Source organism: Glycine soja, chromosome 6 (genome assembly GCF_004193775.1).
Source record: "Glycine soja cultivar W05 chromosome 6, ASM419377v2, whole genome shotgun sequence".
NCBI lineage: Eukaryota > Viridiplantae > Streptophyta > Magnoliopsida > Fabales > Fabaceae > Glycine > Glycine soja.
This window is the reverse complement of record NC_041007.1, coordinates 7,768,564-7,991,973: the sequence shown is the minus strand read 5'-3', so window position 1 is coordinate 7,991,973 and position 223,410 is coordinate 7,768,564. Positions and strand designations below refer to the sequence as shown.

Here is a 223,410-nt window from a genome sequence, read left to right as displayed (position 1 = left end):
ATTTCCTAATTCATGATATATGAAATAGCCGGTGCGAAGCTATGAACTTATCTATTTAGGTGCATGTGTGTGGTGGGGGAAAAGTGGATGGCGATTTGAAGGTACAAACCACAAAGTTAAAAGTAACGATTTTTTGGAACGATTGATGTGTGCCTACCCAAATGAGGTGAGAGACAAGAATATGAAAGTAGTATTGGTCATAGACTTAAAATAGATAATTAATAATAGATTTAACTAAAATAATATTAATAACTCATATATACTTATGTAACAGAATAATTCGTATACAATTAAACGACCAAGATTAAAGATTTTTCTCGACAACCTCTCTCTCTTTAATGTGTATGTGTTATATATATACGTATGTATAGGTCACGCCATCCAGTACCTGTTGAAACTTTAGCTGCGACACTACTAAAAACAAGCAATGATCATAAACGTTGAATCTGGAGGAAAGCTCTGTTTCTTTGATGGGTATATGTCCTATTACTTTCACCGGATGTGAAGAGCAGTTGAACAAGTAAAAGATCATTATTTTGTACTATTTGTTCCCAGCACACAACCCTCCCATTCTGTTTGTAACAATTCCAAAAGATGGCATCATTAGACATATTGTGATGCAGACAGAGGGAAAAGATGTAAAAAGAATATTCACACGTGAAAGACAATATGGAAGGTGTATATATAATTGCCATCTCATTTAATGAATCACTAAAGTTGAATGTTTTCAACTGTATTTGTGATGATATTGCAGGGTACTTTATTATTTAGAAATTTATAAACCAATATAGATCTGAATCTTATTTTGTTTTCATTTTCATTCTTGTCCTTTCGAAGTAAAATGCACGAGTAGCTTGCGTAACCTACCAAACATCCGAACTTATTGCAGCCTGGAAATTTACCTAGGTTAATTAAAGAATGCCATCAACTTCGGTTCGCATGCCAATGATAAGGGCTGCTGATCTTGGAAATATTTTGTGGACACTTGTGTACTCATCAACATTTAGGGTTTGTTTAAACTTCTTTCAAAGAACTTAAAAAAAATCTTCATGAGCTAAAATTAATTTATATACATATAAAGGTTAATTTGTAAAAGTTTTTTCATGTTAACTTATTCAAAAGTTGGTTTTTAACTCATAAAAAAGCTTATGCATTAGTTAGCTTCAGCTTATAGAAAAGTTTTTTCTAGCTTTTTTTTTCTTCTTATATAGGTGTTTGTAGAGAAATTTGTCCAAATAACTGTTAGAGAGACAAAAATAAAAATAAAAGAGAGTCGTAATAAATATAACAGAAAATATGATAAAATAAAAAAGATAAAGATACAAAAATATTTAATGGATGTGTATAATAGCTAAAATAATAAGAAGTTATCAAATGACATTTGTAACAAGATATGGATGTATCATTAAGCTGCATATACAATTAAATGTTGGATTTTTCACCAGATTTTTTTTTACACCTTCTTTTGCTTTATGTCATTCATCATAGACTTTTATCTCGAAATCACAATATGCGAATGATCAACATGTCTATGATTTAGTCTTTTAATTAATCTTGAAAACAAACAATAGGTCAATGATGGCTATGATTAAAACTATTAAATGTAAAAAGTAGTATAATTAGCATAAAGATGAAGAAAAAATGTCACTGTCACAGGTTTAAATATATATTTTTATCTCATTAAATATTATCGATTTCTTATGTAATGTCTTGATTTTAAAAAAGCTTGTAGATTATCCCTTTTCATACTATTCTTTTATTAATTTTTGTTAATTTTATTTATTGGAGGTCTTTTGGTTTACTTTTAATCCATTTAAATAAATAAAGAAATACTTTTATCACCTATAAATATTTCGCTTAACTTCAATAGAATCGTCTGTGATAAAGAATATTTGTGATCTAAAAAAAATCACAATGTAACAAATGTAACATTATTAATTTAAATATAGTAAATGAATTTATTTTTATAATATTTAATGTATTTATTTTAACAAATTAAACATTTAATCTTATATTAATTTCTCTTTTTTAAAAATATATTAAGCAAATATGAATTCTTGAAGTTCTTATTGTATTAAAAGGTAGACCCAAAACATGCAACTTGTTGTTTTTGAGAAATAATAAATTAATAATATTTGGTAGACCCACACATGCAATTTGCTATTTTGAGAAATAATAATGTTTGTTTCACACTCAATTATGAGGCGTGAAGAGGATGGAAGGAAGAAAGATAGAAAACGACGGGGAAAATTAGAAAGAGAGAAATAAGAAGTATGATAGAAATATAAGGAAAAAAGAAAAACTAGAGAGAAATAGGATATAAATATACAACAAATTATCCAATAATTTTTCTAGTAATGCATATATATAATGAAAAAAATCATTTAGACATACTCTTCAGTAATGTAAATAATTATTTTTACTCATAAAAATATTTTTTTTAATATTTACTATTTATAATGTTAATGTGTGATCAATTAATAGAAAGTTATTATCAGAATTGTCTCCCATAAAGAATATTTGTGGCCTTAAGTCTTAACCAAATATATTAAATAATTTTATTTTTATAACATTTAACCTCATTAATTTAAATATATTAAATAATGCTACTTTTATAACATTTTATGTATTTTTTTATCACATTAAACACTTTATCTCATTTTTTTTTTATCTCTTTTGATCTCTTTCTCTCGTGTCCTGACATTATTGTTAATAGTTTTTGTAAAAATATATTAAAACAAATCAAAGTAACAACATGAATTCTTGACGTTCTTATTGTGTTAGAACTTAGAAGGTAGACCCGGCCCACACATACAACTTGCTATCTTGAGAAATAAAAAAATTTTGTACACCCACACATACAACTTGCTGTTTTGAGAAATAATAATGTTTGTTGCACACTCTATTTTTTTGAGGTGTGAAGTGGATGGAAGGAAGAAAGATAGAAAAAGAAGGGGAAAAAAGAAAAAGAAAAGAAAAATATAAGAAAATATAATGAAAAGAGAAAAAAAAAAGTAGAAAGAAAATACGTAAAATAAATGTAAGAAAAATAGGATGTAAAAAAATCAAAATCATTTGAAAAATGTATGGATATTGGTTCAAAATCATCATAAAAAACAATAATGTGAAAAATTATTAGGTGATCCATTATTATTGTTTTCATTAATTTTTATTCTAAATTAATAAACTTAAATATGTGTCACATATGATATCATAAATATATGGTGTCCTGGATTTTTTAGTAATTTTTTTTAATAATGCATGTCCAATTGATGAAACATTGATCTCAGTGGCAAAAGTTAACCAATTGCTAAAAATACGATTTCTACACAGTGGACAATTTTGTTTATTGTCTAAAGCATAGGGGCCGTGAGAGAAGTCAGTTTTAGATTAGAGATATCTTAATCTTAATTACATGAATTTTATGAAAGAAAGAAGATGAGAAAATCACCATAGGCACAAGAGCATAATAATGTAGAGGATAAACTCCCGGCTTATTGAAATGGACTTGTATTTTCACTTGAGATTTGTTAGGTAATTGGATGTACATACAACCTTACGCATTTCAACTAGGACGGATAAAAAGGGTATTAGACGAGGGTGGACTATAGAACAAAATAAAGAGCAACATTGTTAACCTTAACCCCCTCCAATATTGCAATGGACACAATCACAGATATCCCCAAATACTAAACGAAGAGAAGGATAGAAAACTCTTTTAAATCAAAACAAAATTAATTTCGAGTTCAATGGATCAGCTGAAAGTAACTTCTTGGATTGTGCGTAATAGTTGATTCACTGCAGCCGCAATTTCATCCACCGTGTTCAGCAGACACCCGTCCTCTACCTGCTCCAATCCATCCATACAAAAAAAAAAATAAAAAAATCTCATCAATTAAGAAGAAAAAAAAGTAAGTTATTTGTAATTTTCTACCAACCTTGACGCTAACTGAGTAAAGGACCATATCATCAAGAGTGGAAACATTAAGGTGGAGAATGCTGAGCTTGAGACTTTGAAGCCCAACAACGATCTTCATAATCTGCCCAGGTTGTTTCTTTGATAGTACCTTTAGATTGGCATGGTTATCCACCATGGTCACTTCAATGTCTGCTACGGCCCACTGTTTCTGCTCCTGGTTGTTCTGTGCCATCGTCGTACCACGTGTCGTGTATTGAGGAAACGCGAAGAACTCAGCAAAGGGTGTTGTTGTTGTTGTTGTCGACGTCCCATTTAACCCAACAACATTCTCTTTCCCTTGGTTCGTTCTCTTTTGGCCCTCCATCGACTGCAAAAGCTGCTCCAACTCCTTCACAAAGTTTATGGCCCCTCCAATAATAGAGGCTTGGTCACCCTGTTTTACATAGTGTTATATTAGCTAACATATTACATCTTAAAATACAACTAATTATCATAAGGAAAATGTTTTCTTAGACACCTCTTTTAAGTGTACAACGTTGTGAGATAGAAAAATAAGTGATTCATTTTGATAGAGAAATAGAATAAAATTATAAGTATTATTTGGGTGTTTGAAATTTATAAATATTCAAATATAATTATCCTTACATTCGAATTTTTCTAGTGATAAAAATTAATAACTAACATTATGGCCAATAAAAAAATAGAATTAATTATTTCCATAGTGAATTAACTCACCCTTTGAACATAAGAGGAAGGCATCAAGGATCGGAGCACGGCCAAGTACTCATTCATCTGTTTTCGGCGATTGCGTTCAACAGCAATGTGCGTCATCCTCTGGTTCTCGATTTCCTCCTTGTTCTTGGCGCTCTTGGTGCGGCGTCGTTTACGGCGGCTCGTGGTGGTCACGGTGGCTTCCACGGAGGAAGAAGGAGGAGGAGAAGGAGGAAAAGAAGGGGTTGTCACGGATTGTTCAACGGTGCATGCTTCAGGGGAGGAGTGAGAATCCCATTGTTGTTCCTTGACATTTTGCAACATTGAGGTAGAAGATGAATCCCAATTTGCATAAAGGTTGTGTTCTATGTTGTTGTTGATGATTCCTAGGAGGACTTTCTCTTCTTCCGCTGCTTGGAAATTACCGTAGGTGGGTGTTGCTCCAACTAAGGAGTACAAATAATCCTTGTTGCAACCATACGCAAATGGATCTTGCGGGAAAACCACAGCCTCTAGTGCCATTATTTGTGAATGAACCACTCACAAGAGCCTCTCCCTGTTGCTCGCAAAGGAGACACAAAGTCACGAACACTACTTTTGTGGGAGATAATAGAGAGAAAAAAGGCTTGTAGGAAAGTGGAGAGAGGGATATGATATGATGAAGGTTAATTATTAGAAGCTAGCTTGTGGAAAAAGAGAGATAGAGAGAGAGAGAAGAAACTTGAGGTGGAAGGAGAAGAAGCACTACATTCCCAAAGGACCAAACAAACTCGCCCTTTTATCAACGCATTTCGAAGAAAGCTTGCTACCTTTTCAACACGATTATTCAAACAAACAAAAGGGCTACAGCACCCTGCACGTGAGGTTTCATTGTTGTTGTTGTAGACCACTTCCTTGATCGCGTAAACTCAATTAGCTACACACACCACACGCACACAGACAGAGAGATTCTCTTGCTGCTTTGTTTATTCCTTGTTTTGCAATGATAATAGCGATGTGTTATTAGTTAATGTGTACTAATTAAATAACTACGTCATAATAATAATAATAATAATAATTAGCCCAAAAAAATTATAAAAATAGGTGCCGTGTCAGTGATCTGTGATGAAATGTGCTATATATGTTTCGAAAATATTGTGCTGTGTTGTGTTGTTGAAATGTGATGTATTTCGAACATATTGTGTTTAGTTTTTTTTTTTTTATTCACAAAATGTTCAAAGGGAAATAAAATCTGTAGTTTTCGTTTTATGTATTATTTTAAGGAAATTAACGCTTGGAGATAATGGACTTGGAAGATGGATAGTTGTTAGTGTATGTATCATATAAAATATCAAACTTCAATCTCTTTCGTGAATAACGTAATCTTATCCGCAATTCCACCATATTAAATTGCACACTGAAAAAAATAAATCAAACCATATGCAGCTGATCCCTGAATATTGTATAATCCAATAATTCAATGTCATTTGTGAAACAACAAAATATGGTTGTTGCAAACAAGCCAAGACATAGAGGAAAAACTACACTACACAGACACCTAATTCGTGAACAGTACAAGATTCCACTGTGAGGACGGTCATCTCCTACGTCCATATCTATACTTTTGGTCAAATAGAGGAACAAGACAGTCTTTTCACCATTCTTGAGTTATTGCTTTTTTGTCTAATTTAAAATTTCTTATTTAATTTTCAACTAATCTTTTTTTCACTGAGTCCACATATTTTTTAGTAAAATAATATATTTACTTATAATTTGATTTTCAAGTAAAAGATCAACTCTCATATCCTAATTAAAAAAATTTCAATTTCAATTCACTTGTATTAATAACTTTTGATTTAGTCCTTACTTTATATTGATTTTTTTCCAATAACTTTTTTTAAAAAAATACATTATAAAGAGTTTGATGCATATTTCTACAATCCATGGATACAGTATATAATCTGCTTAACAAATGGCTCTAGTTTCATATGGTAATAATGTGGTCGGGTATTCGGACATGAAAAAGAGAGATATGACGAAAAGCTGTGATGACTCAGAGATTCGGAGAAAGATAACAGAAGAAATGAGGGGGGAAAAGGAGAAAAAGAAAATGAAGAACAGCAAACAAACAGCCTAGCTCAGGCATAGGACAAGGTCCAGAGTTCAGAGGAATCCATGTGACCACACAACAGAAAGGGCCATTCTGTAATCATCTACCATGATTCTCCTCTCTCTTTCCCTTTCCCATGATCCTGTTCTCCTTTTTATTATTATTTTTTCTAAATTAAATATACTTTAATATTTCATGTAAACAGTAAATATGTAAAGTTCATTATATTATAGTAGTACAATCTTTAGGATTTGGATGTGGCAACATACAAAATAATACGATACAAATACAATGTCATACTTTTCTCTTTTTAGACTTGTTTACATCAAGTTTTGTTAATTTTTAATTTTTAATTTCGAATCTCGATTAGGAAAAGTATCCACATGCTGTGAAATTTCACCAATTAATTAATTTATGAATATAAACTTAAAAAAAATATAATGAAAATAATGAAATCATAAAAAGGAAAACATATATAAAATAATTGTAAGAAAAGGCAACAAAGATCTAGAATTAAAATTAAAAAAAAAAAAAATAGGAACTGATCGTACATTGATAAGAAGGAAAGAAAATAAAACACAGATATCCATACATTTTCTTTTGTTTCCATTAAAAAGATGAAAAAAGAAAAGAAAGAAAAATTAACTTATAAAAAAAAATCTTTCCACTTTCCTTTCAATTTAAATTTCAAAAATTTTATTTCCTCTTCACTCTTTTTCCCTCATTCCAAACATAGGGTGAATGTTAGAATTTTTTTTTTTAGAGGGCGAATGTTAGAACTTAGAAACACTACAAAAATAAAGTCATATAAATTAAACTACTAGTATAAATATATAATATTCATAGTAACAGTAAATAATTTAAAGAATATAAATACTGATATATTATTATCATATTGAAGCTTAATATAATACACTATATTATTCATATAAACTCATGATATTTATATTAATAAATTTTTAGACAAAATTGGTAAAAAAAAATATTTTCAGACAAAAAAAGTATTATTGTTCGACTTTTGTATTTACTACTAAATGGCACATTTTTTTATTGTATACACTGAAACTATAAGTGGAACAGGAATATAGTGATGGTTAAATTAAACTGAAAATAGTAAAAGCGGTAAATGAATACAAATCGGACTTAAGCCCAACCCATAATATGATAACTGTTAACATTCATTTTATCTCTACCAATTAATGGCACAAACGATTAATTAACCATTTGACCACCAATCGATAGGCATTCTCTAGGTTTTCTTCCCTTTTTTCTTGGGTCTCCCTTTATGCGGAATATTGCTAACACCATAGTATTTGTTTATTACCATTCTAATCAGATGTTAAGTCATTCCATCAATGTTTATTATAGTTCCTCTGCTAATCTTTGATATTGGATTATAAAATGATTAATCTAATAAAGAAAAATCCAAACCCAACTGGCATTCCTTTGAATGTATCAGAAAAAATGTAGATTATGCGATTCGATGACTGCTTAACTATAGAACAACTCTGAGAAAAAAAAACTATAGAACAACTAGGCAAAATACGATCTGCCGCTGCTAGTATCTAGGTATAATTATATATGTTATACGTTTTCACTAAATACTACAATTATTAATTGCTTATTTGACTTGGTCCTCGCGAAAATATTGTTCGTAATATGCTAATCAATATCATATTATGCTAGCCAGCGTGTCATGGCTCCGTTCTAATTCGAACTGGGCCTCTCCTATTGATAATTCATGCATTTATACTTCTTTCGACGCAAGATACATCTTTGTTAGTTAATCCCCGGATACTAATTATCATGTAAATAAATTTCACCAAAATTATGTTAAGCACATAACTATTTTTATGACTCTGTTCCATGCTAACTGAAAGCTCGTAAAAAAGGTTATTTTTGGTCTATAGTTAATTAAGTTCTTTTATTTTAAAACAAGCAAATTTAGTTTCATTGTTGTTTCTTTTTTCCTACTCAAAATCTTCAAATCATTATTTTTTTATCTAAATATTTGGAGGTTTATGTTAGAATTAAGAGATAGAATAATTTGGTTTTTTTTCGTAAATACACCTTCTCTTTCCTATTTTTTTCCAATCTATACTATTTTACAATTTAATTTTTAATATATACTACTTGAGACTTTCTCTCTCCTTTTTTTTAAATTTAAAATATTATAAAATATAGATATTATATTATATAATTTTTTAATTAGTTTTAAAATTACTTATTTATTAAATTAAATTTTATAATTTTGTTTTTTATTTTTTAAAGAAAAAACATACAGATAAAGAAAAATAAAAAAATTGAATAAAATTAGAATATAATTTTTTAGTTACTTTATATGTATTTTTGTAGTTAAATTTATGTGTTGTTGATATTTTTTTGTTATGTTCGTTAATTAAAAATATAAGAAAATTAGTTAGTAGTATTAAAATAAACTAAAAAACACAGTAAAAAAATAATTGATACATATATTTATCTTATACAATAGACATAAAAATTCAAAGAGTAGTAACTGCTATATTGAAAATATCTTTAAAAATATTTATTAAAAATATATTGAAAATATATTTAAAAATATTTATTTAGCAGTTATTTTTTACTTAAGTGATAAGAATTAATATTTTTATTATTTATGGCTTGCAAATATGAAAAGAAAAGATTAAAATATCCAAAAGATACTAATGACTACTCAATATGAGTTATTTTTTATAATAAAAATATATTAAAAATATCTTTAAAGATATTTAATTAGCAATTATTTCTTTGTGTCACCCAAATAAACAATATGGCAAGAAAGATGGGTGGGGTCCTGATAGAAGGAGAAAAGGGATGACAAAGGGTCGTCCCGTTTCAACTTGCATGCTGAGAAGAAAATGAACTGGAAAATAAAAAAAAAATATGAAATTTGCCAACAACATGATGATGGTCATAACAGAAACAATTGTCCTCCTAACATGTCTTCATCTTAAAGTTTTCCTTAGTCAAGTGTAATTGTTATTTTATTGATAATGCAATACAATGTTTTTCTATAAATAAGTTGTTAAACAAAAAGTCTTATCTTTTTTAATTAAATCTAATGACATAAACAAACTAATTATATTAAAAATAATTATATTAGAAAATTCAGGTTTTAAATAAAAAATATGTTAAGTAAATTAAATAATAAAATAAAAATAATTATATGTAATAATATCATTTTCTTTAAAAAAATAAAAAAACAAAATTAAAAAATTTAATTTAATAAATAAGTAATTTTAAAATCAATTAAAAAAGTTATATAATATAATATTTATTTTTTATAATATTTTAAATTAAAAAAACAAAAAGGAGAGAAAAAGTATCAAGTAATATATATTGAGAATTAAATTATAAAGTAATATAAGATTGGGAAGAAACAAGAGAGAGAATGTGTATTTATAGAAAAAATAACCTAATAATTTTGAAAGTTTAGAGGTAAGAAATCTAGTAGAAATTTAATAGAGATTGAAGAATTTTATAAGATGTGAAAATAGGGTTTGAGCAGAGAAAATGTAGAAACTTTTTTAGTGAAATTTGATTTGTTGATATTCGAATAAAAAGCAATTTAACTTATTTGATTTATAAAAAATAAGTTAAAAATTAGAAATTGAGAGAGTTTACGTTGAAATAAATGATGAGATGATGGAATTTGATAAATTTTGAAGAAAAAAAAAATTAATTGATTAAATATTAAATCAAAATTCATACAAACCAAATTAACTATAAATTGTAATTGAATTTAAAAGGAAACATTTTCTTTGTGCATATATATATATATATATATATATATATATATATATATATATATATATATATATATATATGTATGTATACATTGTACGACTTTTTATGAGAAATGTTAGCTAGGTATTGCAAATCCTTTTAAAGATTATGATTTTATTCGTTGTGAAAATATATGTTCACTTTCAAACTACAAGTCACATGCAATGATTCGTTATGTACTTCGATCTCAGATGATAGATAAATGCAACGAAATCTATTGTTAGATGATTTTCGCGTGTGTATCTATATATGTATATGTCTACGATTATAAGTATTGATGTGTATATATATATATATATATTTTAATGAAAGTATTGATGTAGTATTTAAAAAGTTATAGAAAACTTGAAAATTATTTAAAATTATAAGAATGATATGCATCTTTTTCAATTTTTAAAAAAATTAGAATGACGTGTTATTTACTTATTCTTGAAGAGAGAGTGAACTAAAATATTAAATCATTCTTTGGAATCTAATATATAAAGATGTGATGAAAGTAACTAATTAATTCGAGAGTATAACTAAATAGTTGGAATTTTGAAAGAATGAAAATTTTAAAAGTAATCAATTAAAGAATGCAGACAATTCATATTTTTTGAAAAAATCAACAGAAAAATATAAAATTATATCATTTGAAAGTTTCAAAAGTAATATAAAAAATTTCATGATAAATTAAATTTTTGTTTGAAGGAAAAAAAAATACTAACTCTAAAATTAATAATTTTATTTTATTTTATAAAGATAAATTAGGATCTCAACAATTTTTTAAGGTTTAAATATATTTTTTGTCCTTACAATTTAATATTTTTTATTTTCATCACAGTAAAATAATTTTTTTTAATCTTTATAAAATATGATTATTTTATTTTTTGTTTTTTAAGTGTTTTAGATAGTATTTTTTTTACTATTTAAAACTTTTTTATCATTTAAAACGTTATTTAAAACACTTTAAATATAAAATATAAAATAAACCTATTAGACAATGATTAAAAAATTACAAAGATGAAAACAAAAAAAAAACGATAAATTACTAAGATAAAAAAATATATGTAAGCCATTTTTTAAAATACAAAATATCTCCGCCTCAGCATTTATTTTTTACAGCAAAAATATTACGACCTAGATAAAATTGATATTGTTTACCAAGTACCGACCGTTAAATTGCAAATGCACTCTTTCAGTTTTAAAAAAGAAAGTTCTAAAATAACTTAAATTAAAGGACAGAATTCCTACTGCTATGCATATGAATTAATTGGTGAAGAATTATTGTAACTTAAAAAGTGATTTCAGGTTCTTAATCTGATAATATCCCTAATTCCCTACCCAACTTGACCAGAATTCTTAATTATACTTCCTAACATATTTTGATTTTGTGCATAGAAAAAAAAACATATTTTGATTTTGTCTATATATGTTTAATAAATTTAATTTTTGCGTAAGTAAAATCCAATTTATATTTATATTTATATTTTTCAAAATATATTATTAAGTTCGAATAGTAAAATAACGCTACGTTATTATTTTTTAACAATATTGTTAAACTTTACACGATTGAAGGATAAAATCTAAATTACACACACGTATTGTATAGATATTAGTTATATGTGTAGCATTTAAGCATTCGAATTCTTGGTCGCCAGTCATGCTGGCCTAACTATATACAGTAACGTGTAAGTTGTAACATATTTTCATCCAGTTTTGTACATAGGTTAAATAATTCCAAAAAGAAATAAAATAATTACAAACGGATAATATATATTTTTTTATACAAACATTCAATCATAAGATTTACGACTCATTATATATGATAATTTTACTAACTTTTAAAATAATTTCAATGATAATTTAGGATTGTATAACGACTATTTTACATCGTGTGTATATATATATATATAGACATTAAATTCTTGAATATTCAAATATGTACAAGTTGTTGTTAATTAAAACATGGAAATTAAATAATACACATATAGTTCCCAATTCCCGCAATTTGATGATTTTTGTCTTTTTTGGGACACATGGCTGCACCTAAAGGTGTCACTGGCTAATGGAAACAAGAAGAAGATAATCCAGATTGGTGTGTAATTATAAACTCAACACATGTCTCAGTTGCTTAATTGCATGTGCTTAAGCCACGAAACACGCTACTACCAGCAACTCCAACCGCGTTATGCGGGCACAAGGAACAAATAATTTAAGACCAATTTGTGTAATATAATATGTTAAGCAAGCCCACTTGTAGGGTACCTTAAATTCTGGGAACCATTGTGTTGTTTTACATGCATGCTGGTGTTTGCTGCACAGCACAGATAAGGGGCTTCTTTATCCTATCCTAACCTATATATAGCATCACCGCCAACCTGAAACCATTTCTAGCCACCAACTTTATTTTACTGCCCTCAAGTTTGCCACTTCAAGGTTGTTTTGTTTGTTAGCACTTGATTATCATAAGGTCAATTTGGTAAATATCTCATCTTTCCCACACTCCCTATTATGTTTTCTAATTTTAATAATTTCAATCAATAATTAAGAATATCTTTTAAAAGAAGTACACTAGATTATATAATTATGTGTCCATGGTTGCGGTGAGTGAAAAAAAAATTATGTTGCAAAAAAATGTTCTTGATTTAATCACAATTACAGTTATGATGATGTTGTTGCGATGGTTCAAATATTTTTATGTTGTGATTAAAATTGCGATGATGAATAGTAATTTAAAACCATGCATGTGTTACTACTTTATTAACAATTCTCTAATTAAAATTTGTGTTCTAGTTTAATTTTAATAGAACACTTTGATGAATGCATGTCCTATGGCTAAATCATATATATATCATTGAAACTCCTTTAGTAGTACTGTAGTGTACAGTTAAAAGCAAACTCACGACGCTATTTTATAAGCGATCCGATGGATTTATTTGCAGAGATAATCGATCGCATTCCCATAGCTCTGATGAGAAGTATGAGCAAAATGGGAAAGAGAGAAAGTTTTCAGAAGCGATCAATTTCCTCCCAGTTTCTCCGCGCGTTTATAGTATTGTATATGGCTATATAGGCTACGTCTTTTTCTTCTTTCTTTATAATTTTTTTTATGAGTGTGTAGGACTTTTATCTCACACTCAATTAGTATTCTCCCACTGAACCGGTTTATTTGTCCTATAGGCTACGTATTTTTCTTTAAAAAAAAAACTTTCTTTTATAGGATTAAAATATTATTCAAGCCATGATTTTTTAAAAATAATCTTACCAAATTTTAAATAAATAAATGAAAATTAATCGATTATTTGAAATTTTTAAGTTTTTCAATTATAAAGATACAAAATTGGTTTAAAGATAAAAAAATAATAAATTCTAATTTCTAGTTAATAAAAAAAAAACTTTTGGATGGTTATAGAATTGCGGCATCCAAGCTAGACAGATTTGTCTTTATGCACCATGGCTGTAATATAGTCAAAGAGATAAAGTATAAGTGCCATAATGGAAACGTCACTTCTCACTTTGCATGTCGCGGTGATGCCGATATACCAAGACCTTCTCTGATCAAATGCAATGAACTTTTAAATTTTGAGTTTAAAAAGTTCAATTATAATAACTTGCTTTCTTTAAATGGAAATTAAAATTGGACCAACGGAGCATATGTATTATAACATGAACTGTGGGTCGTTTCAACTTGGTTGAACGCTTTCATCAATTTGTTGAGCCTTTTTGGACTTTGGTCTGTCATCGAGATTGAAAGCAACTTATTCATTCCAACTTGTATTAATTTTTTTCAAATATTCTGGAACCGTAAATAATCAAAAACCAAAATTAGAAAAAAAGGGTACAAATATGTTATATCAGCACGTCACTGGCTCGGTGCAGCAGTTAAAAGATATTTTTGAAAAACGTTTTCATACCTACTCTTTATCACATACCTTTATGATGAAAACGACCTTTTAATTCAATTTTAAACAGCGCTCTCTAATAATGGTGTTACAGTTGATGCCTATATTATGGCCATAGAATACATAATTAGGAAAGGAAGATGATCGTTATTTGATATAACTTCGAATTAGTTTCATAGCCCGTAAAAAATGAAATTTGTAAAAACATTTCAAGATTTTATTGAAGAACTCAGGATCCTAAATGAATTAGTTCTTAGGAGTTTGATGGTATGTGAAAATAATTATGTCATTAAGAAAATAATAAAATAATTAATGTCTATATTATAGAAAAATATAACAGGCCTTTTCTTTTTGGTACTATTGCTCTTAAAAATAATGATGTTTTTTAAATTAATAATTGAAGTATTTTTTATAGATGATCGTTTTTTAATTTCTTAAGAATATGTTTGAGAGTTGAATTTTAAAAAGAAAAAGATAAATCATTTCCATTAAATATCTTATAATTTAGTTTTTAAATAAAAGAATAGCATAAGTTTAATATTTTAATATTTATTTATTTTATAAATATTACTCTTTCCATCCCACTTAAAAAATCTAACAAATAAATGAAATAGAGTAATAATCTTATAAAAATAATCTTAGTATTAATATTATATTAAAAAATTAAAGTGATATTTATTACAAGTACGAGTGGAAAAAATAATTAATATTATATTTAAAAGCTACCATAATGCTAAATTTGAGAAGATTTTTTTCTACGATAATTATTTTAAAATGAAGAAAGCATATAATTTTTTAATTTGAAAATAAAAATAATATTATTTTCTTCTTATTTTTCTATCAAAGGTCACTCATGCACGTATTATAAATTATCACTTGCTCTTTAAATGCAAAACTGAACTCTTCTGAATAATATATTTTAGGATTAAATATATTTTTGTCCCTATAATTTAATATTTTTATATTATTTTTTTAAATTATTTTTTTTCATTTTATTTCTTGCAAAAATAATAAACAAAATGTTATCTAAAACACTTTAACGACAAGAAAATAAAAAAAAAATATTATACAAGGATTAAATCGAAAAAATAAAATTTACAAGAACAAAAAAAAAATTGTAGGTAAAAAAATGTATTTAAACCTAACTATTACAAGTAGCATTTTCAATACTTCAAACATTAATTGATCTCCACGCGGCCACGCCCCTAACTAACCTTACCAATAAAACACAAATTAAAAATTTGAGTTCCTTATTGATTGGCACTACAGAATTACACTAAATTATATTATTAATGACTCTTTTGGCAAAAACACTGGTTACTTGAAATTCAAATAATTTACCAATTCAAGTTAAATTTTATACAGTAATGATATATTCTAGAAGATATTTATGAGGCATTTCTCTTTAAGGAGAAGATTAAATAACTTCTTGGTCACTCTGAGACTTAATAAGAGGGTCTTGTTGCTAAAGGAAGAACTCAAGAGACATGTCTAGGGAATAATTAATGAAAAGGGTAGATTGAAGTCTAAAAACAACTATAAATTTTGCATGTATATATTGTAAAAGAAAGAGACATCACATCATAGTTGTCTGTTACAAGTTGCAAAATAAGAATAAGACAATTGCAAATCACCAAGGTAAACAACCAGCAAACTCTCTCTGGTCAAGTGAATGTTGCAAGAAAATAGTTGCAGTGATAAAGAACATTTTGTAGTTTCTTGCAATGACTCCAAACCAAGCGAGGATGATTTTATTTATTCTGGTTGTAAGTTACGTAATTTATCCTAATCAATACTGGTTTTTTAATAAATGAAACTGAGGTCAATGGTGATGTTTTGATGGGCAATATTGACACTTCCTTTAAAATTATAGGTATTGCTATAATCAAAATTAAGATATTTGATGGATTTTTTGTTGTTGTTGTTGTTGAATAGATATTTGATGCAGTTGTCAAAAGACTTGGGTATGTGAAGCATGTTTCATATTTGAAGAAGAATACCATGTTATTAAGTACTCGGGACTCTAAGGGTATAACTATTTGGTAAAGGTGGAGTTTTCAAGGTGAGCAAAAAGGAACTCTTGTCGTGATGAAATAATAGAGAAAAACTACTAACTTATATGTTCTGTAGAGATGTAGTTGTTGCTTCAAATACTTTGTTAGATGTCAGTGTTGATTACCAGATTGTGGCATATACTACAAATGTTATAAATTTTAAAGATTAAATACAAAATTAAAAAGATTTTTTTATTAATTTCCTACACACTTGACAATAAGATGTTTAAAATTTCATATTACGTTGTACAATATTATAATAAACTTAATATTAGTAGTTAGTGATACTAAAAATGTAGAAAAAAAGGACAAAATATCATTTAAGAACATTTTCTTCAAGAAGTTATTTTATTTTATTTTCTGATATTCTCATCAAGTGGATTTTTTATGCTATTGTTATTTGATAATCTCACACTTTGATTTGGGCTCTGCGTCTGATTCACTAAACTGGACCTCATGGGACTAAGCGTGATGTTGGCTGGTGGGATTAACTTAGTTCTGGATAATCTCATAATGTAGGTTTGTTTTTTCTATTATGTGCTAATCTCACACTTTTATTTGGGCTCTGCGTCTGATTCACTATATAGGGCCTCATTGAATGGTTGGATTAATAGTTTTGGGCCAGGACTGCTTCAATCATTACATAAATATAGTTGCTATTGGCCCCAAATGCATTGCTAATAGTCCCTATCAAGTGACTGAATTTTTTTTCAAAAATGTCATTCCCACTTAAACACATTTCTGTTATATAATCACATACAAAATCCACAATGGAAATGTGTTTCTATTGTAGTACAGGGGGGTGCGAACTAAATCTACAATGAAAACGTGTTTTTATTATAGATTATGTACACGAAAATGCATTTTCATTGTTGATTTTGTACGCATCCTTGTTCTACAACAGAAACACATTTTTATTGTTGTAGATTTTGTACGAAACTCTCATACTACACTGAAAATGCATTTTCTTTGTTATATACAAAATTTGTACAAAATACTCAACAAAATTATGATTTCACTTATAAAATCTGAAACAAAAATATGTTTCCTTGAATATTCTATACACGAAATTGTGATTCTGTCCAGTATTGTTTGGCTTAAAAAAATACAACAGGATCATGATTCTATGTTTCCAACACAATATAATCATAATTTCATTATACAAAAAATAAATAGATGAGGGAAATAAGAAGGGGTGATGTAGTTTGAACTGAGGGATAAATAAGTTTGTTTTACGGATTTTCAAAATTTATAAGAACTCATAACAAAGGTCGTAGTCTTGTAGTGGCGAATAGCAATTCCCAATAAGTTGGGTTTAGTATTCTATTTCAGCATACGGATTGGATTTTTATTTTTTTCTGAGCTGCATTGAACTATTGGAATTATCAATGACGAAATGAAAATGCTAAAAATAATCCACGATGTTAGTGTGAACCTAGTTGAAACAAAAAAATTGAATGTTGCACCATGGACGCGTGATAGTTGCTTGATGACCTTTGCTCACAATCATGAGAATGACAGAGAACAATATATTTTTTTGATTGTGTGTGGAGAGATAAAATCGTAAAAGAAGGAAATATTTTATAGAGAAACTTCAACAATACTTTATTCATCTTTATTATAAATTTTTATGGGCAAACTTGTAAATCTTTGGACATATTCGTTACAAGTTTTTATTATTAACAACGGATAAGTTAAGATTAATTAAATTTAAGAATTAATATTTTAAATTTTTTAAATAAAAATTAAATGACATATAATTAAGAGATTTTTAAGGTAAGAATATTTATGACACATTGACAAAGGTAGATTAAGAAAGTATTTAACTTTTAAAAATGAGTACTATAATTAATTCAATTTATAAGAATGAAATAATAAATTACAAAATTGCATTTTTTTATAAACGAGTACTCAAATTAATTTAAATTATAAGAATGAAATAATAAATTACAAAATTACTTAATTTTTATACAGAGAATTGAATTTGTTTAGATAAATAAATAATTGAATTTTATATACTAATGACACTACTAATTATTTTATTTTATTTTGCATAAAATGACACTACTACCGATTAACCTTTTAAAATCTAGGTTATAAATTTAATGAAAAATTTAATTATCTAGCTTGAATGCTTACTTTTATTTGGTGGCTTGACTATGAGAACATTGAAAATAGAAGCGAAACAAGTGCAAGACGCATAAACTTGTGTGCTGCGTATAAGACTATAATAATATGTACTTTCCTTGCATACTTCTAGCGACTAATTTATTTGCGTATGGGATGTTCCTTTGTGTGACGGGTGTCTATATTCAAATGTGATTGTATTTCCAATGGAAACCCTTTTTGTGACAAAATTCAGAGTGTTGAATTGCTTGATGGAGATGTGGACTGAAAAGGATGGACAAACTAGATAAGCAGGGGAGCTTCACTTATCAATAATTATCTTGGATTAGTTTTATTCGATAACTTGCTGGCTTCAATTTGATCCCTTCGTCACCTTTTGCTGTTTGCCATCCCCACGTTGATTTATATCAGTTTATCTAGAAGCAGAGCTGTATTAAAAAATATTATTTTTTAAGGTACAAACGAAATCATTAGTGTACACATAATCAGTCTAAAACTCTAAAAAATTAGTTTGACCTTTTCTTTAGTTGGTTAGGCTTGGTATGTAAAAATAAAGAAAGAATGTACTCCGATCCTCGAAGTAATATTCATTTTTCCCTTTCCCAAAAATAAATGTTTGAATTTTTTTTCCCTGGCAAATATCTTTGATAACTGGCAATAGTACTGAAAAGTTTGGGAAGCATAGAAAATAAATTCTTGATTGTGTGTAGTTTTTTTTTTCTTGTGATAAGCAAGCAATCCTATATTTTGGAGTAAACAGATACGGTGCTAACATCTATTTCTAGAAGACACCACGGAAATATGTAACAAAAGAATAAGCAATTTGTACAATAAACTTTTACAATAATCATGTAAGTAGACAAGTGACCCCCCTTTCCCTGAGTGCATATCCGTTGTAGTTAAATGGAGTGATATTTGGTGCAGTAAGTGGTTCATTGGTCAGTATAATATTACACTTGATATTTTTATACATACTTACATGCCAGATCTATTTTTTCTCTATTAGACCGTTATTTCAGTTGAGATATTATGCTCTTCGAGCACTAATTTAGCATAATTCCAATAATCTAACGTCAATGGAATTAAAATAAATAAAACATAATATATTACACACAGCATAAAATCTCAACTGAAATTACAGTCAAATAGAGAAAAAATAACTGTGGGTATGTAATTATGTATAAAAAAGGTAAGTAGCAGATACTACTCCATTTTACTGTAGCGGATCTACACTTAGTGAGTGTACTTTTCCATTCAAAAAAAGCTTTTTGGATTCTTAAAAATCTATCTGGCAGTTAAGAAAAGAAAAGGATAAAAAAATATAAATATGAAAAGTGAAATAACGTGAAAGAAAGAAAAAATAACAAGATGTGTTAATTAAATAATTAGAAAATTAAATAATCCAAAAATAACTACTGTTTCATTTTACCACTTTTGCACGCTTACACACGCAAACAAAAACATGATAACAACATAAGTTTTTTTCAAATTAAATTAAAGATTTTATTGGTTAAGATCTCTGTCTCTAAGAATACATTCACTTCTATATGTTTAACTCAATATTATTTAATTAAAACATTATCAACTTGAGAATAATTATTCTCAGAATATATTCACATATAAACTCTTAAGTCCTCATTAATTAAACAAACCAATAACAACCGGGGACAACTATTCTGGACCCCTTCAAGCTTATCACATAACCCATGGCCTACAACAATTTACCTATTTGCTCCACTTGCCAATTACTACTATATAAGGCATTTTATGCTTCTAAGTATGGATCGAATTGAAGCACATTTTATTCATATGTTATACTGGAGGCCGCTGTCGTTAATCAAAATCCTCTCCGACACTTGAAGTATCCACCATGTTCATAATGCCTTGAAAAATCTCTAATGTATCAAATCACTCAATTATTTTATTTATTTAGTTGGAAGCCAAATCAAAGCTAATCTTGTTGAGGAATGAAAAAAAATTAATTTATTAAAACCACCAAATCCATGGTTCTTGTTGTAATTGACTACCTCTAATTCTATAGTACATGTGATAATCAATATAATGGATTAATATATTTTATTTTAAATGTTAGATTTAGATCTTGTTCCTTTGATGGTAAAATTATTATTATTATTTGTATATAATAACTTTTAAAATGTTTTTAACCCATAAGATGTAAATTAATATAAGTGGCTGTATAAAAAAAGTAGTAAATAATTTCGATCCTTTAACCATATGATATGGTTTTGGTCTTTGTTTATGTACATACAAATGATATTTATAGGTGGAGAAATTGTCTCTTAATAGTTATTTCAGGAATTAATTATATGACTTTCGGTGGCTTTTTAAGTTCACTATCAAATTCCAGGGCTCAATCTTAGTTAGGTAGTAGAAACTATGAAGCTGGAGTACCACAGGGACAAAGAAAATTTCCAATGGAGCGGTGAAATCTGTAAAAATCGAAAAGAAAACACATTAGTTTGTTTTTTAAACTAATTTAGTATTTTTTATTACAATAAACAATATTGATGTTTGGAAAACTTTAGAAAAAAGATTATAATATTCAATGTTTTACTTGAAATAGTAAAAAATGGGAATTAAGATAGACAAAATATATCACTAATTAAAGATAAATATATTTTTATGGGACTAAAAAGTTAAAATAAATTATTTTAATCCTTATAAAAATTGTAAAAAAAAAACAGATTTCTCCTTATAAAAATTGTAGAAGAAAAAATTATAAAATTTGATTCAATTTATTGTGATCGATTAGTTAATACGTTGGGTTGGTTGAGTGTATTCTCAAATACAAAAGAAATCATTAATTCAACAAAAAAGATTCAACAAAAAAACACAAACGAATACATATAAATTCAATGTCGGATTATTAAAAAGAAAAGAAAAGAAAGAAGATTAATCCAATTTATTTAAATTTCGATATAGATAAAGTCAGAGATTCCTATCCAGTACGTAGGCTAGTGTATTTCCTCCCCCTTTGAGTTTGAGTTGCAACATGACGTGCAGTCCGTCACCTGTCCAAAAGGAAAATCTCAAAATCATCCCTCCAGGTTTATCACAGGAAAAGCAGTACTACAAATAATTAAGATAGTTTTGAAAGAAAAAAAAAAATCAATACCTACCTAAAATAAAATCTTTATCATCCTCTTTTGAAAATTTTCCATCCCAATGTAGCCGCAAGATACCTAAAGGAAGCAAAGTCCATGGCGACGACTCCTTCAAACCCCAAAACCAAATAGTAGAATAAAATCATAGCACGACCCAATTCCAAAGAAGTTGAATAGCATTACATACCTTTCACCCACCCTCTTTTTTCCTTCGCCACCATTATCCAAAACGCCCCAATGTCTTACGTTACCATATCATTAATTACCAGTCAAAAGGAGCAATCAGCAAGCATGTACGGTGGCTATTATTAATTAGGACCCAAACCATCCAAATTGAAATTCAATTCCACCTGAACCCTAATGACCACTCTCACACACTCCAATTTCCACCATGACCTTCTTCTTCTTTTCTATTTTTTTCTCCTCACAGAATTTCCGTCGCCGCTCACCGCGCAGCTTCCGGACACGCTAACTCCGCCGTCTCCGCAGCAGCAGGAGGACCGTTTTGCGAGGCTGAAGTTCGACAAATCCATGGCCATCGTTCTGGTGATCCTCGTGGCGGTGTTCTTCGTCCTAGGGTTCCTCTCCGTGTACACTCGCCAGTGCGCGGAGCGCAGGATGCGAGGGAGGTTCGACATCTCCATCTCCATCTCGCGCCGGCAACGCGGCCTGGACCGCGAAATCATCGAAACGTTCCCAACGTTCGTGTACTCCACCGTAAAGAGCCTCAAGTTAGGGCGCGCCACGCTAGAATGCGCCGTGTGCCTCAACGAGTTCGAGGAGGTCGAAACGCTGCGTTTCATCCCAAATTGCAGCCACGTGTTCCACTCCGAGTGCATCGACGCGTGGCTCGCCAATCACTCCACTTGTCCCGTGTGTCGCGCCAATCTTTTTCCCAAACCTGATGACCCGTCTTTTGATCCTATCCAAATTCCGGATCCGGAACAACCCGTTATATCATCACCGACCCGAGCCGAAACTGGGGGCTCTAATCCTCGTTCTCCGAATTTGATTGATCAGAACCCTACGTCGCGGTCAAGGTCAACGGGTTTTCGTATCGCGGGGTGGTTTCCGCGGTCTCACTCGACGGGTCACTCGCTGGTTCAACCCGGGGAGAATTGTGAACGGTTTACGCTGCATTTGCCTGAGGAAGTGCGGAACCAGCTTATGCTGAGTCGCACCAAGAGTTGCGGCGTGGGCGTGACGTTCACGCGCGAGAACAGTGAAAGGAGGGGTTATAGGGCGAGGAGCGTTGGTAGTAGCCTCAGCCCTCACGTGAGGGGGTGGTTTTCTGTGAAGGATGATGTCGGGGAAAGGTCTTCGGATCGGTTATTCTCCACGTCGACAAGGGATAGTGAGGTTTAGATGCTTCCTTTTGGTTTGGTGGGTAAAAGTCAAATATCATTATTTCACACTTTCACAATGGCTTTTGCCATTTTACCAATTAACCAGCCTTTCTGGCCTGTGCTCCTGTATATAATATATACTCTAGTAATATTTACATGTGTATGGTTTTAGAGTTTGGAAATTTTGGAGTCTTCTGTTCTGTGTGGAACAAACTACATAGATAGTAGGATTTTGTAAACGTGAATAAATTTGAAAATCTGAAACATTTACTTATTTTCTAGTCTTCTTCTTTGGTACTGTGTTGCTTTGAAGATATGTTTAACTTGCTCGTTTTGTGTCCATGTTACAACAGTTGAACTTAATTACCGAAAAAGACAAGACAATAGTAATATTTTTTTTTACCGTTGCTATGCAAGATGATTTAATTTCTCCTATTCATATTTCATTTTTTTTGGTAAAAAATTATTATTGTTGTATTTATGCGTGTTATGATATTTTCTATTTATTGGATTTTTTATTTTAAAATTAAAATAAATTGTACTTGTATACTTTTATGTTTCATCTCATTTTTAACAGTCAGGTGAGTTTTCAAGCAATCTATATAAGGGTGACTATTTTATAAATAATGTCATCAATAATATATTAAATAAAACTTAATATAATAAAAAATGATAATTACGTTGCTGAATTTTTAACAATTAAATCTCTTTTAGTAAAATAAAATAAAAATTTCTATCAAATGAAAAATGTCCTATAGTATAGGTGTAAGCACGTCAATTTGGTTTGGATTTGGTCAAATTCATGATCTAACCTAATCAAATTTAAATGAATTCTTTTGAGTAGATTTTTTAAGGAAAAAAGTGAAACATAACCTAAATCAATCCATTTGTAAATAATTTGGGTTGGGTTGAGTTAATAGATCAAAACATTTAATTTTGTCGGTTCTTTTTTAAAACATTATTTTTTATAAGCTAAAATTTTTATTAAAAGAATCAAACATAATTGAAAAATTTTGTAATGCTATCACACTCCACTTCACTAACTCTTATTTATCTATCTATCCATGGAGGATGGAAAATTAAGGATACCATATTTGAGATAAGGAGATTCGAAAAGCATGGTGAAAATAGATTTCAAACACTTTTTTTCTACTAAAACCAATGGAAAATAACCCGTCATACTTTTGGTAAATAGATTCAAAATATTTTTAGAAGCTCATCTAAAATGGCTTTAATGAATAAAATCATTGTCGCTTTAATTCTAAAGGTTAAGGATGTGTTAATACTTACTCTATTCAAGTCGATAAGTTTATGTAATCAATAGTTAATAATATTTGATTTTTTAAAATTTAAAAATATATATTATATATTACATATATTAATAATAATAATTTAATATAAAATAACGAGTCAACGAGTTTAAATATTAAAACTCGTAATTTAACTCAAAATTCAACGAGTTTGATTAATTAAATTTGGGTCTAACTCAAATACAAAAATTATTCAATTCAAACTATTTAAGTTGATTTAAGTCGCTACTAATAATATGGTTAACATGAAGTCGTAATTCATGTAAAAAAAAATAAAGTCGTAATTAAGAATGAAGCTGGCCATAATTTATGATATGATACTTCAAAAAGAATTATAAAATGAGGTGTCACTCATTTAACAGAATCTTTAAATCAGTCATCATCACTTATTAGAGAAAGCCTGATGCTAACGATGGGTTATGCTATAAGTATAAATAATTTAACATGCTACAAAATAAGTATAGAGAACTCAAGAAATTAATGAAAAATAAATAAAGTTGACTTTTCATACCCGGTTTATGTATTACCTTTACATTTTTCTCAAATTTTATTTCTCTTTCTTATTCCACCCATTATTTTATTTTTCTTTCCTTTTCATCTCACTTTCTTTCGTAAAAAAATATTCTAAAAAGGAAAATTAAGACCAAATATTTTTTTTCCTTGGTTATTTTCCTTAAGGGTCTTATTTATAAATTTCAACATTAATTTGAATTATAACTTATAAACATCTCTATAATTATATATGATATAAATTATTACAAACAAGAAGAATAATGTATACTTAACAATGACATATTATATACATTTTATTTGTAGATGATTTTTTTTTTCCAACCCAAATGACGAGGAAACAAAAATCCTTAAGGACATCATAGACATGACAAAGCTTCTCGTCAGATCATCAATTTTCAAAAATCATGTTTTTTTTTTAAGTAGCAACATCTCTCCCAGCACCAGGCATAATATTTCATCAACTTTAGGGGTATCTAAACCCATTGGTAGACGAAAATACCTCGAACTCCCTTTCATTATTGGCCATAAAAAAAAATGAGGTTTTAGCTTTCATTAAATACAAACTCTAGAAGCGCATCAATGACCTGATCCACCAAAAATCTTTCAAAAGCTAGTAAGAAATTTTAATTAAGTATGAGGTTGGTCAATCCCAACATATTGCATGAGTGTCTTTTTACTCTCATCTACCCTTGAAGATGAGCTTCAGAAAATGATAAACTCTTTTTAGCAGGGTTCAAACTCACAAGCCAGAAAATGAATAAACTATTTTAGTCGAGAAAAACTTGTCATGAAGGAAGAATGTGGAGGTATAGGATTTTGACATTCACATGCTTTTAATCTTATTATGCTAGGAAAGTAAGATTGGAGATTATTGACCAACCATGATACTATGTTTTCACAGTTGTACGAGTTTTTAAAGCTAAATATTATTCTCATGGAAATATTTTGGATGCCAATTTAGACAATAATCCAAGTTTTATTTGACGTAGTATCTATGCTTCCGAGTTCTAGTTAGAGAAGGTATGAATTGGAAAATTGGTAATGGAAATTCCATAAATATTTGGTCCTAACCATGGTTGAAATCAAAAGACAACATGTTAATCTCCTCCCCTCCTCCTTTGGGGGTTTTCATTTTCACACTTGTTGGGGATCTTATAGATCCTATAACTCACAAATAGAAAGCTGACCTTGTTGACTCTCTTTTTAGTACCATGGATGCTACCTCAATCTTATCATTTTTGTGCTAAATTATACTAAAGAATACCAACAAACTTGGAAATTCACACAAATAGGAGTTTACTCAGTGAGATCGGCTTATCATAATGCTATAGAATCAATAGTCAACTCTAACCACCTCAAGATAATCGAAAACTGGAAGTTGATATGGAATCTGCACATCGCCCTAAAACAAAGCACTTCTTGTGGTGAACTTTAGGGCTTTGCTTACCTACATGTGAAAGACTCATATATAAAGATGTGGACTAGTGTCCTTTGCACTGTAGTTTCTGTTCCCAATCATATGAAAAATGAGTGGCAATGCATTTTTCTCATGCGAAAAAGCAAAAGAGATTTGGCAAGTTGTTGGTCTTTGGCAACTTATTCGACCCAAGGCTGATGCTGCAAAAGGATTCACGAAATGCCTTCTCGATCTCCTTCAACATCTTCACCAAACAGACATGAACAAACTTGCGTTATCTTGTAGGAAATTTGGCAAAAACGTAACAACATGGTTTGGGATATGTAGACACTAAACTTGGTACAGTTGTTGACTTGGCTCTACAATTCAGTGTTGAATGGCTATCTGTCCGAGACACCAATGCTTAAGAAACCCATCAAGCTTCATCTTCTGCCACTTCTTAGACTCCTCTGCATTGGGCACTCATAAAATGTATTCTAAATCAATCTTCCTTTGACATCAGATTATGTTTATGAGACCAAAATGGTTCATTTTTCAGAGTAAGATCTGAGTTACCCAGGTACACCTCAATCACATGAAGTTGAAGCATTTACATTTCATCAAGCTCTTATTTTTACACGGCTGCTCCAACTTCAAAACGTGATCTTCGAAACAAACTCATGTAAGCTCACCCAGGATACTATTAAAGCAACAAAGCAAGGTTGAGATGAATTCCATGCTATTCTAGCCAGATATAGAGTTCTTTTAAATTCATCCCAAAACACTTGTGTGAGTTTAGTTGAGAGGCAAGCCAATATTGTTGCCCACAAGCTTTCTATGACATCAATATTCTATGTTAGCTCTCATAATTTCATTTATACTCCTCAAAATTTATTCTCTAATATCCTTAATGAAATGAGACGAATTTGTTTGCTTAAAAAACAAACAAACAATGACATAACAAATGTCTCACAATATTTTTATAATTCTTGTGACTCTCGAATATACTCTTGTTGATAACAATTTTTTTTAAATGTCAAATTAAAATAATTATTTTCTCTATTCTAACGTAAAGTTTGTTTCTGGAAAATTAATACTTATATTTTTATTCTTTTTAAATAAGTCAAATAGAATTGAGTTAATAATATTCATCTTCTCCTCTATTAATTTGATATATATATATATATATATATATATATATAGTTAATTTTGATAATCAATGAATTACTAAATAATTTTGAATTAATGCAAAATTTTATAGAAATGATGATGAGTTTTAATTTACGGATATAATTTAAATTATCTAATGAAAAATGATAGAAACGTGTAAGAATGGTATACTTGTAACAATATAAATTTATCTCCCTTTCTCTCTATGTATAACAAAATAAATATTGTGTTCTCCCCTAATTATACGTATATTAATACAGTTCTACATTTTTTTCCTAAACATTGGTCAATGAGATTTGATGGTCTAATTGGTGCTTCTGGTCGAGGTGTTGAGTACTGCCGATCCATAATTCTAGCTTCGACCTAATTTTCTACATCTTTTTGCTTTCTTCCCAATCAGGTCACTTCCCATGCATTTAACAACTTTTGGAGCGTAGTATTTTGTGGGGGTGCTTGATCTATTGAATTCTTTCATTTTTTTTCATCATCCTTAATTTGTTCTCCGCCTTGGAGGCATTGGTCCACAATGTAACAGAAGTAGTATTAATAACATGTGAATTTAGACAAAGGAGCAAACTGAGTTTCGTATAATAGTAGAAGAAGAAAAAATGAACAACGAGAATAGCAAGGCAACGCTGAACGGGGTTCCGCCGCAACCTAAACCACCAGATGGTGAGGGTAGCGGAGGAGCGAGGGTGTCGTTTCAAGACAAGGTGATGGAGGGTAGTGTTGCGGTTCCGCGTATGGCAAGAACAGATTTGATTGCAAACAAGTTGCTCCGGATCGAGTTGGAAGATGGGGATAGGTGGCTCCCCCGATGCTATATTGAAGACCAGCTACTGGAGGAGTTGCGGAAACCATGGACGGATGCGCTTATCATGAAGCTTTTGGGGAAGAGACTGAGTTTATTCGTGACGAGGGAAAGCAAAAGGGGTGTACATCTTTACGAGGAAAGGGTATAATGGGTAGTTAGGTAGAAAGTGGGTATGGGGTGTATTTAGAAAACTGCAGGCGTAAATAGAAGGATCCTTCATATTAGATTGATATAGACTGCTAGTTGAAGCACCTCCATAAATTCCATATTTTTCTGAAATGTAATTGGATGCTATAGCAATTTAGGATAAAATTTCACTTAAACTTTTAATTTATTATTAACTCTATTTATTAGACATTTACTCATTGGATCATGAATATTGATATTATATGTGATCATTATTTTCAACCTTTAAACTCAAGGACATTTTAAAATAAAATTTGAATTTGTGATAATATTAATTAAAACTAGTTATTTCTTCCTTCTCAAAATAATTTTCATCTAGGTTATTTTACATAAATGAAAAAAATTAATAATTTTTTATAATTAATTTTATATCATCATTTATTTATTTATAAATTTTATTGTCTATCACTAATATTATAAAAGATATAAGTTGAAAAGGAAAATTAATTTTACATTAAAAAATTAAAATAATAATTATTTTGATTTTTTTTACATAACAATTATAATAGAATGGAGGGAGTAATTTAACACTTTCCTTGTTCTTATTATCTGTCCTATTATATATATATATTTACTAAGTATATTAATTACGAAGACTTTTTTTTTTGTAGTATCATCAGCAACACATTTAAAAGATAATGAGCTTTTATTGCATATTTGATTGATTTTTATATTTTTTTTGTTTTTTTTACTGGAATTATATTGTTTTTGTTCATTACTAAGTATCGGGAGAAAGATATTGAACATTAATGATTTTAATATTTGTTATTTGAATTCATGCATTTATCTTTTTGGCTATTATGAATTTATTTACTAATTTATGATTTTTTTAAAACAAATATCTCATCAACAAAAAATAAAATGAAAGAAATATTTGGTTTTAATTTTGAAAACTGGAGGCGTAAATAGAAGGATCCTTCATATTAGATTGATATAGACTGCTAGTTGAAGCACCTCCATAAATTTCATATTTTTCTGAAATGTAATTGGAAGCTATAGCAATTTAGGATAAAATTTCACTTAAAATCTTAATTTATTATTAACTCTAATTATTATTAGACATTTTCAACCTTTAAACTCAAGGGCATATTTGAAATAAAATTTGAATTTGTGGTAATATTAATTAAAACTAGTTATTTCTTCCTTCCCAAAATAATTTTCATCTTAGGTTATTTTCCAAAAATGAAAAAGATTAATAATTTTCTAAAATTAATTTTATATCATCATTTATTTATTTATAAATTTTGTTATCTATCATTAATATTATAAAAGATATAAGTTGAAAAGGAAAATTAATGTTACATTAAAAAACTAAAATATGTTTTTTTTTTACATGACAATTATAATGGAATGGAGGGATAATTTAACACTTTCCTAGTTTTTATTATCTGTCCTATTTTATATATATATATATATATATATATATATATATATATATATATATATTACCAATACATTTTTTTTGTCGTATCATCAGCAACACATTTAAAAGATAATGAGTTTTTAATGCATATTTGATTGATTTTTATATATTTTTTTGTTTTTTTTACTGGAATTATATTGTTTTTGTTCATTACTAAGTATCGGGAGAAAGATATTGAACATTAATGATTTTAATATTTGTTATTTGAATTCATGCATTTATGTTTTGGTTATTATGAATTTATTTACTAATTTATGATTTTTTTAAAACAAATACCTCATCAACGAAAAATAAAATGAAAGAAATATTTGGTTTTAATTTTGAATTTAGAAAAAGTCAAAAGAAATAATGTTTTAAAAATATGTTTAAATAACGCATTCATTTATCATATGTATGATTTTTAAGAATGATATTGAACAATTGTAAAAAAAAAAACAAAAGAGAGAGAGAGAGAAGGATATTGAACTTGAATGGTTTTAAATTTTAATATTTGTTATTTGAGTTCATGAATCTATGTTTTTGTTATTATGCACTTATTTATTAATTTATGATTTTTTTAAAACAAATACCTCATAAACAAAAATAAAATGAAGGAAATATTTTTTTTTTAATTTTGAATTTAAATAAAGTCAAAATAAAATAATGCTTTAAACAATCGGTTCAGATAATGCATTCATTTATAATATTGATGACTTTAAAGAAGGATATTGAACAGTTGTAAAAAAAAAGGATTTTGAACATGAATGATTTTAATATTTAAAATAAGATAAAATACTGTTTAAACTTTCTTTCCTAATATAAATATTAGTTTAACGGGTCATTGAAAATCCTTATGATTGTAATTAAATGAATTTCATTTAAACAATTATTTAATGTATTTTTCAACTTAGAATATTTTTTCATAATCTATAATTTATTGTTTAATAACTCATTGAAAAGTTTTCGTTTTTATAATAAAATTATTCTATTTTTAGAGCTGTAAAAAAAGAATTTCATTTTTAGCATTAAATTTTCCAATACAAATGAATTTAAATGATTGAAAATACTTTTAAAATATGTATTTAATATTCTTTCAGAAAATGTCTTACATGATTGTTGTAATATTTAAAACATGTAATATTTTTAATATTATAATACTAATAAATATATTTACACATTTAGTTTAAATATGTTGTAATGCAATATTTTTCTCTCATTTGTAGTTTTTTCCTACAACAACTTAATATTATAATACTTTTGCATACCCTTATATTAACGGTCTATGTTTCTTTTTTGTAAAAACATAAAAGTGATATATTTTATATTTTAATTTAATTATTATTGATGTAATTCATTATTGTCTACATGTTTTCTTCAGTATAATATTTCCCACTTTATTTAATGCATATATATATTTCCTTAAAATTTATTGAACATTTTTTTACAGTTTCTTTATTTACTTCTTCCTAAAATACATTTTTTTACCATGTTGTTTATGTCTAATAAATGTAACTTCTAATTTAACTAACTATATTATTTTACATTCAATATAAAAGATTTCATGTGTCGGATTGGAAGGGCTAGTTTAGAAAGAAAGAGTCAGATAACAATTGAATTAATAAAAGTCAATAAAAGTAAAGAATAAAATATCTACCAGCCTCCTTCAATATATATATACCAGCCAGCGAATGTGACTAAGTTTTGTAAATGGTCAAATTAAATTTTAAAAAAAAGTCTATTTTATGTACATAATAATCAATCATAATAATTAATAAGTAACAGTATTTTCAATCTAGTTGAGAGAAAAGGAAATTAGTTTCCTTGCCCGCGTGAACAAGAGAAGGAAAACGCGGGGAAGCAGATAATGAAATTATTATATATGGTCTGAATTTCATTTCCCTCATTAGTCATTACCCTACATCTAAATATCTAATTATTATCATAAAGTCTTAAAAACGACGTGGTTTCTTTTACAACGAATAAATAATAATTTTAGCTAGACCGTATGTGTCAGAGCAAAAACACAACCCTTTATATATGCTTCCAAATTCTCCACCACGGATCGTAACATACTTCAGCAATGGCCCAGCAAAAGCGGTTAAGAGGTCTGGCTCAAAACCTCAAAGACAAAGCCTCGGTGATCGCCGCAGCGCTATCCACCAAGCGTCACCTCTCCTCCGTCCGTGTCCACGTGCTCCGCGCCACCACGCATGCCCTCGCGGCACCACCCTCCGAGGAAACAATTTCTGCTGTCCTCGCGGTCGGGCACGGCGGCTCCCACCGTCATCCGCGCGCGTGCATCGACACTCTCATGGACCGCCTCCACACCACGCGCAGTGCCACCGTGGCACTCAAATGCCTCTACACTCTCCACAACGTCGTCGTAAAGGGACCCTTCGTATTGAAAGACCAACTATCTTGTTACCCTTCTTACGGTGGCCACAATTTTCTTAACCTCTCCACCTTCCGAGACGTCTCGGACTTGGAATCGCTCGAACTCAGTTCTTGGGTGCGCTGGTACGCCGCCGTACTGGAACAGACCTTAACCGTTTCAAGAATCTTAGGTTATTACTTGAACGATTCTTGTGAATCCCAAGAAAAAAAGAAGACTTTGGTTGTTTCGAACGCGTCGAATGCGGATTTGTTGTATAAGTTGGAGGTTCTCGTGGGTTTCGTCGAACAAATAAGCCACGTGCCTGATTCGTTGCACCTTCAGAGGAACGAGTTGGTGTACGAGGTTGTGAGATTGGTCGGGGAGAATTATAGGAGCGTTCAAGGTGAGATTTTTTTGCGTGTTGAGGAGCTTGGGGAAAGAATAATGGAGGATTTTGATGTGGGTGAGTTGAACGAGTTGGTGGGGTATTTGGGGAGATTGGAAGAGAGTCGTGAAAAGTTGTTGCTTTTGTTTGTGAATAGAAGAAAGAATAATGGGTTTTGGGAATTGGTTGAGAAGACGAAGGGGAAGGGTGTGGCGAAGAAGAAGGAGATTGAAGGGAAGTGGCTCGCGGTGGTGGTGAGTGGCAACGCCGCCGAGTTGACTCGGTCCACGAACCCGTTTCTTGACCCGGGGCAACAACTCAGTCCGGTCCCCCGGTTAAGTTTTGCAACGGTAAGGTGAAATACGGCAACGGTCATTTTCAGTGAGAATTTGTCAAAAATAAAAATAGTAAAAACACTCATTCTTTTAATTTTTTTCCCGTTTATTTTGTGGGAATCCGCAGTCTGCGCCTTCCAGTTGGAGGTGTGGTGCTCTATACTTTTTCAGTACTTTTTTTATTTTTCTTTGATGTGGGGCTGTGGGGCTCGATGCTTGCCGTCGTGTGCATGATTAAAGTGTAAAAAACAGATCTTATAATGTATATCAAGATAACAAAGAGATTTCTGTAAAAAAAAGAAATTAAAGAAGAGATTTAGTGGACTTTTTTGATTGATTTTTGAACTTTTTATGTTCCTCTCTTCTGGTCCTTCTGGATGTATTAGGCGTGGTTTAGAGTTTATTTCATTAAAAATAAAATAAACAATGTTAAGTGAAAAATAATGTTATAAAGAGAACAATATCTAAGATAAAAATAAGATTCTAAAAAGAGACGATACAAGTGATGATGGTATAACAACAATTCAGAAATAGATAAAGTAAAAAAAGTAGAGTAAAACGTTAAGGATAAAAGTGAAAGAGAAAAGTTATAAACTTGTGAGCTAACTGAAATAAAATTATTTTAATAAATGCATTTGATGACTTGTGTTTGCCTGACATGATTGGCAAACACATTTTATGATTTGTCTTATTGTACATGATTGTGAGAGATATATTTGATACATAACTTTTTTTTACGGGATTTGATAAATAACTTGAAAACTCATTTGTTTCACATTTCAAATTTATAGTAGTAATTTTATCAAAGAAAAAAGTCTTAATTATTCTACATGATTCTCAAAATTTAATGGGATGACCATCAAAACATTTCATATCTTATTGTTGAATTTCATTGCGAGATAACAAGCAATTGGCTACAACTAAAAAATAGAGAAAATCTTAATTAAATAAATTTGATCTTAGCTTTCCAGAATCCATGCTTATACTTACAAGTCACTCACCTTTTTATACTCAGTGTTGTTGTTTACTGTTTAGGGACAAGAAAATTTCCCAGAGTTTTATGTAAATATGTATGTACCCAAACAAGATCGGATCCAGAACTCTGATAAAGGTGGCTTTTTTCCCCCTTTTTTGTAATTATTTAAGTATATAATTTCAAATAACTAAACAATAATTCCCGTAAAATATTTACTAATTTTACACATAAAACTAAAAATATTTTTTATTTCTAATAATAAAAATGTAATACAAATTTCTGTTGTTGAATGTTTTAATCATTTAAAATGCTAAAAATATCTATAGGAAGAAATAGGTGTTTTTTTATTAAGGAGAAATTGTTACCCGCGGTTTAACCGCAACAACTCTGTGAGACTGCGAACGTCGTCGCAACGGTCATCGTTGCCGTCGAATCCAAAGTCGAACCGACCACCGCACGCTGCCCCTGTGAACGTGTTTGCGTGGAGGGTGTGGCCAACTTGTTCAACACCGTTCTTCATTTTTTTTGGTTTTTAGGGAATGCTTTCTCTTTCATTTTTTCAGATCTACACCATGAAAAACATCATCTCCCTCCACTCCCTCCTCCATGCTCGCCGCCACCGTCATTGTCCCTGGATCTACTGGCCTTGTCAACATCACTGACCATTTTTTATTTCAATTTTAGTTGCTCTGAAATTGTATAATTTGGTTTGAAAGGTTTGATATTTGAAATGAATGAGTTACTTTTTGTGAGAATTTTGTGGATTTTATATTTCTTAAATATAGATTTTTGTGGGTTTGAAATATAAAATTGGAATGCATTCAGATTTGTGATTTGCATGGTATGTGATATGTTGGTGAAGAAAAGTTGTAAAAGGGAAACACATGATGATGGTGGGGTGAGAGACAGAGAGAGAGAGGGGGAAGGATAAAATTTATTTGCAGATAAAAAAAAAGGACCCTAATCAGATTAATTTGTAGAAAAATTTTATTTGCAGATAAAAGTTTTATTCTTGTGCCTATTCAATGGAATCGTAGGATCAAAACCAGTTAACAAAAGAAAATATGATTGAAAACCAGTTAAAATGACTTATAGGGCTTGGTGGAGTAAATATCCTGTTTTAAAAATGTTAAAATTATCATTTACTCAACTCCAATGTTTCCTTTCCATTATTTTATTATTTGTTAACTAATTTTAATTCAAAATTTTATATTCTATTATTATCTATTTTTTTCAACCAAATAATCATTTCTATTATTTTTTCTACTTCTCTTCCCTCCTCACAACCAAACAATCCGTAAGAGTCGGTGCAGAAAGAGTTTGGATAGCAGAGGTATGGTGATTGTGGAGGCAAAAAAATGGAATTATATTAACAATAAAGGGCCAGATGTTGAACAAGTGCTGGATCTGATTGATCGATCGAAACAAAGTGTTGCCTATTAATAGTATACCGTATTTTTTTTTTATAATAAGTAGTATAGTGGATATATGCATGTTAGCTAAAGTTATTGTGCTACGAGGAACTGTGTCAAACAGTGCGTGGGCGTCCACGCTGTATGATGTCTGAATTTGGGCAATTGCTTCCTGCAATCCCGAACTTAGCCTTTTAGATCTGCTTATCCAGAGTCAACTGGAGCCTGGCTCATCCATCATAGTAGGAGTAGGGGTTTTTCTTCATGCACCTAACTCAATTGCTGATACACCAATCATAACAATGCAATTCCAATACTACTGAATATGAATTGGTGATCAGTAAGTGGCTCATATGTTTTTTTTTTTTTCAAAAATATATTATATGAATTAATTTAAAATTAATAACCAATGCAGGAATCGAATATGTAACTTTCATATTATTAGCATAATTTTCTAACTAACTGAACTAATATACCAATTATTTTATGAAATAATTAATGTCACTATATATAATACTAAAATTTCTAATGTATATTTAATGCACATATAAATTTAAATAATAAATTATGTGAAAAATAATTTTGATCTAATAATTAATTTGTTTACATATATAAATGTTTATGAAATCTATGATTTTTATTTAAAATTTATATATGTAAAAAAAATACATTATTAGATCAAAATTAATTATAATATGATCAAAAAATACATTAATAGATTTATGTTAATAAATCTCTGATTTTTGCTTACAATTTATACATGTAAATAAATTAATTATTAGATCAAAATTAATTGTTACAAAATTTATTATCTAAATATAAATGTGCATGAAATATAATTAGAAATTTTAGTATTATATATAACGATATTAATTATTTTATAACATAATTAGTCTATTAGTTGGCTAGAGTGTCATGCCTAATCCATATTGGACTTACAAATTATCAATCCGTATTAACTTTTCAGAAGGGTAAAATTAGAATTATGCATGTTGTACTGGTGTATCAGCCATTTGCTGAGTGGGCAAAGCAATGCCATAGGTGTAGCCGGGTAGGTTTGGTAGGAGAGATAACACAAGTCCATAAGATAGAAACTATTACTGGCAGGTCCAATTGTCGTATCATACCCACATTCCAATGTAATAACGAAAGAGCTTATTTTTATTTTTAATTATAGATTACAGAAATGTATTTTTATTTTATTTTATTGATTTGAAAATGACATAATGGAAATAAATTTTCATTATTTGCACCATTTCCTTAAAAATATAAGAAAGAAGTAAAATTATATTAACATTATAACTAAAAGTAAAATATCAAATAAGAAAGGTTTTTTTAGGCCACTTACCTCTTATACCATTTATTTGTAAGAATTTTTCTAAGCAATAAAAATTCTTAAAAAAATGGTTGCGAAAAACATGCACAAGATCACTCCGTTACTATTATAGTATTATTATGTATCCAACTTATTTCTTGTCTCAACTAATTTCATCTACGCAACAATGAAAAATAAAAAATAAAACTAATTTCAACCACTCGACTTCTCTTATTAGACTAACTCTTTCTATATTTTTTAACAATCCGACTGCTAAATAACAAGGGAACCTTTTCCAGCTAGTTGTTAGCCAGCAATAAAAATTAGAAACAATGAATGAAAGAAATTAATGATGACGGGGTAAATCACGAGCTTCATCACTTTCCACAATCTTGCATTAATAAAAAAAAAAGTAAGCTTTAAATTACTTATTTACTCTATATAATTTTAACATTATTATTACCTTTTAATTTTCATAGTTTTGAAAGTGATTTTTATATTCTCTATAGTTTATATTTTAATTCCCTTTTAATTCTTAAATTTAAAAATGATCTTTTTAATTCTTATAGTTTATATTTTAATTTTCTTTTCGTCCTAATAGTTTGAAAATGATCTTTTTAATCTCTATAATTTATATTTTAATTATTTTTCAGTCTTTACTAAAAAAATATAAAAATAATTAGTTACAAATTAGTTATAAATTATCAATTATTTTTTATTATAGTTAATTGTAATTGATAATATGATAAGGATTAAAAAGAAATTAAAATATAAAATATAAGGACTAAAAAGATCAATTTCAAATTACATAGACTAAAAAGAAATTAAAATATAATTGATAATGACTAAAAAAACCAATTTCAAACTAAAAGAACAAAAAAAGAATTAAAATATAAAATAGAGAAACTAACAAATCATTTTAAAACTATAAAAACTAATTCAAAACCAAATGAGTAATTAAAAAAAAGTGAAAAAAATAAAAAAAAAAGTAAAAAAAAAAAAAAATATTAGTTTAACTTTTTTTGTGTGCTAAAATATGATTAATATATTTAATCAACCTTACTAAAGAATATGAAGTAAAAGCATAGGTTGGAATTAGAACTGGGTTGTCGGTGAGCGGGGATCTCAAAAGTTCAACTGCGAATGTAAAACATATTGACAGACATAGCTATCCTAAAGAATAACCGGGCCTTTAATTTTGAATACAACAACTATATTGAAAGAACAATATACTATACGCATACAACGCCAAAACTCCATCATTAACTCACAGACCTCAGATTGGCGAATAGCAAACTCCATCGGCTAAATCAATTAATGTTAATTGTAGGTTTTCAGTTGGCCGTTGGAGTTGGATTTTTTGACCACTTATTTACACGAAAGCAAGCTTTCTCCCCTAAAAAATGCAATTTAAACAAAAATATTAGAACATGCATATTTACGCTATTGATATGAATAACTTATTATGGGGAGATCTTAAGCTACGGATAAGGAATTGGAATTGGAATATGCCAAGTGATGCTGATAAGGAATTGGAATAAGCTACGGATTATTTATGTAACAGTAAAACTATACCTCCTTTTCCCAATCACATCGTATCGTTACTATAATCAGTATCAGCGTTTGGATTGCTGTGCCACCGAAGATCATGCCCGCCCAAGATTCCCTGCCATGCATATCATTCCCATGTCAGCACACCACTTAAGAATTATTCAAACCCAAAATCAGTGTTTAGATGTGATAATTAAGTAGCGGATTATACTTACAGTTACATCACTTTTGAAGACCCAGCCCATGATAATTCCGAGGGGAGCCCGATAAGGTAGTAGCATCCTATATTTATGTATGCTACATGTGCTTGCCATCCGGATCCAACAGCCACTCCCATAATATTACATCAAATATTGTCAATATTATGATGACAACTCACTTAACTTTCAATGGGAGAAGTTATAAGATTAATCTAATGATTGACAGAGAAGAAAAGATACAAAGCTTACATGTTTAAATTTTTTTTATTAGAAAATTAACGAACTAATAATTAATATTTGTAATTAAAAAAAATATCTTTCAAAGACTTCAAGATAAGAAACTACTTAGAACTTTATCCAACTGTTGTCCTAAGCAAGGTCCATTTTACCCTAATTTCTTAATCAACATTCAGAAAAGAAAATAGAAGGTATTCAGCTCAGCTTTTGAAAAAGTTAAATAACACAAATTTCTTAGTACTCCCGGACAGGTTTATCCAAACAATACTACAGTGGTAGAAAGAAGACTAACGCAAGCATGACCCCAGAAGCCAAAGACGGTTTAAAGAATTCCCAAAGACCAATAAAAGCTTCAGCAGAAAAACCAGTCCACGAGCGAGGGCACCCACCAAAGAGTGGATACCCGAGCATTCCCAAAACAGAGAGCCACCACGAGAAACCAATAGAAAGAGCAGTGCCAACAATCCCATTTCTTATCCTTTAAACAAAAACCTAACTCACTATAACATGAATAGTGTTAGAATTAAAATATGATATGAAAGATATGTGACTAAAGTAAGAATTAATAAATAAGTAAATAATAATTAAAAATTAAATTGTAATTAGATTAAATAACAGAAATTTTTAAAAGCAACTAATGAAAGTAATAGTTATAAAGAGAATTAATATTTACTAATGTAAAATAAAGTCTCTTTGTGCAAGTGAGAGAAGTCTAATTATAAAAAAATATACATATTGTTTATAAATTATTTATTATTTATGAAACATAGATTTCAATATCATGTTTATTTCCTATAATTATTAATATAAAAAAATCTTACAAATTTTACAAGAGTCACCTTGAAACCCAAGCAATGATGTCAGTCTTCAACTGGCACTGAAGAAACCGCTGCAAAGTGAACTGGAACGGGGAGCTCAGGTGAAACGGATCAACCAAAGCGCCACTAAACCCGCCTGTTCCGCCACCGCAATAGGTTTCCCTATTAACTTCAACACGGGCGTGACAAAAATGAACACCGGCAACATCAGAATGGAAGACAGGAACAACCCGCGAGCGTTGCAAGTAAACGCCCAACATGCGGTGATGTCCTGCGCAGTAGGCCTGGCCGCATAGTGTCTCAAGCGCACTAACCATACCCAACTAAAAAAAGAGGAATAATCTCTTTAACAAAAACTACCAAACTAACGATTAACATTTGCGAATAAAATAGTGGGAAATAGTGAAAGAAAGGTGGTGGTAAGTGGAAAGTGTTTTGGATGGGGTGGGTTACTTCCAAGAAACCGAAGGTGATGGAGATGAGGAGGGTGCAGGAGATGGAGGTGGCCGGCGAAGGAGTGGGTGACGACGGTGATGGAGAACACGGCGAGGCGGGTGTAGATGGAGAGGGCGGGGATGTGGCATAGCTTCTTCGATTCGGAACAAGATGGTTGTAAGAGAGAGTGAGTGTTGGATCCGTGTTGTTGTGGTAGCGTTGACTGTATCAGAGGATGCTCTGCTTGGATTAGTGGAGAATAATGCAATGCTATAATATATTTTGAGGGAGAAAAGTAAAAGTAAAATCAGGTCCCCCTTTTGTTGACAGTGAGGGGTGCTTTAGTGCGTCACGTACGGTCCATCTGCTTATGTGCCGGGAACCACACCACATGGGCTGGAAATTACTTTTCAAAATACTAAAATCGAATTGTTTTTAGCAGATATTTGCGGCGGGATTGATAGAGAAATCTTATGAGAAAACAAGCATCACTTTGGTAGAGATTCTTATTTTATTTGGATAAGTAGGAATAGAACACGATAATAATATCTATATATAATAATCACGCATTCTACTTAACTAAATTAAATCCGATAGTAGAAATTATTATATTTTCATCTTAATTAAATCTGATTTATACAAAAATATTGAAATTGAACATATTTGAGACTAAGGTAACAGAACACTTTTCTTAAGAAAAAAAAGAAGAAGGAAGCAACAGAACACTAGTATTAGAAAAAATAGTAAAGAAAATAGTTATTTAATGGGATAAAATTTTCAACATAAAATATTTAATGTTTGGCTTGTTGGAATTTTGGGAGTAATGCAAGTAGGAATTTCTATTAAAGTGTGCAATTTTATATTGAATGAATAAGGTATGATATAAAAAAAAATAATTATGATCACACAAATAGTAGTAATTTATATCTCTTAATTAAGTAGTCTAAGATTTGAATTATAATCAACACTTAATATGAAATAAATTATGTAAAAAGAAAAATACTCATTTCATATGCGCTTCCACTTCAACAAAGATTTGTCATTATTTTTTCTGAAAAAAGTAATATTTTACCATTATCATATTAGGGAAAAAAAAAGTTCCAAGTAGAAACTTCTAAGTATTTATAAAATGAAAGAACTAAACTACAATGAAAAAGAGCTAAATGTAGTAATAGGAAAGCATGCAATTTAGTAGCTGCAACATTCAACGGACAAGTAACAAGCCTTACTACCTATACAGGCTACACATGGTTAGGCAACATCTTTGTGAACCCCTACAAGCTGGAAGGTATGTGATGGATTGGAAAGTTGTGGCAAAGACCCTTGTATTTATCAGATGTGATGGCATGAACACATGTTGAGCTGAACATCCCAAAAAATTAACTTCAATTTGAAATAAATGTAGCTTTTTACTTTCTTTGATTACCCATTTGGCGCAGTTTGTTTTTCCTTCTTGAATGCAAACATTAAGTAAGGATCCTATACACAGCATCATAGTGATTGTTCATGGCAGTAAGCTTTTGCACGTTTTCAAGGACCTTTTATATCATCAAGTATGTCATGTTTCTTTGAGAAAGCCACCATGGAAGAAACCTCCTAGTCTCCTAGATTTCACACTTCTCACCCTTGCATTAGAATACAATCGTGGGCTTGCCAATAGAGGACTTGTAGATTTCATGTGTTTGCCTAGTGTTACTGCACTATGCAACTTTTGTGCACATTAGCCTAAAGTAACCTATGTCAATTAGATTCTTAGGATTTTCATACTGCATCTTCTTCTCAAACCTTTAATCCTTGGTGTTTTCCACTTTCTTTGTGTTCTTTAATCTTCCAATCTTGGTTTTATTTATGCTTTGAAATGTGAATGAGCTTGATGCACTCTTAGGCTGTGTTCTTCGTTCTCTCTGTTTCTCCCGCGTCTAAAATCACTAACTGTCTTCACCCCTATTGCTATAAACATAAATACCCTTCATTCGTATCATTTCTAGTCAATAATGCTAGAAATTTGGGATTAAATGCAAGTAAATTCCATAGGGAAAAACATCATACAATTCAAAGTAGAACAAAGGACTTCCATAGTATATATTGAATTAATAAAATAAAATATGATATAGAAATAAGAATTAGACGAATTTATAAACTACAATGAGAGAGTAGTAGCACGCACTCTTGCAGTTAAGCAGTTGCAAGTATGCTAAAAAGCCTAACTACTTATATTATTTGTAAACCGGTCTGATTAACTATACTTATTGTAAACTAAGTTATATTCAAATTGAATTCTGTCTAATATACTAATTAATTACGCGCATGTTCATGCAACATCTTTGTCATGGTTGTCAAATTAAAACTGTAATTTTGGATGAATAGGAAATCCAAATACCTAAAGTCGAAATATACTTTCCATGAATTTGAAATTTTTTCAAGCCAACGTTATCTAAAATTGAAAATTTAAATGCATGGAATCTTCATTATTAATTCTATTTATTTATACAATATTAAAAGTTAATAAAATATAAACGTTATTAACTCGTAATTAGGATAAAAATATGTCACTTCAGTCCATATAATAAATGATATATTTTTTTTTAAGAAATCACATGATTTTTTTTGTTAACGGTCATATGACTTTTTTTAAAATAATATTATGACATTCAATTCATATATAAGCATGCCCGAGATTTATATAGAGAAATTAGTAACCCGTGATAATGTATTTTATGTACTATAAAAAATTATTCGAAAGTGGTATATATAAGCATAACACCTACACCACGCATTTCATATTCAGCACTACCAAGTCGTGTTAATGATTATATTTATATATTTTTAATGAATGTTAGTAGGAATTACGAAACCCCTATCTATAACTAACATAGTTTTGTCCGTTAGTATTGATTATAAAAATTATATACATTATGTACTAATTGAAAAGAAAAATTTTATAATTATTTTCACTAATATAATATTTTCCCCAAAAAAATTAAATAGTTAACATATAAATTATAAATCTATACTAATAATATGATGCAATACATTAATATTTTATATATTCGTAATATAAAATTTTCTATCTAAACAAAATTATTTGTTAGCGTAGTGTATCATACTACTGATATAGATTTGTAATGTGAATGTAATAATTTAACTTTTATTAATAAAAATTATATCAATAAAAAACAATTCAAGATATGTAATGATTATTAAAATAAATTATCTTCATATTTACTAATATACTGCCTCATTATTTATTCTTTATTATTATTTCTTTTTTCATTGTATGATAAATAGAAATAAACATATTTGAAAGAAATAATATATGCATAAACAGTGTAATTTTTTTTTATTCTTTTCACATTTTTATCTAATAAAAAAATCATAAAATAAATTTATTGACTTTTATATAATAATTGCTTGAAAATCATGTTAAGAATACTTTTTTATTAGTTTCCAATATATATTTTTTAGGCTAACGATATATACCTATTGAACACGTCTTAAAATGTGTTGGTATATATAAGATTGATTTTTATACAAGTAGAGATGATATTAGTTAAATTCTAACTAATAACTAATTAATTCCCTATAAAAAAATTAATAATGTGCATATATTGGCGAACGTTATTAACAGTATGAAAGCAAACCAAGTTGGCTGCAGTGGCAAGTCTTCAAAATATTTTCTATTTAATATTCTAGTCTCATTTCCCGCTTACACGAAACTCAACTCATCTTTTACTTTGAATTTATTTGATCGACTGCAATTAAATGAAAATTAGCGGTTTACTAGATTGTGCTCCCTCAAGTTGGCTTAAAACAATATGAAACTTGCTTATTTGTGCTTTCAGATTGATTATGTCTACTTGTCCACCAGCACAAAAAAACTTAACAGAATATTAAAATCTTAAAATACACCCCACCACTAATCTATATGGCGTTTCTGAATGCCCAACGTACATCACTATTGGTGAGTTGGAATCGGAAGTAAAAGGTATATAAAACGAATAACTATCACACTTGGCTAGTTTAGCTAGAAAATCTTGAATACTATTTGACCACTGCACAAATAGTTGTTTGACATTGTAACAGATAACAGATAACAGACACAAATATCATCTAGCTAGCTCATGAAGCTCTGTCCACGTCCACGTCCACGTCTGCCTCAAACAAAACTTCATCGGTTTGATGGGCATTAAAGATGTTTAATGTCAATGGAAAAATTACGAAAAGGCTACATGGCATATGGCATAAACTAAAAATGCTATTTTCTGAGCGTCCTATCTAGCTGATTGCAATTTGTATAATTATTTACACTTAATTTTTGTTTTTTTATTATCATGTTGTTAATGATAGGAAGTATTTATTAATTTTACGAATGATTAATTTTTGTTAAAAATCTGATTACCTTAATTTACTCTTTTAATCATATTTTTTTATCAAAAGATTTGAATATAAAATCTTAAAATATCTGAGTCTCTATTTTATTTGAATCAGTGTCATGTGGATTAATTTTATTAACTCATTTAGTAGTTAAAAATAACTAGTTTATGATTAAATAGTTTATTGAAAGAATATTTTAAAAGAAATTAAGTTTTCCTCCAAAATTGAATAATCAAAACCATATATATGAACACGCTAAATGTTATATATACTAATTAGTATATTTCATTGATATACTCTTGATCAACATAAACAAAAAGAGCTTTAGATTGTGTTTATATAGAAGATTTAAAAATTCTAAGGAATTAAAAATTTATGGCAATTTAATTGCTTTAATTATATTTTTTTTATATTCAAGATGCTTTATATTTGGACTAACCAATTCAAGTTTTTTTTATTTTAATTTTTTTTGTTTGTATAAAGTAATTCAATTTCCACCAAATAATGTAAAATTTTATTTTTGAATGTTTATTTCAAAATTGAAATTTAATATTTTTTTTATAAAAAATAAACATTAGTCAATTTATAAATGATAAATATTCAAAAATAGTTAGGAAAATAGATTTTTTGTAAATAAAAATTAAATGATTAATTGATTTATTTTTTTTATGATTAATAAATACTAAAATCAAATATTAAGTATAGTATTCTAATCCCAACATAAACTGTGGCTATGAAAATATTATTTAATAAGAAAAACAAATGTTGATAATTTTTTATATTATTAATAGAAGCATCAACCTATATCTTTTGATTAAAAAAAGTGTGGGGGTGGAAGGAAGAGAAAGGGAGAGGGGGAGACAGAGGTAGAGGAAAAATATTAACTGTAGAAAAGAGGGAGAGAAAGTAACAAAGGTAAAAAAGAAAGAACGGGAGAGAAGGGGGTGGAAGAGGAGAGGGGAGACAAAGCAAAGGTGCATAACAGGGGGAGAGAAAGAATGGTAACTGAGGAGGAGACACAGGTTTAGAAGGAGAAATTAATAGGGGGTCTAAACATGTCATTTATGATCCCAATTTATAATCACAACACGTAGATAATAATTCAATATTTTAGATTGATTAAAATCTTTTAAATTAAAGAATAATACAATTAATTATTATTAGGTAGTTAATGAGTATATCTTTGATGGTAGACAATTATTAGTCGAAATCATAAATGATCAAATAATGGTATCACCTAATAATTTCTAGTTTAGGAGAAATAGAAGCAGCCACGGCAAAGTTTTGATATAAGAGCTTTTTTCTTTCTTTCTTTCGAGCATTGGTGCTCATGGTTGAGAAGAGTACTCTCAAGTTCAAACATACAAACCACCTTAAGTGATCAGCAGCTCAGGACACGAGCTCGACCTTGCTAATTAAATAAAACCGTTTGATGTCAGATGCTTTAATTTGTCAGAGAATGATTTGAATAAGTCAAACTAATGACACCGTGGCATTGGCATAAGCATGGAATTTTATCACAGTTCTAACTACAACTTGTTGCTTGTTTACATGAAGGAAAATGATGGATACACATATCATCCTAATAGATACTAAAAAATAGAGAAATATATTAAGAAAAGAGAAATAAAATATATTTTTTGAAGTGTGTAAATACTCTTTCTTGAATTTATAGGTATTCCTTTTCAAGTCAGTTCCGATTAAATTAATTGTTTTCTTTTTTTTTTCGAGTCTTCTACCTAAGTTAAAATAAATTCATAATAATTAGTTCACATGTTTAATGATACTTTAATATATATATATATATATATACAGAGTATATAAAATTAAACGAAATCTTAAATTTAAGACGATATTATCTAATCATGACGTGTAAAAATAGTGTAGAGACATGAGGTTGCAAAACACACACTTTAAATAGAGGGTACCCCCGCACACTTTAAACCCTCAGAACTAATTATTCAAGAGCCGATAGCGCATTTTGATATCTCATATATTCATCAAAGCTAGCTTTACAATGAGTCCTTCATACTCTTCACCACCCCCTCCACCTCCAACACATTATCCATACTATTCTCCACCACCACCACCACCAGATTGCAACATGACCAAGCCAAAACTCCCTCCACCACCACCACCACCACCACCTCCAAACTGTAACATGAGCCAACCACTTCCACCAATTCCATATAAGTATAACTGCTCATGCCCTCCAAACACAACTTATAATCCCGCTCCTCCTCCAAACACAACTTATAATCCCGCTCCTCCTCCTTATATTATTATTAAGTATGAGTACAACAACAAAGCTGTTATAGCGGTTTCCGTTTCTCTAGGGGGCTTCTTGGTCGCTTTTCTCCTCCTTGCTGTTTTCTTCCTCGCAAGGCCCAAACCCAAGCCTCAACCCGAACCCGAACCCGAACCCGAACCCGAACCCGAGCCTTGCGATGACCAGGATCCTCCTCAACCTCCACCTACACATCAATATGCCCCAGTTGATCAACAACCACCACCAACCGTAACCACTTCCTATCAAGTCATTGAGATTCAAGAAGCTGCAGATGTTGCTGCTGCGAGTTATCATGATCATGGTGGCCATCACAACTATGGCTAATAATTAATTGTGTTAGAGAAATTATCAGATAGTTCAAAATTATCGTGGTTTCAACTAATCTCTGACACATAATTTAGTATTGTCAGCTCCTCCTCTTCCTCGTAAACTACAAAAAAAAAAAAAAAAAAAAACTTAAATATGTGTCATGCAAAGGTTAGTTCAAATCATAAATACATACGTAATGATCTCAGTTAACTACCTAATAGTTTCTCGTGAAGTTCAGCTATTACGAGCTTTTCAATTTATTTGGGAGATATAATATGATTTAGCATGGTCGTCAAAATCACTGTTTGCTTTTCAAATAAAATATACTAGGGAAACCTCAGTCTGTATTATATTGTATATAGCTGCTGGCGTTTGGAAGTCGAGGTTTCTGCCATTGTGTGCGTGAAGACTGGCATGTGAGTGAATATTCGGTTTGGGTTGTTTTTCTCTTCTTTTTTTTCTTCTTAAAATTGATTGTAAAATTTATTATTTGTTTTACGTATACTAAACAATCTGTAATGAATGTATGGATGGAGCAAATCGATCAGACACCAGAGAGTAATGGAGACTGCACATCAATTAATTCAGTCATGATACAAATCTTTGTATGTATATATATATATATATATGATTATGAATGGAAATAAGTGCCAGTTAAGTCTTAATTTGCCTTTGCAATTAATTAATTATTCTCGTTTAGAAATGAAATTTATTGCACGAAGTAATCAATATCTATGACGTCTCAGATTGGTTTCATTAAATCATTTGATTATTAATGAAAAAAAATATTAAAAAAAAGTTAAAGCTAAGCAAGGAAAATTTAAAAACTGTAAAAAAAAATTCAGCATATCACTGATTAAACAAGAAACAATTTTACATCAATTAATTCAGGTGGTAAAGGTGCATAAGGAGACCTGCTACCTTATTATATATAATAGAGTTAAGTTCTTTCACTAAATTCTCAAATAATAATAATAATTATTATTATTATTCAATTTAATTATTTTGTTTAAGTTTTTTTTAACTTTTTATTAATTTCATGTATATGTTTCTTGATTTTTCATATATATCAACCTTTTAAATTTTACTTTTTTATGTTTATCTTTTCTAAACCTTTGAATAAATAATTAAAATCACAATTTTTAACCAATTTTGTCATTTTATGGTTTGTTATATATGTTTTTAATTACAATTTTAACCATTAATTTTTAATCAATAATTCTAATTGTACTTTATTCTTTATAATCTACTTTTCGTTTTATAGAAACTAAATCCCTAAATGTGACCTCACCTTCATTGTTTATTGTTAGATGCCATGTACAAACAAAGTCACAACTAATGGAGCTCAGTCATTACTTTATAAGATATGATATACATACAATAATTTATATAATATTTCTCTTATTTTGTCATTGTTCAACTGTTTAGTAGCTAGCTTAAGTAGATGGCAGTTGGGATTATTTTTTTCCCAGTATTTATAAGCTAGCAATTAAAGATTAATTCCTTTTTAGATGAAGAGGGAGATTCCAATAAAATGATCAATTAAATTTTTTATAAAAATTAATCATCAATAAAGTTGGTAAATATTTAGTATCAATAACATGTTTAGAATTTTTATAGTTCTTACTATAAAATGATAAAAAAAATCACTTTTAAATGATACTTACATAAAAACAAAGCATCTCTCTCATTTGGATATTGCCTCCTGCATTTTTTTTTCATTCTTGAATGTCCATTATGAAACGTAAAATTACATTTTGAAATGTGTTATTTTGGACTATCAGTGACCTAATTCTTTTTTATCAACCCATTAATTAGTGTCCTAATGGGCCAATGATGTGTAACGAAAACCAACTAACGGAGGGATTTTCTTCCTATGCAAACTTCTTCTCCACCTGCCGTGACGTAAGACTCAAACTGCGAGTTTCACCTCATTAGTATAATATTCTAATTAATTGAAGTAATTGATAAATTATGTTATAAAATAATTAATATTTTTATATATAACATTAAAATTTTTAATATATATTTAATACATATATAATTTTCATGATAAATTTTATAACAATTAATTTTGATATAATAATTATTTTTTTAACATATATAAATTTATATTAAATCTATGATTTTTATTAAAAATTTATCTATTTTTAAAAAATATTATTAGAACAAAATTAATTATAATAAGATTAAAAAGAAAAATCTACTTAATGTAATATTATAAAAAAACTATAGCTAAATTTATTTAAAAATATTATTTTTTTTAATATTTTAAAAAAATTAAGAAATACATATTTGTAATCGGTATGAATCATATTCATAATTCATATGTTTATTAGAAAAATAATTTTAAAATAATTGAAAAAATATTGAGTGTAGAAGAAGTTTGCGTGTTACAAAATGAAAATCCCAATAGTCTATTTAAAATCGGATCAGGATTCTATGCAGTTTAATGGCAATTGCAGCCTGCAGGGTCCTGCTGTTAAAATCAAATGGTCCAACAGTACAAGAAAAAAAATAGTTTCTGAATAATCTTAAGTTGAAAATGTTACTTTTTTTGTTTGTTTTGATTTTTATTTTTAAAAAATAACAGTCCATCAGCGTCCTAAAGTAGATGAGGACATTTGTATGGTTGTTATTGACAAATATTAGGTTATATATTGTATTTCTCATTTGGCTATCATAATCAATGAAAAAAAATATTTTAGGAATTATAAGGTTATCTTAATTTTTTTATTAATAAGTATTAGTTGTTAGTTGTTAGATTGAAGGGGAAAAAAGGAAAAAATATGAGTTTAAATCTCTTCTACTAATAAAAATTAATAATTAATATTTGTTAAAAAATATTTTATTGTCATTAGCTTTTGTTTGTAAATTTAATGGTAGATCGCAGAAGTAGGGTAGTGTTGCTGTTTTTGGTGGCTAACAAATAATATATAGATACCAACCCACATTATCGACAAGTGATCCTTCCATGATACAGGATTAGAAGATTGCCTCATAGGAATGGTCACATTAGGGTCGGATCGTGCCTAAATCTATAAAGAATGGACAAAAATAGGATATGATGTTGTTAAATGAAATACTCAACTTGACTCAATTGAATTAATATAAATTAAATCTAATCAGTGAATCTAGCACTGATTTTATTTTCATTTTATTTTTGATATTTTTTCTGGTGGGGTCGAATCAAATTCGTCTCGTCAAACTGGATTTTTTTATATCAGCCAATAGATAAAATATCATTAAACTGGGTCCCACCTTGGGTACCAAATTCGCATGTAAAAACCAAACAAAAGCTGTATCAAAAAGCTGAACAAAAACATAATTCCGACTCATTGTGGCGTCAAACTGCATATACCTATAATCATTAATCAGCGTCTGAAGTTTTAGTAATTGGTTATTCTTACCCCCATCCCCAACACCTTGAATCCTGATACAAAATTGAAAAGGATCGATGCTCGCATAAATGATGGATTTTTTTTTATCAAACTAGGGTAATTTTTTTTTCAAAATTACTGAATGGATATAGTTATTATTTGGTAATTTTTAAAAAAATCCCATTTGGTAATTTATTCATGAAACATGACTTATTCATGATTGAGTTTTTCTTTTCAAAAGCTGCTCTCATTTGGTGATTTTAAAAAAATCGCATTTTTTTATAAAAAAAAAAGCCTAAATGATGTGTGGTAAAACACACTGCTTCGAAAATTGGAATAAAATAACGAATTTAAAATAAAAAAAATGAATATTTGTGTGGCATGATTTAAACATGTGACATTTCTTTAAGGTTGTGTTCGTTTGTGATAAAAAAGAAAAGAAGGTGCGAGGAAGGAAAATAAATGAAAAACAAAAAAAGGAAATGAAAAGTATAATTATTTGATAAAGATGAAAAAAAAATGTAAAATGAGATGCAAGAAAGTGATATAATGAATAATAAAATAAATTAAAAAAAATAATTTGTATAATTCCAATTTATCCGCGTGGGCTTGTATTAAATAATATTTGATTTTGTTTTAACATATATTCCATCTGATTTTGATTTTAATATTGTTTTAATTTTTTAAAAATTTAACAGGCATGATTAGTTATGCCCGTAAAAAAATTGCATATGTTAAACATGTATTTAATTATGGGAGAGATAGAATCGAATATGCATAGTTATCGAATTCTGGAATTATCTCGTTAACTCTTACGAGTTCAGGAGTCCGTTTATTTTTGGTGAGTTGATTCTAAGGTAAACAAATTCTTTTTTTATAAACTATAAGTAAACTCAATAGACTCTTTTGAGTTTATCATCGAGTTAACAAGTTTAAAAAATTATACAAAAATATGAGTGATTTTGGTTACTAGCACATTCAATTTTATTTACTTTGGGGGGCATAATTATAATCTTGTATTTGTTACCTGCATATTCGATCGATATACTTGATTCCCATAGTACTTAGAACGAAAGCATAATCCATCTTATCCGATCTCCAACGTGTCCCACAAGGCTAAGGTTAATTTTAGAAAAACAATTTTCACATGCCCTTCCACTGCTTTTCTGCTCGGTTTTGGAGAGAAAAGAAATCGCATGAGACCCACCATTTTTACAACACTTTCCTCTACATTTTCTCCGACAACGAACAAGTGCATCTTTCCATCTTTTTTATCGTTGATATATGGTAGTTTCTTTGTCTTTCTTTCTTGGGAAACTAGCAGGGCCTAAAACTAAAAAATAAAAGATATGTTCTTATCTTGGAAATTGGAATGATAATGGGACAAGGTGAAAACAACTCATGTCACCCACTTTGTTAGATGAATTTTATTGATTTTTATCTATATCAAACATCAATGTATAGCCGTTAAATATTTACAAATTATACATATATATATATATATATATATATATATAGAAAAAATATTACTAATTAAAATTAATTTCTATGCAAAAATTAAACTAATTAATTTTATTAGTCTTTGGTAAATTAAATATTTGCTTCTTATATATATATATATATGATCGGAAGGAAATAGTATTAATTATGACTTGCATGAGTCTCCATTACTCTAATAAAAAATATATTCTTATGATTCTAAAAATATTTTTTGATGTAATAACCAAAATGTAATTGAGTTTTTATTTTAGCACTTAATTAATCTACTTCCTACTTAGTCAACCTAATTTAGAATTAAATGATAGTTTCAATCACAATTATATTCTCACACTGAAAATCAAACCCAGGCTTAGTTATATAACTAAAATATCAAACTACTCATTCTAAGAACTTTTGGTTATTTATGAATCTAAGAATGAGTTGGTGATTATTAGACGTCCAATTTTTAAAGTATATCTTGAAAGACGTCTAATTTCTCTTGAAAGATATCTGCATATATACCTTGATCTTTAGAATTAAGTTAATGAAAGGACCAAATCCATGCATAAACTCTCATCATGTACAGATCTACCATGAATAATCGTAAATCCCAATAAATACTAGAATGTTGTACTTCAAAATCTCCGTACTATTACTTTGCCATAGCCCCCATTTATTAAATATTAGTAATATAATGTGATATGGTTGGTAAATCACCATATCCCTCAAGTATGCAGTGAGCTTATAAATCTTCAACTTATTAAATTATGAATATGAAAAAACATTTCCAAAGATAAATCAACTGCTTAAAAAAAAATCATTACTTTTCGATATTAATTAGTCTTTGATTCTCAATAAGAAAATATCATAGCTCTTGTCGTGGTGTGTCAACTAGCATACCAAAAATCCAGATCACCTCAACTTAGAAGTGCCGACTGCCTGTGGAGAGTATCGGACGGAACAGGAAAAAATAATTGTATTGTATCAATGTATGGTGTCTTTGTCTGCCACGAGGAGGAAAAGGAAAATTCGTACGTATTAATTTATTTTGAACGGTAACTGTCCACCCTACGTTCCAAAGAAACCTATCGGTGTCGTCCAGAAAAAAAACCCTTTCGTCCATAGAGAGTTTGTAAGTTTAGAAATAACTCGAAGTCTCACCGAGAAAGTAAATATCTAAATTATAATAGTTAAAAAATATATATATGAAAGGTGCGCCCGATTCATGCAGATGTATATAGGGAGTAGGGACCGCAAGGCTCGTTTTTAGTTTAGGAAAGAAAGCAAGAAAAAAAGAGGTGAAATAAAAGAAAGAATAAAGGAATTTTAAAAATGTTTATATATATATATATATATATATATATATCACTATTATAAAGAAAATAATCTTATTTAATGTTATTTTTATTTTGAATATTTTAATTTTAAACTATATCATAAATTATTATTACATTTTATTTTAACTTTCAATAACAATTATATCTTTTAAAACAAGTTACATCCAATTATATATTATATGTAACTTTCAAATTCAGTTACAAAATGTCATTTTTGCACTAATTATATACAGAAGCTGAAAACCAATTTATTTATTATCAATATTAGATTATTAGTTAATGTAATATGATACTTGTTTGCATAAAATATATCTTCCTCTTTATTTATATTATAAATAATTTTTTCAGCATCATGATTTATTTTGATTATTTTATCATACAATAAAGCTATCAAAATAAATTATCACAAATTTTTTTTGTTATCTATTATCTTTTCTCTTCCAACATAAAAACTCAAATTGTTGTAATTTTTTTAACAAAACATTAATCCATGTATAATTCGAATATCAATTCAAAATTTGAATACGAATTATTTATTTCAATATTTGTTTATTATTAATTTTTGTGATTTAAGTTATAGAAATAATTTAGTTATATATACATACTATGCATATCGGCACCAGGAATAATCACCATTTTACATTTTTAATTACTCCTCGATCGGTGTAAACATGTCTATTTCCCTCCAAATTATTGAGCACTTTCACAGGTAATTACTCCTCAAATTGTTGTTATTTTTGTCTTTAAAAAATTATTTTAATTCTTATAAAAAAAATTATTTTATTTTTTTATTCTTAAAGTGTTTTAAATAATATTTTGAATAATAAAAAAATATCATCTAAAATAATTTTAAAAATGAAAAATAAAATAAATATAGTTTATAAGGATAAAAATAAAAAAAATATGGAGAACAAAAATATATTTAAAGAAATGTTAACTAGTAATTGCACTTGTTAAAAAAGCACATAATATATATACATATATATATAGAGAGAGAGAAATATTTATTATACTAAAAAACATGAAAAAAAATATAATATAAATAACCTAAAAGACACCGATCGATAAACATTAAGTTTCCCAAGTTTTTGTTGGAGTAGCAGCTGGGCACAAGGTCCATTATTGGCACGAAGCTAGCAGCAGAGGAGAAGAATCAGAATTTAGAAGGCATGGCTGAAGGAAGAAGCGAAGAAGACAAAGACGACAGAACCATGAAGCGCCTTCTTCTCACGACAAACTGTCTCTTACTCACCATCGGCACCTCCGGTGGGCCCCTCGTCATGCGTCTCTACTTCCTCCACGGCGGCCACCGCGTCTGGCTCTCCAGCTTCCTCGAAACCGCTGGCTTCCCCCTCATGCTCCTCCCCCTCGCCGTCTCCTACCTCCGCCGACGTCGCACCGCCTCCGCCGCCGGAACCGCCAAACCGAAATTAATCTCAATGAAGCCTCCTCTCCTCGCCGCCTCCACCTTCATCGGAATTCTCACCGGCCTCGACGACTACCTCTACGCCTACGGCGTGGCGAGGCTTCCGGTCTCCACTTCCGCCCTCATCATCGCAACGCAACTCGGCTTCACCGCGTTCTTCGCTTTCCTTCTCGTGAGGCAGAAGTTCACCGCGTACTCCATAAACGCCGTCGTTATGCTCACTGTCGGCGCTGGCGTTTTGGCGCTTCACACCAGCGGAGACCGGCCCCCTGGCGAGTCCGTTAAGGAATATGTTATGGGCTTTGTCATGACAGTTATCGCTGCGGCATTGTATGGGTTCGTTTTACCCTTGATCGAGTTGGTGTACCAAAAAATCAAACAGCCTCTTACTTACTCTCTTGTCATGGAGATTCAGTTCGTTATGTGCTTCTCGGCAACGCTATTTTGCCTCCTTGGAATGATCATAAATAACGACTTTAAGGTACTTCTTTACTTATTTTATTTCCTTCATTTTTAACAATTTTTTACCGACAATAAAATTACTGATGAACCGGTAGTTCGGTAGTCTTTCCCTATTGCTTTTTTTTTGCATTCCCACATTTTTTTTATTACATTTTGCAAAATTCATTTCAAAATTTAAACTTGCGTTCTAAAATGGTTTGGTAGAAAATAACATCTATAAACAAATAATGATGAAAAAATTTATCAATTTCTATTATTATTGCCTCTATTTCATTATAAAAAAATTGTATTAAAATAATTATTATTTTAATTTTTCAATATAATGTTAATTATTTTTTTCATTTGTATTACAATGATAAACTATAAAATATATAAATAAATTAATGATGATATATGGTTAATTTTATAAAATTGTTAAATTCGATTTTATTTATTTATTTATTGTTTTTTTAATCTGTCTACAATAAACGAGAATTATCTTAGGATGAAAGAGAGTAATTTATTAAGTTTTTCGTGGATTTGTTGTAGGTGATTCCGAGGGAAGCAAAACAATTTGAGCACGGGGAAGGAAGTTACTATGCTGTTTTGGTGGGGAGTGCAATAATATGGCAGGCTTTTTTCTTGGGAGCGATTGGGGTTATATTTTGTGCCTCGTCTTTGTTTTCTGGTATTTTGATTGCGGTGTTGCTACCTGTAACCGAAGTGTTGGCGGTTATTTTCTACAAAGAAAAGTTTCAAGCCGAAAAAGGGGTTTCTCTGTTGCTCTCGCTTTGGGGCATGGTGTCCTACTTCTATGGGGAGATTAAACATTCTAGAAAAAGGAAGAAGAAGAACAGTGACCCTGAGGCAGAACCGTCTCAGTATTCGTGATTGATTGTTGCAAATTGAAATTAATTGGCAATGCAGTGGGTTAGTGTGATTGAATTTGGGTTTGAAATTTAAATTGCTTGGGCAGGTCGAAAATGGCCGAGTTGCAATTCCATGGATAGGAATCATTTCATTCACATTAATATTATACATGCATGCGCGATAACATTTTGTTTAAATCAAATCAAATCAAATCATAAGGAGCGTGATAGGATAGATTCTTGGATTTATATATATGGTTGTGGTTTCGTCAATAAATATGTGTGTTGTCAAACCAGTTATTATCAAATAAGAATCCTATTCTGTTCAAGCTCAACTTAACGAGCATAGTTCAACGCCCATAGCACAGTATTGTGGGACTTTAGATTTTTATTTCAACTAGTATTGTGTTGAGGTTGGTGGATAATGAAAAAAAACTTGCAATGGGTTTCATTTATGAATCAATGGATAGGGCCAAAGAGGAAATTCAAAGAGCTTTCAATAACAATGAAGGGAAGTATAAGGATATCCTTGCAATCATTGATAAAAGATGGGATTGCCAACTTCATCGCCCTTTGCATGCAGCGGGTTATTATCTAAATTCGAAGTTCCTTTACACCAATCCAAACATTGACAATGATAATGAAGTGGTGGATGACCTCTAAAAATGTATTGATAAGCTTAATGAAGATTATAATTTTGTAGTTGAAGTTCACAAACAATTGCCAGTGTATAAAAGGGCGGGAGAGAGGTTTGGTATGACTGTAGCAATGAAAACAAGGACTGAAATATCTCCTGGTAAGTGGGAAAGTTCACTTATAAATTTGAATGATTAATTAATAATTTGTGTAAATGCTAATGCATATGAATTGCATTTTACAGCTAAGTGGTGGAAATTGTATGGAGGGAAAACACCACACTTGCAAACCATTGTCATTAAAGTTCTAAGTTTGACTTGTAGCTCATCGGGATGTGAGCGTAATTAGAGTACCTTTGAGCATGTAAGTTAATCACTTAATCTATTAAGTATTATATGAAAGTGAACATTTTTAATTTGATTATGAAACATTAGAAGCTGAAATTGAAACTAAGTAACTAACATTCATGTTTTTTAAATTATTATAGATTCACTCAAATAAGAGAAGTAGGCTTGAGCACCAAAAGCTTCAAGACTTGGTTTATGTTAAGTATAACCAAGCTCTTCTAGATCGCTTTGAGTGTCATGATGTGATTGATCCTATTGCTTTAAATGATATTGATGATAACAATGAGTGGTTATTGGGAGAATTGGAAGGAGAAGAAGCTGGTAATGATTTGGTTTTTGATGAAGATGATGATTTGAATTGGTTAGATGTTGCTAAGGCAACTGGGGCTGGTGAACCTTTAAAAAACACAAGGAGTCAAACACAGATAAACAAGGCAGCAGCTGCACCTGCACCTACAAATGAAAAAGGAAAAAAAGTGATGGAAATGGAAGAAGAGAATGAAGATGAGGGGGAAGAAGAGTACAATTCTAATGCTAGTGAGAGTGATGGATTTCAAGAAGATAATGACTTGAATCTTGAAGAGGATGAAGATTCTGATTCTAACTAGTAATTTAGTATTAAGAAACTTGCATTTGTCTATTTGAATTTTAATGTCTACTTGTCTATTATTATAGTTACTTTAGGCTTTAGCTTAGAGCGATTAAGGCTTTAAGCCCTTTATTTGCTTGACTTTCTACTTTATGTTTTGTAACTTTTGTTTAAGTAACTATGTTTTGAGTTATTTTTCTATTTTTGAACTTGTATATATATATATTATTAATTGTTTAACATATATAAAAAAATTAGAATAGTGATCATTCTGCTATTCGCTATCCCTTTATCCCACTTTTTGGGTCGACCGCTCCGCTACATCGGTATTGACAACTATGGTGTTATATGCCTACTTCATTCAATGTGGAGCCCCCTAACAGTGAGCTCGAATCACCAATCGGTCTAAAGAGTATCTCAAAAGGTCGTTACAAAACTAGGCGTTGTAAAATTAGTCGTTATAAAACTAGCCGTTTGTGAATGATGGTATATAATTTTGCAATCCTTTCTCATTCTTGCATATTCTCATAAAATTACACAATCTTCTTATCTGATTTCCAACACATAAGTTAGCCATACAATGGATCCAAAGATCGATTTTTATATGCTTTTGGATCAAGTCATAGATGAAGAACTTGAAGACAACACCGACAAAGAACTCATATGGTTGATACTTCAGAATCAACAACAAGTTGACAACAACTACTCAGCATAGAGAAAGAAAAAAAAATGGTGAATTAGAATCGTGAGGAAGGACAAGATCGATTGTCCAATAACTATTTCTCACCAAATTCTGTATATACAGATACTCAATCCCAAAAAAGGTTTCACATGCAAATGCATTTGTTTCTTCAAGTTGTGGAGGCCCTCAACAATCATGACGAGTATTCCCAAATGATGGTAAATGCAACGCGTAGAAACGACCTATCACCATTGCAGAAGTGCACTGCTGCTATTTGTATATTGACTTATGGCTCACCAACTGATAGTGTGGACGAGTATATTTGGATTGCCGAAACCACTATAATGGAATGCTTACAAAGATTTGTATTAGGTATTTGTGCAATATTTGGGGATGAGTATCTAAGGAGGCCAAATGACGAAGACACTAGAAGACTACTACAAATGGGAGTGACATGTGATTTTTGAGGCATGTTAGGTTCTATTGATTGTATGCACTAAAAATGGAAAAATTGTCCAGTTGCGTGGAAAGATCAATTTTGCCGTGGTGATCATGATAATCCAACAATTATTCTTAAAGTCGTGACATCACAAGATTTGTGGATTTGACGTGCATTTTTTGGCACTGCATGTTCAAATAATGACATTAATGTGTTAAATACATCTAATGTGTTTGATGAAGTTTTGTCATGATATACACCTGCAGTGCAATACACAGTGAATGAAACCCAATACGACATTGAGCACTATCTAACATATGACATTTATCCATATTTTGTTACATTTGTGAATATCATCTCTATGTCACAAGGAGAAAAGAGAAAATTATATGTAAAATGATAAAAATCAACAATCAATGATGTAGAACGTGCATTTGGAGTGCTCTAATCTTGATTTGTAATTATATTAGGTCCATCGCATTTCTGGGATGCTCATACAACAAAAAATATAATTTGTCTATATCATATTGCATAATATGATTGTCTAGGACAAATGATACAAGTATCAAAATCATATTGATTATGATAGTGAAGGTAATGACATGTCGACAAACGAAGTATCTTCGAGTGCTTACTCCAATTTCATATCAACATATTGCCAAAGTAAAACAAATGTTCATCACAGAGAAAAACACTATTAACTCCTGGCAGATTTGGTTGAACATAGTTAGGAACATTTTGAAAAATAAAATAATGAAAATTAATTTTATGTGATGTCATGTATTTTTTGTTATTATGTTTTTTCTTCAATGTCATTATATTTAATTATTTAAAAGTATGAGTTTAATTATTTAATAATTCAAAATTTGAATTAATTATTTTTCTTTCAATCATAATTAAGTGAAAAATAAAGAAAATAGAAAAATATAAGTTTAATTATTTAATAATTCAAAATTTGAATTAATTATTTTATTTCAATCATAATTAAATAAAAATAAAAAAATATAAAAGTATAAGTTTAATTATTTAATAATTTAAAATTTTGATTTGAGTATTTTATTTTAATGATAATTAAATGAAAATAAAAAATATAAAAAATATAATTTTTTTACTATTACAACAAAAATGTTTAAATTTTTAACAATAACATAAAATACTTTAAAAGACTACAAAAGATTATTTAAGAATCACACTTAATAAATTCTCATACGCTCTAATGTAAACCCGGAGTGTTTCGAAACTAGAATCCGCGTCGTCCGTCCATCAGCCGTGCGATGGCGAGCCGCTTCCTCTCCGCCGGAATCAGACGGTACGCCTCACCCCTTTTTCTCTCTCCGCTTTCTCATTATCAACCTAATCAACTTCGCAATTTTTGCTTCACCAGTTTTGTGTTCGGTGCACGAACTCTGTGTAGCTCCGAAGCTTCTCGCGCTTCTGCGTTCCCTATGCCGTTCGCGCGAAAATTCAAATTCTCTAAGCAGAGCCCATTGCCGGCGCTTCAAAATTGGGTGGACCAAGGCAACGATGTTTCACCCTTCCAGCTAAGAAGCATCGCCAGAACCCTCGTCAAATCGAAACTCTACCACCACGCCCTCGAGGTTCGATTTTCTTCTGCTCTATCTATTTTTCTTCCTACTTTGCCCTCACTATTGGGATCCAATTTTCCCGAGAAGTAAATGCTTGTCTAAAATTAAGAAATTGCCTATGTAAGTAAGACACTGATGCATACATTGGTGAGTTGCATCAAGATGACGAGGAGGAGGAGGAAGAAGAGTTGCGAGAAATTCAAAATAGAAAAATAGTCGTGATATCATGGTAATGTTGTGGGATCAAAAGTATTCAGGTCGATGATTGAAACTATGGTACATGCCTAAAGGCTCCATGCTACCATGAAGCCGAATTGAAAGTTTCGCTCCTTAAAAAGGAAATGGAGCGTGCAAAGGAAATGTTAAACAGTCATAGATAAGAATGGTCAAAATTTGGATGTTCAATTAAGGTTATGTCTTAAAGTTTATGTACTTTTATAGTTTTTGCATTAATATGAATGCAGTATTGTGGCTTCTATTTTTGGCAGTGACCACTCTGCAATCCACTGTACCATTAGTGTTTATGGGGTCCGCCACTCTTCCCTAGTTTCAAGGATTGACTACTTAAGACATGTCATAGCATACAGTTGCTGATAATGGGTTCTTTCAATCTCTGACGTGCATGTCATTGCAATGCAATTCATAGGTTTTAATTTGTTAATTATTCTTTTACACAGGTATTTGAATGGATAAAAAACCAGAAGAATTTCCATATGATCCCAGCTGATCATGCTATGAAATTGGAGTTAATCATTGAAAATCATGGTCTAATGGAAGCTGAAGAATATTTTATGAATCTACCGGACTCAGCTGCAAAGAAGGCTGCATGTCTCATACTTTTACGTGGCTATGTAAGAGATAGGGACACTAGTAAAGCCGAGACTTTCATGCTGAAGCTCTATGAACTGGGGCTAGTGGTGAGCCCTCACCCTTTTAATGAGATGATGAAACTATATCTAGTAACATGTGAGTACAGGAAGGTACCCCTTGTTATCCAGCAAATGAAGCGAAATAAAATACCCTGCAATGTTCTGTCCTACAACCTTTGGATGAATGCTTGTAGTGAGGAAGAAGGATATGTGGTTGCAGCAGTGGAGACAGTTTTCAGACAAATGCTAAATGACAGGAATGTTGAAGTGGGATGGGGCAGTCTTGCTACATTAGCCAATGCTTATAAGAAAGCAGGACAATCTAAGAAGGCCATTCTGGTTCTCAAAGATGCTGAAAAGAAACTATCTACTTGTAACCGTCTTGGTCACTTCTTCCTCATAACACTATATGCTTCTTTGAAGGATAAGGAAGGAGTCTTGCGGTTATGGGAAGCTAGTAAGGCAGTTCGTGGAAGAATCAGTTGTGCCAACTACATTTGTATACTAACATGCTTGGTGAAGCTTGGGGACATTGTACAAGCCAAGAGAATCTTCTTAGAATGGGAATCTAATTGTCAGAAGTACGATATCAGAGTCTCTAATGTTCTTTTGGGTGCATATGTCCGGAATGGATTAATGGAAGAAGCTGAATCATTACATCTTCACACATTGCAGAAGGGTGGTTGTCCAAACTATAAGACGTTGGAAATTCTTATGGAAGGATATGTGAATTGGCAAAAAATGGATGAGGCTATTATTACCATGAAAAGAGCTTTGGCTATGATGAAAGATTGCCATTGGAGGCCGCCGCATGGAATTGTGTTAGCCATTGCAGAGTATTTGGAGAAAGATGGGAATCTTGAATATGCAGACAAGTATATTACAGATATCCATAATTTAGGTCTTGTTAGTTTATCATTGTATAAAGTATTGCTTAGAATGCACCTTTCTGCCAACAAACCACCTTTCCATATCCTTAAAATGATGGATGAAGATAAAGTTGAGATTGATAACGAGACACTTTCCATTCTTAAAGCTTTCACTGAGTAGGTAACGTCAAATCCATTAAGTTTTCCTGATTGCTTATTGCAAGATGTGCAGTTTTCCCCTGTAAGAATAATTCTTGTTTTGTGGATGTGTTCAAGCTGAAGTGTTTAGAGGTGAAGCAGTAACCTGGAACTCAATTTTATTCTTAGGTAATTCTCTTGGCTTTCTTATAACCTGGAACTCAATTTCATTGTTAGGTAATTCCTTCTTTTATGGCATAGGGGAATTGGTTGGTTCTGCTTGACAAAAGACTTCTATGTATAACACTATAACTTCACTATTTGCACTATTTGTTTGAAGAGTTTGGAGAACTTTATTTGGTTTTACCTTATATTTCAAACAAAATAACTCATCATTCATTCTAGATTGCGAGATGAATACTGATTCAGAATATGGAGTGGAGTTTAACGGAAAAAGAAAGAAAGAAAACTTAATGAATATCCTCCCCCAACTCCAGATCAATGGGTATCCAAGGAAGTACAAGAATTATATAAATAAATGGTGTTTTCTCCAGTAATTCAAGTCCCTGGTTTCTCCCACCCAAAATTGACTACCTTCCCTCACATTCTCTATGTAATCTATAGCAGGCTAACTAATTAACTACTCTTGCAGCTTTCTTAACATGACCAGCTATTAACTAACAATGCCTTACTAGTGTGGCTGGCTCACTTGTTTCCGGTAGGTTTTTTAATGGTTTTCTTTTCCACTGAATTTTAAACGGGGTAATTCCTACTTGTTTCCTGTAGATTTTTTCTTGGAAAATTTCAATTCTTTCATCTTGTATGTACGTGTTTAGGTTAAAACAAGTGGAGCACAAACAGTAACGGGAATCAACCGGTGCTGAAAGATTTTGTGGGATCTGAATCAGAAGATTTTCAGTCCAACCCATAAGTTTCATCAATTCATTAATCAGTTCCAGCATATTGGTAAATATCATTGAACATTGTTTCCTTGGTTTAAACATAAAGAGAGCATCATATAATGGTCGTGTAAATATATTACAATGGTCAACGGCAATGTCTTTCAAACTACTATTACAGGCGAGTAATTTCTCCCCTTCAATATTACAAGAAACGATAATTTCCTTGCAGTTCATGATAGGTCGTTGGCCATGAGCTCAGGTACGTGTCTATTTATGGCAATACTTTTATTGTTGTATCATACACACATATCAAGCATTAACTAAGCATCACATATTGCATGATATGGGTGAGGCAAAGCCTTTCAAGTGGATGAAGATGTCAAGAGCTTGTGGAAGGCCTTGTTGTGGTTAAGCAGTTTGTCACGAGGCGACATGCATTCGTTGATAACAGGAAGCTCAAGAAAATTATCGAACCAAGCATCAAGCTTAGCCATCAACTCTTCATTAATGAGGTTTACGCCCACAATTTCCTCCACTATTCGTACCCAGTATCCAAGCCAACCAATAGCAATATCAGATTCTCTCTAGCTTCTTGTGCTGCCTTCTTTTGTTCCTCCCCTCCTTTGGAAAAGGTAGCCATAACAGCTGGCACACACAGAATAAGAAAAGGTCGAGTGTTAGTTACTTGTGTTCAATAAAGCACTTAATAACATGCTGTGTTCTAATTTTTTACTACCTTTTCATCAACGAATTCGGACCAGAATCGCATTGGCCTTTTCATAGGGATCATGTGGAAGAAGGGAGGGATCTTGCTTCCAGGTCTCATCAATATACTCAAGAATCACTAGTGATTCTGCCAGGGGCTTACCGTCATGCACGAGAGCCGGTAGCTTCTTGTGGACAGGGTTATACTGTAGGAGCATGGCACTCTTGTTGCCGAGATCTTCCACATATTGGTACTGAATCCCTTTTAGTTCAAGAACCCACTTGACCCTGAGGACAAAAGGACTACCCCAGAATTAAAAACCAAACACTTGCACAGTTCTCTCATTCTCGTGGCTTATACTTGCACACGCGTTGAAGGATCTTCTGTTGATCTGAGGGGAAAAAAAGTCATCCCAATGAGCCTGAAATAGTCAAATGTTCTAATCGTAAACGGAAAGTAGATATTTTGAATAAAAGACGGACTAAGGATCCAATCATGTAGGTGCAATAATGAAAAATAAAACAATAGAATGCAAATAAAAAGGAGAAAAAAAGATTATATATTGAAAATATAAAAAGTTTTATATATTTATTTAGTTTTAACTCATCATGATAAATTTATTAATTTTTAAAATAATTATTTTAAATTAATTCAAATGATTAAATGATAATATAAAATTATTTTACATTATCATTGTATAAACATTAAATTCAATAAAAAATAAAAAAAAAAGTGTATGATAATAATAATAAAAATAATGGTGTGTAATATTGTCATATGATATTATATTACTGAAATATTAAAAAATATGAAAATAAATGTTTAAATAGGTACTTGATTCTCATATCTTAGTCCTTGACATTCTATCTTGTATCATCAGTAGATTGAGCTTATACTCATTGTGAATTTTAAGAATAGTTCAGGACACGAGTTAAAGATCAGGTACTCTTTCTTGATTAAGCATGGACTTGATGAAAACCTCATAATTCAATTTTAAATTTCTAGATTGGTTGTTTCCTTTCTTTTTTTAGAGAAAAAATTATACATTTAATTTATTTAATTTTTTTATCAGTAAGAATTAAATATATTATAAGAAAATTTATAACATTTACAGGTTATATTCAATCAAACTGACTTAATTTTTGTTTTTACTTTTTATTTAATGAATTGGGTTTCATTAAATATGATGATATGATATGATTAGAATGATATAATGATTAATTTTTCAAATCCTAAAAGATCCAAATTTTCAAATTAGGTATCATAAATTAATGTTAATTTTTTCTCTTTGTATTTTTTCATTTAATGATTATGTACTCGCGATAAATTTAGTACAGATACTAATGTTAATTTCACAAGCAGAATATGAATACGTGGACATGGAATGGTGAAAAGACAGAAAAATGCAAGAAAGCATTCGAGGTGAGTCAACAATGGCTATGACGCACATGAATGCCCGTGCCTGTCAGCTGTTGAGTTACGTGTCGAATGGACCCCTTTTTATTGTTTGTCGGTTTGCAATAACAAAAACACCCACACGCCACGTGAGCCAACCAAAATACCAAAGAAAAGAAAATCTACGACGGAAGCAGTCCCATCAAACTTACTATGGACGCGCCCACCGCATAAAATCCCCAACCAACTTAAAATTAGGTCCTAGAAAACGCAACACACAAGAAAAGATACCAAACATGATCAAGATACTGTAATTCTTACTCTTATTCACCGATTTCCCCCAAATCTTCCATCCAAGAATTTTAGGGTTTTCTCTTCCAGATTTCCCCCAATCTTCTCCGCCTCTCTTCCTTTTCCTTTACATTTCTCTCTGATTGAAACGCCACACCCATTTGAGAGGATCTTTTTTCTAGAGGTTCGTTTTTTCGCGCTAATTTTTTCCACTTCTTGTCTAATTATTATTGTTTGTAATTAGTAAGCCCCGCTTTATCATTGAGGGAATGTTGTTAGTTCTCGCGCGGAACCAAAAAGTTTCTGGTTTTTCTCTTCCTGATTCTGGTGGCGGGGGAACGAGGGTTTTCCCTTTTTCCCCCTTCCATTTCTGCGTTGCCCTATAATGATGGCGGTGTTCTTTTGAAATTGGATGTGGATAATATTTATATATTGGATGGGTTTTCGATGATTATTGATGTTCTCTATATTGATTGTAGAAGCCAACCCAAAGTGTGTTTTCATGGGGTTGTTGTGATCTTGAGAAATTTGAGAGTGGTGGTAGTTTGTTAATGTTATGAGGAAGAAAAGGAAAGGAAGCAAAACTGATGGGTCTGCGGATCTGGCTGTTATTTTGGCTCCTAATCATGGCTCTGCTTCGTCGAATTTGAAGTCCCATTACTCGCTGGAAGATTGTTGTAGGCTGAAGAAGAGGTGTTGTAAGGAGGAGGATGCTGACACTGAGCCGGCTACTTCCTTTACGAGGAGGCTTGCTGGCATTGCTACTGCCCCACCTTGTGGGACGTCGTCTTTGATCACGCCGGGGAGAGGGCTCAAGAGGAAGATAGGTTGCATTGATGTTGCTACCCAGATGGGCAGGAAGAAGAAGATCGAGGATGATTATGTTTCTGGGGAGACAATCGGGCAAGGCAAGTTCGGGTCTGTTTGGTTGTGTAGGTCAAAGGTTAGTGGAGCTGAATATGCGTGTAAGACCCTGAAGAAAGGGGAGGAGACGGTTCATCGAGAGGTTGAGATCATGCAACACTTATCCGGACATTCTGGGGTTGTTACACTGCAAGCTGTTTATGAGGAAGCTGAATGCTTTCATCTTGTGATGGAACTGTGCTCTGGTGGTCGGCTCATCGATGGGATGGTTAAGGATGGTCTGTATTCGGAACAGCGGGTTGCTAATGTACTCAAGGAAGTGATGTTGGTCATCAAGTATTGTCATGACATGGGAGTTGTGCACAGAGATATCAAACCCGAGAATATTCTCCTCACTGCATCCGGAAAAATAAAGCTTGCAGATTTCGGCTTGGCCATGAGAATTTCAGAAGGTAAGTGGCCGTGAAACCTGTATGGATATTTTTTTTCTCTCTGTATGTATTTAACTTTGATTGAATCATTGCTGTCCCACCTGCCTTTTGTAAAAAATTGTCCAGTTCAGTAGCTATCAATAAAATAAATGTGTATGGCTTAGGAAGATATGCTAATATTTCTACGTTATGTTCATTTCAGTTTCCGTGTATTTGTATTTTGGGATTTCTTGTGGCATCTTTCTAATAAAAAAATGAAGGAATTCATCATGATGAGCTTTCAACTTAAGACTAAGAGTCATGAATTTTGAAAGTGATTGCATTTTGAGTAGGAACAGGTCGGTCAGGTTCGGCCCAAAAAACTCAGTCTGACCAAACCTTATGTGTTGCTACTTGAGTTCCAAAACCGACCGAAGTACGATTTCGGTTTGAGTGGGTTATTTCTTGGTTCGGTTTGATGCAAACCTGTAAATACCAACTTCTGAAATAGAAAGCCGGAAGAAGAAAAAAAAGAGAAATTAAGACTTTAAAGAACAAATATGGTTTTGAGGATTGAAATTGCAGATCTCGCTCAGATCGTGTGCGTGTGAGGCCCTTCATGACAGCGCTCAAGGATTCTTTGTTGGGCCTCTTTTTCTAGCGTCAAAGACGATGAAGCAGCTCCCACGAGGTTGATGAGGTTGGTGCTAAGTCGCTGTCAAGGAGACGAGAGTAGTGGTGTTGTTGGTTTGTGCAGAGAAGAGGATGATAGGGTAGATAGGTGGAGAGGGCAAGAGCGGCGCTGCTATTGGTGGGTGGTGCAGAGGAGAGGATGAGAGGCTGAGTGAGAGGGCGAGAACGGCACAGCGCTGATAGGGGCAGTGCAGATGAGGATTTGTTTTTGTGTTAAGGTTTCTAAAGTGAGTGAGTTTTGTGATTGAAGAATATGGGCCAGGGCCACTGGTGTGTGCTAAGAGTGTGCAATTAAATGGGCCTCAAGTCCTCAACTAATTAAATGGGTCTCAAGTCCTCAACTAATTAAATGGGTCTGTCTTATACATAAGGCATATAGACTAATATTCACGGTTAGGTTTGGTTGCTGATGGTGGTAAAATTCTCTCTGAACCCGACCATGCTAAACCAGGTGAACCTGAATGTATGACCCGATACACCCACCAAACTGTCCGAACCCAAGTGAAACACACTTTTGTTTTTTACGGTTTTGGTCCGGGTCAGGTAATCTTGTTCACCCCTAATTTTGAGGTAGGGCCATATTGTATGCATTTTATTATAAAAAATTGCATATATCAATTTGCATTTGACATTTATTTTTCTGTCAGGTTCCATACTTCACACAATTATACATCAGACAATATATTCATTAAAGCATTGTCTTATTAACTAAAAATCTGTTCTCTCAGGTCAGAACTTGACTGGTTTGGCAGGAAGCCCTGCCTATGTTGCCCCAGAAGTATTGTTAGGCAGATACTCTGAGAAGGTGGATATATGGAGTGCTGGAGTGCTCCTGCATGCTCTGTTGGTTGGCAGTCTTCCATTTCAAGGAGATTCATTGGAAGCAGTTTTTGAGGCTATTAAGACTGTCAAATTAGATTTCCAAAATGGAATGTGGAAATCAATATCTAAACCTGCACAAGACCTTATTGGGAGAATGCTGACAAGGGATATTTCAGCAAGGATATCAGCTGAAGAAGTACTTAGTAAGTTCATGATATATTATGAAAGTATTGTAGGTTGCCTGTTTTATCTTTCTTGCTCCCTCCATGATGAATGCACCATAACTCTGTCTCTCCCCCACAGGTTATTTCATTTAAGTAATCAAAACTTAGAATATATCCAAGTTTTCTTCAAATTTATCTCTGCTATAACAATGACTTTAAGTAAATAGATGTGCTAGTTACTTGATTTCAACAAGCTTTGTTCGTTAGTCTTTGGCAGCTGTTAAATGGTTATGCCCTTCTGTACTTGTTATTTATCTTTTATGTTTTGGTAGGATGGTGAATATGCTAATCCTCATATACTTTGTTTCATTACATGTTCCCCTTATATACTAATTTTCAAGTGTGTCTAATATTTTCTAGACAGAAAAGTGAGAACGCTTTCAATGTTTGAAATAGTTTTAAGTTGTTTGCTTTGTATGTTCTATTAACCTCATGGTTCAATTTCAGGGCATCCATGGATATTGTTCTACACGGCAAATACATTGAAAATGCTGCCCATCAAAACAAAATTGAAGAACCAAATTGGTGCCACATGCCAACAGCTTGTTGCTGTAAGGGAACCAAGGTTAGGAGGAAATAGGATAGATAATTACTCACTTAGCGAGGGTTCGTCCTCTGAAAGTTGCTATTCAGATGATCAGGATGAATGTGTGTTGATTGATGTGCTTGCCTCTGCAATTTCACACGTGAGGATATCTGAACCAAAGAGGAGCAGGGTGTGTGGTCCCACAGGCCCGATAGTTCAACAAGGTTCATCTAACATGAAGCCTAACAACCTCTGTAAAGCATTTTGACCTACTGACAGGCTGACACCACTTATACCACTATCTTGACGATTCTTGCTGGGATTATAGAATTTACTTTCCTCAGCACATTACATAGTGGGCAAAAGTGAATTTTACATGCTGACTCCTATGGTAGGTTGGCCTGGGTGCCGCGGCTTCCTCTCCAAGTTCCTTTATAGTGTGACATCTAATTGCAATATTTTTTTGTCCCTTTGCTTAATAACCTAATAATGATTAACTGAAATAATTGTACAGCATTTGTAAATAGAATGGTAATGTATCATTTTCTTGCTATCTCTGGTTTGTGCAAATTGAATATTTTATGCTTTCAACATTATGTGAACCACTGAACCAGTGAGCATGTATATGTTCTTGGGAAGAGCATAGCTCATCCCACGAAACTGCTAGTCCTTCCCAGTGCAAGCAACATGTGTAGTTATTATTAGTTAATAATGGTTGACTAGGGCAATTTATATTTCAAGTCTGCATTCAATACTCCCTCTTTTTCCCCCTTCATACTCCAATGCATGGCTGGAGTAAACTCTAAACTTGGTCCCTGAATTGGGTAAGTGTTTTTTTAGTTAGTGGATTTAACGAAACGAAAAAATAGTCCTTAATAGTCCGTAAATTTATAATTCGTCATTCAAGTCATTGTTCTAGATAAGTATTTTCTGTTAAATTTAGCGTAGCATCTTATGTGTACTTATTGTCCACGCATGCAAGGACAATTTTCCAGAGTTTTTAAGACCAAATATGAAAAGTTGTAAACTTTTTTTAGTACTTGAATCCTTGTAATTTATTATACTCTAATATAACTTCATTTCTTCTTTGTAAAATGTTGCATCTTCAAAGTCATCTTTAAAGTAGCTCAGAAATTTTAGGGTCCTATGTTAGTTCTGAAATTTAAAACTTATATGTACAAGAGAACTTCTACAAACTAGATATTTTTTTTTCTAAACTAAAATCAGAAACACAGATTATCATTCCATGGATTTCAAAGTCAAACTTATTTATTTCTATATCATAAATAGTTTTCAGAAATTTGAATCCTTGCGGTTTTTTTCAAGAATAAAGAGCGGCTTCGGGCCTACTTTTATTTTTACTTATTACTTGATCAAATAATGATTTTGGCACAAATTGTTGCTAATTATGATATTTTTCATTAAATTATATTTTACATCCTGCACGTGTTTAGAAGCATAGGTTTCTTCATGTTTCATTTAAACAATTGGAGTCTTGAAATGAATTCAATTTTTTACACCCTAATTTATTTTATACGATAATCTACAATCCCTCAAGATGTATTTTGCTCATGATACTAAAGAAAAAATCTTATGAAATATCTAAGTTTTACTATAATTTGGTGGTGTGGGTTTATTTGAATTTTTTTATTTTTTTAAAAGATTATTGATATTTATTTTAGACAAAAATGTTGGACGTGATATCTTGTTTATTTCAAACCAAGAAAAAAACATAAATAGCATGTTTGAGAACACATTTTAGATCCACGTAACAGAAGATTTTCGCAGAAGTTATTTGTAAATTGTAATAGCTTTGAGTAGACATGAATCCAGTGCATATGCGGAAAGTGCACGAAGCAGTAGCAAATTTTGTATATCTCCTAATAAATATTAAACAAGTTCTACCTATTTATTATCTAATTGTACAAAATTAAACAGTACTTAAAAATAACCTTGCCTTCTAAAAATTTTACATAAAGATTCATTTTTGTCAAATTTACTTTTAGCATGCACAATTCAGTACATGTTAGGAAATCCGGTGCACAATGTCTTTTCAAGCAAAATTCATTCTGCCAAAGGATCAGAACTTGTGTTTTTACTTTTATCTATTGGATCAGTATTGGAACACACATCACAACAATTTCAACTACAAATCAAACATGCATTCACTCAACAACAAAAACAAACCAGATAATTTCACCATTTTGAGGCTTTTAATCCACAAACTGATGATAATCTATGGTGCCATTTACTGAATAAAGTTCAAGGATTTTATTAACTACTACAGACGTTCACATGATATTTTTAAGAGAAAAGAGGCTTTTGCAATCTATTAAACAAGCAATTATCCTGTCTATTACACAAAACTACTGCTTCGACCAAGACACATAACTTTGAAGTCGAAGAATTTTTAACTGTAAACTGCAACAGTAAGTGTAGCTTTTCTGTACAAGATTAGGCATCATAATGAGTCAACCGAAAAAAGCTTTGAATAAAATCTTTCAACTACGAGCCATCATTTTCTGGACATCTTTGACCAGAAGTATACTATAAAGAAACAGACTAATGCAAAAGCAATCACATGAACAATATTGTTGGAACCATTTTTGACGATGCTCTTGTTCAATCTTCTTAAGTTATTCTTGACCCCAGCTTGAGCTTGTATCATTACCATTTGCTGTATTGGAAGAACAACCAAAATATTAATAAGATACTTGAATAATTTCTTGCCAAAAAGGAGATGTGCCAATGACTGATCAATTACTACAAAAAAACATACAACAAAAACAAGCCAAAAGATTTTTCCTCTTTACTTATTTTTTAAAAGCAGAAAATCCCACTAATGATGAATATTATAACATATTGAATGAAGTTCTCATCAATTTAATTGTCTTTAGATGCAAAACCATTAAGTATTGCTTATAATTTTCCTTTTTCCATCCATCGGTTATCTTAATGCAACTCAACCCAAAGATAATCCCTTGCAACTGCCAAAGTAATAAGGATCCACTGACAGATGGTCAAGAAATTCATCTAGAAATATTGATGGTGTTTCTTTGTTACAAGGAATTTTGTTCTGAACCAACCTGAATCCCATTAAGGGTCCATTTTGAGGTATGGACATCGGAGTGTTTGTCGGTGGCCACCATCTCCATCGTCCTTTTACAACATCCTCACCACTATTTAACAATGGTGGGACTTCCAGACTGACCTCCGCTCCGCTCACCCAACCAACATTCAACGTTTTTCCAGAACAGAATTGTTTTGGTTTTTTTAGGTCAAAGGTTCAAAATACAGTAGCAGCATTAATAGTTTTCCATTTTAAGTCTTATGATTTCAACATTAACCTTGTGTTTGGGAATTTCAAAATTTCAAGGAATTTGAAATGGTTAGAATTTGAATTGTTTTGATTTTAATTTCCTTCATTTTTCAAATGTTTTGTTTGGATAAATCAATTCAAATTTCTTCCATTTTAAATTCTGTTTGGATAAGGCAATTCAATTTCCTCCATATGCAAAATTTCAATTTTATATTTTAAATAGATGAAATTTTAATATTAAACTTTATAGAAAATAAACACAATTTAATTTTGAAATATTAATTACAAAATATTTTCAATTTTTAATAATTTATAAATACAAAATATTGATAATTTTAACTAGGGTTCTTTTGTCTGTCCATAACCAGTGATGTTTTTAAACTGACATCAACCAAGACTATTTTTCGGTCGACATCAAATAGGATTTCTTTTTATCAAAGTATGCCGAAAATATTTGTCGACTGACATCAGTCAGAGCTATTTTTTTGCTAATGTTGGTTGAGTTTATTTTCTAGTCGATGTTGGCTAGGCTTTTTTACCAACGTTGACTAGGGTTTGTTTGGTCAACACCAATTAGGGTCTTTTCGAATGACATTGACCAAGACTATTTTTAGCCAACGTCGGCCTAAAAAAAACAGGCGTTGACAAAAAAATTTACTCAATATCGATTAAAAAATAGCTTGGTTGATGTCAATCAATAGAACCTATCTGATGTCGACTAAAAAACATCATTGGTCAACGTTGACCAAAAAATCCCTAGTCGAAGTTGGCTAAAAAATAGTCTTGACCAATGTTGGACAAAAAACCCTATCTAACATCGGTTATAAAATAACCTTGACTGATGTTGGCTAAAAAATAGTTCTGACCAATGTTGACCGAAAAAACTCTAATGGATGTTGACTATAAGAACCTAGTCGATGTCACCTAAAAATAGTTATGCCCAATGTCGGTCAAAAATACCTAGTTGGTGTTAGCAAAAAAAATCCTAGTCAACATCAACCAAAAAATCTAGCTAATGTGATTAAGAAATAACTCTAGATGATGTCAGCCAGAAAATCCTAGTTGATGTCAACAAAAAAATCTTAATCGATGTCGGCTAAGAAAATCTAATTGACATAAGCCAAAACACCCTAGCTAACATTGGTTAAAAAATAACTCTAGTCGATATTGGTTAAAAAATAGTTTTGGCTGATGTTGGCTGGAAAAACCTAACTGATGTTGGCTGAAAAACCCTAACAAGTGTCTACTCAAAAGTTAGTCATGACTGATGTCAATAAAAAAAAATCTAGCCAACGTCGACCAAAAAAATCATTGGTCAACATCAACTGAAAAAACTTGGATGACAACAACCAAAAAAATCCTTAGCTGATGTTAGCAAAAATTTTTCATGACTGACGTCAATGAGAAAATAACTCTTAACCAACATCATCTAAAAAAAATCTTAACCGATATCGGCAAAAAATAGCTTTGGTTGACATCATACAAAAAAAAATCTGATCGAAAAAATCTCAACCAACGTCAATGAAAAACAACTTATGTCGATATCGACCGTAAAAACTTTGGTCACCCGTAGTTGTGAGTGTTAAGCGAGAAAGAGTCGCGAGCAAGAAAGTGAGTTAGAGTGAACATCTCAAAAAAAAAGAATTTCAAATTCTATATTTTTTGAGAAAATTTGAAATCTCATTGTTTTAATCAATCAAAATGATTCATAAAAATACCAAAAAATAAATCTCATTTCAAATGTTCTATTCAAACAAGCTATTTTATCATGAATCATTTTAAATTCCTTGAAAATAAATTTTCCTGTTAAATTGTTTCATCCAAACACACTATAAAAGAAATTTTTTATTTATTTTGAAACCTTTCCTGCCACAAACACACCTAGCATTTCAACTTTCAATATCCATAGAAATTAAAATTTCAAAAGCAAAGGCAAAATGGATTTGCTTGAATCATAAAAGCATGCAACTCTAGGCACTATGCACTATCCTTCTTTCTCAGCCAAAATTTGAAACAGGCAAAAATAAACGAATAAATAAATAAAAATAACAAAAACTATGCGAAATATAGGTGATCCAAGAAATTACGTACCACTTGTTCCAGAAAATCTCTTTGAAACTTGACTTCTGAACCTATCTCTTCAGCAACCTGCGGCAGAAATGTATGAATTTGTATTGTACGAGGACATTACGAATCAAAAGAAAGGCACAGAAAAAAAATAGTGAAATACATTTTTCAATTTTTTAACTTGGCCACGAAGACCGGTGATTTCGTCGTCGAAGTCGATGCCGGGATCGATGTGCAATTGGATTTCATCGGAGGATGCAACGGGTCGAGTGCTAAGCCCCTCTCTGCAATTCACGCAAGAAATTGAATTGAACAAGAGAAAGGGAAAGAGAGAGTAAAAAACAAACAAACCTGGATCGATAAGGGGCGGCATCGCCGTAGAAGGAGGTGCCTTTGTGCGAATGGGAAGACATTGAAATGGAAAATGGAAACCCTTGGAATTGAATTTCACAAAATGGGGAAAAATGAGTTCCACACAATTTTCATTTCAACTTGAAAGCCAACGTTTCGTGAACGCATTCAATTAATTGCAAATTGCAAGTTACAATTTTGTCCCAATACATGCTCTCATTTACAGAAATCATACGCTGGTTTAATTCTAAAATATAAAAATTAATAAATAAATCTATAAAATATAGTATTTTTTATTTTATTCTTTTAAAGTTTTTATTTTATTTTAGTGCTTGGTCTCAATAAACAACGCGTTAAATGTCAACGTTAGCACCCATTGAAAAATAACTTGTGTTTTTTCTTTGATCCTTAATGGGTGTTTTTATTTTAGTATGTTATCAACTTCCTTAATGATAAATTAAAAAAAAATATTCCTTATTGGTTAGAATTAGGTTTTCATATAATTGTGTTATTTACATGTCAAGACCTAAGAGTTTGTTTAGAGTTGTTTGTAAGGAGAGGAAGTAATCCATGCATTTATTGGTTATTGAAAAAATTAAGGAGATATTGAGTGTTAAAGCTTATCAAAGTATAATTTATCTAAAAGGAAAATTATAACTCAAGATCAGGAATTACTTTAAAAAATAAAAATGGATATTATAAATTAGGATACCATAGATTGGTATTTGTTATACTTATTTATTATTATTATATAGATGTTAATGTATTAGGGGTCAATCTCACGGATTGAAATCATCATTCTCTAAAATTGTCCCATTTCCTATCCCACTAATCATATTATGCCACGTATATTAAAATTTTCATTTCATATTCTCCATTTTAAAGAAGTTATTGTGTTGTAAGTCAAAAAATCAAAATGTTGTTGTAATAGTTTCCCGTGCTTGCACCATTGTCTCTCTACCAAAAGCTCTCCTCTATCGTCATGCATCTAACATCGATTTTCCTGTTGGAGGTCCATTCCATGTTCTTCTCCGATTCCATTTTCCCCCTTCACTTTGTTCTTTGATCATCATTGTAACTCTTTATCTTGTTGTCACTATCTATTCAAACGATGTTGTTATCGATCTACTTCCTTATCTAATATATTGACAACGAGGATCATAGTCTTGTCAATGCAATTCATTCCAATGTTATGCCAAGACTTGACAATGCGGCGAGCATGACAGTTGACGTAATGGTGCGAATCTCCCCCAATGTGGCAAGGCTGTTAAGATTTAGGATTTCCAATTTAAGATTTATCTTCATGTTAATAAAGATCCCGATGATTTTAGGATTATGCAATTGTTATTTAGGATTAGTTTCCTTATTTGAGTTGTATATTTGAGTTTTGTTTCATTATTTTATGTTCTTATCTCGTAAGACTGTTATATAGCCATATCATATTATTAATAAACGTAAGTCATTGTAAAGAAAGAAACCTAATAAGACATTTCTCCCAATTGTTGAATGCTGATCATGACAAAGATACCGAGACGGAACAAAAGGTAACGGATGGCATGAGTTTACTAAAATGGAAAAGAAAAGGGTTGGATAAATGGGTCACTCTAAAACACTTATGACTTAACAATGTCTTAGCATGATAATTTAAATTATAATTTTTTATAATACCATTAGTGGAATAGAAAATGGGACAACTTTAAAGACTTTTAAATTTCAATCCCTATTTTAGTAATTTCAAAACATGTTGGATTGTATAAAAATTATGTTGAGAGTTTTAATATTTTTTATATTAGTGAAAATATTTAAATTTAATTCTAATATCTTTAATATAGAACTTATTTATTATTGAAAAATAATAGAAGATAATTGATTGTGATTATTTTTATACAATCATAAATTTAAATTTAAAGTCAAAGAAATTTATATAATTGTAAAAAAAAGACTAAACTGTTTAAAAAAAAGTTTGTATGAACAAACGAAATTACATAATAAAACTTCAAACTCCATATTAAGTTAAAGAATTGTATCCTTAAATCTGACTTTTTAATTATAAGTCAAAATTTTATATAAATAACACTTTTTTTTTGTGAATTACATGCAACATGTCATAGTTAATAAGTTATACCGTCCTTTATTAATATATTTTAGTTAAATTATATTTTTACTGTCTTTTAATTAAGAGTCCATTTGAATTAATTATTTTATCATTAATTATCTTGATATAAATGTTCCAAATAAATTAATTCTTTCAATTTTTTAATATTTTGATTGAATTTTATTTTCTTAATTTTAATGGATAAATAAACTAATTATGCGAGACCTAATTTCATCATTACTTATTATTGTATAAATTGACACAATCAAAAACATTGGTTTATATCATATATATTTAAATATATACAATACATATATGATTTTTTGAAATTATAAAATATCTTTTACTATTTTTCTTTTATGATAAACATCAAATATGTTTTTCTATTTTAAATATACTGAACGAATATATTTAATTTTTATCTATTATTTTTTTATAAAATAAAATAAAACAATAATAAAATTTATGAGAAGATAAAAATATACTAAATATATGCATAGAGTCGTAATAGAAAACCTGAAAATCCAGGGGCAATAATGGGAAAAGGTGGGTTTGTGCATTCTTCGAAACACCACCGCCTGCAATACAAAGAGACTCTCTTTCTCTTCATCACATCACTATTTGTACTCTCTCTATTCTTTGTGAAGGGCTAATTTTTTTTTTTTATTCAAAACACAAAATTTTTATTTCACGGCGATTTTCAACCCCAACCTCTCACACTCTCTTCTCTATGTGTATGCTTTCACTCTCTCATCTCTTTCTCTCAGGTACCTTCCTCTTTCTCTTTCTACCAATACGATCTGCGTTTTGTGAATTTTTGATTTCTTTCAATTTCTGCGCGTGTAATGAAGGGTTGAATTCTGTGTTGTTGTTGTCGTTTTGTTCACTAACTGTTTTCGTTTTGCGGTTATTATTTTGATTTTGAATTGAATCTGCAGTTCAAAGTAGCGAAGCTTAGGTGAGATGACAAACGAAAGATCGAGTTGGCCATCGAGGCTCCGCCAACTTCTCTCCAGAGAGGGTTCCATTGGCCCTTCCGTCAAACTCGACTCTGACCCTGTCAGTCTTTTCTCTTTTTATCGCTTCTTCTTTTGTTTTAATTCAACTGTTCTAATAATTGGAAAATGTATTTTTTTTCTAAGGCTTTCGCTTTGTATTCAGTGCTTTCGTGATTGTGTGTCTTATTAGCTATTCTACCACTTGTTAACTGAAAATGTTTGTGTTTATTTTATTGGCTATTGGCTATTGGCTAGTGGCTGCTTCTGTTTTTTTTTTTTTTTTTTTTGGTTCTGCTTTCTAACGAATTCATTGATGTGGAGTTTGCAAGTGCTCTGTTGTGTGGAATAGGTTGCCGTCCTTGATATGAATTTAGAATTGCAAGACCCGTGATAGCATGTGCTTTTTAGTTAGTAATTGAAATAATACAGGAAACTAACTGAGCGAGTGTTTGGAGAAAAGTAGAATTGTAGATAAGTGCTTTTGGTTTAAAAGCTTTTTTTTAAAATAGAAAACTTGAACTTGAGAGCTCTTGGGAAAGTGAAAAGGGGAATTTTAAGTGGAAGATACTGTATTAAGCTTGAAAAACAATATTGTAATATCAATCAGTAGTGTTGTGATGTAGAAATTTATTGGCTGTTGAAGTGCATAGTTGTAGTTTTTATTTTTTGTTGTCGTGTTTGAATAGCTGAATGGGATAGTTGACTTTGGCTTAAGATAGACTTAATATGAACTTGTCTGAATCTATAAATCCCTAACGAGAATAATTTATCAAGCAAGTTTAATATGCAAATTGCATGTGCCCCCAACAAGGATCTCTCTTCTGAACAAAGGAAAGGAACTATTTTCCTATAATATGTGCATGTTTGGGAAAAAAAATCTGGGAGAATTTACTTCTTTTTTTTTAAAGCTCTCTCAAGTAGATGGCAAAAGTGGGCGATAATTTCTTCAAAATAAGTTAAACCAAACCTGCATTTAGCCTGCTAATCCAAAATTCTGAATACATCCTCAGCAACTTGCAATTTTGCATCTCTACTTATCTTTTCCTTTTCATGGATATATAATTTTTAAAATTGGTTTTTTTTTCGTTCACAATGATAATGTTATACAGGATGTCTACAAAGCAGTTACTTTGGGAAAAGTAGAAAACAAAATATTGCTATTTTTTTAAAATCCACCAGAGCAAAATGTTACTTATAGTATTATTACTTACAACAAATATGCTACCTTAGAATTTGATTTGGATATGCTGTCACCGTGTGTTACTGTTAATGGTTTGATCAGCATGTAAATAAATGATGCTTGCATAACTTTGTGATATGCTTAAATTTATATATTTAATAATCTGGAGCCTTCTGTATGCATTTTTGTTGTGTGGCCTAAACTTTGTACATAAATTTTTTCAATGTTATTATTGATGAAGTTTAGCATCATTCTTATGTTTCCAAGCATTAGTCAGTTGTTGGTATATGAATTAGAGTGCCGCATGTACAATAGAAGTGATGGTCAGGTTAAAATATTTGCAAGTAGTGTGATAATTCCCACATTCCTTTATAGTAATTATTAGGGTTTTTAAACCTTTTTATGCATATATTTCTTAAACTTAATGGAGACATTTCACATTTCATAGAGTGAATCTTTGGTTTTGATGACATTTGCATATTCATGATTGTGACTTTATGCGTATAAAAGTGTTAACTTGCCTACTTAGAATGTGAGAAAGTATGAAAGTTTCTGTCTTTTATCCAGCTTTGGCTTCCATCTTTTTTTTTTCTGTGCATTCGTTGTTTTGAGCGACAATGTCCTTTGGGTCCATATAAATTTTGCATGCTCAGTATGCACATGCTCATTTTGGTAAAGCTAATAGTCAAGTGATGTTTTTCTTATTCTAAAACTGAGTAATACTAGTATTATTTATTCATTTTGCTAAATTGATCACTACTTTTTTTCCTTTTCCAAAATTGATTAGCATGAATGATTTGTAAAATTGAAATAAGTATGTTTTGAAATTTGATTCAACTGTGCTTCACAATTTCCATTCTTAGATCCAGTATTATTAGTACATATGCTCATGTTTGTGGTTAAATCATGTTCACTTTTGTTTATTCACATATCTTCAAAATCCTGATGATTCATGGTTATGCTGACACTTCTCTGAAATTCTAATGGCTTAAATTTTTTCTGTTGTTTCCTTTCTTCTTACCCTTATAGCTTATCTGAATTTTGTGATTGATTGATTCAGCCTCCTAAGATCAAAGCCTTCATTGAGAAGGTCATTCAATGTCCATTACAAGATATAGCTATACCCCTCTTTGGCTTTCGGTGGGATTACAATAAGGTAGTAGCAAGATATGTTGCTGCATATGGTATTCTTTTTTTTCTCCACATAGACTTATATATTGATTTTACATCAGGGGAATTTTCATCACTGGAGGCCATTATTTCTTCATTTTGATACGTATTTCAAGACATATTTATCATGTCGAAATGACCTGACATTGTCCGATAATCTAGAAGTTGGCATTCCATTACCAAAACATGCAATTCTACAAATACTACGGGTGATGCAAATAATCTTAGAGAACTGTCCAAACAAGAGTACATTTGATGGCTTAGAGGTAATTTGAAGAGAAATTGCGTCCTATCTTAATTACAATCTTTTTTCATTTTCTTTTGCTTGACTCCATCTTTTGTTTTGGTCAAGTGATTTATGCTTGGGTTGTTTGATACTATTATTTTCTAATATATCTCCCTTACTTTTCAGCACTTCAAGCTTTTACTAGCATCAACAGATCCTGAGATTATTATTTCAACATTAGAAACTCTCGCTGCTCTTGTAAAAATAAATCCTTCTAAGCTTCATGGAAGTGCAAAAATGGTTGGCTGTGGTTCAGTAAATAGCTATCTCCTGTCCCTGGCACAGGGGTGGGGAAGCAAGGAGGAGGGCATGGGTTTGTGCTCTTGTATTATGGCAAATGAGAAAGTCCAGGATGAAGCACTGTGTTTGTTTCCTTCTGATGCTGAGAATAGTAGTGACCAATCCAATTACTGCATAGGTTCTACTCTTTATTTTGAATTGCATGGACCCATTGCTCAAAGCAAGGAACCAATTGTAGATACAGTTTCCTCCCGTTTGAGAGTTATACACATACCGGATATGCATTTACGCAAAGAAGATGATTTGTCAATGTTGAAGCAATGCATTGAGCAGTATAATGTTCCTCCCGAGCTCCGATTTTCATTGCTCACAAGAATTAGATATGCTCGTGCTTTCCGGTCTGCGAGAATAAGCAGGCTTTATAGCAGGATTTGCCTTCTTGCTTTCATTGTGTTGGTCCAATCCAGTGATGCTCACGACGAGCTTGTGTCCTTTTTTGCTAATGAACCAGAGTACACAAATGAATTGATTAGAGTTGTGCGATCTGAAGAAACAATATCTGGATCTATCAGAACACTTGTAATGCTTGCATTAGGAGCCCAGTTAGCAGCATACACATCATCTCATGAACGGGCACGGATACTTAGTGGATCTAGTATGAACTTCACTGGAGGGAACCGGATGATACTACTGAATGTACTTCAGAGAGCTATTTTGTCATTGAAAACTTCTAATGATCCAACTTCCTTTTCTTTTGTTGAGGCACTTCTTCAATTCTATCTGCTGCATGTAGTGTCAACATCATCTTCTGGGAGTAATATTAGAGGATCTGGCATGGTACCCACATTCTTGCCTCTGCTGGAGGATTCTGATCTTGCACATATTCATCTTGTTTGTTTAGCTGTGAAAACCCTTCAGAAGCTTATGGATAATAGTAGTTCAGCTGTATCTTTATTTAAAGAGCTGGGGGGTGTTGAGCTTTTGGCTCAAAGATTACAGATAGAGGTTCATAGGGTCATTGGTTTTGTTGGAGAGAATGATAATGTGACACTCACTGGTGAAAGCTCAAGACATAGTAGTACTCATCAGCTTTACTCTCAGAAGAGGCTGATAAAAGTGTCCCTTAAGGCCCTTGGTTCTGCAACATACACCCCTGCAAACTCTACCAGATCTCAACACTCCCATGACAGTTCATTACCTGCAACTCTAGTCATGATTTTTCAGAATGTAAATAAGTTTGGAGGTGACATTTATTACTCAGCTGTTACTGTTATGAGTGAAATAATCCACAAAGATCCTACATGCTTCTCTTCTTTGCATGAAATGGGCCTTCCAAACGCTTTTTTATCTTCAGTTGCATCTGGAATTCTTCCTTCATCAAAGGCTCTGACATGCATTCCAAATGGCATTGGGGCCATTTGTCTTAATGCCAAAGGCTTAGAGGTTGTTCGAGAAAGTTCATCACTGCAGTTCCTTGTTAATATCTTTACAAGCAAAAAGTATGTCCTTGCCATGAATGAGGCTATTGTTCCGCTAGCAAATTCTGTGGAGGAACTTCTTCGACACGTGTCTTCTTTGAGAAGTACTGGTGTTGACATCATCATTGAAATCATCCATAAGATTGCATCCTTTGGTGATGGTATTGATACAGGATCTTCTTCAGGAAAAGCTAATGAGGATAGTGCAATTGAAACCAATTCTGAAAACAAAGGAAGTGAAAGCCATTGTTGCCTTGTGGGCACAGCAGAGTCTGCTGCCGAAGGGATTAGTGATGAGCAATTCATTCAGCTTTGCATTTTTCATTTGATGGTATTGGTTCACCGGACAATGGAAAATTCTGAAACATGTCGGTTATTTGTAGAAAAATCAGGAATTGAAGCTTTATTGAAGCTGTTATTACGACCTACTGTAGCACAATCCTCGGATGGCATGTCTATTGCTCTGCATAGCACCATGGTATTTAAGGGGTTTGCTCAACATCATTCCACTCCTTTGGCACGCGCCTTTTGTTCCTCTCTTAAAGAGCACTTGAATGAAGCATTAGCTGGGTTTGTTGCATCTTCGGGACCTTTGTTGCTGGATCCAAAGATGACAACAAATAACATCTTTTCTTCACTTTTCCTGGTTGAGTTTCTTCTCTTTCTTGCTGCGTCAAAAGACAACCGTTGGGTGACTGCTTTGCTTACAGAATTTGGAAATGGTAGTAAGGATGTTCTTGGAAACATTGGACGTGTCCACCGTGAAGTTTTGTGGCAAATTGCTCTTCTTGAAAATATGAAGCCTGATATTGAGGATGGTGGTTCTTGTTCTACTTCTGATTCACAACAGGCAGAAGTGGATGCAAATGAAACTGCAGAGCAAAGGTACAATTCTATCAGACAGTTTCTCGATCCATTACTCAGAAGGAGGACTTCAGGATGGAGTGTAGAATCACAGTTTTTTGATCTTATTAACCTGTATCGAGATCTGGGTCGTGCCCCTGGTGCCCAGCACCAATCAAATTCTATTGGTCCTACAAACAGGCGGTTAGGACCCATTAATCTGTTGCATCCATCTGAGTCTGCAAATGTATTGGGGGCTGCTGATAAGAAGGAATGTGACAAGCAAAAAACATATTATACCTCTTGTTGTGACATGGTCAGATCACTTTCATTTCACATTACGCATTTGTTCCAAGAGTTAGGAAAAGTAATGCTGCAACCTTCTCGCCGTCGTGATGATGTTGCAAGTGTAAGTCCTGCTTCAAAATCAGTGGCTTCTACTTTTGCAAGCATTGCTTTAGATCACATGAATTTTGGGGGCCATGTAGAAGAAACATCCATATCAAGAAAATGTCGTTATTTCGGTAAAGTCATTGATTTTGTGGATGTCATTCTAATGGAAAGGGCTGATTCTTGCAATCCCATTTTACTGAATTGCTTGTATGGGCATGGAGTTATTCAATCTGTATTGACCACATTTGAAGCAACTAGTCAGTTGTTGTTTGCAGTTAATTGGACCCCTGCATCACCAATGGAAACTGATGATGGGAATGTGAAGCAGGTTGACAAGGAAGATACTGATCATTTGTGGATATATGGTTCTTTAGCTAGTTATGGTAAATTTATGGACCATCTAGTAACCTCCTCTTTCATATTATCTTCTTTCACAAAGCCTTTACTTGCACAGCCCCTTAGTGGTGATACCCCAAATCCCCGGGATGCTGAGATATTTGTGAAAGTCCTCCAATCTATGGTGTTGAAGGCTGTGCTCCCAGTTTGGACTCATCCCCAATTTGTTGATTGTAGTCATGAATTTATTTCTAATATTATTTCTATCATCAGGCATGTTTATTCAGGGGTTGAAGTAAAAAATGTAAATGGAAGCAACAGTGCTCGTATTACTGGGCCTCCTCTCAATGAAACAACAATTTCAACCATTGTAGAGATGGGATTTTCCAGGTCTAGAGCAGAAGAAGCTTTGAGGCATGTTGGATCAAATAGTGTGGAGTTGGCGATGGAGTGGCTGTTTTCCCATCCAGAGGACACACAAGAAGATGATGAACTTGCTCGTGCACTTGCCATGTCCCTTGGGAACTCTGAATCAGACACCAAGGATGCTGCTGCTGCAATTGACAGTGTTCAACAGCTTGAGGAAGAAATGGTCCATCTTCCTCCTGTTGATGAATTATTATCAACTTGCACTAAACTTCTTCAAAAGGAACCTCTTGCTTTTCCTGTCCGTGACTTGCTCATGATGATATGCTCTCAGAATGATGGCCAATATAGATCTAATGTTGTCACTTTTATTATTGACCAGATCAAGGAATGTGGATTGATTTCTGGTAATGGAAATAATACCATGCTTGCTGCTCTATTTCATGTTCTTGCTTTGATTCTTAATGAGGATGCTGTTGTGCGAGAAGCTGCTTCGATGAGTGGTTTGATAAAAATTGCCTCAGATCTACTCTACCAGTGGGATTCTAGTCTTGGTATCGGGGAGAAAGAACAGGTTCCAAAATGGGTCACAGCTGCTTTTCTTGCATTAGACAGGTTGTTGCAAGTGGATCAAAATTTGAATGCTGAAATTGCAGAGCTGTTGAAGAAGGAAGCTTTGAATGTTCAGCAGACATCAGTCCGCATTGATGAGGACAAGCAACACAAATTGCAGTCTGCATTGGGACTTTCCACCAAGTATGCAGATATACATGAACAGAAGAGACTTGTTGAGATTGCTTGTAGTTGCATGAAGAACCAACTTCCCTCTGACACAATGCATGCTATTTTGCTACTATGTTCCAATCTTACAAAGAATCATTCTGTTGCTCTTACCTTTTTTGATGCTGGTGGTTTAAGTTTACTTCTTTCTCTGCCAACCAGTAGCCTCTTTCCTGGGTTTGACAATGTTGCTGCTGGTATTGTCCGTCATGTTATCGAAGATCCACAAACTCTCCAGCAAGCAATGGAATCTGAGATAAAACACAGTCTTGTAGCTGCGTCTAACCGCCATCCAAATGGGAGGGTCAATCCGCGAAATTTCCTGTTAAGTTTAGCTTCTGTAATTTCCCGGGATCCAATAATATTTATGCAGGCTGCTCAATCTGTTTGCCAAGTTGAAATGGTGGGTGAAAGACCTTACATTGTCTTGCTGAAAGATCGGGATAAAGAGAAATCCAAGGAGAAGGATAAGTCATTGGAGAAAGAAAAAGCACATAATAATGATGGAAAAGTTGGTTTGGGGAGTACAACCACAGCAGCTTCAGGAAATGTTCATGGAAAACTTCATGATTCAAACTCAAAGAATGCCAAAAGTTACAAAAAGCCTACTCAAACTTTTGTTAATGTGATAGAACTTCTTCTTGAATCTATATGCACATTTGTTGCCCCCCCTATGAAGGACGATAATGCATCAAATGTTGACCCTGGCTCCCCAACATCAAGTGACATGGACATTGATGTTTCTACAGTTAGGGGGAAAGGAAAAGCAGTTGCCACTGTGTCTGAGGGAAATGAAACCAGCAGCGAGGAAGCATCTGCATCACTAGCAAAGATAGTATTTATTTTGAAGCTTCTGATGGAGATATTGTTGATGTATTCATCGTCTGTTCATGTTCTGCTTCGACGGGATGCTGAAATGAGCAGCTCTAGGGGCATTTATCAAAAGAGTCATGGTAGTTTTGCTGCCGGAGGAATCTTCTACCATATTCTTCGTAATTTTCTTCCTCATTCTCGAAATTCCAAAAAAGACAAGAAAGTTGATGGTGATTGGAGGCAGAAATTAGCAACCAGGGCTAATCAGTTTATGGTAGCTGCTTGTGTTCGTTCTTCAGAGGCAAGGAGGCGGATTTTTACTGAGATTAGCCATATCATTAATGAATTTGTTGATTCATGTAATGGTGGTAAGCCAAAGCCACCAGGCAATGAAATTCAGGTTTTTGTTGATCTACTTAATGATGTTTTGGCTGCTCGGACACCTGCTGGCTCAAGCATCTCAGCAGAGGCCTCTGTCACTTTTATGGATGCTGGTCTAGTTAGATCTTTTACTCGTACTCTCCAAGTTTTGGACTTGGACCATGCTGACTCGTCTAAAGTTGCTACTAGTATTATCAAAGCTCTTGAACTAGTAACCAAGGAGCATGTTCTTTCAGTTGAATCAAGTGCAGGAAAGGGTGATAATCAAACTAAGCCTTCTGATCCTAGTCAATCCAGAAGAACAGATAATATTGGTCACATGTCTCAGTCCATGGAAATGACATCTCAGGTCAATCACGATTCCATTCAAGTTGACCATGTAGGGTCTTACAATGTGATTCATTCTTATGGTGGGTCTGAAGCTGTTATTGATGATATGGAACATGATCTTGATGGGGGCTTTGCTCCTGCTAACGAAGATGAGTTCATGCATGAAACTGGTGAGGATGCCAGAGGCCATGGGAATGGAATTGAAAATGTTGGGCTACAATTTGAAATTGAATCCCATGGACAAGAAAATCTCGACAATGACGATGATGAGGGTGATATGTCTGGAGATGAGGGTGAAGATGTAGATGAAGATGACGAAGATGATGAGGAACATAATGATTTGGAAGAAGATGAAGTCCATCACTTGCCACATCCTGACACTGATCATGATGATCATGAGATGGATGATGATGATTTTGATGAAGTGATGGAGGAGGATGAGGATGAGGATGAGGATGATGAAGATGGTGTTATACTGAGACTTGAGGAGGGCATCAATGGAATTAATGTTTTTGACCATATTGAGGTTTTTGGAAGAGACAATAGTTTTCCAAATGAATCCCTTCATGTCATGCCAGTTGAAGTTTTTGGATCTAGACGTCCAGGGCGGACCACCTCTATTTACAGCCTGCTGGGCAGAAGTGGTGATAATGCTGCCCCTTCTCGCCATCCACTTTTAGTTGGTCCTTCTTCCTCATTCCACCTATCTGCTGGTCAATCAGGTCAGTTCCTTTATCAATTTCTTAATGTTTTATTACAATTATGTTTTTTTTTTCTCTTTATTCTCCATTTTAATAATGATATATATTTTTCCTTATAATTTCCAGATAGTATAACAGAGAGCTCAACAGGCTTGGATAATATCTTTCGATCATTGAGGAGTGGACGTCATGGACACCGCTTGAACTTGTGGAGTGATAATAACCAGCAAAGCAGTGGGTCAAATACTGGCGCTGTACCACAGGGCCTTGAGGAGTTGCTTGTCTCTCAATTGAGGCGACCTACTGCTGAGAAGTCATCTGATAATATTATAGCAGATGCAGGTCCTCATAATAAAGTTGAGGTCAGCCAAATGCATAGTTCTGGAGGTTCAAGGCTTGAAATTCCAGTTGAAACTAATGCAATTCAGGAAGGTGGTAATGTGCTTCCTACATCAATTGATAACACTGGCAACAATGCTGATAGCAGACCTGTAGGAAATGGTACTCTGCAAGCGGATGTATCAAACACTCACTCTCAGGCAGTTGAGATTCAGTTTGAGAATAATGATGCAGCTGTGCGGGATGTTGAAGCTGTGAGCCAGGAGAGTGGTGGTAGTGGGGCAACTTTTGGTGAAAGTCTTCGGAGCCTAGATGTTGAGATTGGAAGTGCTGATGGCCATGATGATGGTGGAGAAAGGCAGGTTTCTGCAGATAGGATAGCAGGTGATTCACAGGCTGCACGCACAAGAAGAGTAACTATGCCTGTTGGTCATTCTTCTCCTGTAGGTGGGAGAGATGCTTCCCTCCATAGTGTTACTGAAGTTTCTGAAAATTCTAGCCGAGATGCAGATCAAGATGGTCCAGCAGCTGAGGAGCAAGTGAACAGTGATTCTGGATCAGGAGCAATTGATCCTGCCTTTCTGGAAGCTCTTCCTGAGGAGCTGCGTGCTGAAGTCCTCTCAGCTCAGCAGGGTCAAGTGGCTGAACCATCAAACTCTGAGTCTCAAAACAATGGGGATATTGATCCAGAATTCCTTGCAGCTCTTCCCCCAGATATTCGAGCAGAAGTTCTAGCTCAGCAGCAAGCACAGAGACTACATCAAGCTCAGGAGTTGGAAGGGCAACCTGTTGAAATGGACACCGTCTCAATAATTGCAACATTTCCTTCAGAATTACGAGAAGAGGCAAGTTTGTCAGTTGAATCCCATTATACAAATTGAGTTTGTTTCTGAAGACTTTTTTTATGTGGTTTTGTTCAGGTTCTATTAACATCCTCTGATGCTATCCTTGCCAACCTTACGCCTGCCCTTGTTGCTGAGGCAAATATGTTGCGGGAGAGGTTTGCACATCGATACAGTCATACCCTCTTTGGTATGTATCCCAGAAGTCGTAGAGGAGAGACTTCTAGGCGTGATGGTATTAGTTCTGGCCTGGATGGTGCAGGGGGAAGCATCACTTCACGCAGGTCTGCTGGCGCTAAGGTTATTGAAGCTGATGGAGCACCTCTAGTTGACACTGAAGCTTTGCATGCCATGATTCGGTTATTTCGCGTAGTTCAGGTATTACTTGGTTATAGGCACTGATATCCTTCAAAACAAGCACAACTTCATTGTTAACACATTTTTTTAAATTTTTTTCAGCCACTATATAAAGGTCAATTGCAGAGGCTTCTTTTGAATCTTTGTGCCCATAGTGAAACCAGAATTTCCCTTGTGAAAATTCTGATGGACTTACTAATGCTTGATGTAAGAAAGCCCGCTAGTTATTTTAGTGCAGTTGAACCTCCATACAGACTATATGGTTGTCAGAGCAATGTAATGTACTCACGCCCTCAATCGTTTGATGGTAAGAAAACTTGATCAATCTTTATTCTGTTTCTTGTCCTTATTGACCATTATGAATTTAGTCAGTGCAGAGTTGTTTTAATTTCTTAAACGGACTTCTGTTTTCTTATTCGTCGAGCTCGTTTTCGCTAGCGACCATCGATATTATTTGGAAGATATTCTCTTCCCCTTCCCTTTAATGGTGAATAATTATTGATACCTTCTATATATGTTTGATTATGCAGGAGTTCCTCCGTTACTCTCTCGGCGAATACTTGAAACTCTTACCTATCTTGCTCGCCATCATCCATTTGTGGCAAAAATTTTGCTTCAGTTTAGGCTGCATCCTCCTGCATTAAGAGAACCAGATAATGCTGGTGTTGCACCTGGCAAAGCTGTGATGGTGGTTGAAGATGAAATAAATGCTGGTTACATATCCATTGCAATGCTTTTGGGTCTCTTGAAACAACCCCTTTATTTGAGGAGCATAGCTCATCTTGAGCAGGTGATGATTTGGTTTTATTGATATCTTTAGCACATCCAATTTTGTGTACTTGCAGAGAGTGCTGACTTTATTTGCTCTTTTCAGTTGCTAAATTTACTGGATGTTATCATTGATAGTGCTGGAAGCAAGTCTAGTTCATGTCATAAATCTCAGATATCTACTGAGGCAGTAGTGGGTCCACAAATTTCTGCAATGGAGGTAGATGTGAATATTGATTCAGTTACATCTTCTGCTCTTGACGCATCTCCTCATGTCCATGAATCCTCCAAACCCACACCTCCCAGTAATAAGGAATGCCCGGCTCAGCAAGTATTGTGTGATCTGCCGCAGGCTGAACTTCAGCTCCTCTGCTCACTGCTTGCTCAAGAAGGGTATGGTTATGGTTATTCTTGTAGATTAAAGTTACTTCTTTTATCTGTGTTTTATCAGTATGCCTTGATTTGGTGTATATAAATTTTGATAACTGATTTCCTTACTTTGGGAAAGTGGCAAGAGTCATAAGTTTCCTGGCATGAGGTTCCATTTTTTAATTAACTGATTTCATTACTTGCGTCTTGACATGTGTTCCATTTATTTTTGTCATATTATTACACCATAATTCTAAACCATATGTGTCTGGCTATTATTGTTCCAAAAACAATGTTGTAGACTTTAGCAATATGGACTTCATCTGATGTTTCTTGTATTCCTTCCAGTTTGTCCGATAATGCATATGGTCTTGTTGCGGAGGTAATGAAAAAACTGGTGGTCATTGCTCCAATTCACTGTCAGCTTTTTGTCACTCATCTGGCAGAAGCAGTTCGAAACTTGACTTCATCTGCAATGGATGAGTTACGCACTTTTAGTGAAGCAATGAAAGCTCTTATCAGTACAACATCTTCTGATGGCGCTGCAATTTTAAGAGTTTTGCAGGCTTTGAGTTCCTTGGCAACCTCATTGGCTGAGAAAGAGAATGATGGATTAACTCCTGCACTTTCTGAAGTTTGGGGAATTAATTCAGCATTAGAGCCCTTGTGGCATGAGCTGAGCTGTTGTATAAGCAAGATAGAAGTCTACTCTGAGTCAGTATCTGAGTCTATTACCCCTTCTAGAACATCTCTGTCAAAACCATCCAGTGCCATGCCTCCACTTCCAGCTGGTTCTCAAAATATCTTACCATACATAGAATCTTTTTTCGTGGTCTGTGAGAAGCTACATCCTGCACAGTCAGATGCTAGTAATGACACAAGTGTTCCTGTTATTTCTGATGTGGAAGATGCTAGCACATCTGGTACTCGGCTGAAAACATCTGGACCTGCTATGAAAGTAGATGAGAAAAATGCTGCTTTTGCCAAGTTTTCAGAGAAGCATAGGAAACTATTAAATGCTTTTATCAGGCAAAATCCTGGTTTGCTTGAGAAGTCTCTTTCCCTCATGCTGAAGACTCCAAGATTTATTGATTTTGATAACAAGCGTTCCCACTTCCGATCAAAAATTAAACATCAGCATGACCATCACCACAGCCCATTAAGAATATCAGTAAGAAGAGCGTATGTTCTAGAAGATTCATACAATCAGCTTCGCATGAGATCAACTCAAGATTTGAAGGGAAGGTTGACTGTTCATTTCCAAGGGGAAGAAGGTATCGATGCAGGTGGGCTAACAAGGGAATGGTATCAATTGTTGTCTAGAGTTATTTTTGACAAAGGAGCACTGCTCTTCACTACAGTAGGCAATGAATCAACATTTCAGCCAAACCCTAACTCTGTTTACCAAACAGAACATCTATCTTATTTCAAATTTGTTGGTAGAGTGGTGAGTTCTTTTACAAGTGTTCTTAATGTATGATGTTGGTCATATATGCTTTGTTCTTATCCCTTTCTACATTATCCAGGTTGGAAAAGCTTTATTTGATGGTCAGCTCTTGGATGTCCATTTTACTCGGTCATTCTACAAGCACGTCCTAGGGGCCAAAGTTACGTATCATGATATTGAAGCCATTGATCCTGACTATTTCAGAAATTTGAAATGGATGCTTGAGGCAAGTGTATTTTTGTAGTTTTTCCATTAGCTTTGTCAGTATTCACAATAGTTATCTTCATGTTCATTGTGAAAATTTTCTCTTGCTTGTGGTATGACTGCAGAATGATATCAGTGAAATTTTGGATCTTACTTTTAGCATTGATGCTGATGAGGAAAAGTTGATTTTGTATGAGCGGACAGAGGTACTAACTTTATTTCTAAACTATTATGAGATTATATAATATATTGAATTAGACATTGTTTAGTATCTAATTTTGATGAACATGTCTAGGTGACTGATTATGAGCTGATTCCTGGTGGACGGAATACGAAAGTTACGGAGGAGAATAAGCACCAATATGTTGATTTGGTTGCTGAGCATCGGTTAACCACTGCCATTCGACCTCAAATAAATGCTTTCTTGGAAGGGTTCAATGAATTAATTCCCAGGGAGTTAATATCTATATTCAATGACAAAGAGCTGGAATTATTGATCAGTGGACTTCCTGAAATTGATTGTGAGTCTTTTTCAATATTTACATTACCTTTATTGATGGCATTCATTTGCTCTCGATCCCTGGCTATCTTTCATAAGTCTTCAAACTCTGGAAAAGAAAATTTAACAATCGGTTCTACATTTCATTTCAGTGGATGACTTGAGAGCAAATACAGAATATTCTGGATATAGTGGTGCGTCACCAGTTATCCAATGGTTTTGGGAGGTTGTTCAAGGTTTCAGCAAAGAAGACAAAGCTAGACTGCTGCAGTTTGTGACTGGCACATCCAAGGTATATTGTTTTCAGAGCTTTAAACCTTTTGATCTTTATTTGTTTTATTAGCAATTACACAATTTTCAGTGATTTTCCATGTTGAATCACCTTCTCTTAGCTGCTTTTGCTTTCACATTAGAATTAGTTCTCTCTTCTCCCCAATGCTTTGGTGTTTGGATGCATAAGATGAATTCAATTAAATTGATCCCAGTTTCTGTGTGTTCAATTTATTCCAAAACATCTAGAATCATGTCTCCTAAGTCACAAGATCTTGAGCAATTTGAAGACTTGAGTTTCAATGGAAATGCTTTAGTGAAAAAGCACTCCTGAGATTTCATATTTACATACACATTTCAGAATTAGTTACATTTTAGTTTTGCCAGAGTAAATACTAATGCAATTCCCCTAGTACATGAATCTGAAAGTTCATGAATTCTAAGCTTTTAATGCAGCAATTCCCAATAGACATGTTTCCAGTAGAAAAAAACATAAACGGAGTATAAGTAGAACTACTGATTTAGTGATCTGAGTTCTGAAGTGCGACTGCTATTTACTGAATAGGCTTATGATGGAGGAGATAAGAGACACTGAACAGTTTTCCCCTCTCAATATACACCTTTGATATAAGCTATACTTGTTTCCCTCAAAAGACGATATTCAATATCGCCCTTTTAATAATCAAATGACAATGGTTCCTTGTTTTGTTTATTAAAATTTGTATTATATAATTAGGGGGTCTGATTTTAGCTAGCAACATTTCAGGTTCCTTTGGAGGGTTTTAGTGCTCTTCAAGGAATTTCAGGTGCCCAGAGGTTTCAGATACATAAGGCATATGGGAGTTCTGATCACTTGCCTTCTGCTCATACCTGGTACCGTTTTTCTACTTCTCAGTTTATTGTATCATCAATCAGCATTTTTTTTTTTTTGGCATGTGTTTAAGTATATTCCATCACTTGGTGGATCATCATTATCATGTGTCTTCAACTAAGTAACACGGAGTCTTTTTTATGCAGTTTCAATCAATTAGATTTGCCAGAGTATCCATCTAAACAACATTTGGAAGAGAGGTTACTGCTTGCCATTCATGAAGCAAATGAAGGATTCGGATTTGGTTGACAAGTTTTTTTTTCTTTTCTTTTTGGGGGGGTTGGGGAGGAAACAAACTGTATTACATTTTTAGGTTAGAAGCTATTTGAAAGCTTTTACTGGGGTTGACAAGATTTAACAGTATATCATGTTAATATGTTGTACAGATATATTTTCAATGGGAAATGCCTTCGGCGGTTTTTCAGTAACATGTTTTTGTCCCATTTGGCACCCTATATTATAGACTAAATGAATGGTACAAAGGACTTATCTTTCACTCGACCAATAATATATGATGAGGTTCCGGAAAGACAAGTAGATGTCGTGATTATTAAAAATTCAATGTCTCGTGAGACATGAAAGTTTTCGGAGAATGACAAGGACCGTCTCTAATTATAAATTTACTTGTTAGGGGCAAGATTCATTCCAAAGTTTACAACACTAAAAATATAACTATTTTTTAAAGTAACATCAATTATTTTTTATGAGTTTTCGTATTCTAAAAATATTGGATGATTTTTTTTTAAAACGCTGAAGAATCTCCCTCTATATATAGAAGTTAAATTGTAATTTTTGTCACCATTTAATAATTCATATGTGATTTTGAACACCTTATTTTTCTCCTATTATTTTAGTGTTTATGGTAGAAAATCTATAATTTTTGTTCATTTTCCAATTTTTTATATGATTTATTTCTTTTATTTTGATCCAATTAAATTTTATATTTAACGTATTTATTAAAGATATCGTAAAAAATAATTTAATTAATTAAAATATAAAATAAAATAAATAAACATATGCAAATTTTAATATTATATCAAAATGACACTTTTCTAAAATATGACATCTAAAATTTTAAAAATAAAATGGAACAACTAAAAATGTAAATTAGAAATTAAAAAGAGATTAAATTAATTTCACTTTATGTTAATAAATAAATAAATAAACATTTAATTATTCATTTCTCATATAATTTTGTAGTCTATCCAACATCCATTGATTATATTATATATAATATAGTTATGCTGTCTTCAGACTCACTCTGAGATAAATATTGCTGAAAATTTAAAATAAATATAATACATTTCAATGTTAACTTATTTGTTTTATAATATTATAAATATAATAATATATTTTATTTCTATTATAGGATGGGGATAATATATATTACATTATGCTCGCTTAGGTCATAGTCATCTTAGTAAATTGTTTCTATTTAAAACATTAGTTAAGAAATTAAAAGAATTTTTTTATTTAAAATCATGAGTGAATCATAAAATCACATAAGAATACATTTTTTTTTATTCCAATAAATTTAACTACAAGTATATTGATGACTAATAAAGGAGAGTACGAGTATTTAAGTTGCTAAGGTTACAGTTATAGTTAAAGATATGAATGTTTTTCTTAAAATGCATATACAAAAATTGTTATAAACATTTATTTTAATATTTTTTAATAATTGGGTCCTAGCTTTTTTTTCATTTTTTTTATTCCAATAAATTTAACTACAAGTATATTGATGACTAATAAAGGAGAATACGAGTATTTAAGTTGCTAAGGTTACAGTTATAGTTAAAGATATGAATGTTTTTCTTAAAATGCATATACAAAAATTGTTATAAACATTTATTTTAATATTTTTTAATAATTGGGTCCTAGCTTTTTTTTGACAGATATTTTTTTTATAGTTTTAATCCTTATTAATTAATCCAAGGATCTAAAAAAAATCCAATCATAATTATAATTTGTTTAACTGACTTGATTAAAAATACCTAAATAATTTAAAACCTAGTAGTTAATTTAACCTCTTACTAGTTGTTGGACTTGGAAGTGATCTAAGTTGGTTGAAAGTGAGAGCAATGTCGTTCGCAGTGGCATTGTGTTCAACGTCGTCGTTCTTCCCTTCAGGTTTCGCAATTCGCAATCCAAAGCAGCTTCAACCTTTCGTTTCAATGTCACTGTCTTCGAAGCTACCGTTGCATTTCTCCGGCAATGCCAGATTCAACCGCAACCACCCAACCATGTTCAAAATTCGAGCCTCAAATTCAAACTCTTCATCTTCATCCAAACTCGTCTTATTTAGCTCCACTATCGTCGTCACAACAGCGGTAGCGAATCGCGTGCTCTACAAATTGGCCCTTGTTCCCATGAAAGAGTACCCCTTTTTTCTCGCTCAGTTCATAACTTTTGGGTAATTGCATTTATTTGCTGTTTTAACTCTTGGACAATTTTTTGGTTTTTTTTATTTATTTTTGAGGATTTTTTTAGAGCAATGAATTATAATAATTGTGGTTTTGTGTAACGACGTAGGTATGTTGTTATATATTTCTCGATCTTGTATTTCCGGTACCGGGCGAGAATTGTGACCGATGAGATGCTGGCGATTCCGAAATTGCGCTTTGTGGCCATTGGCTTTCTAGAAGCTTTAGGATTGGTTTCCGGAATGTCCGCTGCAGGTACTCACTGATATTTTTGTTGTGTTTGGTAAAATTAGCTTATAAGCTATCTGAAAAGCTGGAAAGTTATAAGCTAGAAGCTAGTTAAAGGAGCTTATAAGCTTCCCGAATGCCTTACCAAACACACCGCACTGTTTTAATTTTTAATAGAGTTTAATTTTCATGTACCGAGTGTAAATATTTCGAGCATAAATCATGTTAGATGTGACTTTTAAAATAATGACTATAAAACTCGACAAGTTTACTACTATACATGACTATTTTGTGTGTATAGATGACAGTGTAAAAATCTTTTAGAGAAAATTAAATTCTTTTTAAAATGCAACATTTGTTTCTTTTTAAGTGATTACAAGCATTTAATAGTGTGTATTAAATGTTAAGTGTCCTTAGAGCACTCCTTGATAAGACCCAATTTTTTATTAAGTTGAGGCCTGAGGGTGTATATGTAGACATCTAATATACCATGGTAGTATACCCCATTGGTGCTGTCTTAATTGTGTATCTAAAATGAATAATATGTTAGGTTTTATAGTGTTAAATAATCAGCAATTAGAAAAGTGTGAAATGAAGAAAAAAAAATAATAAGTTTGAAATGTTTCTAGAGGAAAGACCAAAAGCAGAGGTTGCAATTTGTGTACCTTGAAAGTGAGTTTCCACTTTCTGCCAAGCTACAATGAGTGAAAATTGAAATCTTTCCATTCCATTCCATTTTCATTCTGCTCTCAGTTTTCCTCCAAGCATACCTTAAGTGTTTGCTTTCGGTGTTTCTGAACTGAATATTGATTACCTTCTGCAGCTGTACTTCCTGGACCAGTCATACCCATATTGAATCAGGTATTTTAAATATTTTTAGATGCCCTTGTCATCAAAGGATGAGAGGGTGACGAACAAAAATACATGTATGTCTTTATTTAAAGCAATATACATCTGCCCTTTATTTTATACATCTGTCGGGTTTAATTTATTTCAGATTTGCTCATTTGCATTTGTCATACATTTGACAAGGTCTTATTGGAGAAAATCTGCTTTCATTTTACATGATATGGATGGCATGCTATACACCAGTGCCTGAGATTTTAGAATTTGATTGAAATGCTGTGGCATTGATTGGGTTTAGTCAGTGGTCTTTGAGAGCATGATAGTTTTTTCAATATATTCAGAATTAGGGACCTCGTAGCATTGATCTATAATATAAACCTGCTAATTTATTGGCAATATATCAGAGAGTTTTGACTTTTATCAACCCGTAGCATCATGGAAACTAAGACTATTTTTGCTTCTCATTACTCGCCAAAGGCTTGCTAAAACTCATTTTTATTTTCTCTTTCAAAAATATTTTAATAGAACTAGCATCATCCAATTTACTTTTTCAAGGCCAATGTAGCCCATGCTTGTTCACGGATTGAGTCTGCTCTGTCTCTCACTATGATAGCATCATATCTAAGCCATTTCATTGTCATATTTATAGTAGCATGTAGTAGTTATTCCTAAAGTATAGGAGGCTTGTTATTTTAAAACATATTCAGAATGTTTTGATGGCATGGTTGTATTTGCGGTTTGTGTTGTTTGCCTGTCCTTTTATTCTAACCAATAAGGAAGAAAATGACAGTATTGCTGTAAAATCTGTAGCACCTTCTCTCATTCATCACTGATGGGGATATTCATGACTTGCACATTTGCAGAAACTTTATTATTACTGATGTTATTAGCATTGGGTGAATTTAGTGATATGATCCTCATGATATAGTATTGTTAGATACTACAAACAGTTGTATTTTTTTTTTAATATTTTACATTTCATACAACCTGTGTTGTCACTATTAGTGCCAGTCAAGCATCTCTAAATGGTGCCAATAAGTGCAATTTATTAGGAAAATTGCATTACTTTTGAAATTTAAGGTACTTAATGGCAAAAATTCTTGTGCAGATCCAGATCACTTGAAACCTGACATTTTTTAATGCGATGACACTGACTGCAGCTTATTATATGCATAACCATAGTAGTGTTTTTGTTGGCCAGTGTGCTAGTTATTTTAGTGCATCATTATATGTAGTATTAATTTCTCAACTGTTTATGAATTCTTTATTTTGCAGACTTTTTTGGTTTGGCAGCTAATGTTTTCTACTCTTCTCTTGAGAAGAAGGTACTCAATCAATCAATTGGTTGGGTGCTTACTTGTAGCTGTTGGTGTTGTGGTGGCTATTACAAGGTAATTTGACTTTATAATATGGAGAAATTCAATAATCCCTAGCACTCTCCATATCCATTTTCTCATGTTGAGTAATTAGGTCAGATGCCTATGTGAATCAAGTATTCCCAAAAATGTGTAGTGAATAAGCTTTGACAAAAGATATTGTCGTGAAAATATCAGACTTAACTTCTAATCTCCATTCCCAATTCAAAAAATGAGTGACCAGTCATTATATACCCCTAAGTATGTGACATCAGTTTGGTCATCTGAAGCACGAAAAGTAACATCAGCAGTGTCCCTCGGTAAATGGCAAGGAGAACAACAATGTTAATGGAGCTTACAATTCATTGCTTCTAACCTTTCCAGTAGTATTCGTTGCACGTATAGTTTTAAGTATGCTGTCATTAAAATGTTAAACAAGCCAGGTCACTAGTTGCTTATAACAGGCTATAGAAGCTCAATAGCTGTAATGCTTGTCAAACCTTTTTGTTGGGGTACAAATATCATGCAGTCAGTGCCTAGACTCTAGATTCGCAGGCAATTCCTCTTTCACTTCAAATGAAGTGGGCCCCATCTGATCATTTGTTTCCTATCATTGCAGTGGTTCAAATACAGGTCAGATGCTCTCTGAAGTTCAGTTCTTTTGGCCAGCATTGATGATAATCTCATGTTCCTTTCAAGCTTGGGCTTCTGTAATGAAGGTTAGTCAATAACCAGATGTTATTTTTTAGACCTTGTCTCGGAACATTAAAATCTGTGTTCTCTTGTGGCAGGAGTCTATTTTCATTGATTCTGCTACTCAATTAAAGGTATTCTTTCTTTTGCTTCTTTTTTTAGGAAAGTGTTTTGTGTGTGTGTGTAGGGGGGGGGGGGGGGGGGGGGGTGGGATCACTGGACTGGACTATAGATTCCATGAGCATGGTTTGAAGTCTTTTACATGTTCTCATGCAGCACAAGTCACTGGACATATTTGTGGTTAATTCTTTCGGATCTGGGTTTCAGGTACGCCTTTCAACATTAATTGCAATGAACTGAGTGTACCTTTCAAAATCTGCAAATGGCATTTATAACCAGTATTTTTGTAGGTTTTTTTTCTTTATTGCTGATTTCTTATTAGTCGCTTCATCTTGTCATTGAAGAATGATCGTGAAATAACTTACGTCAGTTCCAATTGTATGTTTGCTTTTTATCTTTTATATGATTTCAAAATGTATTACTTTTGTTTGTTCCCTAACAAATACGGAACTGTAACTGTTAGAATACTTGGATTATTGCAGTCTTATGAATCTAATTATTTTGGAGTTATTAGTAGGGCTGTTGGGGCTATACTTGTACTGGTTGTACTACATGTGAACTTGCCCTTAAATATTGGTATAAATAAAAGTGTCTGGTAAATATTTTATATTTCAACATCACACTAATTTTCAGAGTCCTATTAATTAAATATTCTTTTTCTTTCTTCATCGAAACCCTATAATGGTGAAAGAACATGAAGGAAAGGCTGTCTAAAATTTGTCTCCATAGAGAAGAATTATATTGCAAGTTCTAGATATTTGAATTCACTATCTGACTTGTAGATCTTGCCACCGGAACATTGAATATTAGTTGCTACTATTTGCTTCTATCTATGATGAAATAGACATGGACAAATAAGTGCGCCTATTCATTTATTTTAAAGTTCTGGGGCTCTGCTTGACCTGCCTGCCTTCTTGCTTTTTTGCATCTCTAAATCACAGAATACACAATAAATTTGATAAAAATTAATTCAAAGTATTAAAAGTCTCATCTTATAAATCAGAACATGTATTGATCGTGACATTCGTCATAATATATAAATTGTAAGTTCAGATTACTAACTGTTAGTCAAAACAATATTAGAAGTTCTAAATATGGTAATTTAATAATGTAATAAATAAACCTATATACACAAAAATTCAGTTTTTTTGGTTTGGATAAGATGGATTTGAAAATTGGAACAAAATATTGATCCAGTCCAACAGAAAAGTTGGTTTTCGTTTTTTTTCTTCTGTTCAATGTTTACTGTTTGTATTCAATTGGATTGCTTTATGAACATCTCTAGCTTAGATCAAAACAGAGACTAGATCCTGACAGCTTTTCTTAGTTGGCAGTGCATCTAATCATTTGTGTAAGTGTTTGGGAAAATTTATGAAAACGACTACTCAGAAGCTATTTTCAACTTATGTGTCAGGAACCAAGCACGGGAAAGAGAACAACCTAGCTTCGAGGGCTAGGAACCTCCATAAGAGAAGAAGGAGAGAGAGAGCGAGAGAGAGACAACTTTTCTGATATTTTTCATTCCTTCTTGCAGAAGGCGATACATACCCTTATATACTCGCTACTAGGGAACAAGTTCCCGACAATAATAACCAAAAAGATAGTGCAATCCTAACAGAATTATTCACCACTACAAAGGCACTACCAGCTACTACGCACTTCATATATGTGGATGCATGCTGCATGGGTCATAGCTAACCATGCTGTACATACTCTGTGTGTTGCTTTCCTTTTGGGTCTCACTCATGCTTTTTGCTTCTTGCAGACCCCTTACTTCCTGTAGTCCCATATTACTATCCCTATCATTCCCGCCCTCATCAAAAACACCTTGTCCTCAAGGTGTTGGGGTTCCACGCATTGCCTCCACAAGTGATACCAGGATCCCAAGGTTTATTTCGGCGAATTGCACCTGGTTTAGTAGTTGTGCATAATGCAACGACCACTGATGGGAGCTTGTATGCGGCCATGGCAGCCCCATAAGGAGGAACAATGGTGAAGAGCTTGTTGAAGGAAATGGTGGTGCGAACGAGACCGGACAGATGAAAAACCAGCATAGGAAGCGGGCCCGGCAAGGTTGTTGGCTGCGGCTGTATGGGTACCAAAGGCGGAAGTGGTGGCGTAGGGGGCAGCGGAGGCATCATGGCTGGTGGAGGTGGCACGGTCGTGGGTGTGGTGAGCCTGGGTGATGGAGTTGGCTTGAGCGGCGGAGGCAACAGCGAAGGTGGCGGAGTCTGCGATAGAGGCAGTAACGGTGCAGGACTTGGTTGTATGGGTGCGGAGCATGGAGGCCAAGTCGGTATGGAAAGCGAAGGCGGCGGTGGTAACTGCGCAAAGGAAGAAGATGGAAGGTGGTGGTTGGTTCTCGGAGGCAGTTTAAGGAGAAGGGCGTCCAGTTGGGAGTCGAGGCGGCATGTAGTGGCATCAAGTTTGGCCAAGGCGACCTCAAGGCGGTCCTCAGCAGCCATTGAAGCTTCGTTTGGCGACGAGTAGTGTGGGTGGTGGTAGTGGAAGGTGGAAGCTCCGTACAGCGAGTGGCAGCCATGGAAGCTCCGTTTGGTGGTTGCTGAAATGAAGGAAGGGTTCTCTCGGGATCGAACAAGCTCAGCAAATGTTTGCGGGTACTCTCAAAATCAATCCCAAGGGATTGAGCTGGATGTACAAAGGGAGGAGGGGTGTGCGGCAACGAAGGTGTGTGGAAATGGGTATGGCGGCCATGGACTCTCAACGAGAGCACCAAATGTTAGGAACCAAGCACGGGAAAGAGAACTAGCTTCAAGGGCTAGGAACCTCCATAAGAGAAGAAGGAGAGCGAGAGCGAGAGAGAGAGGCGACTTTTCTGATATTTTTCATTCCTTCTTGCAGAAGGCGATACATACCCTTATATACTCACTACTAGGGAACAAGTTCCCGACAATAATAACCAAAAAGATAGCGCAATCCTAACAGAATTATTCACCACTACAAAGGCACTATCAGCTACTACGCACTTTATATATGTGGATGCATGCTGCATGGGTCATAGCTAACCATGCTGTACATACTCTGTGTGTTGCTTTCCTTTTGGGTCTCACTCACGCTTTTTGCTTCTTGCAGACCCTTACTTCCTGTAGTCCCATATTACTATCCCTATCATTATGACAATAAGCTTTCTAGATTAGCTCATGAAAGATCATGGAAACAGTTTAATCCTATTTTTTCTTCGATTATAAAAACAACTTATACATGAATGTGTACTTAATAATAAATACTTATTCGTTAAATTCTTAATTGAGTTGTTTACTCAAACAGACCTTTAATTGAGGTATGTCAAGCACCTAGGTTGGGGGTGGGGGGTGGGGGGAGGGGGCATAGGTGCCACAAGTTTTTTGGCAAGACAATTTTTCTAAAGGTAGCACAACATTGGCCTGAGTCCTGGATACTTTCTCTTGTTGGCATTTCAAGTTTGATTATGCTTGTTTTAAAATTATTACTTAAGGAGTTATTGAAAGGTATTTATGGCTTGCATCTGATATTTATTGTAGGCTCTTTTCGTACTTTTGTCTCTACCAATACTTTCTAACTTGAGAGGCATACCATTTGCACAACTTCCTTCGTATTTTAAAAGTGGTGCCGGTTGCTTTCTAAACCTTGGAGCCGATAATCCAAGTAAGCTCTAATAAATTGGTAGCAATGCAATTACATTTCTCCCTACTTGATTTTCTATTCTTACTTGCCTGCCTTTCCTTTAATTCTTTTTGCTGTTAAAACACTCCTATTTATGTGTAGTTGTGTAAAATCTAGTTATATGTTATGGGGCATGAGTCCCACATTGGAAGTTTATGATCTTGAACTTTCCAACCACAATCACAATGGCAAGTTTTGGTAGTATGGTTCTCCAAGGTTTGCATCAATTGGTATTGAAGCCTTCTGCATGTCTCTCAGTTGCAAACAAGTGTTGCAGGGGGTGATGCTTGGGCTACGGATCATATGATAGAACATTATGACCCAATTATAGGACTAGAGTCATGCATCAGAAGTATGGTGGAACTTGATGTGGGTTCATTATATGGCCTTGGGCTTTCTTAGCACAATGGTTAGCTTACCTATATGTACTAGGATCATAAATGCTTTTAGTCCGTTGACCGTCAGGTAAAGTCGAATATATACATTTCAGTAATTTAATCCCATCTAGATATATAAAACAGATAACTTGTACAATAATTTATTTTTAACCTTTTTAAATAAAATTAAATTAAAATTTTCATATTTGTTAGAAATCAATAAATTTCTAAATAGTTTTTATCTTCTGCCCCCTAGATTTTTTTAACCTTGTTGAAATTCTTTTTATCCTAAGTTTTAATATATCCACATTTCTCTCCAATTTCCATGGCTCAGATTGTGATGGTGCCCCCTTGCTTCCACTACTTTACGTAATTATCAACTTGGCATTCAACATATCCCTGCTTAATGCAGTAAAAACTTCGTCTGCAGTTGTGGCTTCCCTTCTGGTAATGTTGTCAGGTATGGTCCGACTCTCGATATTTTGCATCTCTTAAATGCTTTTTACGGCATTTCAGCTGAAAATTGTGACTCTTAAGGCCTTTTGTACACCTTATTTTCTAATTGTAAGCTCATGCGTGCTTATGATTTTTGCAGTGCCAATTTCTGTTTATATTCTTTCCCTTCCATTACCATATCTTCCAGAGGGAACAAGCCTGAGCCCATTTTTTTTGCTTGGCTGTGCAATTCTTCTATGTGGTCTTTTTCTGTACAACACAACGAGACCTGTGAGGAGCAGTTCTGAAGATGACTGAAACAGTTCCAGTTCATGAAAACCAATGCTGAGGAGAAACTATCAACTAGGGACCCTGCCAAAAAAGAATGTCAGCCTTGAGGCACTCTTGATTCACTACCATTGTGATTATTCTTTTGAGCGGAAAATTTGTTCAGTTTTCACGTTTAAGGGTCGCTTTGCTGCTTTATGATGACTGACTTCCTCATTCTGCCACTGGATCATTGTACATTAATACAAGCAGACAAATGTAATTGGCAGAAATGTAAGTGCAGAACGTTTTTAAGTTCAGTCATTTTTACTAAATAGATTACAAGAGTTTGGCGATGAGATATATTGAAGTTGATTAGTTTTACGAGAAGCGGACATTGCCTCACTATTGTATTTAAAAGTGATGGAAAAATTACCTTTCATTTTATAACTTTGTTCTTTTTTTAATTATTAACTTGGGCATATTTTATTAACTCTGTTCCTCACAAAGAAACATGTTAACAGCACACTTTGACACTGCACACCTAACACTCAACACACTTTGACACTACACACCCTAACACTATACAATCTCCGTAAGTGGTCCAAATTTATTTGAAAATCATAAAATTTTTAACAACACGCTCTATGGCACTACACACTACACTCTTTAATGCAATCTGTAAGTAGATAAAATTGATTGAAAATCAGATTTTTTTAATACACGTTATATTTAATGACTCTTGATTTTGCAATTTTTAATAAACTTTAAGCAATGAAAAAGTGACAAAAAAAGTATGTTGTTAACCCTTCTTTTACAAGTTATGTATGCATCCCGTGCATAAGGTTTGTTAACTACCATGTAGCACAATGATGGTTTATTTATATTTTAAAGGGTTGATTGTCATCGACGAACACCAATTTGATGTTCAACTGTAAAAAATGAAAAATGTGAACTTCACTCTAATACTATATGATGTTTAATATGCTGAACTCCACCTAAATATATTTAAAAAATCCAAGTGCATCACAAAATTGGGTGCAAGCCTGTAATAGCAAAAAAAAAAAAAAAAACACTCATTTCATCTTTTCTAAAATCTCAAATCCGAGCCGATTAGCATGATGGCTATGATAATAATAAAAAGACAGTTGATTTAACTAAAATCTGCAATCAACACGGAGGAATGCACCAATACCAACTCTATAGGTTTTACATTCCTTTCCGTTGAATCTAGTATTACTTCCTCCAACAGCATGCAGTGGTCTGTTCTGCAGATAGCATGCATTTCCGCCCTTTAGCTCAAAACCCAATTTTTCTTCCTTTAATGTTTCCTCTGCAAAGAAGTCAAAATTGTTAGTTCCCTACAACAGTACTCTACAATTCAACCCAGCCAGTTACATAATGCACACACTAAAAAGGGAAAAAGCCACGGCTTGAGACAATATTTCTTTTCCTTCCTTTTGCAATTAAAATTGTCAGACAAACATAAGGTAAGGAAAAGTGGTTATCTGTTGACGGAAGGAATTCAATTTTTCAAAGGGCATTTTAAATTGTATTTCTTATTATGATATCATAGAATTATTTTTTTATTACTTTGTAAAACACATAGCTCAAAACAATTTGTAAACAACTGTGCATACATATTCCCCATGACCAGAAATTGGTTTTGAACATGGCAAAAAAATGTTTGACAAAATAATCAACAGACTTACTCCATAGAGACAAGAAAATACCAGGACATGAATTTATACAAAAAAAAGGATCCAAATAAAACTTTGTTAGCTAAGATAATCTAAGATTCCAATGAGTAGCCATGAGGCTAGACGGCAAGGGATTATCTCAAAGAATAAATATTCCATAACTTCAAATTATAGAACATTGAATCTGCATAATCCAAATGATATAAGATATACTGTTTATTTAACTGGATTGTTTGTTTCACACAATTGACAGATTATGTGGAAGGCTACCATCAAATAATTAGGTTTGCACTTGCAAAGCAGATGCAATAGTACGTAAATCACATTTAACATAGTTCAACTTGAACAAAATTTCATATATGAAGTCCAAATAAGTAATTTATAATTTCCACATAACAATTTCAAAGTATAAAAAGTGCATGCCTTTCGCTTCTTCAGTCTATTGTTTGTTCTACCACCATTACTAGAGCCCATTACTTGCTCTCCAGTTTTATCACCAAAGGGTAATGTTTTGATTTCATCATAGAAACTTTCTGTTAGACCTTGCAACCTGAAATAGAATAAATACAAATGCTAAGTGGAAAAAGAAAAAGTATTAATTTAAATAAAAATGTTATCACATATTTAATACATTTTAAGACTAGAAATATCAGGAAAACATTCCAAGCACTTCCCCATACCCATTTCTTGATTTCTTCAAGTACTTTTCTCGTTTCCTCTCCTGTTTCGTAAGAGGAACACGCGTGAACAGCTCCTCCTCTTGCCGAGCACGTTCGTCCATCTTGGCAATATATCTATCAACTTCTCTGCTAGCTCCCTCAAAATCTCTTATCTGCGTAGTGTAGTGAGCAGCCAAAACAAATCATTACATAAACTCATTAAATCATTATGATTCAACACTCAAAATAACATTACCTCTTCAGGTTTTTCCTCCATATCATTCATCAATGTCCTAATATAATCACTCTGCTTAGCTTGTTTCAGAATTTCTTTTTCTCTTCGCAAGGCATTTCTTTCATACTTTGAAGATCTCTCTAGATCCATAGAAGTAGGCGCAAATTTTACAGGTTGATAATACTCATTGCCATCCTACAGCATAGATATATTATTTGAGATAGGCAAAGGAAAATATTTTCGGCTTGATCTTACCACCCTACAGCATACCAAACTTTACACTACATTATCACATACACTCACCTGCAAGGTTAGGTCTACTTTGCTAACAAGCATGTCAGGATTGGGACGATACTTTGACACGTCCTCGCTCTTATTGGATGCAACTGGCTCCTTGTTTTGAATATCACTTCTGGTTGCATTTTCACTAGCTTGTATTAGTTTCTGGATCTGGTATTGTTGTTTCTTGTCAATTGGCCGAATCTGCAATGGGAACCACAATGTCAAATGTCTAACTCACATTATACTATATAAACATACACATGTAACCCTTGAGGATAGACACATAAAAGGATGAAACCAGACCTTTTCCAAAAACAATCTTATCTCTACAACACTTCGAACAACAGGATGATCTTCTATTGATAATCCCTTAGCCTTCCGCAATAAATAATAAACAAGGGATTGACAATAATTCAAAAGCAGCAAATTTTTAGCTTCAAGATAACTAAATCCATCTGCTGTAGGATATTGGCCTTCTTTCACCTGGCATAAAAGACAGGTCAAGACGCAATATAAATCAAATTACTCGTTGTTACTAGGGTAAGCATATATCATCATTCATCAATGATATTTAATTATAACCGAAAATTTAATATGAAAGCTAGCGTAACCACTATTATGAATTTGAAGATAAAGTCAATATCAGAAAGCGTTTATGAATGTTGTTGTTTTTTATAAAAAAAAAAAAATAGTTGAAGCAAAAAAGTGCAACTCATTACTCACCGTGGCAGTTAAAGATTGAATTTTACGCCTTACAGTATCAAGTCCTTCCTTCATTTCTTTCAACAACGCCGCAAGCTTAGGCGCTTCTCTGCAAACCCAATAAATGGGTAAAGAGGCTGAATGAATTGAACTAACAAGGCTCCAATTTATTGTTTGTGTATTTGAAAAATTGATGCATGTTCAAGCACGAAGAGAGATAATTAAACAAACTTACTTTTGCTTGCTATCATCGTTATGGCCCGCAGTATTTTCCATGATTTGCCACAATTTTTGACAATCTAAAATAACACTGGTGTTAAAAGATACTTAGAGAGAAAAAAAATATAAATATTATAAAATTTATGACTGAATCATCATATGATCTTAGTTATCCATTTACCCCACCCTGCCGAAGCCTTGTTTGGCAGTTGGAAGAAATTAAGATGTGTGTCTAGTGGTCTATGCATGCATTCTAAAAAAAGGAAGGAGAGGGTCTGTAATACAATATGGTTTGGTGGTTTTAGATTATTAAGGAGTTAAGCGAAAACAGCGGTGAGAACTGAGAACCAACGCTTTGAAAACAAATGAATGGCCCCTCTGATTAGGTGTCGTTAGGGTTTGGGTTTTTGCCTCTTCATGTCACGCCCTCCCTGGTCCACCACCACCACCACCAATACTGCGAGTGCCACCCCTCCCCGCACTCGCAGCCGCATCTCCTCCATCTTCTCTTGGATCCGACCCCTCAAACGCTCCAAAACCGCCGACAAACTCTACAAAAAATACGTCCGCTCCTACAAACTCAAATAATGCAATCCCATCACCACCACATCCCCATGCATCCAATAACCAATTTCATTGCCTGCATTGCATCGCTAGCTACCTAATTCATATATGTATATATATATATATATATATATATATATATATATATAGAAATTAGAAAAAAAATGTCTCAAATCTTGGCACCGTTCAGTTCCTGAAACTGAACGTGATTTCAGCCCAGGACCTGGCTCCTGTGGGGCGCAACATGCGAACCTATGCGGTCGGGAGGAGCCAATCAAAGCTTACCACAAAAGATAGAGAGACAGAAAAAGGGAACACACCTGGGACTGTGAGGAGCAACTACGAGAGCTCCGACGACAACCGTGATTAACGATGGCGGTGAGACTCGCGAGGGAGGGAGGCCGTGCCGGTGTGTGCGGCGCCTTAAGGGTTATGCGACGAAATGAAAGTGTCAAGGAGGTCTCAGGATGAAAGGAAAAGTAGAAAACTGAAGTGGGGGCCTGAAGTTTAACTAAAAGGCATAGAAAAATAATCAAAATGACACACAAAATTAAGTGATTTAAGCTACAAAATAATAAAAGATATTGGGTGTGTTAGGCCCAACTTAATTTTAGTTTTTCTTCTTAAAATTAGAACTTAGGTCCAACAATATTTATACAAAAGTTCTTAAATTTTAAGTGATTTGTTTTATAGTGTAAACTTTTATACAAAATAGTTTTGAGAAAAAGCTCTTTCGAGCTATTTTTCACCTGCTTATGCAGAGTTTTCTTGAGAGATTTTCACTAATTTTAATCCTTTTTTACTATTTTTTCAAAAACAAAATCTAAAATTCTCAATGTTTATTTATTTCGGCCTGTCTAAAAATTAATTTTTTAATTGCTTGTACTTTAATATTTTTTCTTTTTGATCTTTTATCATTAAACTAAATTCATGTAAGTTAAAATAATTTTGAACTGTTTTTTATTTTATAGTTTTTTATTAGACCCGTAAATAATTTTAAATAAAACTAACATTTTAAAAAATTACCAAACAACTTTAACTTAAAATGAACTTTTAAGTTCTATATTTTTTTTTTTACTTAGAATTAAGTTTTAAGTAAAAAATAAGCTAGATCAAGCATCATCTAATTTTATCTGATTCAATTTGTGTTGGATCTTATATAACAATAATTCAAACCAACTTAATTGACTCGATTCAAATTATCCAACTTGTTGAATTGATTTATATCAATAAATACCATTAAGATTTTAAGGGACATGATGAACCATTAGTTGGAGTCACCTTAAACCCATTCTAACCATTAACATAATAATTATTTTTTTGATTCACAAGATTCGAGTCTAATAATTAACATAAAATTAATAATTTTCTTCATTAATTACATCACATATATATAGTTATAAGATTTAATCCTTAAATCATATGTAATATTCTAATTTAACCATTAGTCTCTAAATCAAGTTTCGGTATTGTGCCTTAAAAAAAAGTTTTTGCATTGTAACTGCTTTAAATATTTAAAAGAATATTTAATTTTTTATAATAATTTTATCTATCCAAATTTGTATTTAAATTATATATATATATAATTATGTGTGACACTTATATAATCTCTGATACCATTACTAACAATGATTGTAATTTGTTTCGAATGAAGCAAATTTATTCGACAATATTTATCATCGAAGTGGACTACGTAATGTTAATTGTATAAACAACTTTCCTTAACCATTTTTAAACAATAAAAACTATATTTCGGAGGCTCATATAAGCTACTCATACAATGTTTATCATTGGAAAAAAATTAATAATATGCAGAGTTTTAAGTCTGAAGAAGAACGTAAAAATCATTAAAAAAAATACTCTTAAGCAATCCTATAATGCTCTTATATAAAAGTTTTCCTACTATGAAATGAGTCATGGGCATTTGGTTCGATCTATTTAAGGCGATTCGGCTTGTTTAAGGACAAGCTCAAATTTTTTTAAATTTTTTTTAAGATGAAAAGGCTAAACCCAAACTATAAAAAAAACTTGTTAATTGTAAGTGACAAATTAACGATGATGATTATCTACATGTGAAAAATTTTCAAAAAGAAAGAGACTCAAGTTAAAAAGACAATGCAATCAGATTAATACTTCAAAGGAAAATAATGGTTTGTAAATAAATTTTCAGACAATTTAAATATTTTTGTTTGGCTATATTAGTATAAATCATCTCTAATCCATACATTTTTTATTATTATACTCTATTTTTTCCATTTTCTTTTGATATACTTTGTGTTTTAACGACTTGAATTCAATATGATTTTGTTTATCAATTATTTTTCGAGTTGTACATTACTTATACGGAATTTTATAAGTTTTTTTAGTTAGTATTTCACTATGTTTTAAAATAATTAATTGATCAAAGACATTTTTAAGCAAATTTTTAAATAGACTGGTCGGCTAAATCAGACTTTTATGTAAGTTAAGCTAACCATTTGAAAAAAAAACCCTATAACAGATCATAAGCCAAACTTAAACTTTACATATTCAACTAAAGCCTAATAAAACTTGACTTGACTCATTTCCACTCTTAACTCTCCCACCTTGACATAAAGTTTTCTTACAATTACAATTTGTTTGCATTTGAATCTAAACTACTTAAGATGAATAATCAAATAGTTCGTTTGATTTAAATTTTACCAATTCTATTGGAATAATTTAACTTTTTTAGACATTTTTTTTCTTAACCAGACTTTCTTCAATCATACGACGTCAGTTCATTTTCCTTGAGTATAAGAAAGCAAACACATTGAAATTAAGTTTTTTTTTGTTCATACATCAAAATTAAGTTAATCTATATAAATAATCCATTTTACTCGTGTGTGTCTGTTATGAGAACAAAATGTCTTTAAAAAATAATAATATTAATGTTTTTTTATCATGATACTGACATGATGTATTTTCTATTAAAATTAGTAATTATTTTTTTTGTCAAAAATTATTAACACATTCAAGATGGATATTTTTCTTCTTAAAATGATTTGTTTCATATATGTTGTCAAGATTTAAACTCTAAACATCATGGTTAAAATCGAGAGAATATGAGTTGATACTGTTTATATCAATCATTGTTGGTAAACATAAAAAAATAACAATTAGTATTATTATATTTTTGCATATATCCTTTTATCATTTTATAAAAAAAACTAAATTATAATTTCAATTCCTTATAATTTGTAATTTGTGATTTCCCCCCACAATTTAAACATCTTATCTTAGAAAATTCATAATCTTGGTTCAATATTCAATTTTGCATAATTTGTTTTTTATATTTTAATTAGTTTTTTTTTTTATGATACTTAAGTGAATATGTTAGGTCTAGGTTCATTTAGATAAAATTAAAAGAAAAATATACATGTAAAATCAAAGATTAAATCAAAATTATGGATAAAAATTTATGAATACCAAAATTAAAAAACAAAAATATTTTCTACACTCATTTTAATGATAACATTATGTGTGAAATTTTGGACAAAATTGTATTTTTTTTCTCTTTCGTGAAACAAAACTTTATATATTTGCATAATAAGAATCTCCTATGATCCAAATTGAACTTTGCATGTTTTTTTCAATTTCAATTCAAATTTCGATTAACATTTTTATCTCTATCTTATGTTTGATATGGGAGAAAAGAGAAATAAAAAAAAAATACGTCTCACATCTTTATATTATAATTTAATTTAAATATTTATTATTATATTTTTATCCTTTCAACCAAACACAGTTATTGCATTTGATTTAAACCAGAAAAATAACAATAAAAATAAAAATATAATAAAAATTTTTTAAATCAAAAGAAAATATAAGAAACGTGAGTTACACAGAATATAATATAAAATTTATTTCATATATTATTTTCCACCTTTCAAACAAGAAAGGGTAAATATAAATACTAAAATTTGATCATAATCATAGGAAGGAAAAATTTCATATAAAAAATACTAAATAAGTACTAACAAGTCCGAGAAGTGACATAAAGATACCTTGAACCACTCAACTAGAGTAGAGATCCTATTCAAAGCAGCTTGATGCATGCGCCAACGTGCGCGGGCAATGCACCAAGCGAGCGAGTAACCGCCATGTATCGTTGAAAAAATCTCCCTTTGGTTTTACTACGGAGCCACGTAATAGGCTCGCTGTTATAAATTGTTGCGCAAACAGTGACTCTGGGCGCACGTTTCCCCACGCAAGCCTCTCCTGCACCCGCGTCGCACCCGATGACATCCCCCACTTTCTCTCACTAACCCAACCCGCCTTGGATCACCGAGCGAGCATCTCACGCGGATCGGATCTGAGCAATCAACTATAAATACACCACTTCCGATCACGACGCTTTCAACCACCAAACCCTTCTTCTTTTTCTTCTTCAAGTACATTCATCGCTACCTTTTTTCCTTTTTCTAGGGTTCTTCCTTTTTCTCCGTGATTCTTGTCGCATTCTCTGCGATGGAGTCTCGCGACAGAACCGTGTTCGTGTTCCTGCTCGCGGAATTTCGAGACTTCGATTGAAAATTCTGCCGTTTTCCGCGAACGAGTGGCTTTCCCCTCTCGGATATGGCGGCTTCTCCTGTCAACTTCCTCTTCGGATTCTTGCTGCTCTCGATTACATTGTGGCTCGTGTTCATGTAAGTTCCGATTTTTTTTTTCTTTTTTTCTGAAGTTTAGCGCGTTCAGCAATTTTATTTTCGTAACTTCAAATTTCGAATGAATCAATTTTAAACTACTTGTCTGACACTTGAAACGGTTACTGATGACTTAGAAGGCTTATTTGCCTGTGGAAAAGTGTTGTATGTATTGATTGGACTATGGGGTATGCACTGAAGACAGTTGGTACATTAAGGGGCAACACAACTAGTTAGGCGGATAGTCAAAGGGGGAAAGTGTTCTAGTACTACTACTACATTACTCATATTGGAGTTGAGTTATCTGGTAACCAAATTTTTGGAGAACTGTAGGGGCCATAGTATTATTCTGTGCCTAAGAAGAGGGAGTTACTTAGTGCTGCATTTGAAACTGCTGAACCGTTATATGGACACCGTAGAAGTGGAATACATGATTTGACGTTGATTTTTTGATACATTGTTATCAAATACACTTATTTTTGGAAACTAGGATGTTTGGGAAGTAATGGAAAATCTACTCCATAATGAGTTTATCACAAGGGTGTCAAGAATTAATTCTTGCAGAAGGTTCCTTAGAGGGTTTTTTTCTTTTAATTCCTCTTGATCCTTCACTTGCATGTCTATTAATCAACACTTGGTTCAGAACATAACTAGTAAAAATATTGTTCTAAATATAACCTTGTTTTCGATGGTCAAAGTTGAAGTTTTATTTGGACTTGTAGTTTTGAATTGAATTGACATTAACTAAAATTATGTAGCAAAATTTTCTGCTGGTTTACTGGACAGAGTCTGCATCCCATATGAACTAAGAAGCACGGATTCGAGGGGACACGCCTACGATATAAAAACATGGGACACGGGGACAAGGTGGACACCTATATATATGTAAAGTATGATCAATATGAACATGATCAAAATTTAAATATGATCAAACATGACAATAAAATTTATATATTCATATGATAATCTAAGAAAAAGTACTAACTACTAAGAGACATCAAGAGATATGTCATATGTCTTGCAAAAAGTACTAAGACTAAGAGGCATTAAGTCTAACAAAAAGTTTAAATACTAGTCTATCAAAGCTCATGGTCATTTTCAAAAACTGGTTCTTCAAGAGATAAAATGGTTATTTAAGGGATTCCATCATCATCAAGTGAAAACCTATCTCTTGCAATATCCCACATTCTAGTTTCCTCTTCATTGTAGTTTGAGGAATTTCTTGGAATGAGGCGAAGATTGCTATGAACATATACAAGATCTTCTGCTCTTTTAGGTGCCATCTTATTTCTTTTTAAACTATGTATGAAATTGTAGGTGCTCCAATTCCTTTCACGGCAAGACGATGAAGATGGTTGCCTTAGTAGCTTAAGGGAAATCTTTTGAAGTGTTAGTGCATGAGCACCATGAACAAGCCACCAAGATTTTGCATCCAATTTACCTCTATCCCTTAAAGAGTCAACATCATGAAAGTCTTCTCTTCCACCAAAAAAATTTGCAACTCCAAATTGGCTTGTCTCCTTACATCCACACCATCAAAGTATCTTTTAAAGCATTTCTTCCTTTCATAAGTATGTTCTACATCTTGATGTGGGGAAACTCGATCTTCACTTAACCATTCATGACTATAATATCTACAACATTAAAAAAATATAAACAAAAATTAATATAACCCACAAAGAAATGCATGTAAAAAAATAAAATCATAAATTAATTTAAGGATATAAAGTATTACCTTAGGTTTAAAGAATGTGCTAGACAATGAAGAGGTGTGCTACTTTTAGTTCAACAGTCCATTAATATTTTGTGCACTACGTTATAAAAGGGTGATTCTTTATTTTCTATCGTTCTTTCATGTCGGTATATGATTTGTCTCACCTTTTCAATCATTGAATCCTACATTTCTTATACCAAATGAAGACAAGCCATATCAGTATTTGTTTTTAAAAAAATCATAAATAGGAGTAGTGAAAGAAAGTATGTAATCAACCTTGTTCTACCAAATATTATCCAACAAAGTTTCTTCCACTTTTTTTGTCATTCCAACATCATCGTCTTCAGGACTAATAATCATCTTTTGAAGTCTTTTTTTTTAAACTTCTAAACCTCTTGAACATCACAATAGTTGATGCAAATCTTGTAGGAGTAACAGAAAATAACTATAATGAGTTGAAATTGTTTTACATTGATAATCTCAAAGTGTCCCATGGTAAATTTTTTAATCAAATTAGCATTGTCTACAATTTGTGTGTGTGATCCAAGAACATTGTTTTTCTCAGAATCCTTGGCTGCACAAATATTTTTCAATGCAAGGTTCGAGGTGTGCACAACATAAGGAGTCCAATAGATGGTAGGAAATTCGTTCTCTATGATCATACCTATTGTCTTACATAAAACTGCATCTGTCACAATTTGTACCACATTTGATGACCCAACCTTCATTATTGCATCTTTCATGTGTTGAGCAATGAAATCCTTGTCCTTTATATCACCAGAGCAATTTACTGCCTTTAAGAACATTGGTTCACTCTCAGTGACAACCATGAAGTTAATGAGAGGTCTTCTTTGTGGATCACTCCGCCCATCACTAACAATAGTCACACCTTTCTGATTCCATGAATTTCTTATTGGTTGCATGAGGTTCTCCACATGGCTTCTCTCTGTTGTAAGCAAGGTAGTTCTCAACTTATTGTAACTTGGAGGCTTATGTCCACTGAGATTAGAAGTATTGGTAGCATAAGAAAATGCCTCCCTATAATAAGGATTCCTTGCTAAATGAAATGGTAGTCTTGAAGAGAAAAACATCTTTGCAATTCTGGCATAAGACCATCTCTACCTTGCAAATTGATATCTTTTTCTAAAGGAGCTGGGACTTTTGGAGGAGCACCATCTTGTGTCTGTTTGCCTTCACCAGGTAGAGAAATATTTTTTTTTTCTTTGAATTTTGTATTTTCAAAGTTGCTTCATTGTCTTCTCTCAAGATTTTCGGCAAGTGAGCCCTTACCTAGGTGTAAGACCCAGTGAATGAGTTTTGACACAAATTGCATTTGATCATGGCATTTCCTCTGCCAAGAGTCTTTCTTAACTTCATGACATATCTCCATAGGATTTTGATTTGATCCTCTTGCTCCATAGCTTCATTAGCACTACATATCTCTACAATAAAAAAAATGGATACAATAAGAATTAAGCAAAATAAAACATTGAACAAAACCTATATACGTATGAACAAACACATGACCAGTTAGGGAAAAAAAGGAAAAACTTTGATTAAATAAAGAGAAAAATAAAACATCTATGTTTTTTGATTAGCCAAACAAAAAGAATTTTATTTATAACAAACCCAAAATTTTATATTATGAAATAGGAAAATAAAACATAGAAAAAAGAAAGAAACCCAACATTTTATATTATGAAACAGGAAAAACAAAACATAGAAAAGAGAAAGAAACACATAATGTTATATATTTTGCAGATTTAATATACCCATAATTTATATATACCTAAAGATTGAAAACAACTTTATACCCTGACACTATATTCAGATCCTATTATTCAATTTTACATTTCAAAGAAATATTGGGATCCTATTAAAAATTTATATAAAAAGATAAAACAATCAAAAAGCAATACCAGCAATATACTCTTGTTTAACATTTTTATTATTATTGGCTAATTTTGATGTGAAAAAAAAGTGAACACACACTGAATTAATTTGGACCACTTTTGTATTGAATTTTATATTATAAAAAGCAATATACCAGAAGAAACTGAAAGTGAAACATGTACGGAAAACAAACAAAAAGCAATACCACTTTTGTATCTCCATTCTCCACAAAAGAAAAAAAGAGAAATAGAGAGCAATCGAGCAGATTAGAAAAGAGAAACAGGGGCCTACCTACACGGGATGACAGCGTGCGGGGTGATGGCATGTGGCGATGGAGGCGTTTGGTTCGCTTGCGGGAAACGTCAAGGAGGAGAAGGTGCATGAGAATGAGAACGGTTCGTATTTAGTAAGCGTTTTTTATTTTTGAATAAATAATAAAAATAGTTGATGTGTTCGCGCCCGCTTGTTGGGCCGCGTCCAATCACACATGTCTGGCGGCCCAACTGTGTCCAGCGACAATGGACACACTCGACACCGTGTTGCACGCGAGTTGGGTCCACATCCGTGTCCAGCGCGAGTCCGACATGGGACACGCCGTTGAAGTGCCGTGTCCATGCTTCTTAGCATATGAATGGCCAACAACACCCAAATAGAAAGGAGTAGCAATAAGAAATAGTTACCTACTAGTCTTAGAATTATAAAAAACACAAACACGCAGACACTAGGAGAAAGTGCTTCTGACCTTGCAATGAAATCACTCTTAAAAACTTAGCAAGTTTGGAGAACTTGATGAAAAAGGGAAGCTCAATGTAGATGGATTCCACTTTTGTGGAGTTTAGAGAGAATTATACGTCTTTAGCTTACCCTTGTAAGCATAGTGGTCATTTCTATAGCTAGGACCTTATTGTTGCATCAAGGTTTACCCTCTTTTGAAGTGCTCCAAGTCTTAGGGTCCATAAAGGACATCACAAGTAAAAACATATAAAATTTACTCAAATACCTAATGTTAATTATTTTAACACAATTTATATCAAATTTAATGTGTTTATCGAACTAAAAAGAGAGGGATTAGAATAAAAAAATCTGGTGTTTCCTTTTCAAAATGAATATATTGGTTAATTACTATTTTTTTATTATTAAAGAGATAGAAATAGAGATATATGTGTCTTTTTAATACTTTGTACCTGGACAAAAAGTTGTCTCATGATTTTCTGAGTAACAAAAATTATAGATTTTGATCTGTTCTCGACACAAAAAGTTGTTTCATGATTTTTTGAGTAACAAAAACTATAGATTTTGATCTGTCCTCATCTGCTTGATTTGTGCTGTCCTGTCCCATCTTAACATAAGTTTGCTACACCAAAATCTAAGGGTCCTATCCTGTCATGTCCAGGACCCTTAGATTTGGTTTAGCAAATGCTCAGGTCTTCAAGAATTCTTCTTTCTTTAGATTATCTGTGGGATGGGATTGTTTCTATGGCCTCTCTATGTTGCTTAGTCAGGTGCGTCGTGCCACAAACAGCTATGCAGAGAGATTTATGATGAGTTTGTTTCTACATTTTGACTACTCTAGCTCTTGCTTGTTTATCTTTGTTTTTTACATATTTGCTTTTTCTTCTTCCTAATTTTTTAATAAATTGTCTTTTTTCACATAAAATTGAAGTACAACAACAAAGCCTTGTCTTTGTTACATTGGTCTCACAACACCATTTGACTTGGTTAGAGACTGAAGTTTTAGTGATATTATTTTCAATAAGATCTCTCTTGACCAATTCCTCCAATGTCCTTCTTGGTCTCCCTCTCCTTAAGAAGCGAAGTACCTAACTTTCATTCTGCTTTCATTGTGCAGCTTATGTTTTAAAGAATAAGATGTGTTTTAATGTGCAGTTTATGAATGGCAAAATAAAAAAAAATGTTGCTTTATTTGATTGTAAACTTGGCCATTATTCTTTTTGGGAGTGTCTATTATTGCCATTAGTTTTGATCTAAGATATCCTTGTTCCTATTTGTTAATCATTTTTTTTTTTGCACAGCAAAAATAGATATATTAATAATAGGTCAGTATTAGCTATACTGACAAATAACAATTAGATACATAGGCAGAACCTGCCAATCCCAACTAAAAAGACCAGCACAGTAGCTGGGAACCCAGCAATGAAACAGCCCTACGAAATTATATAAAAGTTAACTGAATAGGAGTGGCAATAGACACTCACATTCTTATATGATGATGATCCGTAGAAATTGAAATGTGACCAAATGTTTTTTTTGGTGTGTGTGTGTGGTGGTGTTGACAAATCCTACTGTCAAGGGAAGACTACTCAATAGGGGTGATTTCCCTTGTGGATATGTTAGGGAGGAATACCGCTTTCCAAAAAAATGTTACGGAGGAATATCCAAAATTTTATTATGAAATTATATCACATCGATGATTTTTTGCTTTTTGCCATCTTTTTTTGCTTTTTGCTCTGTGCAATTGATGTTAATGTACTATTTTTGTGTTTTAAGATTGAGCATTATGTTGCCAGTAGTTTTATTTTTTTTTTCTTTTACAAATTTTTCTTTAGAGAATTTGAACCATCATGTTTATGTATTTTATCGTAGTTTTGCTTCTGGGTTGCTGGCTTGGATTCTGAGCCGGATTTTGGGAGCATCTGTTGGATTTCGTGTTGGTGGATGGAAATGTTTACGGGATGTGGTGGTGAAGTTTAAAAAGGTTTGTCTTTGCCTTCATTCGCTGCCTTATTTCATTTTTGGAATTTTGAAGGGCATTGGGGGACCAGGGGGAGGGGTATCAGGCTACAGTTCGACAGAGTAGATAGAGTAAAATGAAGTTGGTGCTTGGAGTTTGTTGTAATAAATGATGTAATTCTTGAATAACTAAATTGTTATATCCCACACCTTTTGACTAAGTTTCATCTTAAACGATTTCCCCCAGATTCTGAAATCTGCAAGCAATTTTGTTCAGCTGATTTTTTTTTTCTTTCTTTTATGCAGCCATAATTAAAACCCTTATTCTTATTCCAATTAGTTGTCATGTTTAATCTGTTGATTTATAACATGTCCAGGGTGCCATTGAATCTGTTTCTGTTGGTGAAATTAAACTCAGCTTACGACAGTCCCTGGTTAAACTTGGTGTGGGTTTCATATCTCGGGATCCCAAGCTACAAGTGTTAATATGCGACCTAGAAGTTGTTATGAGGCCTTCAAATAAAAGCCCAGGGAAGAAGAAAACTAGGAAATCTCGTGCTTCAGGCAGGGGAAAGTGGATGATTGTGGGCAATATTGCAAGATATTTGTCAGTTTGTGTGACTGATCTGGTTCTGAAGGTGTACATCTCCATAATTTGTATTGTTCAGCTTGTATGGTTAAACACATGCTGACTTTATTTTCATATACTATGGTGTGTGCGAATAGCACATAATATTAAAAATGATGTTAGATCATCAAATGTAATGATTATTATATTATATTTATAAATAAAATAAGTTTCTCTCATTGTCTATTTATATAAGTTTAAACTTAATTGTATTGTATTTTCATCTGTTGTTTCTTTTTGAATCTTATTATAATTTTTTTGTTCACTGGGAATCTCTATTGAACATTGCAGACACCAAAATTTACTGTTGAGATCAAGGAATTGAATGTGGATATATCTAAAGATGGAGGATCCAAGTCAAATTTATTAGTTGGACTGCAAATATTGCCTATTTTTGTTCACATTGGTGAACCTCGAGTTAGCTGTGACTTTTTATCCAATTTAAGTGGTGGAGGATGCAGTTCTTCTGGCCAGGCATCCATTACTGCTTTAGAAAGGTCTTCAGCTCCTTTTATCTGCGAAATGTTCTCTGTCTCATGTGAATTTGGTCATGATAGGTATATTTCTTCTCTATATTCATTTTTGTAATATTAATCTTGCAGTTGTTGTTATGCTGGTTGAAGAAGAGGAAGTAGATGTGTCTCAGATGATCTATAAGCTGTCTGGCATGAACCCTTATAGTTGGAACACAATGGGTGTTTTCAAGCGATAAGGGAGATTTCAATATACACATGGTGAAACACTCAGTTGTGTACTAATATAGTAGAACAAGACACTCAGGATTTGTTTGGCCCTGTTTTTTTTTGGAAGGTATTTTAAAATTAAATCTGAAAATAAGAGTTTTAAAAGTGAAGTAGAAGCTGGGCATGGGGAGGCTACCAACCCAGTGCTTCTGAAAGTGCAAGAAGCTATCCAAAATAACACCCCTATGCCCCTATCTGATTGGGCAAGGTAAGGCACCAATGCCCAACTGAAAAGCAAGTTCACAATGTCAGGGAAAATGAGGCTGAAAGCCTCTCAAGAAACTTTAATATGTCATAGTAATAACACCCGGAAGCCTATGCAACAAACATAGGGATGTTCCCTCATCCTCAAGCAGCACCTGACATGCTTTCTGTATGGGCAAAGCATCCCTGTTGGTTCCACCAACCTTGAGGAACTCATACAGACCTTCGAGTGCAAATTCCTTACTGCCATTGATGGCGGTAACATTGCTCAACAATGGCAATGCCCGACTAGTGAAACAGCCAACCAGCATAATGCGGTTTTGTCTCCTGTTTGAGTCTATGGGCATTGAACTGATTGTGGCACATAGAGTACCATAGGCTGTTACTGCTGCTTGACACATCTCATAGGATCTGCAGCAAAATTTGCAAAATGAAAGAGTGAAGTTAAATTTGGCTGAAAGGGAAGGAGGAAGTTATTGTTAGAGAGGAGTTGTGAGAAGGCTTGGGTGAGGGAAGGGGCCAGCCATTGTCGATGAGAAGGCTTGGGTGGGTGATGGGACGGCATGGTGGAGGGAGGGGGTGGCAGTGAGGTGAGGCAAGGGGCCGTTGTTGGAATTGTCCTTGGGGAGGGCCACAGGGACAAGTGCTGCAAGTTGCTAATGTTAGTGTAGTAGGCTTTGTATCACAGCATTTCATTGCTCACTGTGTAACCATTCCCTTCAAGCCCCACAAACAATCATGAAGAGGCTTTGCAACTTTTTTCTAAAAGCTCCTTTACCAGCCTTTCTTAAATATCTTTTTTTTCTTTTCTAAAATTTAAGCTGCTTAATTTTTTAATATATTTTCAGAAAAATGTATGTGGCCCAGTTCCTCCTTTTAAGGAGAAGAGAAACCCAAAAGAAGCTGGGCCGAACACTACTTTAATTTGACAAATATTGCATGGTGGAAATTATATTTTTAAATGCCAAATCATCTGTCAATTTTTATTGGTTTGTTTCAAAGCTCTGGTGGTGCACCATGTGTATATAAGAGATTTCTTAACTATTGATTGTATCTTCTTTGTATATATTTGTCTCTGGTCATCTATTGTTTTGCTTTGCAGAGAGGGCTCTTCTTATATTAGCACTTGGTTTTCGTGTCTTGTTATTCACTAAACTTGTTTTTGTTTTTTGTACTGTTGTAGTAATATCAGACTTTAACTTGGATGCTTCAGTTATTTTTTTTTTATTTGTTGTTTCTGTCCTTATATGAATTCTAAGATTAATTGTCTTTCTTCTTTTTGAACACAGGGAAGTGGGTATAGTTATTAAGAATATGGACATTTCCAGTGGAGAGATGACTGTGAATTTGAACGAGGAGTTGCTTTTGAAGAGCAAGAGTCCATCAAAGTCTTCTCCTGGTTCTGACAGTAAAGCAGGGTCACATGCTGATTCTGCAAGCACAAAAATGCCATCAAAGAAGCAGCAAACGCTTGCAGCTTTCTCCAAGTTCAGCTCTATGTTTCCTGAAAAGGTTGTGTATTTAACCTACTTCCTATTTCTAATCATCACTTTTATATTACTGAGGGAGAAATAGAAATCAAATGCAAAAGATAAGTAATCTTCCCAAACAACTAAAAACGGAAAAACATATAAGGAACATTGGAAGTACATTGATACAATAATTCATTTTAACTGGATATCGAAAGATTACATATTACTGTCTCTAGGATATGTATCACTTCATGTATTTTGCTCGAATCTATTACTTGTATTTCTTCATTCTTTATGGTTGGCTAGATTGGAATTTATTCCTTCGGTTCATATTAGTCTTTTGGTTGGTCTTGATGTTTCCTAGTAAAGGAATCTCTCAGGTAATGCTCCCTTAACAGTTTCTTGATATATTGTTATTCACTGAAAAATATTTGAAGACAGAATCTCCCTTCTCTTTGAGAACAAGGTGGAATATGTATAAGATTTTTTTTTTGATCAGCCAAAATAGTGTATTGAATTAATTGAGTACCAGAGGTACTAAACGTACAAAAGACAGATTACAATTCTGATATGGTTAGTATGAAGCACTTAGTTAATCATGATCAGAAAATGAACCACATAATGACACTAATACAAGTATGTGGTCTAGATTCCTATCCTTGATTACATCGAAAGCCTTCTCTAATATTTGAAGACCATTGATTAAAGTGGGATTGAAAACCCTTCTCTAAATGTCTCAGCCAAGTCCATAATAAAAACACTGCGTCTTCCATCATTTTATTAGCATTGAAGGTGCTGCCAGAGAAAATAATGCTATTTCTGTGCTTCCAAATGGACCATGTCAATGCTAACCACCACCATTTCCATCTAGTCGCCATCAAGCCTTCATATGATTGATGCATGTGCTGGATAAAGTGCTGTCTTGGGTGTTGTGGGAAGACAACCACCATATTCACCCAAGACAAGGATTCCCACCAAAGCGGAAGTACTTTGCTGCAGTGAAAAAATAGATGACTCGCGCTCTCCTCGACACTGCTGCAAAAAGGACATAAATAATCATTCAGCTCTATCTGTTTCCTCCTCAAATTATCTTTGGTTGGCAGCCTATCAATGAGTAACCTCCACGCAAACATAGCCACTTTAGATGGGACTTTGAGCTTCCATAATTCCTTAAATGCTTCAGCTGGAGCCTCCTCTAGTACATCCTGTCTAAGCACACTACAAGCACTCTTAACCGAGTACCTTCCACTAATATCAGCCTCCCACACCCACTGGTCATCAATAATCTTAAAAACTAAGAAAAATAATGTAGTTCTGAAAATATTGAAACAATTGACCTTGCTAAAATCTGTAGGTTTAGCCTTTATGCTTTTCAATTGCCCTTCTAGTAGCCTTCTTATTTTTGATGTTCTCTGAGTACATTCATCTATGACTTTTTGCCTGGACATTCTGGCATGGTTTTATTTTCTCTGTGTTCTCTCATATGTTACACTAGCATGCAGCCTGGATGCTAGTGTAGCACTTATAGGTCTTGTATCTGCTATTTTTCAGATAAACCTTCTTTTATGAACTAAATGAAATGTTGTACTTCTGTCTTTCTCTTCTCTAATGGTTTCTTCTTTTATGAACTAAAAAAATGTGGTGGCAACTTTATTTTTTATGATGAACATTTAGTGCATTGATTTTGCTGTTAGTTCAAATTAGTTGAATCCCCCCCTCCCCCCCAAATATCATTGTTGTCTAATTGTTTCCTATTTACCCTTTTTATATCCATTACGTGTAAGTGTAACTAATTTCAAAATGTTGTGTATTTTTATGTGTATTGTCAAGAATATTGGTCTACCTAATCAGAAAGATGCATTATACCATCACGTTATCTTTTTGGTTGATTTGTGGTGTAATGATGCGCCTTTTGCACCTTTTCCCAAACTTTATGCTCTTTATGTGATGCTTTGGTTAAAGGTTTCCTTGCTGTGGATAGTTCTAGTTTTTCAAGCAATTTTCATTTTTTTTCAGAAATATGAAGGGTAGAGAAACTGCATAAATTATGATCTTGTTGCTTCAAAGTCTTGATTCTGTTACTGTTTATGGCTTGCTGGACACTAGAATTTGGCTTTTGGGCAAAATGTGGTTCCTTCACTTGTAAGTCTCTCTGAGTATGTGTTCCGGTGTTTGCATTCTTGGTGAATTTTGGCTTCCTTTGAGCATTTAATTAAGAAGTCTGGCGTCCCATTGAAATTCAAATTGTTTATACATTTTTGTAATGCTTAAATTGATGGTCAATTTTGGTTATATTTGTTGGTTTTATCTAACCAAAAGTAGGTTTAAAAATGCTTTTAAGGGTTTTTAAATTGTTTTAATGTCAACTGTGCAAGTATATTTTTGTTGATAGGTCAGCTTCAATCTACCAAAGCTGGATGTGAGTTTTGTGCATCGTGAGCATGGTCTTTCTGTTGAAAACAACATCATGGGCATCCAATTGAAAAGCACCAAATCACGATCCACTGAGGATCTTGGGGAGAGTACACGCCTTGATTTCCAACTGGAGTTTAGTGAAATTCATGTATGTAGTGTGACTGTTTATTTTGCCAGAGCTTGTGATATGATTCCTACTTTTCACTGTTTTGTTTCTTGCTGACAAGTTTTCTTTTGCCTGATTGTTATTACAGCTTCTTAGAGAAGCTGGTTCTTCCATTTTGGAGATATTGAAGTTGGATTTGATCTCTTTTGTATATATCCCGATACAGGTAAGTGATTTGCTATCCATGTAAAGTAGCTTTTGCATCACTTTAAAATTGGTATTCCTTTGTGTTTGCTCCACCTGACAAATATACTCAAACTTAAGAATGAAAACATTGTAAACACACACACACACACGTATTTGCAAAGCTAACTGGCTGTTGAAGCCTTGCCATTTATTACTTCAAGAGCATTTTTGATGGGTACACAATGCCTAGTTTTATGCTTGAAATTATCATGCAAACATATGCATCTTTTTGTGAATGAATTTTTGCTGAAATTTATATTTAAGTGGCAAGATGTCAACGTCTGATAATAAGATGCAGAAATTATTGCAACCCTGATAGTTTTATGCAATAGTATTTTCTCTAATTATGATTGATATGTTTACTTGGACTTCAGGAAGTTTGCCTATATGCTTTACAGAAAACTGATACTTCTTTTTTCATTAAGAAAGGCAACTATCACTAGAATCAGGATATATGAATTATGATTGAGGGATGTCATGATATAATGGCCTAACCTAATGCTTCTGTTGTACTAATAATTAGGTCAAGTACTTGTGTTGCTAGTAGGAGCCTAAATCCACAAACAATAAGACAATTGACCCTAATATTCTTCCAGACGGATTGAAAAAATAAATATATCCTCTTTTGAAGTGAATAAAAGAATCTAGTTGCCAAAAAGGAAACACAATTCTCAAGAAAACAGCTGTGTTTTTTTAAGGTACACTAAAAACTGTAACTTCATATGTGCTCATGTATTGCCATTTTCACATACTGCTCAACCCCCCCTCCCCCTCTTTTGTTTTTACATATGGAGTTTGAATATTCCTTTTTTATTTGCTTTGGTAACTTACTGTTATTGTTATTGGAGATGCTTCCTCTGCTTCAGCCAATATCACCTGTTAGAGCTGAAACCGAAGTCAAGCTAGGAGGTACTCAGTGCAACATCATAATGAGCAGGTTAAAGCCTTGGTTGTTCCTCCACTCGTCTAAGAAGAAAAAAATGGTACTTCAAGAAGAAGCTTCTGTTGTTGCAAGACCTCAATCAACCGATGGCAAGACTGTCATGTGGACATGCAATGTCTCAGCTCCTGAGATGACAATAGTGCTTTTCAATATGGCTGGTTCTCCAGTGTATCATGTAAGTATCATGATTATATATACTTCTCATTAAGAATTTATTTGCTACAATGTTGAGGTATTTCTAGAAATTGTTGCCAGTAGATGAGAATGCTGTTAGATGTTAAGTATTAAAATGCATGGTAGCATGATGCGGATGATACTTGGGTGAGGTATAGCGAAGAAGCATCGCTTTCTATTGGGAAAAATCCAAATCTCACGTTGGTTAGAGATAATGTCAAGATAGAGTATATAAGTGGAGGACAATCATCACCCTATGAGCTAGCTTTGGAATTGAGTTAAGCCCAAACCCACATTCTATTATGGTATACAGAGCAAGGTCGATCCTATAGACTAATTTTTCATGGCTTCCACTTCATCTCCTCCTCCTCCACCACCACTGTTGTCTCCGGACACCTTCTCTGGCTTCATTTTCGCATTCTATCTTAGCGAAAATGACGAACTACGATTACATTCTTTGGTGTAATCAACTTCAGCCGGTCATCGAAGTTCATGGTTTATCGCATTTTCTGGTTGCTCCGATCATTCCGCCGTGGTTTCAAGTATTTGTTTTGACTGTTTTGTTGAAGGGTGCCTAAGTGATGATTTATACACTGGATATATTACTATATTAGTGGTTTGTTTTGCATTTTTTGAAATTTAAATTCCTTTCTACCATGTCATTATACCTCCAATGTTGATAACTCTCGAGTTCTGTTGTTTCAGATGTAGTTATCCTTGTTTTGCTTTTTTTTCCTAAGTTGATTTAAATTAGTTGTATAAATAAGTTGACATTTGTTTTAATGCTTTACAAATTTAGGGTTGCTCACAATCATCACATCTGTTTGCAAACAACATTTCAAATATGGGGACTACAGTACACACTGAACTTGGAGAGTTAAATCTCCACTTGGCTGATGAATATCAAGAATGCTTGAAAGAAAGTGTTTTTGGTGTGGAATCAAATTGTGGCTCCATTATGCACATTGCAAAGGTTAATTTGGATTGGGGAAAAAAGGATGTGGAATTATCTGAAGAAGATGGTCCTAGGTGTAGACTAGGTTTATCAATTGATGTTACTGGCATGGGTGTATATATAACTTTCAAGCTTGTAGAATCACTTGTATCAACAGCCATATCTTTTCAAGCTCTATTGAAAAGCCTATCTGCTTCAAAGAAAAAATCGACTCATAGTCAGGGGCGTTTAACAAAATCTTCTGGGAAAGGGACTCATTTTTTGAAATTCAATCTTGAAAGGTGTTCAGTACATGTATGGGGTGAGACAGGTTTGGAAAATACAATTGTTCCAGACCCCAAGCGAGTTAATTACGGCTCACAGGGGGGTAGAGTTATGCTAAATGTGTCAGCAGATGGTACCCCACGCAATGCAAATATAATGTCCACTATTTCCGATGAATACCAGAAGCTGAAGTACTCTGTCTCTCTTGAAATATTTCAATTTAGTTTGTGTGTGAACAAAGAGAAACAGTCCACACAGATGGAACTTGAAAGAGCCAGATCTGTCTATCAGGAATATATGGAGGAAAATAGGCCAGTAACAAATGTAGCATTGTTTGATATGCAAAATGCTAAATTTGTACAGCGTTCAGGTGGGCTTAAAGACATTGCTGTCTGTTCTCTTTTCAGTGCTACTGACATTACTGTAAGGTGGGAGCCTGATGTACATCTATCACTAGTTGAACTTGTTCTCCAGCTGAAGTTACTTGTACACAACAGCAAGCTTCAGGAGCATGGTAATGAACACATGGTAGATGTGTCTCATGTGCAAGATGCTAATTGGAAAAAAGAAGTTACCATTGAATCAGGGCACCTTGAAAAGCCGAAGAAGAAAGAATCTATTTTTGCCGTTGATGTAGAAATGTTAAGTATTTCGGCTGGGCTAGGTGATGGAGTTGATGCTATGGTTCAGGTTCAGTCAATTTTCTCTGAGAATGCTCGGATAGGAGTGCTCCTTGAAGGACTTATGCTTAGTTTTAATGGAGCTAGAATCTTCAAGAGTAGTCGGATGCAAATTTCACGAATTCCTAGTGTTTCTGCAAGTACATCTGATACAAAAGGACATGCAGTTACAACATGGGATTGGGTTGTCCAGGGTCTTGATTTTCACATTTGCATGCCATACAGATTGCAATTGCGCGCCATTGATGATGTCATTGAGGATATGTTGCGAGGTTTGAAGCTCATAATTGCTGCCAAGACAAGTTTGATTTTTCCTGTGAAGAAAGAGAGCTCTAAAGTTAAGAAACCTAGTACAGTACAATTTGGATGCATAAAATTTTGCATACGCAAGCTAACTGCTGATATTGAAGAGGAACCAATCCAGGGATGGCTTGATGAACATTATCAGCTGCTGAAGAAGGAGGCTGCTGAGTTAGCTGCACGGTTGAACTTTCTAGATGAATTTATATCGAAGGCGAAGCAAGGTTCCAAATCAACTGACACTGTTAGTTCTTCTCAAGAAAGAAAATTTTCTTTTAATAATGTTGAGGTTGATGTAAAAGATTCTTCTACTATTGAATCCATGAGAGAAGATATTTATAAACGATCATTTCGATCATATTACCAGGCATGCCAGAATCTAGTGTTGTCTGAAGGGTCTGGTGCTTGTGTAGAAGATTTTCAAGCTGGTTTCAGACCTAGTACTTCAAGGACATCTCTTCTTTCAATATCTGCATTAGATTTAGATGTAAGCTTGAAAAAAATTGATGGCGGAGATTTTGGGATGATTGAGGTTCTGAAGAAGCTTGATCCTGTCTGTCTTGAAAATGATATACCATTTTCCCGACTGTATGGGTCAAATATTCTCTTAAATACAGGTTCTCTTGTAGTCCAGCTTCGGGATTACTCATTTCCTCTTTTCTCTGGAAGTTCTGGTAAATGTGAAGGCTGTCTTGTATTGGCTCAGCAGGTAAGTTTAAGAAATCTCATGGTCTTCCATTCTTCTATTTTTTTTTTTATCAGCAAAGATAATATATATTAATAATGAAGTACCAGAGGTACTAAGGATACAAATAGTATGATATATCAGTGAACTGGTTCCAAAGTCAGACTTTAATCAGTCTTGATGGGAACCAGAAACTAAGAAAATACAGTAAATGATTGCTGCCGTTGCAGCTATTTATATTCCCCCCCACTGTTATACAAAAGCTGATGATAAATTTGACGATCAGTGACTGAAGGGGATAGCAAAATTCTCCTCAAAGTTCCTCAACCAGGTCCACAGTAGAAATATGGCTTCCTCCAATAATTTGTTGCCATCAAAAGTCTCATTAGAAAAAATAATCTTGTTCCTCTGCTGCCACACTGACCATGTAAGGGCCATCCACCAGCACTTCCATCTATTATCCCGGCCTCCTCTACCCAAAGCTTCGACATGTTGGGAGAAATGCTGCCTTGGGTGCTGCGGGATAGCACCTAAGATGTTCACCCACGACATAGATTCCCACCACAAAAGCAGAATCTTATCACAGTGGAGGAACAAATGAGCAGCGTCCTCCTCAACCCTTCTACAAAACGGACAAGATGAATCATTGATTTCCACCTGTCTCCTTGTCAAATTTGACTTAGTTGGCAGCCTATCCCTAATCAATCTCCATGCAAAGACTGCAACTTTAGGTGGTATCTTTAGCTTCCATATATCTTTAAGCTCCTGCAATTGATTGCCTTCTGTATCAGCTCCCCACATCTCATCATAGGCACTTTTTGTGGAATATTGACCACTAGTTTCTGCTAGCCAAGTCCACTCATCTCTTCTGTTAATTTGTATTTGGGTGTCTTCCATCCTTCTATATACACCTTTTTTTTTCTTGTTTATGTTAATTGCATGTTCTGGTTATTCTTTGGTTGATAAGGTCCTGTTAACGTACAGCAGGAATATATAAATAATTAACATTTTCCAGAGAGATAAATAAATTCAAAGTTCAAAAAAGCATCCTTCCAGAAATATCTGATTGTTGTATACCTGGCCCCTCTTGAGCTAAATGCCTTGTAAAAAATTCCAGAAAATGTTAAAACTAGAAAAAATAATAATTCAAAGTTCAAAATATTATCTTTCCAGAAATATGTGATTGTCATACTTGATCCCTTTCAAGATAATGTTTCACAGGACAAGATGGTGAGGAGTCCAACAGCAGACAAGACGGTGAGGAGTCCAACAGCAGACAAGACGATACCCTCCTATAAAATTTCACAGAATACAACTAAAAATTTACCTCATGGAAGTAAAGCTTTTCCCTATCATTCTCTATGTCCAGAAAAAGAAACGCTTCTTTGATAGCTTTTATCTATAAGCACGGAAAAGAAGCTAAAACCACCCTGTTATCACATAATAGAGCTAATGGAAAAAGAAATATCCTTGACAATTGTTGCATTTCTCTTGAACTTCTAAATTGTCGTATGATAAATTGATTCACTTTGGATTACAGAAGTTTATTGGCTTGGCTTTCAAACTTCTAATCTTTCCTCTCATCACATTGATATCATCTTTACAGACCTGAGTGTTTGTAAACGTTTTTTAGATGGATATTTTATGGGTTGAATGACAGTGAAGTATGAATCTTTTAGTGTATGTGCTATACTGCTTTTAAGGCATGGTTTTGAATTATGGTGGAGAATATTTTATTGAAATCACATCTGACTAGTTACCTCATTGAATCAACTTGATGCGTCTACACTAAAATCCCCATACCTTTTCAAATGTAAACATTGTTTCCCTGCTTATTACATTTTACTCATGCCAATTATAGTGGTAAAGTACAATAGTAAGGTTTTGAAAAAATCTGATACTTTAGGCTTTAAAAAGTGTAAAATTATAGAGGCCAACAATCTCTTATCTCTTGATATCTTCTTCCTTTTTATTAAGGATTAAGACGGAGAGTGATGAGGCTTGCTAATAGGGCTTTATAAATTCAAAGATCATTTGCAATCGGTCTAGAAAATATTTTAAGGCTCTAGAATATTATGATTGAATACTTCCATGTGCTATACTATTCAGTATTGGGGTTTTATAATTTTTCTGACTCCTAAATGAGTATTTAGAATCTGATCAGGCAAGTGTTATTCTTTTGGTCACTGAGTGAACTAAAGCAATAACATGATTTCATATAAATGCACAGGTTCAGATGCTATTCCCATGTTGTGACACTCTTTCTCTGTTCATATTCTCTGAATATCAGAATCTAATAATAGTATTTCCATTCCATTGTCTTTTATTTATTTATTCATTCATTCATTTATTTCAACTAGGCAACCAGCTTTCAGCCTCAAATGTATCAAGATGTCTATGTTGGGAGATGGAGAAAGGTTCGCATGCTTCGATCAGCTAGTGGTACTACTCCACCATTGAAGACATACTCGGATTTGCCGATACATTTTCAGAAAGGCGAGGTGTCATATGGAGTGGGTTATGAACCCGCTTTTGCTGATATTAGTTATGCTTTCACTGTAGCACTTCGGAGGGCTAATCTAAGTGTTAGGAATCCTGGTCCACTTATTCTGCCTCCAAAAAAGGAGCGGAGTTTGCCATGGTGGGATGACATGAGAAATTACATCCATGGAAAAATTTCCTTACTCTTTTCTGAATCAAAATGGAATGTTTTAGCAAGTACAGATCCTTATGAAAAGGTTGACAAACTTCAAATTGTGACCAACTCTATGGATCTTCACCAGTCTGATGGTCGTGTTTTAGTTTCCGCCAAAGATTTTAAGATTTTGTTGAGTAGTTTGGAGAGTTTGGCAAACAGACACGGTTTTAAAATTCCAACAGGTGTATCAGGTGCATTCCTGGAAGCTCCTGTCTTCACTCTTGAAGTTACAATGGACTGGGATTGTGAATCTGGAGATCCTATGAATCATTATTTATTTGCACTTCCAGTTGAGGGCAAACCACGTGATAAAGTATTTGATCCCTTCAGATCCACATCACTTTCCCTTTGGTGGAATTTCTCTCTTAGACCCTTTCCTCCTCCATCACAAAAGCAGTCCTCGTCTTCCATTACTAGAAGAGATATTGAAGGAGATGCTACTGCATTTGATCCTTCTCACATATCCCATAATGTTTCACCCGTGTCCCCAACATTTAACTTTGGAGCTCATGATCTAGCATGGATTCTGAAATTCTGGAGCTTGAACTACATTCCTCCGCATAAGCTGCGCAGCTTCTCTCGTTGGCCACATTTTGGTATTCCAAGAGTTGCCAGGTCAGGCAATCTTTCACTGGATAAAGTGATGACTGAATTTATGCTCCGCCTTGATGCCACACCGGCTTGTATAAAGAATATGCCTCTAGATGACGATGATCCAGCCAGAGGACTGACCTTCGCAATGACAAAACTTAAATATGAACTGTGTTACAGTAGGGGCAAGCAAAAGTATACTTTTGAAAGTAAGCGTGACATTCTTGATCTTGTTTACCAAGGTCTTGATCTTCATATGATCAAGGCTTTCCTAAATAAAAAAGAATGTGCTAGTGTTGCCAAAGTAGTTAACATGATACTGAAAAGTTCACAATCTCTATCCATGGACAAAGTCTCCTGCAAAAAGGGTTACATGACCGAGAAAAATTGTGATGATGGATTTCTGTTATCCTCTGATTATTTCACCATCAGAAGACAATCTCCAAAGGCTGATCCTGCTAGGTTACTAGCATGGCAAGAAGCAGGAAGAAGAACTATTGAGATGGCATATGTACGGTCTGAGTATGATAATGGGAGTGAAACTGATGACCATATGCGGTCTGACCCAAGTGATGACGAAGGTTACAATGTGGTAGTAGCAGATGATTGTCAGAGTGTGTTTGTCTATGGTCTCAAGCTTTTGTGGACTATTGGAAACAGAGATGCTGTTTGGGCTTGGGTTGGTGGCCTGTCCAAAGCCTTTGAACCTCCCAAGCCTTCTCCTTCTCAACAGTATGCACAGAGAAAATTACTTGAGGAAAAAAAACTCCGTGATGGAGCTGATTTCCATCAAGACGATGTTTCTAAGTGCCCTCCCACTGGTAAAATTTCCAAGTCTCCTTCTCTTCAACAGTTAAGTACTCCTGGATCAGTCTCATCTTCACCAAATTCAGTTAAAGTGGACAACTTGCCATCTGGTATGTCTCTTTTGCTTGAGAATCTTTGTTAACTGCTGTCAATTTGGACATGCAAATTAGATCAGAGACTAGATAAACACATGATAAATATATGTTACAACAAACAGCATCACTACTTGCAAGATCATTCAGTTTATTGTTAAACATTAAGTACTTTGAATTGGGTTTAATTATTTCCAATTTTGGTATATTGCCAGTCAAAAAAGAAAACATGGATGGTTCTGGTGGGACTCGACGTTTGATGGTGAATGTTATTGAGCCACAGTTTAATCTTCACTCTGAGGATGCAAATGTAAGTTTAAAAATATGTGCACCCTTTAAAACAGAAAATTTAACTTTTGGTTTTCTGTTTTTTCACCTTCAATTTTTTTTTTATTAAATTCCTTATTATGGTCCGTCCCTTTTCATTTTACATTCTGGTATTGTTAATCAATTTTCCTAGCACTTTGTCCTTTTTTCAACTAATAAACACCTTTTGTTCCTGTTGGAGACCCTAAACAGTTCCTTGAGGTTGTAAAATAAGCCGAGTCAGATGGGCCAGCCTGCATTAGGTCTGATTCACTTCTGAATGATCTAAAATGAGCTCAGCTGATTTGAATTGACCATTTGATCTCCTTCTGTTTCTTAGACTGGACTGGCGAGTATAGAGATATGTAACATCCTAAATTAATTTGGTTGGCTTTAGGTTTCATTTTTATTCATTTTTTGGTGAGCAAGCAATGCCAAATACCCTAAAAAAAAGCATCAACAATTGAATATTCCTACTGAAAAAGGTATGAAGCATATCTGAGAAAACTGAGGAGAGGAACCCTGGCAATTGGTATGATATGGCATGGCACCAATACAATCATCTTGAGAGACTAAGGAACTATCATCAAATTTATTCATTTCAATTTTAACACAAATTAATTTGGGTTTGGCTATCGATACAGTTGTCAGTTTTTAAAAAGTGTAACCGACAGAAATGCATATATCTAAACAAGTGAAAATCGTAAAATGCATGTGATACATACATTCATGCAGATACACATTTTTATGTATGTCTATTTATTTGTTTCTCCTTGCCATATATATTAATGGATAGATAGTCTGATTGCTTTGGCTACATTGTCTTTTCTATGTTTCTTTGCTTTTTTTTGATGGGGAATATTTCTTCTGTCTTTTCTACATTGTTTTTTAATGAAGTTATTAGAAATAGGAAGAAATATCAGCGCATAAGGATGGAGGATAAGGAATCCTCAGACCCGATAAAGAAAACGAAAACAAAAATACGAGCAAACTTATAATTCCAATCAACATAGCAAAGATGTCCAATATCTTCACTTGTCCCCTTAAATAAACCATGTGCTGAACACCAAAGAGAAGCCATGTACACAACTAAATCCCAAAGAAGATTTAAAGGAAAAGATACAGCCTAGAAGATACAAGCATTCCTTTTCTACTGCACAAACTACTGTACTGAAAATTGCCACAAGGTTTTGTTTTCTCTCTTATTGCCAAACACTTTAAAGTGAACATGAAGAATCCAACAAACAAACTAGGACAAAACCCAATTCTTACTAAAAATACTGAAACAGCATATTCCAAAGGCAGCTTACAGCTGAACAGTGGATTACTAAATGAGGTAAAATCGCTGATTCAGAACTGCACATTACACACACAAAAAAAATTACGATGATGGGGAATATCTTTTTGTTACCTTTGTTTCTTCTCTCGTTTATTCGGCCTCTGCTCTTGTACTTATCGTCTGCCCTCAAATATATTTTCTTCTCTTATCTAAAAAAAGTTTAATATTTTTCTTTTACCGCTGAATTTTCAAATATTCAAATATTTTGTACATCTTTTACAAAAAAGAAAATATATCTAGTACACCTTCTCTTATATTAAAATATATGAAGCATCTAACTATTTATTTAGGTATAGAATGACATATTTGACATCCCTTTTCATTCATGGGCTAGCAATATAAGGGTCGAGTTTTGTACTAAGGGGGGGGGGGGGGTGGATTGCTTTATTGGTTACTTTTTTGTGGAGGGGTATCTAGATAAATCCAGACCTATGAATGCCTAATTCTTGCAATACAGCTTGTATTAGGACACCATAGGTCTACACATAGTATGGCAACAGTGTAAATATAACAGTTCCACTTGTACGAATCTTAATATTATAATACAAATTACTTTTTGCTGATAAAAAAAACTATTTATTTACCTGTGGTTTGCAAAAATATAGGGCCTTGATTATGTACGTGATTGTTTATTTTTTACCTCATTGATACTTCTTTATTTGAATTTTTTATTCACTTACTAACAATGTAGACATCACTCATCTTTTTTAAAATCTCAATTTTTTTGTCAAACAGGGTAGATTTTTGCTTGCTGCTGTAAGTGGCCGAGTTTTAGCCCGGTCATTTCATTCAATCCTTCATGTTGGTTATGAGATGATTGAGCAAGTACTTGCTACTAAAGATGTACAAATTAACGAATACCAACCTGAAATGACATGGAAAAGAATGGAATTCTCTGTTATGTTGGAGGATGTGCAGGCTCATGTTGCACCAACAGATGTTGATCCAGGAGCTGGATTGCAGTGGCTTCCAAAAATTCTCAAAAGCTCTCCAAAAATATTGCGTACAGGTGCTCTTCTTGAAAGAGTTTTTATGCCTTGTGATATGTACTTTCGGTATACAAGGCACAAAGGGGGCACTCCAGAACTGAAGGTGAGTCCTATACCTAATCTGTTAACATATAAATGTTTACCCCCCCCCCCCCCCCAGTAAATGCATGTGTGTTCCTCTTTGTCATGGATGTCGTTAATACTCGTTTTAAAACTACTGCAGGTGAAGCCCTTGAAGGAGCTCAAATTCAATTGTGATGATATAACGGCGACAATGACATCACGCCAGTTTCAGGTCATGCTGGATGTATTGACCAATCTTTTATTTGCACGCCTGCCAAAGTAAGGACAAATGTACTGTGCTTGCAGTCATTCTAAAACAATTTTATCTATTTACGTACTCCAAACACCAATGTATGTTGTGATTCACTCCTTATTGCTTTACTATTTATCTCATTGTGTTTAATATCTAACTTGTAGTTTTCATTATATTTAACACCATTGTTGATTCATTATAGTTTGTCATGTTTACATTCCCAGGAATGAACTTTAATCTGTGAAACAAGCACACTCATTGTGATCTTGATCTCCTTTTGCCCTTCAAGAAATTTAATCAAAGTCCAAAATGTTGTGATATATGATGAGTTCTTCAAATTAAATAAGTGTATTGTACACAATGCAGGCCTCGAAAAAGTAGCTTATCCTTTCCTGTTGAAGATGATGAAGATGTTGAAGAGGAAGCAGATGAAGTGGTACCTGATGGTGTCGAAGAGGTGGAACTTGCAAAAATCAACCTTGAAAAAAGAGAGAGGGAACAAAGGTTGCTTCTTGATGATATTCGAAAATTGTCTCTTTGGTGTGACCCTTCTATGGATCCACATCAAGAAAAGGAAAGTGACTTATGGATGATATCTGGTGGGAGATCTTTGTTGGTAAGAAATGAATTTTTTTAACAATCTTTAAATTGATCTGACTGTATAGTTTTATTTGAAGTATAGATGTTTGTTCCTAAATGTTCTGGTCCTGCTGTAGACTGATAGCAGACTTCTTATTAAAAATGTATGTCAGTAGGAATACAAGGGGTTGAAAAATAGTTAGGAAGTTTATAAGTTATAACCAACTAACAGAAATTGGTTATAGGTTGATAGCAAACAGAACAATATTAATAGAAAGAGATGATGGAGAGAAGAGTGTAGAAGTAGTATGAGAGTGGCAAGTGTTTGAGGAGCACTCGAATCATTCTCAAGATTTTATTCTGTCACTTCTAGCTACATTGACTAGAGTGGCAGTGGGTTTTAATAAAAATTACTTGACACTGGGTTTTTGTTCATATTATTTTTTGGTGCTGCCCAGTTGGGTCTATCATAGACAAAAAAAAAAATCAGGCAAGTACTTTGCTTTGTGATATTTTATGGTTTCGGTACTTGAAATATTAGTATCTATTGACAGAGGTTGATTATTAGCTGTTAGTATTACATTAATTAAGGTTAAAAAGTCACTCTTCAATATAAAAGAAGAAATTTAGTATAAGAAAAGAAGTATGTGGGAGGAGAGCTAGTCCCTAATTAGGTCCCTAATTTTTGAACATTTGGATGGTGATCAGTCCCTAATTTCTAGAGACAAACAGAATCTTCTGTACAGCTGTGCAGTTATTAGGTCCTATATTTTAGGGCTTATTATTTTGGAAAGCCGCCTTAATTGCAGTCATTTGTTCCCCACCTTAAGGAGGCATTTGGTACGTGGAAACCTTTTTCATGCTCGTGAATCATCATTTTTGGAAATCACGAATCTTTGGAATCATGATTCCATGATACCTAGGAATGACTAAAGTTTTTGGTTGGTTATAAAAACTCTCGTAAGTTTCCTGGGAATAAAAGAGTAACAATATTTTTTACCACAAACTTTATTTATCACATTATAAATGATTTAGTAAGAGTAACATGATATTTTTACAGCAATAAAACTTGTTTCTTAACTTGGAAAAGTTAGATTCCCCCCGGGAATATTTTTGTGGGAAATGTAGCCAAAAAAATTCTTGGGAAACATTGTTTCCTGGCTCCTGGGAATGTTATTTTTTAAAAAACAAACCAAACATGGGAAGCAAACTTTTTTAATTTAAGATTCCCAAGAAACTAAGAATTTCCCGTGTACCAAACACCCCCTAATTGTATTATTAGTTGTGGTTTCTTTGGGGGCTGCCTTAATTGTAGTTTCAAGGGTGGTGGTTTAGTCCTAAATTGACTAGTAATATGGCCAAAATAGTGTATATAGGAGGGACCCTCATCTTACAAGCCAGTTTTGCAGGGTTGAATTTTGTGGCTCTAAGTTCAAATTCTAAGATGATATTATAGTTTATCTTAGATCCAATGTTGGGCCACCAACATTTGCCATGCTCTAGGCCAATATCCTGGGGGGGGGGGGGGAGATGGAAAACCACCTTAGTTGTAGTCACCCCTATCCACCTTAGTTGTAGGCTTGTGACCTTAATTGTAGCCTCAAGGTTGGTGGTTTAGTTCCACATTGACTAGTGATATGATCAAAGTATTGTATGTAATTGGGGAGTAATTCACATCTTACAAGCTGGTTTTGTATATTTGAGTTAGGCCTAAATACAAATTCTAAGATATTTATTAGAAAAAACTTAAGTCCTACATTGGTAGAGATAGTGTTAGGATAGAGTATATAAGTAGAGGACAATCCTTATCCTATGAGCTAGCTTTTGGAGTTGAGTTAGACTCTAACTCCCATTCTAAGATGATATCAAAGCTTATCCTAGATCCATTAAACGAACCACCCATCATGTTATCCACACACCAAGCCCAAAAGTGTTGGGCGTGAAAGGGGTGTATTGGAAAAAACTCAAGTCTCACATTGTCTAGAAATAAGGCCAAGATACAGTATATAAGTGAGGGACAACCCTCATCCCATGAGTTAGCTTTTGAGGTTGAGTTAGACCTAAATCCACATTCTAATAGGCTTGTCTGTTCTAACAGGCATTTGTGGAAGGGGGTGTTAAGAAGTCCCTCATTGCCTGTCTTAACTCTTTGGGTGCAGCTTATTTGTTGGACAACTTCAATGCCAATTGGTTTTAAGATGAAATCTAAGATGGTATCAAAACTTATCCTTAGATCCATTCATTAAAAGGGTCATTTACCATATTATCCATACACCAAGCTCAAAAGTGTCGTATGTGAGGGAGTGTATTGGAAAATTCAAGTCTCACATCGGGTAAAAATAGTGTTAAGATAGAGTATATAAGTGGAGGGAAACCCTCACTCTACGAACTAGCTTTTCGGGTTGAGTTTGACCCAAATTCACATTTTAAGAATATTTATTAATTCCCTAATGCTTGTATTATTTTGTTACTGTTACTTTTTCTTTCCTTATCTTTAGAATTTGTTTAATGTATAGTTGACCAATTCTCCTATTTTATTGCACCCATTGTTATCAATGGTGGATGACAGCCATTAGAGTTAGCCATATGTTATGTTGTATTTTACTGTATTTGTTATTTGTTTCTCATGGCCTTCGACCCTTAATTAGTTTGGGTTCTGTTGAACACTTAAACTACAGCTAACAAGACTGGGAAGCCATTCAGTTACTGTTTTTCTGATTGAAATCACAGATCCAGTTCAGTCTTTATATTCTTAATAATGATGCTCGGTGTAGCAGCATTCCATCAAAATTTATGGTTCTTTCCCCCTTTTGTTAGGAGTGGAGGTATTAAGGTTGAGAGAAAAACAGAGAAATTGAATTGGATTCTGAAAAATGAATTCACATATACAATGGAGGATGAGTTCAGCTATTTATAGCTGTACTGTTAGAGAAACTGAAACTATATCTTTAACTAACTGTTAGTCACGGTGGTATCACTATTACAAATGTCAACTAATTGTTAGCTGTGGCATTACCCAATTCACACAAATTAAAACTACTCTAATAGAAAGAAGCACGTTTCATTTTTCATTGGCATTTGAGGAATCCTAAGCTTTCACGAGTTAATTTGTTCTCCTATTGTGTTTGCGATAGAGTTTTGAGATGTGTAGATTTTTTTTGTATATGCATATATCAGTAGATGACAAATGTGCATACCTAATGAACAATAGTCCAACACTTACAGGTCCAGGGACTGAAGAGAGAGCTTGTAATTGCTCAAATATCTAGAAAGGCAGCATCTGCGTCATTAAGGACGGCTCTTCAAAAAGCTGCGCAACTACGGCTAACAGAAAAGGAGAAGAACAAAAGTCCTTCCTATGCTATGCGCATATCTTTGCAAATTAACAGAGTTGCTTGGAGTATGCTTGTTGATGGTAAATCCTTTGCTGAAGCTGAGATTAATGACATGGTAAGAATTATTTTCCAAACCCATTCTCTCTTACTTCTCTTTATGTTTCCTTCCAAAATTTAGTGAGTCCACCTTAAATTTGCTTCTCACGAAGTATACACTGTTGTCTCAATGCCGGATCTTCTATGTATCAAGTCTTGCATAATATTTATATTTATTAGATACATTCTAAAAGTTTCTTGCATTGACGTCTGTTTAATTTAGTTTATTTTGGAGAACTAATTACTTTTTTTTGTGAACTTTCTGAGAGAGCTTCAGAAAAAAAGGTGATTATTTCTAGTGAAATTCGATTCCCAGACACGGGCTAAGACTCAATTTTCCCATGACTAGATGATATATATAGAAGGCATTCTTACATGACTAATGTTTACCTTCTACCTTTGTATGCCATTGAATGCTTTATCCCTTACTGCTATGGGGGAGGGGATCATGGAAAAATCACATTAGTCTTTTCTAGTTTGGTTGTTCTTTCTTGTTCTTGTTCCTTTCCGGAGAATGATGGTTCCTTGCTAGCAATTTGTTATGTAACTTTCTTAATTCATTTCTTTTTGGCCACAATTTGGAAGATTATTCTGATTCGGTTTCATGTTGCCAAATACTTAGATATATGACTTTGACCGGGATTACAAGGATGTCGGCATTGCTCGGTTTACAACAAAATATTTTGTTGTCAGAAACTGCCTGCCTAATGTCAAGTCAGATATGCTTTTGTCAGCATGGAATCCTCCATCCGAATGGGGAAAGTATGTAATTTTATTGGACTTTCTCTTAATTGGTGCTTATGTTGTTATGATATTTGTTGCCATGCTGTTCTAACCTCTATCAATGGTTTTAGACCAACTATAGAATTGGTGAAGGTACTAGTTCATAGTTCATGGTTAAATCAGCAATAAAAATATATGTTTTTATTATTATATAATAAATTAAACATTAAAATAGTATATTGTTAAAAAGTTAAATTAGGCAAATATTTAAATTTACATGAGGTTCATATTACAAGTTCTACAAGAGAAAAAAAATCATCATAAATAGTTAAATTGTAACAGTCTATACATATATCCCATACATGAGTCTTCATTTATTTTAAAAATGTTTCAGAATAAAAAAATTTAAAGCGGTTCAAATTGGTTTTCTGCACCATTTCTTACCTAGTTTAGGCTGGTTCTTGATGGGTTTTTTGCTCTATCAATTTTTTGGATAGTCTGAACCAGCGATCTGATCATTTCTTTGTCCAACATCCAGCTTTAATAAATATGATTTTATACATTGTGTTAATCTTTTGGAGATAGGTTATGTTTTGATTTTTTTTTTTTGAGGTTCTGATTCAAATCCATCCTTCCTTCCCTCTCTCTCTCTCTCTCTCTCTCTCTACCTTCACCCATTTGTTGTGCTTGTGGTCATGATATAGTTTTACATGACTACAAGCACAATAAGTCAGAAGTGCTCCTCCTGTTTTCATCACCAGAAGGTTGTAAAATACAGCTTCCTCCCTCCTCACCCATTACTTTCTGTAAGTTTAAGAAGGAAGTACCTCCTTGCATATAAAGTAAAACTATTAGAATGAATGAGAAATATCCAATAGTATCCTGATTTCCATATGCGTGTCTCAGCCCCCGTTGTTGCCGATCTCTACAACATCAACCTTGCACTACTGTCCTTGTCTCCAATCTGCCTTCCCTTCATCAGTTTTGGGTCTTGTGCCTCATGCATTTTCAGCGTTTGGCATCATTTCTCTCCTCTTGTTAACCTGTGGCTTTTGTCGCCTCTAACAACCTTTCCTCAGGTGTTTCAGGATGAAATATCCTCGTGCTGTTTGTTGATGCTGCTGGATTTTCTTAACACATCTAAATGTGAACTAGCCACTTGTCCTGGACACGGTTTGAGCCCCACCGGTTTTTTGTCCAAAATGTGGTTTGCCCTGTTTTCTGTTGTAGATTAGGCCCTGGTCCTTGTCTCAGATGCAGTTTGGCTCTGCTAGTTTCCAGTCCCAGATCTTGCAGTCTTTAACCAGGTTGCTCTGGCCTTGTTTCCATCCCAAAACATTCAGATTTCAGTATTTATCATTGCATTCTCTTTCCACCAAAAATCATTCCACTGACTGATTCTCACCAATGGGTCATTCAGTGATGAATTGACTGTGATTTGTATCATTCCGGTGACTGTGATTTATACTAAATTTTTTAAAAGGGTGAGCTACTGCATATTAAATCCTGCTGTATTTGTGTTTGTATTTGCTGCAAGTATCATATTGCATGACTACTCCTTTTTGAAATTCTTTTCCAGAAAAGTGATGCTTCGAGTGGATGCACGACAAGGAGCTCCAAAGGATGGGAATTCTCCCCTTGAACTTTTTGAGGTAATCATGGTTATCAAACTCTTGAGTTAACTTGTTAACTCTTGCGAGTTTACGAATCCACTTACCCTTTGTGAGTTGACTCGTGTGTAAACTCTCTTTTTAGTAGACTCTATAAACTCTAAGTAAACTCGGTAGACTCTCGAGTTTACTACCGAGTCAACAAGTTAAAAAAATTAGACCAAAATATAAGTCATTTTGAATTGTTTTCTGTTTGTTTAGTAGTCAACATATCTTCATTTAGTGTGTTGTTCCCGAATAAAAAAATTCTCACATTTAATAATATCAAACCCTTGTTCTCTAATAACATCAAACTCTCGATGGGAATGATCTACCACTACTATAACATCTGCAAGTTATTATCTAGTAGTGATGCATTACTAACCTTGGTTATTTAAGTATTGTGAAATTTATCGTTTATTATTTTTCTTTATTATATTGTTGAAATGTTTAATGGATATGTTATTTATAAATATTTTGTTATTATTTTTATATGAAACTCTTACGAGTTGAGTCCACGAGTCGAATCTATGGAACTCTCACGACAAGTGGCTAGTTCACATTGCAATGATTACCGCGATACACCTTTCTTTGAAAAAACTATTGCAATGTGAAGTTCATATTCACATATTGAACAGCCAATTGCAATGACAGAGTAAATGTAAATACCAAAGAGCTAGAAAATGTTAAATCTGCATTGTGTGTTTTTCAGAATCTGTAGCTAAACTTGCAATTGCTTAGAATGTCTAGATTGGTTTGGCCTGTTTCTTACATGAACTTGCTTTTCACTATAGATAGAGATTTATCCCCTTAAGATCCATTTAACAGAGACGATGTACAGAATGATGTGGGAATATTTCTTCCCAGAAGAAGAACAAGATTCCCAACGTCGTCAGGTTAGTTTAAGATTACAAATCTCATATTATGATGTATAAAAAATCAAGGCTAAGTTAGCAGAAGAACCATGTCAAAAGTTAAAATAGTGGTTATTTGTTTAGGAGGTTTGGAAGGTTTCAACCACTGCTGGTGCAAGGCGTGTAAAGAAAGGTTCATCAGTTCTTGAAGCTTCTGCTTCAAACAGTCACACAACAAAAGAGTCTGAGGCTTCATCCAAATCTGGCATATCTGCAATGCTATTTCCCACATCAAGTCAGCCTCCAGCCCATGTTGACTCAGCTCAAGTGAGTATTTGATGAATTGCTAATACATGGTTCTCAGGTCAGATTATTAATAATATCAGCAAATGCTAACGTTGGTCTGCATTGATGGAGAGCTAGGGAGGAAAATAAATTTTTCTTTTCTCATGTTCTCCCAATTTATTAATTTAGATGCTACATTTCTCAAGGAGTTTCTGAAACCTTCTTGCAGGCATCCAAAACACAAAATGTCAAAGCAAACCCTGGCAATGGTGCAACCCCCGAGTTGAGAAGGACATCATCTTTTGACAGAACTTGGGAAGAGACTGTGGCAGAATCTGTAGCTAATGAACTTGTGCTACAAAGCTTTTCTTCCTCAAAAAATGGCCAATTTGGTTCTACTGAGCAACAAGATGAAGCTGCTAAGAATAATTCAAAAGGTGTGAAAGGTGGTCGCTCATCTCATGAAGAAAAAAAGGTGGCTAAATCACATGAAGAGAAGAGATCTAGGCCACGGAAGATGATGGAGTTTCACAACATCAAAATTAGTCAGGTTGGTATTTTTGGGCCTTTTGGTAAAATTGTTATCTATCATCACTTCTGATGCAATAATTCAAATTTCAGCTAAATGTCATGGATTATTTCTTACAGGTTGAGTTATTGGTTACATATGAAGGGCAGAGATTTGTTGTAAATGATCTCAAATTACTGATGGATCAATTTCATCGAACCGAGTTTACTGGAACTTGGCGAAGACTCTTCTCGCGAGTTAAGAAGCACATCATCTGGGGAGTCCTAAAGTCTGTAACTGGAATGCAGGTGATGAATGACTTACAGTTTCCTTTCTCCTCCTTTCATTTTGTTGTTAATAATTATATACAACCCTGTTCCTTTTTAATCATATATGCTGTTTTTACCTACCACTGCAAATTTATGTGGATGTTATAAAACAAACATGCTGTCACAGTAAACTGACAGAAAAAGAAGTTGAGTGAAATTGTTTTTCCAATTTCCTTTAAAATAGCCTTTAGCAATCAAGAAAAGCACTGTATTGATAACATGGGTCTATTTGGTGGCAACTTTAACTGTTCTGCTAAATCCTTTAAATGTGTATCTTTTATATGGATTATGTAGGGTCGGAAATTTAATAGACCCACTGGTGCTGGTGTTCCTGAAATTGATCTTATTTTAAGTGACAATGAAGGCCAGGCAGGAAAATCTGATCAATATCCACCATCTTGGCCTAAGCGTCCAAGTGATGGTGCAGGTGATGGATTTGTAACATCCATTAGAGGACTGTTCAGTACTCAACGCCGCAAGGCAAAGGCATTTGTGCTCCGAACTATGAGGGGAGAAGCAGAGAATGATTTTCAAGGTGATTGGAGTGAAAGTGATATGGATTTCTCTCCTTTTGCTCGGCAGCTCACGATTACAAGAGCTAAAAAGCTTATTAGGAGGCACACTAAGAAGTTCCGTTCCAGAGGACAGAAAGGTTTATTTGTCACTTTCATGCTATTGCTTTTATTGTTTTTCTAGACAGTCTAGTTAATATTCAATTGTTTCATGGACATATTTTTGTTTTTTTGGATTTTTTAGAACATATGTATGGCCAAAAAATTATTATTAAAAGGATAAGAAATCTCCCCTCAAGGATAAAAAAGAAAGCAAACTAAAATTGCTCAAGGTAAGGATGAAACAAACTTGTCCTTCTCTCTACATATTATTGGGAAAAACCCAAGTCCACATTGGCTAGAGATAAGGCCAATATAGAGTGCATATAATTGGGGGGCAATCCTCACTGTGTGAGCTAACTTTTGGGGTTGAGATAGGTCCAACCTCACATTCTAAGATGTTATTAGAGTCTTTCTTAAATCCAATAAATGGACCACCCACCATGTCATCCACACACCAAGCCCAAAAGTGCTGAGTGTAAGGGGTGTATTGAAAAAAACTCAAGCCCAACATTGACTAGAGATAAGGTCAATATAGAGTATATAAGTGGGGGACAATCCTCCCCCTATGAGTTAGCTTTTGGGGTTGAGTTAGGTTCAAATCCACATTTTAAGACATATTAGTAATATAAATTCTCTTGACAAAGCTATTAGCATAGCACCAAAAAGAAGCCTTAAACACAATCATATCCCAAATCTAATATAATTGAAAAAGACATTTGAAAGTACCGGCATTCTCCAAGTAAATATGCCTGAGAATTTCAAAAATAGCTACGGATATAAAGTTCATACTCTACTCTTGCCAAAACCTTTTCTTTATTGATCTTTTGTTCTTAAGAAGTCAAGCACCAAACAATACCAGCCCATGCCCAAAAGCCAGACTGATGGTAAAGCCTTTCCAAAACCATCTGAACAGGTGATGAGAAATTGTTCCACAGTGAAAGGATATACCATGTGTTCACCAAGAATTCCTAAAAACTATTCCATTTAAAATTAGGTGATTTACAGTTTAAACATAAATGGGTACTGTTACTGAACCTGGCCTGCATGTACTTGAAAGAAGAGAAGCCTGTGGTCTAAAATTCCATCTGCAATAATTCTGTTAGTTATAGAGTTCAGCTAGTCAGTTGTCCAGACAGAAGGCTTGTTATGGAGGTAGGTTTGAACTTCCAAATGTGTTTGTTGAGGAAGAACTCCAAAGATTAGGACTTGCGAGGAAGTATGCCAGAAAATTGAAGGTCCTATTTCTCCTTTAGACATAACTTAGGTGCAGTGCGTAGGACCTTTTGGTTCTATTCTCGGATCAAAATTGAAGTTTCATTTCAGTAACCCACCACACCAACCTTCAATGAAACTCAATTTTGGTTAATCAACAACACCAAAGTACCTATGGTACTGCACCTAAATTTTCTGCCTCCTTAATTAAGAAAGACGAGTAGAATTTAAGTTTTTAGGAAGAATGTTCTGGCCTTTTACGTTGTATCTGTTAAGGGATTGTTGTAGCAATTTTCTTTGGATTATGCAATGCTCTTTTTCTAAACATGGATTATCCTATTCTTTAGAGCTGATTGCTTGAATAAAGTAAAAGCATAATGGGTTCTAACTTCAGTAATTTCTCTATTACTTGGCTGGATTACTCATGATTGCTTACGTACTCATGGTGGTTGCTATAATGATCATTTTTAATATGAATAACACTTGCATGAATTTAAGCTGTTTGTGAGGTGCTGTATATACTTTGACCATCTATCCTAAACTACTTTCCTCTTTCTCTCTCTCACTCTCTAATGATTGTGTGTTGTTTCCTCTCATTATTTGTCTTTTAAGGTAACTAAAAGAGTTAGGATGTAGTTGCGAATCAATTTAAGTATTTAGTGAAGATACTAAAAATTGAGGGTATTAATTGAAAAATAATTAATGTTTTCTTGGTTATCTAAAATGACATATTAGGATACAACTAAAATACTCAAAATAGCATTGACATGTAATACGAGATGGATGTAGTACTTTAGTTGATTGAATCCCCTAACATTCAAGATTATACTGGCCTTTTGAATCTAACATTTACAATAAACTCGCATTATCTTTCTCAACTCTTCGAATGAGTCTAGGTTTGAAATTAACCATTCAAAGCTGTGTTGTTTTTTATCAAAGGCTGTGTTGTGTTTTGATATTTGATTTCCTGACATTTATTTTTTTCTTCTGCTAATCGAATCGCTTCATGTTCATTTGATTACTTGAGGAATGAAGTTTGAATCTCTTTCAGGTTCTACTTCACAACAGAGAGAATCGCTACCATCATCACCACGAGAGACAACTCCATTTGACAGTGATTCTTCAAGTGGATCCTCACCATATGAAGATTTTCATGAATAGAAATATTAATCATCTAAAGGATTTCTTACTTTTCAGCTGAGCATGATGCATATCTCATCTAGTTCTTAAATACTCTAAAGGAAGGGGCTCGGTTGAAAGCTATATACATCTTGAACAGAGGGGCACTTGGAATGGAAAGAGAACTTGGGACTATGCATGCATGCTTGCATGGTTGATGTTGATTGCTATTCATTGTGTATTTTCTGTTGCAACCTAAGTCATCGGTGAAAAAGAGCCTTGCTTGCTTTCATCTCACATCTAACATCTTCTACGCAACATCGATCGGACATCTAACATTTGTATTCCTTGACAACTTCAGTCATCGATGAAGAGCCTTGCGTTCATCTCATACGTGTGTTTTCGGGTTGTATATTCCTGTAGCTTCTGGTCAATGTTCAATTTTTGGCTTCTTAATTTAATTAGAAAATAGTAGAAAATAGGAGCCTAGAGGTTGACATGATTATGTATATACATTTGATTATATTTTGGAAAATAGAATAAAAGCAATATCTTCTTTCGCACAGAGAGATTATTCTAAACCATTTTCAAAGGAATAATGCCCGTGTAGAAAGTACTGAGCAGCAGGATATTTATTTTAGTACATTTTTTGTGTGTGAATATTTTGCACATTATCTTATCACACCAATACAGAGCATTATATATTATCTTCTCAGAAATTATGAAACATAAGTCTATTGAGCTTCCTTTTTTCTAAGAAAAATCCCGCTATCAACCAGTAAACTTCATTAAATGTTTAGTTCTTCAAAGTGTGGATGATGGATGAGGAGGATTAGGCGTTTGATACTTCTTAGTTTCTAGGAGATAGAAATGTGTCAGCAATACTGCCAGTGATATATTTGTTTTCACTGATGATTATACAATTTATTTCATACGGAGAGATTAATTAGAATTCAAATTCAAGATTAAGAGACATAAATTCATTTATATCAATTATTGTTGGTATATTGTCAGTGATGTAATAATAATAATAATAATAATAATAATAATAATAATAATAATAATAATAATAATAATTAAAAGTATCCTATAACAAAAAAATGTTTAAATACTTAAAATTGTATAAGTATCAGATTTTACTAGCAACAAACTTTATCATGTTAGACTTTCAATATCAAATTTTGTTAAACAATAACCTTATTTAGAATGAAAAATTGTAATAAAAATCAATTTTTGTTGAACAATATCATTCTTTTAATAATAGTTATTATTATTTTATTATTTTGTCAATAACCAATCTATATAGTCATTATTATTATTGTGATTACTATCACATAACATAATATACTATGTCCAGACTTTATAATTATAAATAATAAATACACTAACGCTTTTTTTAGGATAAAGATAATCTACTGACTACTAATTTAATTCTCTAACCATTTAATTGACACTAATGTGATTTTTTTTTAAGTTTGTAATATCACGAGACATAAATAGTACTTTTTTTATAATCATCATCATTCACAATCCTTGAATCTAAAATTTTATTTAAAAGAAGAGTGTAACACCAATTAAATCTTTTTATTCTTTAAATGATTAATAAGAATTAAAAAAATATATATTTATGAACAATGTACTGTACAAAATCTGTTTAATTAAAATATATTATAAAGTAAATGTGATTATATTTTATAATTTTATTTTAATTCCAAGTACTTAAATAATCATATTATTATAATTTTGGGTAAAATATGTTTGTGGTTATGTAAAATTTGGAAAGTATTAATTTTGTTCTCATGCAACTTTATTTTTAATTTATAAAATATATTTTTGTTGATCATTAGTGGAAGTTTTGTTAAATAATTTCTCACGTGACGTGACTAAATGACTTAATTACTTTGTCTTTCTACTTTCTTAATTCCTTTCATAAAAAAATACAAGAAAATAAAATTATAACTTTTTGGAGGTTTTTAGCCGAAATTTTTTTTTTTAATTTATTTTGGGGAATCTTAGTTGCCACAAATTGTTTAATTCATTTGTAATCAAATTACACGTATATGTTTGTTGGTTACGTCAGATCACCGTCTAACAGAATTATCACTGAGAATCAATCAAAATATATTTTATTTTTATAGGGACCAAATTAATTAGAAAAATTTGATAAAAACGAAATTAATACTTTTCAAATTTTATAAAGATTCCAAACATATTTTACCGTATAATTTTTATCTATTTTTTGAAGCAACAAGATTATCTCGTAATCATTTTTTAATGTAATTTTGATACATTATCATTTACAATGTCAGCAAATTAAAAAGCATCCTATATATATTTTTCAAAGCAATCATTAAAAATGTCTATATGGTGCCATTATTTCTGATATTTAGATTTTAGTTGCAGAAGACTGGTATGAGATTCTACAGTATGTTCTCCAGCAAGGCCACTATTGCACAGGTTTCATGTCCAAAAGTCCATCATGGTAACTATTTCGATGTACTTAACTGCTAATCAAGTAGGTGTCCTCTTTGCTAAGAGTTAGGTGTTTGCTCAGTGGGTTATGATCTTTATAGGCTCTTTCTAGTTTAAACTTTTCAAAATAAGTTCTTTTTAATTTAGTTCAAGAAGCTTCCCAACCAAATTTATTAATACATTCTCAATTGATAAAAGCTTATTGAACAAGTGCTGAGTTAAACTATTTTACCCAAATGTGCTTAGTCTTTTAGTTGTGGTTTTCACTTTCACTTTAGCACACACACAAAAAGAAGCAAGAATAGGCCAATAATGTCTCATTATCTTGTTCAATTCGTGCAATAAGAGGTTAAATTCATCTTAGGAAGCAAATCTAACCTCAGGTAGCATGACTTTGTCGACATATATCATATATCAACAGATTCAATTACAGTGGAAATTTTCAGGCAATATTTTATGATATTAAATTTATGGTCTTGCCTGAACTACAAATATTGTCCCATCTTTAACCACTCCTTCAATGTCCTGAGGGCAACCATAAAGGTCCTCTAAGATTTTTCCTGCCTTTGCAATTCTTGAGAAGAGTGAGGTTTGAAATGGTTTATCAGCAATTATTGGATCCTTGGAGTAGTCTAGCACAACTTTCTCAACCTTATCCATAATTACACTGCAAGAAATTTGAGCAAGAACTTATAGGTAGCATGACATCCAAGCAAGCAGAAAATGCAATTGTAAAAATTTTACAATTTCCCTGGGAAGAGATTCTAATGCTTAGTCATCCAACTACATTTCAAGTGTATCAGTATTACAATACACTGTTAATTTATATCTGATTTTAAGTGCCACACATTTTACCTGTCAAAAAGACCAGCACCAGCAAACCCTTCAAGGTCCTCAGCATTGGAGTCTGATCTGAATATAATGGACTTCTTACTGTACAACCGCATTAGCTTGCTTGGGTAACTGGTAACCTATAACCAAATCATAACATTCTTGAGTGTATGCATGAATGGCTGTGCTTCGTGTTAATTTAAGAAATATGTTTTGTAAAACTAGTTAATTCAAAGTGATTTAACATGATCCAACTTAATGATGCATAGTTTAATAAATAGCTATTAAGATCAATCAACATTACCACTGGATATTTTAGGTTTGTTTTTTTCATAATGAAGGTCGTTGCACGTCCTGGATATGCCCCAACCAGAGTCTCTCCCAACCCTTTAACTATCTGTTTTTGAAACAAGGTAAGACAGTGGAAATATAATTTGTTAACAAAACAAGAACAAAAGCAGTGGTATAATTATCACACAATGGATATGAAACAAGAACTTCTATGGAAAGAATAATTAGTAAAAGGAGTGAAAGGATAATTGTTTACCGAGGTTTTACATTAAAATTCTTATTCCATGTGAGATGCCTGCAAGCCATGAACCTCATCCAAACTAATATTCCAATCAGCCCCAGTTCCCCTTCTGTTTTGCAACGATCTGTCAGCTCAGTGGCAATATTGAACCTGAGAAAAATTAAACATATTGAAGAATCATTTCAGAGTTCAACTACAATATATGATTTTCTTATACAAAAAAAATAAAAAAATCAAAGTGAAGAGAAGGAATTTACACAACAATGATGATAGTAAGGATCTTCAATAACATAAAAAACAAAAAGGGGAAAACATTAGAAGAAAAGGAAGTAAACTAACAATGGCTATATTACAATGTTCATTTCCTTTCCTTTCCTTCAAGTCTTTATAATATTCTCCTGTCTATAGGTATCACTAGACAAAGAAGTCACTAGAAAGTAACTCGGAGAATTATCATAAACTTTCTTTTAATAAAAATGAAATAAAAGGTTTTGTGAAACACCTAAGTATCATAATCACCTGTGCATCAAAGATCTCTCAGCTTCTTTCTATCTACGAGAAATTTCATCCAGTAACCATAAAACAACCTCTTTTGCATCTCTATTGAACTGTCTGTAAATTGAGCCGTATGTAAGGCTTTTTTGATGAAAAAAATTCAAAAGTATTAAGTTACATAATTCTTTTAACTTCAAAAGAAAAAGTATTAAGGCTCTGCTACAATAGTAGGAATAAAGACTACATTTAATCAACATGTACAGTTTAGGCATTTATAGAAAAAGAAAATTTTAATAAGAGGCTATCATTAACACTACATTAAATATTAATAGGAGCATTCTTGTTTTAGTTTGCTATTAATAGGAGCATCCTTGTTTTAGTGGACGAAAGTGATAACTTTATCAAAATAAAATTCTTTCTATTCTCAGGTTCTTTGAGGCTATCACTGGTTTCAAGGTTAATTTGGCTAAGAGCATTGCAGTTGGTTGAATCTGGTCCTTAATTCTTTCTTTTCATGCGTCTTTGGCTTGTTGTCAAACCTTACACTGGCCTCATATCTTTTCAGTATATTTGGGTGGCACATGGTAATTTGGATCTTGTAGTTCAAACAGTCTCTATGTATTTGGATAACTTTGAAGGATTATTTTTATTCTTTGGGTACTGAATTTGTGCTTATTCAGACGTGTTTGTTCAAAGTTCCCCTATCATCTCTCTTTTAAACACAGTTCGCACACTGAAAATCCTTTCCTTCTTTACATGGCTCCATTTTTTCCTGGATTTCAACTTGCATAGGAAATTTAGTGATGATGTACATGGCTCACTATTTTGTTTTCCTTTCTCAATTTTTTATGATCCTCCAGATGAAAATTCTCTCATTTCTTTCTATTAATTTATTATTCTCTTATCCCCAAAAATAGAAGTATTATGTCTTTTGAGATTTCTTTTTTTCTTTATTGAATGAGACTGTTATATTTGATGAATTTGGTGGCACTTGAATAGTGTAGTCAAGACAATATAACACACAAGATTAAAATTGGAGCGAAAAAGAATTGCAGTTAATAGGACAAACAAATTGCAAGAGAGTTGCAAGGGGCACTTCAAAACAAAAGAAGTAGTGAAGAAATCAAGCAAAAGTTGACAGAATTCATTGAAGGCATACAGGGATCATGGAAACATAATTGAAATGAAATATTAAATAATCAACGTTACAATGTGAATTCAACTATCTGGAATTGATCAACTGGTGTTCTATATGCTAATTCATTTAAAAATTCCCACTTTTTCAGGAACTTTTTAATTGCAAGGGGCCAAAAGGGGAGAAATGCGGAACTAACATGTGGAGCTATTGAAACAAAGCACTTGCGTAAATAGCTTCATCAAACAATCGATTAATATCAAATTCTGCATTTGAGAACAACATTCTGTTTCTAAACTTCCAAATAGCCCATGTTACCGCTAGCCACCAATATCTCCACCTCTTGCCCCTTATCAACATTCTGCAATGAAAATGTGGCTGCCACCATTAATGGTTTTTGAAAATACCTATCAATGCGAGAAAGTCTTAAAATTGTCCAAAAAAAAAAATTGTCCTTTCGGCATGACAATAATGATAACAACAAAACTAACCATAATCTCATAGTTATGAACATGATATATTTGCTTTGACAGTACATCTGTTCCCCCTATAAAATTCTCTATAAGAGCTGCTGTTGATATGGCTCCTTTGGCATGCCCTTCAGAATGCTTTTGCAACCAGTCTTCAATATTGTATTTCCTAAGGTAGGAATAGTGCATACCACTTCTGAGTTGATCTCTGTTATCATTCACAGGTTTTATTCTTCCAGTTAGATAGCTATTCCGTGACTTGGTCAAGGTTATTCCTTTTGGTAAGTGACTTGGGAGCTCTCTCAATGCAATATCATAATTTTGCTGCACCAAAAATGTGAAAGTATAAATGGGACTGAAATTTGTTTCAGAAAATGAATAATAAAGTTTGCATAACCAAGTTTGGCATATCTTTGATACAACAAAACATAGAGATCATACTTTTATTAGCATAGCTACAGAAGAAAGACAACAAAAAACCATTACACAGGAAAAGACTCTATATGTAAACGAGAGACTAGGATGAAAATTACCTATCCTGGAAGGTTCACTTCAATGCATAGGCTGTCATTTTATATTGAAGAAATATTGCCTTTACTCATGATAGAAATGAAGAGGGGTACAAGTGCATCAACAATATTAATTCCAAAGAAATTTAATATTTTACTTATTGATAGTTATGGATCTTCAAGTTGTGACTTTAATTCTTAAGGCTACTTGTAATTTGTAAAGGTTATAAGATTTGTTGTTGGTAATTTACCACTTCAGTAAATGAGAGCAAATTTGAAGGTACCCTTGCAAAGAGTATCTATATGTATGACATACTTTGAATTTGTTATAGGACGGAATGATTCAGAATCTGATTTCACTATCTTCTTGCACCTTTCTCTTTCCTTTTTCTTTCTCTCTAGTCTCTACTCTATTTGCATTGTGCTTTTTCTCTAATCCCTTTGATGTTCAACATGTCACATTTTCTAAAATAAGCTACATGTACACAACACCATATTAATATAAAGTTAGCTAAAATTATAATTTACGACTCAACGAAAAGCCTTGTACCGCAAGTTGCATTCCTTCAATTAGATCAAAATGAAGAACACGAGGAGAAGCCATGGCATTGTTGCTTGACCCAGACGGTGCCATAGCTACTGTTTTAATTCGCAATGAAAACGCAAAATGGAAAGAGAAGCATTGAGTTTCAATTTTTATAGCTAGCAATTTCCTTTATTAGATCCTTTATTTTATTTTATTTTTAATTTGTTTTATGTATGAAAGAGATGCTGCAAAAGATTGGAAGGACCATTTTCCAGGTTGAGTGCCACCGCTAAAATTGAAGTATGGAAAAAGAACCGAATGCTTTGCTTTGCGAGCAGAATTTCGAAAGATGCTACAAGTTGTATCGACGAGAACACTTGTTAGCGAAATATAAACCATCAATTTGTTGTTTTTCAGACGCAATCAATTTGTTGTTCAAGTATTACACTCGCTCTTAAAATAAAATAATAAAATTATACAAAAAATTCTTATTGAATATCTGATTTTTTTACGACAAATACTGTATCTAGATAGAATATATATTAATTTAATTCCTAAATCAATCTATTTATTAAATTTCAGAGTCTAATTTGAAAAATTGTTCAATATTATTACTGATATAACATCAAATAGGCATTAGGCATTTATCATGTAAATCAAAATAAAAATTAATAGCATAAAAAACTAATGAAAATAAGATGAGTGACAAGATATATATTTTTTACTTTTATGTTGAAAAGTGAAAACTCATCACTAATCACCATCATGAGTAGATTTACTCTTATTAAAAAGTGGAAATTTATATATTATAAATATTTATTTTGACACATTTTTTCCTAATGAAATCATGTTATTTATCATTTTTTATTGACAAATATTAATTATTAATTTATCATTTTTGAGAAATTTGAATATTTTTGTTTCTCTCACTCTTAAAAACGCCACAAAGGCTTGAGCTCTTTCATTTCTAGTCCAGGAAAGTTTTCACGTAATCAATTTCACTTCAATGTCATGCTATAGTAAAAAAAAACATTGCTTTTTAGTTATAGAATTCTAACATAGTCACCTAGGGAGAATCTGTTTGAGTTCTTTCTACACCTTTGAAGCATCATTGGGGTATATGATGCTAGTAGCAATTTATAGGGAAATGGTATAATTGATCTGGAGAAAACAAGACTGTTGAAACGTTTCCAAGCACTGTGTAGGAGATCTTGATCATTCGTCTTAGTGATGTTTCCATCAACAAACTCAAATACGTTTATTATTAGGGAAATGGGGTGTCTTTACATTTCCAATCATTTACTTGTATTTCAATTTACAATTCTTGCAACTTACATTATCGGTCAACCTCTACTACTCGCTTCGGTGTGCTTTCATCTATTGTCCATCAAATTTTCTGCTCGAATATACTTGTAGCTTCTAAAAAAATGCAATTTTGAGCTTCATATTTGGTTTAAAATGATACCATATCAATGAAATGCGAATAAACACAATGTTGCTCTATAAATCAACACGAAAAAGTGGAATTATCTCGATGCAAAACAAAAATCACAGCCAAAAAGAAAATAGTCATCAATATACCTGTCTAGTAGAAACTAAATGATTTATGAAGGCTCCCAAAAACAAAAGGGGTCCATGCATATGCAGACAAAACACATACAAATGACAGAGAACCTGAGTCATACATTAGAATTTAGCATATGAAGGATACTACCGGTAACTTGTTTGACATGCATATTAGAATTCAGGTTTAAAATTGAGATTGTATTCAGTAAGGGGGGTCTTATGGCCATCCAGATGTATTGTCATTTGTCAAATGAGACCACAGATGCTCCACTTAAGTTAGCAATTTTTCTCCCTTGTCTGATATCTAACATCTCTAAGTCATTTTATTCTTAGAATCCAGAATGAATGTTAACAAAAAAGGCACTATAAGAGCTATATAGTTTTGCACTCTTCACTCACTATCTAGCAGTGGATTTGGGTTGATGCTTCTCGATTGTACCTTCATTTGATTCACCTATATAGTTCAAGATCCCCAAAACAGTGAAATCAAGGAGTTGAAACAAAGCAAATATAAACAATAATTGAACATGGAAGATATCAATACTTGTGATCGAAAATCAATCACTTTGCAATAAATTTTTTTTGCTCTGCTGCATTTGATCAAGTTTTGATGTGAAACTTCAGTACGCAGATCCTTTGGATGAGTAGCATCATGAAAATGAAATCAAGCACAAAGAAATTTGAGGGGAAAAACTCCAAATATGCTATAATCCCTTTTACATTATCACCAACTAACAAAATGTACTTGCACACAAATTCGTCTCATTTTCTAAATTCAGAGTACTCCGCATGCTTGCATAGCTGATCATCAACTTCAATCTAACCAAATGTCCAAATAGACTAAGTATATTTCAAAATCAAAAGTACCATATAACAGAAACTCAAAAGTAAGTAAGATGAACATTAGTGCCTCAATTTCAATAATTAGTTTGAGACTGATTTTAATACATCTACAATTTGTTTCTCTACCAAAAGAACTTGCAATCTATCCACTAATAATTAGTCATAAACAGATGAACTAAGGGAAACAGAAACACGGAAGGAAGTAAAAGCCAAACCAATTACAATAATTCACATTTCATCTTGCGAAATCTATCATGTCAACTTTTGCTGATGGCGAGTTTTGAAGCAAAAAATCCACTATCCCATCAGGCATAGGCGGTGGAGATGGTTTCAATGCTGCTTTCCACGACTTGGCAGCTTTCAGTCTCATGGAAAATATAGGTGAGAGTGGTTTCAGTTCCACTTTCAAAGACTTCAAGTTACCCAAGCAAGGGAGTTTAATCTTCAACAACTCTGGAATTAAGAAGAGAACCTAAGCAACGAGGGTTGAGGAAAATTAGAAACAAGTTACTGCAAACGAAAAAAAATAACAATAAAGTAATAATAAAGCCTTAGAACATGCTTATGCTCTATTTAGATAAAGTTCTCCAAAAGTACTGATAGCAAAAGAAAATAAAAAAAGGTAAAATGAATTGAGCTTTTCTGGTAAGCTAAAATCAACTAATGCACTTAATTTTCATAGAAACTCTCTTATCTAACTTTTCCAAAAGCTGAAGTACACAAGTTAATTTTAGCTTGGGTGAGAAACTAAGTGCATGGTCCGAACCAAATGTGCAACGTGCATCATCACCCTCTCTCGATGTTTACCAGAAGCAATGTGAAGTAGCTTCTGCATCAATTGAACCTACTGAATTGATTTTTTTATTGTTGATGTGGAATGGTGGTTTACGTAGAAATTAATCTATCTAAACATAGCCTTAGTTAAGGTGTATATATACCTGAAGAGTACTTGCAGAGACTGTCAATGATTTCACATTGGCAAGCTCTAACAGCCAACTCAACAGAATCAAAGGAGACTCCAACGAAGTCGACCAGATTTCCGCATCAATACTCACTCTTTCGAGCGAAGAAAGATTGCTCCCAAGCAGTTGCTGATAAGGTGCACCGGTGAAAGCAAAAGCGCAAAGATTCGGCGTAGACAGCACAATTTTGTAAAAATCCCCCGACTGATCAGACCGCATAGTCAAACTCACAAGCGTAGCACTCGAAATGCAGAGAATTCTCGCATCCTTCACAGTGCAATAGTCAATAGTCAAATCACACAACCTACGGCAAGCATAAAACGGTTCAGCCATGTCATCATCATCATCATCGCCTTTACAGAAGGTGAAGTGCTGAAGATGCAAGGTGGTTAAGGCCGTGAGATTCAGCGATTTCGGAAACAGCGTGCTGCCGTAGATGTAACCTCTAGGGCAAACGGAGAGCTTGAGAGAGGTCAAAGTCTGGCACGAGAAAACGCACTGGGGAACGTCGCGGATGTCGCACTTGACGGAGATTCCTAACTGGCGGACGTTGTGGGAAACGGCGTATTTGACGATCCGTTTGAGGAGCTGCGGCTCGATGCAGCCGTGGCGCTCGAAATCGAGTTTGAGGAGTGCGAGCGAGGCGTCGCGGAGGGAGAGGAGGCGCGAGACGAATTTGGTGAAACCCTTGAAAGTCCAGAAGTCGGAGGAGTGCAGAATTAGGGTTGGAAGACGCTTCCAGAGGTCCTTCCATCGAGTCGACAACACGCAGGTTCTTACGGCGTGTTTGGCGTTCAGGAATGTTAGTATGTGGAGGAGAACGCATTCGGGTAAGTCGCTCAGTCTGTCTTCTTCGTTTCTGCTCTCGCTGTGGCTGCGCTTTCTCCGTTTCATCTTACTCGTGCGCTAGATTACGCCTTCGGAGAAGAATCTGAGCGTGAAAGAAATAGAGAAATGGAAATGAGAAATTAGGAATACCTGATGGTTGAGAACATGTTTGAAAATACGTTGCAAAATTACGTTTGAAGAAAAAATAATTTGATTAACGGATCACGAGTTTTACATTGGAATAACCGTACTTTGCAGTATTTTTAACTGCAAAACTTCTTAGTTGTGAGCGATTCGAAGAAGGGAATGAAATGGAGGTGTTATGAACCCTGTTTGGCGTTGGTTCGGAACGGAAGGAACGCGGATAGCAATTGTTGTTGCGTTTCGTTTTCGGGTTGATGGTTTTAATTTCGCGCGGACGGGTAGGGTGGGGTGGGGTGGGGTTTTTAATTGCGCGGTGTGGTGTTCGTTGGCGTTGGTGCCAATAAAATTGTTTTTCAAAGAAATTTGGGTTCCTTGCTATTGAGACTCATATGCGTTAAGTTAAATTAAGTTTCAGGGTGTTACCAAAAGAAAATAATTAAGTTTCAGGGTTGAAGTTCAACTTGTTATTACATAGAATATTGGTTGAAGAACGTGTTTGATGTAAACCCTAATTCTATTTTTCTTTTCTCCCTCACCTATGCACAAGTCCACCGGACATAAGATAGAAAAATCATAATAGTGTAATGAAGCACTTGGATGGGTAAGTTTATTGCCCGTGCAGCTGGATGATTTGGCCAGTATTTTTGTGTAGTCTTTTTTTGTTTTTCCCCACCTTATGTACAAGGATGCAAGATATCATAATCGATCTCTAACAGACAGGTTTCAGATGGAAAATCAAAAGAAAAAGAAAAACAATCGGAAAGGCATTGAGTATCAAGATGGATTGACAGTTAACAAAGGCCTCATTGAGGTTACAGTGTCTTTGACTTTGGGCACTATTTGGCACCTATCCGTGTTATATCACCCTACTAGTTTTGGGTGTGTTTCTCTTCATTCTCGGTATCTGTATAGCAAAAAGAAGACTCAGCGATAAAAAAAATAAATTATGAATATAGAAGTATCAAGACGAAATTAATTGCATATAACAATAACACTAATGAATATTGTTGTAGCCTATTTTTTTAAACCCAATGGATTGCCCAAGTCCAATGAAACATGGGGTGTGTTCCATTCGGCTGACATAACGTAATTGACAAATACTGAAACAAATTTAAAAATTTGTAAACAAAAAGTTATATTATTATTATACTCTTACCGTACAATAAATTCAGTTTGAACTTGCTCATAGTCTGGCAGCAATTAGTTGTAACTAACATGAACAGAAGTTAATAGACTTGAAGGTAGCGTAAAAATTCCAATAATTTTATTTGATTATAACTATGCTTAATATAATATCAGGCTATTGGGATATGAAGATGACAAGAATGGCAATTATTTTCGGGCACCACAACAGCAATGATAACATAAGTGTGAAAGAACATAGAGAAGACGACAACCAATATTTATTTATGTATGTACATTTGGATCTAGTCTATCTGTACTAATTAACATATCCAAATGTTCTCACCAGGAGCACAGCAGCACAAGCCTAAACTCCATCAAAGGTCGTGATTAGCACACCGTTGCGTTGATATTCAAACCAGCAACCCATCCTTGAGTGGCATAGCATAGCATATCACCGAAATTTCATCTCTAAAATGAGGGTAGCAGAACTTTGATCTCAATGAAATTATTATAGTCAGGGACAAGCAGACCGCATTTTTACAACACAGGCCCTAACTAATGAATTTTTTTATATAAACACAGAAGGAAGATCATCGGATAACATATACACAAACAATGTCTTGGCACTTATACCAGCATCAATATCGCAGACTACTACATAATTGTTAGACCGGAACAGCAGAGCTTCTTGATTGACACTTGCTAATCCGTAATCATTTCCATTTCTGAGGGCTACAATTATTCATAACCCCGAATTTCCTAATTGTCTCTGGTACGTATCACTTTCACTGCTTCTAGATCTGCATCTGATTAGTACACCAACAATATACTACAGAGGGGACCATTATATAAAACTCCTCAACTTAATGAATCACTTAGAACCTTCTAATCAAAGTTTCCTGGAATATCAATATCTGTATCTGAAGGATTAGAAAGCTCGACCAGAGGTTCCTGTTGATCAAATAAACCCCACGTAAGAGGTAACTACTCATATGCATCTTATAAAGAATTTTGTTACCTACATACTCATTATAGTTGGCTCCATTTTAAGTTTCATTGGTAAAGTGGGGCTATTTAAACCCAGATGAAGCCGCCTGTACAGTTGTGTAGGTAAGATTACTCAAATAGGAATACCTGTTCATTCTCATTTGTTGAAGAATGCCCAATTCCCAGTGGCAGAACGTTCGTAAAGTGTTCTGCAGTTTCAGGCAATTCCTGAACAAGAAAATCACCCCAATACCCATTAGACAAGTATCATAACAATTCATTAATTAGAAGCTTTCAATTTCTCAATAACAGAGAAAAGATGTTGGAATCACCCTAAATTATCTGTAAAAGAATTTCTGTGTGTGTGTGCAGAGAGAGAGACTGAGATTAAAACTACCTCATCACTGGGGTTTACAGCATGATTACTAGAACCATCCGCTGCATTGGACTTGGAAGGATCTTCAGAACTACCCTGCATACCCCACAAAAGGTTTCATGAAAATGAAAATACATTTGAACTGCTGAAAATGAATTTGCAACATGTAAAGGATTCTACTTGCTCATCATGGATGCCTGGCAATTCCCCTTCAAGCACAGAAGTAGGCTTGACATCAATAGGAGTGTCCTGCAAATACCATACAGGTTGATAGGTAAACCACCTATGTATATAGGACTATGATGTAATTAAAAGGACCTAACAGTATGCACCACAAAGATTTTCAGGTAAGGCTGTTAAAAACAACTAGTGTTCAAGTCCCAAATCAATTCAAACAACCCAACTCAAACTATAAAGTTGATTTAGTTGCTTTTCACCCTTGTTGGGGTTTAGGTTGTTTTGGAATTCTTTTGAAAAAGAACAGGTTCTGGTTAGAAATAATTTTAACCCAAATCTTCATATTGAACTACAGTGTTCAATAATAAACCTTTTACAAAGAACTAAATGAAAGTTATTATCATGTCAATGTATACTGTTCCATCTGTTTGTGGCAATCAGAAGTCTAAACTGGTGAATTTATTTATTTGTATCATCTTCACTGAAATTTAATTGCAAATGTTGATAAAAAAACATTTTATTTAGCTACAGATGTATTATTTGATATTAGTGTTGTATGAATTATCCATGCATGCCAGAATTCTTTAACTAGTAAGTTTCATCCAGATACCTTATTGAATGGGATTTTGACCTGTGATCTTTGACTTTGTTAAGAAAGGGGGAGTAACTGAATCGTAATTAGGACATCAATAACTTGACTTATGACTATATTATTATCCTATTCTAATAAATTTAATTTTCCCATCACAAAAATATGGAATTATTTTTCTTTTCCTATCCAGAAAAAAAAAAAAAAAACTTAAGATATTGCACACCCAAGAATTTACAAGTTATAATAGATCCATCACTGAAACCATTTCATTGGGAACTGATAATTAAAAATATAAGTAGAACTTATCCCCCTTCGCATTTACAATTGGCTTCCAATCAAGGAATAAATCTGGAAAAACATTAAGCTCTCTGTCTTACATACCAGATCACTTTGCTCAACAGAAAGACTCCTTCCGCCCTTACTGAGATCTCTAAGTGTGCCCTGTCAGAGTTAAGTGGATTCAGGGTAACCGAAGATATTTGCAAGGTGCAAACAGTTAATGAGATTGAGGATGCAGTGCATAAACAGGAATGCAAGGTAAAAAAGAAACACAAATTAATATTCTAACCAGCATATCATATAGTTAGAAACTAGCCACTGCTAAGGAGAAAGGGCATCTACTATAAACTCCAACCAGTTCCTCCTATACGGTTATACCATTGGGACCATAGTCCAAAGTAGTTGTCAATTATCTTTTGGAGGGGGTTATATGAAAGGGGAAAAATATTGTAAATCAGATTGTGATAATTCTACTTTTAGTTTATATGGCCTTCCTGAAGACTAGAATTTTGACATAACATGATGGTATCATTTCAACCATGTAGCTAACTCCATTTAGAGGTGAATATTTTTGTTGTTGTTGTACTTCAAATGAAATATAGAAGTTCAAGTTCACAACAAGCATTTCATCACATCCAAACTTTTTAGCACAATGACTAACCTTGTTAGCCCACATAAGGCCGCATGCATTACATAAAGTCCTTGGTCCAGCTGGCCCCCGACGCATTGCAGGAGTATTATTTTCACTGACACCACAATGGTGACATCTACGTCTAGAAGGCATGAAAAAGCAATGTGGATAATATTTACAGAAATGCAATTAAATGATACACGCAAAAGAACCACAACATTAGGATAAAATAATATATATGTAGGAAATTCAAGCTTTAAAACTCACACAGATTCAGAATGAGAAGTGCCATCTTGACCAGAACTCTGTGCAGAATCCCAATTAGATGAACCTGGGCTTTCCTTCAAGGAAGCAAACTGCCCATTCTTCCGATGCATCCTAGCAAGAATAAAAGACAGCAAAAACAGAACAGAATTTTTTTATATAAATATAGAAGAACAAATCAAACTTCAAAAACAACCTGCAATCAAATAAAACCTACAAGAAGCCCTCAAAATGGCACTCAAGTACCAACTATCAACACAAAGCATTATGTTCCTCAGTCCTTAGCTGTTGAGAAATATGCTCACTGATTTGACTTTACCTGATAACAACTCAGGCCTAATATTTCACGATAAGAAAGTTCATTGTAAAAACAATTTTAGTCAGACCAGACACAGACCCTCTTTTACATTATAAATTCTACTTATAACAAGCAAGTTCAAATATATTAGGTTCGTCCTCTTAGTCTGAATAACTTTTCTATAAGTTGCTTACCGCAGGAACATATACTGCTAGAGATGACGACATAATAAAAAAGCAAGTCTTTCTATTTTTTTAATTTTTTTTTGTGGCATTTCAATGGTGTTAGTGCTAAACAGTTTATCACTGGAACATAATGCTAGGGAATATAATAAGCAAGTGGTTTTTTTTTTTTACCTCCTTATGGATTAAAGCACATTGCTTTTCTCAACAAACACCCTTGATAATTTTTGTGAAGGGGACAAGGAATGTCTATTAAGTTAGTTTATTTCTTTTTCTAAAATAAAAAACAAATGTAAGCAACAGTCTTCTCATGAATATTATTCAGATGCCAGCGGCACAAAAATGGTGTAGACATGATATTATGTCCAAGATGCAAAACATACAAATGACTTTCAAATATCAACCACAATTATCAAGAGCATAAATGGTGAGACAATTGAGTGACCATATTGTTTTCACAGGCAAGTCAATTTCCATTGGACAAGAGTCATCAACTATTTGGGTGAAATGGTGCAATATGGAATTTTATTTACCTCTGTGCCACCTCTTTTCTGACGGAATACCTAATTTTCTTGTCAAAACATCTTTCCTTGCGTTTCTCACGGAACCTGACTAAGGATGCTATTCTTCGTGAAAGGTTTGAACGCTTTGGAGTATCACCCATGCCCTAGAGATTTTAGTAAAGTGCTCAAATGCAAGCATAAAAAGGCATTACGAGTTATAAAACTGATATCGTCAAGTAGATGTATACACTACCCTGTTACTTTGGTCAAATGGTTGTTCAACAGCAGGCACACTTGCCTGCACATCACGTCCTCCCAAAAGCAGCAAGACAGCTTGCACCTGCAATGTTAAATTTGATCACCAAGCATTCCTCAGTTATCATCCTTGTTGAAAAACCACCTTAATTGTGGTCACCCGAAGGTAAAAAGGGGTGTCTTGAAGGCCCGTATCGTGACAGTAGCGGTGGGCAAAAAAAGGACGTATTGAAGTCGGTTAGAGATAATGCCGACATAGAATACATATATAACTGGGAAGTAAAATAACCTTACAAGTCAATTTTATAAATTTGAGTTAGGTTAAAAACCCATATTCTAACAATCCTTTTGAATAATTTAGAAGTAAATAGATATAATTTAAATGCAGGTTGCCTTGTAACTTTATTCTATGATATTGGTTAATCTTCTATGTTTTATCATTCCATTTTAAATTACAAGAACTCTGAACTAATTTATGATTGGTAACTTCATTGTTAATATCAAAGGTTTGTTTATAACTTCTCTGTCTTGCCATGTGAACATTAAGAGCATTTTAATGGAAGAATTGTTTTTAGATTATTTTTTATAGGTCTCATGATACCACATAAGATAAGAACTTTTATCATGTTTACTTTACTGATAAAATTCAATTTGGATTTTTGGATTTTACTTGCACATAAAAGAAAAATAAGATCTTTCTTTTCCCTCAAACGACATTAAAAAATAATACTTTTTTGACAAAAGTAAAATTCTTGAGAGTTCTTTTCTTAGAATTCAACTTTCCGCATGAAATTTTTTTAAACAGGAATAGTAATAGATCTGATGGATAGAAATTCTTGAGCTCAATAATTTGTATTAAAGATACTCTAATTAAGCTTAAAAGATGACACACTTTTAATATATTCTTTTATTGATTAAAATTTATGTGAGACCCATCAAATAAAGATTAAGATTTAGTGGAATTCATATCATTTAATGAGACTTACATGAATTTTATTTGATAGTGTATTGTTAGCATGAAGCACATATTGCAATACAAATGTCAAACACTAAAACACAACTAAAGTATAAAACATAAAACACAAGAATATATATATATATATATATATATATATATCAAGTTGTTAAGTTTTATTATATTCATATGATAATAAAGCTCAAAAGAAGGTAGGAAGACCGGTCATATTTCACTATACAAGAACTTTATCTCTTTACATAAAGAATATAAATAAAACAATGTGATAAGTTCTTTAAAAAAGTCTAAAAAAACCAAGAAAAATCATCATTGAAAAGAAAAATTTAAACAAATAACTTGCAAATTTAATTTTTAGGTTGGTTTTTTAAAAGAAAAATATTTTAAAAAAATGTGTCTAACGTATGTCTGACATATGTTCGAGCAGTGTCAAAACAAAACAAAAAAATGAAAACTACAAAAACGTGCCTGATACGTGTTCGTCACATGTTGGTGTCTGACATGTCCTTTAACCGGTGTGTCCGTTGTTCATAGATTTCTTCTGAGCTTAATTTATTTTATATTCTCTCATCAGTCATGCTAAGTTAAAATTTCAAATCCTTAAAGTATTCGTTATGGGAATAATACTCAAAAGATGAAAACACACGCTAGTAGGCTACATCTATTGTATCTATTGTTCCTATTATTAAGCCTTGCAAAATCAAACCCATGCCCCGCATAGTATCATTCATTTTGCATTACCACAAAAATAAGATTAGATAAAACTACTATGTTGATTGAATTTTACTTGACCGTGTACGGCTTCATTAATTATCTCTGCTTTGAATATATTGGCAATCAGCATGCCACTTAGCCTTTAATTTAATACAACCTTGTGTTAATTTTACACTAGTAGTAAAACTTAACAGTTAACAACACTCCCCATCCCCCTCAATTTGTTAAATTTAACGAAATCTATACAACAATCATAGCATAATAAAAAATAAAAAAAACTTCAAAGTACGAGAACTTTCCAAGAAAGTAAAATTACCTTCTGAGGAGTGATAGCGGGAAAGACATAAACCTCGCCCTCGAAAGAAAGAGTGAGCTCGCTAGTTCTGGAAGGCATAGCCACTACCGCTTCATGATTTACACTCGCCGCGGCATTAGCAGCAACGTTCACTGAATTAACATTCGCATCCTCCAAGTCATCCATAGCGTCATCATCACCGCCGTCGTCGTCGTCGTCATCGTCGTCGACGGGTATAGCAGGGTCCTCGAACTGCAGAGGCTGCGGATTCACGGTCGCCATCGATTCCTCCACGCGCCTGTCGGAAACCCTAATTTGGGAGGCGGTGATGCATGGTTTACGTGACGGAAATTGGAAGCGTGAAAATAAGTTTGGGAATTCGTGGGAGAAAGAGAGAGCAGAGAAGTGAATGAAATGGAGAGGGGATGTGTTTCCTGGAACGCACTCAAGTTGGTTTGACGGCGTGAGCGTGTCGTGAATGGAAAGTTGTTTCTCCTTTAAGAACAAATAAAGGACAAGTATTAGTAGGAGTTAGTTATTATCCATTGTGATAAGGTTAAGGCAGTGAGCCTAGGTACTACTTCTCAAGTTAACGGTTCGCTAGCTGAGTGCTGACAAATAAGTTAGGGAATTAATTAATAATTGCTGAATGGGAATGCCGGAAATAACAGCTGAAATAAATCATAAAATAATAATTAAATTTCATATAAATAATTTTTTTTTAATAAATTTTAATCAATCATTAAAAATATATGCTATGAAATTATTAATTCTAAGCAACACTACTTAATTCTCTAGACGATGACATCAAGTTATACTTACATAAGTATCGTTGTTTACATAAATAATATGTTTCATAAATATTTTAGAATATATAAAATTATGTGAAGAATTTATTTTAATAATCTTAACATTAAAGAGAAATTTTGTATGAAGTATTTAAATTTATGTAAAATTATAAGATCCATGAAATTAAGATAAAAATTTAATTTAACTTACTAGTTACTATACATTATAAATATTCACTGAGAGTTAAAAAAGAGTGTCAAGAGGATGCCGTTTATAGAGTCTTGCTACCGTTCCTCTTTAATTCACTAGCAATTTACCAAATATCCTTGATAAACGTGTTTGTTAGTATATAAGATTATAAAACAACATTAAAAATAGTGTTGAAAATTGTTGTGTTATCATTTTTATAGTTGTGGATTTCAGTGATGATGTAACGTGTGACGGTCTGGTCTGAGAATGATTGGAAGTGGGAACCAACCATTTATAGATAGTTCGTGGGATGAATATTATGATGTTGTATTGGAATCTGCTTTCTGGTTCATTGGTCTCTTGGATTCTATTTGTGTCATTTTCTCTTGATTAAAAAACCTATAATTATTGTTGCACTTACTATTTTAGATGTTTACTACAATACAATTATGCCATTTGCATTTATGAAACACAGCAAAATCCGAAGATATAATCATTTAGACATGTAGCAAAATTAGAACATATAAATAAGTATAAAAAAAAAAAGGTAGATTGATGTATAATTGGATTATAATATATATTAATGTAAAGTAACATATGTATCCATTAATATTAATATTTCACCAAAAAATTATTTATCCATAATTCCATAAATGTATAATTGGAGTGTATTTTATTTTATTGACGGCTGCATTACTTTACCAGCATCTGTCGGTATAATAGCCGTAGAAAGTAGCATCTTTTGTTTGGACTTTGGACAGTCCAGCAGAGAAAGTATAAACATTCCTTTACAAAATCTTTATATTAGTTTGAAAAAGACACCACATTTAATTCCCATATTGTAAAAATATTATGTATAAAAGTTTTATATTTAAAATAGTTTAAAATAAACCCTAAATATTAATTATTTAAGTGTTTTCTAGAGACAGGTTTACTGCACAAAATAACTTAAAAGTCCTAACGTATAACATTTTTTACACTTTACTATGTGTTTTTTAAAAAAAAAAATACAAAGTGTATCTTTAAAAAAACAAAAGCAACACAGTCTGCACTATTACATAGAAATACAAGCGTATCAGATGAGAGCGTGAAAAAAGTAATCTTGATTATTTAATTAAACTAGATGGTCAAGATTATTTTTAACCACTAGTCGTCTTTTTTTTTTTTTAGGGAACACAATAATCTTTACTATTCACATGGGATAATATGATCAGGAATTCATTTATATATTAGTGTAAATAAGGATAAATGGGGGTAAGGGTGAGCCCCTCAAATTTTTTATTTTATACTAAATTTTAAATAATGAAATAGCAAGAAGACAAAGTGATCACATATATACCCACCCTGTTACTAGCATAGGTACTTGTTTAGAAATTACCCACTGAGTAAAAAAATCTATAGATATCCATGAATGCTTTCTAAAAAAAATAAAAATAAAAATAAAAAATCAAAGAAATTGTAAGCTCCATACACATGCTGCAAATATCACTATAAATTTATAAATTAAAAAATTATTGTCATTTTTTAAAACAAAAATAGTTTAAATCCGTACCAATAATCCCAAACGTTTGATGATTCTTTATTACTTTGTCCAATGCGACTATACTGTCATCTTTACTAGTCTAACGACTAAAACCATAACCTCGTGTCTTTTATTCAATCTTAAAATTAGGTTTCGAAAACATCAATTCCATCGCTAACATCTTTGCCTAAGCTTTGGTTAAAAAGTTCAAAATTGTACGAAGCAGGGCTCGATCCCAACATATACACATTCCAAAATAAAAAATAGGGACGTGGAAAAAATTTTCACCAGAACTATTGCATGTCGTTGCGCACATTTTTCACGAGACAAACCACTGTATGAGGATCAAGTTCATTTCAAATTCCAGTTTATACATTCATAGATAAACAGTTAATGCAACTGTCCGAGAGTATAGGAATAGATCTCTTGTATTCGATCAAGTCATTCCAAATTCCAGTTTGTACAGTCATAGATAAACAGTTTAATGCAACTGATCAGAGAGTATAGAAATAGACCTCTCTTGTATTGACGAGAGCTTTGCTATATACTGTACATTCTATAGGTCAAACTGAATGGAATTACTAAAAACCTGCGAATGTCACAGTCAAGGACTTGCATTTCCTGTGAGTGGAAAACTCAACGATCAGATACCAAAGCTTTGTTATCATTAACAAGATTGTTATGTTGTGCAGGGATGCCACTCCGACAGTCAAAGTCATTATTATTACTGCCCTCATCAACCTGGTCATCAGATGCAAAAGAAAAAAAAGGATGCATTTGTTACCATACAGGCAGACAGAGTAAAAGATAACCCGGTATAATAATTAATTAATGAAAACATACCTGCTCAGGTGGTGCAAGAGAGTGTTCCTGGTTTCTCTTAGAAAGATCCCTCAAAGTGCCCTGCAAAATTGCAGTGTCAGAGGGACTAATGAACAATCTTATTCAGAATTACTGAATTTAGCAAATTTCAGATAGACAGTTGGGCAAATTTGAATATAAAGCTCACAAGAATATAATCGCACCTTCCTTGGCATGCTTTGAAATGGGAAGGAAAGGAAATTAAATTAATATAGGATGTCTCTAAGAAGAAAATAGTATAATACTATAGAGCAAAAGAATTGTGAGAGAGATCAGTGTAGAAGAATAGGACTTGATGTAGAGCCCACTCCTAAGTCATAACAAGCAGACAAGGCAGAGTCTTGGCTTTAAATGAGTTCTGGGTCTCACCCAGCTTATATGGGACTCATTCCTACATCAATCCCATCTGGCCAGAAAGAGTGATGTCATAAAATACCAAGGGTTTAACCTATAGCACTTGAGAAATAGAGGAAAGAATAGGAAGGAGATGCAAAAGATAGCCAAAAGTGAGTGTCGGTTAGAAGAGTAAATTTTGCATTTTTTAATTTCAATAGCTTTAGATAGATTAACATACAAGTACAGAAAATAGAAAACAACATGAACCGACTACCCCCCCAAAAAAATAAAATAATATATATATATATATATATATATACACGGAGAAATACTTACCCTATTTGCCCAAAAAAGCCCACAAGCATTGCAAAGTGACCTTGGACCAGATGGCCCCCTACGCATCATTGGAGTGGATTTTGAACTTATTCCACAATGTGTGCACCTATACATTCATAACCATGCAATACAAAGAGATGGTAAAACATCTATTGGCATATCTCAACCCAAATTGCACCACCAGAAACCCACAATCAGTCACCAAATCATATTAGGATGAAAGAAAGATTCTGATTTCTGGCTACATGATTGCATGGGTAACATGGTGAAACTTACAAGGTTTCAGATTGAACAGCATCCTGCCCTGACTCTTGATCTGAACCCCAACTATTAGTTCCATCCTGATTCTTTGATGAAGTAAATTGACCCTTATTACGATGCATCCTACATTTAAAAATCAAATAAGGAATATGCATTGATGCAAATTAAATCAAACAGCTAAAATGGTGAGCAATAAGAATAAAATGTGGAACATAGATGATGTGCAATAGTCCAAGGGAAGATGTGAGGTTCTTCATTTGATAGCATTAATTAAATATGAAACAACAAGTGCCCAAAAAGGTTCTTGCTGATAAAAACGAAGCAATTTTTTAAAATAATGCAACCATGTACATACCAATACACACACACACACACCCATGGCTATAGCAACAAAAATCTCAGTGTCCAAAATTTAGCCATTCACTGGAGCATAGATATCCAACTTGCTGGCAGAGGATGCTGTTGAAGCATGCATTATATTTGAAATCTTGTTGTCATATGGAAAGGGGAAGCAAAAACATAAAAGCACTAATGCCAATTTCATCTTAAATGTATTAAGGTCAAAATTTGTCAAACAATAATAACAAAGTAAGAAACAAATAAAGTAGTTAATGGAAGAACATGGCTGGGAGTGAGTCAAGTGACTACCCCCAAAAACGCTGTAGAGGCATTGTTGATTATAGAATGGCCGCTACAGCAAACATAGCAGCTGCAATGGAAAGATTCAAGAATTTTTAAAAATTAATAGTGCAAGTATATTTTTTTTTGGAAGGCAGAAAATATATATATTATTAATCAGAAACACAGCAGCACCAGAGGTACTGCTGGTGACATATACATAAGTATAGTGCAAGTATATTTATCCTTTATACCAAGAAAAAAAAAAAAACAGCAAACGAAGTTTCAATTCTCAAAATTTAGTGCACTTATCAATTATCCTAGTTAACTTATTAATTATCCAAGTGAATAAGTCATAAAATAAAAACATAAAATACAGTAATGAAAGTCTACCAAGCAGAATTAAATAAAAGGAAATACACTTATTATCCCCTAAAAAAAGACAGTGTAATCAATTACAAAACACAAAAAAACAGTAATGTAAAACAACACATCTTTTCCCTTGCAGTCACTGTCTACTTGAAAGGTAGAAAGCAGAAAGAAAAGTTCAGAAGACAGTGTGGTGCAAATCAGAGGAAGGAGTGCCATGCGTTTCAGCTACCAAGAGCTATTGTGGCATTCTGCACCATAACAGCAAAACACTCCAATACATTTGGGAGCAAAGAGGCTCCACTCCGGTAGGGCAATTACAGTCACACAGGCCACTATTAACTACTTCAGAAACCTATTATGCATGGATACTCCAAAATTAGTGAAGTATCTGTACAGTTTTACTATACAATACCAATACTTGTCAATATAACAGCATTCATATATCTGGCATATCTCTATTTTTTTACGTAAATGTGTTCACTACCTGCAATGTTTTGGTATAAAATAAATCTAAGATACAGATTCAACTGATGTTCTCACTTACCACTCTCGAATCATATTTCCACTCTTGAAATCATATCTAACTAAAATCATGCATATAATGTAAAGTTTCTCCTTATTACATGGGGGAAGAATTAGAACACATGGGACTTGTATGGCAACAATCATAAGCAGGCGAATTGTATTTTACATACATTATTATATATTTTATTTAGAGGGCGAGCCCTGGTGCAGCGGTAAAGTTGTGCCTTGGTGACTTGTTGGTCATGGGTTCAAATCCGGAAACAGCCTCTTTGCATATGCAAGGGTAAGGCTGCTTACAACATCCCTCCCCCATACCTTCGCATAGCGAAGAGCCTCCGGGCAATGGGGTACGAAGTTTTTTATTATATATTTTATTTGATATATCCTGTCATGCCCATATCTTAATTTTTAAAAAAATTATTTTACTTGCATGTCGTATTGGTATTGGATACTTGTACTGGTACACATGCAACATAGCTTGAAACAAAACCCTTTCAATCCTCAGATTTTGAAATACCTTCATTGTAAAAAACACACATTTAAAGTACAATGGAATTGGTTTGGCATATATCTCAGAACCGATATACTTGTTTCAACTTTGAAGAAAAATATTTGAAAGTATCGGTTTTTACAATATGAATATAGGTTTTTACAATATTTAAATGTACCATATAAAATTCATATTGTCAACGCTGAGCCTTTCTCCTTTATTGCCTTCCTCCACCGCTCCAAATCCCATTGTCACAAACCCCATCACAAAATCAGTGAAGCTGTAGATCCACCATGCCTCCACACCTACCAAGGCTAACCCCACAGTCGGCTTCTTCTATCTCCTTCCTTCACTCTCTCAATCAGTAGCCAAGATTGGCCATCGCTGCAACGACCACACTATAATGCTCTCCTCTCGCCCCCGTGGGCATCGCAAGAGCGTCTTCCTTGAGTGTTTGAATGAGAATACGCGAAAGGGATGGACAATAATTGGGAGATCAAGCCACGTGACTTATTAAAATTGAATTTTAATCTCATCCATTAAACTTTTTTAACTGTGATCTAAGGGCTAAAACTGATTCTCATTTCTCATTATAAGATGTGTTCTCATTTGAAACATCCCCTGCCCTAAATAAAATAAAATAAATAAAACACCCGGGTGACAGGAGTGAATTACAAGAACAAAAACATCGTTAAATTTATACAAAAACAAATTAAATTAGAGTGAAAAATAATGCACAGCATTAAATTTATCAAATCTTTAACGGTCTTCTTTGTCAATTAAAAGTTTGCTAGGTATCAGTTTCCATTATTATTGCTGCATAGCATAACAAAATGAAACATAAATCAGGAACCAGTCCTACAACTTCCGCTATACAAAAGTGCTGGCTGTTGTATACTGCACTTTAGAGATTACTCCACGTCAACCTAATCCTTCAAAATATACATCGTAGATTGATCTGAGTTCTTCACACGGTAAAACTACAAAACCTCTACATTCATGATAAGATGATGCTTTTTACAAAGCACATATTATTCTTGGCTCTTTACCATACTGATCAATAATATAATATACCTAGTAACACGCTTAAGATATAAATGGTTTGAGAAACAAAGAAATGCAAAATATCTTGATATAATTTAAGTTCAACATTCCAACTGCAAATAGAAAGCTTACTATCAGATTCAAACCTGAGTGCAACTTCTTGACGTACACTATATCTAACTTTCTTATCAAAGCACCGCTCTTTCCTCTTCTGACGAAACCTATTCAATGACGCTGCTCGCTGTGGTAGACTACATTTTGCAGGATATTCCTCCTCACCCTACATCCATCATCAACAAACAAACAATTAATTAGAAAATACCTTCACAAAGATCCGTTTGAATAAACTAACTGCTCCAAGCACTTACACAGGACAAAAATATAAGAAAGTAAAATGAATTGAGCGTCTCTCGTATAAGTTAAAATCAACTTACACATTTTAACTTTTACAGAAGCTTTCTCATCTAACTTGTCTAAATATTAAGGTGATACGTTAATTTTAACTTTGAATAAGTTCCAATTTATTTTCCCTTCTTAATTTCTGAGATGTTTAAGCCTAAAATTCTCTAAGCATCCAAACATACAGTCTGATTTTGAGATGATAGCTCCGCACATTGCGAACCCGAAGTTAGTTCATTTCCTCCCAACAGCAACAACACTGCTTGAACCTGAAACGGCGCCGTCGTAACAGTGAAGAAAAGAAGAAGCATAAATTAGTTCATTCTTAAAAGAGACAGTGATTATAAAAGAGAAGAAGAAAAAAAGTGCCTTATCAGGTGTAACAGCGTCGAAGACATAGACTTGGCCGCGAAACGAGAGCGTGAGCTGGCTAGAATCGTTGATAGAGATTTCAAGGGGCGGAACGGCGGAAACCTCTTCGACAGTGGCGCCGCCGTCTTCTTCGATGGTGTGGGAACTGTAATGGATGTGGTGGTTGGAGACGGCGCCGTCCTCTTCGATGGTGTGGGAACTGTAATGGATGTGGTGATCGGAGGCGGCGCCGTCGTCTTCGATGGTGTGGGAACTGTAATGGATGTGGTGGTCGGAGACGGAGCCGTCGGTGTCTTCAGCGGAGACGATCTTGTTCATGGAGCCGAACATTGTTGTTGTTGGAAGGAGGGTAGAATTGGGGGTTTTCGACGCATTACATTACGCGGGTAAAGTAAAGAAACCCTAATCTTAGTTCTAACCCTAACACGGTTTGATTGAGAGGGAGTAAGAAAGAAAGAACATAACCAGAATGGGGATAACTATAAATAGTCTCAGAATGTGTTTGTTGTGTTGTGGGGTGTGAAGGCGAGCAATGTCGGAGTGAAGAGACTCGAGAGAGAGAGAATGCTGTTAAAGTGTCCCCAATGCTGTCGATATTTACGAGGCTGCCCCTCGTTAATAGTATTTCCTCCGGACTGAAATTTAAGAAATGAATAAATAAATCACACTCATAAAAAAAAGTATTACTCTTTTTTTTTGTCTTTTAAATTGTTCTATCGAAATCAAGAAATATATTAATTTTTTTCAATTCTAATAAAATAATAATAAAGTTTTCTATTTCATTTCTTTTCTCATTCCACTCCACAATATAAATTAAATGAAGATGAAAAAAAATAAGCAAGAGTATAATTAATAAAAAAATAATAAATATGATCTTGAACTTTAAAAATGACATATAAATAAAAATAAAATTTATCCAAATATCCAATAACAAAAAAAAACTGAGAGAATAGTCAATATCATTTAATTTTGATAGTCTCAATAAAAAAAATTACTAGAAATAATTCATTTCCTAAAGTCATCTACATTAATTGCAGAAGGTTGTTATAAATAAAACTTCTATTAAATAAAGAGTGTTTTTTATATTCTATCATAGTAAAAAATTAATTTAAATCTTTTATTTTGTTCCAACACATATTCAATTTTTTTTTCCTTCTATTTCAATTTGTGTAGGGAGTAGTGCCTAGTAAGTAGTAACACACTAAGATTTAATGGTTCCTTTTTTGTGTTTGCATTAAAAATTATTTTTTATATCTAAACATGTTATGTTAGTAGAGAAGTTTAAACCTATGATTTTTTTTATCCTTCTAACTTTTATGTCCTCAAAAAAATACTACTTATATATATATATATATATATATATAAATCTTTTAACTATTTCAAACTCATTAAGAAAATTAATAATATTAAATTTATTTTATTTTATTTTCCAAAATTTGTCACAAAATTGTTTACACTCATCATCTCTCTTTCTATCTAATTAATTAATGTGTCAATCTTTTTCTCTCCAATTTTATATGAGAAAATATATTTATTTTTTAATTCATAATATTTATTATAAAGTAATTAAAAATATTTTGATAAAAAAAAGTAAATTAAAAAATCTTATAAAAAAGTACAAACAAATTTGAAAAATGTGTTACATTTAAGAAAAATATCTATTGTCATATAATTTTATTTACACAACTAATATAAATGAAGATATAAAAAGAATTAGATGATTAAGAAAGAATGAAAGAAAAAGAAGATTACCGAGTTTAATTTTTCTGCTAACAAAATACATTTGCTAATAAAAAATTTGGTAACAATGATATTAAAAACTTAATTTTTGCCACGTGTTTACTACAAAGAATGGACTAATATCTAATGAATCAATTGTTTTATTTTTTCATCTTTTTCAATGATAACCGCTTTATTATGAGATTGTGTAGCTACTCGAATTGCAGATAATCGTGGACTAATATCTAATTTTAACACAAACCTGGCAAACATAAACGAGAAAAAAAGTGAGAGGGATGCATTGGCAAGGGTATGTAAGAAGCAGAAAGGTCGAAGCGGAAGTGAATTAAGAGGTTAGAATATACTGTTTTAATAAAAGAAACTACTAAAATATTCTGTTGTTTTACGAGTGATAATTCTCCGTTGCCGATATTCCCAGTCATTTGTTCTTAGTATCCTTAAATTTCATTTCATAGACATTAATTAAGTGAGCAACATCAGCAGATACAAGACATTGGCGGAGAGTTATCCTTCGCCTGTATGATAAGGCATTCAGGCCTGTCTGTACAATCCAAGTGTTACCAGAGAAAACCAAAAATAATAGCACAGGTACAATTTTAGTTCACAACACAAGAATCCTATTGAAGAATTAACGAATATAATGTACATGTATGAACAAACCCGCCAAGTCTTCACCTCCCTATAATCTAAAACATGAAAAAACTGATTCCAGGAATCTAATTGCCTCACGGAGTTTAGAAAGTAGATGATACACCACCCAGTTCTTCTATTCCACAGTACGAAAGAAGTCGATATGCTGCTTTCTATATTCAGGTAAAGCTGGTACTCACTCATCTCATCTCTGATCTCACAGAATCCACAAGCACTTCATGGGGATGATACTCAAAATTGCCAAAGGAGGAAAATGAGAAGATCATCACGTAAGTGTGATATCAGCAATTTAGCATAACCCCAAATATGTTGTCAATTGCCAGTAGGTGCAACTGTAACATCTGTAAAAGATAAAGGGTGGCAAATTCATGTAACAAATAAGTTTCCAAAGAAGTTCAGAAAAGAGATACATTCAAGGACAAACTGTCACCCATCTATTAAAATGAATTAGCCAGAGTTGTTCAGCTCCAAATATATATCTTGAAGAAAATTACGAGTTCTAAGACAAAACTTGCATTGCAAGTAGTATTGGTGTTGCTGAGCAAAAAAAAAAAGTAGTATTGGTGTCACCTCTGATTTTAACAGTTTAATTACAAGTTCTGAGACAACTTACATTAACCAATTATAACGTATAACCAATAAATTGTTAAGAACAATAGTTTGATTGATAAATGATTTTCTTATGTGGTAAATGTGTATTGAGACATTGGCTAAACATAATGTCAAGACAAAGTATATAAGTATAGGATAACCCTCACCTTATGATCTATCCTTTGAAGTTATGTTAGACCTAACTAAACTCACATTTCTAAGATTGCATCAGAGCTTATCTTAGATCCATTAAATGGGTCACCTATCATGTTATCCACGCACCAAATCCAAAAGTGTTGGGCATGAGGGAGTGTCTTGGAAAATACTCAAGTCTCACATTGACTAGAGATTGTGACAAGATAGAAAATATAAATGCAGACTGGCATTCCAAAAAAATCTCTTCACTCAACACAGTCAGCTCTCAAATAATAATTTCTACACATTTTATATGGAAAATTAAACCAAAGTATGCATCTTTGTTATTTGCAGTATAGTTCGCAAGAAGTCAACAATAGTACTTTGAAGGATAGTTTGATACCTTCCAAAGCTTTCTCAATCAATCAAGCTTAAAGGATAATTATATATAAAAAAAAAAGACCCTCAGATATTATTTGAATAAATTTAGTAATTTCTATATGTTTCCCTTTTTATCTTTAACAGAAGAAATGACTAGCAAATTGTAATAAGGAACAATAGGGTATAGGCATATTGTTAGTCATGGATAACTAAAGTGCATGGGAAGTAATCTATCGGAATTCTTATGTTATAGATAGATATAAGCATTAAGCAATCTGCAATCAAGCACAATCCTAAGTGTTGAGAAAGAAAAAAAGGAAGCAAGTAGTCATAAAATTGACGGCATTTTTACCTGAAACAGTCATCATGGAGCACCTCTAACTGTCAAAATTCCACATGCACCTTCAGCATGTATTGCTATATTTTCTGTTATGTCAGTTTTGATTTTGTACTTTTGCTGTGGCTATTTTTACGAATCTGAGGATTTTCTATTGAGTACACTAGGAGGCTTCCATCTTTTGTGCCAGCTAAGAAGCATTCTTCTGGGGTTACTGCCAGAGATGTCAAAACCTTTCCAACTCCTTGATATTTCTTAACAACTTCAAGGGTGTTCATAGAGCGAACAACAATCTGCCCCTGGTCACCTGCACCTACCAAAAACTCTCCACATCTGCTCAATTGAACAGCATTAAGGCGTCCATTGGATTCAGAGGCAGCAACATATTTTCCATTAATTGAATACAGGTGCAAACTAAGATCATCATCAGCATAAATCACAATCTGGCCACGCTGAGAGACAACTAGCTTGGTGATTGGACTGCCTGATGGATGCCGTAAGGATCTGACATATCTACCTTCTCGCAGGGTGTGGAATACACAAGTTCCATCTTTTGATCCACTAATTATAATATCAAGTTCATGACTAACATATAAACAAGTTATTATATCATCATGCCCACAAAGGATGTGGCATGGAGTTTCAATTATGACATAATTCTTACGGGGCAACTCAGATTGACTGTTGCGAATTCTCTTTTCTGCGGTTTTACCACGAAAAACTTCCCAAACCATTACTGTTGTATCATAGCTTCCAGTTGCAAGGATACTTCCATCAGATGTAACTGCAGCACAGTTATCATTCTCTAGTCAGGCAGGAGCAGAAAATAGAAGGTTCAGGGTTGAACAACACAATGCAAACAATATGTTAACAACACGCTCACTGAAAGCTGTCAAATGAGACATTTATATATAGGAAAGAAATAACAAGTATCAGTAGCAACCTTTAGATATACAAAACATGCAATTCAATCGTTCAACCAACAGCAAAGAAAACATCTTAGAATACAATGATGGTTGAAATGAAGAGAATAGGAATGGACTATTCTGAAATTCATATCGACTCAAATATGCAATTGTTAGACGTGTTACAATGTGATTACAAAAGAGAAACCACTAATCCCTATTTATATATTTGTACTATACACTTAATTCTAAATAAATATGGATATAAATAATCAGATAATAAGGAAATCAAGAAACTAATCTTAAGAAACTCTAAATTATTCCAAGATAGAATCAAGATCATAGAAAGAATATATCTGAATGTTGTGCGTTGTATGTCCACACATGCATCTTATTTATAATCACATCATTAGAGTACACTAAAACAACAACAAAGCCTTATCTCACTAGGTGAGGACTGCTACATGGATCGCATGACATCATTGAGCAAGGTTCAAAACAAAGTTTCATAAATATTATGAAGTCTGAGATCTCCCTTGATGATTTCTTCAAAAAAAGTCCTTTTTGGTCTCCCTCTTCTCCTATTCCCCGGACTAAAAATCAAGCAATCTACTCTTCTAACTGGCACCTCTAGTGGCTTTCTTCATACATGCCCAAACCACCTTAACTGATTTTCTGACATCTTTTCCACAATGGGTGCTACATCAATCTTCTATGGTATAACATTTCTATAGTTAACATGTATTAAACATGCTATCTGATAAAGATATTAGTCGATATTTTTCATACATTCTAGCAATGATCATAATGACTGTATTTATGGCTCTATGCCAAAAAAAATCTTTATCACTTCATTGGATAGGGAAGATCACAGAAAAAAATAGATTTAAGGAATGCATGCCACTTTTCAACAAACAAGACATATATTGCAGGACATCAATGCTAATTATGTAGTCACCATATTAGGAATCCTTTCTGAACCATTAAACATACCTGCAACACAGCTCACCACATCCTTGTGCTGTCGAATACTCTGTACCATTCTGCCATCGCTTAATGATATGACCTGAAAACTATTTTCCCAATTGCCACATGATATTAAGAAATTCTCAGAGGGTGTCTGCATTGTTGCAAAACATTGAGCTCCAAGTTCAACATTTTCAGGCACAGGAATCCCAATTTTGCGTGGAGAAAGTATGTCGGAACCAACTCCAAAGAATGGATCCTGCTGAAAGTTAGAGGTTGTTTCATTACTCATGAAACCAAACATAATTCTAATCAAAATACACCAAATAAATATCCAAATGTATTTTTCAGTGTTTGATGAAACCAAACCTAACCTGGGAACCAGAAAATGTAAAATTTCCACCAGACTGTAGTTGAGTTGTCAACCACATCTTTACAGACAAGTTGAGACCCTCATCCACAAGGACAATATTTGAGTCCATCAGACCAACATACAGCATAGCAGACGAATATTGACTTGTATTACAAACAATGGAACTCAAACTGATAGAATCAGGAGCAAAGTACAAAGGATGTGCAATTGGAATAGGTGGCCCTCTTCTTGGGTGTTTCTTACGAAATATCTGGATTGGAGTCTGACCAAAGTTGGCTATCTGGTCTTCGATAGCTGCTCTTTGCAAATCATCTTCCGTTGTTTCCAGATCAACAGCCCCTTCATAAGTCAAGTAGTAGAAGATGTTCGCTGCCTATAACCCAATGTTCAAATTTTTAAAACTCAACTAACCTGAATTTTGAAAGTTTAGCCAATTCTAATTTGCATAAATGGTCATTGAAAAAAAAATGTGATCTTGATGTATATACCTCTACAGCAGGTTTTCCACGTTGCTTGTAACCAAATACCAAATCTATCCAGTGATGAAGATTTGAGCTAACATATTCACTTTCAAGGGCCTCCCGATTTCTCCTAATGAATTCTTCAGGTGAACCCTGTGCAAATAATTTATAACTAAGTCCTTTCTATTTATTTAGATTTGAGTAGAGAAAATGAACTCAGGTTTTATTGAGCCTCAAATAAAATGGTTCAGTAAAAGATCATAAATTAATAATTAATAAATGCCACCAGCAGTGTTTGAGTATGCTACTCTGTTTTGCATATAGTTGGTGTACCTTAGCCCAAGGAGGCAGGCAAACATCCCCAATAGGTTCACCATCCTGTTTAACTCCTAGATGATAAGAGTTTGAATTGACAAGAAACTCAGGCATGTAAAAGAACTCAGGTATTAACTCCTTCACATCACTAGTATTCGTAAGGCAATTTCTGTAGGTACCCTCAACACCTTGAAAAAGACGGTCAGCATGATCAAATTTACCACCCTGACAACAACAAAGAAAAACCATTAGCAAAAATCATGAGGTGTTGTTGTGAATATCAGGAAAAAAAAAAGATAAAAACAGAAGAAGGAAATACAAAGCAATGTTCAATACACACAGAAGGCCAAGAAACTAGCTCTTGGCTAGTCATAGCTAAGTACCTTGAAACATAAGATGAATAATTAAAGGGCATACACATACGTTTATGAATTTAATCAGTTTATAAAAAGTATACTCTTTTCAACCTGATTCTGGTGCTTCTCACCTGCTCATATTCCTCTTGTTTCACCTTCCCCTAATGAACTCATTCTTCTCAACATGCTGAAACTAATTCTACTTCTGTAAGTGTTGATCCCTCTAGATCCCTTAATAATGAATTCCCTAATTCTCAAAATGTCACATCATCTTCTCCCCTTTCAAATGTTGAACCAAATTTTGTTACTAATAAGCACTGTAACATTGTTTCTGACTTAAATAGAAATCCAAGTAAACTGTCCAGTATCTCTTCTTCTCAGTCTCACACTGTCGGTTCTCCTGAAGCCATATTAGGTAATCATTTTGAAAATAAGAAAGAGAAAATAGTGAGATGTATAGAGAGAGAAACACTGGGTGGGGGAGTGATAGGTTTAGAGGAAAGGAAGCCGAGAGTGATAGAAGGCACCTCAGGGAGGCACCCCGGCGGGGCTATGCCGGACACAAAGGAAAAGCTCAGCAATACCATGCTGTGACAAACTGGAGAGATAGTAAGGATATCACATCTTTCTATTTCACCCGTTTTGCGGACGATACTACAGTGAGGGAGTTGTGGCACCATTTCAAGAAGTGGGGGGACGTTAGGGAAATCTTCATACCGAACCGCAGGAACTACACGGGAAGAAGGTATGGTTTCGTCAGATTCAAAGGGATACGTGACATTCAGTACACGGCAAAGCAGCTAGATAAGATCGTAATTGGTGGGTTGAAGCTATTTGTTAACATCCCTAAGTATGAACGGGAGCAATTAAGGAAGGAAGGTCCAGGGTGGAAAACACAGAGCCATGGCGAGAAAACCCAAACAGTGGGAGACCAAACTAAACGAGCACACCAGACAAGACCTTTTTCTTACCGGGATGCACTGTTACGTACTAAATGGATGCCGAAAAATGGTTTGGCCCTCAACAGCCAATCCCATACCCCTGGTTATTCGATTTCTTCGCTTCACATTGACATTGACTCAGAGGACACCAAATGGTTGAAGGACGCGTGGGTAGGAAGATTAACGAACCCAGCCATTTTCGAAAGACTGGAGGATGAATTATGGTGGGTGACGGGAATGGACTTAACGCCCAAATACATCGGAGATGATTTAGTTCTACTTTTCGGTCTCACTGATAAGGATGCAGAACAAATCATGAATGGTGGAACGGACGGAGGCACACTGGTCTTCTATTCCATGGAAAGATGGAACTCGAACCTACGCCCAGGTCGTAGACTAGCCTGGGTTCAAGTCTGGGGAATCCCACCTCAAGCTTGGACCACGAAACATATCCAGCAGATTACGGCGGTTGTGGGAGACATGATAGACATGGACGATGAGGTGGAGGAGAAACGGAGGTTGGATAGAGCAAGGGTGCTTGTCAGGACTCCATGGAGGCCAACCATCCAACATACCATTGACGTCTTCATCGGTGGGGAAATTTTCAAGGTGCATGTTGTTGAAGAGAGTGGGGGTGGGTATCGTGAATGCAGTGGGAAGGCACGGAGTATGGGGGGCTCGTCAGAGGAGATCGCCTCTGACGATAGTCACCTTGAGTGCATATCGCCGACCTCGATGGAGAAGATGCTGTCCAAAGACCGCATGCGCAACTCACCGGAGAGGATGACGGAGAAGTCGATGTTCGCGGACCAGCGGACAATAGATTTATCCAGAAGTCTTGATAACCACAAAAACCCACTGGGTAATGGCGAAAACCTGCGGTTTTCTGGCGGAAGACAGCAGTTTCGGCATCATGGGCAGACACGAGACCAAGCGGCGACAGCAACAGTCACCTACGATCGTGACCACACAGCCACACAAGGACAGGAGCGGGTGATTTCTTTTCTCGATGATGTAGCAGTTTCAAAGCAGATTCACGAAAATGGCAAGTTGGAGAAGGGAGAAACTAGTAACCTTGAGGATTTATGTGGGCCAGAGGAAACATGTGATGAGCCTCAGCAAGGTGACAACTGGTGGCCACGTGACAATGCCCAAAGTCAGGGAGGATTTGAATTAGCACATGAAGACACCATAAGGGAGCAAAGTTCAGGGGACAATAATGGGTTAACTAAAGAACTGGGCCTTTCAACCTACACCCCCTCTGAAATAACAAGCAGATTGGGCCTTAGCCCAGTTTGTAACAAAAATGGATCTGAAAATAGATGGCAGGTATACTCTAGACAAAGGAAAGGCAAAAAGAATTCTCAAATGGGCTGTTATGTTTCTACAGCAAGGTTAGAAAGTTATGAAAATAACATTCAGACGCCACCCATACAAAACATGCTACAGCAAGAGACACTGCACATTGCTGGCCCCACTCAGGGCATGGTTACACCTGATCACAATGGCGAAATAAAAGCAAATCCTGAATCAGAATTTCTGCAGGAACAAGAGGCAGAACATATCTGGACTAAGGCCAAACAATTAGGGGTTTCAGGAGTGGAGGAGCAGGAGATGATCATTGAGAAAATTAAGATCATGGAAGAAAGGGACAAGTCAGAAGCGGAAAGGCGGGGAGACAGAACAAGGACCCAATGAATATAGTCTCATACAATGTTAGGGGTCTGGGGAGGGGGGTAAAATGGGCAGCTATTAGAAGATTGAGAAACATGGAGCAGGCGGATATGATTTGTCTTCAAGAAACAAAAAAAGAAACAATTGACAAAGCTATGTGTCAGGCGTTGTGGGGAGATGTAGAGGTTACTTGGGCAATGCAGCCAGCAAATAATACAGCAGGGGGTATTCTCTGCATGTGGACTGAAAACTCTTTCAAGCTTCACAGGAAAGTCATTGGAAATGGTTTTGTTTTCCTGATGGGGGAATGGGTCAAAGAAGCACAGCAGATTAATATAATTTCCATCTACTCACCATGTGACATTCACAATAAGAGAATTCTATGGGAGTCCATAAAGCAGCTGAAAGGTGCAATGGTAGGGGGACTTTGGTGTCTCCTGGGTGACTTTAATTCTATCAGGGACCATGACGAACGATTTGGTAATTGCCAAAGGCTATCCACAGACAGCAGTATGAAAGAATTTAATGATTGGATAGATGATTTGGAGGTTCTTGAGCCACCATGGATGGGTAGAAAGTTCACTTGGTACAGACCAAATGGTGAATCCAGGAGTAGGTTGGACAGATTTTTGGTATCCCCGGAGTGGCTTGGCAGATGGCCGGGAAGCTTTCAGACCACCCTTAGCAGGAATTTTTCAGATCATTGTCCAATTTTGCTTCGATCTAGAGTTGTTGATTGGGGTCCTAAACCATTCAGGGTTCTGGACTGTTGGTTATCAGATAAGTCCTTCAAAGAAATTGTTTACCAGTGCTGGACATCTCACCAACAGTCAGCTTGGGGAGGATATGTGCTCAAAGAAAAATTAAGAAGATTAAAACAGAGAATGAAGACATGGAACAAGGAGCAGTTTGGTGATACCTTCAAAAAAGTGAAATTGATTGAGTCAGAATTAAACAAACTGGAAGAAGATACAATCCAAAGGCAGCTGTCTCCTCAAGAAAACATGAAAAGGAAACAATTACAGGAAGATCTATGGGTAGCGACACAAGCTCATGAATCTTTGTTGAGGCAGAAAGCAAGATCAAGATGGATTAAGGAGGGGGATTGCAACTCTCGCTATTTCCACTTGCTGATGAGTGCTAACCGCAGGAATAATGCTTTAAAGGGGATTATGATTGATGGGACTTGGATAGATGAGCCACATAAGGTGAAGGAGGAAGTTAAGAATTTCTTTGCACAAAGATTTCAAGAACCATACTACTGCAGACCCAAGCTTGATGGTATCCATTTTCAGACCATTAATCTTCAACAGAATAATTTGTTGGTGGCCCCTTTTCAGGAGGAGGAAGTAAGACAAGCCATTTGGGACTGTGGAAGCGAGAAATGCCCAGGTCCTGATGGTTTCAACTTCAAGTTTATAAAGAGATTTTGGCAGATGCTTAAACCTGATGTTCTCCGATTTTTAGATGAATTCCATGTCAATGGTGTTTTTCCTAGGGGCTGTAATGCATCATTCTTAGCATTAATCCCCAAGGTGAAGGATCCACATCTTCTGAATGATTATCGACCTATTTCCCTTATAGGGTGCATGTATAAGATTGTGGCGAAATTGCTGGCTAAAAGAATGAAGAAAGTCATGCCATCTATTATAAATGAGACCCAATCAGCTTTTATTGAAGGGAGACACTTACTTCATAGTGCACTCATAGAAAATGAGGTGATACATGAAGCCAAGAGGAGTAACAAACCATGCCTTGTCTTCAAAGTGGATTATGAAAAGGCTTACGATTCGGTGTCATGGGATTTTCTGTTATACATGCTGAGTAAAATGGGCTTCAGTCCAAAATGGATTAAGTGGATTGAAGGGTGTTTGAAATCTGCATCTATTTCAGTCTTGGTGAATGGCAGCCCAACAACTGAGTTCTTGCCTCAACGGGGTCTTAGGCAAGGTGATCCACTGGCACCTTTCCTATTTAATATTGTGGCTGAAGCATTGTCTGGATTGATGAGGAGAGCTTTAGAGGCAAATCTGTATAAAGGCTTCCTAGTTGGTACCAATAATGTCCCCGTCAGTGTCCTTCAGTATGCGGACGACACTATCTTCTTTGGGGAAGCGTCTAAGGAGAATGTTGAAGCTATAAAAGTTATCCTAAGGTCCTTTGAATTGGTCTCAGGCTTAAAGATCAATTTTGCTAAAAGTAGTTTTGGAGCTTTTGGAGTATCAGACCAATGGAAGCAAGCTGCGGCCAACTATCTGAATTGTGGTTTGATGACTTTTCCTTTTGTCTATCTTGGCATACCGATAGGGGCCAATCCGAGGAGGTGTCATATGTGGGAATCGATTATCCAAAATTGTGAGAGAAAGTTGGGAAAATGGAAGCAAAGGCACATCTCATTTGGGGGGAGAGTGACATTGATACAGGCAGTACTAACATCAATTCATATTTATTTCTTTTCTTTTTTCAGGGTACCTCAATCAGTGGTAGATAAGTTAGTGAAAATACAACGCAGATTTCTATGGGGAGGTGGTTCTGACCAAAAGAAGATTGCATGGATTAGATGGGAGACCGTCTGTTTACCAAAAGAGAGGGGAGGCCTTGGCATCAAAGACATTAATACTTTTAACCTAGCCCTGCTAGGCAAATGGAAGTGGCATCTTTTGCAGAACCAAGGAGAGCTTTGGGCTAGAGTTCTGGAGTCGAAATATGGTGGAGGGAGGGGGTTGGAGGAAGTGGACAGGGCAGCCAATGAGTCAGTCTGGTGGAGGGACTTAAAAAGAGCTCTACATTACCCATGCCAGGGTAGAGTCCTCCAAGATGGGTTTAGATGGAAGGTTGGAGTGGGGGAAAGGGTCAAATTTTGGGAGGATAGGTGGCTGAGTCAGGGGATATCACTAGCAGAAAAATACCCTAGAATTTATCTCATTTCATCACAGCAGCACCAGTCTATCCGACAAATGGGATTTCACAATGTTAATGGATGGGAGTGGCGTTTCCTTTGGAGAAGACCATTTTTTGACTGCGAAATTGACTCGGCCATTAGTTTCCTTGGAGAAATTGAAGGCAGATCCATACAGCAACAGGGAGATGATGAGTGGGAATGGATAGGTCATCAATCAGGTATATATTCTAAACATAATGCATATCAGTTTTTATGGGAGGGGGAAGCAGCTGGAAGCAAGGAGGAAGGTTTTGCAGAGATGTGGAAGTTGAGGATCCCCAAAAAATATGCAGTATTCACGTGGAGATTGTTTAAAGATAGATTGCCAACAAAGAAAAATTTACAGAGGAGGCAAGTGCAGATTATGGAGTTCTTATGTCCGTTTTGTGGCAACGTGGAGGAGGAAGCATCTCATTTATTCATTCACTGCACTAAAATTCAGCCTATTTGGTGGGAAACTTTGTCGTGGATGAATATTAGCAGTGCTCTTCCTTTAAACCCTCGCTGCCACTTCCTTCAACATTCTTTTGTCCAGGTGGATGGCATAAGGGTTAAGAGATGGCAATGCTGGTGGGTGGCTGTGGTATGGTCCATTTGGCAAATGCGCAATAGAATTGTATTTTCAAATGAAAGCTTTAATGGAAACAAGCTGCTGGAGGATGCAATGTTACTAACCTGGACCTGGCTTACAAATTTTGAGAAAGATTTCACAATTAACTTTAACCACTGGTCAAGTCATATTCGACAAGGCTTTTTGTATCACTAGAGGGTAGATTTTTACTGGGGCTTTAGCATATGTATTAGCCATAATATAGTTCCTAATTAAACTGTATTAGTTTTTTTTAAGGAACCATATCTATGGGTTCCTATCTATGTACAAAGTACCTCTGGTACTTCATCAATATTTACATAATGAAATATATATATATTTTTGCTGATCAAAAAAAAAAAACTGTCGGTTCTCCTTCTTCTAATCATGTTCTTCCCTCACAAAATGTCCATCCTTTGCAAACCAGATCCAAGTCCGGAATTCATCAACCTAGGTTGCATCCTTCACTGTTTTTGGCACATTGTCAACCTAAGACTGTTAAACAGGCTCTTGCTGACCCTCAATGGTTTGCTGCTATGAAACAAGAGTATGAGGTTCTTCTTAACAATAAAACATGGGATCTTGTTCCCCTTCCCAAAGACAAACAAGTTGTGGGTTGTAAGTGGGTCTTCAAAATTAAGGAGAATGCTGATGGGACTGTTAACAAGTTCAAGGCTAGGTTAGTGGCTAAAGGATTTCATCAGGTTGCTGGTTGTGACTTTAATGAAACATTTTCTCCTGTGATAAAACCTATTACAATCAAGCTGATTATCACTCTTGCTCTCACTAATAAATGGGATTTGTTCTAGCTAGATGTCAACAATGCCTTTTTAAATGGCCATCTTGAAGAGACTATCTACATGCAGCAGCCACAAGGCTTCGAAAGTTCAGATAAAACCTTGGTTTGCTAGCTACAAAAGCTTTGTATGGCCTTAAACAGGCCCCAAGACAGTGGTTTGATAGGCTCAAAGGAACTCTTTTACAGCTTGGGTTTGTGGCAAGCAAGTGCGATCCTTCGTTGTTTGTTTATAAAGACAAAGGACACATTATCTACATTCTTGTTTATGCGGATGATATTATTATCACTAGTACCTCCAATGTTATAATTCAGTAACTCACCACTAAGCTGCATTCCAATTTTTCTCTTAAACAATTGGGAAAACTTGACTATTTTCTGGGTATTGAAAACAAATCAGTGGCTGATGGGACTATTCTACTGACTCAAAGCAAATATATCAGAGATTTGCTTCAGAAAACCAAAATGGCAGAAGCACAACCTATTTCTTCCCCTATGACTGCTAATTGCAAGTTAACCAAAGCTGAGTCGGATTTATTCAGTGATCCATCTCTCTATAAGTCTGTTGTTAGTGATCTTCAATACACAACCATTACAAGACCTGAGTTAAGCTATGCTGTGAACAAGATCTGTCAGTTCATGGCTAATACTATGGACTTTCACTGGACAGCTGTTAAACGCATTCTAAGGTACCTTAAAGGCTCTATTCATCATTGTCTGCATTTCAAGGCTGCTCCTTTCTCTCAGCCTTTTACTATCAAAGCCCTGTGTGATACTGATTGGGCCTCGGATCCAGATGATAGAAGGTCTACTTCTGGTGCAGTGATTTATTTTGGTCCTAATTTGGTCTCATAGTGGTCCACGAAACAACAAATTGTAGCTAGATCTTCCACTGAAGCTGAATACAGGAGCTTGGCTCAAGCCACAACTGAAGTTACATGGATTCAAACTCTTAACAGAGTTATTTGTTCCTTTTCAGACCCAGAGATTTACTGTGACAACCAAAGTGCAGTAGCTATCACTCATAATCCAATTCTTCATTCCCAGACTAAGCACATGGAAATTGACATCTTTTTTGTCAGGGAGAAAGTCTTAACTAAAGAGCTCAAAGTGTATCATATTCCTACTATAGATCAATGGGCTGATGTCCTCACTAAGCCTATATTACCAACTCGATTTCTCTTTCTTAGGTCCAAACTCAATGTAGTTGAGTCCATTTCTGAATCTCAAGCCCATTGAGTTTTAGGGGGGTATTAGGGTATCATTAGGGTATTAAGTAAGGTTTACTTTGTGACTCAATTAGGGCAACTGTTAGAACAGTTATGATTCAGTTAGGACAGCTGTGGTTTTGTTATTTCTGTTATTTTGTTAGAAGTTGTTATTTCTGTTAGAGCAGTAACTAACTTTGGTTAGTTAACTGCCTAAGTCAGGTTATGTGTAATCATATTTGTTTTTTCTATAAATAGAGAAACAGAATCAGTTTGTAACTAACCGTTTCATTCTGAATCAATAATAATATCTTCCATCTTTCTTCTTCTTTTTCTCTCTCTCAAACTCTATGCAAAGATGTTGTTTCCAGATTCAAACCCATGATCAACCAATCACCAAGGCACAACTTTACCATTATGCTAGGACTCACCCTCAATTTCAACAATTATTATCTTTTGTAAAAATTATTTAACAGAAAACGAGGGGTAAGGGAAAACAGTCCCTAAAAAACTGTGGTACATTCATTGCAAGGCATTTCATGCTAGATTAATAGTACATAGAACACCACATCTACCATCTAATTGAACATAAAACACAAACCAGGAAATAAATTTTGAAAATATGTTGTGGATTCTGATACCTGCAGATTACGGTGAAGAGAGGTAAAGGGCTCCAATCTAAGAAGGTAATAAAGCACAATACCCATACTTGAGTAATGAGATCCATAGTAGAAACTGCATAAATAGACAAACACCATTACATGACACAAAGTTATCTATCTATCTTTGTGTGTGTGCGCGCGCATGTGTGCGATAAATAAAGGATCACTGGAAATCCTAAACCAAGCCTGACCAAATTACCTGGGTATATCAGGATCACAGAAGTTACGGTATCTATCTTCAAATACCTAAATTTAAGAAGCATACACTAAGAATGATAATTAAAAAAGAAAAAGAAAAAAAGACCAATACCATCCACATTTAAAATAATAATAGAACAAACTAACCTCAAATCGTTTAGTATCAAGTGCTCCAACAGGCTTTGAGAGATCTCGAAATGTAGATGATTTGTTAAAATCAAGAACCTCTGATGAGTGGTCAGCCAAGACCCAAGGAAAAACGGGATATTGTGTCAGATCATTATAAGATCTTCCAGCAAGTGTATTGAGAATCATTAAATACTCAAAGTTTGTTATATCCCTTCTCCTCCAGCTTTCTCTGGCAGTTTCTGCCATTTCCTGTGCCACTCGTCGATCAACAAAACTAATAGATCCACTCTTATCCCTTCCACTTCCTTTGGGAAATGAATATTCATTTCTTGTAGTAACTATCAAGTTTCCTATATCTTTTGCATCCTTCTGCGATGCAAAGTTTAAAAATACTGGGGCAACTGAATCACTAAAGAAAATCTCTATTGCAGTATATCTGAGCAAATATCGCGTCCAATGAACAGCTTTTATCTAAAATGATAAACAGACAAAGAGTCACCCAGAAGAAAAGAAAGAAAAAGGGACAATCAAATTTCAATCTGTGAAGTGAAAAAGAATACGTGAAGAAATTAAGAAAATGAAACCAGTAAACCAACCTTGGCTACACTCCATCTTCGGTGGCGTTTAACACATCTCATAAGTTTAACAGATCCATTTCCATTTATTAGCTCCACGTTCCCGACTGCAGTTGCCTTCTGAGGATCCATACCAGAAACAGGCCACTTCAATGATCTTTGTTTTAGATCAGACTTGGTCAGATCAGAATTAATTGAGGCATCAAAGTTTCTAAACACAGATGATCCACCAGTACCCTCTACCAAGAACTGAGCAAAGAAATGCAAAACATTTTTCATCACTGCCAAATGACCAGCTAATTTTCTCTTGGGGGTCACGAGAACACATGGAACAGATACAAGCACCTGAAAATTGAAATTAGGCACAACATCAGCATTACTGTTTCAGACACCCTTTAAATATCAAGAGACCATATTCCTTCATATACCACATACCTCACTAGCTTCTGTTTCAGGAGAAGAGGAAGTATCTTTTCGTTCTTGCACAATATCCTTTCTGTCACTGACATCCTTTAGTAAGTCTGAGGATTGGCAGTCTGAATAGTCAATGGGAATTTGAGTCTTTTGTCCACTTATTTCAGTATTGGTTTCACTAATGTCCAAAGTTCCCTCATCAGTTATTTTTCTCATCCCTTTCAGCAAGATCTGCTTCATTTGTTCAGGTATATTACCCACAAAACCAGGATTACTTTCATTGACAGGAGTAGCAAGCCCACTACCAATGGCAGAAGGAGGACTACACAGATTTTCATCAAAATGGTAATTTTGCCTTAGTTTTGGCCTGCGCCGCCATGTGTCTTCTGTCTTATCAAGTTTCCAGTGTGTTACAATACAATTTGGAAAAGGATTAGTAGACCACGGACCCCTCTCATCAATTAAAGAACGAAACATGTGTATCCATTTTTCCTGTAAAAAAGCAACCCTGGTTGTTAACAAACATACTGATATTAAATTTAACATCTTTTATGAGAAAAAATCAGGGTAAACAAATAAATAAATATATAAAAAAGAATGTTATGCTTACAGCAACATTTTGCTGCTTTTCCTCACAAGTAAGATGGAATTCAGCTCTGCTGCTATCATATGAAGCAAGAACAGAGTTCAAGCTACTTTGTATGTCGTCTTCAAAAGTTTTCTTACTGCTAGATTCTGCCAAGGAGTTTTCATCTATTCTAGAATGAAGCTCCTGTATCTGCTGGGTGCGATCCATTTTAGATGTCTTCATGTATTTAGCCTCATCACTGACCTGAAAAGTGAAAGGCATCAGTTAAAAACACAAAATAGCACCAGTGGTAGACAGAAAAACAAGGATTGCAGAAAAGGTATGGTAAAAACGTGTCATACAACAAAACATTGCATTAACCATAGCCAAAGAGGTAAACTCCATGATCAGTTATAGAATGGAAATAGTCTAGCAGGGAATGAAAAAATTAAATTGATCAGTAAGATTAACAAGCATGAACACATTTTATGCATTGTTTGACCAAATGTTTTGCAATAAATTTCAGTTCATGTGATGATCTTAATTAGTTTTATAACTGACAGTCATCAAATAACTTCAATCCTATGCAGGGGGTAGCATGGACTCACATGCTGATAACTTAATATAGGATATTTTTCTTACAAAATCAACAGAAGTTTCAAATTATGGGTTAATTTTGAACCCATAGTTTAGAAATGTCTTAAAAATTAACATATAACATATTTCAAATAATTGGAAATATCAGACATCTGATCAAATTATTAAATTCTCTCAATGATATTAGAGATCCCCCCCCCCCAAAAAAAAAAAAAAATAACAAAGAAACGCAGACATATGTATTCAACAATATATTTTCAGACATACTGCTGTCAGAACTCGATCCTTTTGAATTAAATTTTGAATGGACCCTGCATCTTTTGAATTGTAGCTAGGATCAAAGGCATCATCTCGGCTTGCAATGCTAGTAGCAAGCATTGATTTTCCAATATTGACAGTCTCCCGTATCAAATGTGATAAAAGATGAAAACGAACACCATCATCCAATATTCCATACTGCGACCTAACAAAAAGCAGTGCCCTACCAACATCCAAACCAAAAGTTAGTTTCTGACAATTTAATCTCGAAACTTGAGAATTGACTTTGAGCCTGCTTGTTATAGATTTTTGCGGCCATAAAACACATCTGCGGCATTTCTGTCAGTGGGAAATATTTCTTCCTGTGGTCAAATGCCCAATTGGATACTTCCCACCATGTAAAATCACATTCTTTAATTGGGAGGGGAGGGGGGACAAAAACTATAATCCATGTTGAATAAACTTTTAAATAAACTTGCTCTTATGTATTTAGTAGTGTTACCAGATAATAAGTTGTAGCCTGCTCTTGCTTTGCTCATCGTCAGCGTTTAAAAGGCAAGGTAAAAGTGAGATGAACTGGTGGATACACTGTGATGCTCTTTCTAGAGAGGATTTACACAAATACAGAATAACAAGGCGATAAATAATTCTTGGACACCTCTCTCCTCGTAAAACCATAGCTTTATCAACATTTTTGTTAGGTTTTGCAGCTAAAGCAGTGCCAATCCCTCCTGCTACAACAACTGCAGCCACTTCAGCAGCAGGAATGTTTAATGACTCAACTAAACCACGAGCCCTTTGACCAAGAGACGGTCCTGCAAATGAGGATGGCTTGGGTAACATATTGCCGGGTCCTTTACCATTCATCTTGCTAATAACAACCCACAATTTGTCGTATAGATTCCACCACTTCTCCTCGATTGTATCATCATTTGGTATTGGCTGCTTAGAATTCTGTGATTTTCTGAAAGCACACAATCAAATTGTAAAAAGAGTTATCTCAAGCATCAACTAAATATTTGTTTTCATTGTCATAAGTAGTGTCATGGGGGGTAGCAGGCTTCTGCACTTTCATACCTAGATGCTTGCACGTCAGTTTCTTCTACCAACACTTCTTTTAAGGAGGAACTATACTCCTTGTGACATTCCATTTCAAAATCAACATGAAAATCAAAGTCACTTCCAAGAAACTGTAAGAAAAAAAATGACCATCTTGAATAAAGTGTTAAATGGGCTAAAAACATTAATTAATTATATATAGAAATCAAAGCATGATATAATACCTAAATACTATTAAACACGTGACATTATCATATCGCAAGCTCAAAAGCTTTATAGAGTATTATCTCCTGATGTGCAAGTGATATGATAATAAAGTTTGGACAAAATGTGTTTTTCCTTTATTTCTTAGCTTCATACAGTTAGAGAAGAACCCTTGGTTATTTTTAGGACTAGTCCACCAAACCTTGTGGAATACTTAGCTTTCATGAGATACAATTCTTTTGTTAGCATCTATATGTCAGTAAGATAATAGCAGTTTCAACAAAACCTGGGTATTATGTCACACTGATGTCCACATTTGATATAAGAAAATTGCATCTTCCACACATAATTTACTTTCTTCATAACATCAAATTTTATAAAGGAAAAATAAAAAATTCATACAAAAAAATTGCTGGTAAACACAATACCGGGAGTTCTTTATCAATTTCAGAAATCAGCATCTCATCAATCAATCTCAGGAGGTATAATGTATTGTCTCGACAGGGCTGTGAAATGAAAATATTGTCCACAGCTGACAGCTCTACCAGATTCTGAATCAAATCCTCATATATATCACGAAGAAAAACTATATATGAATTGCCACCCTACAACGAAAATTTGACACAAAATCATCACTTGAATTACATAATATATGCTGACTATAATAGCTAGACTAGAATAACTATCATAAACACATTCTTGCATCATTAAAATGAATAATGTCAAGGTGTAGTCAGATTCCCAACATACTTCCTCAAAGTGCATAAGAATGAAATTGACTGTCTCTTCCATCTGTTGCCAGCCACCTTTTACAGAATGCAAATAGTGACAGAGAACTAGGGAAAACAAATTCCTCACCAAGAGCAGCTCATCCATCCCATAGTCACCTTTATCAGGTAATTTGGCATTGTACTCTTTTAACACATCCAGCTTCAGAGATGATGTTAACCACGCATTCCACCCATATTCCTATTAACAATATTATCAATTAAAAAAACAATTTATCAACTGTTAACAAAGAAGAGCTTTCAAAAGCCATACCATAAAAGCTTCAATATTAGAAGCATTTGAATCAAGAAGGCCAAGTAAATCTCTGATTATTTTCATTCTTGCGGGTGCATCCTTACAGCCAGACAGATATCTGAAAATCAGAGGCAACATTTGAGGAAGTAAAAAATGACTACCCTTGCTTCTCACCCTCTCCACGTGGTTATGTCTTTGTAAAACCTGTAAAGAAGAACTTCCTTTAGAAATTGCCAGCGAGTGACCATCAATAAGCATCACAATGTAAATGACTTTGTCTTGGCAACCTAATTCATTTTAACTCATTATCAAGCACACAATTTAAGCCTTGTAATTCTGTTTCGCAACCGTTGTCAGAACAAATACAGAACTAACAGGGGAAAAAACACGAGGGGTCTATATGTCACATTACCTGTTTGGGGCTAGCACCACCAAGAAGAACATCAAATAAAGTGGCACACAGATTGTCTGTCTGTGGAAAACAGAACAGTCTATTAGATAAAGCTAAGAAAATTGGTTGCATTCTGATTTTCCTTTGGTTATCTGAAATAGATCTGGATCTTCCCATTGGGAGATTAAAGAATCTTGACCCCTTCTTCTCAGCAGGAAGGCCAACCAAAAGCCTCCCTATGAACTGTAAGCTCAACAATCTAATAGACTCAGATCCCCTAGGTCAAACCAAAAAAAAATGAGAAGGCATAAGACCCAGATATATAGTTAATGACTTCATAGAACTATTTCTTTAACCTCCAATCTACATGACAGTGGTACAGCCTAAAATATTCAGAAAACAATGCAATTATCTTTTATAATTTCTTTATTGTAAAAGAAACATTGTTTTGTTTGGAAAGAAATTATGTAGAAGAGTGCAAAGGATATGGTAACAGATTTTGTTTGGATTGTTCAGAAAAACACTGAACTCTGAACATCCATTCATATTTAAGCTTTACAGTAAGATACACTTGTTTTTACAGAAAATATGAAAAGAACATAAAAAAGGAACCTAGTAAAGGATAATGTAATGAGCCTAGTAATCTGTACACTGTACATGGATTTTATTTCTACACTCCCCTAAAGCTGGAGCGTATACATTGTTTATATGATCCAAGCTTTTGAAAAGTACAAAGAAAGAGCACAAAGACAACCTCTCACGAAAACAAATGAACAACCACCTATGAGATTGAATCATGTAAGAAAGGACGTCAATTTCTCACATGTAAAAAAACACCTCTAAGATCACAAGCAGGAAAAATAAAAAGGTTAATGAAAAGACATCCGGACCAGGAGCTTTATCTTTATCTTTATCCAAAAGAAAAACAGACATACAAAGGTCTTTCTAACGATGTATCCTTTTCTGACAAAATGGGATTTCAATCCAGCCCCTCTAAAAATGGCCTAGAGGATCCCTCCTATGAAAAATCTCCATATAAATTCTGGAAATTTCAAAAGCAATAACCCCAGAATCCCTAAATAGACTCCATCTTCCAGATCCATCTCAATTGAATTCTTCCTTCTTTTCCCTAACGCCATCCTGAGAAAAACTTTGAATTAGCATCCCCTTTCAGCTGAATCCACCATGAGTTTGACGGGGGAATGACAGTGTACGCACTGGGTTCTACCTAGTTGCTCTCTGTTCAATTTTCTGTTTTAACTAACTAACTAAAAGTTTGTTAGGCTTAGTTATAACCATAATATGATAGGCTAAGCTTGCTTAACAAGCTGTTCGGCAACAATAATATAGTCTGTTGTACTCAGATTCAAAATAATAACAGATTTCAGACTTTCAGTTCAGAAAACCTTATTTCTCTCTCTCTCTCTCTCACTTTTCTCAGACTATTCTAGTTTCTACAAAAACAAAGTATGATTAGAATTAGAAATACAGAATTTGAAAATACAACAGAACGGGGAGGAAGATAAAGAACAAAAAATAAAAAGGGATAGGAAGAAAGTAAAGAGGTAAAAGATAGACGAAGGGAAAGAACAGCAGGTGAAACATAAGTACCAAACAGAAACAGAGAAGGAGAAAGTGAAACAAGTGTAAAACAGAGAAGGAAGAAAAGGGAGGACAGAACATAAAATAGAGAGAGGAAAAATAAATAGAAAATGTTACTTAAAAGTGGGTGAGACTAACTAGAGACTTGCCAGCTGCCGCAAATGACAGAAGGATGGACGAGGTCATGAATGCAAACAGATTGAGGAGTGGGGGAATCTTTTATGAGAGAAAAGGTTTACCAATTTAGTGATGGGAGTAGGACTGACAGAGTGCATACATGTGCAAAGGGTGAAGAAAACAGTCAGTCACACCCAATGTGACTATTCATTTAAAAAACAAAATTAAAACAATTCTGTCTTCTGCAGTGCATGTGACCACTTTTGTTTTATTATTATTGAATGTGACCACTGTTGTGGCTGCTACTGTTTCATGGAATACATACAGATTCTTCAAAATCCACAATGCCATAATGCAACTACAACCGTTATTTAACACTGAGAAAATTCATTTAAAGTGGCCATACCGCTGGAGAAGATTGACAAAAACCTGACAACCACCAATTATATTAACTTGTTCAAGGAAAGAAGCCAATAATGATATCTGAGAAACAGCGCGAATAACCATGTGCAAGACATCTTCAATACAGGTCATATCCTGACTTTTCTCAAAAAATGCTATCAGAGCTTTTATGTCTCCAGCAGCAATGTTCTGCCTGTGTATCCCCAAAAATTTGGAATGAAAAATTGAACATAGTATGTAGAGTAGGAATAATAAATATATTACGTTAAATGTCAAGTGGAAAAGGGGAAAGATGAAACTGTACCTAAGACTCATTTCACCAAGACTCAACAAAAGAAGACGGATCTTATGCATTTCGTCTTTACTAGGTCTTTCCCCTGTAACTTGCTCAGAAACAGAATGTTGAAGAGGATTACTTTCAACAAATGATTGAGGCTTTACATTATCGCAATAGAATTGGTGAATTATATCAAGGACACGCGGAAGCCGGCATAGGCTCTTCAACAATCTAGGATCATTGTCAAATTGCTGGATCAGAAACATGTACAATTCACGTTGCACCTTGTAAACAGTGTAAACCCAGATAAGAGGATTAAGAAATATGTTAGATATAGCCTCTTCGACAAGCAGCTCTGCCAGTCCTGAGAAGCATTGAAAAGGAAATAAAAAACAAATTTATGGCAAAAGAAAATATCATCAAATGAAAATTACACGTAGAAGACATGGAAACCAATTACACACCAGAATTGGAAACAACATTAAAAAGACGCTTCAGTGCAGAAAGAGTTTCCAAATTAAGTTGTCGTGGAGGAACTGATTGTAACAAGAATCCCAGGACAGAAAATCCAGACACAATATGCATCTGTTGTTGATTTGCCAAATTCTCATCTAAAAGAGATGCAATAAGCTCAATAACTTCAGTTGTCACACACTCCCTCATTGTCTGTGTTAGTCGTGCACCCTTTTCAGATTCTCCAACTTCTTCATTTTCAAATTTACAAAACTGGGTAATAAGAGGGAAAAGCACAGATACACCACCAACGCAGTATATTATCTGCTGCAGTAAACGTCTTGAACATAACTGAGTACCACCAATGACAGCTGCTTCAAAAGAATTCTTATCCAATTGATGACTCACTATCGGTGAAACATTAAACAGCATTCTACCAACACTTGCCTGAAAAAAATAACAAACATGCTTGAGTCTAGATGTTGATGAAATATGGCTCAAACATACCTCTTCTATGAAAACAAACAAATACTAAATAAACATGCATGTATAGGCATATAGAGGACAAAATATTCATGGACCTGCGCATTGAGTCCAAAGATAATTCTTGATGCCAGACCATCTTTAGCATCAAGAATCCCACTTGGTACTTTATCACCAGAAAGAGGCAAAGCTTCATTGTCAAGGAAAGAATACATATAACTTGGTCCAAGAGAGTAGATACTCTGTACTTGTTCAGCAGAAATGGCGTCATTAAATAAATAAACAGGACCAATTTGGCCGAAAAATGGGGATGAATCAGCTATGGATTCAAATTTGAGCACATTGTCTTCATAGTGAGGCATCTTGAATTTAGCACCAATCATGCAACTTGTTAATGATTCACTGACTTTTGCATACCTGAATAAACAAACCATACAAACCAAATCAGAGTCACAAGAAGCAATTTAGCAATTAATCACAAAAAATAAAAACATTGAAATAGAAAGAGAAAAAATATCAAGGTTTGAACCTGCATCTTTCAGATGAGACAAGATCACCATCCAAGTAACATCTCAACAAGCTACCTGCAGAAAAGGCTCTTCCTATGCTATGAGTTATGCAAAGAAAATGCCATCTCCTCCTGACTAAATTAACATGCAGGTCCACGCGCTGTCTCTTTAGATTAATTGACTGCAAGGGACAGGCAAAATCAAGCCAGCAAAAAAGTGCATTTAAAATTAAGAACAAAAAAAATGTTACGGAACAATACACAAGTTGAACAAAAAAACTGATTTTTCAGAAGATTTATTTCCAACCTCATAAGTGAGTTTCTCCTTTGCAAGCACAGCCAAGGACCCTCTTCCATTTTCTGTAAGGAAACTGAAAAGACCCATTGCTCCATTTCTAGGGAAGTTCTCAACCCTAAGCCAACAGGAAAAAGAAAAACCCTTATTGAGGGGCCACTGCAGAGGAGTTTTCAGAATGATACCCTACAAGAATTTGAAAAGAATGAGATAATAGATGGAATGTAAGAATGAAGCAGTAATTTGGCAATGAAAAACTGGTTCTACAACAACTATAAGCAGGGAACGAAAACTACTTTTACAAGCATCATACGGCATCAACAACCAGCATAAAGAATGTATCCTATACACCCAAGAGTATTTGTAATTTAACTTAAAGCTCATTAAGAAGAAATGTCAAATAATTATTTTGAGTGAATGTCTAAATATTCAGATTCATTGACCACAATTAATTCAAAATAATTGAATGCTACATAAGTCAAGAAAATCAAGATTGACATGGTCAGGTAATACTTCTGTCAGCTGCTCACTACGATCTGGCATAGCCAGTTTTGATGGTATTTGTCATAAATCATAACTTCTATCGAAGATAATAGAATCATCATAACCCAATCATATCCCCTGTAACAACAGTTCACTAGTATCCATACTCCTTAATATATTCATTGGCTCAGAAAAGGAGGCTTCCAAGAAGTGAGCTTTGTTGGATTTGATGGATTACTTCGTTCCTTCATTATTATACCTCAGATAAGTTCTTCAGTTACTTTATTCAAAATCCTTCCAGCAAGAATTTAGCCCTTGCTAGTACTTTCTTAGAAGCACTAAGCTCTCACCAAAGTTAAAGTCTTAGTTTTGACAAAACTAAATACAACTTGAACATATAAATGATATCATTTTTTTTTATCAGCTATATATATATATATAATACTAAAATCTGTACATCCCAGTGTGCAAGTTATCAATGTGAGATTATGGTATGGAAATATGCTATGGATATTAGAATACCATAATCCCCATCCCTGGGCACACTGGAATACCCATTACAAAAAGTATCTATGGCCTAGTACCTCCCCTGTACAAGAATCCAGATTTAATATTACTGGCCCAAAAGTGGAATGGCAGCTCAAAATCATTATCTAAATATCTAAGCCACGTCCAGCAGAAGAAAATTGCATCCTCCATCAATTTCTGTCCATTAAACTCCTCATTTGAGAAAACAATTCGCCATCTGTTTTGGACTATTCCTGGTGCCTTACAGTAAGAATGCTGTAGAAAGTGTTCCTTTGGTGATGCAGGGAACACTGTTACAACTTCTATCCATACAAGACTCTCCCACCATAAAGGCATTATTCTTTGGCAGCCAAAAAAACTGTGGGACGCTTCCTCCTCATGACTCGAACAAAATGGGCAGCATCTAGCTGCACATTCCTTCTCCTTAGGTTTGCTCTTGTTGGCAGTCAATCCCTCACCAACCTCCAAACAAAGTGTGCAACCTTGTCTGGCAGCTTTGTAATACACATTCTATTATATTTCAGGAGCAGTGGGCGTACAGCGTACCTGCTACCTTAGTAGAACGCTTGGACCTCCCATTTCCATGTTTCAGACTTTTTAGGAGACAAACACATATTCTGTTGAGACATGCACATATTTTGCAGTTAAAGTAAGGGTAGAAAATAATGCCACCAGCTTTTACAATCTGAGGATGGACTAGTTTTTGGGGCTTCATTAAGAATAAAGGCTCATTTTTTGGTCAGGGAGAGGAAAGATTCCCTTATCAACTTGGCAAAGGGATCAGATACCTCTTTTAAGCTAATGGTTTCCTTATATGTCTTTTTCATCAACAGTCTTCTCTGTAAACATTTTCAGAGGGTATTATGTCCTCAGTTTTCTTCTCTCTTCCACTAACCGTATTAATAAACGATGTTTATTATTCAAATATGACTCTTCTTTTCTTCTATTGATGTCAGCTAGTCACACCAAACTATATACTGAATATTAGCATATATCTAGGGTGGAAGAAAAAGTACTGTGGATGCCAAATACTTCAAAAGTAACTAAAGAAGAACATGGAGTTCTAGAGATATATCTATAATGGCTTCAGGACTTACAGAATCAATCCCATCAAGATCAAAAAAGGCAGTTGGCCCCTTCTCATGTAGCATTGTCAAGAGACTTGTTAACAAAACAGAGCAGTACTGCCTCCTCATCCCAACTTTCTCACTTCTAAGTAAAGCAAAGATTTTGCGGATATCCTTCCCTGATATGCTATGCCCACCAATAGATTGAATTAACTGTGCAATCTGAAAGATCACGCTGTCATTATCTTCTTGAGAAAACCAATTAAGAAGAAAATCAAGCATTCCTGCTCTGACACAAGAAGCTCTATTAGAAATGGAATCTCTTAGCAGTTGCTGAAAAATGTCTAGCCCATGATGCTGCAACGACTCACTGCTCTGCCCAATCAAAAGATAACAAGCAATAAAACAGATGGCATTATTTTCTTAAAACAAACTTTAGCAAAACCACTAAAATAATCATTAAAGATAATAATTAATCAGAAAAAGCAAGGGGAAATGAATTGCAAACCTTTTGCAGTACAATCAGATATAATATTATTACATCTTCATTCTGAAATCAAAAAAGAAAAGCAGAAAAATAAGAAAACATGAAAACAAGATTTATTGAATGAAGATTTCACAGTACTAAATAAGATTTAGCATCAGGTCCGCCAGATACCACTTTCTTCAGTTTCCTGGAATAGAAAATGAAACAGTGCTAGTGGATCAAACAATTTTTGGAAGCTAGGCCTATGTACTGGCACATCACCTTTATCATAGGACTCATTTTGACATTGAATTTTCCATCAACAAGCATATCAAGCAAAGCATCTAAAAGGCTTTCACTTGAATGCCACTGGCAAAAATCCAACAGCAGACTCTGCAGCGTCTGGTATCCCTTTCCAGCAAGAGTTCTAAATGCCGCCTGCAAGAGATGATAATACAAGACGTTATTGAATTGAAAATTTGAAATGCATTGGTACAATGTAAGCAGGTACAGGAAAGAGAATATATAAAAATATGATCTAGTTGCAAAGCAAAAAGAATGACACTTTAAAGGAAAAAGCATGATTATATCATCAAAAGGCAATCAGCCTATACTCAAATTTGTATGCAACCAAAAATACAGAAAATAGAAAAAATAATGGCAGTTGATAAACCATAATTTGAGTGATATTTTATGAGTTTTCGTGTTATTTCATGTATTTTCTTGGCAGAACTCACGTTTGAACATTAGTTTTTACCTTGTAGAAATACAACCACTCAATCAAGCGAAAAAGTTGAAAAATACACAATTTCATGAAAATCTAATGTTATTCTCACTTGATAACGGCCGTGGTACATTGACCACAACTCTGGTCAACTCCAAGAGGGTCGTGATCAGTTTGCAACGTCCCAAAACGTCACAACTTCCGACAATGGTCATGGTCAACCACGAGGGCCCCCGTCATTTCACAATATCTCAAGCTTTAGCGTCAAGATTCCAATAACGATAATGGTGGATATCATTATGGTCGTAGTGGGCTTAATTAAGGAAACTATCTTTAGGAGTCTAATTATAGTAATAATCTTTGGAGATCTAATCAAAATATTTATCTATAGTACACCTAATTAAAGTAATTATCTTTAGAGATCATATTAGAATATCTATCTATAGTGTGCCTAATTAAAGTAATTATCTTTAGAGGTCATTTCAAAATATCTATCTATAGTGTAACTAAATAAAATAATTATCTTTAGGAGTCTATAAATAAGATGTTGGAGTTTGTACTTGAATACATTCAAAATTCAATAATTAGTTTACGTTTTTGAGAGGTTTTTGAGCGTTTGAGGCGTGGGCATCACCGTGAGGACAAATCGTGATCATCGTTCCTTTCCTACCGGTATGCTATGTTAATTTCTTCTAGGCTTTCTACTTTTGCTTTGGCCATGAGCGGCTAGTCTCCCTTATAGTCTGAAGATTATGATGTAACTTTCCAATTATACTCCTTCCCTTGTTCTTAATGAAATTTCTCAATGTTTTATGTTAATTAATTCTCTACCTTATTGTTATTGTTAATTAACACTTGATCAATCTTAACTTAATCGAATAAACAGTGGTGATCATCCACGTGTATTTGGTGGATCTACTAGGTAGTGAATGTTTTATACCAAACTGCATGATCAAACTGTTTGAATAATCTCCAATAGATTAGTTTATCTTTAAATTAGTCATTCTGGGACTTTATTTTATCCTTTGTCTTAATTTGATATATTCATGATCATTGGAGTATCGATTTAAGGCAAAACTGTCCATTGACCCGAATCAAAGGCTTTAGGTAAATTTGAGAATTGGTAATTAACTTTGGGTAGGAATTTCCTAGGATTAGGGTTGGGGGAAAATTAGTCCTAGTGAATCATAACCCCTAGTCGCTTCAAATATCACTTCAGTTTTCTCGTTCATCTTATTTTACACGTTCTTTTAAAATTAAAATCACAAATAATTCAATCTCTTCTTAAATTACTGCAACTGTTTAGTTTAATAATTTTTACTATTTGGAAATACAACTGGTCTCTAGGGTTTGATATCTGGACTTTTAGACCACTGTTACTACTGCATAGGGTACATTTGCCCTTGTGCATACATATTTTATGCATCAGCAGTTCAAGACCTAATGTGTGGTTTTTAAAATCTGGTTTTAAAATTTTTTGAGACTAAAACTAAAAACCGATTGTTTTTAAAATTTTGGAAACTTACAACTAAAAATCACCCCAAACCGGCCCTAAAATTTCAGCTTATCTGTCTAGCTCCTACCCAAGTAAAAACCCTTTGAATCCATAGACAAAATTTGCTCGTAATCATCTTTGGGCATAGAGAATGAAGAAAATTCCAAAGCCATTTTGTAGTTAAAGAAAATATTTTGGGCACCAAGCTTCCATATCTTTTGTTCTTTGGGCATATCTTATTAGAGATGTAATAAACACATTCAGATGCCTTTACAGCTTCAGGAAAATTGGTTATAACATAGTTCCAGAGTCCCTTTGTCTAAGTAGAGTTTGATCCTTGTCGACCTTATATTCTTCTAAATAAAAATTGAATTTGAGTATATTAGAATGTGAATTTGGACCTAACTCAACTCCAAAAGCTAGCTCCTAGGGTGAGGGTTTCCCCCCACTTATATACTATATATTGATCTTATCTCTAGACAATGTGGGACTTGAATTTTTCTCAATATACTTCTCACACCCAGCACTTTAGGGCTTGGTGCGTGGATGACATGATGGGTGACCCATTTAATGGATCTAGGATAGACTTTGATACCATCTTAGAATATGGGTTTGGACCAAACTCAATCCCAAAAGCTAACTCATAGGGTTAAGATTATTTCCCACTTATATACTCTATATTGGCCTTATCTCTAGCCAATGTGGGACTTGAATTTTTTTCAATAAAAAGTATAGGATAAAAATGGGCAAGTGTTTTGTTCATGTCATAAGCCCATAGGCTCTTGTGTAAGGTGTGATAAAGAAATAATTTTATGCATGTGTTATAGTCCAACAACTTAAGTTTTTGCCATAATTGGTTTGCCACAATCCAAAAACAGCTAAAGGACAACAAAAGAAAGAACTTATGGAGCCTATGGAAAAACAGTAAGATACAATTCATAAATGTGCTTAATCGAAATGTTTTAAAAAAAAAGTAACAGCATTAGGGAAGAAACAAGGGAAAAAAACAATGAAGACATGTACCTTTGAGGTATCATTACTTGCAAGCAGACAAGTAAGTGTTTGGAGCACATTCAGAACCAATTTCTCCCCATTTGCCTCATCAAGGTTGCTGTTCAGTAATGATACAACATGCAAAAAGCATTCCCCATCTCGAAATAGAGTCTGATAGTACTGAAGCAATAAAGCATTAAAGCCAAGCCTTCAGTTAAATTGTCAAAAGCATTTGAAGACATTTAAGCAAATAGAGTAAAGAAATAAATAAATATTGGACACATACTGCTTGGTTAGCCTGGAGCATATCTCTCATTCCTACTAACAAATCAATAGATAGATCAACAAAACTTTTCTCGTGTTCTCTTAAATGAGTAAACATTTCTAAATACTTAGAGCATAACTGCAACTTTGCTTTTTTATCTTCCTCGGAAAATGGCATAATCTGACCCAAAAAAAAAAAGCCATGTTAAAACTGGTAACATAATATTCAAAAAATAATTATGACCAAGAAAATCATTTCCCCAATTACATTATAGCACAGCCAAATTCAAGCAAAAAGCGCATAAAGAATACCTTCATGAGATCGACTATGTGTCTAAGTACATCATCTCTCAAACCTTCCACCCAAAATAAATCAAACAAGTAATCAATGCATGTAAAACTATGTAATATCAAACTCCTAGTATCTTCAGCAGCTGCTATAAACTTGGCAAAGAATTCCATGCACATTTTCATGCAATTAAAACAATTTTGTGTAATCTCAGGTGAATTGCATGTATCTTGATCTTGAAGTGATACCAACGCTTCCATGCCACTATTCTCATTGGAGGGCTCCATACTTCCTGGTCTTCTAGACTCTTGTGCTTGAACACAGGCAACATGTAGAACACGAGAGACTGCATTCAACTTCTTAAAGGAAGCAATTGTTCTCCCAGGGGAAAGCTGCAAGATGTGAACCAAACTCCCCACAAGAACACGTGCAATTTCCGGATTACAAGCAGAATGTTCAAGTGCATCCAGCAAAGCAGCCAATTCTCTCTAATTAAAACAAGGTATAAATATTGTCAAATAATTTACTTCAATTATACAATGCATTCAGAAGTATCTAAAAAATTAAAAAAGAAAAAAAGATATTCAGGAAATTAAGATCATGAATAAATAACACAAGCATGCAAATGGATAATATATACACATCAGAACTCTTAGTTCAGCAAAATAATAATGTATAAAGCCAAATTAACAAGACAGGTAGTGCATAATTTAAAACAAATATCCAACATGAGTGACATAATTTTTTTTTTTGCTCAGCAAAAATAGATATATATTATTGTGAAATAGTACCAGAGGTACTAGAGATACAACTACATGAGTGACATAATAACATCTAGCTTTAGAATGCAATCACTGTATCGCTTAAAAAATTCACTGTTTTACTGTAAAATCATATCATTGGTTAGAATGTGAATTTAGACCTAACTCAACCTCGAAAGCTAGCTCATAGGATTAGGGTTATCTTAGCCTTATCTCTAGACAATGTGGGACTTGGGTTTTTCCAATACACCCCCTCACACCCAACACTTTGGGCTTGATGCATGGATAACATGGTGGGCAATCCTTTGAATGGATCTAAGATAGGCTTTAATACCATCTTAGAATGTTTGTTTGGACCTAAATCAACCCCTAAAGCTCATAGGGATAGGGTTGTCCCTCACTTATATAATTTATCTTAGCCTTATCTCTAGCCAATGTGGGACTTAGGTTTTTTCCAATATCATTTCCTCTCTACCTATTATTATGAACAAAAGGTCTAACTGAAAACAAACTCAAGAAATTTACACTTCATGTCAGAAAACCTTACTAGACAGTAGACACATGCATATATTATATCCATGAATCTCAAGTAATCCCATGACAGCCGTGTAATATTAGAGTGATGAAAAACATTAAAACAAAAAGTGCTAATTATAGACGCTAAGTCCATATTTAAGCCTCAATTTCACAGGATAGCTGATATTATCTAACTTACCTGAAAGCTGAAGTGCATAAGTTAATTTTAGCTTATGGGAGATGCTCTCTTTAGAGATAAATAATTGTAATATGTGATTGTGAATATGAATATAAATTCAAGCAAATTAGGGGATGGTAGTTCAAGTCCAGCATCAGGATAGTTGGTTGTGGGAGGGGGATCCGGGAGGGAAATACACAGTGGGAAGTGCATATCGGGCACTTAATCAGTTTATAATTGAAGAAGATGATGAGAGGGCACTCTCTATCCTCTCTGGAAACTAAAATTTCCCAGCAGGGTGTCTCATTTTGCTTGGAAATTGATTCAGGATAAATTGCCAACAAGGATGAAACTTAGAAGCTGAAACATAGTTATGGATGAAGTCTGCTGCCTGTTTTGTCTGAACCACGACAAGGATGCAGGTCATTTGTTTTTTGGATGCACCTAAGTTATGCCATTGTGGTGGGAGACCCTGTCATGGATAAATACGCTCATTGTTTTTCCAGAAAGACCAAAAGAACATTTTCTCCAACATTCTCAATGCATTCTGAATGGTATTTCTCAACATAGATGGCAGATTTGGTGGACCTCTCTGACTTGGTGCACATGAAACCATAGGAATAGGATTGTTTTCTCAGGTGACAGCTTTGATGGTCAAAAATTGATGGATGATGCTCTCTTTTTCTGCTGGTCATGGCTCAAAAATCTGGAAAAAGGATTTGGCATTCCTTGCTATTTATGGTCCAGCAACACCAGAGCTGCTTTTTTTGTATAAGGGGGATTGGTCTTTAGAATTCTTTGTAGAAGGGTACCCCAGCATAGATATAGATCTATGGTTGCTTAATATTTGCTTTCAATTGCTAATATTAGGCTACCATAGCTCAAAGTACCTCTTGTACTGATTTATTTTATTTATAATATATATATACTCTTTTGCCAATCAAAAAATAAATAAATTCAAGCAAATTAAAAAAAACAAAAAAATATGTATGCCAGAAGAGGGAAATAAAAGAACCAACCATGTTCTGTGTGTTTCCATCACTAGTTGAAGCAAATTCAACAAATGAAATTACTTGCATCTGTAGACTATTAACCCCAGTAACTTCTTCTGTATTACCAGTGCTCCTTGAAGCAGATGATATTTCAGACTTCTCAGTGTCTGCAAATATCTGTCCAGCAGATTCATCTGAACCTGATTCGAAATAAAAGAAATTTTCTGAAAATATAAGATCCCATATTCCCTCTTCGTGAAAAATTTCAAGTGACATGGGAGAAGAAGAAAGAAGGTTTCTAAATGCATTAAGAACTGTGTTCTGTAGAGTTGAGACAAAGACCCTGCAACATGGAAAGAAAAACAACATATCAAAAATTAGTTCAATAAGCGAAGGTCCTACTTGAGAACCTTATTAAAAGAAATACTTTGCAATACTGTTTTTGATAGTTTATCACAAGGAAAGACATTGCAAGGCAATGGTAAATTTCACCTTAAATAGCTTGGCAACTCATTCTGACTTGAGCAAGTTTTGATGCAAGGAAATATTGTAAATAAAACCCTCATGACCCATTTGATTGACAGTTCATAATACGCTGAGGAAATAGGCAATGCAAGTCGACCAGAAGATACTTGAACATGAAGAGATTTTGAACCCTCAGGAACTAACAGAAATGAACAGAGACCTCTGCTCAACATAACAACATAATTATTCCAAAAATCAGAAAAAGAAGCACGTGATGGAAGGCCAGCAGAAACCACCACTGGATCAGGTTTTGAGCAATTCTGATTTTCTTGAATGTCAAGACCAGGCATACCAACAGCATCCTGTCCAGCAAAATCCTTCTCCCATCCCAAATCTTGAAGCAGAAATGCCGGTGAACAAAAACTATTTGCAAATTTATGCACCCTACCATTTTCACAAAGAAATTGCAAGTTGTTCACATTCCCAAAGCTGTATCAATGTCAAGGTCTCAAGCATCAATAACTTTTACACTAAATTTGAATGAGATTCAAGTAGCAATCAATCAAAAAAAAATAACTCAAGTTAAATGCAAAAAAGGACAACATTGTCCTAACTGCCACAGGAATAAAAATTCAGAGAGGAATACCTAAGAATGACGAGCAAATACATCTCTAGTAAATACACACATGAAATGTTTCAGAATGTCAATAGGCAATGATGTTGATGCAGAAAAAAAATTGTTTTATGTTTTCAATTTTTTTATAATTAGCATAAAACAGTTCACATCAAAGAACTCATCAAAATGACCATGTTCACTGAATGAAAAGTGGAATCTTCTGAAATTCACAACATGAGCAAATTATGAAGGATACACAGCCTCCCTCAAAACTTCCATAGCAAGAATACGAAGATGAAAATTTTTTTGCAATGGTTTATCATCCCTGCAAAAAACAAGCAGACCAATTTATCAGGGAATGCAAGACAGGCTGTATAATATAACAATGTAGATAACATAGTACTCTCTGGTAGAGAAACAAATAGGAGAAATACCAAATATATCCTACATTAGACAAGACTAGTAGAGGAGAAAACAAGTACATTTTAATCCCAAATATTTGTAAAACAGACAGCAAACTCAAATTATGATGAATGAAATAAGGAGATTCACCAACATCAAGCTAGTCATGAAATTATTTTCCACAAACTCAAACTTCAAGTCATTCATTGATCCCTCAAAAAAGAAAAATGCAGATACAACAAGCTTAAAAGAATCATCATATCCTGCCCCTAAATCAAATATAGAATAATTGGCTAGAGATACACCCAACAATACCTGAATCCATCAGCCAAAATAAAATTGCTGTAAGTTTTTGCATAATTTGATGGAAATCCAAGACCATCCAGTAGCACTTCCAGCCCTCCAATACTTTTAAAATGATTCTGACCCCGGGAATTTGCAGATAAGGCCAAAGAAAGGATTTTCAAGCACAAATAGTGAAGTGAATCATCCATCAACAGTTCTTTCAAGCTAAATCTTCTAATGACACGTAAGAGCTCTGAAAAAATTAAGTTTGGTGAATAGAAAATGGATGATAATTGAACAAAAGATATAAAATAAGTTTAAACTAAGCAGTATGGATATAAACATCACATTTTTTTTTTTTGCTCAGCAAAAGTAAATATGTATTTTATATATAAGAGTACCAGAGGTACTATAGGTACAGGTATAGTTTAAACACATAGCTGGTTCGAAAGTTGAAATTAACATTTAAATATTATGGACCAGCCACACCCCATATAAACATCACATGAAATTCAATAAACACGGGGTTGGCCAAAGAAAGGAGTGGTAGTAGAGCTATTTAACAAAGGATTGTTGTGATGCAAAATTAATGCTAAGGAGAATGTAAAGCTCAACCTCTCGACTTAAGGAGACCCAAATCATTTTCATTAATTTTTCATATGAAAGAAGAAATTTATATAGACAAAAAAAATGAATTCTAAAAGGATGACAAGGAATCTTCCTAAACGAAAATCAAAACAGAAAACAACAAAGAAAAATCAATGAAACAGTGCTTCCTAATCCCTTAACATATGTGCTACTGAAAACCCATTAAATGGCACGTGTTTTACACCAGTCTTAGTGAATTGCCAAAGAAGCCTCCTTAAATATCCCTCAACATGAAAAATAATAATCAAGAATTTGTCCAGAGACATCAGAAACAGCCAATATTTGCCAAAATGCTAAATAATGGGTGATATACAGAGACCATAGCAACCAAAACAATGAAGAACAGGTGAAGAACAGATTCAGAGCAAGCATCAGAGGGAAAACTTAAATAAGTAAAAGAAGTAATATAGAAGTGATAGTCATAATTATAAGCAGCAGCAGTAGTGTAGAAATCTGAAAAGTGAATGCATTCAACCAACATATAATTTCTCTATGTCAACCACTACCATAATTTAGAAAACATAATTTCATAGTAACAAGCATTGATTGATTATTGTGGGACCAATCATCCTAAAAACTTAATCTAGTGTAAAAATAATGACAAAGCAAAAACCAGACCTTACCTTGTGCTGAAACTTATTTTACTAAGAATAGGTAAGATGGAGACCAAACTCTAAACCACTTAAGCAACTAGGCTCTGTCAAAAAACTAGTTTTTTGTATGATGAAAGTCCATAAATTTATTCTTTAATTATGCCCCTATATGTCCCCCCTTACAAATATCCTTCAGTAATTATGGAGACAAAGGTTTCAATACATCTTATAACCATTGGTCTACCAATCTTATGGAGGCCTTTGGTTAATCGATATCTGTATTGATGTCCTTTGTGATGGGCTCTGTTGGGGTTTTGTTATTTCTGTTTTTGGAAGGTGGCACCTAGTGCCTTGTAATTGCTTTCTTCAGTACCTCTGGTACTGTTTACTTTATTAATAATATCCTAATTTTGCCTTCCAAAAAAAAAATCCTTCAGTAATGAAGGGTAGATATAAACCTAGATTGGTTCCTAAATTAAGCTGAAATTTAGTTTAATTACAAGAATGAAGAAAGAGAACTTAATACAATCTCAAGAACTAATTTAACCTAGAAGTCCAAGGTATTTAGAAGAACGCCAATAAATGTTTTATCTTTTAGGATCCATTTGATTCATTAAAAAACATGGTACTGGACGGAACAATGATATTTGTTCTACGTTTGTTTTGAAAAAGGATCTTGGGACAGCACAAATAAATAAACATGAACAGGACAAAAATTTCAAAGTTTGTTACTTAAAAAATCATGAGACAACTTTTTGTTCCTAGTACAAAGTATTAAAAAGATATGCATACCTCCACCCCTCTCATATCCCTCACCCACCTATCCCTCACCCTACTCTCGTTCTCTTCTCTCTCTTTTTAACAACTGTATCAAATAAGAAACAGAAACACTCAAGCTTTTGTTTTCGTGTTTCTCCGTGATTTGAAGAATCGGAATTCGGAAGAGCTGTGCCGCTTTCCACCATTGACATCTTTCTCTACCAATAGCGTGAAACAATAATTGAAGCCCTACCAAATTTTCAATTGCATGGAGTTTTTTCATGCCAACTGCAGAAATTTAGTCCGTAATTTGAAGGATTAAATATTCAATTGAATGGAGTTTTTTCAGTTGCAAAAAATTGTACCAATTTCCTCAATTGAATTGAAGCCCTACTACGTACAATTGATTTTCTTAAATCTCAGCCAATTGATTCTCTTACTTCTTAAATCTCAGCCCTGTTCACGCTTTAAAAAATCTTCAATTGAATTGAAGCCCTTCCTAACAGCTCACGTAATTGCATAAGATGAGTGTGTTGAATCATTGAATCCAAACACTAATGATTTATATTATTTTTTTAATATATAATATAGGAGTATATTTACTCGATAGAGTCTTTTCTTTTCTTAGCTACTGTGTAGGCTTAACTATAGTTCTCAGTGCTTTCATAGTTAGTTAGTTAACTGACTAGAGTCAGTTGACAGTTACAACTGTGTAACTGCCTATATAGACTGAGGTGTAACTTTTTCTCATTTGGGTTGAATATCACAATCTTTCTCCTCAATTCTGTTAGTGTTTTCTCTCTCCTTGAGATTCGTTTAAATAATAACAATAATAATATGAATTATATTAAAAAAAATTGACAAATTAAAATAATTAACATTAAAAAGGTCATTTCAGTAATTTTATAATATTTTGTTTGTGCTGTCCACTGGCTATCAAATAATGCACAGATGAAAAAATTGTCCTGTAACTCAAGTGTTTGTTTTGTGTTGTTCTTCTTGTACTGTACTCTAGACTGTATCAAACGCACCCTTAATTAACTTATCTTCACATTCAAGTAGGAAACAAGGTAGGTCCAAGTCACTTCTTTCTTTTTTCTGGAAAAAAAAAATAGGGGGCCCAGGAGGCATTTCAGGTTACACAACTCTAGGTCCCTGTACAGTAGTTCCATTAAATTTTGAAAAGGTCCCTAAAGTTCAGAATTTTTTACAAAAACATTTAAATAGGACCCTAAAAGATTTTACTTAGAACCTAACTAATTATGAAATTTCATAGTTAGTCGTGGATACCTGTAACAGTAACACAGCTGCAGAATGGCAAACATATAATGAAGTCTAAATGGTCGTCAACCCACATGACTACTTAAAAATTTTATAGGGGCCCAAATAAAAACTTTTTAAAGCTATAGGAACCTATTTTTAAGTTAGTGAAACTATAGCAACCTAAGGATCAATTTTTTTAGCCAGCATTTAATAATATATTAACTGAATTAATTATACCCCTTCATGCATCTGTATTTACCTAGTGAACATATTTTTGCCAAATTAGAAAATCATTTAACAACAAATGACTAATAACCTCAAAATATACAATGATAACAGATGCCTACCTTACCTACTAACCAATTTAGGCCACCAGCTTCCATCACAGAAACAATTGCTTTCTGACGCCAATGTAACCTAGCTTCAGTAGACAAAACCTTTGAACTATTTGAAGAGATGATTGGAGCATCAGCATGTGAAATAAAGCCTACAAGACTGCAGAATAACTCATCCTTTTTGTCTATATTTGAACCCAAATCAATGAAAATATAAATTATTGATACAACATATGTAAGAATTTGTTGGAGCAGCTTGATTTTCTCAACAGCAAAGTCGGACAAACTTTCATCAGCAGAAAGGGCACCACTTATGGTTTTAAGTTGGACCACGGCCCCTATGACAAATTGAACACAAAAAAAAACAGTTCCGTTATTTTCCCATCATGAAGGACTCATATTAGGAAACTACAAAAGGCAACTACTTAAAGCATCAAAGGTAAATTTCCAAAACATAAGCTTATAATTCATATGAAGAGTGGAAAGTAAGATTTGGAAATAAAATCCTGTCAAAATTCAGGAATTGATTTCATATTTTGTTCATAAACAAAAGCCAGCTAGAACAAAATGCATAGCAGTATATCCTTTAAAGTGAGACTGAGAAACAAAAATAAGCAACAATGAGCATTTGTTAAGCTATAACAGCGAAACGCATAGGTCTAAAGTCTTTGGCAACATTAGTGAATACTAAAGGATTATAAAGAAACAATATGCAGACCATAATACTAAAGGATAGCGTCTTTAATGATTTATGGGAACTCTAAATTCCAACTAAAGCCTCTTTCTTTGCTTGGAGATTAATTCGGTACAGATTGCCTACAAATACCAATTTACGTCAGGGACAAATGTGGAAATCAATGACAGTATGTGTCCATTCTGCAGGAATTTTGAAGAGGATGCAGCACATCTATTCTTTTCCTGTGATAAGGTCATGCCGCTATGGTGGGAATTGATGTCTTGGATAAATATCGTGGGAGCTTTCCTGCAAACTCCAAGGCACCATTTCCTCCTGCTGGCTTTCGGGTACCAGGATGCAGCGCTGACTAGGAGCATTTGGCACCATAGGAATAGGATTGTCTTCTCAAATGAAAATTTCAGTGCCAACAAATTGATGCAGGATGCTATATTTATTTGCTGGACATGGCTTAGAAACCTGGAAAAAGGATTTGACTTACCTTTCCATTACTGGTCCAGTAATATCAGGGATGGTTTTTGTAATAAGGGGGGGAGTATTCTATAGATACTGGGTAGTTATATACCAAGCTTACAGTCAGATGTATGGTAGCCTAACTCTTGTTAATTAGCTTGTATTAAGATACCATATTTCTGCATATCTTGGTGCTGATTTGTATTTTGAACAGTACCTCTTGTACTTCTGGTTATATCTAATATAATAGTATTTTTGCAGATCAAAAAAATAAATAAATAACATAAGATAAAACATATTACAGTTTTCAGCAAACATCATCCACAGAAGCAATCAATATCAGGAACAAAAGAAGAAAATCATTAGTCAAATAGTATTGATTATACCTTTCATTAAGGCTGTAAGTTTTTGAATTCCACCATAGTATCCAAAAACTCTGCAATTATATAATGAACGAGTGATAATTTTCAGCGCATCCAAAATAAAAAATCCTTCAGAAGTAATGAACAATTTTGCAGCAGCCCCAGATAAATCTGTTGACGATTGCCCCATGCTGGTGTTGACTGAAAAGAAGGGAAAACATAAATTACTGTAATTACATGTAACTGATGTAAGCAATGACAGTTTTGGTACAAGTGACCAAAATTACCATTTCTATATTGTTAGGTTAAACATCTTGTATTCTGAGAAAAAGTCTGACTCATTTTAGAACATAACAAATGAAAATTTAGAAGTAAATGAAACAGTTGATACCAATAGAAGAATTTTGAATAAGTATATGTACTCCCTTCTTGCATCTGTTTCACATATAGATGGTCCCTATCTCCAATTTTAATTGCATCCATAAACTTATTTGGACTTCCTTGTAGTAGAAGTTACTTAACACTTAAGAGGAAAGAAGGTGACGATAATAATGATGATGGAAATGATTTGCAACTTACACTCAGTAACTAGTGAGCTTAACTGTGTGACCTCTTCAATTAATACCCGAATGACTTCAACAGGATGTCCAGCTGAACAACCAACAACCACATCATCGGCAGATGATAAACTCTCAACAGAAGTAGACTCTAATAATATGCCCAAATTCACAGGTTCCCAATCCTTGTAGGCAATTACAAATTGCTTGATGAAAACATGAAGCAGCCTCCTTTTCTCCACCTACAACATCAAGGTCACTATCTTATATTAAGCAAATTTACTAAATAGACAACTACTTTTGTGAGGGAAAGATATTAAGCAATGCATTTAGCATCATTCTGAACAAATGCAGAAACACAAGCTAAGAAAGCATGTTAATTAATTCATATACCCAACATTGTACCACATTTCTCAACAGCAACAATAATATATCCAGCAGCTAGGGGCGACATCAGATGAAGGTTGGGAATGGCAGTTCCAGTGGAGGAGATTCTTTTTGGAGGGTGAAATAGACATAGCTGCAAAATTTATGGAGGATATAGAAAGTCTAAAAGACAAGTGCAGCGACAAGACACTTGGATTTGAGAGGGAGATACAAGTGGGAGCTATACAGTGGGGAATGCTTACATGCTGCTCGATAGATATTCATCAGATGAGAATCAGGATGGAGCGTTTACTGCCCTATGGAAGCTAAAAATCCCAAGTACAGCCTCACACTTTGCTTGGAGACTGATCCGGGACAGACTGCCAACAAAGGACTTAAGGAGAAGGAATGTGGAAATCAACGATGTCTGCTGCCCATTCTGCAGAATTTACGAGGAGGATGCATCTCACCTATTTTTCAGTTGTGTTAAATCTTGCCACTATGGTGGGAATCACTGTCTTGGTTAAACATAGTGGGTGTATTCCTGGACATTTCAAGAGACCATTTCCTTCAACACTCCTACTGTAATCTTAATGGTATCAGATTACAACGATGGCAGACTTGGTGGATCTCTCTGACCTGGTGTATATGGCATCATAGGCATAGGATTGTCTTTTCAAACGAAAGCTTAAATGGTCACAAATTGATGGAGGATGTGTTATTCTTCTGCTGGACCTGGCTTAAAAATATGGAAAAAGGATTTGACATTCCGTTCCACTCCTGGTCTAGCAACATCAGGGCTGGGTTTTGTGTTCACGGGGGGATTAGTTCATAGATATTTTGTGGTTGGGTGCCTAGCTTACAGACAGATCTATGGTTGCCTAATTCTAGCTTTATAGCCTGTATTAGGACACCATAGCTCTGCATATATCATTGCTAGGATGTATATACAACAGTACCACTTGTACTGAGTTTACTACTATATATAATATAATCATACTTTTGCTGATCAAAAAAAATAATAATGCACCTACAGACAACATATCTACATGACTTAAATGCACATATGTAATTCTCAATAAATAGTTCATATGAAGCTCATCAAGCTTCAGAAAATTAAATATCCAATAAGTATAAATCCAACCGTACCTTATCATCAACTTTCTCATGTCGCTCCCAAAGAGTATTTGCAATTGCCTCATCGCCAACATCACTGGAAATAGTTAAAAATTAAACTAAACGCAAGTATAAGAAAAAGGGATAGTAAGTAACAACTATTAACACAAATGATTTTGTGACTTGTTCTCTGGTAAAATCCCGCTTTTAATTCCTCACTCAATCCCTCTTTTAATTTGCTATAATTTGGTGCAGAAATCTAGAGCAAAATGCACACATCTTTAAGGGTGTCACCTTGCCCAAAAACTTGCTTTGGGATAGGTTTTGTAGTGCTAGGCTTCTCTGGTGTTCTGAAAAGTTTGTTTCAAGAGACCAGACAATGCTGATGACATGCAAAGGGATTGGACAGCCTCACTGCATTCCTAGTTCCTTTGTAATTTGTGTCTTGTTTTGTTTTGTTTTCCCTTATAATCTTCTAGTTCTTAATGACCTTATTGTCACCAACCCAAATTGCACTTTCAGCCCTTAACTATACATTTTTATCTATACCACCACCACCCATAAAAAAATATCATATAAAACTTCAGACAATGTTTGCCAACTCTACATAGTCATGTACCCATTAAATAAACAAAAAAATTAAATAAATGCCATCATATCTTGAACTTAGGAAATATACATTTGCATAAAAAGTAATTCACATGTCTTAACAGCTTACAGCATCTAACAACATTCTCTTCTATGACCACCAGCAACAGATGTTACACCGATATAGTTCACCATAGATATCAAAAATGTTGAAGGCTTATATATATAAGCACTCTTTCGAATTTGAAAGCTCTAACATGGAAGGCATTTCAGAAATAATAGCATGAAAAATAAGGCATGTTTCATCAGTGTCATCCCAAACAGATCATATGCCATACAAGGAAAGGATTCAAGCAAGTCCAAAAAGGACGAGATAACCAAGGGTAGTATTGTTCCATAAGACAATAATCACCCCATTCTTTGATACAAACTCAACAAGATTTAAACATTAAATTTATCATTTATTCTCATAAAGCAGTAACAAAATAATAATCTTAATAAAGCAATGTGTCTGTCCTCATTGTGGGTAGAGGACAAAGGTTCCATAAAAATAATTACACTTAATTTATTATTTAACAACCATACACTCCCAATCTCAAGAGGGATGACACCTACAAGCCCACCACTGCTAATGGCAATACCTATTAGTAAAATATGATATTAATAGCCCCCAAGAATTTGTCTAACATAATTTATTCTTTATGCACCAGAACATTAAATGAAACATTAGATATATGATAAAACTCCCTTTCCTAAAACTCTACTCAATTATGGAAGAAGGCTGGCAGTAGCAGCCATAAAAACTTGCTAAACACTCTGAGGACACTAGATGATAACTTGTGCTTCTTCCATACATGTGAAATAACATACTTTTCACATCACCATAACTCAAAAAAAGATATTAACACAAATATGGAGCTTTATTATTTGAGTCCATAATAAAAACCGTTTGAAAAAAAAGTGTATGTTACCTAAAGCGAATCCTGGGCCCAGGAGGAGAGTACTTTTGAGCTTGTAAACTAGAAGATTCGCCAGTATGCCCAGCAGAAGTTCTTCTGATGAGGTCAGCAACACCCTTAACGATATTCATCCTTCCTCACCAAAATCAGCTCAGCGTTGAGAGTTCACGAACCAATCAACAGTTCCACCCATCACAATCGTGAAATTAACTTTCTAGCTAAAGCAAACCAATCACCACTGGTAAGATTACACAATCAAGTTGAGTGTTGCACAATGATTACCGATGACAAAAAAAAAGGTGAAAACCACTTACTCAACAAAAAGAACTTTAGAAAAACACCAGAAATTCCACACACTAACTTCAACCGTCCCTGTTTCAGCTCACTAATCAGACATAAAATTAAAAGGATTAAATTAGCTCCGACGAAGATCATTCGACTCACTAATTAACACTGGATTGTGAGCATTTCAATAATCTAGAGAATTCAATGTAAAAGACACACGCCATTCTCGAAAACAGAAAATATTCAATTAAACATCGAAAATAAAATCGAGACGGAGTATATATACCTGAATAGTGTGAAGAATCAAGAGTTCTAGGGTTTGCGAATTGAGATCGGAAATAGCGATTGTGGGAGCTTCAATATAAACCCCGCTTTTTTTCTGTTCGGAGGAGCTACTATAATAGCGTCGGTAATGAAATTGTCATCGTTGAGAGAATATGATTATGATTATATGATATGATGAAGGAATGCGTGAGAAAGAGGAAAGCACTAAATTACTCGTTTAATTTCCACGTTGCCCTTCTTCTGGTTTTTTTTTTTTTTTTCTTTTCCATCTTCTTTTCATTTTCCATCCATGTAAGAATGTACGTAGAAATAAATTAATTATTAATTAATTAAATGAACACCTACTCACCCTTAGGTAAAGATTCTCCAATCCACTCCGGATCTAAGAAAATTTTACAAGAAAATAAATTATGGATTTTCTCATATGATTTCACACTTATAAATATAGAATTTTTATATTATTGTGTCAATCCTACAAGTAAGGATAAAAATGAATCAAGTTAAATCAAATTTTACTTGTAAATTTTATATTACTTGTCATGAGCCTATTTTATAGGTTTAGGCTCAATCTTTATGTAAATTTGAAATATAGAGGTGTGTTTGATATTAAGAAGTGTAAAAAAAAAAAAAATCAAGCTAGAAAATTTCATTAAAAATAGTAAGGTAATTTTAAACCATAAAATATAACTAAAACTCGACTACAAACATTGCATGTGATAAGTTATTAGAATCTTTTAAACCCTAAAAAAAAAAAACAATCATTATTCTCATTATTCATGCATACTTATAGGAACTAACTTATTTCAAATATTAAAATAATTCACATCGTCAAATCACTAAAATAATTTTGTAATTTCATTAGAACAATTATAATATTATACATCATATTAATAATAATATTTTTTCGTCCCTATAAATATCAAAAAGTTCAAAATTCGTTGTTGTAAAATTTTCAATGTGTTTTCATTTCTATGAAATTGAAATGTGTTATTTTTTTACCTAGAGTTAGGCTTTGAACGAATCCAAACCTAAATGTTCACTAAAGTTGGACACGTGGAATTATGTTTCCCCTGCACCACCTCGTCCACCACGTGCCACTACCTGCACCAACCAACATAGCACGCACAATGGCATCAAGGGTCACAAATGGTGATATGGCGATGGTGGAGACATGCGATAGCATCGAGATCATAGATTTGAGGGGGAAGGGAACACACACGATGTTTGGTGGTTTAATGGTTTTGATGGTTATGTTCGGGGGTGGCTTTGACTAATAACGCTAGGATGGTGTTTGGTGTAGTTGTTATGGGTTTGGGAGAAAGGGTTTTTTTGGCAAAAAAAAATAATCCTATAATATGTGGCAATTTCTAACCCTTATGAATTACATTTTAAAATATAAATTAAAAAAATGTCTCCTGCGTTCGAATATGTCAAAGTCTAACTCCAAGCCAAAAAATAACACATTTCAATTTTACAAGTACGAAAAAACATACAAAAAAAATTGCAAAGACAAATTTCAAACTTTTCGATATTTATAGTGACAAAAAACATATTTTAGTTTAATATTTTTATCAACAAATATTGTTGTTAAATAAGTCAGTCCGTCAAGTTTAATAAGTTTTTTTTAAGACCTATGGTTTGTACTTATTTAACTAAAAATGTTTTTAAAAAAAATTAAGCTTGACAGTTTTACTAAACAAGTCAATCAAATCATGTTTTAAATGGGCTGGGCCATAGGCTCCCAACACATAACCTAACCTACATTCACCCCTACCTATGAATTACCTACTCATCCTTAAGCATGGTAATTACGCAATTTTACTACGTATTCCATTTGATCTTAAATATAATAAGAGAATAAAATGATTCAAACTGAAAAAATTAGTTAACTACATTTAATTGCACCAATTTCAATTGTTAAAATTTAAATTTTTCTCCAATTTAACTTCATTGAAACTCGGTATTAGGAAAGAAAAAAAAAAGGTCTTTGGAACTAAAACCTCAATTAAATTAAAGGCATTTTAGAGATAATAGCATTAAATGAAGATAAAGTTGATTGAAATTTTTTATATTTGAGACCAATTTTTTTTTTATTTTCTTATATTTAAGACATAGTAATATTAAAATATGACTAGTTTTTTAAACGGAAAACATTTAATGGAAATAATATTGTTTTGGAGATATGTTTAGCTGTAGTTTTAAAAAAAATTCATAAAAGTGATATGAATTTAACTTTTCCAAGTTAAAACATTACATAAAAAAACACATATTACTCTTTTATTTAGATTATTTAATGTAATAAATAATTCATGTTTTTGGTAAGAATGTCACTTACTTTTTTATTCTAATAAAATTATATAATTAATTTCATAAACATTTTTGTGCCTGCACAAGGGAATACATGTAATCTCTTCTCCTAATTTGCTTCTTCTTCAAAGTCTTCTTTTTCTCTTAATTGGCATCCGACAATTCAAAAGGTGGGGTATCTAAATGAGTCTTGGATCTATGGGCCATTGTACATCATTATCATATCAGTTAATATTCTTATAATCATTATTAGAGGTTTTACTTATCTTAAAATGTGAATTTTGACCTAAATCAATCCCAAAAATTAACTTGAAGGTTAAGAGTTGTTTTCTACTTATATATTATCTTGGTCTTATATTCAGTCAATGTGAGACTTTGATTTTTCTTAATACATCCCTCACACCCAGTATTTTTGGGTTTGGTGAGTGGATAATATGGTGGGTGATCTTTTAATAAATCTAGAATAAATTTTAATATCATATTAAAAGGTTGATTTGAGTCTAATTCAACCTCAAAAACTAACTGTTAGGATGAGAATTATCTTCTACTTGTATATTATATTTTGACACCATATATAACCAATGTGAGATTTGAGATTTTCCTAATAAAGACAAGGCTAACATAATATATAATAAGTGAAGGAAAATTAATATTTACATATCTAATAAATATTTAACATAAAAATTATCAAAATAGTTATATATCGACTAGTTTCTATTCACCATTTCACAACATTCAATTTGTCAAATAATCTCTCTTAAACACATTAAGAAAAATAATTTTAGATTATTAAATACACATTATGAATTATTGTAACGGTGAATGCGATGTATTAATATTAGAATGAAACGTAAACGAGATTGGAGTGTTGGGTCTATGCTAGTGGTTTAAGAAGTCTTTGTCAAACTATGCGGAAAAAAGAAGAAGGAAATGTAGGGATTTAAAAATATTTGAGAAATGACATTAAAAACACATTTCTTGCAACAACGATGCAAATCTAAAAAATTGAGATGTCTTGATAACTGATTAAATACTTGAATGCATATAGGTATGTGTACAAATTGATCCACCCTCTGAAAGCACGTTGTCAACAAAGTTAGTTCCACATAGACATGTAACATGCCATTACATTTGACGTAACCCATGCTGATTTATTTACTTTTTTTCTAATAGGAAAATATGAATAAGTTTAAGATACAGAACTTGAAAATGATAGGAGAAAACAAAACACAAATTTTCACATTACATAAAGAACCATGATCATAAACAAATATCATAATGTCATTTATAATGAAACTCAGTTGAATATATCATTTAATTTTTACAAAGTAAAAACAACTATAATGAAATATGCATGGAAATACATACGACTTAACCCACCAAGTACAGTAAATATCCCAATCAGAGCAGTGTACTACCCTTCTGCAACCTCTCTCTGTCTCTTTTGTCTGTGTAGTGCTTGAAGTATCCGAAACAGTAGAAGAACTTGACCATTGAGCAAGACTATATCGTCTTTACATATCCAAGACAGCAATGTCGGGTTACCATCAAAAGCACCGAATTTCCCAAAAAAAAAAAATTACAATATAGAAAGTGTAATAGAATCAAATGTAGAAAATTATAGAGTTTAAACTTTAAAAACATGAAAACAAAAGAGTAATATCTTGAAAATATAAAAATGTCAGGAGCAATAAGAAAAATGTTAAAAAATGATTTTGTTGTGCGAATAGAATGTTTAAGAATATTACAAAAATTTAAAGGGATGAAAATTTTAAAATTATAAAAAAAATGTCATGAAAAATA

The 223,410-nt window shown here is 33.6% G+C and overlaps 16 protein-coding genes and 1 long non-coding RNA gene across 41 annotated transcripts; 9 read left to right on the top strand and 8 right to left on the bottom strand.

The window, feature by feature from the left end:
- Positions 1-3,475: 3,475 nt before the first annotated feature.
- Positions 3,476-5,448, bottom strand: LOC114415289 (transcription factor bHLH94-like). The gene is made up of 3 exons (XM_028379905.1): positions 4,655-5,448; positions 3,939-4,352; positions 3,476-3,847 (listed from the first exon to the last, which is right to left on the bottom strand). The coding sequence occupies exons 1-3, from the start codon at positions 5,150-5,152 to the stop codon at positions 3,755-3,757; spliced, it is 1,005 nt and encodes a 334-aa protein (XP_028235706.1). The 5' UTR covers positions 5,153-5,448; the 3' UTR covers positions 3,476-3,754.
- Positions 5,449-21,573: 16,125 nt separating this feature from the next.
- Positions 21,574-23,348, top strand: LOC114415287 (RING-H2 finger protein ATL11-like). The gene has a single exon (XM_028379904.1). The coding sequence runs from the start codon at positions 22,074-22,076 to the stop codon at positions 23,076-23,078; it is 1,005 nt and encodes a 334-aa protein (XP_028235705.1). The 5' UTR covers positions 21,574-22,073; the 3' UTR covers positions 23,079-23,348.
- Positions 23,349-31,850: 8,502 nt separating this feature from the next.
- Positions 31,851-33,289, top strand: LOC114415286 (putative clathrin assembly protein At4g40080). Its single transcript, XM_028379903.1, has one exon. The coding sequence runs from the start codon at positions 31,931-31,933 to the stop codon at positions 32,966-32,968; it is 1,038 nt and encodes a 345-aa protein (XP_028235704.1). The 5' UTR covers positions 31,851-31,930; the 3' UTR covers positions 32,969-33,289.
- Positions 33,290-37,719: 4,430 nt separating this feature from the next.
- Positions 37,720-40,161, bottom strand: LOC114415285. The gene is made up of 3 exons (XR_003667346.1): positions 38,414-40,161; positions 38,223-38,313; positions 37,720-38,043 (listed from the first exon to the last, which is right to left on the bottom strand). It is a non-coding gene; the product is annotated as an uncharacterized LOC114415285 (long non-coding RNA).
- A 6,118-nt stretch (positions 40,162-46,279) lies between these two features.
- LOC114414276 (leucine-rich repeat extensin-like protein 3) lies at positions 46,280-46,876 on the top strand. Its single transcript, XM_028378571.1, has one exon. It carries the CDS (start codon positions 46,280-46,282, stop codon positions 46,874-46,876), a length of 597 nt encoding a protein of 198 aa, XP_028234372.1.
- Positions 46,877-54,108: 7,232 nt separating this feature from the next.
- On the top strand, positions 54,109-56,128 carry LOC114415284 (purine permease 1-like). Its single transcript, XM_028379902.1, has 2 exons — positions 54,109-54,964; positions 55,474-56,128. Exons 1-2 carry the CDS (start codon positions 54,227-54,229, stop codon positions 55,813-55,815), a joined length of 1,080 nt encoding a protein of 359 aa, XP_028235703.1. The 5' UTR covers positions 54,109-54,226; the 3' UTR covers positions 55,816-56,128.
- Positions 56,129-59,703: 3,575 nt separating this feature from the next.
- Positions 59,704-64,125, top strand: LOC114415283 (pentatricopeptide repeat-containing protein At5g27460-like). 8 transcript variants are annotated; one of them, XR_003667341.1, is made up of 7 exons: positions 59,704-59,795; positions 59,871-60,084; positions 60,750-61,987; positions 62,087-62,137; positions 62,601-62,666; positions 62,785-62,914; positions 63,029-64,125. XR_003667341.1 is itself a non-coding variant. In XM_028379901.1 (5 exons), the coding sequence occupies exons 1-4, from the start codon at positions 59,761-59,763 to the stop codon at positions 62,088-62,090; spliced, it is 1,491 nt and encodes a 496-aa protein (XP_028235702.1). In that variant the 5' UTR covers positions 59,704-59,760; the 3' UTR covers positions 62,091-62,137; positions 62,354-62,594. The 8 variants fall into 8 exon arrangements, 2 of the variants coding, with proteins under 2 accessions (XP_028235702.1, XP_028235701.1); XR_003667340.1 differs by having other exon boundaries at positions 60,750-61,991; XR_003667343.1 differs by lacking the exon at positions 62,601-62,666.
- An 803-nt stretch (positions 64,126-64,928) lies between these two features.
- LOC114415282 (serine/threonine-protein kinase PEPKR2-like) lies at positions 64,929-69,513 on the top strand. 2 transcript variants are annotated; one of them, XM_028379899.1, is made up of 4 exons: positions 64,929-65,426; positions 65,725-66,558; positions 67,938-68,234; positions 68,703-69,513. In XM_028379899.1, the coding sequence occupies exons 2-4, from the start codon at positions 65,799-65,801 to the stop codon at positions 69,047-69,049; spliced, it is 1,404 nt and encodes a 467-aa protein (XP_028235700.1). In that variant the 5' UTR covers positions 64,929-65,426; positions 65,725-65,798; the 3' UTR covers positions 69,050-69,513. The 2 variants fall into 2 exon arrangements, with proteins under 2 accessions (XP_028235700.1, XP_028235699.1); XM_028379898.1 differs by having other exon boundaries at positions 65,722-66,558.
- Positions 69,514-71,008: 1,495 nt separating this feature from the next.
- On the bottom strand, positions 71,009-74,703 carry LOC114415280 (bet1-like protein At4g14600). 2 transcript variants are annotated; one of them, XM_028379897.1, is made up of 4 exons: positions 74,519-74,701; positions 74,331-74,451; positions 74,192-74,248; positions 71,029-71,458 (listed from the first exon to the last, which is right to left on the bottom strand). In XM_028379897.1, exons 1-4 carry the CDS (start codon positions 74,578-74,580, stop codon positions 71,297-71,299), a joined length of 402 nt encoding a protein of 133 aa, XP_028235698.1. In that variant the 5' UTR covers positions 74,581-74,701; the 3' UTR covers positions 71,029-71,296. The 2 variants fall into 2 exon arrangements, with proteins under 2 accessions (XP_028235697.1, XP_028235698.1); XM_028379896.1 differs by having other exon boundaries at positions 71,009-71,458; positions 74,331-74,703.
- Positions 74,704-77,215: 2,512 nt separating this feature from the next.
- Positions 77,216-93,304, top strand: LOC114415279 (E3 ubiquitin-protein ligase UPL1-like). Its single transcript, XM_028379895.1, has 17 exons — positions 77,216-77,380; positions 77,552-77,672; positions 79,852-79,947; positions 80,024-80,227; positions 80,374-86,929; positions 87,035-88,092; positions 88,168-88,467; positions 88,549-88,753; positions 88,977-89,236; positions 89,321-89,607; positions 89,932-91,030; positions 91,110-91,256; positions 91,360-91,440; positions 91,530-91,755; positions 91,886-92,025; positions 92,770-92,876; positions 93,021-93,304. Exons 2-17 carry the CDS (start codon positions 77,577-77,579, stop codon positions 93,121-93,123), a joined length of 10,965 nt encoding a protein of 3,654 aa, XP_028235696.1. The 5' UTR covers positions 77,216-77,380; positions 77,552-77,576; the 3' UTR covers positions 93,124-93,304.
- A 1,607-nt stretch (positions 93,305-94,911) lies between these two features.
- LOC114415277 (protein CLT2, chloroplastic-like) lies at positions 94,912-103,728 on the top strand. Its single transcript, XM_028379891.1, has 10 exons — positions 94,912-95,287; positions 95,407-95,552; positions 96,349-96,386; positions 97,647-97,762; positions 98,346-98,445; positions 98,518-98,553; positions 98,696-98,746; positions 102,061-102,184; positions 102,914-103,039; positions 103,175-103,728. The coding sequence occupies exons 1-10, from the start codon at positions 94,956-94,958 to the stop codon at positions 103,330-103,332; spliced, it is 1,227 nt and encodes a 408-aa protein (XP_028235692.1). The 5' UTR covers positions 94,912-94,955; the 3' UTR covers positions 103,333-103,728.
- Positions 103,729-104,254: 526 nt separating this feature from the next.
- Positions 104,255-108,153, bottom strand: LOC114415278 (neuroguidin-like). 3 transcript variants are annotated; one of them, XM_028379894.1, is made up of 10 exons: positions 107,963-108,153; positions 107,431-107,650; positions 107,095-107,158; positions 106,881-106,968; positions 106,461-106,640; positions 106,179-106,358; positions 105,897-106,070; positions 105,662-105,813; positions 105,405-105,531; positions 104,255-104,614 (listed from the first exon to the last, which is right to left on the bottom strand). In XM_028379894.1, exons 3-10 carry the CDS (start codon positions 107,133-107,135, stop codon positions 104,603-104,605), a joined length of 954 nt encoding a protein of 317 aa, XP_028235695.1. In that variant the 5' UTR covers positions 107,136-107,158; positions 107,431-107,650; positions 107,963-108,153; the 3' UTR covers positions 104,255-104,602. The 3 variants fall into 3 exon arrangements, with proteins under 3 accessions (XP_028235695.1, XP_028235694.1, XP_028235693.1); XM_028379893.1 differs by lacking the exon at positions 107,431-107,650; XM_028379892.1 differs by lacking the exons at positions 107,431-107,650; positions 107,963-108,153 and adding an exon at positions 107,260-107,417.
- A 3,565-nt stretch (positions 108,154-111,718) lies between these two features.
- LOC114415275 (protein SABRE-like) lies at positions 111,719-147,441 on the top strand. 9 transcript variants are annotated; one of them, XM_028379884.1, is made up of 24 exons: positions 111,727-112,309; positions 114,586-114,656; positions 118,518-118,629; positions 118,982-119,242; positions 119,524-119,789; positions 121,469-121,691; positions 124,044-124,214; positions 124,321-124,398; positions 125,267-125,536; positions 126,335-128,443; positions 130,780-132,625; positions 132,823-132,917; positions 134,988-135,344; positions 135,465-135,583; positions 135,924-136,173; positions 139,362-139,586; positions 140,190-140,329; positions 141,870-141,942; positions 142,734-142,835; positions 142,938-143,120; positions 143,308-143,628; positions 143,727-143,894; positions 144,210-144,567; positions 146,793-147,441. In XM_028379884.1, exons 2-24 carry the CDS (start codon positions 114,613-114,615, stop codon positions 146,900-146,902), a joined length of 7,881 nt encoding a protein of 2,626 aa, XP_028235685.1. In that variant the 5' UTR covers positions 111,727-112,309; positions 114,586-114,612; the 3' UTR covers positions 146,903-147,441. The 9 variants fall into 9 exon arrangements, 8 of the variants coding, with proteins under 8 accessions (XP_028235691.1, XP_028235685.1, XP_028235684.1 ...); XM_028379885.1 differs by lacking the exon at positions 111,727-112,309 and adding an exon at positions 114,802-115,220; XM_028379883.1 differs by lacking the exon at positions 114,586-114,656 and having other exon boundaries at positions 125,285-125,536.
- Positions 147,442-156,216: 8,775 nt separating this feature from the next.
- On the bottom strand, positions 156,217-158,467 carry LOC114415272 (FBD-associated F-box protein At5g18780-like). Of its 2 annotated transcripts, none has more exons than XM_028379880.1 (3): positions 158,265-158,467; positions 157,178-158,132; positions 156,217-156,692 (listed from the first exon to the last, which is right to left on the bottom strand). In XM_028379880.1, the coding sequence occupies exons 2-3, from the start codon at positions 158,093-158,095 to the stop codon at positions 156,684-156,686; spliced, it is 927 nt and encodes a 308-aa protein (XP_028235681.1). In that variant the 5' UTR covers positions 158,096-158,132; positions 158,265-158,467; the 3' UTR covers positions 156,217-156,683. The 2 variants fall into 2 exon arrangements, with proteins under 2 accessions (XP_028235681.1, XP_028235680.1); XM_028379879.1 differs by having other exon boundaries at positions 156,217-156,711; positions 158,265-158,466.
- Positions 158,468-159,415: 948 nt separating this feature from the next.
- LOC114415274 (GATA transcription factor 24-like) lies at positions 159,416-166,377 on the bottom strand. Its single transcript, XM_028379881.1, has 10 exons — positions 165,846-166,377; positions 163,841-163,927; positions 163,618-163,751; positions 162,608-162,718; positions 162,371-162,482; positions 161,812-161,871; positions 160,842-160,910; positions 160,683-160,757; positions 160,433-160,513; positions 159,416-160,249 (listed from the first exon to the last, which is right to left on the bottom strand). The coding sequence occupies exons 1-10, from the start codon at positions 166,104-166,106 to the stop codon at positions 160,184-160,186; spliced, it is 1,056 nt and encodes a 351-aa protein (XP_028235682.1). The 5' UTR covers positions 166,107-166,377; the 3' UTR covers positions 159,416-160,183.
- A 2,286-nt stretch (positions 166,378-168,663) lies between these two features.
- LOC114415271 (GATA transcription factor 25-like) lies at positions 168,664-174,491 on the bottom strand. The gene is made up of 7 exons (XM_028379878.1): positions 173,936-174,491; positions 173,752-173,835; positions 173,314-173,447; positions 170,134-170,241; positions 169,858-169,963; positions 169,168-169,227; positions 168,664-169,065 (listed from the first exon to the last, which is right to left on the bottom strand). Exons 1-7 carry the CDS (start codon positions 174,266-174,268, stop codon positions 168,961-168,963), a joined length of 930 nt encoding a protein of 309 aa, XP_028235679.1. The 5' UTR covers positions 174,269-174,491; the 3' UTR covers positions 168,664-168,960.
- A 1,608-nt stretch (positions 174,492-176,099) lies between these two features.
- Positions 176,100-219,550, bottom strand: LOC114415269 (BEACH domain-containing protein B-like). 5 transcript variants are annotated; one of them, XM_028379874.1, is made up of 42 exons: positions 219,302-219,550; positions 219,045-219,115; positions 218,743-218,968; positions 217,217-217,280; positions 215,724-215,943; positions 215,169-215,345; positions 213,653-213,973; positions 210,068-210,290; positions 209,607-209,675; positions 208,762-209,223; positions 208,297-208,612; positions 205,846-206,310; positions 205,556-205,714; positions 205,300-205,449; positions 202,340-202,495; positions 202,100-202,141; positions 201,622-201,966; positions 199,526-199,699; positions 199,240-199,400; positions 198,809-199,127; positions 198,239-198,674; positions 197,802-198,138; positions 197,502-197,690; positions 195,398-195,653; positions 195,004-195,189; positions 194,713-194,931; positions 194,391-194,567; positions 193,777-193,889; positions 193,202-193,663; positions 192,709-192,922; positions 191,887-192,108; positions 191,298-191,768; positions 190,884-191,207; positions 190,306-190,758; positions 190,160-190,206; positions 189,940-190,033; positions 180,812-181,018; positions 180,506-180,631; positions 180,019-180,390; positions 179,672-179,906; positions 177,789-178,557; positions 176,100-176,670 (listed from the first exon to the last, which is right to left on the bottom strand). In XM_028379874.1, exons 3-41 carry the CDS (start codon positions 218,859-218,861, stop codon positions 177,866-177,868), a joined length of 9,774 nt encoding a protein of 3,257 aa, XP_028235675.1. In that variant the 5' UTR covers positions 218,862-218,968; positions 219,045-219,115; positions 219,302-219,550; the 3' UTR covers positions 176,100-176,670; positions 177,789-177,865. The 5 variants fall into 5 exon arrangements, with proteins under 5 accessions (XP_028235675.1, XP_028235673.1, XP_028235677.1 ...); XM_028379872.1 differs by having other exon boundaries at positions 218,743-218,948; XM_028379876.1 differs by having other exon boundaries at positions 179,672-179,903; positions 218,743-218,948.
- Between the last annotated feature and the right edge of the window lie 3,860 nt (positions 219,551-223,410).

Excerpts from the sequence above, each read along its gene's own strand:
- LOC114415284 (XM_028379902.1), top strand. The coding sequence starts at position 54,227 with ATGGCTGAAGGAAGAAGCGAAGAAGACAAAGACGACAGAACCATGAAG. Across the intron at positions 54,965-55,473 it reads TCATAAATAACGACTTTAAG|GTGATTCCGAGGGAAGCAAA; the intron begins GTACTTCTTTAC and ends GATTTGTTGTAG.
- LOC114415286 (XM_028379903.1), top strand. The coding sequence starts at position 31,931 with ATGGCCCAGCAAAAGCGGTTAAGAGGTCTGGCTCAAAACCTCAAAGAC.
- LOC114415271 (XM_028379878.1), bottom strand. The coding sequence starts at position 174,268 with ATGTTCGGCTCCATGAACAAGATCGTCTCCGCTGAAGACACCGACGGC. Across the intron at positions 173,448-173,751 it reads TATCATCTCAAAATCAGACT|GGTGAGGAGGAATATCCTGC; the intron begins GTATGTTTGGAT and ends TGATGGATGTAG. Across the intron at positions 169,066-169,167 it reads CTCTTGCACCACCTGAGCAG|GTTGATGAGGGCAGTAATAA; the intron begins GTATGTTTTCAT and ends TCTGATGACCAG.
- LOC114415274 (XM_028379881.1), bottom strand. The coding sequence starts at position 166,106 with ATGGCGACCGTGAATCCGCAGCCTCTGCAGTTCGAGGACCCTGCTATA. Across the intron at positions 162,719-163,617 it reads AGAAAAGAGGTGGCACAGAG|GATGCATCGGAAGAATGGGC; the intron begins GTAAATAAAATT and ends TATTCTTGCTAG. Across the intron at positions 160,911-161,811 it reads CTGTTGAGCAAAGTGATCTG|GACACTCCTATTGATGTCAA; the intron begins GTATGTAAGACA and ends TGGTATTTGCAG.
- LOC114414276 (XM_028378571.1), top strand. The coding sequence starts at position 46,280 with ATGAGTCCTTCATACTCTTCACCACCCCCTCCACCTCCAACACATTAT.
- LOC114415278 (XM_028379892.1), bottom strand. The coding sequence starts at position 107,326 with ATGCATAGACCACTAGACACACATCTTAATTTCTTCCAACTGCCAAAC. Across the intron at positions 106,641-106,880 it reads TTCAATCTTTAACTGCCACG|GTGAAAGAAGGCCAATATCC; the intron begins GTGAGTAATGAG and ends CTTTTATGCCAG. Across the intron at positions 105,814-105,896 it reads TGGAGGAAAAACCTGAAGAG|ATAAGAGATTTTGAGGGAGC; the intron begins GTAATGTTATTT and ends TACACTACGCAG.
- LOC114415282 (XM_028379899.1), top strand. The coding sequence starts at position 65,799 with ATGAGGAAGAAAAGGAAAGGAAGCAAAACTGATGGGTCTGCGGATCTG. Across the intron at positions 66,559-67,937 it reads GGCCATGAGAATTTCAGAAG|GTCAGAACTTGACTGGTTTG; the intron begins GTAAGTGGCCGT and ends CTGTTCTCTCAG. Across the intron at positions 68,235-68,702 it reads ATCAGCTGAAGAAGTACTTA|GGCATCCATGGATATTGTTC; the intron begins GTAAGTTCATGA and ends GTTCAATTTCAG.
- LOC114415289 (XM_028379905.1), bottom strand. The coding sequence starts at position 5,152 with ATGGCACTAGAGGCTGTGGTTTTCCCGCAAGATCCATTTGCGTATGGT. Across the intron at positions 4,353-4,654 it reads CTTCCTCTTATGTTCAAAGG|GGTGACCAAGCCTCTATTAT; the intron begins GTGAGTTAATTC and ends TATGTAAAACAG. Across the intron at positions 3,848-3,938 it reads TTTACTCAGTTAGCGTCAAG|GTAGAGGACGGGTGTCTGCT; the intron begins GTTGGTAGAAAA and ends GGATTGGAGCAG.
- LOC114415269 (XM_028379874.1), bottom strand. The coding sequence starts at position 218,861 with ATGAATATCGTTAAGGGTGTTGCTGACCTCATCAGAAGAACTTCTGCT. Across the intron at positions 213,974-215,168 it reads ACTTACAGCCTTAATGAAAG|GGGCCGTGGTCCAACTTAAA; the intron begins GTATAATCAATA and ends AATTTGTCATAG. Across the intron at positions 199,700-201,621 it reads ATCTTGATGGGATTGATTCT|GGTATCATTCTGAAAACTCC; the intron begins GTAAGTCCTGAA and ends AAATTCTTGTAG.
- LOC114415275 (XM_028379882.1), top strand. The coding sequence starts at position 112,239 with ATGGCGGCTTCTCCTGTCAACTTCCTCTTCGGATTCTTGCTGCTCTCG. Across the intron at positions 118,630-118,981 it reads TGGTGGTGAAGTTTAAAAAG|GGTGCCATTGAATCTGTTTC; the intron begins GTTTGTCTTTGC and ends TAACATGTCCAG. Across the intron at positions 139,587-140,189 it reads AAGCTGAGATTAATGACATG|ATATATGACTTTGACCGGGA; the intron begins GTAAGAATTATT and ends CCAAATACTTAG.
- LOC114415283 (XM_028379901.1), top strand. The coding sequence starts at position 59,761 with ATGGCGAGCCGCTTCCTCTCCGCCGGAATCAGACG. Across the intron at positions 59,796-59,870 it reads CTCTCCGCCGGAATCAGACG|TTTTGTGTTCGGTGCACGAA; the intron begins GTACGCCTCACC and ends TTGCTTCACCAG. Across the intron at positions 60,085-60,749 it reads TCTACCACCACGCCCTCGAG|GTATTTGAATGGATAAAAAA; the intron begins GTTCGATTTTCT and ends TCTTTTACACAG.
- LOC114415287 (XM_028379904.1), top strand. The coding sequence starts at position 22,074 with ATGACCACTCTCACACACTCCAATTTCCACCATGACCTTCTTCTTCTT.
- LOC114415277 (XM_028379891.1), top strand. The coding sequence starts at position 94,956 with ATGTCGTTCGCAGTGGCATTGTGTTCAACGTCGTCGTTCTTCCCTTCA. Across the intron at positions 102,185-102,913 it reads CCTTGGAGCCGATAATCCAA|ATTGTGATGGTGCCCCCTTG; the intron begins GTAAGCTCTAAT and ends TCCATGGCTCAG. Across the intron at positions 103,040-103,174 it reads CCTTCTGGTAATGTTGTCAG|TGCCAATTTCTGTTTATATT; the intron begins GTATGGTCCGAC and ends TGATTTTTGCAG.
- LOC114415280 (XM_028379896.1), bottom strand. The coding sequence starts at position 74,540 with ATGCCGCCCCTTATCGATCCAGGTTTGTTTGTTTTTTACTCTCTCTTT. Across the intron at positions 74,249-74,330 it reads AAGTTAAAAAATTGAAAAAT|GTTGCTGAAGAGATAGGTTC; the intron begins GTATTTCACTAT and ends TTTCTGCCGCAG. Across the intron at positions 71,459-74,191 it reads GAGATTTTCTGGAACAAGTG|CAAATGGTAATGATACAAGC; the intron begins GTACGTAATTTC and ends CTTCCAATACAG.
- LOC114415272 (XM_028379879.1), bottom strand. The coding sequence starts at position 158,095 with ATGAAACGGAGAAAGCGCAGCCACAGCGAGAGCAGAAACGAAGAAGAC. Across the intron at positions 156,712-157,177 it reads TCTCTGCAAGTACTCTTCAG|GTTCTCTTCTTAATTCCAGA; the intron begins GTATATATACAC and ends CTCGTTGCTTAG.
- LOC114415279 (XM_028379895.1), top strand. The coding sequence starts at position 77,577 with ATGACAAACGAAAGATCGAGTTGGCCATCGAGGCTCCGCCAACTTCTC. Across the intron at positions 80,228-80,373 it reads GTACATTTGATGGCTTAGAG|CACTTCAAGCTTTTACTAGC; the intron begins GTAATTTGAAGA and ends CTTACTTTTCAG. Across the intron at positions 88,093-88,167 it reads CTTCAGAATTACGAGAAGAG|GTTCTATTAACATCCTCTGA; the intron begins GCAAGTTTGTCA and ends GGTTTTGTTCAG.